The sequence below is a fragment of the Pan paniscus genome, chromosome 16, assembly GCF_029289425.2.
Source record: "Pan paniscus chromosome 16, NHGRI_mPanPan1-v2.0_pri, whole genome shotgun sequence".
In the NCBI taxonomy this organism is placed as follows: domain Eukaryota; kingdom Metazoa; phylum Chordata; class Mammalia; order Primates; family Hominidae; genus Pan; species Pan paniscus.
Genome location: NC_073265.2, coordinates 29,380,105 through 29,640,675, shown reverse-complemented (window position 1 = coordinate 29,640,675; position 260,571 = coordinate 29,380,105). Strand labels below are relative to the sequence as shown.

The following is a 260,571-nucleotide window of genomic DNA, read 5'->3' as shown; positions in this document are numbered from 1 at the left end:
AATTAATTAGAGATGGGGCCGGGGTGGGGGTGGGCAGTCTCACTATGTTGCCCAAGCTGATCTTGAACTCCTGGGCTCATGTGATCCTCCTGTCTTGGCCTCCCAAAGTGCTAGGATTACAGGCATGAGCCATGGAACCCAGCCAAGTCAATGCTCTTGAACAACTCATCTCAGGTTGGTACCCTGAGTCCAGGAGTCTATGCAATCCCACTACATAGCTGTGGGACTTTCGGCAAGTTTCTTAGATCTTTTCAGTCACTGTTTCATCATCTTTAAAACGAAAATGATACCAACCAACTTTAAGGCTATTATGAGGAATAAAGGAGATTGCATACTTAATGATTCAGCACAGTACTTGGCACATTGCTCTCATTTTTAGATCACTCACACCACATCCAACTTCCCTGCACCCATTCCTCAGCTTCTAACTCACCCCCTCACCATAATTTGAAGTACTACTGAGAAGTTAACACCCGATCATAGCACTGCTTTTTTGTTGTTGTTGTTGTCTGAGACGGAGTCTCACTCTGTCACCCAGGCTGGAGTGCAGTGGCGCCATCTCGGCTCACTGCCAGCTCCACCTCCCGGGTTCACACCATTCTCCTGCATCAGTCTCCCGAGTAGCTGGGACTACAGGCGCCTGCCACCACGCCTGGCTAATTTTTTGTACTTTTAGTAGAGACGGGGTTTCACCGTGTTAGCCAGGATGATCTTGATCTCCTGACTTCGTGATTCGCCCACTTTGGCCTCCCAAAGTGCTGGGATTACAGGCGTGAGCCACCGCGCCCGGCCGCTTTTTTTTTTTTTTAAATCAGGTTGAAATTAAATTTTTTTTTTTTTTTTTTTTTGAGACAGGATCTCTGTCACCTAGGCTGGAGTACAGTGGCACAATCATGGCTTACTGCCATGACTGGACTCAAGCAATCCTCTGGCCTCAGCCTGCCAAGTAGATGGGACTACAGGCACATGCCACCGGCCTAATATATATATCTATACACATATACATACACATATATATATATGTATGTATATTGTAGAGATGAGGGTCTCACTATGTTACCCAGGCTGGTCTCAAATTCCTGGCCTCAAGCAATCCTCCTGCCTTGGCCTCCCAAACTGCTTGGATTACAGGCATGAGCCACTGTACCAGCCCACCTTTATTAGTTTCTTTTTTTTTTTTTTTTCTTTTTTATTGATCATTCTTGGGTATTTCTCGCAGAGGGGGATTTGGCAGGGTCACAGGACAATAGTGGAGGGAAGGTCAGCAGATAAACAAGTGAACAAAGTTCTCTGGTTTTCCTAGGCAGAGGACCCTGCGGCCTTCCGCAGTGTTTGTGTCCCTGGGTACTTGAGATTAAGGAGTGGTGATGACTCTTAACGAACATGCTGCCTTCAAGCATCTGTTTAACAAGCACATCTTGCACCGCCCTTAATCCATTCAACCCTGAGTGGATACAGCACATGTTTCAGAGAGCACAGGGTTGGGGGTAAGGTCACAGATCAACAGGATCCCAAGGCAGAAGAATTTTTCTTAGTACAGAACAAAATGAAAAGTCTCCCATGTCTACCTCTTTCTACACAGACACAGCAACCATCCGATTTCTCAATCTTTTCCCCACCTTTCCCCCCTTTCTATTCCACAAAACCGCCATTGTCTTCATGGCCCGTTCTCGATGAGCTGTTGAGTACACCTCCCAGATGGGGTGGTGGCCGGGCAGAGGAGCTCCTCACTTCCCATTAGGGGCGGCCGGGCAGAAGCGCCCCTCACCTCCCGGACGGGGCGGCTGGCCGGGCGGGGGGCTGACCCCCCCCACCTCCCTCCCGGACGGGGCGGCTGGCCGGGCGGGGGGCTGACCCCCCACCTCCCTCCCGGACAGGGCGGCTGGCCGGGCAGAGGGGCTCCTCACTTCCCAGTAGGGGCGGCCGGGCAGAGGCGCCCCTCACTTCCCCGACGGGGCGGCTGGCCCGGCGGGGGGCTGACCCCCCCACCTCCCTCCCGGAGGGGGCGGCTGGCTGGGCAGAGGCGCCCCTCACCTCCCGGACAGGGCGGCTGGCCGGGCGGGGGGCTGATCTCCCCACCTCCCTCCCGGACGGGGCGGCTGGCCGGGCAGGGGGCTGACCCCCCCACCTCCCTCCCGGACGGGGCGGCTGGCCAGGCGGGGGGCTGACCCCCCCACCTCCCTCCTGGACGGGGCGGCTGGCCGGGCAGAGGGGCTCCTCACTTCCCAGTAGGGGTGGCCGGGCAGAGGCGCCCCCCCCACCTCCTGGACAGGGCGGCTGGCCGGGCAGGGGGCTGATCCCCCCACCTCCCTCCCGGACGGGGCGGCTGGCCAGGCGGGGGGCTGATCCCCCCACCTCCCTCCTGGACGGGGCGGCTGGCCGGGCGGGGGGCTGACCCCCCCACCTCCCTCCCGGATGGGGCGGCTGGCCGGGAGGGGGGCTGACCCCCCCACCTCCCTCCCGGACGGGGCGGCTGGCTGGGCAGAGGGGCTCCTCACTTCCCAGTAGGGGCGGCCGGGCAGAGGCACCCCTCGCCTCCCGGACGGGGCGGCTGGCCAGGCGGGGGGCTGACCCCCCCACCTCCCTCCCGGACGAGGCGGCTGGCCGGGCAGAGGGGCTCCTCACTTCCCGGTAGGGGCGGCCGGGCAGAGGCACCCCTCGCCTCCCGGACGGGGCGGCTGGCCGGGCGGGGGGCTGACCCCCCCACCTCCCTCCCAGACGAGGAGGGAGGACGCTCCTCACTTCTCAGACGGGGTGGCTGCCGGGCGGAGGGGCTCCTCACTTCTCAGACGGGGCGGTTGCCAGGCAGAGGGTCTCCTCACTTCTCAGACAGGGCGGCCGGGCAGAGACACTCCTCACATCCCGGACGGGGCGGCAGGGCAGAGGTGCTCCCCACATCTCAGACGATGGGCGGCCGGGCAGAGACGCTCCTCACTTCCCAGATGTGATGGCGGCCGGGAAGAGGCGCTCCTCACTTCCTAGATGGGATGGCGGCCGGGCAGAGACGCTCCTCACTTTCCAGACTGGGCAGCCAGGCAGAGGGGCTCCTCACATCCCAGACGATGGGCAGTCAGGCGGAGACGCTCCTCACTTCCCAGACGGGGTGGCTGCCAGGCAGAGGCTGCAATCTCGGCACTTAGGGAGGCCAAGGCAGGCGGCTGGGAGGTGGTTGTAGCGAGCCGAGATCACGCCACTGCACTCCAGCCTGGGCGCCATTGAGCACTGAGTTAACGAGACTCCGTCTGCAATCCCGGCACCTCGGGAGGCCGAGGCTGGCGGATCACTCGCGGTTAGGAGCTGGAGACCAGCCCAGCCGACACATCGAAACCCCGTCTCCACCAAAAAAATATGAAAACCAGTCAGGCGTGGCGGCGCACGCCTGCAATCGCAGGCACTCGGCAGGCTGAGGCAGGAGAATCGGGCAGGGAGGTTGCAGTGAGCTGAGATGGCAGCAGTACCGTCCAGCTTCGGCTCGGCATCAGAGGGAGACCGTGGAAAGAGGGGAGAGGGGAGAGGGGAGAGGGGAGAGGGGAGAGGGGAGAGGGGAGAGGGGAGAGGGGGGAGTGGAGAGTGGAGAGGGGAGAGGGGAGAGGGGAGAGGGAGCTCTATCTACCACACAGTCTAGTTTCTTAAATATTCCAGTGTTTTATGTAAATACAAGCAATTATGAATATATATTCTTCTTACACTTAACAATGTATCTTGGAGATCTTGGCATATCACTATGTTAAGAGCGTCCTCTTTTTTCTTTTTTTAAAGACTATTCCATTGTATAGATACAACTTAGTTTTTCTTCTTATGAATGAGGTGGAGGATTTTTTCATACCGAAAGCCCTTATTTTTCTGTGGACTGTCAGATCATGTCCTTTGCCTATTTATGTGTTGCACTGTTGGCACTTTTCTTAACTCAAACCTACAATAAATGTGTAGGTTCACTGGAAAAGAATCAGGTCTGAGAGGAAAGACTTTGAGCTTGTTTTGGGTACAATTATGTTTGAAGCGCTTTTGAGTCATCTTAAGAGGTAATGTGGGCCAGGCATGGTGGCTCACGCCTGTAATTCCAACATTCTGGGAGGCTGAGGCAGTAGGATCACTTGAGGTGAGGAGTTCGAGACCAGCCTGAGCAACACAATAAGACCAGTCTCTACAAAAAATTTTAAAAATTAGCCAGTGGTGGTGGGTTGTGCTTGTAGTCTCAGCTTCTTGAGAGACTGAGACAGGAGGATGGTTTGAACCCAGGAGTTTGAGGTCACAGTGTGTAATGATCAGGCCACTGTACTCCAGTCTAGGCAATGGAACAAAACCCTGTCTCTAAAAAAATTAAAAACAAAAAATAAAAAGATTAACAAAATTAAGCTGGGTGCTGTGGTACATACCTGTAATCCCAGCTACTCAGGTGGCCGATGCAGGAGGATTACTTGAGCCCAGGGGTTGGAGTCTAGTCTGGGCAACATAGCAAGACCCTATCTCCTAAAATAAAAAGAAGATTTTAAAAATTGATAAACCGCTAGCAAGACTTATCAAGAAAAAAAGAGAAATTGCAAATGTCTGATATCAAGAATTAAAAAGGGGACAGCTCTCAAATCCTACAGATATGAAAAAGTTAAGGATATTTTGAGCAATTTATGCTAATACATTTGATAATGTAGATGAAATAGACAAACTGACACAAACTGACATAACAGAAAATCTGAATAGTCCTATATCTACTAAATAAATTGAAATCCACAATGAAAAACTTTCCATGAAGAAAACTCCAAGCGTAAATGACTTCACTAATGAGTTCTTCCAAATACTTAAGTAAGAAATATGGGTATAGGCCAGGCGTGGTGGCTCACGCCTGTAATCCCAGCACTTTGGGAGGCCGAGGCGGGTGGATTACGAAGTCAGGAGTTCAAGACCAGCCTGGCCAACACAGTGAAACCCCATCTCTACTAAAAATACAAAAAATTAGCCGGGCATGGTGGCGGGAGACTATAATCCCAGCTACACGGGAGGCTGAGGCAGTAGAATCGCTTGAACCGGGGAGGCAGAGGTTGCAGTGAGTGGAGATCACGTCACATCACTCCAGCCTGGGCGACAGAGCAAGACTCCGTCTCAAACCAAAAAAAAAAAAAAAAAAAAAAAGAAAAAGAAAAAAAATATGGGTGTAAACCTAAGAGAGAATAAATAAGAAATAATACCCAGTGGCTCAGCCTGTAATCCCATCACTTTGGGAGGTCGAGGCGGGCGGATCACAAGGTCAGGAGATCAAAACCATCCTGTGAATGGTGAAACCCCGTCTCTACTAAAAATACAAAAAAAAAAAAAAAAAAAAAAAAAGTAGCCGGGCGTGGTGGCCGGCGCCTGTGGTCCCAGCTACTGGGAGGCTGAGGCGGGAGAATGCCGTGAACCCGGGAGGCGGAGCTTGCAGTGAGCCGAGATTGCGCCACTGCACTCCAGCCTGGGCGACAGAGCGAGACTCCGTCTCGGAAAAAAAAAAAAAAAAAAAGAAATAATACCAAACTTATTATTTCAACTCATTTTATGAGGCCAATATAATCCTGATACCAAAAATCTTACAAGAAACATTACAAAAGAAGGCCGGGCACGGTGGCTCATGCCTGTAATCCCAGCCCTTTGGGAGGCCAAGCTGGGCGGATCATGAGGTCAGGAGATCGAGACCATCCTGGCTAACACGATGAAACCCCGTCTCTACTAAAAATACAAAAAATTAGTTGGGCGTGGTGGCAGGCACCTGTAGTCCCAGCTACTTGGGAAGCTGAGGCAGGAGAATGGCGTGAACCCGGGAGGCGGAGCTTGCAGTGAGCCGAGATTGCACCATTGCACTCCAGCCTGGGCGACAGAGCAAGACTCCGATTTCATATGATACAAAAGATTAGAGGTAGATAATAAACCTTAATATGAAAGGTGAACAATAAAGCTTTGAGCAACAAAGTAAGGTAAAAATCGAACAAATCAAAGTATAAAGTAAAAACATAAAATACTGCATGTTCTCTCCTATAAGTGGGAGTTGAGTACATTGAGTACACACAGACACAAAGAAGGCAACAACAGACACTGGGGCCTACTTGAGGGTGGAGGGTGGGTGGAGGGTGAGGATCAGAAAACTACCTATCGGGTTCCATGCTCGTCACCTGGGTGACAGGCAGTTTACCTATGTAACGAACCTGCACATGTACCCCTGAACATAAAAGTTGAACAAACCAAGTAAAAACATGTTCATACAGGCCAGGTGTGGTATATAATTACATCCATAATTCCAGCACTTTGGAAGGCCAAGGTGGGCAGATCACCTAAGGTCAGGAGTTTGAGACCAGCCTGGTCAACTTGATGAGACCTCATTTTTGCAAACATGCAAAAATTAGCCAGGCAAGGTAGTGTGCACCTGTAGTCCCAGCTACTCAGGAGACTGAGGCAGGAGAATCGTTTGAAACTGGGAGGCGAAGTGGCAGTGAACCAAGATCGCAACACTGTACTCCAGCCTGGGCCACAGAGCAAGACTGTCTTTGAAAAAAAAAAAAAAAAAAAAAGAACAGAAAAAAACAAACATGTTTATATTGTTATAAATAAATGGGAGGGAGAAGGCAGAAATCCTCCTTACAGAAGAATTCCAAACAATATAGACAGGTAGATAGTTCTTACTCCCCTTGAGAGTGGGCTGGAATTAGTGATGACTTCTAAAGAGAGTATGGAAGGAGTATAATAGTAACTTTACAGTGGAGAAACCTGGCTAACACTGCCTTAACCAAGTGATCAAAGTTAATATCACTAGCAACAAGTCAAGTTGATATTATATACCTGTAATATTGTGTGCAGAGTTGGTTCCTTCTGGTGGGTTCTTGGTGTCGCTGACTTTAAAAATGAAGCTGTGGACCTTTGTGGTATTACAGCTCTTAAAGGTGGCATGGAACCAAAGAGTGAGCAGCAGCAAGATTTATTCTGAAGAGCAAAGGAACAGCTTCCACAACCTGGATGGGGAGCCGAGCTGCTAGACACCGCTGGCTGGGGTTGGGGGGTGGTGGCGGGGTTGGGGGGCAGCTTTTATTCCCTTATTTGTCCCCGCCCAGATCCTGCTGATTGGTCCATTTTACAGAGCACTGATTGGTCCATTTTACAGTGTGCTGATTGGCCCATTTTACAAGGTGCTGATTGGCGCATTTTACAAACCTCTAGCTAGCTACAGAGCACTGATTGGTGCGTTTTAAAATCCTCTTGTAAGACAGAAAAGTTCTCCAAGTCCCCATCCGACCCAGAAGTCCAGCTGGCTTCACCTCTCAATATGATGCGTTGAGTACACTTTACATATGTGGTATTCTTCCCTAAAACACATAACCACAGTCTAATCATCAAAAAAAAAAAAAGAAAGAAAAATCAGACAAATCCAAATTGAGGGATATTCTACAAAATATCTGACCGCTACTCCTTGAAACTGTCAAGGTCATGAAAAACAGAAACAGATTGAGAAACTGTAATTGACCAGGGGAGACTAAGGAGATATAATAACTAATGACAAAATACAATATGGCATCCTGGACAAGATCCTAAAACAGAAAAACTACATTAGTAGACAGACCAATGAAATCCAAATAAAGCCCAGGGTTTAGTTAATAATGATCTACTGATGCTGGTTTCTTAGTTTTGACAAATGTGCCATGGTATTGTGAGATGTTAACATTAGGGGAAGCTGGGGAAGGGGTATATGGGAATTCTCTGGACTATCTTTGCAACTTTTCCATAAATCTAAAATTATCCCCAAATATATAAATTATTACTATCTTTTGAGACAGGGTGTCACTCTGTAGCCTAGGCTGGAGTGCAGTTGAGATAGATCAGGTAGGATGGTCACAGCCTCACTTAAAGGGGAAGAAGATACTTGCCAAACAGACAGATGGAGAGAACAGCTCAACGCTGCACAACCCGCATCAGGAACTCGTGGTCAGAACATCCTGTTGCAAGGAGGAAAAAGAGTAAAAGGGGAAAAAACCTCGAGCTTGCACAGGGACAGAAACCCTTGGTCAGTGTCTTTAGGTTGACCTATACTCATTTAACAGTAAAAACACACCCCGGGATGGAGAATTACAATGGTAATGAGACATGCAATGTATATACTGGCATGTATAGCAATAGTGTGTGCTCATCCAGAAGACCTTCCACAACATGCTTAACAGCAACACTCATTCCCACCCTTTAATGAATAATTATATAAGTTTCTCATAAAGGTAATTTCCCCAGTGTAGGATGGGGCTGTCTCATTATCAAGTAGCCCTCTCTGGCCCAGCTATCAAGAGTGTACTTTCACTTTGCAATAAACTACTTTGCCTACTTTTACTTTGGATTTGCTCTCAAATTCTTTTGCGCACCAAAGTCAAGAACCTGAACCGGCCCACCAACAACACAGTGGAGCTTTCACAGCTCACTGCAGCCTCGTTCTCCCTGGTTCAAGCAATCCCCTCACCTAAGCCTCCAGAGTAGCTGGGACTACAGGTGTGCACCATCGCGTCTGGCTATTCAAAAAAATTTTTGGTAGAGAAGAGGTCTTGCTATGTTGCCCAGGCCGGTCTTGAACTCCTGAACTCAAGTACTCCTCCCGCCCCAGTCTTCCAAAGTGCTGGGATTACAGGCATGAGCCACTGTGTCTGGCCAAAATATATATTTCAAAAAAGACTGACTAAACCTCCAGCTCTCATACATTGTTGTGGTGGTATAAACAGGTACATTTATTTTGGAAAACTGAGTTGCCTACCCTCCGACTCAGCAGTTCTATTCTTGGGTATCTATCCAAGAGAAACCAGTGCAATTTTATTAATAGCCTAAACATAGAAACAAATGTCCACTAGCCAGAGAATACTGATACATTCAACGATACAAATTATAGAGACATGTTGAGCTAAAGAAACCAAACACAAGAGTACATACTCGGCTGGGTGCGGTGGCTCAAACCTGTAATCCCGGCACTCTAGGAGGCCAGGAGTTCAAGATCAGCCTGGGCAACATAGTGAGAGCCCCCAGCTCTACCAAAAATTTAAAAATTAGCGAGGTGTGGTAGCATTCATCTGTAGTACTAGCTATTCAGTTGGCTGAGCCCAGAAATTCGAGGTTACAGTGAGCTATTATTGTGCCTCTGAACTCCGGCCTGGGCAACAGAGCAAGATGCTGTCTTTTTTTCTTTTTTTTTTTTTTTTGAGTCAGGAGTATCACCATGTTGCCCAGGCTGGTCAAGAACTTCTGGCCTAAAGCTATACTCTGGCCTTGGTCCATCTCTTAAAAAAAAAAAAAAGGGGAGCTGGGCTTGGTGGCTCAAGCCTGTAATCCCAGCACCTTGGGAGGCCGAGGCAGGCGGATCGTATGAACTGAGGTGTTGGAGAACAGCCTGGGCAACATGGCAAGACCTCATCTCTACAAAAAATACAAAAATTAGCTGGGTGTGGTTGTGTGCACCTGCAGTCCCAGTTACTTGGGGGGCTGAGGCAGGAGGATCACTTGAGCCCAGGAGGTCCAGGCTGCAGTGAGCCAAGATGGCACCACTGCACTCCAGCCTGGATGACAGAAACCCTCTCTCTCAAAAAAAGTATATACTATGAGTCCATTTATATGAAATTCTTGAAAGGACAATACTAACGGATGTGATTTTGTAGAGTAGTGCTCACTTCCACAGCAGCAACAGTAACTTATGAACCTGTACACTTAAGGTTAGTGCACTTTAAGCCTCAAATTAAAAAAAAAAAAAAAACTGGTTAAAGTTTGCCATTTCAACTATTTTATTTATTTATTTATTTATTTAGAGATGGAGTCTTGCTCTTGTCGCCCAGGCTGGAGTGCAGTGGCACGATCTTGGCTCACTGCAACCTCCGCCTCCCGGGTTCAAGCAATTCTCCTGCCTCAGCCACCCAAGTAGCTGCAACTATAGGCACATGCCACCACGACCGGCTAATTTTTGTATTTTTAGTAGAGACAGGGTTTCACCATGTTGGCCAGGCCGCTGAAACTCCTGACCTCAGGTGATCCACCCACCTTGGCCTCCCAAAGTGCTGGGATTACAGGTGTGAGCCACCGCACCCGGCCTCAACCATTTTAAAATGTACAATTCAGTGGCATTAGGTATATGCACAATGTTATGCAACCACCACCACTTTCCATTTCCAGAATGTTATCATCCCAAAGAGAAACTCCCCTCCCCTCCTGCTCAGTCCGTGGTAATCTATATTCTACTTTGGATGGATTTGCCTACTGTAGCTACATCACATTAGTGTTTCTGTGTACTTTGAAGCCAGATTGGCAGAGAAAGAAAAATGGTAAGGAAATAGCTTCTTGAGATATTTGGCTGTGAATATAGTGTATGTGGTAGCTGGAGGGGATAAGGGTGGGGTTTTGGCTTTATGTTTTAAGATGGTTGTAATTTGAACTTAAGAGTCAAAGTTGAGAGTTCCCAGGTCAGAAGGAAGTTGAATAACTGAGGCCTGCAAAGGCATGGTAAGATCAGCGACTGTGTTTTGGGGTGGGGAGAAGGGGGCACTGGAATAGAAGTTTGGGGTGAATTTATGAAGGGAATCTTTTGCCAGGATAAGTTTTAAACTTTAATAATATCACCACCAGGATTTGAGTACCTTTGCCAGGCACTGGGTTAGGTACTGGACATAATTCTCTTTTATAACCACCCAGCAAGACAGGTATTATTGGTATGAACTTATTCATACTTTTTTCTTTTTTGAGACAGAGTCTTGTTCTGTCACCCAGGCTGGAGTGCAATGGTGCCATCTCGGCTCACCGCAACCTCCGCCTTCTGGGTTCAAGAGATTCTCCTGCCTCAGCCTCCTGAGTAGCTGGGACTACAAGTGCATGCCACCACACCCAGCTAATTTTTGTATTTTTAGTAGAGACAGGGTTTCACCATGATGGTCAGGCTGATCTCTAACTCCTGACATCGTGATCCACCCACTTCAGCCTCCCGAAGTGTCAGGATTACAGGCATGAGCCACTGCACCCAGCCTGTTCATACCAGTTTTACTGGTATGAACTTAGTTTGAGAGAATTTGCCAAAGACCAGTTTTTAGTGGATAGGCTCAAAATATTTGAAACATAACCAACTTTGTGAATGTCTGTATGAGAAGGCAAACAATTTTGGCCCTTTAAGCTCAGGTTGGAGTGTTACTGGCTTCACTGAGTGTCTCTGGGCAGCCTTAAAGATGCTGAAGGGTGGGGGTGGGAGGGTTTGGTGAAGAAATTAGGAGGTGCAGAAAGAACAGGAGATGGCCAAAGTCAGCCTAGTTTGGTTAAGAAAAAAATTTGGCCATGCCTTTGGTAAACCAGGGGAAGGCCCGTCATGGACTTCAGGCCATGTACTAAAGGATCTATCGGACCAGGCCTAGGATGGGCTGTGCAAAGCAAACAGCAGGCAGATAATCATGCTTAAGAGTGCAGGGAGGGCTGGGCGTGGTGGCTCATGCCTGTAATCCCAGCATTTTGGGAGGCTGAGGCGGGTGGCTTACTTGAGGTCAGGGGTTAGAGACCAGCCTGGCCAACTGGGCAAAACCCCACCCGACTCTACTAAAAATACAAAAATTGCAGGGTGTGGTGGCTCATGCCTGGCCTCAGCACTTTGGGAGGCCGAGGCGGGCGGATCACTTAAGGTCAGGAGTTGGCCAACATGGTGAAACCACGCCTCTACTAAAAATACAAAAATTAGCTGGGTGTGGTGGCGAGGGGTGGGGTGCCTGTAATCCCAGCTACTCAGGAGAATTGCTTGAACCCAGGCAGTGGAGGTTGTGGTGAGCAGAGATCGCACCACTGTGCTGGGCGATAGAGTAAGCAAGACTCTGTCTCAAAAAAAAAAAAAAAAAAAAAAAAGGCCGGGTGCAGTGGCTCACACCTGTAACCCCAGCACTTTGGGAGGTAGAGGCGGGCAGATCATGAGGTCAGTAGATCGAGATCATCCTGGCTAACATGGTGAAACCCTGTCTCTACTAAAAATACTAAAAATTAGCAAGGCGTGGTGACACGCCCCTGTAGTCCCAGCTACTTGGGAGGCTGAGGCAGGAGAACTGCTTAAACCTGGGAGGCGGAGGTTGCAGTGAGCCGAGATCACGCCACTGCACTCCAGCCTAGGCAACAGAGTGAGACTGTGTCTCAGAAAAAAAAAAAAAAAAAAAAAGAGTGCAGGGAAAACACGGGCAACAAGTGGCCACAGACCTGGTGAAACCACTGCTACAAATGGGCAACACCCTCAGGAGACTAGCCAATGCTCTTGGGAGACAGAGGGACTAGCCACAGGACTCTTAAAGAGTAGCAGAAAAATATTCTAGATTAAGTCAGAATATCTTGGACTTGTTAACTAAATTAGTTCAATAATGATCAACTGACATATCTAGGTTAAAAGGCTATTTTCATTCCTCAATGTTACAGTCAGAATATTTACAGTATTTATTTTAAAAGTAGACTTAAAAAAGAAAAGTAATTTAGATTAAAAGATCCAAGGTGTATTGTTTCATGTAGGTGTTACTGCTACCTATACTTTCACCCCATTTATTAAGCCCAAAACACTTCAAGCAACTTCAGGTTCATAAATTAATAAGGAGGTACAGAAGCCCAACCAGGATGGGACAGAATGTGTTTCAGGTTAGAAGGGGACAGCGTGGCTCCTCAATGATGTCTTGTATGGAACACTTGTGCTCCACTGTAATGAAGATTTTCTTCCTGAAAATCTGAATGTGACATTTTAGATCCTCTGGTTGTTGGTTTAGTCTCCTGATTGTAATGGTGTGCTGGAGTCAGGTGGTTGACTAGAAGGTCAATCCAAGCTCCTAGGCTCCCCTCTCTTGTAGGCCTCAATTATCCACCTGTGAGGCTCAGGAGGGCTGACCAACCTGAAGGTTGGGAAAACTTGCTTAAATGAGGAATTGCCATTTCAGCATAAACTGTCCTTAAGTCTACTGTAGAAATTGTTTTCATTCTGGTGATGGTGAGTCCCAGAAGATCATGGCCAAGATGATGTCCTAAGTAGCTTCCTCTGAGATTTTATGCCCAAGAGGGAGCCATCTGGCCACTTGCTTCTTCTTACATTTCTAATAGCTGCTCCATTTCCTTAAGGGCTGTTGTTAAATCATTTACTTGATTGTTACATAAGGTTTGCTGTTCTAGGAATCGGACTCTTTCCTCTTTCATCTCCAGCTTTACCTTTAAGGCCTGCATGGAAAGACAATCCAAAAGAAAACAACACATACACAAAACTCTTCACTAACAGGATACACAATTCCCACATCAGAACATTATGCTCCTATTCCACTAAGGAAGACCACTGGAGTATCAACAGACTGTATCTTCTATTTTAGATTTTATTTCTATGCGCTGGTTTTAGGAATTGTCCCTCTAGTAGTAGAGAGGGACTAGACTCCTGTATCTAAACTGGAACAATGAAATCCTCTACGTTTGGTGCAATATCCCATGATTCATCCAAGCAATCTGAAACAGTCCAGACCAAAGAATCTGTGCTTACTACAGGTCTTCTCCTTGAGTTATCAAGTTTCCATAGAATGGATTACATATAGTTCTCAATTCCCAACTCTGAGCAACCTACTGTGTTACACATTGCCTCATGCCTTGGCGATGTGAACATTTGCAAGAAGCCTCAGTAACAGAAAAAAAAAAAAAAATTAGTGGAAAAAACTGCTAAAATCCAAATGAAGACTTGGAATATAGTTAATAGTAATGTACTGATGTTGGTCTCTTTTTTAAAAAATTTTTTTCCTGCCGGGTGCAGTGGCTCACACCTGCAATCTCAGCACTTTGGGAAGCCGAGGCGGGCAGATCACCTGAGGTCAGGAGTTCGAAACCAGCCTGGCCAACACAGTGAAACCCTGTCTCTACTAAAAATATAAAAATTAGCCGGTCATGGTCGCGAACGCCTGTAATCCCAGCTACTTGGGAGACTGAGGCAAGAAAATCGCTTGAACCCGGGAGGCGGAGGTTGCAGTGAGCCGAGATCACGCCATTGCACTCCAGCCTGGGGGACAACAGTGAGACTTTATCTCCTTGCCCTCCTGGGCCCAAGTGGTCTTCTTGCCTCAGCCTCCTGAGCAGCTGGGACTACAGGTATGTACCACCACACCTGGCTATTTTCTAAATTTTATTTTGTAGAGATGGGGTCTTGTTATGTTTCCCAGGCTGGTCTCAAACTCCTGGCTTCAAGTAATCCTTCCACCTCAGCCTCCCAAAGTGCTGGGATTATAGGCGTGAGCCACCATGCCTGGCTGATTTCTTAGTTTTGACAAATGTACCAGGATAATGTAAGATGTTACTATTGGGGGTGGAGGAGGAAGTGCATCAAGAAGAATAGCTAATGGATGCTGGGCTCAATACCTAGGTGATGGGATGATCTGTGCAGCAAACCACCATGGCACATGTTTACCTGTGTAACAAGCCTACACACCCTGTACATGTACCCCTGAACTTAAAAGTTGGAAAAAAAAAAAACACGTTACTATCAGGGTAAATTTTCTGTATTATCTTTGTAACTTTCCTATAAATCTAAAATTATTTAGAAAGTTTATTAAAAATAAATAGAAAAACAGGAAAGACCCCACTATAAATCTACCTATCATGGTAGGAAATGGTCAGGGTGATGTCTGCCTCTCACCTGTAACTCCTCCATCTGCTTTTTGGCTGTTTCGTTAAAAAGCTTCAGCTCCCCTTGCAAAGTTTCTAACAGCAACTAAGAGGAAAGCACAATGTAGTAAACAAATCTTCATATAAAACCAGACTTGCATTAGATGATGGCTAACATCCTTTCCACACAGTTCTCAACAAAGGAGTCAGGAGAGAAATTTGATAAAGTATAGAACAGAAGAACGAGAAAGCTCTCTCTACAGGTTTACCTATTATGTGTTTTAAATTTTCAATTCAGACTCACTTATATTTGTAAGCACAAAGCTGCCTTTCAAGTAAAATATGCTATTTTGAGTACACGTCCCATTTCTCTTTTCTACCATCACAGATAATCAAAGGCTGTTTCTTGGAGTTTATGGAATATATAGCAGAGACCTTCTTAGATTTACAGAGCCCCACAGTCACTCAGCCCTTGTGCCCTTTCACACCCATGCCCTCACCATAGAGTCCATGTGATCAGTAGTGGATTCTTGTTGTGATGCCAGGGTCTCACTGCCTAAAGCTGATGGATACAACAAAGTCAATCTCACTTAGGGAACTACACACCCTAAACAAAAGAAAATAAAAACCCTCCGTGGACAAGTACAGAAATATTCATGAGGGGAATTTCTCTTAAGTGTCTCATCCTGGATTTTCTCCTAAGTTTTCACCTTGGCAGGGTCACCCATATCTGCCCTGCAAAACTGTATTTCATCTCCTTTCAATCTAGGTTTTGATATGGCCAAAAATTCGGTATACTTTCTCCTTAGGTCAGTGGACAATTTGTCCAAAGGAAATGTATAGGTTGGATTTTTTTTGGTTTTGTTCACAATTCACAAAGCTATTTTTAAGAGCCTTTCAGGCCTTAAAAAATTATTACTTTCGGTAATATCACATGCATGTAATAAATTAAAATCATACAAAATATTTATGGTGTCGGATGTGGTGGTGCACACCTGTAGTCCCAGCTATTTGGGAGGATTGCTTGAGCCCAGGAGTTGGAGGCCAGCCTGGGCAACATAGCGAGATCCCATCTCAAAAAAATAAACAATTTTAAATTTAAAAACATATATATTTATGGTGACTATAAAGAATATCCTAGGCCGGGCATGGTAACTCATGTCTGTAATCCCAGCACTCTGGGAGGCCGAGACAGGCACATCACTTGAGGTCAGGAGTTTGAGACCAGCCTGGCCAACATGGCAAAACCCCGTCTCTACTAAAAATACAAAAATTAGCTGGGTGTGGTGGTACACGCCTGTAATCCCAGCTACTCAGGAGGCTGAGGCAGGAGAATCACTTGAACCCAGGAGGAGGAGGTTTCAGTGAGCCGAAATCACACCTCTGCACTTCAGCCTGGGCAATGGAATGAGACTTCATCTCAAAAAAAAAAAAAAAGAATATCCTCAACTGTAACCTAAAGATTAACCAGTAACATTCAAAGTCAGTATTCCTTAATACAAAAAGGCCTGGGCCCCTTTCCTGGGCATTCTCTGGCTCTTTGACTCAGTCTGAGGCCCTCTTACAGTCTTTGGGCAATTCCTTCTTCTCCTCTCTTTGCTACAGATACTGCTTTCTGGGGGACAGGGTCAGAATAGTAGTCATATTTTAGTCACTGTAATTCTGATGATTAACCAGGTTTAAGAATGCTTGAAATAGTATTTTCTTTCTCTTCCCGTTTGGGATTACTAGTATGCTTGAAAGGAAGAGCATGTTCAAACAAAATGTTCCTTTCAAGCACACTAGTAACTTTCCCAAATAGGAAGAGACAGAAAATGTTCTCCCTTGAAAGGAACAAAGTGTTTCTCATCTATTTGCAAGGTCATACCTGTTGGCACTAAATGAATGGCATAAAGTGTTCAGGTAAGAAAGAGATAACCCTCTCTCTATAATCATCTGAAATCCTGTTGGCCAGGCAAAAATCAACATCACATGAAAACAAACAGAAGCTTTCCAAAATCTTTAGGGCTTTATGAAAGTAACCCCTGCACATACTGGGCCAGCTGATGCCATGCTGCCAAGATCAACCCCGGAAGGGGCACATGCACCAATTCCTTCAAAGGAGGCTAGCTGTGTGCTGTCTCTTACCTGGATCGAGGCCCTTGCTCTCCAAAATTGCCAAACAGTTGTCCCGAAACTTCTCTAGCAGCTCTACCTTCTGGGTCAGGTCCTTCAGCTCTCCCTATTGGAGCACAGCACAGACAGATCAGGAATTGTCCAACTCCCTAGGGGTGGTTGCCCTTTCTTGCCCTTGCTCTTGGACAGCCATAGCAAAAGCCTGGCTTTTTTTTTCTGCCCTTGGGCATCTGTGCATTAACAAGCTTGCTCATCCAAGGGGCCACCCATCAGGATTCCATGTGGATCGCCCAGTGGCAGCTGGTAACAGAGCTCTTGTGGGTCTCTTACCTGAGTTTCAGTCAACTTCTGGTGCAACTGCTTGTTGACGGCTTCTAACAGCTGGTTCTTGTCCTTGAGCTCTTCCTCTGATTTTTGCTTACTCAGTGGTTTGTAGCTGTAATAATAGTTGTACTTACATGAAAAGATAAAAGGGTTAACAGTATGGCCCACACCAGGCGCGGTAGCTCATGCCTGTAATCCCAGCACTTTGGGAGGCTGAGGCAGGCAGATCACCTGAGGTCGGGAAATCAAGACCAGCCTGACCAAGATAGAGAAACCCTGTCTCTACTAAAAATACAAAAGATTAGTCAGGCGTGGTGGCGCATGCCTGTAATCCCAGGTATTTGGGAGGCTGAGGCAGGATAATCGCTTGAACCCAGGAGGCGGAGGTTGTGGTGAGCTGAGATTGCGCCATTGCACTCCAGCCTGGGTGGCAACAAGAGCAAAACTCCGTCTAAAAAAAAAAGAAAGAAAAATATGGCCTACAGAGTTACACAAACACGTCCCATTTTATCCTGGCTATTACATAGTGGTATATGACCTTCAGTGAGTTGCATAACCTCCCTGAGGCCTTGTTTCCTCATTTTTGAAATCAGGACAATACCCACATCTCATAGTATTATTATTATGAGTAATAAGAGAGAAAACACGTGTGCATTTCTTAGCCCAGTAGCTGGGCTATTATCTAATAGAATAACCTAATGTTAGTTTATCATCTAATAAACTCTAATATCACCAATTGTTGGGAGCAGGCCCCCCAAATCTGGCCATAAACTGGCCCCAAAACTGGCCATAAACAAAATCTCTGCAGCACTGTAACATGTTCATAAAGGCCCTAACGCCCATGCTGGAAGGTTGTGGGTTTACGGGAATGAGGGCTAGGAACACCTGGCCTGCCAAGGGCGGAAAACCACTTAAAGGCATTTTTTTTTTTTTTTGAGACGGAGTCTCGCTCCGTCGCCCAGGCTGGAGTGCAGTGGCGTGATCTCGGCTCACTGCAAGCTCCACCTCCTGGGTTCACACCATTCTCCTGCCCCAGCCTCCCGAGTAGCTGGGACTACAGGCGCCCGCCACCACGCCTGGCTAATTTTTTGTATTTTTAGTAGAGATGGTGAAACACCGTAGTTAACCAGGATGGTCTCCTGACCTTGTGATCCGCCCGCCTCGGCCTCCCAAAATGCTGGGATTACAGGTGTGAGCCACCGCGCCCGGCCCTTAAAGGCATTCTTAAACCACAAACAATAGCATGAGCAATCTGTGTCTTAAGGGCGTGTTCCTGCTGCAGTTAACTAGCCCAACCTATTCCTTTAATTCAGCCCATCCATTTCCCATAAGGGATACTTTTAGTTAGTTTACTATCTATAGAAACAATGCTAATGACTGGTTTGCTGTTAATAAATACGTGGGCAAATCTCTGTTCAGGGCTCTCAGCTCTGAAGGCTGTGAGACCCCTGATTTCCCACTTCACACCTCTATATTTCTGTGTGTGTGTCTTTAATTCCTCTAGCGCCGCTGGGTTAGGGTCTCCCCCGACCAAGCTGGTCTCGGCAACCAATATTAGAGTTTTTTCTTAAAGTTCTCAGTCTTTTTTGCTAGTATTTTGTCTTCAAAACTTTTTTATTTTTGTAAGTCAGAGTCTTGCTCTGTCACCCAGGCTGGAATGCAATGACGTGATCTTGGCTCACTGCAATCTCTGCCTCCCGGGATGAAGTGATCCTCCTGCCTCAGCCTCCTGAGTAGCTGGGATTACAGACATGCGCCACCATGCCTGGCTAATTTTTGTATTTTTAGTAGAGATGGGGTCCCATCATGTTTCCCAGGCTAGACTCGAACTCCTGACCTCAGGTGATCCACCCACCTTGGCCTCCCAAAGTGTTGCGATTACAGGTGTGAGCTGGTGTGCCCTGCTGTCTTCAAAACTTTTAAGATATGCCCAAATAATAGATCTGGAACTAAAACCTATTTGTACAGACTTTTCAGCTTATTATTTCTATTTCTGATAGTGCAAAACTTCCAAACTAGCCTCAAAGATGAGACATGAATCCTTCTCCAGGTTTTCACCACCACCACCACCAGAATCCTCATCTCGAGATCACTAACTACATACACCCAGCCCTTCCTCTCCTGAAGGCTTTACCCTCCTGTTGATGGGCCATAGCTAAGTGTGATTTCCAATCAGCAGTGGTCCTGGCGTGGAGTCCAAAAAGCTCTTGCTTGAGACACAAGATAGTAGTGCCAGTGATTCTTGCACTGACAATGGTTCTTACACCTAGCTGTGCCTCACCCCTGAAAATTCCACTCAGGTTCCTGAGGTGGAACCCAGACCCTAACACAGTAAACAAGTCCCACGAATGATTCTGATGCAGAACCAAGGATTGAGATCCACTACCCTAGAATAGTGGCCAAGTTGATTTACCCTGATGCTCACCCTTTTCTGACATTCCTTCTGGTGGCAGTGTCAGTAGCTTTCATTTGCCTAGGAGGGCAGAAACAAAGAAATGAATCAGAGACTCACAGTACTGTTAAGTGTGCTGTGAACAGGCAGAACAAAGAGCTTGAGTTTCTGAGGAAAGAACCAGACATAAAAGGCAAATGGCACAAGCTTAAGAGCTCTGAGAGACTATGCATTACTGCTTCGGCACAGATTATTGAAAAGGCTTTTTAGTAGCAAAGGGGCATGCCTCCGACCACCCTAACAACCTGACAGAGCTGCTCCTCTCAAGATGGCGTGGCTATCTCATGTCAACCTCACTCACCTGGAACTGAATGCTGGCTGGGGGGACACACACACACACTAGGGCTGGACTGTGTGGTCAGAGCAGCAACCTAGGATAACAACTAGTCCCCACCCTGCATGACTACCCCTCAGGGTTGCTGTATGACTACAGTGCTGCCACTTGTATGCTCAGAGCAAGCGATGAAAGAGGAAAGAACACCTCTTATAACTCTGGCTGTGTCTCTTCAGAAAGATCAACACAGAGGGTTCTGGCACAGAGCTCAGCAATGCTGCACTGCTCTGGGCCACTGATTGAAGGCCAGTTGTTCAGGAGACTTGTGTTGTCCAAAACTCTGTTTTCTAATTCTTTGTATTGAGCAATTTCTAGGAAGATGTTCTAACTGGATACTAATGATCCGTTCTCACCCATTCTCTCGTCTCAGTTTGGTGATTTTTGTAACATCATTCTCTGGACCTCCTGAATGAAGCTGTTTGGAAACATCGACTTCTTTGGACCTAACAGGTAAGAGACTCTTAGAAGTGGCCCGAGTTTGTGTGTCTGCAAAGGAAAATGAGAGGTAAAACTTCTGGCATCATGACCTGACAGTTGCAACCCTGTAACAAACAGAGCCCCATTCGAAGTTGTCATAAATCTTTATTTTACTTTATTTTAAAAAGTATTATTTATTTTTTGAGACAGAGTCTTGCTCTGTGGCCCAGGCTGGAGTACAGTGGTGTGATCTTGGCTCACTGCAACCTCCACCTCTTGGGTTCAAACGATTCTCCTGCCTCAGCCTCCCGAGTAGCTGGACTATAGGCACCTAAAATATGTTTTAAAATTTAAAAAATAGAGACAGGGTCTCACTATGTTGCCCAGCCTGGTCTCGAACTCCTGGGCTCAAGCAATCCTCCTGCCTTGGCCACTCTGGCGTGAGCCACGATGCCTGGCCAAATCTTTATTTTCATTCTGGCAAATTTCAACATGTGAAGATTAATTCAAAAGAATAAAACTTCCAGGCTAATTGGCAATAAAAACCAAAATTATTTAAATGTGACAGTACAGCATGTTTGAGGGTAGCCAAAAGTTTCATTGAACTGAAAGGTGTAGGCTGTAAAAGTGAACATGGAGATGGACATCAGCAGAGAGCAGGGTGGAAGTTAGCAGGTAAAACATGGCTGAATCCTTGTACCATCTCATTAAGCTCCTCCAAGCACTCTGCACACTCTCCTAAGGCATGACTGAGCTGCTCTGAGTTTTTTTAAACTGTTACTTCGTTGTTTTTACTAGAATGTCTTCCTAACCATTCTAAGGCATCTTTGTGTCCCCGTCACCTAGGAAAGTATCTGGCATATGAACAGGGGTTCAATAACTGCTTGTTGAATAAATGAAACACTTCACAGTTCCATGGGTTGTTTCACAGACCATCTCTAAACCACCTGTCTGGTCCCTTCCTCTTCCGTGCTGCCTGCCTCTACCACTAGCCCTTTTGTTTACCCTTTGTTAAGTTTAGAGTTTCCCTATTAGGCATTCTAATCTGATCTTCTTGCCAGATAACCAGAGAAATGGCCCTGCCATAACACTCTTCTTCCCCAAAGGAGAGCATTTTCCTCTATCCTTGTGCCAGCCCCGCAACCACACAATCTATCATTTGTGTTCTACAGCAAATTCAAGTAACTCATCTGGAGTTAAGCACCCCCACCCTCACATGCAGGCTTTTCTGGACTTACTCTCACTTTGTTCACTGTAAAATGGCCCCTTTAAGTTTGACCTAACTTAAGAGCCATTACAATCAAATCAAATTGAAGAAATGCAGTACAAATGAAGTATTAAAAGGGTTCTTTCTGAGGTGTCTGTCTGAAGAAAAAGGTAATCTTGGAGGAATATCATCTTCTCCTCTCTCAAGTATTAGTAAGTTTTAAACAATAACAAATCTACTCCATGTAAAATGGAGTTAACAGTCAATTGATCAAAATTAACACTCTTCATTGACTAGAATTGGTTCCAATAATTCGTATTTGCTAAAATCTAGGATTGCACTGTAGGAAAAATTCAGTAGGATTTAACAAAGCTGTCTCTTAAAAATGGGAGACACTGGGAGAGGAACTGGATGGCTGGTGTCAAGGAAGGGAAGGAAACTTGTTTATCATTGTATATGGTTTTCCACCTTTTTTTTTTTTCACATGTGCATATATCACTTATCCAGCCCATGCTCAAAATCAAAACAAAAATCCTGGGAGGCAGCCTAAAAATTTGAAACTGTTCCAGTTACATATGATCATAAAGCTGGGACAGAGATAGAAATCAAAGAGATGAACACTTCCAACTTGGCTGAGAGAGCTAGTCACTGCCCACTGACTGAGGGGCACCGCATCTAAGGGAAAGACACAGCAGCTGAGAGACCTGGCTCCAGTTCTTCCAGCAACTCCTAGTCCCTGCTGGTGCCAGGATTACCATTCAGGTGTTCTGCGGCAACACAAGACAACAAACAACCCATTAAGCCTTTGGAGAAAAGCCTATTTACTTCAGAGCTCAATCTTTTTTTTTTGAGACGTAGTCTCGCTCTGTCGCCCAGGCTGGAGTGCAGTGGCGCAATATCGGCTCACTGCAAGCTCCGCCTCCCGGGTTCACGCCATTCTCCTGCCTCAGCTTCCCAAGTAGCTGGGACTACAGGCGCCCGCCACCATGCCCGGCTAATTTTTTGTATTTTTTAGTAGAGACGGTGCTTCACCGTGTTAGCCAGGATGGTCTCCATCTCCTGACCTCGTGATCTGCCCACCTCGCCCTCCCAAAGTGCTGGGATTACAGGCGTGAGCCACCGTGCCTGGCCACTTCAGAGCTCCATCTTGCCAAGGTTTATGTACCAGCTGAGTGGAATCATCTGGGAAGGGATCATAAATAGCTACTCCATAATCTCCCACAACAGTTTTCTGATGTCTGAAGCTTACTCTGTACTATAATCTCTAGATGAGGCAGTTCCCCGACTGCAGACCCCATGAGATGACTTTCAACCACAAGCAAAGCAACACAAAGCAGATGGCAAAGCAATTAAAAACTATTTTTAATCATGTCTCTCTCTTCGCCCAAGTTTCTCAAATACTGTGCCTAGGTCTAACCCCTCTCTCCCACTTCACTCAACAAACGTGTATTGAGAATGTGGTAATGAGAAACACGGTGCAGATATAAAGGTGAACAAAGAACCCTAAGTATCCCACTTCTCAAATGACTCTCCTCTTTCCTCCCTGAAAACAAACCCAGTCCCTCAAGATAGCCCAAGTCTGGAAATAAGACGATAACCGATTAGAAGGGGATTCCTAGCTTAATGGGAATAACATTGTACAATAACCAACAACTTGAAACTAACTGATGAATACAGTACACATGCGGGCAGAAAAGTGCAGAGCACGTCTAAAATCCTACCACATGGCCCTTCCCTTAACTCCCATCATAAACCTACATAGCCTGGTTATAGGGGGCTCGCAGGTTTTCAGGGCCGACGGGACGCCCTTCCCCGTGCCCGCGCCACCCATTCGATCTCCACACTCCCGAGACCATCCCCGGCCAGGCCGCAGTGCCCCGGGCGTGGCTTGGACCCTCACCTGCCGGCTGGCCGCCGCTCAGCGCAGAGGGGGGCTGCAGGCTATACACTGTCTTAACCACACTGGTCATCGTAACGAGGCGGCACGGCTGAACCCTGGAAGGTACAGGATGAATGTTACCCAGCGCTGGGCCACTGGGCCCGAGAGAGTGGAGGGCCCGGGGATAGCGCGACCCGACAGGCCCCGGCTCGGGGTTGGAAAAGAGAAAATCCTCCTTTCCCAGCTCATTCCGTCCTTCCTCCCATCCAGCCCAGTCCCTCGCCCCGGGAGAGCCGAACCCAGGAGCCCGCCGGTCCTGCCCGCAGTCCTTGTCGCTCTCGTTTAAAAGATGCCCTGCAGCAACTGTCGTGCCACCGGCTAAGTCGGCCGCCTGGGTTTCAAATAGAAACTTCCGGTAGCTAGGCGGAAGTGGGAGGGAATCGCACTCTGTAGACAGCCATGTTGTACGGAAAACTCTGTCCAGGGGCGGGGCTTCGGGAGCCGCCATACTGTACGGAAGGTTCGCTCAGAGGCCAGAGCCAGACCTAGCGAAAGGTGTTGGAGCCCCCAAGTCTGGGCAGAGGAGGAGGGTGATGCAATTTGTAGAGCTAATGAGCTACCAGCGTCATATTCCGGGATGGAGACGCAAACGTGGCCACATTTAGGGTCCATGTCACAATCCTCTTTATTTAGTTTGGGATTGTTAGGGATATTGCCAGGAGCACAGGTTATTTGGATGAAAACTACACGTTACAGGTGGAGAGTGGCAGGTGAGGCTTGAAGAAAAGGACCTATGGGCTGAGATACCTGAGGCACCTACCTGAGGTCCTAATTTAACAGCACTTATCCAGATTTTCAGTAGTGATTCAAAGCTACTCCCAATAAACAGGGTAGCTTCCATTACTAAATGCATTAGCTCATTCATTTCATCTGGCATTTATTGAGTACCTGCTGATTACCCAACAGTGTTCTCAGTGGGTGGGAGGGAGTGAGGGAGGGCAAATATCAAGATTGACCTTGGCTCTGCCCTCCTGGAGTTTACAACTTAGAAAACAGACAGTGAACAAACAATCACATAAATAAATATATATCTACAGATTGTGGTGAAATTGTGAAGAAGGCTGGGCACAGTGGCTCACAGCTGTAATTATAGCACTTTGGGAGGTGGAGGCGGGTGAATTGCTTGAGTCCAGGAGTTTGAGACCAGCCTGGGCGACATGGTGCAACCCCGTCTCTACAAAAAATACAAAAATTAGCCAGGTGTCGTGGCATGCTCCTGTAGTCCCAGCTACCCTGGAGGCTAAGGTGGGGGAATTATGTGACCCTGAGGGGGGCAGAGGTTGCAGTGAGCGGAGATCGCGCCACTGCACTTCACCCTGGGTGACAGAGCGTGATCTCAAAAACCAAACCAAAACACACACACTATGAAGAAAAAGTACAAAATCGTATAAGATAGAAAAGCAGGGAAACTTAGATTATATTGGGGGCTCAGGGAAGACCTCTCTGAGATGATGTTTGATTAAGGAAGGAGAGGGAGTTAATTTCACTGGGGAAAGGGGAAAATGCAAAGTCCCAAGGCAGAAATGGGTTCTTCTATAGGCACTGAAAGATAGGAAGAGAGTGGTACAGATAAAGCTGGAGAAATAAGCAGTCCAAAGACAGATTTTACAGGCCAAGGTATAGAAATTAGATTGTATCTAAAAGTAATGGAAAGCCACTGAAGTATTATAGCAGGAGAGTGTCATCCAATTTATATTTTATTTTATTTTATTATTATTTTTTGAGACAGGGTCTCACTCTGTTGCCCAGGCTGGAGTGCAATCATAGTTCACTGCAACCTTGAACTCCTGGGCTCAGGAGATCCTCCCACCTCGGCCTCCTGAGTAGCTAAGACTAAAGGTGCCTGCCACCAGACCCAGCTAATTTTTGTAGAGATGGGGTCCTGCTATGTTGCCCAGGCTGGTCTTAAACCCCTGGCCTCAAATGATCCTCCCACTTCAGCCTCCCAAAGTGCTGGAATTACAGGCATGAGCCACTGTACCTGGCTCAATTTATATATACTTTATATATATATTCTTTTCTTTCTTTTTTTTTTTGGAGATGGAGTCTCACTCTGTTGCCCAGGCTGGAGTGCAGTGGCACGATCTCAGCTCATTGCAACCTCCGCCTCCTGAGTTAAAGCGATTCTCCTACCTCAGTCTCCCGAGTAGCTGGGTCTACAGTGCCACCACCACGCTTGGCTAATTTTTTATATTTTTAGTAGAGACGGGGTTTCACCATGTTGGCCAGACTGGTCTCAAACTCCTGACCTCAGGTGATCTGCTCGCTTCGGCCTCCCAAAGTACTGGGATTACAGGCGTGAGCCACCACGCCCAGTCCCTTTTCTTTTCGCATAATTGGGCTTGAATAATTGTGTGGATAGAGTCACTATTTTCTGCTGGGGGAGATTGAGAGTTGGGTTTTGAACGTGGAAAACCTCGACATATCTTTGAGGCATTCCGGTGGAGTGGTCAAGTAGGCAATTGGAAATACAGGCCCTGAGCCCAGAAGAGAGCCTGGATTGGAGATACACCCTTGGGAGTTGTTGACATATGAATGTACTTAAAATCTTGATATTTAGGAGTTCGAGACCAGCCTGGCCAACATGATGAAACCCCGTCTCTGCTAAAAATACAAAAAAATGGCCAGGCACAGTGGCTCACACCTGTAATCCCAGCACTTTGGGAGGCTGAGGTGGGATCACTTAAGGCCAGAAATTCGAAACCAGCCTGGCCAACATGGTGAAACTCCATCTCTACTAAAAATACAAAAAACTAGCCAGGCATGGTGGTGCATGCCTGTAATCCCAGCTACTTGGGAGGCTAAGGCAGGAGAATGACTTGAACCTCAGAGGTGGAGGTTGCAGTGAGCCGAGATGGTGCCACTGTACTCCAGCCTGGGTGACAGAGCGAGACTCTGTCTCAAACAAAATAAAATAAAAAATAAAATAAAACCTTGATATTTGATGAGCTCAAGAGAAGAAGTGTGCAGAGAGCCTTTGGGCCAAGGACAGGGACACCTGCATTTAAAAGTTGCAGTGGTAATAAGGTGCTTGCCAAGAAACCTGATAAAGAAGTGCCAGAGAGGTGAGAAGAAAACAAAAAAGGGTGGTGTTCCAAAATCCAAGGAGGAAGTGGCAAGCTGCTGAAGGAGGGAGTGGTGAACTATTGAAAATAGTTGAAAGGGCAAGCAGAATGAGAACGAAAAGCATCCAATGAATTTAGCAACAGAGAAGTCATGATGAGTCTAGCAAGAGGAATGCTGGTGGAGCGTTTGGAGTGGCAGTCACATGGGCATGGGTTGAAGAGTACGTGGGAGATGAGGAAGCAGAGATGGCAGAACTCCAGGCGTCTGTTGCAAAAAGAGCAGAGCAACTGGGCAGTAACTGGAGATGGGTTATGGGGGTCAAAGGAAGCTTTCCTTAAAGCTGTGGATATGTGTGCTGACAGGAACGAGCCAGCAGAACAGAGGGAAAGGATACTCAGGAGCAAGGAAGAAGGAAGATGGGATCCAGAGTAGCATCTTTAAATTCCTTTATTCATGCGCCCCCACAAAATAAAAAAATTAAAAAACCCTCTTGCCTGTTTTCACTTGATACCTAAAATTTAAGTTTACTTTTATTTTTATTTTTTTAGAGGCAGGATCTTGCTATGTCACCCAGGCTAGAGTGCAGTGGCTATTCACAGGTGTGATCATAGATAGCGTACTGTAGCCTTGAACTTCTGGACTCAAGCCATCCTCTCACTTCAGCCTCCTAAGTAGCCAAGACTGTAGGCATGCACCATCTCACCTGGCTTAAATTTTTTTCATAACTTTAAATCATTGTAAAGGACATACTTTCTGCCTGTTGTATATTGTGTATACTTTTTTTCTTTTTTTTTGAGATAAGGTCTTGCTTGGTTGCCCAGGCTGGCGTGCAGTTGTGCGATCATAGCTCACTGCAGCCTTCAACTCTTGGGCTCAAGCGATCTTCCTGCCTCAGTGTCCCAAGTAGTTGGGGCTATAGGCACGTGCCACCATGCCTGGCTAATTTTAAAATTTTTTTGTGGAGATGAAGTCTTGCTATGTTGCCCAGGCTGGTCAGGAGCTCCTGGCCTCAACTGATTCTCCCACCTTGGCCTCCTAAAGTGCTGAGATTACAGGCATGAGCCACCCACCTGGTCACATTGTGTATACTTTGTATTCATTTCTTTTCTTTTTTCTTTTTTCTTTTTTTTTTGAGACGGAGTCTCATTCTTTTGCCCAGGCTGGAGTGCAGTGGTGCCATCTCGGCTCATTGCAACCTGTCTCCCATACTCAAGCGATTCTCCTGCCTCAGCCTCCCGAGTAGCTGGGATTACGGGCATGCACCACCACACCAGGCCAATTTTTGTATTTTTAGCAGAGACAGGGTTTCACCATGTTGGCCAGGGTGGTCTCGAACTCCTGACCTCGGGTGATCTGCCCGCCTCAGCCTCCCAAAGTGTTGGGATTACAGGCATGAGCCACTGTGCCTAGCCCTTTGTATTCATTTCTAAAATTCTTTCTCTTGGTGTTTTTTGGATAATTTCTATTGTTATGTCTTCAAGTGCACTACTGTTTTTTCTGCAACGTCTAAACTGTTGTCAGTTCCATTCAGTGATTTTTCATCTCAGACTTTTTTTTTAATTTTAAGAACACTTTTAAATTCTTTATTTTGGAATCGTTATAATTGACAGGAAGTTACAATGATAGTACAGGGAGGTCCTTTGGACTCTTTACCCAGTTTCCCCCAATGGTTTTGTTTCAGTACAATTTTAACAGCTTTATTGAGATATAATTAACATTCCATAGACCACATATTTTAAGTGTACAATTTGATAAGTTTAGAAATTACATATACCTGTGAAACCATCACCACAATTAAGATAATAAACACAGCCGTCATCCCCAAATCATTCCTCCTTCCCCTTGGTACTTCTTCCCATCCTCCTCTTTCTGCCTACCCCACCCACCCCATCATCTCAGACATTTTAGTTTTCGTCTCTAAAATTCAAAGTGGGTATTTAAAAATATCTTCCTAGTCTCTACTTAGTACATATGGAATACAGTTATAATAATTCTTTTAGTGTCCTTGTCTAATTCTCACATAGGTGTCAGCTGTAGTGGTTTCAACTGATTTTTCTCCTTATGATGGGTTATAGTTTGCATGACTGGTAATTTTTTATTGGAAAACCAGCCATTGTGAATTTTACATTTTTGGGTGCTCGTTAATTTTGGATTTCTGTTAATGTTCTTGGGTTTTGTTCTGGGATACACTTCAGTTACTTAGAAACAGCTTGATTCCTGAATTCAGGTCTTGCTTTTGAGATTTGTTAGGTAGGTTCCAGCAATGTTTAAACTAGGGCTAATGAATCCCCACTACGAGGCAAGGCCCTTCTGAGAGCTCTGACCAATGCTCCATAAATTTGAGGTTTTCCAATCTGGCCGATGGGGACAGTCGCTGTCCAGGCTGTGTGTGACTTCTGGCTACTGTTGCGGCCCATTGTTTTGGGTGGTCCTTTCCTTTGTCTCAAGTGGTTTCCTTACACTTATATGATGAATCATGCTCTGTGGAACACTCAAGGGGGGCCCTTTGCAGATCCCCAGAATTCTCTATATATCCACCTTTCTCCTCTCCAGTACCCTGTCCTGAGCACTCTAGCCAGCTTGGCTGCTCCACACTCCCAGCTATCCCCTCACCTCAGAGTCACTTGCTTTGCCTGGGTTCTCCCTCCGTGAAATACATCCTCTCAAGCGGTAAGCTGGGCAACCGAGGGGTTCTCCTTGTTTGTTTCTTGCCTCTGAGGGATCACTGTCTTTTGTTACCTCATGTCCAGTGTCTTGAAACTCATTATTTCATGTATTTTCTGTTTGGTTGGTTGTTTCAGGCAGGAGGGTAAACTTGGCCCCTGCTCCTCCATCTTGGCTGGAAAGGGAAGTTGTATCTGTACTTTCAGTCAAAATTTTTTTTTTTTTTTGAGACTCTGTTGTCCAGGATGGAGTGCAGTGGCGCAATCTCGGCTCACTGCAAGCTCCGCCTCCCGGGTTCACGCCATTCACCTGCCTCAGCCTCCTGAGTAGCTGGGACTACAGGTGCCCGCCACCACGCCCAGCTAATTTTTTGTATTTTTAGTAGAGACGAGGTTTCACCATGTTAGCCAGGATGGTCTCGATCTCCTGACCTCGTGATCTGCCCGCCTAGGCCTCCCAAAGTGTTGGGATTACAGGCGTGAGCCACCACGCCCAGCCTTCAGTCTGTTTTTGTTCAAACTGTGGAGTTGCAGATTAAAGTTACTCCATTTTAGGGAAAATGTCCACCATACATCCTACTTGCAAAGACTATCCTCTATGTCAAACCTGTGAGCCAATTCTGACCTTCTAACAGAAAAAGTCTGATTTTATTTTTCCATTCAAATCAATGTGGTTAATATGTATCCTGTGTCAACCATCTCACTTTCAGTTTGAATTCTTCTTTATTTCTTTTTTTAGAGTTAAGGTCTCGCTCTGTTGCCAGGCTGGAGTGCCATAATGTGATTATGGCTCACTGTAACCTCGAACTCCAGAGTTCAAGTGATCCTCTTGCTTCAGCCTCTGGAGTAGCTGGGTCTACAGGCGCATATCACCATGCCCAGCTAATTTTTATTTTTATTTTATTATTTATTTATTTATTTATTTATTTATTTTTTTTTTGAGATGTAGTCTCGCTCTGTCACCCAGGCTGGAGTAAAATGGCACGATCTTGGCTCACTGCAACCTCTGCCTCCGGGGTTCAAGCGATTGTCCTTCCTCAGCCTCCTGAGTAGCTGGGACTACAGGCATGCTCCACCACGCCCGGCTAATTTTTGTATTTTTAGTAGAGACAGGGTTTTGCCATGTTGGCCAGGCTGGTCTTGAACTCCTGACCTCAGATGATCTACCTGCCTCGGCCTCCCAGAGTGCTGGGATTACAGGCGTGAGCCACCACGCCCGGCCCATGCCCAGCTAATTTTTAAAATTATTTTTTGTAGATATGGGATCTTGCTATGTTGCCCAAGCTGGTCTCAAACTCCTGGCCTCAAGCCATCCTCCCACTTCAGCCTTTCTAAACACTGGGATTACAGGCATGAGCCACTGTGTCTCACCTGAAGTTAAATTATTTTAAAAAATTTTTATTATTTTTTCTTTTTTAATATATATTTATATATTTTACAATATAACATGTCAATGAATTTGAATTCTTAAATGAAGAAGGCACAGAACTGAGCCACAGGGCTGCCCCTGTGAACCTTCTCAAAGAAGCTCTCCAGGCTTTGCTCTTTCAAGGACTTCTTCAAGCAGAGCATTCTCAAGTAGCCCTTTTATTTGTTTTTTACAGCGCAGAGCAAGGTGCCAGAGTAGGATTCAGAATGAGGGAGGGGAGGCAACTGGGAAAGCGGAAGTTGGGAAGGACAGCTGTCAGGCCTGTGGCTTCTTCTTAGGCCCACCAATATGAGGAGGGGAACATATGGAGAAGGCGGCTCTGGAAACGGATTACTTTAAAACTATCTGTGTCCACCTACCTTCTAGAAAGTCTTCATGTCCTTGTAGGGGAGTGCAAACCCTCATGTGAAGGCCTCTGACACCAAGTGTGAGAAGCCATTGATGGAGCCATTACTGCTTCCTTTGTTGTAGCAGAAGGGATGGGGAGAGGAGCAGGCAGGAGTGGGGGTAGGTAAGTTGCGGCTTTGGTGCCTTGAAGGTGAGGAAATTTCTATTTGAAGGCTTCAGTTTTCTTCATGAAGAATTTTTTTTTTTTTTTTGGTCCAATGAGGGGTGGGGGAAGGCGAGATATTTGAGGAAGGTGGAGAAAATATAAAAGAGTCAATACAAATAATCAAAACTAGTAGCTAGAATGAATACTAGCTAGGCAGAGCTGAGGGTCCAGTTAAGATAGGTGGTCATGAATTCAAATCTACATCAATCTGCTCAGCTGTGTGATTTTCTTTAGCAATATTAAAGCTCTTGTTTGTTTGACAGTTGTGGATTTGGTAAAATGCTGATCTTTCCCCTATATTGAGAAAAATGTGAGTAATCACAAAAAGGCCCGATAATAATTATGAGAAATTTATCAAGGCCCTTCCAGGGTTCCTCTGCATAGAGTGGCTTTGGATGGCCAGACATTTACATAGCACATAGTGGCTTTCTTTTGTTTCTCATATTCCTGGTGAATTGAACTATGATTTCTTCTCTTAAGCATAAATACCTGCAGACCTTAGTTACAGTCATCCCTGTGAACAAGGGTGTGGGTAGAAAGGGTGAGGAATGTCTGTCTTTCCTATCACCAGGTAAATGGGATCTTGATGCTTGGCATGGGGTCCCAAGAGCTTGCCATTACCCATGTGTATTATCAAAAAATGAGATACTGCCACCATCAAAGAAAAGATCAGGGCCGGGTGTAGTGGCTCACACCTGTAATCCCAGCACTTTGGGAGGCCGAGGTGGGTGGATCACAAGGTCAGGAGATCGAAACCATCCTGGCTAACACAATGAAACCCCGTCTTTACTAAAAATACAAAAAATTTGCCAGGCGTGGTGGCAGGTGCCTGTAGTCCCAACTACTCGGGAGGCTGGGGCAGGAGAATGGCGTGAACCTGGGAGGCAGAGCTTGCAGTGAGCCAAGATCGTGCCACTACACTCCAGCCTGGGCGACAGAGCAAGACTCCGTCTCAAAAAAAAGAAAAGATCAGAAACTCTCTGGACGATAGGCAAAGGTTGTAAACCAATGTATCCTCTTTCTTAAAATCTGATTTAAAGCCTTCTTCCCTGTCCTGACATGCATTGGGAGAAGGACAGAATGAGTTGGAGGGGGCTAGGGAAATTTTGGCTTATAACTCTCTTGAGAAATGTCTTTTTAAAAATTGTCTCGGCCAGGCGCAGTGGCTCATGCCTGTAATCCCAGCACTCTGGGAGGCCGAGGCAGGCGGATCATGAGGTCATGAGATCGAGACCATCCTGGCTAACACTAAAAATACTCTACTGTCTCTACTAAAAATACAAAAAATTAGTGCAGTGAGCCGAAATTGTGCCACTGCACTCCAGCCTGGGCGACAGAGCAAGACTCTGTCTCAAAAAAAAAAATTGTCTCAAGCTGGAATATTGCCCGCATATCATGGTATGGGATATGCTATATATCAGTAAAATCTAAGATTCAGCCAATAAAATCAATCTGTCTAACACTGTCACTCTAAAAGTCCCCAAATCACCACAGCCATGGAAGGATGGTTTTCCCATGGTAACAGACTATATCAAGTTTACATATATATATATATATATATATATATATATATATTTTTTTTTTTTTAAGATGGAGTCTCGCTCTGTTGCCCAGGCTGGAGTGCAGTGGCACAATCTCGGCTCACTGCAAGCTCTGCCTCCCGAGTTCACGTCATTCTCCTGCCTCAGCCTCCCGAGTAGCTGGGACTACAGGCGCCCGCCACCACACCCAGCTAATTTTTGTATTTTTAGTAGAGACGGGGTTTCACCGTGTTAGCCAGGATGGTTTCAATCTCCTGACCTCGTGATCTGCCTGCCTCGGCCTCCCAAAGTGCTGGGATTACAGGCGTGAGCCACCGTGCCCGACTTATTTATTTATTTATTTTTTGAGACGGTGTCTTGCTCTGTTGTCCAGGCTGGAGTGCAGTGGCACGATCTCGGCTCACTTCAACCTCTGCATCCCGGGTTCAAATGATTTTCCTGCCTCAGCCTCCTGGGTAGCTAGGACTACAGGCATCCCCCACCACACCCAACTGATTTTTGTATTTTTAGTAGAGGCGGGGTTTCACCATGTTGGCCAGGCTGGTCTCAAACTCCTAACGTCTAGTGATCCACCTGCCTCAGCCTCCCAAAGTGCTGGGATTACAGGCATGAGCCATCATGTCCGGCCTCAAGTTATATTTTAATAGCATACAGGATACATACTCGTACTCAGAATGTGAGTTCAAGGATCAGTGGCACAAATAGGGGAAATGACCTCAAGTTCCAAATGTTAATGTAGTTCTATTAGGGTGTCTGAGTGGGGAGAAATCATTTCTTGAATTTTGCAGGGCAAGCATGAGTGCTTTGACTCATTTTTGTATGCCTCACAGCGTGCTTGTAAGCCATGTCTCCAGGGCCATACACTCATTGTAAGTGCCCCTAATAATAATAAAGCAAAGGATCTGCTGCAACTCAAAGGAAATAGGAAGTGCTTTAAGTTCCACATTCCAAAGTCAGGGCTAGAGAGGCAGGCTGGATTTCCTGCTGATGTGGATTGCCTGCTGTTGGTTTGGGCCATTCTAGGTATAAGGTAATGTTTTAGATTACTGCTGGGTTCTTCTGGGCCTGGCAACATAAAGAACAAATCTAATCAATGCATCAGCTGCTGTGGCTCATTCACCTTCCTGAAGTGTTGTGTGGCCACAGCCTGCAAGAATATGACCTGGAAATCCCCAAGTAGGGCCCTCGGGTGTGCCCAAATCCCTCTTGCCCACCCATCCACCCCTCTGCATTCTAACATTTCAGTGGTTGTGTTCAGGCAAAGTGTCTTCTGCTCATGCTTGGGAGGAAGAGTTCCCTTGACCTCCCTGTGGCTCATTGTCCCTGAGGATACCAGGGCTCTCTCAGCCTGGCTGCATGATGACAGAGGGACACCATTATCAGAGAAACCAGGGCTGATGAGCAGCTCTAGGTCAGAGAGGCCGAATGCTACCTGGACATGAAGAGAGAGGTCCCAGCAGACCCCCTGGGGACAGGTTCAAATTAGGTTCCAGCTTCCCCTTCCTGGTGTCAGGAGTTACTCATCTTGATTTATTTATCTTGCAAAGGAGCCAAGGTATCCTGCCGTACCTGCCTATTGCCTTCTGTCTCTTCCACAACTCCCATGTCTCTTTTCGGTTTCTGCTCCACTTCTCATGGGCTACTTGGAGTAGGAAGTAGGTCTCAATAATAAAAAACTAAATAAAACAAAAACATCATCTGATTTGCCTCCAGCTCTGCCACAGACTATTTGGCCCTGGAACAATCCCTTCCCTTTCCTGATACTCCCCTGTAAAATAGCCTAGATCAGTAGCTTTCATATTACATTCTGTGAAGCTGCCAGGAGCCAGAGGGGTTCCCCAGATACCCGGAGAGGCTGCAGTGGAAAGAGAGGCTGAGCTGACTCCACCCCCAACACCCAGCGCCCACCAGAGTAGCTGCCTTTTACCTGTTTTATATATTGTTTTTCCACACAGAGCTTCTTTGAAGAAAGAGTCCTGAGGCTACAAAATTTGAAAACTGCTGGAATAAATGATCGCCAAGGCCCCTTCCAGTCTGAGACGCTTGGTCTTCTGAAGCCCAGCTCAAGTTTTTCCTCCTCCAGAAAGCCTTTCTTGTTACCCAGTCCTGGGTACTTGAGCTCCAACAATAATGATGATGGCAGGCATATGGTGCCGTCGGTGAGCCATCCGATGCCTGCATGTGTACATAAGCTGTCTCCCCAGCTAGAAGGTGAGCTCTTTGAGGGTGGTGTTCAATTTTTCTTCCACACCTCTGTCCCCTTGTAATACCATATGCAAAGTAGGTGTTCAATAAACATGTTGATGCCACCTGGTGTCATGAGCTCTCACATGGGATAAAACTTCCCCACCAGGAAGTTTGGGAAGGAGGAACCAGCCTTTGGTCTGCTTAACGCTCCACAGAGAGACTTGTCCTTAAAAAGCTGGGGACCCTAACCTGGGAAGCAGCTTCAGACTCATACACTTCCCAAAGGGCAGGTCTGAGTTCCTGCCTTGATTGGATTTGGCTTCACCTCTTCTGCCCCTCAGTACCTCTTCTGGTGGGGCCTCTTATACACTGTGGCTGTAGAAGAGGCACGGTCCTGAAGCCTGGGAATCAGGTCAGCTAGGACGCCCCAGGGCCAGCAGACATCTCAGCCAGATTCCAGAGGGAGGCACGGGGGAGATGGAGAGGAACTCCTGGGTTTTTTTGGAATACAGCTCTCTCAGGAAGTGGAGGCCCAAAGCGGGTGGCTGGGTTCAGTCAGAGACACCAGAGAAAGCAGATTGGAGGAGGGTGCTAGCGGTGAAAGAAGGCAGGTAGCCAAAGGGAAACTGGAGGTTGTAGTGGTGGAATGAAACCGCTCTGCCATTTAGTGGCTAAGTGACCCTGAGGTCAGTTCATCTTACTTAGTCTCAATGTCTTTACCTATAAATTGGGGGCAAAAGAACCTGACCAATGTCAGGCTACCCTGTAGTGAAGTAGTGAGATAGATTCCAAGGAGACTAAAATGTGCAGAGATGGAAAGGATTATTACTGTTTATTAACACAGGAAAGCACAGGAGCCTGCTTCCAAAGAGGGACTGTCCCGTAATTGAGAGATGCTCCAAGGCTGACCATCCTCCTTCTCCTGCTGCACACCCAGCAGCCATCTATGGCTGGATTTGGAGAATTTCTGGTCAAACCGGTGAGTATGAGGAGAGCAGGGCAGTTGGGGAGAGAGGTCCCAGCCCAATTCTGCCCAGAGAAGCTCCCAAAAGAGAGGGAAGTGTCCTGATGAAGAGCCCATGAAAGGGGTGAGACCCAGGAAGCTGTGGAGATTGCTGCGGGCTCCTCTGGTCAGTAAGGAACCCTGACAAGATCCCTAGGATGGGGGTCCCTTAGTCTCACTGAAGTTCTTGTAACTTGGGATGGGGGCCAGGTCAGCCTCCTCTGATACCCGAAGCTACACATCTGGCCTTCCCCACTTCTAGAGGAGGGGTCTTAGATGGTGCTGTGGGAGCAGACAAGCTCTCAGCAGGTCACAAGCAGGTCCCCTCCAAAACCCCTCCTGCTGGAATCCTCCAGATGTGAGGAGTAGGAGCAGACAGATCAAGGCTGGGACATCTGGCAGGGTTTAACATCCACAGCTGGAGGGTGAGACCTCTCCCTGTGGATCTGGAGAAATACCTTCGGGCTCCAGCCTATTGCTGCCCTTGCCTTGTCATCCCTGACAGGGTTCCGCGCCCTGTCCAGCCTCCCCGGGTCCCCCTCAGCTGCTATAGCCTGACGTGTGAGTGCTGGGCCTGCGCAGCCAAACATCTGGCAGGTCTGGCTGGCTATTGGGCAGCACCACAGGGCTGCCATCCCCTGGCCCCCCTCGGCCCTTCCAGGACAAGCTGCTGTGATGGGAAGCGGGCAATGATGGGTCATACACTGTCTCCCTCAGCGCCAGCCACAGGGTGTCCCGCTTCCCATTGAGCTGGCCTCGCTCAAGGACTGGCTGCCCAGTGTCATCCAGGTCATCTGGGGACAAACCCACGGAATCTGGTACACGGGCACTGGGCTCAGAGGTGCTTAGGCAGGTCTCATCAGAGACGCTGAGCCCCTCCAGGGTGCTGGCTGAGGAACAGAAGCCATCAGGAGGATCTGCAGCCTTGGCCTTAGGAGAGTGGGCTGGGGCTTCTGGTGAGGCTGGCAGGGGCTCAGCCTCCTCCCCTTGGGAGTCCTGCCTGGCCCGGATTTTGGGGCTGGGGCCAGCCTGCTTATAGGGGGAGGAGGTCTGCAGGGCAGGGCACTGGCTGAAGACTGCCTGGTGGTCCAGCAGCAGCTCCCTTGGGGAGGCAGGGGCTGGTGGGGGCCGGGAACAGCAGGGACCATCATGGAGCTGCAGATCCTCAGAGAGTACTGAGGGCCGGTGGGACAGCTTGCTGGTGGCTGTGCTGGTGTCAAAGCTGGGGCTCCGACGCCGTGCCAGGGGCTGTAGCTCATATTGCTCTGAGCAGGACCCGGGCATCCCTCCCACTGACCCTGGTCGTGGGCGGCCTGCCTTCTCCCCACCAGGGTCCCCAGTACCAGCATCCCATGGCAGGTGGGCACAGGGCCAGAGGATCTGCCCACAGTTCTTCTCTGGCCCGAAGAAACAGCAGAGAGATTGGAAGAAGAAGCTGGCAAAGCCACAACTGACGCATTTGACCATCATGAGGATGATGCCCAGCTTGCGATAGAGCAGCACTGTGGCAGGCAGCATGAGCACGCCTGCCGCAAACAGGGCTGCAGCCCCCACGGCTGTGGCGCAGCTGGTCTGGCGCAGAGAGAAGGCCACACGGCTCAGGCGGTCAGGGTGTGGACACAGGTGATAGGAGATGCAGTAGTTGACAGTGAAGTCTACTGAGAGGCCCACTGAGGCAGAGAGAAACAGGGCCTCGGCAGTGTTGAGCTGCCACTCGAGGAGAACCAGGAGTCCTACAGTGAGCAGCACGGTGCCTGCCACAGCTGCCACGGAGAATAGGCTGAGGGGAACATTCCAGGTGCCCAGGAGCAGTGTGGCAAAGGCCAGCGCCAAAGCCAGGCCCAGCACCACAGCAGGCTCAGTGCTCAGGCTGTGCTGCAGGCTATACAGCTCTAGACGGCTAGTGAACCAACCACGGCGGAGGCCTGGAGGTGCCATGCCCAGCTCCGCTGCCAGCCAGTGGCTGACCTCATTGTAGAAGAGTTGGGTCTGGTTGTAGTCCGGACTGTTCCGGAAGTTGGTCTGGAATTGCAGGACCAGGGCGGCCAGGCTGCCATGGGCATCAAAGCGGAGTCCCAGGTCCTGGGTGCCATCGGGGCCTTGCTCCAGAGCCATCATTTTCAGGCAGTGCAGGAAAAACTGGGGGGCCCAGGGGAAGTCCGAGTGGCCGCAGCAGAGGTCAGGCCCCAGGCGGGCGCAGCCGGGGCTCTCCATCCAGCGCTGGAGGGTCTCCACGAAACACAGCGTGGGCCAGCCTTCCTGCAGGGTGTCGAAGAAGCTCTGATTCCGGGCCCGGTGACAGAGTGCCAGCAGCCAGCGCTGGGCCTCAGGGCCGCTGGCCGAGAAGGCAGGGTCCCTCACCAGGCTGCTGTTGCTACGAGGGTCCAGAGGGTCGCCAGTGTCCACAGGCAGGACGCCCCACACCAAAACCACGGGCATGTGGCCGCCCTCGCCCTGCGACAGCTGCTCGAACAGGAACAGCTGGCGATACTCCGCGTCGAAGCGCTCGAAGGGGTGGCTGGGCCGGAAGACCTGGCCGCCGGGTGGCGGCAGCGTGGGCAGCCGCAGGCGGGGGCTGACTCCGGCGATGTAGGCGCCCCCTGCCGCCAGTGCTGCGAACCAGCAGATCCAGATGTAGCGGAACTTGATGACGCCGCAGGGCAGCAGGCGCTGGAAGAGCAGACGCGAGGTGCCAGCCGCCGCCCTCCGCAGGCCGCGGAGCCGCCGGTGCAGCGCCAGCAGTAGCCGCCGGGGTGCGCTGCCCTCCCACCGGCCCCGCGCCCGGCGCGCACAGCCGCGCGCCAGGTAGCGCTCGTGGAGTACGGCGGAGGCGGGCAGCCAGACCAGCGTGAGCGCCAGGTGCACCAGCACAGCCGTGCCCATGAAGAGGGCGAGGCAGCGAACGGCCGGCAAGCGGCTCAGGTAGCTGGCGTAGAAGGCCGCGCTCGTGGTGAGGCCGGAGACCAGCAGCAGGTAGCCGAAGTGGTGCATGGTGCGGCCCACGCGCTGCGCCAGCCCCCCCGACGGCAGCTGGCTCTTGCTAAGGCGCCACAGGTCGAAGAAGATGAGCGTGTGGTTGGCGCAGACGCTGCTCAGCAGGAGGAGGGCTGCCAGATTGACGAAGGGGAAGTAGGCCATGCGGAAGGCCACCTGGTAAAGGAAGAAGGCCACCAGCAGTGAGCCCAGCACCCCCAGCAGCACCATGAGCGTGAGGAAGAGTGAGCGCAGGTACAGGGCGATGCCGAAGAAGATGGCAACCAGAGCCAGCAAGGGGTACACCGTGTCCTGGACCAGGAAGTGCCTCAGCAGCTCCTGCTTGAGGCCCAGGTCCATGCCAGTGACAGAGGTGTAGTTGTCAGCAAGCCCCCAGGGGGTGGCCAGCCGGTCCAGGTAGATGTCCATGAGGGAAGCACCCTTTGGGGTGGGCAGGAAGAGCAGGCTGTACTTGAGGGAAGGCACCTGGTAGTCAGTGGTCTGGGGACTCAGAAAGTCCCTGTCAAGCAGAAAGTGCAGGAGTTGGTAGATGGCACTACTCTGGGAGCACTTGGTGGGAACCTGGGCACAGCGTGGGGACTTGTTCTGCCCGGGTCCCAGACAAGAGGGCACCAGGGCGCCACTGTGGTAGTAGAGGGCACAGGTCCGAAGCAGGGCCAGTGTGCGGGCTGCGTCAGCTTGGGTAGTGTCCAGGCAGGAGGAGCGGTTGGAGAGCACAGCCAGATAGTTGCCCAGGGACCAGCTGGGGCAGCATTGGTTGGCTGCTGTCCGCTGGCACAGAGCCCCGAAGCTGGTATGGGAGCGGATCTGTAGGGCACACGCAGGAGGGGAGAGTTCAGGGGCAGCCCAAGGGCTCAGGTTTTCCCAGTCCTATACAAGGCTCTCTCATCTCCTTTCACACTACAGGGCAAGCGCAGAGAGGGATCTTGACAGCCTGGTGAGATAGGCTTGTCTCCCAGCTGCCTTTGGCTCCTGGCCCAGGTGCCAGCAGCTACATCTTGACTTCATCAAAGAGGAGCCTCAGGGATGCTGCCCAAGGCTTCAGCCTCAGAGACCCTGCTGTAAGGGCCCCTGTAGGTCACACACCCCAACTCCGCGTAAAAGTGGAGGTAGCAGCCACAGATAGAACAGGGCCAAGGGTCCAAGGAGCTGAAGCAAGCAATGGGAAGAGTGGAGGCCAAAACATTCCAGGTTCAGGGTCACTGCCAAACCCCAGCTCCCCTCTGTCCACTGCACCACTTAAACCCTCTTAGGGCCAGGGCTGTTTCTTTTTCAAATCTCATGCCTCCTTTTTTCTCCTTTCCTGTTGTTGACATCACAACAGCTGACGTAGTACAGAGAACACTGACCTGGGAGTCAGAGGCCCTTGCTCTGCCACTAACTGGCTGCGTAACCTTGGGCCTGAGATCATGGTGGCAACACAGTACTTATTGAGAGATTACTATTGCCAGTCATTATGCTGTATTTTTTCAACTTCTATCTCATTTAACTGTCACAACATCCCTGTGAGGAAAGTACGTTTATCATCCCCATTTAGCGCTTATGAAGCCTGAGGGACTGAGACGTTAAGAAACATGCCTGAAGTCACACAGCAAGACAGCCTTAGAGCTGGCCTTGAATTCAGACATCTGACTCTATAACACATGTTCTTAACCAGTCTTTTGGTACTTAGGATATCCTCGTGTGAAGTGGGGGGCTGGGCTACTGCGTGGTTTTCACACCATTTTTAGCAGCAAACCTTTCTTCAGATGTTATTGTATATGATTCTCCAGTTAGCATAATTGGATTGGCACTGCTCAGGTTGATGGGGGCTGAGGCCTTGAAGCCCACAGTCTCAGCTCCCTGGGCCAGGGCCTCCTCACCCGCTCTGGAGGGCCCTTTCAGGACCTTTTGGAAACCCGCAGTCCCTGCATGGGCTCGCTTCCAGCACTTCTATCTTGGCTCTTCTAAAAACAGCCGACTCTTCTTTTCCCACCCCAACCTGGAGCCTCTCAGCAGGGTTGGAATAATTTTCTAAGCAGGGAATGCTCTTCCCCAGTCCACCCCCTGGCAGTCCTGGCTCAGCTGTATTTCCTTGGGATCAGTTCCCTCATGTCCTTAGTTCCTCCCAAACCCCTGGCACCTCCCCCACCAGCTCACCTGGTCCTGTTCCATGCGACACATGGAATGGATGGCATGCAGGTTCCATAGGCTGCCCGAGGAGGTGGACATGAACACCAGCTTTGCATAGCTCTTCTCTGCAACATACCCCCCCAACCCGGAGCTCAGTCCTTTGGCCCCAGGCCCTGGGTCCTCCAAAGGGAAGATGCTTACCCAGGGCCACATGAGGTTCAGATTCTCAGGCATCTCAAGCCTGTGCATGGACTGCCTGATCCTGTCCCTGTGCCTCACCCCAACCCAGCTTGACCCTGTCTGGCTGGAGCATCTGAGAACTCCCTTATCCCAGCTGTAACCCGGCTTCCTTGGCTTGACTGTGGCCAGCTGGCCACCTTCCCTTTCTGTCTGCCCAGATTTGTTCTGGGCCTGCCTGTCCTACTAGGTGGGGTGGGGACCACTATTAAAACCAGGACCTGGCCAGGCTGCAGCTTACCAGGGGGGCCACAGAAGAAGTTCTCTTGCCTTCTGTCCTCCAGGGGCTCCACCATTCTCCGAGGCCGGACAACGCTCTCCTGGGCACTGCCTCTGGGTGCAGGCCTCAGAGTGTTGTGGGAGCTCGAGCTGAAGTGGAGAGAATATCTATGCCAGGCACCATTAGGGTTGGAAGACTCAGAGGAGGCCAGAGACCACTCCCCAGGGAGCCTTCCTTGGCAAGCCCCTCTGACCTGCCTTGGGGTGGGTCACCCAATGTCCCCTTCCTGAAGATCTCATTCTTCCCTCTGCCACCCACAGTGAAAAGATGAGAGCCTGTTACCTGTTCAGCTCAAGGTCTGGGGAAAGGAAAAGCAGCTTCCTGGGGCCTGTGAGGGCTTGTAGTGCTCTCCAGACCACTAACTTGCTCCCAATGTCTGTGTCCCGTGGCTCAAAGCCCTGCAGGGAGGAGGGTGGAGAAGAACAGGTGGGCAGGGTAGGAGTTCTCCATTTGGATGCTTCTCAGCTCTGCCCCTTTGACTCCTCAGAGCAGGGAAGGCCAGCCCGCCTGCCTGAATTGTGGATGTGAGTCTGAACTTTATACCATCTCCCCAACTCTCTCTGGAGGTCAAGAGCCTACCATGGCTACCCTATCCCCAGGCTACCATGGCTACCCTACCTCCAACTTTCTGCCCCAGGCTGGGTCAAGGTGGCCAGGCCTGGGGACCCTGTCCCACCCCTTGGTTCCTCACCAGCAAAGGCTTGGAGAAGTCGGGCAGCCGGGCCCCCAACAGTCCAGCCAGGGTGCAGAGGAAGATGACAGCCAGACAGAGCATCAGCACGGCCACCGGCCACTCAGCAATCAGCTGGGAATAGCTGGGAAAGAGGGAGGAGTCCACATGAGTTGGGTGTGGTAGCAACGGGTGCTGAGCTCAGGCTCCACCCAGAAGGGGTGCTAGATAGAACAGAGAGCACGGGGAACAGGGCTAACTGGGCACCAGCCTGGTCACCCCTAGAGGTCCAGAGAAGGCCCAGGCCTACCTCTTTGGCATCTGGAAGGCTCGTTCCTGCCTGTGGAAGAGAAGAAAAGATGCTTGCTTGCCAGAGTTCTCTTGCAGAGGGCGTGTGTTGGGGGTGGAGGTGGGGTGGGAGTGGGTAGGTGAGGGATAACCCATGGTATTAACCCTTTTAGCGCTTTGCCACTCCCAAGTTCCAACCCTTACTTCCTGTTGCATCCAGTTGCCTCCTAAGAAAGGAGTCTAGAGCCCCGGCAGTCTGCCCCACTCTTAAGCCCCACCGCATTTTCCAGTGGCAGCTGGCAGGCTGCTGGACCCCTCCTTACCTGACGCTGACCACATGGTGCTGCACAGCGGGTGGCTTCCAGGTCCCATCGCGCTGTGAGGGGGCTGGAGAAGGGCTGAGGCTGGAGCCGTGGGAGCAGAGAGCTGCCCGATCCCCAAGTCCTGGCAGGGAACTGCCCCCCTGGTATTCCTGCAGTGCCCGGGGATAGGTGAAGTGGGCAGGGGCCAAGGGGCTGGATGGACCCACAGGCTGGAGGGTGGAAGTTGTTGGTGGGGGTCCTGAAGAGCTGGAAGGGTCCTCCAGGGGGCAGCTGTGGAGGGAGCAGCTTCTCTCTGGGCTTGCCTCAGGGGCCACAGCCTTGGTCTGGGTGCTAGGAAGAGAGGAGACAAGGAAGATTGGGGTGGGGGATGGTGGTGGGCCACCCCATGCCCCAGCATTATTCAGTTCAGTAAGACAAGACAAGGGGACAGGGACTCAGGGTTGATTTATTAGTAGTCCTGGGGGAGAAGTGAGAGGTGAGGAGGCCAGGGGCTCGAAGACTGCGCCCTCAACCTACCTCATGGAGACCATTCTCTCATTCACTCATTTTCCACACTCTCAAAAAACAATTGGCAGGCTGCTACATGCTAGGCCCTGTGCTAGACACTGAATGTGCTTTCACATATATGATTTTTTTTTTTTGGGATGGAGTCTCGCTCTGTCACCCAGGCTGGGGTGCAGTGGCGCTATCTCAGTTCACTGCAAGCTCCACCTCCTGGGTTCAAGCCATTCTCCTGCCTCAGCCTCCTGAGTAGCTGGGATTACAGGTGCCCGCCATCACAACTCGCTAATTTTTTTATTTTATTTTATTTTTTTTCAGTAGAGACGGGGTTTCACCGTGTTAGTCAGGATGGTCTCGATCTCCTCACCTTGTGATCCGCCCGCCTCGGCCTCCCAAAGTGCTAGGATTACAGGCGTGAGCCACCGCGCCCAGCCGATCTTACTCACTCCTTACAAAACCTCACAGAGGAGGTATTTTCTTCAACTGATAGATTTGAAAACAGGTTCAGTGACCGATGAAGAGCTGGTGCTCAAACCCAGTTCTTCCTACTTGCAGTCCTGTGCTCTTTCTGCTGCAGTCGTCTGCTCTTTCTCTTGCCAGACAGATTATTGAGCACGTGCTGCACTCCTAATTCCCATCTTAGAGCCTTGGAACTTTCTCTTCCCTCTGCCTGGGTTGCTCTATCCCCCCCGATAACTGCATGGCCCTCTTTTTTATTCTGGTCTTGTTTCAACTAGTACTACCTCAGAGAAGCCTTTCCTGACTACTCTCTCTAAAATAGTCACCCACCAGGTCTCAATCTCCCTATCTTGCTTTATATTTTTTTCATAGCATCTGTTGCAATTGAATATTATATTATAGAGTCGTTATGTTTATTGCCTATCTTTCATGTGGAATGTGAGTGCTGGGAGAACAGGGGTCTGTTGCATTTGTTCATCTCCATATCGCCAGTGCCTTGGTAGTGCCTTGCACACAGAAGGCGTCCTGGAAATGTTTGTTGACTGAGTGCTAGGCTGGCTGCTAATAGTGGTGCTAGGATGAAGAAGACCCGGTCCTTGCCTTCTAGGCACTCACAGTAGTTGGGAGGTGTTAACAGACCAACATGTTGAATGCTGTGAGTGGAGAAGTCACAGAGGGCTGAGGGAGCTCAGAGAGGGCCCAACTTTGACAGGGGGTGGGGTGGTCAGGGAAAGTTTGTGGAAGCAACTGCCATCCCTCCACCTACCCTGTCATGGGCCATGGAGCACGGAGCAGAAGATTTGCTTTGTAAGGATGTGCACAGTTGGGAGAGGGAGTTGGGACACCCCCTCACCCCAAGGAACTTGTCAGAAAAGAGTTAGCAAGAGTCTTTTCCCAAAATTACTCATAAGGGCAATACTCTGTGCATGTGTGCAGCCCCACTCCTTGGGTATAGGGAGAGGTGGAGTCTCAACCCCAGTGGCAGGATTGCAGACCCAGATTAGGAAAAGGTGGCTACAGAACAGAGTGCTCAGGGCCATGGGGGGTTCCCAGAGGGGTTCTGGACTGGTCAGCCTTGCAGAGCCCTGTCTTCTTCTCCCCTGCCTCTGCCTGGCTCACCCAGCCTGCTCACCAGAGTTTGTGTAGCTCCCAAGGAGAGCCAGATCTATGCGGAGCCAACCCTGGCTTCCAGTCCTGGCTGCTTCACTGCTGAAGGGGCTGTGAGCTGCAGTCCCAGCCTCAGTGGCAGATGGGCATTGCCCACAGAGGCTGAGTTCAGCCCAGAGACTGAGAAGAGGAACTAGGAAGGAAAAACATGCTCTTTCTTTCTTTCCCAGAAGGATGGCAGGCTGGCCCAGCAGTACAGGAGAGAATGACCCTCATGCTGAGGGTGAAATGGGGGAGCAGTGGAGGTGGGCTTCTGACTCGAACACCCTTTGGCTCTGGGGCCTTGGGAAAGACACACAATTCTTGGAGCATTGGCATCCTTGTCTGTTGAAGATATGAGATAATGCCCACCTGTTGGGTTTGGTGTGGGAATTAACTGATGTAACATATGTGAGGTTCCTGGCACAGGGTCTGTCACGTGGAAGACATGTTTGCTTTCCTGCCCCTTCCCACGGTCAGTGCAGCAGGGAGCATATACTTTTAGAAGTGTGTTTGTATTTACAATTTGTCCTCTTTTGGCACCTCAGATAATATATCTCCATTTTAGAACTTCTCACACCTTGAGAATCTCACTACCTATATAAATACTTGCCTTTTTGTTATCCAAAAGCTGCATTAAAATTTGATCTCATGATTTTAATCACTGATACTTATTTTTTACAAACTCAACATTTAGGAAAATAGGAATTTGACCAAAGTTGTTCTAAAGCAAGACCTCAGATGACTCCATAAAGTTAATAATGTAAGCAGCCAGTGTCCTGGCAGATAAAAGACTCTGTAGGCCAATCCCTGTGGGCCAGTGAGAAGGTGGATAAATGGCCTAGGTTGTGTGTGTAAGTGTGGACATAGACTTCTTTAAGATGTTAAATTCTGCGGGTTTTTCTTGAGCACTGTCCTGTGCTTTAGCATTGTCCTTGCTCCTAGAGGCCTGAAGATGACCCATCAGCCTTGGTCTCCCTCTTCAGAGCAGGACTTGCCTTCTAGAGGTCAGGAGAGTGGGGCAGCCTGGGTGGAGGTGGGGGGCCTGTTCCAGCTGCCCATGGCCTTAGATAACTGATCACTGGGCTTGTCTTAGGAGCCAGGGCCCCACTTGGAGTGTTGGTTTCTTTTGCATTAGGGGAAGCCAGCATTCCAGAGGATACTGGAGAAGAGTGGGTGCACTCTTGGTTACCCAGTTTGCTAAAACCTCCCAAGTCCACCCTTTTCCTTAGCTGGCTCTTGTTCAAGGGGGATCTTAGCCTCCACCACTGGTTTGCTTCTGCTGGAGTCTCCCTGGCCCCAGCTCCTTCCCTTTAACTCCTACTATTCCTCTTCAGGGACCTAGGATCAGCTGCCCCCAATCTCACCCTTCCTGACTGCGCCCACCATTATCAATGTGGCAGAATTTGAAACCTTCCATATTCTGACTGCTGTAGAGCCAGGCCTTTTCTTCAAAACTCCCATGAGAAAAACCGACCTCCACTCTTCTCAGAATAAAAGCTTTCTCTTGTCACCTCCTGCTGCCCTCTGATCTCAAGAGGCTCAGAAAAATAGGAGTTAAACACCCCAGGGCTACACAGGGGTTTTTTATTCTCACTCCCTCAGTTCCATGGCCCTCACTGGGATGAGTAACTTCCAGGGTTGCCTGCCTGGGCCTGCAGGCCTGTACGCCAAGTGAGTAGGGCAGGCAGGGGGATGGAAAGTGGGGATGCAGGCCTCATTTAAGAGGCCAGCATCCCAGCAATCAGGGCCTGGCTGACAGGCTCCTAGACACAGAGACCAAACCTGGAAGCCCCATAAGGGGCAAATGTATATCGCATTAACTATACCCCCAAGCCCACAGACACACAGCCAGGTGAACATCAGTGTGATCCCACAGAGTGGCCAGGACAGATGGGGGAGCAGCTCATATCACTAGGAAAATAAAAAGGTAATTTTAAAAACACAAAGTGTGAACTATTTCAAATTCCTCTCTAGCCAGTGTGTGTGCACATGCACATGTTGTGTGTGTGAGTTATTCACTGTTTATCTATCCACAGAGTGCTACTCAGATCAGCAGGAGCATTTTTGTGTTTCTTGAATCACATAAGCAAGTCCCTATGCCCGATTAGTGTCTATGGTCTCTGGAGAAGTCCAGAGAGGGGCCAGAGGCCCCAGGGAGTTTCTGGAAGAGAGCAAGTGGATCCTGTGCCCAGGGGAAATGAGACTGGACACGGCTGATCCTTGGCAAGATATCTGAGACAGCAAATGACTCTCCTGCCCCTTCTAGGGATGCTTCTGGCCCCAGGTCCTCGCTCTGTCCTGTCACTGCTCCATCTTTGATCAGGCCATAGTCCCAGGCAGGTCCCTGGTCTGGTGAATACACCCATCCTGTGTCTCACCTTCTTGAAGGCTTTGTGACTTTCAGACTGAAGAGTGGCTAAATCTATCCAGGCTAATGTGTTAACAATAAAGGGAAGAAAGCATTTCTCTCTACTTGTGGGGCTTTCTCCCCCTCTGGGGTACAGAATGTACATTTTAACTGGGGCATTCTGGAGACGATGTGTCCACTTCTGCTATTGCTATCAAGGAATGCCTTTTATTTCAGTCCAGGCAGGAAAGAGGCAGTGTCATGTCAGAGGAGGGATTCTGGGGGCGGCAGAGCCAGGCAGGGCACAGAAATTGCGCCATATTGCTACCTAGCTGGGCTGTTCCCTCACACATATGGTGGAGGAAGGGAGAAGAGAGGTGCTGAGATCTGGGCCCTCAGCAGGAAGGTGTCCCTCCTGTCCCACCAGTCTGGGGCTCCTCCAGGGGTGGTACAGGCCAGCGGCCTGAGCACCAAATCCTTCCCATCTTAGCGGCTCCAGCCAGTGTGGCTGCCACATGCACTGGAACCCACACGTGCACAGCTGGGGGCCATGCAGGGCAGGCAAGCGACTGATGGTGACAAAGACAGTCCCTGACGTGCCTGCCGAATGTCTGCCTTCCCCAGGACACCCGCCTTGGCGAGCCTCCCATCCGCGATTCACGCACACCTTCATGCACACTGGCACGCTGAAACCCGCACTGAGGTTACTGCGGGCTTGGGGCTTCCGGAGAAGACGCAGGGGCAGGGCCTAGAAGGAGGGGCCGGAGGAGCCAGGGAGTCCTGGCCTGAGAGGAGGGGTAGGAGCCGTGGGTGGGGCAGGTTCCCTAAGCAGGGAGGGCGATGGGGGCTGACACTAGGGGGTGTCAGGGAGCGAGGAAATTGACCCGGCAGGATGAGGGCGTGGCGAGGGGGGCCTGGAGCTTGGCGACCCCGGGAAGGGGCTCCGGGAGGGTCTGGGGAATGAATGGGGCAATATATGGCGGCTACTGGGGATACCTGGGGCGGGGAGGGTCTGGGAGGGTCTGTGATACGGATCTGCGGAGCTGTCCGCCCTACCTGTCCGGGGAGCCGCCGTCTGGGGCCAAGGGCTCCCCCTCGGGCCGTTGCTCCCCTTCCGGACCCGGGCCGGGAGCCGGACCGCTGCCGCCGCTGCTGCTGCTGCTGTCACCGTCCATGCCCGTGGGCGGCACCGCTGTCCGGGCGCTGGTGCTGAAGCCGCGGCGGCGGCGGCGGCGGCGGCGGCGGCGGCGGCGGTGGCGGCGGCAGCGGCGGCGGGGTGCTCGTGCGCATGCGTAGGCTCTGAGCGGGCCGGTCGCTGGGCGGGGCGAGGAGGAGCCCAGCCAATGGGCGCGGCTCCGCTGCCGGAGCGGAGCGCTCTGTCTCTAAGATCCCGGGGCTGCGGGTGTGAGCGCCCCTCTGCTCCCGCCAGGCCAGAGAGCCGCTGTTAGGAGTCCGGCCGTGTAACCCTTCCTAGCGGCCTCGGCCTTCCCGTAAGGAACCGGGGAGCGCGACACATGCAGAGATCCTCACAAATCAAAACGCAGACCCTTCCAGCCGAATAGAGGGCGAGCTCCACGCCCGCACTTCACCACGCTGGACGCCCCGGGTCGAGAGGCGGGCGGCTTCAGGCCTGCGAGGTTCCCGGCTCGCTCAGCGCCCTCCTCCCCTCCCCAGTGGGGCGAGGTATCAGGTTGGGTCTTTCTTCCCATCCTTCTGGACTTCGACTTGGACCTGGGTGTGCACCCCTTAGATGCGGAGCCCTGACTCCGTTACTCAAGTGCGCAGTCTGGTGAAGGAGGTGGGGGAAGAAGAGAGGCTCTCAGATCATCCCCAGCTCCTTCTCTTTCTTTTTTAAAATTTAAAAGGTTTATAAAGCAAACAAATCACAGTAAGCTAAGGTTAATTTTTGATTCAGGGGGCACATGTGCAGGTTTGTTATAAGGGTATATTGAGTGATCCCAGATCCTTTTTTATAGTCACCGCTGCCCCCCCACCCCACCTCAGCCTGGGAGATGCCCAATAGCCACTGACTCCAGGGCACTGGGAGGTGCCCAATAGCCACTGACTCCAGTGCCACCTCCCCCACCAGGGAGTAGCTGTGAGTAGAGCACATTTGGGTATGATGGACTGTGGACAGGCCTGGCTAAGGGGTCTAGAACTAGAATAGATATTGGCAGTGTGAGAAGCCTGGGGGGCTGGGAGTGGAGAGGATCCCGGATGTGGGATTTGACTAGGCAGAAAGGGTTTTACAGCAAGCAGGCTGTTCAGGGCCTGGTTACTTGTGCAGGGAGAGGCCTTGGTTGAAAACATGGGGCTGAGGAGAGAGTCAGGAACACTTGGACTATAGGTATCCCTAAAATGTGTGCCAATGCCAGTCCGTGTAAGACACAGGTCATAAGAAATGGGGTGGAAGAATCTAGAGGTGTAGAAGTGTTGGGTCTGCCCTGAATAGCTTATAGTTTGGTTGGAGAGATAAAGGGCCAGCCCATAAATTGCTGCCAATAGGCAAGATATGGTGAGGCCCATGAGGTGGTTGAGAAGGGGACAGTATGCAAAAAGGAAGGACCTCTTTCTTCCTAATAGGCCTTAGAGAAGGCTTCTTGGAGATGGTGGAGCTTCAGCTGGCTTGGAAGAAAGGGTGGGCTTTGAAATGTGGAGGTAGGAGAGAGGGAAGGCCTTCCTGACCTGGGGTGGGGGCATTCTTCCTTACCTGTGCAAACAAAGGTAAGGGGGCTGGAAAGTTCAGTGTATTTTAAGGGAATGGTGAGAAACCATCTGGATTGGAGGGAGGCTTCTGGTCTGTAGAGTGAGGCATGCAAGCTGCAACCTTGGAAGGCCCACCAGATCTGGATGTACAGGATGGCATAGAGGTAATGAGGCCACACTTGAAGTTCCTCGATGGGAGGGCACAGGAGTGAAAAGGAAAGGAGAGGTGACCTTACACAGCCATTTATAGTGAGCACCATGGCATTAAGCTTCTGAGAATGCCAGGATGGTTGCCCCATCTTCACAACTAGGGAGCTTGGAGACAACTGGGTCCTCTGACAGCCAGGTTGGATATGAAGGAAGACAGGCTCTTTAAAGAATAGAATGTGGCCTCTAGGAGGCTGTTTATTAGGAAGAGAAGATTGTGTTTTAGGCCTCATTCCAGGTCAGCTGGGCAATTCTCTCAGGCTTGCCATCTTGTGTCCTGTTTTCTTCTACTTCCTCAGTGATGTGGACCAGGGGGTGGGTGCCCTGGGCCATGGCCAGGGGGAGGCCCGCAGGGCCCTGGACCATGGTGGGGGGGTGGCCCGCAGGGCCCTGGGCCATGGCCAGGGGGTGGCCCACAGGGCCCTGGACCATGGTGGGGGGGTGGCCCGCAGGGCCCTGGGCCATGGCCAGGGGGTGGCCCGCAGTGACCTGGAGGATGGCCATGCCCCCCACAGTGGCAGTGCCCCTGTGGAAAGTCAAATGAACAATGTCAGAGTCAGAGGTCAGGGCTAAGCTTACCTGAGATCAGCTCTCCCTCACTCCACTTCCCTGGGGGACTCAGGATTTCTAGGCAAGTAAGGAGTTGCAGTGGAGGGCTGGGGGCATGGGTAGCATGTCCCGTGCCTTTTGCCTTGGTGAGGCCAGAACACTGAGCAGATAAAAGGCAAGCAACCTAGATTTATTGGTTTCTATTCTTTGAGCCAAGATATGACTCCCGCTCCCTGTACCTCGATTTATTTTATTTGCAACTAAGAAGCAGAATTATTTCATCTTCTCCTTTCTCTCACCCAGGAACCCTTGCAGAGTGATTAGAGGCTTTGCCATGCTAGGAACTGCAGGCTCATTGTACTTAGGAGCAAGGGTGAGGCTAGAGGAGGCTACAGAAGAGCTCTTTGAAGGCCAGGGGCAGGGGGAGACAGGAGGCTGGGTCAGGGGAGATGAAAGAGCTGAGGAGGGGAAGAAGGAAGACAGTTGGAGGATGAGAAGACACGGAGGGTAGGAGGTGGCAAGGTGAGGATGTAAGTATTCTTTTTATAGGTAGTGTGTATGTGTGTAGAGGGTGTGTGCCATATTTATATAAAATAGCTATGTTTGTGTACGTGTGCATGGGTGGGTTCATACTCAAGCTCGGTATGTACACAGATACGTGCATGGAGTGCATGGTTCTGTGTACATGAGTATGTGCGAGCTCATACCTGTTCCTGAGCGGATGCCAGACCCAAGAAATCAGGAAGAGTAGAAAGTAAAATCAAAGCTTTTCTGCCTCAGTCAGAAGAGGCCTGGAAAAAGTGTGGTTTAACCTTCCATCTTGGCTGGAATCATTCCTGAAGTCCCAAGGCCAGGGGAGTTTTTTGTTTTTTTGTTTTTTTTAACTTTTTGCCACAAGCCCAGGGGGCAGGCAAGAGATACCACCTTGCTTCTGTGGTAGGGGACTCGGGGTCTGGGGCCCTGTGGAGCAGGGCGGGGCTATGCTCCCACTGTCTGGGCTGGATAACTCCCCAGTCTCCTTCTGCCTCCTAGGGCTTGATTAGGGCTTGGTACCAGTGGGGAAGAGGCAGGATCCAGGGCTGGGCGCTTTCCTGTGACCATGGTAGAGCAGCCCCTGCCCCATCCAGGCTCAGTGATGCCTGGAAACAGCCACTTCCCACCCCACCTGCCTCTCTGCTTATGGCTCTTTTGTTTGGGGGTTGGCACACAGACCAGGCCTAGGAACTGAGTCTGCTGGTGGTAGCCAGTGGGTGAGAAGAGGTGGAGGAGACGCAGTCTCCTTTCTCTGGCAGGAGTAGGTCCTAGGGGCCCCATAGTGTGGTTGGAGTTTGGGAGCAAGCCAGCTATCCAGCAAGGCTGTGGGGGTAGCCAGGAAAGCAGAAAAGCATAGCACAGGCGGGGAAGCAGCAGGAGAGAGGATGGGCTGCTAGGGCAGGGAGGGGACGTGAGGAAAGGAGAGAGACAGATGGGAAAACAGAGGAGAGAACGCCAAGAAGGCTGCAGCCAGCAGGGGGTGGAGGAGTGCAGCGCTGCCCACCCCACCCCCACTCCACGGGGCTGCTGCCTGAGCCTGCTCCCTTCTTTTCATTTGGGGGAAGTGGTGGCTGCTCCCTGAGGGCCTAGGAAGGAGGCTAGGGGTCTGGAGGACATGACAGTGGGAGGAAAAAGGGGAGACCATTGGGGGAACTTTCCTACCTTCGGACCTGTGGGAGAGGAAGGGAAAAAAAGAAGCAGCTTTGGTCATTTGGTTCTGCAGTAAAAAAAAAACCTGTCTTCTCCCTGGCACTAAGGATTTTGTGCCCACACCCCTAACCCAACAGGGCCTCTCAGACATGGTCACTTGCCTGACAATCGTTTCTTCATTCATTCTCTCAGCAAAGATACATATTGGAAGTCAATATAAGGTTCAGCAGTGTGTCCCTGTGTGCTCAAGGGCTGGCTGAGTCCTCCTGGGTGGAGTGGCGCCAGTTAGGAGGTATGGGTTCTTGTCTCAACTCTGTCAGCCTGGAGGTGCTCCATGGTGGCCAACCCTGTCATCCACCTGATTCTTGCTTCTACCTCCAGGCCAGCAGCCCTGCCAACCTCCCCATCTGTCCTCTGCCCCTGTCACGCCCCACGTATCTCGGCCCAATCTCTGCTCAGCCTCTCAGAGCTGTTTGTTGTCTCCTGTTTATGACCTTCTGTTCTCAGCTCTTGGCCTTTGCTCATGCCTCCTCCCACTTGGAAATCTCCCTGGAGCAGCTGCGTGTTGCCCTCATGCAGGAAATCCACATGGGAGCCATCCAGGCTGCCCAGCTGTGGGTCCACTGGGCTTCTGCAGCACCCACCTGAGTGGTCCTGCGTGTTCTGAAGTGCCCCATTGGTGTGGGAATCACCTGCTACTTCTTAAAGGCTAGGACGGTCTTTTGTTCATTTCAAGGGAAGTCGATGGCACAGCTCCCAAGAACTGGATTCTGGATTCCGACCCAGCTGCACCTCTATGGCCTTTCCCTGAGCATAACCCCTAGCTCCCCTGGGCCTTGAGTGTGCGGTGGGAGAAGCACCTACCCTTAGAAGCACCTAAGAACACGAGTAAGCATGCTTTTTAAACTGTAACATGTTCTACAGTATGTAAGGGCTTGTCTTCATTGTGGACCCCTACCACCGCCTTCATACAAACACACACGCACATACATTTTTGGCACGCACTAGTTATGGCTGACTGATAGTCCCTGCCTTTACCGCTCTCCTGCTCTCTGCCTTCTTCCAATTCCCAGCCTCTCAGCCACAGTGCTTACCTGGGTCCATCTTTTTGGAGTAAGAGCAGGGAATACCTGTGTTCAAAAGGAATACCTGTGTTCAAAAGGTAACTTTTAATTTACTGTAATCTAAATTGCAGTCTTTCCTTTCTCCCTCCCACGATGCGCGCACACACACACACACACACCCTTCAAAGGATGAAAGGGAAAAAACTGCTCCCTCCGGCTTAGCTTGGCCTCAATATAGAGCTGGCACTGTAGGTGCCAGGCATGGGGGTTAAATGGACACAGCGGGTTCACCTACGTGGTGGGTAGATGGAGACACAACAGCACCATGTACCAGCCCCTACACCCCATACTCTTACTCTTGCTTGCCCCCCTAGACTCAACAATTGTGTGTTAATCCGATTCCTCTTGGGAAGATTTCAATATCCGTTCATTTGCTAATTATTCATGTTGTGTGCCTGCCCTGTGCCAGGTCATGGTATGCCTGTCCCTACAGACTCTTGTCTTGTGTAAACATCTGGCATGGCATGGGAGCAGGAAGCTTGGAGCTATCAGTGTGCCCAGTGCAGGGAAGGGGAGGATGGTTTGCTAGGACAGGAATGGGGTTGGTGGCCCCTGAGGGCACAAGTGAATGGATTTTTGCCCTGGGGCTCAAGTGAATTGAAAGCCTTCCATGGGGTCCTAGCTGCTTGTACCTGTCTCCTCCCACCAGGATTGGAAGGGGGTGGGAGCTTGGAGTCTGAGCCAACTTGTCATTCACCAACAAGCCGTGCTGTCATGAGATGGAGCTGCTGAGGTAACCTGGTGCGAAGGCTGGCCATGTCTTGCTTGGGGCTGGCAAGTCACAATGGACAACCCCAGAATGGGCCCGTGAACATACAGTACATTCATTTTTTTCAACCCTCAAATGGGAGTGTAGTATGTGACGTCAGGAGCAAATACTTGACATCAGGGCTTTCTGGTACTTACAAGTTTGCTGAGCATACAAAAACAAACAGCGCCCCCAATACAACAACCCTAGCCTCTTGCAAGACACGGCCCCCTGAACCCCTTTTTTTTCTAGGGAGCCTTAGTGCCTCTTTAAAAGTTTTTTTGAGACAGTCTCACTTTGTCATACAGGCTGGAGTGCAGTGGCGTGATCACAGCTCACTGAAGCCTCGACCTCCAGGGTTCAAGCAATCCTCTCACCTTAACCTCTGGAGTAGCTGGGACTATAGGTATGTGCCACCACACCCAGCTAATTAAAAAAATTTTTTTTGGCTGGGCACAGCGGCTCATGCCTGTAATCCCAGCACTTTGGGAGGCCTAGATGGGTGGATCATTTGAGGTCAGGAGTTCGAGACCAGCCTGTCCAATATGGTGAAACCCCATCTCTACTAAAAATGCAAAAATTAGCTGGGCATGGTGGCGGGAACCTGTAGTCCCAGCTACTTGGGAGGCTGAGACAGAAGAATCGCTTGAACCCGGGAGGCAGAGGCTGCAGTGAGCCGAGATTGCAGCACTGCACTCCAGCCTGGGTGACAGAGTAAGACTCTGTCTCAAAAAAAAAAATTGTTTTGTAGAGACAAGGTCTCACTATGTTGCCTAGGCTCAAGTGATCCTCTCACCTTAGCCTCCCAAAGTGCTGGATTACAGGCATGAGCCACTGCACCCGGCCCCCTGCACCTCTTGAGCTACCCATTTTCACTGGCCTCTACTTGTACTCAAAATGTTCAGCTGAGGTCAGCCTGTGAACTATACCCATGGTCCTTCGTGCTCCCTCATCCTTTCCCTTAGTGAGTGATGAGGCTGGAAGAGACCCATGGGGCTGGGCTTTGCAGGGAGGAGAGGTAAAGAAAACCTCAGGGCCAGTCAGGATCGGGTAAGACGAAAGAGAAAAGACAATCCTCAGAATGTATCTCCCCAGTTCAGGCCCAGGTGTTTGAGGGACAGGAGTTGGCAGCTCTGGAAGGGACCTCATGCAATTTCTTCCACTCTCAGCTAAGCCCTGCTGCCTGGCATGGCAAAGGCTGTAAATCAATCATAACTGAAGAAGACAGTGGAAGTGTAGGGGCCCAGCCCAGGAGTGGGGACAGGGCAAATGGACAGACACACACCCTCATGCAGAGACACGGAAGCACAGATACCAATTCAATGCAAATACACACCCAGAGAGACCCTGACCACATGCACACACAACATACCCCACAGAGACCCTACTGTCCCCAGCCAACAGCAAGTAGAGCCAGGTCCCTACCTGAGAGTGCAGAGCAGGGGCAGGAAGTCTGGGGCACCGTCTGTCCTCAGGTGTATTTGTACAGGTCAGGGAGGGGCTGGGATTGAACAGGTGCACTGGGAGGGCCAGATGCAGAAGGCTCGAGGGAATGAAGAGGGATGGGCTAATCCTTATCTGGGCAAAGGACAGTCGAAAGCAGGATGTGTGTGTGTGTGTGTGTGTGTGTGTGTGTGTGTGTGATGGGGAGGCTGGGGAACAAGCTGTTACCAGATTGGTGTGGTAATGAGATGCCACAGAATCCAGGCAGCAGTCCCCAACACTGGCAAGGCTGTTTACACCAGGGACTGGCTCTGAACATTTGTAGAGTTCCTACTGAATGCTAGGCCAGGCATGCGGTGCTTCACACACATTAGTAACCCAATGAGTCCTACAAGATAGATAGGATGATTACCTCCTTTCAGCAGGTGGAGGAATAAATAGTGACCATAGTGGAGGACCTGGTGGAATATTTGCCCTGGGCGCCAAGCCCCAGGCCTGAATTGTCAGATGTGCTGCCCAGCCCAGGGAACTAGCCTGAGAATGGAAATTAGACACAGAAAAGGGAACTTTTGGGATGGATCTAGGCAGGCGGGGAGGGAGCCCAGGCTGCCAGCTTGCTCTGTACTCCGAAAGCCCCTTGTGGTCCGGTCCCCACTGACCCCTGTGGCCTCTGCTGCCTGCCACAACCTCTTGCTTGGCGTGCTCTAGCCATGGTGGCCTTCCTTAGTCCCCTGCAGACAGAGCCGGTGCCCTTGCTCAGCTCTCCTGTCTCCCTGGATCCTTGCTCCTGATGTCTCTTGATCCCAGTGGGGACTCTGTGCTCCTCAGAGGCAGGGGCTGTTGTGGCTTCCTTCCTTCCCTCCTTCCCTCCTCCTCCTCCTCTCTCTCTTTCTCTCTTTCTTTTCTTTCTGAGACGGAGTCTCTCTGTGTCACCCAGGCTGGAGTGCAGTCGCACGATGTCAGCTCACTGCAAACTCTGCATCCTGGGTTCAAGTCATTCTCCTGCCTCAGCCATCCGAGGAGCTGGAATTACAGGCGCCCGCCACCACTCCTGGCTAACTTTTGTATTTTTAGTAGAGACAGGGTTTCACCATGTTAGCCAAGCTAGTCTCAAACTCCTGACCTCAGGTGATCCACCCACCTCGACCTCCCAAAGTGTTGGGATTACAGGCATGAGCCACCACACCCGGCCTGTGGTGGCTTTCTTAGTCACCTTTATATCCCCTCAATTACAGCAGTAACGTAACCACCATCAGGATACAATTTGGAAAATGGAGAGGAGGAAAAGAGTGATCCTCCTTTATCTCCACGGTGGGCAGGAAAGTGTTTGTGTGCCAGGTTCTCTTACAGTATCAGTTATCTCATATCAGCTCTTGGAGGTAACGGTTATGATCTTCCCCTCTTTTATAGATTAAAACATTGCCAGCATTCAGAGACATTAAGAAATCTGCTTGAGGTCGCCCACCAAGTGTGTAGTTAGTCCCAACTGGGGACTATTTGAGTCTAGAGCCCGGGCCCTTTCTTCACCTTAGGTAATCTCTCCTTTTAGGAATGCTCTTCTGAAAAATTCCAGCCTGCTTTGCTAACATTGTTGGTCAAAGGACTTTGGTTTATGACTAGGTGGGAGGTTATTGGTCCCTTCTGCACACATTTGCTGTGGGTCTATGGGGAACCAGGACAGGGCGGCCTACTGGGGAGGGGCAGAAGTCCCAGGGGAGGTTTACAAAGGTGTGGTGCCTGCCAGGCTCCGGCCCAAACTGTGTGAGTGTTACCAACTGCATCCACCGCTCACTGTGCTCACCGCCCTCACCAGCCCTCTAAGCCCTACTCTGCTTCCTTTTACCCTTCAGGGATCTTGACACCGCAACCTCTCCACCTCTGCCCCCAGCCTTTGGCAGGAAGCTGAAAGAGAGGCCTGTGTCTTCACAGACCCCCAGGAGGAAAGCAGGGGCTGAGAGGAATGCATGGGGGCCCAGTGCTCTGGGTTCCAGGCTTGAGGCCTAAGTTCTCCATCTCGGGAATCAAGGTCTGAGCTCCAGTGGGTGCCAATCACAGAACCCACTACAGCAGCAGTCAGGCAGAGTAGTGAGGCCTTGGGTGGTGGCAGTAGGCCCTGCCTTGATGGGGTGGACTGAGAAGACAGGGCGGCCTCTGAAGCCCGAGTGGGCCCAGAGGCCTGTGGGAAGTGAGGAGGGCACCCACGGTGTGGTGGCACATGGGAGACGATCTATAGCAGGGTGTATGTGTTCATGGACTCTTCTCCTACCCAGTCTTAAGATTTTGAGGGCAAGCAGGGCCTGCTCCGTGTGTGTGGCCCCACCACCCCTCAGCAGGCACTGTGCCTTACAGATGATAACTGCTCACCAAGTGCTTGGGCATATTGCCTGGCTGAGAGTGGCGGCACTTCCCTGCTAGAAAGCCACAGAATGGAGAAGGGAGCTCTGTGGAGCAGGAGGAGATACTTCTGGGGTGAGGGGCTGGGATCTGGAAGAGGAGACGGGAGATCAGGGAGGGAGGCTGAAGGGCATCTCCTGGGGCAGTGGAGGCCATGAGGGGGCCCTGGGAGGTTGAGGACACAAAGTGAAGGCCCTCTCTGGAACCCCCAATGCCTGTCAGCAGAACCAGGAAGGCCCCCCCTGCCTCCCGGGCTGCCCTGCAGGGTGGGGAGGGAGGTGGGACAGCCAGGCGCCACTTGGGCGGACAGGTTTTCCACAGTATGAGGCCAAAGGTACGCGCTGGAGAGAGTGCTGCAGGGATGGGCCACCAGCCACAGTGATTCAGAGGCAGTTGGGAGGGCCCCACCCTAGAGACTCCTGGGCAGGTCTCTGACCTTCGTCTCCAAAGAGAAGCTAATAGCACCTGCCCTGACTAATTCACAGGTTGCAGAGCTTGAAGAGATCCAATGGCATCATCTGTGTGAGGCTCTGGCAGTGTTAGACCTTGGAGTGCAGGGTGTTACTGTTATCAGTATGAATATCAGTGGTGACCTCTATGCCTCATCAGAGGCTCCCTTGCCCAGCCCTGGGGACGTGCCTGCGGGACACTTCCCTCGCACCTTTGGCCTCTGGTCCCTCAGAGCATTCCACTGACAGGCCCCCAAGAGGCCCCCTTCCTGCCCCAGCCTCCCGCAGCCCCCTCTTCCCCCAGGGTGCTGAGCATCCAGGTGTGCCTAGGACTGAGGCGTGTTCCAGACTCAGGACTTTCAGTGCTAAAACCGAGACAGTTCCAGGCAAATGGGGACAATTAGTCACCCTGCTGCCCACCCGCAGGTGTCCAGGCCCAGCATTTCAGTGTGCTTTCTCACCCTGGTTGCCCTTTCCTGCCTAGCCACCTCTAGGCTGGGTGAAAGCCCCTGAGCCACACCACCTAAGGCCACTCCAGAGGCCCATGCCCTCTCCTCAGTGGCCTGGGCTCTCATCCTTCCCTCAGCCTCCTAGTCACCCTTCTCTCCATGCCTCAAAGCCACACTGGACCTTTTCCCTGCCCCAGAGATGCCACCTCAGACCCATGTGACAAGCCTAGAGAGGGGGTAGAGACTGTCCCACCCAGCCTTCCAGCCGCTGCTGCCCAGTGGGCACCCTTACCGGAGACATCAGGCCAGGCCATTCCATGCCTGACTCTGTGAGAGCCCCCAGGCCTGAGCGCTTAGTGCTCCCTCTCCACTGTGTCGCACCAGCCATGCCAAGGCTCTGAGTCCTCCTGAAGGCTCTCCCGCTCACCTTTTCCCTGAACACCCCATGCCCTGCCTGGCCCAGATGCCTCCCTCCGGTATCTGGACACAGCCTCCTAACTGCCCCCAACCCCACCCCTGCCCTATGCGACACATCTAAGACCACTCTGGCTTCAGCTTCCTAAACCGTGGGGTGGCCTCAGCAGCAGCTGCTGTAAAACTTTCAGCCCCTCTGGATGACTCCACCTCCTCAGTCTACCTTCCAGTGCCTCCCCAGTCTGGTCTGTACCTTCCTAACCTAATGTCCTCTTGCAGGTAAAAGCCACCGCCACTGCCCTGCCTCCTGCGATCCTGCTATCTCCTGTGCATTCATGGAATGCCCTCTCCTCCCATCCCCCTGCCTGAATCTTGCTCATCCCCTTGAAGCTCATCCCCTTCTGGAAAACTCCCTGGTGGGCCTGAGCCCTGTGCTGGCTGGGCCTCAGGCCAACGCAGCCTAGTGTTGGCAGGTGCCTCTGAGGTCTTTCCCTGCTGGTTCCTGCATCACCTTGGCCAGGCGAAGCACACAGTAGGTGCTCTGTTCATGGCATAGTGTAGGCAAGTCCCAACAGGGCAGCATTCAGCCTCTGCTCGTGGACAGCTCTGGGCTGGGGGTCAAGGTGGGGCTTCTGGGAAAACACAATGAGTCCCCTTTGCACCATGAAGAGATCCATTGTTGGTGCATGGGAACAGAACACCAACAAACAAGGGAGACCTCAGGGGCTCAGGTCCACGCCAGCGTTCACCTCCTATTACTGGGTCTGACGCTGGAAGGTTCAGGATGCCCCAGCCCTGGGTATGTCCTGGAGAGCAGAATGGAGGGGTGTGTCCTTAGTCCAGCTTTCCTTCTGCTTCCAATGCCTCAAAGGACTTCAGCCTGGGCCCCACCTTGCTCTGGCTTATGTGTTCTTTTGAAAGGCGTGGCCCAGACTTTGTCCCTGGCAGCTGGAGCCTGCCCAGGGCTGGTCCCTCCAGCCCCACCTCTTGCAGTCTTGAGTCCTTCCCACCCAAGACCAGGCCTGGCTTGACCACACCTCAAGTCCTGGGAGCCAGGACAGGAGTTTTCTTGAGATAAGAATCGCTATGGTGGAGCAGGGAGGGAGGATGGGTTTGCAGGAAGGGAATGCTGTGCTTTAAGCCACTCTCTGGCCCCTTTCCATCTGGAGGGTCTCCCTGCCTAGTAGCTGAGCTCTCATGCAATCCAGCCTGGCTCACTCTTTTCCTCAATACTCACCCACACACCCAGGGCTGGCTAGTGGCACCAGTGACCTCTAAGGGCTCGGCCCTCCACCAATAAGAAGGGTTCCCGAGCACTGGGGTGTGATCCTGGAACTGGGCCTGGGGGTATCCAGAGGCAGGTAAAGTGCAGGGATTGCTTCCAGAAGCACCAGTCCTGGCTGGAGAGAGATGGCAACCAGGGCCTGGGACTTCAGAGGGGACAAAGAGGGACAGGGAGGACTCCCTGGAGAGGGTGTGCTGGGCAGGAGACCTGAAGGGAGGTGGCTGAGGGAATGCCTCAGGATCTGCCTCACCAGATCACAAATGGTCTCCATAACCCAGAAGTCTTAATGTGTTCAGGCGCCAGCAGGCTGGTAGGAGGCAGCCTTTGGGCCTCTCAAAGGATGCTGGGGAGGTAGCATCCAGAAGGTGGCCATCAGGAAGTTACCCGAGGCAAGAAAACTGTTTTGAGCCTTACTCTGGGCACACTTTGTTCCAGATATGGATGGTTACCCATGTTATTTTATTTCCTCTCCAGATGATTCTGTGAAGCAGGTACACCTCATTTTATAGATGAGGGCCAGAGAGAGAAGGGACACAGCCAGTAAGGGGTGAAGTTCATTTGGAATCCACCCACCCCCCATCCCATCTTCTGACAAAGCCGAGGGGAAGGGCAGGGGCCGGCTTGCTTATGTTTCATTGATCCAGCTTCAGGGGCAGCATTCCGGAAACAGAATGAGGTCTGAGATGTGCGGCCCTCGTGGGTGGAGCCTCTGCCAGGGCTGTGATCCCAGGGTCGCGGTGGCTCCATGTGTGGTTCGGAGGGTCTTTCCTCCCCTGCAGCCCCTTCCTTCTTTCTCCTCAGTGAGAATCCCAACTTGCAGCAATCTCGTTCTCAGGGCTGGTCCCAGGTCTGTGCTCTGAGGACCACGAATAGGGTCCAGATACGTTCCCTTCTGGACCTCAGGGGGTACCCCCTGAGCCAGTGGGTGGCCTGGGAGGGTGGGGGACCACAGGGAAGAGCCTGTGCCCGAGGTGCTGGGACACCCGGCCCAACCCCGGGTGGAGAGAGGGAGGGCACAGAGGGAAGGATCAGCAGAACGGCATTGGCGGGGCAGCCGGTGAAGGCGCCCTGAGCAGGAGGCAGCTCCCGGGTGTGTGGCCTCAGCGGCATCACAGACAGGCTGTGCCACCTGGGCAGAGGGCGCCACCTCTTTGGGCTTCAGCTTCCTCATCAATAAAATAAGTCTTCTACAACTAGATGGCTTCTCTAGTCTGATGGAGTTGGGAGGTGGAGGTTACAGGGACTTGGGGGAGGCCCTGCGGAACAACAGAGAAAGGGAACCGCCTCCCGCACCCAGAAACAGGCTGTTGTTGCTCTGCTGCCCCTTAGTGGCGACACAGAGAAACAGACACCCAGTCTCATGGGGATGGCAAGCTGGTCCTTCTCCATCTCCCCTGCTTCCTGTGGGCTTCTCCCCGGGGTGGGGTGGGGCCCCTCTTAGGGCACCTTTACCACCCACCGGCTCCCTCCGGGCTGCGTACATTCTAGGTAGACAGAAAAGCAGTCCCAGCCTATGCATAGGATACCCACAGCTATGCACAGGATGGCAAGCACAATTCACGCATGTCTTCATTCTGGAAGTGCTGATGGAGGTTCTTTAGTATGCAGGGGCACCGTGCCAGACACTGGGGATCCAGAGGCACTTGGCAGGTCATTCCTGCCCTCAGAGAGCCTCTGTCCAATGGAGAGCAGACAGGCCAACCACAGACTCTGGGGAAAGTGGGAGACTGTGGGGGCTGCTCAGAGGTGTGACGTCTTGTGTGAATAACACTGGGAAACACACAGTCAGCAGCTGCTGGTACCCCCTGTATGATGGTTGGTTTGTCTTGGGCACATACCCCTCCAGCCTGATGGACCAGAAGGCCTTTGCCCTAGGTGAGGGGAGTGTGTTCCTGCAGGCCCTTCCAGAAGAGCTGTGTGGCCATCCCACAGGCGATAAGCCTGTGCCCATGCCTTTACCCCCCTGCTACTCTCTTGCCCCCACCTTGTCTGGGAATGGGGGAGGGGGGTACACAGCCTTGCCTTATCCCTGTAGCTTCCTTACCCCATCTACACATCTCCTCCCCAGACCTGGTCCGGGCCTGAGTTCTGAAGAGGCTGGAGAGCATTAGGTCTCCCTCCCCAGCAAGTGCTCTGCGGGCCTCCCAGCTCCAACACAGTGCGGGGCAGGCGAAGGGAAGTTTGAGGCTTCTGGAGGCTTCTGAAGCCTCCTGAGGCTGGCGTGGAACTCAGTCCAGTCCACTGTATGGGGCAGGATGCAGAGCGGCTGGGAGAAGGAGAGAGAGTGTGTGCGTGTATGTGTGTGAGAGAGGCCCAGGGCACAAAGCCTGGGTGCGTCATGGTTGCTGGGAGAGTTTGACGAGTCTGACTCAGTGGGGACATCCGGCAGGAAAGGAAGGGAGAGCGCAGTGGCATTTGCAAGCAAGATGGGAACTCTGGGGTGGTGGAGATGGGGTGTGGGGCCAGGGGTGCTGTGCAAAGGCCTGGACAGGAAGAGGGCTAAGCTGGCGGAGCTGGGGGAGGGAGTGGGGAGGAAAGGGCAGTTCTGGAGGGGTGGAGGTTGGACCTCTGGCTGCCTGGGTGGGTCTGGGAGGAGAAAGAAGGCAGCGGGGGTTTCTGCTCTGGAGACAGAGGGGACGAGTTGTGGCATTTGGGAAACTGGCCTGGTCAATCAGGGATGTGGGGAATGCAGGGGCTTCTGATTCTCACCTGAGGGCCTGGAGGTCAGGGCCTTGTAGCTGAGGAAACAGACTCCACGAATTCCTAGTCCAGAAAGACCACCCTCCTCTCAGCACCCCCGAGCCTTGAGTCCCAGAGGCTCTAGGGTGGCACTGCCAGGCAGGCTGTCCCCCTGGGCAGGGAGACCAGCCTCAGCTGTATGAGGAAGATATGGGGGAGGAGCTTTCCTGAGAAGGGCTGATTCCTTTGCCAGGTTCAGAGAGGCTGAAAAAGCCAGTCTTGGAGAGCAAGGCCAGGAAGGGCCCAAACTTAGGGCCCGAGGGAGGAAGGCTGTTGACCAGCTCTGAACTGCCATGGCAAGGGCCCTGGAGGAATGCCTGGCTCACCATACCAAAGGGCTAGAGACCCAAACAACAGAGCCTCTTGGAAGTGGCTGTGCTTTAAAACATAGTCATGTGTCTGCTAATGACAGGGCTATGTTCTGAGAAATATGTTGTTAGGTGGTTTTGTCATTGTGTGAACACCACAGAGAGCACTTACACAAACCTAGATGGTACAGCCTACTACACACCCAGGCTATATGGTATAGCTATTGATCCTAGGCTACAAACCTGTACAGCAGGTTACTGTACTGCATACTGTAGGCAGCTGTAACACAGTGCTAAGTGTTTACATATCTAAACTTAGAAAAGATATAGTAAAAATATGGTGTACAAGATTTAAAATGGCACACCTGTATAGGGCACTTACCATGAATGAAGCCTGCAGGACTGGAGGTTGCTCTGGTGAGTCACCGAGTGAGTGATGAGTGAATCTGAAGGCCTAGGACATTACTGTCTGCTACTATAGATTTTATAAACACTGTACACTTACGTTAGACTAAATTTATAAGAATGATTTTTTGCAGGCATGGTGGCTCATGCCTGTCATCCTAGTACTTTGGGAGGCCAAGGCAGGAGGATCACTTGAGCCTAGGTGTTCAAGACCAGCCTGGGCAACATAGCAAGACGTTCTCTCTACAAAAAATTTTAAAACTACCTGGACATGGTGGCATGCGCCTGTTGTCCAAGCTACTCAGGAGGCTGAGGCAGGGGGATCCCTTGAGCCCAGGAGGTTGAGGCTGCAGTGAGCCATGATCATGTCACTGACCTCTGGCTTGGGTGACAGAGTGAGACTGTCTCAAAAAATGAAAAATTAAAAAATATATATTTTTGTTTCTTCAGTAATAAATTAACCTTAGCTTACTGTAACCTTTTTACTTTATAAACTTTTTAATTTAAAAAAACTTTTTGACTCTCTTGGTAATAACACTTAGCTTAAAACACAAACACATTGTACAGCTGTACAAAAATATTTTCTCTTTATATCCTTATTCTATAAGTTTTTTTGCTATTTTGAAACTTTTTCTTTTTTTTAACTTTTTAAACTTTTTTCTTAAAATCGAACACACACACATTAGCCTAGGCCTACACAGAGTCAGAATCATCAACATCACTGTCTTCCATTCCACATCTTGACCCACTGGAAGGTCTTCAGGGGCATTAACAGGCCTGCAGCTGTCATCTCCTATGCTAACAATGCCTTCTGGAATTCCTCCTGAAGGACCTGCCCGAGGCTGTTTTACAGTTCACTTTTTTTTGTTGTTGTTGTAAGTAGAAGAAATACACTCTAAAATAATGATAAAAAGTATAGTATAGTAAATACATAAGCCAGTAACATAATTGTTAATTATCATTATCAGGTATTTTGTACTGTGCACACTTGTATGTGCCATACTTTTGTGCGACTGTCATGCCGTAGGTCTGTTTACACAAGCGTCACCATAAGCACATAAGTAGTGCCCTGTGCTACCATGTTATAATGGCTACAATGTCACTAAGCCATAGGAATTTGTAGCTCCATTATAATCTTATGGGACCACCATCATATATGTGGTCCATTGTTGAGTGAAACGTCATTATATGGTGCATGACTGCACAGAGAAGACAATGTCCAACCTAAAAGAATGAATGACTATTGTTGTCATTTTAGGGATGTGGTAGTACTTGGTAGTCTAGGGGAGGTGAGCTTCTTGATCCCTTTGAATTACTTAAACCAAGGCTGATGAGGAGAAGGAGCAGGAGAGGGCAGGCGCATCTGTGTGCTGTAGGCCTTTTTCTACTCATGGGAGGCACAGAGGCCTACGCTGGCTGCCCATCTTGTCTGCAGGCAGGCCCAGGCTGGGGTCCTGCTGGGGCCTAGGCAGCCAGGCCTCCTGTGTGGGCTTGACCCACCAGGGAGAAGTCCCTACCAGTCTGTCTGGGGACGCTGGGGTGGGGCAGGGAGAGGTGCTAGGCAGGACCAGCCAGCTGCCAGTGCCCTGGTCCTCGCCCTCTGAGAGTGGAAGGGTGGGGGTGGCGGCCCGACGTTCCTGGCTGGGAGCCCAGAGGAGTCTTTTGTAATCACAACATGATCTCGTGTGCTGAGCAGCGAAGCCGGCAGGGAGAGGCCGGCAGAGGCCCGGCTCCGGTGGCTCCAGCTTTCCTCCCACTCTGGCTCCCCAGGGGCTGCTCTGGAATTCTCTCGGTGCCCGCCGTTGCCATGCACTCGGCTGTGAGTGGCAGTCTGCCTTTGGCAGGGGGCTTCTTGGGACTGGGAGGGGGGTGGGATACCAGGCAGCCACCCTCTGGGGGCAGCTGGGGACAGCTGGGGCTGGGAGGAAGAGGGCTGTGACTAGGGTCACAACAGAGAACCTGCATCCAGACAGAGAGGAACCTGGAATCTTGATGCAGAGACATGGCTTGCCCAGGGTGACTCCCGGGCTGGGGCCGCCAGGGGAGCTGGCTCTCTCCGCCCCGACTACCAGCAGCTTTCGGCCTGGAGAGGCTGGGCCCGTGGGAGCGGCTCTTTCCTCCAGGCTGGGCACAGGCCTAGGTGCGGGGTCCAGGGCCTGAGAGCCCAGGACGGAGCCAGGTCCTCTCCTTTTTCTCTGGTTGTGGATCTGGGAGCCAAACAGCTCCCCCCTCGACCTCCCGAATCCCCTGGCAGCTTCCCAGTCACGGCAGGTTCCGCTGCCAGAGCCATTTATAACTCCCATTCCAGGCTCTGCTCGGCAGTGAAGCTCCCTGGAGAGCTGGGGGAGGGGCACCCCACTGCTGGGAGCTGTGGCTTGGGGTATGAGGCCCTGACCTGAGCCCCCTGAGGAGGCAGGGACAGGCAGATGGGCCTAGCTGGAATGGGGGCTTGGGGCCTTCTTTGGGCCATCTCCCTAAGCAATCTCCTTCCTTCCTGGGTGACCTTAGCTGTGGGTCTGGGATCTGTTCCTTGGGTGGTGAAAATGTGAAAGCTGGGGACTGGTGAGAGGGGGACCCGGAAGTCAGGAGCTTGGGTTCCCTGCCTCTGCAGGGAACTCCCAGAGCCGAGTCCCCCATGAGCAGGCAGGAGAAGGACGCAGAGCTGGATCGGAGGATAGTTGCCCTGCGCAAGAAGAACCAGGCCTTGCTCCGCAGGTACCAGGTGAGTGGGCTGCCACAGGGCCGTGAGGAACCACTTGGCTGCCGCTCCCCGTGCCCCACACGTGGTGGTCTCCCTGCAGGCTCAGCAATGCGCCTCTGGGGCTGGGGCCAGGGGTAGGGTGGGCATGGTCCCTCTTAGAGGCTTGGTGAGGGTCCTGGGGATGTATGATGTGGTGCCCCTGCCCCCTGGTGTCCCCCTGGTGTCCCACTGGTGTCTCTCTGTGTAGGCCTATCAGCATCTATGTCTCTGTGCACCTGGGGGGCCACGGCGTGTGCTGACCCCCGGCCCTCCCACAGGAGATCCAGGAGGACCGTCGGCAGGCAGAGCAGGGGGGGATGGCTGTGACCACACCAGCACTCCTCCAGCCCGATGGCCTCACCGTTACCATCAGCCAGGTTCCCGGTGTAAGCCTCACCCTGGGAGACAGGGCTCGTAGCAAGGAGGTGGAGGCCCAGACCATGTCGGGGAAAGACAGCTGCCTCTGTTCCCCTCTCCTACTAACTATTCTGGGGTGCACCTGCCAGCTCCCAACCTCCTGCAGTCGGACCACTGCTGTCCCCACCAAAGAGCCACAGCTGAAAGCCCCCCTACCCCCAGTAGATCCTCATACCCTTTTCCAGTCCACAGCCTACCCCCCATCCTCATACCCTTTTCCAGTCCACAGCCCTGCGCCTATGCCACAAAGCACAGGCCACTCCTAAACCTCAAGCCCCAGGGGCTAAAACCCTGCAGGAAGTGGGGGACAGAGAAGTTGGGGCTGAATGCCAGGAGCAGTGTCTGAGGGACAGAGACCCATTGTTTGAGTGCTCTGGGTTTCCCAGCTCAGAGATGACGGGCCACTGTGGCATCTTGGGCCGCTGGGTGGCCCTGGGCCCTGGATAACCTCATGCCATTGGCATGTGAACACCCTGTGGGAGTCAGCTCTTCTGTGGGGAATGCAGGGAGGGCTGGGGTTGGAACCCAGGCCTGGGGAACCACTGAGAGGACCCAGCACCCAGGTCCTGCCCAGCACTGCCCATGTGGCCTGAGGGTCTTCGTTCTGCAGGAAAAGCGGGTGGTTAGCAGGAACTGGGCAAGGGGTACCTGTGGACCCAGAGTGACCAACGAGATGCTTGAGGATGAGGATGCTGAGGACCACGGGGGTACTTTCTGCTTAGGGGAGCTGGTGGAGCTGGCTGTGACCATGGAGAACAAAGCAGAGGTGAGCAGGGTGGGTGGGGAGTGCAGGCATCGGCGGGCAGCCTCTTCCTCCCTGGCTCTGCTGCACTGCCCATCTTCATCCTCCCCAGGGCAAACGGATTGTAAGTGAAAAGCCCACCAGAGCAAGGAACCAAGGCATAGAGGGGTCACCTGGAGGGCGTGTGATCCGAAGCCCCCCCACGCAGGTGGCCATCAGCTCAGATTCTGCACGGAAGGTGTGTCTTCAAGAGGGGATGGGGACATGGATCTGAAGGTCCTCACTTGGGGGAGGCAGAGAAGCTGAGTCAGATATGTCCCTCATTTGCGGGGACGTGGCCGAGGGAGCACATGCAGGAGTTCTTGCTCCTCCTCCCTTTCTCTGGCCAGTCTCTACTTTGGGTGGGCCTTGAAGTGGGAGACAGTTTAAGCCAAAGATGTGATCCAGCCCCCTCCCCTATTTAGCCCTGCTGATGGTAGCATGGGAGTGGGGGAGGGGGCAGGAGGGTGGAGTTGACTGGCCAAGTGCCAGGTGTGACCTCTAGGTGGCAGCAGCCCCTAGTCCTTGCCCTTGCTCACAGCTTCCAGGGCCCCTCCCACTCCGGCCCGTCTGCATACCCCTGCAACACCCCTGTGGGTTGGTGCTACGGAGATCCTCCCCATTTTACACATGAGGAAATGAGACACAGAGAGGTTAAATTACTTACGTAAAACACACAGCTAACAAGTGGATGGAAACCATTTCCACGGGAGAGCTGGAACAGACCTAATTTTTAGCTGGAGATGTGGAAACCTTGAGAGAGGAAGCGCCTGGAGTCTCCAAACCCCACTCCAAGCCTCTTCCTGCTTCTCTCCCTCACTCTGAGTGTCTTCTCCCTACAGGGTTCTTGGGAGCCCTGGAGCCGGCCGGTGGGGGAGCCCCCGGAGGCGGGCTGGGACTATGCCCAGTGGAAGCAGGAGCGGGAGCAGATCGACCTAGCCCGCCTCGCCCGGCACAGAGACGCACAGGGTGACTGGCGCCGCCCGTGGGACCTGGACAAGGCCAAGTCCACGTGGGTGGCTGGGTTGGGCAGGTTGCCTGTGGTGCGGGATGGAGCTGGCTGCGGGCGCTGCTGGGAGGGCTGCAGGGACCCTCCTCGGGGTTGAGAGGACCTTGCTGGGCATTCTGGTCGAGCCCAGGGTTCAAGGCTCTGGGTCTCCCGTCTTTCTTGGGCCCACCATCTCCCTGCTGCCTTCAATTCTGGGCCTGGGCTTTGGGGAGGGGGGTGTCAGGGTGGGGCCCGCGGCAGCTTCTGTGCACCAGCAACCTGACTCCCTCTGTCTACACAGGCTACAGGACTGCAGCCAGCTGAGGGGAGAAGGCCCGGCCAGGGCAGGCAGCAGAAGGGGTGAGCCCACACCTACCTCATCCCTCCCTTCCTTGGCTTTGTTCATCTTTCACCCCCTTGTCCTCTCTTTTCTCTGTCTCTTAGTCTCTTACTTATTTTCAGAGCTGAAAGGAAGCGTTGGAGAACATCTTCCTTCCTCTCCCTATCAGAGGAGGGCACCAAGACCTCCCATCCTCCCCTCTGAGCCCACAGCTCTTGTCCAGGTTCTGAGCAGAAGGCCCCAGAAGGAGGCTCAGTGGAAGCCGGCCCGGGGTCTCTTTGAGGTCCCTAATGGGTGAAAGTCCTGGTGGTCCTTCCCCAGACCTACTGTAGAAACAGCTCTGTGGAGTTCTGGTCCCCTTGTTTTATATATAAAGAAGCTGTGGCCTGAGAGTTGGGGCCAGACACCTAGCCATGGAGTGGCAAAGCTAGCACAGGACCCTATTCTCCTGACCCCCAGGCGAGGGCGCTTTTGGGGAGGCAAAACCCACGACTGGCCCCGAGGACTGACAGCTTCCTGAGGCTGGAAGAACTGGTGTTCCTGTTTTGGATCCTTTGTCACCCCACCTTTCCCCACTTCTTTTGTCCCCCGCAGGTCCCAGGAGCCACCGGAAACTACAGCCCCCACCGTTGCTCCCTGATGGAAAAGGTGAGTTGGGGAGGAGGAGGGGCCAGGTCTCGTCAGCTAAAGATGGAGCCGGCTGCTATGGGCCTCTTCTCTCCTTGGCCGACCATCTCTTGCAGGTCGGGGCGGGCAAGCCAGCAGACCCTCGGTGGCACCAGCCACAGGCAGCAAAGCCCGGGGCAAGGAGAGGCTGACTGGCAGGGCCCGAAGGTAACAGGTGGCAGGGGACAAAATCAAGACGGGCATCTGGGTGTCCCAATTTCCTGGACCAGTACAGGCCCAGGTGCCAGCTCCATCCCTGGGATCCCTGCCTCCTGGCTGACTGCTGCCTGGCAGGTTAATGAGATGCTGGGAGAGGCCATTAGCAGAGGCTGCAGCGAGAGCCTGGTGCCCGGGGAGGCTGGTGGTAATTACAGCAGCTCCCTTCCCCTGGGAAATGAGGTATGCCTTTCCCAGGCATTGCAGGCAGGGACATGCCTGGAGTCCCTACAGAACTCAAGGTGCTGCAAGTTTGGCCATAAACAGCAGCTGGGGACCCAGGATGGGCCCAGAGTGCGTGGTATTCAGAGGAAATAGTTGGATTTAGGGAACAAGGTCAGGCTTGGTGGGGGAAGCATCCTGGAGCCACATTCTGGCTCTGATCCTAGTCTGAGACCCTTGGGCTTTGGCTTCTGCCAGGGGTTTCTTTGGCAAGGAGGTGGAGGCCCCTCCTCTCTGGTCCTGCCATGGCTGCTCCTCTCTGCTGAGGGCTGTGGGGCTCTAGGGAGAGTCTGGGTCACCCCTGGGATTTCTCCACTGCTCAATGTGAGGCCTAAACCATGGGGTCCCAGCTCAGCCTTCCTCACTGGCTCTCAACTCCACCCCACCCCTCTATTCAGGCAGGGGGACATGGCTCTGGAGTGAAGTGGGGTGGGGCGTGCCATGAGCTGTGTTTCTACAGGTGGGATATGAAGGAAGACAAGGAGGAGCTGGAAAGTCAGGAGGTAGGTACTTGGGTATAGGATGGGGCAGGCTGGGGACGCGAGCCCTGGATTCATCAGCCACCGGGGCTATTCTCTTGTTTCAGGGAAGCCAAAGCACCAGAGAGACTCCCAGTGAGGAGGAGCAAGCCCAGAAGCAGAGCGGGATGGAGCAGGGCCGACTGGGGAGCGCCCCTGCAGCCAGCCCAGCCCTGGCATCCCCAGAGGGGCCAAAGGGGGAGTCAGTGGCTTCCACAGCCAGCTCAGTCCCCTGCTCTCCACAGGAGCCTGACTTGGCTCCTCTTGACCTCTCCCTAGGAGGGGCTGGCATCCCTGGGCCTAGGGAGAGCAGGTGTGTGCTCAGTCTGAGGCCTGGGGCCCAGGAGAGCCCTGTGTCTTGGCCAGAGGGCTCTGAGCAGCAGCCCCTGGGGTGGAACGATCACCAGGCTGAGCTGGAAGTCCAGACTTGCCCTGAGCCACAGAGAGGAGCAGGGCTCCCAGAGCCCAGAGAAGACAGGTCTGGCAAGGCTGGGGCCCAGCAGGGCCTGGCCCCGAGAAGCCGGCCCACGAGAGGAGGCAGCCAAAGGTCGAGAGGCACAGCAGGTGTGAGGCGCAGGACAGGGCGCCCCGGCCCGGCAGGAAGATGCTGAACACAGCTCCTGGGAGCTGGGGAGTCCCGGGGGAGAGGAAAAGGGAATCACTCTGTTAAAGGCCCTCCGCGTGATGGCCATGTGGTTGCTGGTGGCTTGCGCCATTGTCACTGAGCAGTGTGGCAAACTCTCCAGCATGGCGACCTTGTGAGGGCAAGGAGTGGCCTCCCTGCACCTCACACGCTCATCTCTGTGCACATGTGTGTTTTCACGCACGGGCACAGCCCCTGGTGTATTCCTGTACTGGTATCTGGCATCTGAGGCTGGTGCACCCTGACCTGGGCCTACTGCTGCCCAGGCCACAAGCCTTCTCCACTATGATGAGAGAACAAGGCTTGGTGGCACCCAGCACCTGGCTCTCCTGGCTCCCCGTCACCCCCCCAGGGCCTGGCCTCCCTCTCCAGCTGCAGGCTTTCACCTCTTGCCTGGGCTGGATTCCCCCAGTCCCAGATTCCCAGGATGCCCAACCAGGGGAATCCCAGTAACCATGTGCCAGCCTCCTGCCTCTCCTGAGTGGTGGCTGAGGCCTGGAGGAGGAGAGGCCACACAGCTGGCAGGGTCTGGCCTGGGCAAAGAAGAGTAGAGCTCACGTGTTCTCGGTGAAAAGGAGGCTCTCTGGAAAGTCCTCCTCTCTGAAATGGGTTGGGATGGGGAGGGACAACCTCCTCTTCCCACAGCAGCATGGGAGAGCTCACTCCCAGGCCCCCACACCCAGGTCAGACATCACGTGCACCCTGAATGTAGGCAAGGGCCTGGCCCTGCAGCCCAGGGTCATTTCCTGCTCTTTCCACTTCCTCTTTCCCCACCGTCCTGCACTAGCACCAGGGCCAGGCCAAGGCAAGAATCAGACAGCGACTCCACAGACAGAGAAACAACTTCCAGCTAAGTATGACATCAGGACTTGTCTTTCCTACTAAGCCTCCATCCCCGCCCCTCCCCTGAGGCCCACGTCTGCTGAATTATCCGGACTCCGCACAAGCTGTGGCTTCCTCTCAGTTCAACAAACATTTCCTGAGCACCCACTACCAGTAATCCAGCCGGTAGGCGACGGAGACTGCCAGCAGGAGGGAGGGAAGAAAGCCAGTCATCCGGCAGATCTGGGCTGTTCTGGGCCACAGGTGCCCTACAGGGCTGGGGGCAGGATGGCGGTAGGAGCCCCAGGGGACCCTCCCACCTCTGCCTGGCAGAAGCAAGTGCCCTTCTTTCTTGTTATGTGTGCCTTCTGCTCCTGAGCCCTAGTGTGGACCTCACCGCATGGTCCCCTCTGCCCCCTCCTTCTGGTCCTGCCATGGCTGCTGCTCTCTGCTGAAGGCTGTGCACCCTGGGATTTCTCCACTGCCCAATGTGAGGCCTAAACTGTGGGGTCCCAGCTCAGCCTTCCTCATTGGCTCTCAACTCCACCCCACCCCTCTATTCAGGAAGGTGAGGGGCATCTCTTTAGCAGACCAGACTGTTTTGAGAAGTGTCTCTCATACTTTAACTGAAGAGTCATGCAGATTCTAATGGTCTGGGGCCTGAGAGTTCGTCTTTTTTTTTTTTTTTTTTTTTTTTAGTTAGGGTCCTGCTGTATCACCTAGGCTGGAGTGCAGTGGCACAATCATGGCTCACTGCAGCCTCGAACCCTCCAGGCTCGGGCGATCCTCTCACATCAACCTCTTGAGTAGCCGGGACTGCAAGTGTGCCACCACGCCTGGCTAATTTTTGTATTTTTTGTAGAGGCAGGGTTTCACCATGTTGCCCAGGCTGGTCTCCAACTCCTGGGCTCAAGCAATCTGCTCACCTTGGCCTCCTAAACTGCTGGGATTACAGGCATGAGCCACCACACCTGGCCGAGAATTCGTATTTCTAAGAGGCTTCAGGTGAAGCCCATGCTGGTTCCTGGACCATGCTTTTGAGTAGTTAAGGGTTTGGACTAGAATATATGAAGGGCTGGGGGTGAAGACAGACTCTAGACTCTAAAGGTTGGTGGCTGGCTATGTAGGGGATGGGGGAGTGCTACCCCTGTCAGGTGGTGGGGGCTTCCTGGCTGCAGAGTTGGGTGGGAGACTTGGGGAAGATGCTTTGGAAGGCAGTGAGTGGGTGGTGTCAACTTCTAGTAGTGCAATGGGAGAGCTGGTCAGGGATGGGATGGAGTGAAGGGGGCAGAGGCATTTGGTGTGGGGTTGATCAGAGGAATTTTGGAAAGGCTTGGAAACATTCCTATGTATGTGAGACACACCTATGCCAGGGCAAAGACTCCAAGCTCAAGTTTTTCTCTTGCCTTCTAGTCACAAGAACATGGCTTTGGAGTGTGACACTGGCCTAGGAATCCATGACTCCCATAGGACGGGGCTAGGGGTAGAGGAGGTTCAGGCAAAGCCCTTAGATTTTGGAGACATCAGGCAGATGTCTCCAAAAATGATTGTGATCAAGAATCTGAATTATAAGATTCACAATCTGCTCCCCAACCCAGTGCTGCCAACTGTACAGCTGTGCCTCCACAAAGGGGCATATGCCAGGCTCGTCTGACCCTGGAATGAGGATGTAGGAAGCAGGCAGAGCTCCGGTTCAGCCCTCACAATGGGACTGAAGCAGGAGAGAAGGCTGGGCAGAAGGGCTGTGGGGAAGTAGGGCTTGTCTCCATGGAGTGACGTCCAGAAGGATGTCAGGAGGAGGGATATCACAGGAGTTATAGACATTGGAGGGAACAGAGACTGGCACAGGACCTCTTCATTGCAGGAAGATGGTAGTGTAGGCAGGTAACATTGAGCTCTTTTCAAAAAAGGAGAGCTCTTCTTCAAGATAAGGAAGTGGTAGTTATGGTGGTAACCCCCGGCTATCAGTCCGGATGGTTGCCACCCCTCCTGCTGTAGGATGGAAGCAGCCATGGAGTGGGAGGGAGGCGCAATAAGACACCCCTCCACAGAGCTTGGCATCATGGGAAGCTGGTTCTACCTCTTCCTGGCTCCTTTGTTTAAAGGCCTGGCTGGGAGCCTTCCTTTTGGGTGCCTTTCTCTTCTCCAACCAACAGAAAAGACTGCTCTTCAAAGGTGGAGGGTCTTCATGAAACACAGCTGCCAGGAGCCCAGGCACAGGGCTGGGGGCCTGGAAAAAGGAGGGCACACAGGAGGAGGGAGGAGCCGGTAGGGAGATGCTGGCTTTACCTAAGGTCTCGAAACAAGGAGGGCAGAATAGGCAGAGGCCTCTCCGTCCCAGGCCCATTTTTGACAGATGGCGGGATGGAAATGCAATAGACCAGCCTGCAAGAAAGACATGTGTTTTGATGACAGGCAGTGTGGCCGGGTGGAACAAGCACAGGCCTTGGAATCCAATGGACTGAATCAGAACCCTAGGCCTGCCATCTGTCAGCCGGGTGACCTGGGTCAATTTTAGCCTCTAAAAGCCTCAGTCTCCTTATCTGCAAAATGAGGCTTGTGATACCTGTTTTGAAGGGTTGCTGAGAAAATTAAAGATAAGGGTATCCAAAATAGTCTACGGCCATACCACCCTGAACGCGCCTAATCTCGTAAGCTAAGCAGGGTCAGGCCTGGTTAGTACCTGGATGGGGAGAGTATGGAAAATATACCTGCCTGCAGTTGGAGTTGGACTCTGTCTTAACAGTAGCGTGGCACACAGAAGGCACTCAGTAAATACTTGTTGAATAAATGAAGTAGCGATTTGGTGTGATCTCTGTCTACTTTGTTTTCTATCTTTTCCTTACCTTCTCTTCTAGCCTCATCTTTGCTGGGGGGGCGGGGGGTGGGGGCACTCAATGCACTTTCAGAGAAACAAGGAACGGTCTGTAAAGATTATCCGGCCCACCAGGTGAGCTTCCTTCAGTCCCATGGGGGTCCAGTGGAGTCTCAGCCTCGAGCAGTGCCCCTGCTTTACCAAGGAGTGTTCTTTGACCTCCCCTACTGGCTCCATCACACTTACCCCCCTTCACCCTGCACGCTGCGCTGCGCTTGCAGCTCACAGGGGTTCCTCCTCTCTTCTGTCTACCTCAATAGCAATCTCACACTCACACCACAGTTTTCTGCTTATTTTCCCCAGAAACAAACCCCCTTGAGGAGTTTGCTCTGCGTGTCCCAGAGTTGTTTTGTCACCCAAAGGAGCAGCATGACTAGCGTTTGCTATGGTCAAGGGACAGGAACTGGGGATCCTTGGAAGCAGGAGAGCTTAGCTTATCTAACAAGGCACAAGTTTGGAAGGTTGCACCACAGTCACCTCCAGCCCCGACCCTGTCAGGGACGAGAACAACAGGAAAAGATCGCACTCACCCCCCAAAAGAAGAAGGAACTGTCAAAAATCCTAATACAGCCACATTTTCTTATTTTAGGGACTAAATCAAGGGGAGGGGCCGAGGGAATAGAAGAACTAGACACCATGTCACTTCCATCTCGAGTCACTTATCCATGTCCACACACCCCACACACATCTCTGAGCAAGGGTTATCAGGGCTCATGAGGAAGGGTTGACAGGGGTTGACCACAACCCCACCAAAGCGGGAGAACTCAAGGCTGGGAGAGGGAAGGAGAGCAGCCAGCAGAAAGCATGGACTGCAGCTGCTTTCTCTCAAGTCTGCTGGGCCTTACGTCACAGCTGCTCATTAAGCACCCACTTGACGCCGGGGAAGTGAAATAGCACAGACCTGGCACCAGAAAGAACAAATGTGGCACCCACTGCTCCTTTTAAGGACTGGCTCAAGAAGCAGCAGGCCTCAGGGCAGGAGGTGAGGCAAACACAGCAGTACCTTCGCGGGAGAGGGAGGGGACTCGTTCAGGGCTGCCTCCTTTTTAACAAGCTCTCCAGGGCAAGTTCTGCGGCAACTGTCAAAAATAATGGACAATGCAGCCTTTTTCCCTTTTCTTACAAGCACTAGGGACACTATTTTCCTCTTCCCCCAGCAGGACTGCTGGCTTTAACCAAGAGAAAGGGTCAAAAGGCACCTCGATGACCATCTGTCAAAACAGAAATACCCTACCCCTAAGTTACAGCATCAGAGGAAAAGGGTGGGCCAGTGGTTCTGACTTCAGTGTGCATCAGCATCACCTGGAAGGCTGGTTAAAACAGAATGCTGGGCTTCGCTTTCTGAATTTCTTCTTCAGTTGGTCTGGGATGCGGCCTAAGCTGTCATTGTTCTAACACATTCCCGGGTGACGCTGATGCTGCTAGTCTAGACACTGGTGTAATGTTTACCACCTACCCCTTCACATTTCTTTCTGTGCATCATATTGCCCAAGGGACAGACATTCCCTTGAAAATATATTACTTCATGTGTATACGTTGTACTTTTACTCCCAAGATCTCAAAGCCCTTTCATATCTATAACCTCCATTTGCTCTCAGGAATTCCCATTTGGTTAGCAGAAAAGAGAGAGGTCAAGGGCCTTAACTAACGCCATTGTTGAGTCCCCAGGCTTCCCATCTTCCAGTTCAGGGGTCCTTCCCAAGAACACACAGTCTCCCTGCCCAGGGCCTTGTGATGCCGTGAGCTGTCTATACCTCTAAGCCTGACTGCTGTGACTCTACACCATCCAGGATACCAGCAAGGAGCTGAGGGAGCAGGTGGGCCTCCAGGACACAAGTGTGGGGAGACCTCAACTAATGACTCTGAACACTGAGGTAGCAGAGAAAGGTATATGTATGTCAAAGGAAATCCTTGGTAATCAATGCAATTGCTTTTTTTTGGACAAGTTGGTTTTTGGAGTTTTGAGGCTCACTTAGCACACTGTAGACACCAAATAAAGATCTAAACTAAACTAAAGTTCTTGAATTAAAGGTAATGGTTCGTGGAAAATATCCCTAAGGATATTGGCTAAAATCTTATTGCTATTTAACTGATAAGCTATTGCAACAACAGAATACTGAAGTTAAGAAAACAGGATAGTTTGACAAGGGGAGACTTGCGGGCATGACTGTAAATTCCTTGAGAGTGATTTTCTGGTCTTTAGTGGTAGCTTAACAAATGTTTATAGAATTGAATGGGGCACAGGATCCAGTGAGGAGCACTGACCAGGTGGCTCCCATGCTGGGTATTTCTGCATTTAGGGTGGAAAGCCTGGTAGAGTCTAGGTGAGTGGTAAAGAGAAGTTTGTTTGCTTTTTCAATTAGCTACTGGAGGGGACAAAAAGCATAACACAGGCTTTCTGGCAGCAGAAAACCACAGGCTATGTCAGCAAGTAAAACAGAGGTAACCAAAAAACTGTCGACAGAGCAGGTATTTTTATAGCTTAACATGAGGCTGCAGGGCTGGGACCTAGGAGACAATGAATGGATCACATATCCTACGGTGTGTCCGTTAAGCACCATATGGAATACCACTGTGGACTTCCTGCACCCGGAAAGAACAGGAAGGCCAAGGGCGAGTCCTTCAACTTGGAAATAAAAAAACTGAGGCCAGAGAGATCAGTGCAGCTATGATTTGCAGGGGTTTTCTTTAGCAACCCACCTCCTTGAACCAGATTATGGGCTGTGGATACGGGTATGCAAGTAGATTACGACAGGGACACCACAATGACACTAAGGCTGATTCCATCAGCACCCAGCACCCACTGGGTGCTGATCAACTCAGAGATCAACAAATTCTGAGTACCCACTGCCAGGCACTGAGTGAGTACTGGTCATGAGAAACAGGCAAAGCCACTGCAGTTTCTCCTTCCACTGAGGGAGATGGAAAACGAAAAGTATAGCTGTGGCCCTTTTGTTACTGAACTGAAATTCCAGAAATACCTCCATTCTCTGTAGACAGGAAAGAGAGGACAATTATTACCCCTTTTACATAGCTGTGGTAGTCCTAAAGCTTGTGACCTGACCTTTCAGCTCTCCTTAAAGAAACATGTAGAAACAAGTAGATGCTATGCATTCAGCATTTCAAGACAGGATATAAATACTCCACGAAAGAACACGCTATCTCAGAATTCCCCAGTGAAAACTGAAAAACAAGGTAGACAGAAAAGCTTCCAAAACATGGTCTCATACCATGTGGAAATCTAGGGCTGTTAGGAAGAGAAATATTTCTTATGCTTAAAACCTCGGAGAAACACTTCATTGTACCTTAACATTAATGGGGAAAGTGAAGATACCCTCACAAACTCAGCCTAATGGGTTCCTTCCCTGATCCTCCACCCCCCAAAACTTCACTTTCAAAACAGGCTTATCTCTTTCTTCAAGTTCAGGCTGTCAGGGAATAAATGAATGCACACCGTTAACTTCTAATATAAGCAAACACCTAGAAAGGGTCCTGGTAGTCCCGGTGCAAAGCCTTTGAAGGAAAGTAACCCCCTCTGCACAGATCTCTCCTTCCTGGCTTAAAACTTGATGGACAATTTTGCAGCTGATTTCTAACCCTTGGAAATAAAGCTATTCAGACCACTGCTCCTCAGCCAACCAGGCCCTGTCTCGTCGGCTAGCAGGCTCCCACTGTACATATTGCTGTATGTGCCCAACATGTGAAGCCGCCGTGGGCAGCTGTAGAAGCCACATGTCACTGTCTGCAAAAAGGAGGGGCCGACCAAAAGAGCCTTGGAAACTCTTTCACTCCCCTTCTGCTCTGCCTTACCAAGCCCTCTCTCAGAAAGCCATTGTGTAGGCTGAAGAGGGAAATAAAAGAAGGGCGGACTTTTTCCATGCCTCCCTGCAGACTACAAGGTAATGTAAAAGAACAGTAGCTACCCCCCAACGGCTCTGCTGAAGTGCAGGCCTCAGGGGGCCCCACCAACACTGGCTTCTCACTCCGGATTTGTACCGGGCAGCATTGTCTAATAATGAGCTGAGCTCAATTGCTTACCATGTATTTTGCAGCATAACTAATCCCTTATATTTGTGCCTTTCACCCACATGTCTTTTTTGTTTGCTTGAAGGGAAGAAAAAAACCTTACCTTTGAAGCAACCTAAACCTCTCAGCCATTTACCTCCTCCATGGTAGACAAAGCTCTGACCAAGCACCACAGATGTACACTTGCCTTTCTGGTGTTAGCACTTCTTGAGTTATCTAGAGGCCAATGGTTGAAAGGTGAGGACAGTGATGCTATCAGGCAGCTTATCCACACCTCAGTGCTTAGCCAGCTAAATGTTTGCAGTAAATCTTAATATTCATGCTTACTGGTCCCTTAGCTTTGTCAGCTAGGCATCTGCTCTGGTAAAGCACAACTTTTTCTCAGCCTGTTTAAGGTTGGCAAAAGGTGGCTGAGCTAGAGATCACTGTTCTTCCACCCCGGGATTGCTTCCCGACTAAGATGGATTCTGCCACCCTTCGCTAATCAATTCATTCAAGCCATCAGGCACTGAGAACAGCAGGGCAATTGCTTTTTCCTCCTCAACCTATTCATCACCATCCATCCATCACACCTCAGACCACTTACTCTTTCAACCTCTACTCCGTCCCCACGAAGCACAGTAAGAGAAATGATCAACTTACACAGGCTTAGGCAGAGTTCTTAGGATGTATTTTTCTTCACCTGAAAAATAAAACTTTTTAAAAATATACAGGACTTTTTGAGTACAGGTATATCTTAAATGGCTGAATTATAAATAATGTCTCTGGTCATGTTCACAGCTAGGGCTGGAGCAAATGTCCCAATTCCAGTGAAAGCTTTGGAGAGTCAGGAGGCCAGCAGCTGGACCTATGAGTGGCCTCTCTAGACTCTCTGATCCATCCCAAAGAGGATTTAAACAGTCCAGAAAGCAGGGATCAGGAAGAGGACAGGGAAGTGGACTCCCAGATGTTCTACAAGTTCAAAGGATTCTTGGAATAAGAGATCAATTTACAAATTATTAAAATATAGGACTAAAAATTCACACAGTAAATATAAATTACAGGCTATTATTGAAGTTGTAAAGTGGCATTTTATGTTTCTTCCCCATCTCACACCAAAAATGTAAAGGCCTCATAGGCTTCCCAATGACTGAAGTCCTAGTCAGCTGCTAAGAAATCTGCTCTAGCCAAGAGACCCTGGAGGTGTTACCAGCCTGCTGGTAGGCTGTGACAGCTCAGTTGCTATTATCGTGCCCACAACAGGACATGGCTTAAAGCAAGGCTGTTGTCCTGTAAACTTGGATCAGAGCTAACTAGAGTATAGGCCAGAAAACTGGAGAGACAAACTGTTTCAGGACTCAGGTGGGTAAGTTGTCTTTTAAAAAAAAAAATAGTGCCTCATTTCCCAAAAAGGAAACACTAAGGGATTTGATATCTCATCACTACCCACACTCAATTGCCTAAAAGCAAGTGGCAGAAGGAAATGGAATCCAAATTGAGGAAGTCTAGTTCTTGCTACCCCAGAGCTACACGTATGTCATTTCTCTTGATGTTTCTCATCTCCTTTATACAATTACAGGCTGCATTTAAGTAGGGTTTATCGGGAAAGGTAAAGACAGCCAATTCAACCTTCCCTCGGCTGGTCTATTAGCTGGCTCTCAAAGCACAATCCTGAGTGTGAAGCCCACCTTCCAGCCTTTCTGATTCTGTAGAATAACTCAAAACCAGAGGATGTGTAATCAAAGCTCTGGTGTTACAACAGATTTCATCCCAAATCGCCGGGCTTTGTCACTACAGGCTCAGGAAAGAGGGAAGGCAAAAGTGATTGCCGGAACAAGACAACATTTTGAGGAGCAGGAAAAAAAAAAAAAGATAAAAACACTTGCCACTCTACTTACAAAAGCTTGCTCTTCCTAAAAGAATTCTGTGAGGGGAAGGCCAGGATTGAAGCACAGCAGCATTGCTCTTTCCCTTCCTTCCTCCCTGGCCCATATCCAGATACTGAGGGCTGCAACAAGCCTCTTTGGTGGGGGCACTAGGATGGAAAGAAGAGGCGATGAGTACATTCCCCACCCTCCCTAAATTGTTTCTACTTCTCCTAAGGCTTTCCACAGCCATGTCAACAGTCTAAGAATGATTATACTCTTTTGTGAAAGAACGTCATAAACTTATATTTCAGAAACAGGAGGGGAACAGGAGAAAGTGAGTGATTTAAGAAGCCGTGTTTGTGCCCTTCTGGCCAGGTGTACTTTTTGGGGGACAGCAAATAGCCCTTGCTTGACCCCTTCAGTCAGTAGCTACCCAGGGTGTGGGAGGATATACATAGAATTCTATGTGATTATAGCTTCTAGTGCATATGTCAACAACTATATACAGGGTTCTAGAAATTTAATGCATCTCTGGCCACTGCAACTAGGTTGACGTACCTGAGCTCCACTACTTTTGGTGCCCTCCTCCTTTCGAGAGCTTCAGCTTACTTAAAAAGAGCCCCTACAGCTCCATCCTTCCCCTGAGTCTTGGGGGAAAGCCCCAGTCACCCCTGCATGTAGGATACACCAGAGCGAGCGGCGCAGAAGGGTTTGGTGCCGGGATCTCCCCACCCCTCCCCCCATCCCCCTACGGCTCAGGGCCCTGGTGCAGCACGGTCCTGGGCAGCAAACCCCCAGCCCCCCGGCGAATCGTGGTCCCTTGGCTGAAGATCTGGCTGCGGGCCTCCCGCTCCGGGGCCAGCGGGCGATGGTGGGAGTGTGAGGGGCGTTCACTCTCGTGGGGGTCACTCCCGCGGGCTCTCCACCCCATCCTGCTGCGAAGTCCTGCCTCTGGGCTTGGGGAGAATGGTTCCCGGCGGCCCCCAGCGCGGAGGGCTTCAACGACTCCCGGGCGCCGCCGCCGTTTCCTCTTCGTCCTCGTCCGGCCCCCGAGGCCGCTCGAGCGGCCCGGCCGGGGGGCTGTCCGCAGGGGGCTCCGGAGGCGCCGGTCGCGCCGCCTGCAGTGGGGGAACGTCGCGCGGCGCCTCGCGGCGGGACGACCCAGTGGTGTTGGGCCCCGCCGCCGCCGCCCCCGAAGTCCCAGACGGGCCAGTGGCGTTGGAGCCGCCGGGGGGCGGGCCAGCGGCTCCCCCCGAGGTCCCGGCGCCCACCGGCTGCCAGATGAGGCTGTAGTAGACGGCGAGCACGATGGCGGCCAGCGACACGGAGAGCACGTAGGCGAACACGGTGGCGAGCCGGACCCACTTCTTGTTGGTCTTGGCCGCCATCTTCGCCTTCTTGTCCCCGGTGTAGGTGGCCGGCTTGCCCCGCTCGGCCGGGGCCGCGTCGCGCTCCTTCATGGGGGGGCCCCGGCCTTTGCCCCGGTGCTCCACGGCCCCGGCTGGAGGGGGCCTGGCGGCCTGCAAGGACTGGGCAGGGGGCGGCCCGGCGCCCTCGGTTCCCGGCGGCCCCGCGCTCCGCCGCCGCTCCTCACGCCGCCCGCCCGCAGCCCGCCACCGCGTTGCTGCAGCCGCCGCCGGGGCCTGGACCAGTCACCGCCGCCAGCGCCGCCGCCGCCGCCGGCCCGTCAGCTGCTTCCCCGCCGCCGCCACAGCCACAGCCGCCACAGCCGCCACAGCCGCTCGGCTCCGCGTCCCCATCCGCCGCCACGCCGCCGCGCGCTCCGCCGCCGCCTGCCCGGCCGCCGGCCGCCTGGTCTCCAGTGGCCGCGCGGACCGCGCGCTCCGCTCCAGCCCGGCTCCCCCGCCTCGCGCGCCGGCAACAGGGGGCGGGGAGAGCGCTGCTGGGGGCTGCCCCTTAAAAGGGCGACGCCGGGGTCCGGAAGTGCCGCGAGGGGAGGCGGCGGCTGCCGGGAGCCGCGAGCCCCGCCAGGACGCCCCGTTAAGAGAAAGTTAAGGGAGGCTGGCTCTTAAACGGGCGACGTCGCCGCGACCCCTGGTGGGCTGGCGCGGCGTAGACTGGAGCCCCGGGCACTTCTTTAAAAGGGGGAACGGCGTTGTGCGAGGCGGAGTGCGGAGCTAGAAGGGGGCGGTCGGAGCGCGAGCTGTCAACTCTGGCGCCTCCCCGCTCCGCCCCGAGGCTCCGAAGTGACAGGTGGAATAGCAGCCCGGGCTTCGGACTCCAGGCCTTGGTTTATCCTCTGGGAGGGGACGGTAAGAGGGATATAGGGAAGATACCACGTTCCAGCTCTCAGCTTGCGCCCCGCTCCGCGTACCCCCTGGGCGGGTCTCCCAGGCCCATTCACAGCTAAACAACCTGGTTGACGCCAGGGGTAGGCGGTTCTGGCACCTGGAGCGCTCACTGGGGCAGCAGCTGGTTGTGTTCCTTCTACCCAGTCCAGGCTGGGCTTCGGAGCTCTACTGAAATCGTCGCAATTCCGTACCCCAGCCCGCCTCACCCCGCCAACCCTGAGCCTCCCGGACAGAGCCACGGACTGAGCTGTTCTCCAGACTCGCCTGCCACCTTAGTCCCAAAGTTTGCCGCAGGTCGCTGGTCCCGCTTTTTGGGTCTTCCAATTCCTGGTTTTGGCCTGGATTTGGACCCAAGGAGCTGCACTGAACCTGAGGAGTTTAACTCTCAGGACTCCTAGAGCGTTTTCACTCTCAGATCCCCTCCAGACCTCAAGGCTTGGGCGGTTGTCCCCTCCCCACTTTCCCATGTGAGGTATGTCTTCTTTGGCTCCAGGCCAGGCGCCAGGCAGTGGGCTCTGTGCCTGGTCTTTGGACCCCCTAGGTGCTAACAACCCTTCATGCTCAGACTCTCCCTTGCGGCTTTACTTGTGCCCTCCCCCTCCTTCTGCTCTCTGCTCTCCCTGCCTTCTCTCCTCCCCATTCCTTCTCTATAAGGCTTTCCAGAATTCTGGTTCCCTCCTCCTTGGATGCTACTTCCTGTGTTCCCAGAACTGGGCATATGGACTGCCTGGGTGTCTGAATGAGTGAGGGAGACTTGTCTGGGCGTGTGTTGGGGAAGAGGACTGTGGTTCTGATGGGGTTCTGTGGGTGAACCCTCCCTCAAGCCCCTGCAAGTGTGAGCCTGACCTGGCTTCTACCCTGTGGGGCAGGATCCCCTCTGCCCTTCTCACTTCCCCCCCTCCTCCAGGAATGTTTGGCTTCCAGAGGACCCCCCTACACACACACACACACACACACACACACACACACACACACACACACACGAGGAAGCCCTCCCAAAACTGCTGCCTTGCCACCTCAGCAGCACAGAAGTCAAGTGGCTACCAGAACTGAGTGTGCTAGTGGACTGCTGGAACCACAGGCCTCTAACCCAGCCTCAGTCTCATTCCTGATCCAGGCCCAGGTGTGGGGCTGCCACTAGTAATGGCTAGCCAGATGCTATTTCAAGGAAAAAGCTGTTTTTTTACTTTCTGAGAAATTTCAAGGATATTGGTAGTGTGGAGTGTTTATGGCCTTTTGTGGGCTGATGGGGAAGAAATAACTCATTCCTCCACCCTGCTCCTAGGTCAGCCAGGGCAGCCTGTTGACTTAAAATTCCTGAATTGTCGCCGGGTGCGGTGGCTCACGCCTGTAATCCCAGCTTTGGGGGGCCGAGGCGGGCGGAACACGAGGTCAGGAGATTGAAACCATCCTGGCTAACATGGTGAAACCCCGTCTCTACTAAAAATACAAAAAAATTAGCCGGGCGTGTTGGCAGGTGCCTGTAGTCCCAGCTACTCGTAGTCCCAGCTACTCGGGAGGCTGAGGCAGGAGAATGGCGTGAACCCAGGAGGCGGAGCTTGCAGTGAGCCAAGATGGCGCCACTGCATTCCAGCCTGGGCAACACAGCCAGACTCCGTCTCAAAAAAAAAAAAAAATTCTTGAATTGTCTCTGAAAGTTGTCCTCTCTTCTCTCCCCTGCTCTAGGGCCTTCCTGGCAGGACATATCATACAACTATTCCATGATGAATTATTCTTAAAGATTCCAGGTTGAGGCCAATACAAAGCTTCCTTCAGTCCCCTTTCGTGAATGCACTCCATATTGCTTCTCCATATTTCTGTTGCAAATTAAATGCCTTTCTTCTTGCTTGGTTCCTAGTGGAGTGGAAAAACAGCATGTCACTCTTCTGTACCAAAGAATAATATACTTGAAGACTTTATTCAATTCCTCTCACTCTATCTTCTCTAAACGAAACAGTGCCAGATTCTTTAACCTGTCATCAGTAATCCCTATTTATTATCTGGATTTACATAGTGTCTTTTACCCCAGGAACTAAGAATGCTTTCAGATATAATTGAGCCTGATCTCCCTGGTGCCTGAGCCATTAAGAAACCATTAGTGTTCTCCTGTTGCAGAAAACTAAATGGCCCCCTAGTGGCCTGAAAGTGAATATGCCTCCCCCCGCTAAGAACAGGCAGGGATCAGAGAAATCAGAGAATCAAGGCAGCTTGGGGACAGAATGGGCCCCAAAAGTCATCTTTTGTGAATACCCCTGTGGGCCCTAGAGCCTCCTCCACAAAATCCCTGGGGAGCACTCAGCAGCGTCAGCCCAAAGACCATCTGGGATGGTGGCATACCTTACTGTCTGCTCCCTGAGGCAGCCCTTTTTGGCTTTGGAAAGTTCTGACCAATTATGACGATAACAGTGCCCTTAGAATGTGCTAGGCACTATACCAAGCCTTTACATTCCTTGTCTTATTTGTCTCCCAATGACCTATCAGGTAGTACTGTTTATCTTCATTTCATAGATGAAGTCCCTGCCTCAGAAAGGGCCAGGAACCTGCTCAAGGTCACATAGTCGTAATGCCTTGGAATTCAAAAGCCCTGATGGAATTCAGACCTCTGACTCCAGGGCATTAAGCTCTTGATCCTGGCTCTGCTCTGCCTCATAGGCAAAGCTAGACTTTGTCTCTATAGTGGATATTGGTGGTTACTACCCGGGTCAGCCTCAGGAGGGAGGTGCTCATTCTTCCAATTGTCAGGAGTGTTGGCTATGATGGCTCAGCTGCAACTGTCACTGGGACTTGCCTTCTGACACCAAAGGAAGCTGCCTCTCTGTCCTGGCCTACAAGCCCAATACATAGAGCCAGATCACAATAAAGCCCAGTCAGAGATGTGCAGGGGCCCACTAGGGAAGAAGGCTAGACCATGAAGTCGTTGCGGAAGTAGCCAGTATATACTGGCAGGATCCAGGAGCGAATGTATAGGCTAGATCAAGGTGGGGTGTGGTGCCAAGCATTAAGTTGAACAAGGGAGACTTCGTTGTTATAGGAGTATTCTCCTGTGAATCAGGATGTGATATCCTGACAAGGATCCTGGGAGACAGGAGGAAGGCAATGGCCACCAGAGTGTAATGGAAATGCCAGAACTACCACAGCAGAATGTGGAAGAAGGGTTCAAAAGCTCACAGAAATGGGTATATTCTATGTAAGGCCAGAAACCACTTAAGTTCTGCAGGAAGGCCCAGAGGATACTCTAGTTATCAAAGCAACAAGGAACACACTGTTGAGAGCGGTACCAGCATCCCTGAGAAGTTGAGTTTGGACTGTCCTCTGTAAGCCATGCCTGACAGCAAGAGGCCATTCCAGAACTGGCTCCAGATAGCAGTGGGGATGATAGGACCATGAAATCATAGAAGCTAGACAGCACAACTGTTGTAATAAGCAGCAAGTTGGAGTGGCAGTGGGGGCAGTCCTGGCCAGTAGAGGACCATGGTTGAAGATGGTTGATAGCATAGCATCCCTGGAGCAAGCTAGCTAGGCAGCCAGTAACAGTACTGCTCAATCTATACCAGTGATTCTCAAATGTTTTAGTTTCAGGATCCCTTTACACTCTTAAATATTGAGGTCTCTAAGCCTGATGTGGTGGCTCACACCTATAATCCCAACTACTTGGAAGGCTGAAGCAGAAGGATCACTTGACCCCAGGAGTTCAAGATCAGCCCGGGCAAAATAGTGAGATCTCATCTCTACAAAAAAAAAAGTTGAAAATTAGCTAGGCAGGGTGTCACATGCCTGTAGTCCCAATTACTCGAGAGGCTGAGGCAGGAGGCTCGCTTGACCTCCGGAGTTTGAGACAGCACTAAGCCATGATCATGCTACTGCACTCTAGTCTGGGTGACAGAGTGAGACCTAGTCTCTAAATATATATATATGTATGTATATATGAGAGAGAGAGGTATCTAAAGGGATTTTGTTTATGTGGGTTATAGCTATTTTAATTTGACATATTAGAAATAAGACCAAGGGGTTTGCAAAATATTTATTAATTTGTCTAAAGAATAATAAGCCCCACTACGTGTTAACATAGATAATATATATTTTATTTATTTATTTATTTATTTATTTATTTTCCAAGACAGAGTCTCACTCTGTTGCCCAGGCTGGAGTGCAGTGGCATGATCTCGGCTCACTGCAACCTCCGCCTCCCAGGTTCAAGCAGTTCTCCTGCCTCAGCTTCCCGAGTAGCTGGGATTACAGGTGCATGCCACCACACTCGGCTAATTTTTGTATTTTTAGTAGAGACAGGGTTTCACCATGTTGGCCAGGCTGGTCTCGAACTCCTGACCTTGTGATCCACCCGCCTTGGCCTCCCAAAGTGCTGAGATTACAGGCGTGAGCCACTGCACCTGGGCAGATAATATATTTTTATGACAAAAAATAATGAAAAGAGTGGCTTTGCTTTGTAAATTTGCAAATCTCTGGAATGTGGCTTTATATTGTAGAAGACAACTGGATCCTCATATCCACTTTTTTTTTTTTTTTTTTAGACAGGGTCTCACTTTGTCACAAGGCTGGAGTGTAAGTGGCGTGATCTCAGTTCACTGCAACCTCCACTTCCCAGGTTCAAGCAATTCTCCCACCTCTGCCTCCCAAGTAACTTGGGACTTCAGATGCACACCACCATGCCTGGCTAATTTTTGTATTTTTTTGTAGAGACAGGGTTTTGCCATTTTGCCAGACTGGTCTCAAACTCCTGAGCTCAAGTGATCCACCTGCCTTGGCCTCCCAAAATGCTGGGATTACAGGCATGAGCCAACATGCCTGGCGTCTCATATCTGCGTCTACATTTAATCTGCTGGCAATTTGTTGTTATGGTTAAAATATATGAGGAAAATCCAGCCTCATATAGACATGTAGTTGGAAAAGAGAGGAACATTTTAACAGCCTTTTCAGATAATTGTGGCTGTTTTTCTTTGATACTACACCAAAACCCAACAAGCAGTATTTTCTTAAGTGGTGGTTGAAATGTAGACTATAAAACTATATCAGTGAACTTTTTTTGTACTCAATTACATTAAAGTCCATTGATCTAACTTGCCCTTTGAATGGCACTTTGACCCATGCGTGATTTTATAATATCCCACTTTGATCATTTGGAAAATATTGGTTCACTGAATTAAACATATCTTTGCAATATTGATACATTTCATTATATAATAGAAAAAATCACATTTGATAATATTATAAAAAGTTTAAGTATCAGGAATCTAGGAAGCTCATGATAGTGCATACACGTTTTCTAAAATTCTAGTTTTTACTTGAAAACTCAAATTTTGTAATTGGTAACAAACACTATCAGTTATTTTTTTCTCAAAGTGACAGGCTCACTTGGTTCAAATGTGAGAAAACATCTGCCAAATAGCCAAGTCTGCATAGCCATGGTTTTTCAGTTCTTCTTTCAGGTAAAACTGGTGTTCCATGAAAAGAGCGGCTAATTGAGCTCACGACCCACTCGCAAAAGTACTTTTCCCCAAGAGAACCGTTATACTTCCATATGCAGTAGAGTACTTTCATTTAATCACATGGAATATTAAAAAGACATCTATTTAAGGGTCATAACTTCATACAATTTAACAATTGATATCGTTTTGTTAAAGATATTCTAAAGTAAAACGACTTTTCTCCCTTACTTTTTTTTTTCTTTTCTTTCCTCTTTCTTTCTGCAATGAACTACTAGTTCAGTTTGGTGTCACTGCCTTGGTTGTTTAAGGTGCCAGAAGTTTTTACCCACCATTGCTTTAGCACCATCAGTGCAAACGTCAACACAGTTAAAAAGGTAAATAACATGTTAGTATTATTGTGAAAGCAATTTTGACCTTGTGAAACCCCTGAAGTGATCTCAGGGACCCCAAGGGGTCTGGAGACCACACACTGAGAATTGCTGAGCTGTACAATTAAAATAAATCAAGGATGAAAGACCAGGAGGTTGATGGCAGCTGCTCCAATAAAAAGTCATAATATCTTGTTTGGTTTCCAGTCCCAATTCAATTTTCAGTTCAGGTTCCCAAGAGAAAGGTTTCTGCAATACTATAGCAATACAGTAATGATTTCCCCACTACTTCCCCAAAGGGAACTATGCCGTTTACCTGGGTAACTGTACACTGGGGATAGTAGAATAGTCAAACGCTTTAAGGTCTGCTGGATGCAGTGTCTGCATTGACATTGATACCTGACTGGGAACTGAATCATCAGCATGGCCCCTGGTAAAGCGGCCTGAGGTAAAATTGTCTACAGGTTCATGAGCTATAGGCAAATGGCTTGACTGGTTGGTTAGAGGGCTAGAAAGAGAAATACTGGAAGACTGGGAACAAGAAGGTCTTGGGAAGAGATATGTGGCTTTATCTATTTGAGTGAGCACCAAGTGTGAGTATCTTTATTTTTTATTTTTTGAGACAGGGTCTTGTTCTGTTGCCCAGGCTGGAGTGCAGTGGTACGATCATGGCTCACTGCAGCCTCGACCTCCGGGGCTCAAGTGATCTCCTACCTCAGACCCTGGAGTAGCTGGTACTACAGGCACACACCACCACACAAGGCTAATTTTTTTTTTGTAGAGATAGGTCTCACTATTGAAGATCTTTATATTGCATGTTAATACTCATCAGAGAGCACCTGCCACAGGGGAGACTGCATAATCAAGTAGATAGAATGATGTGGAATTGATGTTAGCTTGCCTCTGTCATTGACCACCCCATGCCGGCACAATGGGCACATGAATAAAGTGGCCATGGTGGCATAGATGGAGGTGACAGGTGTCGCATGTGTGTGGTGGCAGGGGTGGCTCAACAGAATGGGCTCCCACTCACCAAGGCCAATTACCTATTGTCACTGCTAAAAGTCCAACCTGCCAGCAACTGATACCAGCCACGCAGTACCAAGCTGGCTACCTTGGACCTGTTCCACTCCAGAAGGGTGAGGGACTCATCTTGACCTGAATTGCTATATATTCTGGATACGGATTTGTCTTTTCTGCTCAAAGGCCACTCTCTGGGGGCTAAAAGAGTGTTTGATTCACTGACGTGGGATCTCACATACCATTGCAGAAGACCAAGAGTCCCACTTTAAGGATAGAATGGGCACATGATCATGGGATCTTTTAGGCCTATTACATACTTCACCATCCAGAAGCTGAATAGAGCTGGTGGAACGATAGAACAGCTTTTAGAAGCACAGCTGAAATACCATGTTAGAGATGATGGGACACCGTGCTCCAGGATGAGGTATGCATCCTAATCAATAACTATTATATATGGTGCTATGTGTCAACGTGTAGAATAGAGGTTTAGGAAACTAGGGGTAGAAGTAGGAATGACTCCACTTACCATCACTCCCAGTGACCTTTCTGGAGGAATTTGTGGTTCCCGTTCCTACAGTTCCAAGCTCTCCAGGTTCAGAGAATCTGGTTCCCAGAAGGGGAGCACTTCCACCAGGGACAGAACAAGAACCCCATAAACTTAAGTATGGCTGCTTTCTGTTCGTCAGACTCTTTGTGCCAAGAAACCAGCAGGAAAGAAGAGGAGTCACTTCCTGGAAGGGGCAATTGACCCCGATCCTTTGGGAGAGATAGGGCTGCTGTTACATAAGGGGGTCAGGAAAGAATATGTTTGGCACCCAGGTGATCCACTGGGGTGTCTGTTGGTATGCCCAATTTTGGTGGAAGGTGGACACATCAGCAGCATGGTCTGAAGGCCATGGTGATTGGTTACCCCGACAGGCAAGCCACCTACACCAGCAGAGGTGCAAGTTGAAGGTGAAAAGAATCTAGAATGAGTGACAGAGAAGGGGAATGATGAACATCAATTGTGTCACCAAGACTAGTTGCAGTAGTGGGGGCTATAGTTTCTCCATTTAATTCTTGTAAGTTTCCCAGAATCCAGGAGGAGCTATTCCCAGGTAGAGTGAACTTACCACATAAATCAAGTAGGTCTGGGCTATGCTTGGGGGTACTGTCTCGGTTGCTGTGGTGCACCACCCAGATACTGCTTTTAGGACCAAGGAGCTTATCCCTGAAGTTGCCAGAAGTGTTGGCTGCCAGTGGCTCACACATGAGTCTCTCCCGTGGCATTTCCTTCAGCTGCTAAAGGGAGCTGTCTTGCTGGACTTCACAACCCTTCCCTAGGGGTCATCTGCCAAGTCAATGTGGAATTCAAAGGTACAGCCCTCTTATCCAAGTTGGGGCTAACTCTACGGGGCCAGCTCAACCCCAGGGCTTCCTGTGGAAGCATTCTGTATTGTGACTGCATTGTTCACCAATTTCTTCCTCTGGCTTGATTCTGATTCTTTCAGTAGTTCAGAGATGTTATCTCTGAAAGCACCCCCAATAAACTTCCTACAAGAAAATCTCTATCTCGGCATGTTTCCTGAGAAACCTGACCTAAGACAGTCTCCTAAGATTCTAACTTTAAAAAAATATGTACTTAAAATTTTTTTTGAGACAGAGTCTCACTCTGTCGCACAGGCTGAAGTGCAGTGGCACAATCTTGGGTCACTGCAACCTCCGCCTCCCGGGTTCAAGCAATTCTCCTGACTCAGCCTCCTGAGTAGCTGGGACTACAGGCATGTGCCACTGCGCCTGGCTAATTTTTATATTTTTAGTAGAGATGGGGTTTCACCATGTTGGCCAGGCGGGACTTGAGCTCCTGGCCTCAAGTGATCTGCCCCCCTCAGCCCCCCAAAGTGCTGAGATTACAGGCGTGAGCCACCGCACCTGGCCTAGATTCTAACTTTTGGGACCTCAGAGAACAAGACTCATCCATGTGAAGTTGGGCCTCCTGGCCACATGTGTCTTCTATAAAGTGGTTCTCTTCAGAGTGTTGCCTGCATCCTGGCTGCTTTCCACCAAATATCCTTCAACTTATGACCTTCCCTGCAACAAAGCAACCTAAACTGAATTCCTCAAGTATTTTGGGTGTGGTCTGTTGTGCTGAGAATGAGAATGGGACTGATTTTTCCTTGGTTCAAAAGCCCTGGATGCATCTTGGAATGAGGGGGGATACTCTTTAGAAACTCAAACTCCTGGCTGGGCACAGTGACTCATGCCTATAATCCCAACACTTTGGGAGGCCAAGGCACGAGGATTGCTTGAGCCCATGAGCTTGAGACCAGCCTGGGTAGCAGAGTGAAACCTGTCTCTAAAAAAAAATAAAAGAAAGCAAACTCCTCACCTTCCTTTCCCTCTCTCATCTCATCCCAGATCATGATTCAGAGGGTCTTGGTACAGCAAGGAATATGCAGTGTTACCAGAGCTTTGCAGGTGGTTCTGGTGTGATATCAAGATGGAGAACCACAGGGCTCAGTACCCGACTTCAGTTCGGCAGCCTGAGTCTGTCCATTTTTATTGGCAGCTCTGTCATTTGACTCAGATGGAGCTGGCTGTCAGCGAAAACCCTCAGTTTTATTCACACATGCTTCTGCTAAGCTGCCACTTCCCCACCCTGTCCTTGTACAGTTGGTGTCTTGGCACCAAGCCCAGATCTCTCAGTTAAGCCCTGTTCATTTCACCTTGTGAGGTTTAGGCCAGTGCTCCAATAGGTTAGAATGTTTTTGGATCCTGAGTCTGTCTTCCAACATATTCCTGTCTTCACTGGCTCCTTGCTATTCACAAAGTTGAGGGGCTTGTTCTCTGTGGCTTTGCCCAGGTCCTGATAAAAAGGTGGATCAGATGCCAAGTTTGGTGGTACATGCCCATAATCCCAGCTACTGGAGAGGGTGAGGTGGGAGGATTGCTTGAGCACAGGAGTTCAAGACCAGCCTGGGCAACAGGGTGAGATTACATCTTATATTAAAAAAAAAAAAAAAAGCTCTCTCTTGGCATCCTCGTGAAAGTGACATTGTCTTTAAACCCTGCGTGGCAATCCCTGATGCACCGCCGTGATGCCCAGGGAAGACAGGATGACCTGGAAGTCCAACTACTTCAAGATCATCCAGCTTTTGGATGATTATCCAAAATGTTTCATCGTGGGAGCAGCAATGTGGGCTCCAAGCAGACGCAGCAGATCTGCATGTCCCTCTGAGAGAAGGCCGTGGTGCTGATGGACAAGAACACCATGATGCTCACGGCCATCTGAGGGCACCTGGAAAACAACCCAGCTCTGGAGAAACTGCTGCCTCATATCTGGGGGAATGTGGGCTTTGCATTCACCAAGGAGGACCTCACTGAAATCAGGGACATGTTGCTGGCTAGTAAGGTGCCAGCTGCCACCTGTGCTGGTCCCATTGCCCCATGTGAAGTCACTGTGCCAGCCCAGAACACTGGTCTGGGGCCAGAGAAAACCTCCTTTTTCCAGGCTTTAGGAATCACCACTAAAATCTCCAGGGGCACCATTGAAATCCTGAGTGATGTGCAGCTGATCAAGACTGGAGACAAAGTGGGAGCCAACAAAGCCACGCTGCTGAACACGCCGAACATTTCTCCCTCCTCCTTTGCGCTGGTCATCCAGCAGGCATCTGACAATGGCAGCATCTACAACCCTGAAGTGTTTGACATCACAGAGGAAACTTCATTCTTGCTTCCTGAAGGTTGTCTGCGATGTTGCCAGTGTCTGTCTGCAGACTGGCTACCCACCTGTTGCATCAGTACCCCATTCTATCATCAGTGGGTACAAATGAGCCCTGGCTCTGTCTGTGGAGACTGATTACACCTTCCCACTTGCTGGAAAGGTCAAGGCCTTCTTGGCTGATCCATCTGCATTTGTGGCTATTGCCTCTGTGGCTGTTGCCACCACGGCTGCTCCCGCTGCTGCAGCCCCAGCTAAGGTTGAAGCCAAGGAAGAGGTGGAGGAGCTGGGTGAGGATATGGGATTTTGTCTCTTTGACTAATCATCAAAAAACAACCAACTCAGCCAGCTTTATTTACAAAACAAGGAAATAAAGGCTTAACTTCTAAAAAAAAAAAAAAAAAAAAAAGGTTGGACCAGGACAGGAGTAAGAACAGAAGCAATTGATCAATACTGATGACCTTCCCTATATGCAATGCACCGTGCCCACCTAGAGAAGGACATCATATAATTTATTTCTATCACACTTATTAAAACTGGCCCATTTCACAGAGGGATTGACAGAGGCAGAGGAGTGATTGTGCCCAAGAATGTCACACTGGGATGAGAGCTAAGCCTCTCCTGCCACCTACAGCTCTCATCTCTAGGTTTGTTGTCTCTCAGAGGAAAGGCAAGAGAGAAAAGTGACAAGATTGGCCCTTCCAAGTGGAAAGAGATTTTTAGAGCTGGAAGGAATCTTAGAAATGATCAAAAGTTTGACAGATTCAAGGGCTCAGGTAACTTGCTAAGATCACAGAACAAACCTTTGCTCCAGTGGGGACTAAACTCTGGGTTTCTTGAAGATGGACACAGGTAAATTTGATCCAAAATAGCACTTCAAAGAGAAACATACATGGACTGATTGTTTTCCACTTTTTTTTTTTTTTGAGATGGAGTCTCGTTCTGTCACCCAGGCTGGAGGCAATGGTGTGAACTCGGCTCAGTGCAACCTCCGCCTCCCAGTTCCAGCTATTCTCCTGCCTTAGCCACCTGAGTAATTGGGATTACAGGTGTGTGCCACCATGTCTGGCTCATTTTTGTATTTTTGGTAGAGACGGGGTTTCACCATGATGGTCAGGCTGATCTTGAGCTCCTGACTTCGTGACCCACCCGCCTCGGCCTCCCAAAGTGCTGGGATTACAGGCGTGAGCCACCATGCCCAGTTTGTTTTCCACTTCTAAGTCCCAGATGGTTCCTTGTGGGGTTATAGAGGGGCTTGGAATGGGAGGACAAGCAACATCTTCCTCCTGGGCATCTACAGGAACCTTGATTGCCTCTCTCCTCCCTAAGGGATCAGTGTTGGCTACCCAGCCTTGCCCATGCCTCCACTTCTGCTTAGCTCTCAGTACACAGAGGGTGGCTGAAGCTGGGGCCACAGAGGGACACACAGCTGGGCAGCTCAGCACTCTCATCTGTGCCTCATCAGCTGGGGGGCTGTGGTGGCATGAAGCTGGTGGGAGGCTGGCACTTGCCCATGATTGGAGCCCTTGTGCTCATCACTTCATGAGTTCAGGCCGCTTGGGAACAGCTTGCTTCAAGTCCACAGACAGGAGCAACCCTAACTCAGTCTGCCCTGCAAAGGTGGGTACAGCCCCTGATCCACACGAACTGCTGGAAGAAAAATCCAAAGAGAAAGTCAGTGAAGACGTTTGTAGAAAGAACTGTTGAAGAAGGAATAAGAAACTGCCATTTTTCCTGCCAGTGTCTGCTAATAAGTAATAATAAAATAACAATGATAACTCATAATGATAATGATAGTATTATTGAGCTCATGTGTAGGCACTGTATTAAGTACCATTCATTATATTCTTTAATCCTTGCAACATCCCCATGAGGCATTATTATCCCCATTTTACAGGTGAGAAGGCTGAGGCCCAAGAAGGTTAAGTATCACAAGATAAACCAGCTAGTAAGTGGCTGGGTTCCTAGAGTGGTGAGTGTGGCTCCCTTTGCCAAACTGGGAAACAGACACCATAAGAGCCATCTTCCCTCCAAAAGAGGGCCAGCCCTTGACCAAGATGGACAACAGGGTTCCACACTCCTGAAACCCACTGCTTCAACCATCATGGCATCAGATAAGAAACCGACCTAGTCTGATCCTCTTATTTGGCTGGCAGCTGTGGCACCTGAAGGTCTGAGTTCAACTTCTGCCACTAAACTTCTCTGATGAGCAAACTGGGAAACCAATGCATGGGGCTCCCACATAGCACTGGCAAGTGAACAAATGAACTTGGGACATATGTGCTGGGGTCCAGGCCACAAGCATGTCCCTTGTGGGAGACAACATTTGGTTGAATATAAGTTCTTACCACATTCTATGGCCCAAGGCTCCCACTTGCCAAACTCTCTTGGCATAGGTGTTCCTGTGGGTCACAAATGACAGACCCAACAGCAACTTCCAGGACATGCATGCTTTGAGTGCACCCAGCAGGGGGCATCCTTGCCCTTCCACTGCCCACCCTGGAGGGGTGAGACTGGCCCACTGCAGGGGGTGCCCTCTACCCAGCTCAGCCCAGGAGCCCAAGGCCACATTTCCCAAACGGGGCATTCATGTAACTACCCTGATTTTCTCTACTATTATTTACATAACATTTTTCTTTGTCAACACAGATTTTCAAACCTAAATGTATTTTTAAAAGAAAAAAGCTCTTTGATGAAGATTTTCCGCTCTCCTGACTGCCTGGATTTTCTGCATTTTTGGAGCTAGCTTTGCAGGAGGTCAGGATGTGAGCAGGAGAGTACAGGCCCCCACTGAAGCTACAGTTGGGGTCCCAAGAACAGTGCAGGCAGTGACATCACTGAGTAAAGATGGGCAAGGCTTTGTTCTGTGGATTCGGAGCTGGAGATGGAAAGGAACAGAGTGAGGAGCCCTGAAATCCTGAAACGAGGAGAGGAGGCTGTCCCTTTCCTCCTCAGGCTGAGGGGGAGGAATGGACTGGTCTCTCCAGGCCCAAAGTGGAGAGGGGGCTGATGGCTACAGGACAGATGAAAGGGAGGGACTTGGGTGCCGGGACCAGGGCAGCCGCAGGTGACAGGTGCAGGGGCTTTGGGAAGGGACAGGGATTTCCCTTGCAAAATCCATTCAAACAGATATCGAGGGAACCTGATCCCAGGGAGGAACCCAGAACAGCATGGGCTACCAGAGGGGCCCCCAGAAGGGCCCCAGACTGGAGGGAGGGAGAGAGGAGAGATGACTCTAAGGGATTGGGGGAAAGGAGGAGGAAGAGTCCTCTGAATTGTTACCATTTCCAGGAGGCTTGGTCAGGCCCTGCTCTGGCTCCATCCCCCTGGCCCTAGAATTGCTCTTCTGCAGATTATTTCTGTGCTGGGAATTCCCTTAGCTCCAGCCTCCACTGGGCAGTTTATTATCTTAATTCCCCATGAAGAGTGTCCTCCCTCACCCTCCATCCTGCCCTGGACCAGACCTCCAGCCGCGACAATTCTAGGGCCTGGGTGAGGGTCTTACCGTTGTTGGGGGTATGCAAAGCCCCATGGGGGGGTGACCCAGGGCAAAAGGCCAGGCCCCAGAGGGGAAGGAAGTCTTGGGTACAGCTCCCTGCCTCCCAGGCTGGGCTAAGAAGGGCGATAAGAGGAGCAGATTAGGCAAGAGGAAGTGGGCTGGGCTGAGCTGGACTGGTGCTGAACTCCCTGGGCCTGGGGCAGAGTGTGGGTCAGGCACCTGAGCAGCTGGGGCTGAGCCTGGCCAACCAGAGCAGCCATCCCTCCGCCCCAGCCCCGCTGCAGGCTGGGGTGCACAGCAGAGGCGGGCACACGGAGGAGAGCGCAGTGGAGGCAGGGGCTGGGGCTGCTCAGTGGGGGTCCAGGCCTCAGGCAGTCCCAGAGGCCCAGAGGTGGGAGTCTGGTGAGGTGGGTGAGGGGAGTGATTGCCTTGCCTCATGTGCCCCTCATTTTCTTTCTTTTTTTATTTTTTTCGAGATGAAGTCTTGCTCTGTCGCCCAGGCTGGAGTGCAGTGGGCCATCTCGGCTCATTGCAAGCTCCGCCTCCTGGGTTCATGCCATTCTCCTGCCTCAGCCTCCCGAGTAGCTGGGACTACAGGCGCCGCTGCCACGCCCAGCTAATTTTTTGCATTTTTAGTAGAGACAGGGTTTCACCGTGTTAGCCAGGATGGTCTCGATCTCCTGACCTCGTGATCCGCCCGCCTCGGCCTCCCAAAGTACTGGGATTACAGGCGTGAGCCACCGCACCCGCCCGCCCAGCAGGTGCACCTCATTTTCATGGGGGAGGAAGCATTGAGAAAGAGGAGCCGTGTGTTCAGCAAACTTTGCTTATTCAAAACACTCCATTCCAGCTGGGCCCTGTCCCCACCCCACCCCTGCCTCTACGGTGCTCCCAGCCTTTGGGGTCAGATGCCCATGCTCTGGACCCTGCCCCTGAGGAGGTCCTTTCTCCTAGTGAGCTCCCTGTGCCTTCCCTCAGTCCAGGCCTGGGCAGCAGTCTCCCCAGCTGGTCTCCATGTCGTCCTTCTCCAGCCCTCCTGGGCCAAATCTGACCAGAGACCACCACAGGGACTGAGAGGCCCTGGCTCCAAGGCGACCCGGCCTCATGACCACGTCTCCGCTGTGAGCAGCGCAGAGAAGGAAGCCCAGAGCAGGAAGTGCTGAGAGGCACAGGGTGGGGGTGGGGGTGGGGGCGGGGGCCTCCAGAAGAGGCGGGGGCTTCCTGCTTCAGCCTCCTTGGGCAGAAGCAGTGACCACAGGCCCCCATGGCAGGCAGGGCGGGTGGGAGGAGGGTGATTTACAAGGCAGATGGGCCTCTGGCTACAGCTCAGTCCTGCACTCAGCCAGGGCCACCCCAGGGGCTATAAGAGCAACTAGATTTCTGGAGCAGCTCGGGGATGGGTGCCGTTTGAGCCCAGCTTGGCTCCCCCTCCTGGCTGGCCTCCTTCCTGCCCTTCTTCTGCCTGCCTGTGTCTGCCGAGATTCTCCAAAGAGGAACGCTTGGCACCATGTCTCTGCTCAACCCTGTCCTGCTGCCCCCCAAGGTGAAGGCCTATCTGAGCCAAGGGGAGCGCTTCATCAAATGGGATGATGTAAGTGGGGCAGGGGCCTCAGCTGCTGGAGCACCAGGTGGTGGGGGCCGGGCTGCTAGGGGGCTTTGCTTGGGTGGGAGGATTGGTTTATGTCTCCTAGGATCCAGGCGCCTGTGTGGTTTGGCCAGGCAGCTGACACCACTGCTTGGATAAACAAACCTGGGATTAAGGGTGTATGTCCCCAGCTGCAGGGCTAAGCCTTGGTTCTAGGTGTGAGAAGTGGGTGAGCTGCCTGGGTGGTCACTGGAGGTAGTTTATTTGGGTCTGCATCTCTTCTCCTTCAAACCCCCAAGAGAAGAGGAGGAAAGTGCACCCCAGAGCTGAGGCAGGCTAGGAGGAGAGGTGAGCTCGTCCCCGCTCCCAGCACAGATGTCTTGCCCTTGCTCCGGCAGGGCGCTCAGACCCAGCTCCTTCACCCCCTCCACTGGGCATCATCCTGTCCAGGGAAGCCTTGCTCTCCCCTGCGCTGCTGTGGGGGCAGCCACAAAAGGCCCCTGGACCTAAGTGAGAACTAAAGGCTTCTGCTCCCAGGGAAGGAACTGATTTGACTTCTGCTACCCCTTGCTGGGCTCAGCATTGCTCCCCGATGCAGGCCTGTCAGCAAGGGAAGGGGAAGGCACTGCTGCACCCTGCAGCCCTCTCTCTGCTGTGTCTGTTCCTTCCTACACGGGGCTGCTCCCAGGCTCTGGTTCTCCTGGCCCCTGAAAATGTGACCTTAGGCCAGGGATTCTCTTAGGCTGGAGAGAACAATATGGAGATCCTCCTTCAGGGAGGGGAGGCTGCTGGGCTCGCCCAGTCTGAGAGTTAGAGTGCTGGGCTTGTCCCAGGAAGGGAAATGAAGGCTTGGTGGGGGAGGGAAGACAGCCCTTAGTGCTGACTTGTCCACCTGATGGGAGGTGGGATGAGGGGGTCTGGGTCTAGGCCCTTCGGGGCTGGGCTAGGCTAGGGGATCTCGCTGCCCATGACTATGGGTTGGGGCCCTGTGGTGAGATGCTTCCTGCTTCCCTAGGAGTGATGTGGGGTTGGTGTAGCATGGCAGTGGCATGGAGGTGACATGCCCCAGGAGCCTGTGGAATGAGGGAAGTGGCTCAGAATGAAAAGCGAAGTGGCCTCTCTCAGTTCCTCTGGGCAGTGTGTGTAACCTGACTGGGCAGAGGGTCACAGGGTGGCAGTGGAGGTCGGGGGTTGGCGGCCAGCGGAGACTGTCCTTCTTCCTAAGCTGGCACCTGTGTACCTGGCTGTTCCCTTCCCCTCTCCAAGGTAGGGCATTGGATGTTCCCTGGATCCTGACCTGCGCAAGCAAGAATGTCCCAAGCCTATCCACAGGTCCATGCTGCTGTGAGACAGGGCTCTGCTTTCAGGCTGCTTTTGGCACAGTTAGTGGATGGCATGGGTGTGCTGTGCCATGTTGAATAAGCAGAATACATAGGATGTAAGCAAATCCCAACTTTATTTCATCTCCCATGGCCTCTTTATGATATATTTGGTAGGAGAAGCTCTCCCCCTGGCCATGGAAAGAAACTCTGCAAGGCCACAAGACATTATATTTACTCTCAGGTAACACAGTCCAGTGGTCACTTTTCATCACAAAATCCAGTCCGATGTCAGAAACTGGCTATAATCAAAACTCCAACCTTTATTTACATTGACATCTTCTACCCTTCTCCTTCTAGGAATGGTTTCAGGTAGGCTGCAGGCCCCCTGGAAAGGGCCTTGGTGGGATTCCCTGCTGGTCCTGCTCAAGGCCCCTCTAGGCATGAGCTATAGGGAGGGAGGTGGGAAAGGGGTAACCAAGTTCTATTTAAACAGGTGCTGTCATAAATGGGCTCATGCTTTCTGAGCCTGGCAGAAGCTTAAAGCTGATTCTTTCTCTGGAGGACATTTTTGAGGATTCTTGGGAGACCCACCCCTTCGAATGGGAACCTCTTGCTTGAAGTCCCCCCAGCATTTCTATTTTAGGGGTCACTCACAACTATGTCTTCAGCCCCTTGTTACCACCTTCAGCTTCCTGTGGCTTTAGGCCCTTTGCCCCCACTCTCCCATGGGCCCACCCTGGACCCCAGCAAATACCCATGCATCCATTGTCCCAAGGGTGCAGGCTTGTCCGACAGGCCAGCACCCCCTGCTCTGCCTCACACAGTTAGCTCGCTGTAGTCCACTAGGTCTCCTGGGCAGGAGTCCGACCTCTGTCTGTTATGCCTACAACTTCAAGGATCACAGGGGCCTGTTGTGGGGTGGGGGGAAAGGGGAGGGAGAGCATTAGGACAAATACCTAATGCATGCGGGGCTTAAAACCTAGATGACAGGTTGACAGGTGCAGCAAACCACCATGGCACATGTATACTATGTAACAAACCTACACATTCTGCACATGTATCCCAGAACTTAAGGTAAAAAAAAAAAAAAAAAAAAAGAGATCACAAAAGCTCTCTAAGTAGAGTTGAAACCCCTCACTAGGCTTAAGGTGGGGGATCAGGCACTCCAACTCTCCCTTGGGGAGGTAAGGGAATGGAGCTCCCAACACAGCTTTCTTAAAATTGGCTTCCCCACAAAAATTTTCTCTTTTCCCTGTACTCTAACCACCTCTGATCTGAGAACATTTTTTGGATCATTCACCTTGTAAATGCTGCATTTGGTCTGTTTTAGTATGCGGCAACTATTGTGCCTTGCTGGAAACCTTAATTTTAATATCTTGTTATGTACACATACAAAGACCGTTAAACTAAAAGGTAGCCTATGTGCTCTGTCAGTGAGTGGAACAGGACTTTAGAAGGTGAGTTCATTCATTCATTTGCTCATTCAGCAAACACCACATTCAAGTGCCAAGCACCAAGCACCAAGCTCAAGGTCTAGCACAGGCTTGTTGTCCTGGAGTCCATGAGTCCCTGGGGATTTCCTAGGTGGGCTTGTAAGTCTGTGACTCACATCCCCCCGGTTACTGTAGCACATTTCAGGAAGGGTTTTCAGAAGTTGGGGGGCTTGGGTTGTCCTTGAAGTTATTTCAAGCAGAGGAGATTTGGGCACTTAGGTTTGGAGGTGGGAAGGCTTGGTATCTTTATGGGACAGTTGAATGGACAGGGTAGGAGGTGTTCATGGAGGGAAGAAGGGGCATATGGGAAGTTAGGTTGCATCTGGATTGTGCAGGGCCTTGGATGCTGGTGCGGGAGTTTGGGCTCTTGGCTCTCGCTGTGTCAATCTCTCCTGGGTGGCAGTAGGGAGTCTCGCTCCATGAGGTGAGGTAGGGGCCAAGATCCTGTTTAGGGTCTAGAGGGAGAATGTCTATTTGGGCTTTAGAGGGGAAAACCCTTCTCTTCCAGAAATGGCATCCCCAATCCTCTGTCCCTCCTGGTGCTTAGCTCTAGACAACAAAAGGAAATGCCTTCAGATTTCTGGGATGGGCACCTCCTGGGAAGATAATGAGCTCTGAAACCCCTGGCCTGGACCAGGGAGGCTTGGCCTGAGGCCTTGGAACAGAGTGCTGGCTCCTTCTCTCTGCAGGAAACTACAGTTGCCTCTCCAGTTATCCTCCGTGTGGATCCTAAGGGCTACTACTTATACTGGACGTATCAAAGTAAGGTGAGAAAACCCTTGTGTGCCATGGCCCTGGACTCCTGCTTATCATTGAGGCCAGACAGCCCCCTGGCTGCACCAAGGTGGAGGCATGGATGCTGTGGAGTACAGAATGGCCTGGAAGGGTGGCTCCAGAGGCTCCCCTGTAGGCAGGGGCTCTTTGCTCTGGAAAGGAGGATGCAGTCACTCCAACCTGTGGCTACCCAAATGTTCCATCCTTAGCATCCCTTGGGGAGAGAGAGAGACAGGCGAAAGCACTGCTGCTGAAGGCTGATGCTCTGCCTGTGGCTGTGGGTTGACTTGGGGCTCTGGGAGATGAGAGATAGGCCCCAGCCTCTGGGCAGGAGGACGGGAAGGGGAAGCTGGGAAGGGTCCAGGATGGTGGAGGAGACGCTGCAGGCTCCAGCTCCCTGCCAGGGAGGAATGGACAGAGGGAAAGGGAGGGGGATCTGCATGAATAGAGAGAACCTGGGCCATAGGAAGGGAAGGTTGGGTCCAGCTGGCCCTGGGCAGCCTGGCATCTAGAGAGAGGTGTTGGCCAAGATCTGAAGGGTGTGGAAGCTCCCTTCTCCCTATTGCTCATTCTTGACCTGGACTTTTTGTCCCACATCCCTTCTTTGCTCCCACCGGGATCCGCACCCTGCCCCCAGGAGATGGAGTTTCTGGATATCACCAGCATCCGGGATACTCGCTTTGGGAAGTTTGCCAAGATGCCCAAGGTAGGTGTGTCCAGTAGCAGCCCAGGCTCAAGCACAGCTACTAGCTCCATGGGGCAAGGGCAGGGGTCCCTGTGGGGGTGGGAAGCCTGACTTCTGAAGCACGGGGAATGGTTCCTGGGCTGGGCAGCAAGGACCGTGGCCGGAAGCCAAGGAAGGGGAGCGGCGGCTCCTGGGCTCGCCTGGGCTCTGAGCTTCATAACTGCGCACAGTGAGCTGAGATGGCAGGGATCTGGGAGGAGGGGGTCACCTCCTGCCCCTAAAGCACCCCAGCCTGTCTGGGAGGGGTGGCTTACACCCCCACCCCCGGACTAGTTTGCCTATATTTGTCTAATGCTGGTAGGAAAATTGGAGGAAGGGATTGGTGGGAAGCGGGGTTTCCTGAGACTGGGAGCTAAGAATCTATCTTCAAACAAAAGTGGCAACCAACACACACAGGACTCCCAGGCCAGCCTCCCCGCCTGCCCGCCACCTTGGCTAACCTTTTCCTCAGGGCCTCTCCTTCCCATCCCAGCCGCTGGAGTCAGGGACAGGAAGATGCTAAGGCCTGTGGTTCCTGGGATGGGGATGGGGTTCTGCCCAGTGGGCCATAGCCCAAGTGGCTGAGGGGAGGGCCAGAGAGAGCCACACTGGGCAGGGAGGGAGCACACCTCCATCCTAACCATGCCACCACGTGCTGCAGAGCCAGAAGCTCCGGGACGTCTTCAACATGGACTTTCCTGACAACAGTTTCCTGCTGAAGACACTCACGGTGGTGTCCGGCCCGGACATGGTGGACCTCACCTTCCACAACTTCGTCTCCTACAAGGAGAACGTGGGCAAGGTGTGCCAGGGAGCACTGGGCCTGGGTCTGGGCCCCTGGGATAGCCTGGACTTCCTGAGAGACACAGGCCTGGGCAGGGGTGCTCAGGAGCCTGACCACTGCTCTCTGTGGTCCTGCAGGTCTGGGCTGAGGACGTACTGGCCCTAGTCAAACATCCGCTGACGGCCAACGCCTCCCGCAGCACCTTCCTGGACAAGATGTAAGTGCCCCCTGCCTGGCCTGAGCCCTGGTGCTGAGCATGCCAGCCCTGGGCCTTGACGGGCTGCTTTCTGCCCCTAGCCTTGTGAAGCTCAAGATGCAGCTCAACTCTGAAGGGAAGATTCCGGTGAAGAAGTGAGCCCCCCAACCCCTCCCCAGGCTTCCAGGGGCTCCCCAAAGCCTTTCTTTCTCAGGCCTGACTCCTCTCTGTACCTGGTACCTTTCTCTGCCCCTTCAGCTTTTTCCAGATGTTTCCTGCTGACCGCAAGCGGGTGGAAGCTGCTCTCAGTGCCTGCCACCTCCCCAAAGGCAAAGTGAGTGGATCTGCACCCCTGCCCATCCCCCAGCATTCTTGTCCCCACCAGAAAGCAACTTGGCCAGGAATGGTGGGTGGGGGAGCAGAGGTGACATCACAGCCCCAGCCAAGAGCCTGGAGAGCCAATCAACCCTGGAGCTGCTGGTTACTGACACTAGGCACAGGGGTGGAGCCAGGGCAAGGGGGTGAGACCCTGAGCTCCAAGCAGGTTTGTCTGTATCCCCTACCCTGGGTGGTAGGGGCGCTGGGGCTGTGGTTGATGGACTGTGTTCAGGGCAGGCAGCAGAAACGGCATGCATTCCCAGTCTAGTGTTGGGAATGGGAGCTGAGCGTGAATGTTTTCAGCCTGGAGGAGCGAGATAAGGTCGGCAGTGGCAGGCGGCAGTCTGCAGGGATCTGGAAGTCTGCAGTGTGTCGAGGGAGAGGAACTGAACCAAAGGCGGAAGCTGCCAAGATGCAGACTTCTGCTCTGTACAGAAAAGCATTTTTTTCCCTGTCTTTTTAGTTAAGTAATTAATTTTTAATTACAAGTTGTAAGCAGGGTCACCCCATGAGGCAACTTATGTGAATTACAAAAAGGAGCCCTCTGGGCTGATATGGCCCTGAGCTAGGCTTCAAGCCTGGCCAATGGAGTGAATCTCAGCCCCTGTCCCTTCTTGGCCAGTGCTCTTGTGTGGGTCCCAGCCTATACCCCACGGAGTATTTTCTCCTGGTAAGAATTTGGAACGTTATAAATAAATAAAACCACGACCCCCATTGATCACCTGCCCACATGAATCCCAGGAGGAGCATTTACCCCACAGCCACAGCTCTACAGAGTTGGTGACTCCTTGATGCAGTCAGTCACAGGGATCCAAATGTGGCGTTGGGGAGAGGTAGGAATGGGCTCCTGCAGCTCCCCTACAGCCAGCAACACTTACCTGTGGTCAGCACACATCCACCCTCCCTCTCTCCTGCCGCCTGAGCTCCTCCCTTGGCTAAGTCCTCCTTATCTATCTGCTTTCCTTGTGTCTCAGTAGAGGCTACTGACCCAACTTTGCTTGGAGCTGAAGCTCCAGAGACAGGGAGGGGTTTGGGGAGATCCAGTTAGACTCTCCTGCTCAGACCCTCTGCTCCAAACTAAGACTGATGTTGGCCTTCCAGTGTGATTCTGAAAGACATTTAATGTTTTTTTTGGGGGGGGAAGGAATGCAAAGGTGGAGAATCCCTGAATACCGCAAATGTACTTTTCGTTTCTATTTCTATAGATTTGCCTATTCTGGTGGTAAAGTAAATGAAATCATAAATATATGCTTTTCGATGTCAGGCTGTATTCATTTCTCATAATGTTTTCAAGGTTTATCCATGTTGTAGCATGCATGAGTACTTCATTCCTTTTTACCACCTAATAATATTCCATTGTATGGATATACCACATTTTGTTCATCTGTTTATCAGTTGGTAGATGTTTGGGTTTTTTGTACTTTTTGGTTATGAATATTCATGTACATGATTTTGTGTGAACATGTGTAAATTCTCTTGGGTATATACCCAGGGGTGGAATTGTTGGGTCATGTGGTCACTCTATATTTAACAATTTGAGAAACTGCCAAACTGTTTTCTAAAGTGAGAGCATTGTGTAGGGATTTATTTATTTATTTTTGAGACAGAGTCTCACTCTGTTGCCCAGGCTGGAGTGCAGTGGCGTGATCTCAGTTCACTGCAACCTCTGCCTCCCAGGTTCAAGCAATTCTCCTGCCTCAGCCTCCCAAGTAGCTGGGATTACAAGCATGTGCCACCATGCTGGGCTAATTTTTGTATTTTTAGTAGAGATGGGGTTTCACCATGTTGGCCAGGCTGGTCTTGAACTCCTGACCTCAGGTGATCCACCCTCCTCGGCCTCCCAAAGTGCTGTGTGGGGTTTTAGGTTAGTCACATCCCGCTAACACTTGCGATTGTCTGTTTTTTGTTTTAGCCATCCTAGTGGGAGTGGTATCTCATTGTGGTTTTGATTTGCATGTCTCTAACTACAAATTATATTGAGCACCTTTTCTGTGTTTATTGGTCACTTATATATCTTCTTTGGAGAAATACCTGTCCAAATCCATTGTCCATCTTTCAACTGGGTTGTCTTTTTGTTGACTTATCTCTTATCGGATATCTGATTTGCAAATATTTTATCCCATTCTGTGGGTTACCTTTTCACTTTCTTGATGGTGTCCTTTGAAGCACAAAAGTTTTTAATTTTGATGACGTTTAATTTATCTTTCTTTGTCCCAGTGCTTTTGGTGTCTCCAAATATTATTATTGAATTGTCCTCCTTTCAATTCTATCAGTTTTTGTTTTATATATTATGGGGTTCTGTTGTTAGGTGCATATATGTTTATATTCAAATTGCTTCTTTTTGAATATTTGTCCTCCACTTAAAAAAGATAGCCTACTAGCCTGGCAGCAGCATCATTTCTTCTGACCTCTTTTCTACCTCATTCTGGTTATTCTTAGTTCCGATCCTGCCCCAGCCCATGGAATAGCCACTGTACAAAATCAGGGTCAGAGCAAACCAGCTAAGCATGCTCTCTGCTCAGCAACCAGGGCCTTGAGAAGTGGGTGCTTGGGTGTCCTTGAAGTTCTTCTGTCTGCCTTGAGCCCGCCTTCTGACCAGGTCCCCTTGACCAGGGCTGGGCCGAGTTTGTGGTTCTTAGCTCTGAGAAGGTGAGGGCAGGGGCAATAAGGTTACTATGCCCCTAGAATGATGCCATCAATCCTGAGGACTTCCCAGAACCTGTCTACAAGAGTTTCCTCATGAGCCTCTGTCCTCGGCCAGAAATAAATGAGATCTTCACTTCTTAGTGAGTTTCTTGGGTTGTGCTGGTCATGGGAAAAGGGTGGTGGCTAACAATCCCCTCCTCCCACCTGCCATGCCGGGAGTCAGGAGGCTTCACCGGACAAGGGGGTTGTCTAAGCCTCCAGGCCCAAGGGATATGGACCTGTGCTCTTCTCTCTGGCTTGAAGCCATGCTAAGGCCAAACCCTACATGACGAAGGAGCACCTGACCAAATTCATCAACCAGAAACAGCGGGACTCCCGGCTTAACTCCCTGCTGTTCCCGCCAGCACGGCCTGACCAGGTGCAGGGCCTCATCGACAAGTATGAGCCCAGTGGCATCAATGCACAGAGGGGTGAGGACTAAGGGAACCCCTTGTCCCCTGTGGTCCTGTCCTGCCTTGGCAGCGAGGTTGTAGCCTGACAGCTATCTCCTGTCCCCCAGGCCAGCTGTCACCTGAAGGCATGGTCTGGTTTCTCTGTGGGCCAGAGAACAGCGTGCTGGCCCAGGACAAGCTGCTGCTCCACCACGACATGACGCAGCCACTCAATCATTACTTCATCAACTCATCCCACAATACCTACCTGACAGGTGGGCCCTGATAACATCGGTGCCAACCTCTGCTTTCACAGGGGTTCCCTGCATCCTCCACAGGGGTTGCCCACATGCTGCTGGCCCTGAGAATAACACAGACCATGATGGAGTGGCAGTAGGGGGAGAGCTGGGCTGCCTTTGGGTGATGCCCTCACCTCTTCCCCATCCTCTGGCTCAGCCGGCCAGTTCTCAGGCCTCTCCTCGGCTGAGATGTACCGCCAGGTGCTGCTCTCTGGCTGCCGTTGCGTGGAGCTAGACTGCTGGAAGGGGAAACCCCCTGACGAGGAGCCCATTATCACCCATGGCTTCACCATGACCACAGACATCTTCTTCAAAGTGAGACCCTGGGCACAGAGGCTGGTGGCCGTGGCAGTAGGGAAGGGCTCTGGGCCAGAAGCTTTGAGGGGTTGGAGGGCTGAAGCTAGAGAAGATGAATGGCTGGAAGGCCTCAGACCATTGGGGACCAGCAGGGATTGGGGGCCAATGGCGGCCATCCAGTTATATGTGTGTATTGAAACTAGGCAGGGGGGAAAAGTGCTATCACGAGACAGGCAGTCGGAATGCTGACCTTCTGTTCATGGAGTCTCCTTCTCCTCCAGGAAGCAATTGAGGCTATTGCAGAAAGTGCCTTTAAGACCTCCCCCTATCCCATCATCCTGTCTTTTGAGAACCATGTGGACTCGTGCGTATCCAGGCCCATTCAGCCACATTCTCACCCAGCCCCCAGTCTCCTATCTGCAACTGTCCTCCCCACAACTGCCCCAGCCTCTAACCATTGCCTACAGCTTCTCCCACGTCTCAGTATAATCTCCCTAAGGCCCCATGTTCTCCTGCTCGAGTCCCAGCCTCCCTGACCTCCTGGCCCCTGATCTGGGTCATCAAGGGCACAAAAGGATGCATAATAGGGTTGGTGCTGAGCGGCTGAACCCTATCCCCGCTTTTGCTCCCCACAGACCCCGCCAGCAGGCTAAGATGGCTGAGTATTGCCGGACGATCTTTGGGGATATGCTGCTCACAGAGCCCCTGGAAAAGTTCCCAGTGAGTGGGCTTCGCTGTGGGACATTTGGGCCTTGGGCCTGGGAACCTGGGGCAGGGTGAGAACCAGGTTAGGGAGGGAGACACTCCCAGAGGATGCTAGGGTTCATTTGCTTAGATGCGGGTCTGGGATCCTGTCACCTTCCATGTGTCAGGCACTGGGCTGGGCTTCAGGGTATGCTAGTGACAAAGACACAGTCACTGCCCTCAGGTGTATTACCCTCTAGTGAGGAGACAGACAAGTAACCAGGCCATTACAACCCAGTGGTTGTTATGGGAGCACCTGGGGAGTTCTGATCTGGTCTTGGGGATCAGGGAAGGCTTCCTGGAGGAAGTGATGGACAGGGCTCCTAGAGTAGCCTGTTAGGTCCTCCTGGTGCAGATGGCCTTGGGCCAGGGTCCCATACTCAGGGACAGCTACAACAAGCACAAGATGAGCCGCATTTACTCCAGGGGATAAGCTGGATTTATCTCAGTGAGAATGGGGATGATGAGCAGTAGTGAGAGGCAGGTCAAGAGGAGTGGGGGAGGCCGAGGGAGCATGCCTGGTAATAAGGAGCTCAGGCTATGCCATGAAGGTGAGAAGATGGTGCTGACCTGCTCTCCACTCCATAGCTAAAACCAGGTGTCCCCCTGCCCAGCCCTGAGGACCTCAGGGGCAAGATCCTCATCAAGAACAAGAAGAACCAGTTTTCTGGCCCCACCTCCTCCAGTAAGGATACTGGTGGGGAGGCTGAGGGCAGCAGCCCACCCAGTGCCCCTGCAGGTGAGGGCACAGGTGAGTCGGGGAGGACTATGGTGGGGGGTATTAGGAGCATCTGGAACAGGAGAGGGGCTGGACCTGGAGGAGCCATGCAGGAGCCAGTGCCGACAGAGCTGTATGTGGCAGTGTGGGCTGGCGAGGAAGGGACTGAGCTGGAGGAGGAGGAGGTGGAAGAGGAAGAGGAGGAGGAGTCAGGAAACCTGGATGAAGAAGAGATTAAGAAGATGCAGTCGGATGAGGTGTGTGGGGGTAGCCCCAGGCCCCTCTGTGTCATCCTCCACCGTTAAGCCCCCTGGATGGGGGCCTTGGGCCCCATTCCTGGGCTCTGCACCATCCTCCTCTTCTTTGCCCTCCCCTCTCCTCCTTAGGGCACAGCGGGCCTGGAAGTGACGGCTTATGAGGAGATGTCCAGCCTAGTCAATTACATCCAGCCCACCAAGTTCGTCTCCTTTGAGTTCTCTGCTCGTAAGTTAGCATGAGTAACTTACGGGTGGGTAAGGAGAAGGGGGATCTCCCCCTTCCTTGGACTTGGGGCCCTGCCTATAAATATCCAGCCACGGAGTCAGGCAAAGGGCTTGCTTAAGTGGCAGTGGCTCCCAGTTTCTCTAGTGAGGAACTTGGCACCAAACAGAATGCTCTGGAGTGTGTCGGTGACAGGCTGGGCGTTATGACAGGCCACCTTGGCTGGGATGGCCTGGGGCTCCTGCAGCTGCCTGCAGGCTCTGTGGCTCCCAGGGCTGAACTGTGCTGTGGGCTGGCCCAAGCCCAGAAGCCCTGGCCGTGGGACATGAGACTTCCTGAGAGGGAGTGGAGGCAGAGAAAACCACCAGAGCATACTGCCCCTTGGCATGCTTCCCCTTTCATGCACACCCCGGCTGTTTACCTTTAATCTTCTCCGGACACAAGCACAGTACCTTGCTCTCACTCTCTGCATGTCTCATGCACGAGCACCTCTTTCTGTCTCCTCCTGTGCACAGTTGGACTTCTGTAGCACTGACTTCTCATCCCTGAACCCACAGCCTGCATCCCCACCTGGGCACACTCATGGCATGTACTACAGTTAATGTGCCCCTCTCCCCAGACGTGTTCAGCCATAGCTTACATACCTCACTCCCTGTGCACATCAAAGCATGTGTTCACATTTCATGTGTGCACAGCATGTTACTGACCCCCTAGGCTCAGCCTGCCATGTTCCCCATACCCTCTGTGCCCATCTATGGCATGTGGGTCTCACTCTCCACATCCATGGCACACACCCCACCCCTGTGCATACACACTGAGAACACCCCTCACCCCAGCAGGCACTGTGATCCATACACTTCTCCCAGAGGTTGGTCCCTAAACCTCAGGTCTCAGTGGAAATGCTGGGGTGGAGGCATCTCTATAGGCCAGAGGGAGCTGCCCCAAAGGGGAGGCCAAGACTGAGGGAGGGGACAGCCTGATAAAACTCCTCCCCTCCCTTTCTCCCCTATATAGAAAAGAACCGAAGTTATGTCATCTCGTCCTTCACAGAGCTCAAGGCATATGACCTGCTCTCCAAGGCCTCGGTGCAGTTTGTGGAGTATCCTTGAGGTTTCAGTGGCCAGGGTCCCTGGCTTGGGTGGGGAGCCAGAGGAGGGCCTGGGGACAGGGCCCCCAGGGTAAGCTGTTAGGTCCTCCTGGTGCAGATGGCCTTGGCTAGGGTCCTATACTCAGGGACAGCTACAACAAGCGCCAGATGAGCCGCATTTACCCCAAGGGAACCCGCATGGACTCCTCCAACTACATGCCCCAGATGTTCTGGAATGCTGGATGCCAGATGGTTGCCCTCAACTTCCAGACGATGGGTGAGGGCATTCCCAGGCCCCTAAGAATCCTTCCCTGGTCCCTGCGCCCCCCACCTTTACATCCTTGAGGGGTCTTTGGAACAGCCTGGGGAGTCCTGCTGTTAGTGTAGACTCTGGGAGCATGCCCAGGTGCGTGAGAATTTGGGGGTAGAAATGCATTAGCCTGTGCCCGTGTGCCTGCGCATACATGATGGATGTAAAGATGCCAGGCTGCCGGCGTGGGTTCTGGCCGCTCCACCCAGGTATGTCTGTGGGCCACCTGCCCCAGCTGCCCCAGCTCCCACCACAGGCCCTCAGCCTGGCTGTGGCTTTCCTCCTTGCTGCCTCCAGGCTGTGGACCCTGCCTAAGAGAGGAGACACCGCAAGGAACCAGACTGGGACAGGAGAAGCCCTCATCCTCACGGTCCACCCAACCTCCCCATTCACCAGACAGCAAAGGCTGGGAATGGAGGAAATGGAGACTGGGCACAGCCCCAGGGCTGGGCCTTCCTCACTGAGTGTCCTTGTCCCTCCAGACTTGCCCATGCAGCAGAACATGGCAGTGTTTGAGTTCAATGGGCAGAGCGGCTACCTCCTCAAGCATGAGTTCATGCGCCGGCCGGACAAGCAGTTCAACCCCTTCTCAGTGGACCGCATCGACGTGGTGGTGGCCACCACCCTTTCCATTACGGCAAGGCCCTGGGGCACACAAGTGGCCGGGAGGCTGAGGTCTTGAGTAGAAGGGCACAGGAGCCCACCCCTCACTCAACTCCCAACCCCCTCCCCTGATATCCTGGAAACTTCAGCCCCAGCCAGTTCCTGCAGTAGCAAGTTGCCTTGGAAACTGCCTCCTCCTCAGCACTGGAGGCTGCCACTTGGTCCCCATGGAAACCAACGGGAAGGGCTGAGGCTGGGGTGGGGGAGGGGAGGAAGAGTGGGCAGAGTGGGGCAGCTGGAGCCCCAGGTCCTGGGGGAAGGCGTTGTTCCCTCTTTGGCTAGGGAGGGAGGTGGGAAGCCCACCTCTTCCCTTCATGCTAGAAGCACCCTGGTCCTCAGAGCTTAGCTGTAACCCGTGGGCTACACAGCCTCTACTCATGGCCAGAGCTGAGTGAGGTTCTTCATAACACCCAAGAACGAATGCTTCAGCTCTAGGCAGCCAGGGGCCCCAGATGCTTGAGGAAGAGCCTGGGTGGGGATTTGATGCTGGTTTTCCTGGGCCCCTACCCCCAGGTGATCTCTGGGCAGTTCCTGTCAGAACGCAGCGTGCGCACCTATGTGGAAGTGGAGCTGTTTGGCCTTCCTGGGGACCCCAAGAGGCGCTATCGAACTAAGCTGTCACCCAGTACTAACTCCATCAATCCTGTCTGGAAGGAGGAGCCCTTTGTCTTTGAGAAGGTGGGGGCCAGGGCATGGCAGGGCAGAGTCTGTCTAGTTCTTGGCCTCTACTTACAGACAAGAGGAAGTAAACAAGGCAGCTCCTTGACCTTCCTCCTCCTCCTCTTCCCATCCCTCACCCTGGGCCCTCCTGTTTCAAGAGTGCAAAACCCAAGTTTACAGAAGTTTACTTGGTAGGCAGAGTGTGTGTGTGTATGTGTGTGTGTGTGTGTGTGTGTGAGGATTAGAGGCAGAAATGTGCACTCAGGGTTGAGGTTCCCATGGGAGTCTTTTGCCCCACTGGATACCCACTGGCAAAGCTGTCAAGGGCTGTCTGCGCCAGGCCCCCTCAGCCTTGGGCTGCAAATCCAGCCCTCCTCCCCTGTGTGGAACCAGCCATGGCATGTGCTGTGGGGATGTCTTTGTATATGGCCTAGAGTGTGCCCTCTGTCTGTCCTCACCAAATCTGGTGACACTCACCATGTTCTCACACTGATGCTGAGACTTCTGGAGCCAGGGAGGGGGTCAGCTTGGCTCCTCTCTCCCCTCCCAGCCTGTCATGTCCCCAACTCTCCCCAGATCTTGATGCCTGAGCTGGCCTCCCTCAGAGTGGCTGTGATGGAGGAAGGCAACAAGTTTCTTGGACACCGCATCATCCCCATCAATGCCCTAAATTCTGGTAAGGAGTGGGGTCCTTCACTGTTCCAAGATGAGCAGCAGGAGCCTGTGCACAGGGTGGGGCAGCTTCTGGGAGGGGGCCTGGAGTGAGGCCTTACCTAAGCCCTCACATTGTAAGGAGTAGGGCAGAACAGTACCTCTCCAGGAACCTAAGAGAGGCGGGAACTCTGCCCACCTAACAGAATTGCTGTAATTTTCTGAAACGGCTGGGGCAGTTTCTCAAGTAGCTGACACTTATGGGCATTTAAAATTTGCTAAGGGCTTATAAGACATTCTCACTTCATCCTCACAATAACCACATGAGTAGACACTCATCCCCTCTTCATAGATGAGTAAAGTCTCAGAGAGTTAAAGTAACCTGGCTGAAGTCACACAGCCAGGATGGTGCAGTGCCAGACTCAGACCCTTGGGTCCTAGGCTGTGTGTGCACAGCGCTGGCAGGAACGGGCTTTGGCTCACTGCCTACCCTGTCCTGTCTGACAGGGTACCACCACCTGTGCCTGCACAGTGAGAGCAACATGCCCCTCACCATGCCTGCGCTCTTCATATTCCTGGAGATGAAGGACTACATACCTGGTGCTTGGGCAGGTAGGAGCCCATGGCATGCCAGGAGCCTCAGGGTGTCTGTTCCCCCTTCCTTCCCATCAAGCCAGCTTCCAGAGTTGGGGTGGGATCCAGATGGGGCATCCTGGAGTGGGTGAGGACAGGGGAGACTTCCAGCCACATCTCCATATACACTATGTTGTAATGTCCTGTGCACCCACCCAGATCTCACTGTGGCCCTCGCCAACCCCATTAAGTTCTTCAGTGCCCATGACACGAAGTCTGTGAAGCTCAAGGAGGCCATGGGAGGTCTGCCTGAGGTCTGTGTTGCCTGCACTGCTGCCAGGGGCTCACCAGAGATCAGCCCTATTTATGGGAGAGGCTGGGGAGAGGGCCGAGTCCCAGGCTCGGGGAGAGAGGGCTGTCAAGCCACCTTCCTGAACTGCTCTCCCTACACAGAAGCCCTTCCCACTGGCGAGTCCAGTTGCCAGCCAGGTCAATGGGGCGTTGGCCCCAACGAGCAATGGGTCACCAGGTATGAGCTTCGGTCCGCACACCTACCGGGGGCACCTCCACCTCTGCACCCACAGGCACTTCCCTTTAAAAAATTTCACCTAGGGAAAGTGCAGGGCAGGGGGCACATACTGCGACTCCCAGGGGGCGGTGTGGAGGAGGCGAACGGAGCCAAGGGGCCCCCCAGAGCACCTGCCAGCCCAGCCCGTGGCTCTTGCAGCAGCCAGGGCCGGGGCCAGGGAAGAGGCTATGAAAGAAGCTGCGGGTAAGGCCTGCTGAGCCCAGTGATCTCGGGGATGAGCCTGGGGCGGGTCCGGGGCTCCTTGGGGGTTGGACGGGCAGGACGGCCTGGCCGGTGTTGCGCCTCACCCGGGCCTCCGCAGAGCCGCGGACCGCCAGCCTGGAGGAGCTCCGGGAGCTAAAGGGCGTGGTGAAGCTGCAGCGGCGGCACGGGAAGGAGCTGCGAGAGTTGGAGCGGCGCGGAGCGCGGCGCTGGGAGGAGCTGCTGCAGCGGGGCGCGGAGCAGCTGGCGGAGCTCGGGCCACCGGGCGTGGGGGGTGTCGGGGCCTGCAAGCTCGGTCCCGGCAAGGGCTCTCGCAAGAAGAGGTAAGGCCCGTGGCGGTGCCCTGCCCTCTGCAGCGCGGGCGGCGCAGGATCTCAGGGCCTGTCCCCACGTGGCCTCCCCAGGAGCCTGCCCCGCGAGGAGAGCGCCGGAGCCGCGCCGGGCGAGGGCCCTGAGGGCGTGGACGGGCGCGTGCGGGAGCTGAAAGACAGGCTGGAGCTGGAGCTGCTGCGGCAGGGCGAGGAGCAGTACGAGTGCGTTCTGAAGCGCAAGGAGCAGCACGCGGCCGAGGTGGCCGGGAGGGGCGGGGCGACAACCCCACCAGCCCCACCGACCCCACCCCCCACGGACCCCATCCGCCCCTCTCACCGACCCAACCCCCTCACCGACTCCCCTCCACCGACCCCCCCTCCCCCCGCACTCCCTCTGAACAACAAAGGGCTTCTCGCCAAGCTTACTTCCTCTCCCTGAAGCAAATCTCCAAAATGATGGAGCTGGCCAGAGAGAAACAGGCGGCAGAGCTGAAGGCCCTGAAGGAGACGTCGGAGAAGTACGACTGCCTCCCTCCCACACCTGCCTCGCCTCCCAGCAAGGGCTCAGCCGCACAAAACAGCTCCTTCATGCCTGTCTCTCTGCAGCGACACCAAAGAGATGAAGAAAAAGCTGGAGACAAAGAGACTGGAGCGGATCCAGGGCATGACCAAAGTCACCACAGACAAGATGGCCCAGGAGAGGTGAGCCCTGGAGGGGAGGCCCAGGGCTGGGCAGACCCCACTTCAGGTGGAAAGGGGCCTCTCTACAAATGGATCCTGACTTACTTCCCAAAGATGCACCTGTCCCCTGGCTCTCCAAAAAGCGGATCCCACCTGTCACCTTTGATCAGAGTGTCCTCCTCAGACAAAACACGGAGGCCAACACTACATGGGCAGAGCTCTGGAGGCAGCCAAGCCTGCAGGGAGGGAGCTGAGGCCTTGAGATTGTAGCCTGTCCACTGTGGTGGCACTGTTTCCCACGGAAGGACAGTGTGTTTTGATGGCGAAATGGTTCCCTCAGAGGGCCCCAGGACTCCCAGTGGCCCCTACATACTCCTTGGGTCCCCACACCTGCCCCCAGCTGGTTCCTGCCCTATGCTGGATTTCTCATTTGCCTACATCCTGCGTAGGCTTCATGTTACCCTACTCTCCCTAGGGGTTTTCTCCCTTTTCTAAAACTCCAATTACACCAACAGGTTGAAGAGAGAGATTAACAACTCCCACATCCAGGAAGTAGTGCAGGTGATCAAGCAGGTGTGTAAGGGCTGTGTCCTTCCTAAACACACACACACATACTCTCTCTCTCTCTCTTCACAAGTAGGAAGGGGTGGCCCCAGGCCCTGACTTTGCCCTTAGGAGATGCACTGCCTAGCGCTGTCCATGCAGCTGGGGTGGCAGGGGACATCCTGGGGTTCTGGCCTGTGTATGGAGGTTGGGGTACCAGCCTGAAGGGATCTGTCTCTGGCCAGTTCTCATGTGTGGAAATGATATGGGCTAACTGGCCCATATCAGGGCCAGGGGAGGCTGGGACTGGCGAGGGTCAGGGGATGAAGAGGGAGTGAGGAAGCTTCCTGAGGTGCCAAGGAATAATGGACCTGAAGCTCCCCTAGGGATCATTAACCACAGAACACAGCTGCCACCTACTGGGTCCTGACCTGTGCCAGGCACTCTGCCAGGTGCCTCACATGAGCTGTCTCGTATAATCTTTTACAGTCCAGTGAGACAGGTGCTGCTATCCTTATCTTACAAATTTTAAAAACTACTTAAATGTTAAGGAATTTGCCCAAAGTCTTACAACTAGTTAGCTGGGATTACAGCTGGATTCTGACCCAGCTTGCCCGTCTGTGTTGTCCTGATTCTCTGCCATCCACTCCCACCCAGATGACGGAGAACTTGGAGAGGCACCAGGAGAAGCTGGAGGAGAAGCAGGCGGCTTGCCTGGAACAGATACGGGAGATGGAAAAGCAGGTAACAGGTTCACTACTGGGGCCCCCAGCAGAACTGAATGGGTTCCGGGTTGTAAAGGGGCCTTGCCCCAGGGAGCTGCCAGTGAGAGGGTAGGGGAAGGGGGCCATCATCCTTCACTGTGGGGTCCCGAGGCCCTTTCAAATGAGGCAGCTCTGCAGATCTCTGCCTGGTTAGGATCCCCTTTCTTGAGAGGCTCCTGATGGGCTCTACCACTCCCCCACCCTGCCTCTCACCCCAGTCTCCTGGGAGCTCCGAACATGGATATTGGGCATCTCCTTTTCCCACTGTCCAGGGAGCGAGGGTGGCCAGTGGGCCCCTCCTGAGCCAGGCAGGGGTCCTTGCTGTCTCCACAGTTCCAGAAGGAGGCGCTGGCAGAGTACGAGGCCAGGATGAAGGGTCTGGAGGCAGAGGTGAAGGAGTCGGTGAGGGCCTGCCTCAGGACCTGCTTTCCCTCTGAGGCCAAGGACAAGCCTGAGAGGGCCTGCGAGTGCCCCCCAGAGCTGTGTGAGCAGGACCCACTCATAGCAAAGGCAGATGCCCAGGAGAGCCGCCTCTGATGCCCCCATCCCACTGGGACATTTAGCAAGGAGGTTCAGCCCCTTCTCTGGGATGTGGTTCTATTCCCCCAGGAAAAAGGAGCCCCAGCCTTCTGAGGCTGTGGGAACCTGTGGCTGCCTTGGACGCTGCAGCCCCCTCCTCAACGGCCAGGCCAGAGTCTGAGACAGGACCCAGGCACCCTCACGGCAGGGCCTCTCTGGGGCCTAGAAGTCTTCTCAAGCTGACTTCCTACCTCCCCCCCATCTCTAGATAAGTGTCATATATTTGTTGAGGGCAAAAGACTATGGACTGGAAGGCAGAAAGTGGGATCCTGGCCCCATTCTGCCTTTCCTATTGAGCAACCAGCTCTGGGCTCAGTTTCCTCACCTGGAGGGTTGGACCCACTCACCTCCACTCTAGCCCCGAACCCTCCTGCCCCAGGCTTCCAGGCCCCATCAGGCCTGCCCTGAGTTGGCCTTGTCCACTCCTTGAGGCAGAGCCTGGCACTACCTCACAGCTCCCTGGGGACGGCCACTCCCTGGCTGAGGGCCCTCCCCTCCCCTCTGCCTGTCCGGAACGGGAGGCTGAAATGGAAAAGCTGCCTTGGCCCTGCTTGGCTGAGTCACAAGGGGCAGTGGCCTCTTGGGTGCTGTTCCACCCTGAACCTGGCTCACCCCTCTTCCTAGGCCTGGGGGCAGGCAGTTCCTAGCATGTACCCCTCTCAGGCTGCCTGCCTGACAAGGTCAGCATCATTTGCTCTCCTGAATTTATGAGGTTTATTTATTTTTCTCTTTCCTACTCCTATTAAAGAACCTCGTCCCAGTGTTTCCTGCTTAAGCCTGGTCTCTATTCTACAGGTAGAAAATGGGGGCAGGGTAGTGGAGTGCCCCTGAAATGAAACGGGCTGGGGAAAAAAAAATCTCTTGGGAGCTGAACCCAGGGTGAGGTCCTTTCCAGAGTCCAGTGAAATGGCCCTGCCTCTGGACTTGAAGAGGATTCATTTCCCCTTCTGCTGGCCCTGATGCCACAATCACTGGAAAATTATGTCACCCCCTCTTCGCCCCCACACAGATGTGGCCCTTCATTGTCTCCACTCTTGGGGTTGGAGCAGAAGAGCTGAGTACAAAGATGTCCCCTATTTTAGGGGGAATTCCAAACTTTTAGGCAATCTAGGCCCCTTTAGGAAGACAGAGTGGTTGGATGCTCAGGACCCTATGGCAGCTATGGTTGACCTCAAAACTTGCTGTGGAGGGGCTTGTGGGCAGCCACTCACTGCACCGATGACATGATCCCAAATCCCAAATAGGGACAGGCACTGGCTTAGGAGAGGCAGAGGGGGATTGATTCTGGGAAGAGGTTGTTTTCTTATTAGAGAGTTACAGCAGATGCCATTAGCTATGAGCACCTGTTCCTTTGGAAAGTAAACAGGTCCTCTTGCCCCCACCCTGCCATCCCATCCCTCTGGGAGTCTGACCTCTGGGATTCTACCAGGCCCTGGCTGTAGGGTGAGGTGAGGGGGCCTGATCATTTACTGGGCTAAGGCCTAGCATTGATCAGCCTGCTCCCTACATCATTACAGACTGGATACACTGGGGCAGACCACCTATACCCCAGGGTGGTGCCCTATGTTCAACCCTTCTGCCAGGCACTGGGCTGTAAAGGTGAGGATTCGGGCCTAGAGGAACTCACTGACCCAGGCATGTGCACGTAAGCCAGAGCCACAGCCCAGTGGAGCCCACTGGGCAGCCCCCAGATTTTGCTGATGACTGTACAGGAGAAGGAAAAGCTGCCTTCCCCTCACCTCTGGGCCAGGTCACGCAGAGTCTCTGGGCTCCCAGTCTGGAGCTGGATAGCCCAGGAATGGGGAAGGCGATGCAATCCTGCCCCTGGAGAGGCCTCTGCATAGCAGACTGGGGCCTTCCCATGTGGCCAGGCCTGGATACCTGCCTCCCTGCTTTCCTCCCAAAAAGGCAAGGTGTCCCTTAGGCAAATGCCATCTCTGGGTCCTGGAGATGAATTAGTCTCTGGCTGCAGGGGATGTATAGAGGAAGAGTTGACGCCTTCCCTTGGGGTACTGGGGCAGGTGAAGGACACCTGGGTTCCATCACTGCTGTGTATCTATGGGACTGGGGCAAGGCTCCCTTCACCCATCATGCCTCAGTTTCACCTTTTGCACAAAGAGAAGGGTCCCTACCCCTTTCCCAATTCCATTGCTGACTCAGACTTGAGTCCCCTGCTGACTCACCCCGCCCTCTGCATCCCCTGAGCAGCCCTCTGGATCTCCCAGACACATGCCACCAGGCCCAACCCTGCCAAGCTGGTGCAACGTGACAGCGTGAGGGGGCTGGTGACACTTGAGGAAAGAAGGGGCCTGGGAGGGAGGCAGTTGCAGACAGAGTGGCAGACCACACTGAGGGATCTTGGGGAGGGAGCCCTTCTGCCAGCCTGGGGCCTGCTGGGAGGACAGGCCCAGCAGGTGGGACAGGAGGGGAGAGGAGGGGAGGTGAGTATGACGTGCCTGCCTGCCCCCTGCCTGCCTGGGCTCCATCTCCTGTCAGCCTTCAGCTCCCTAAGCGACAGCTTCTAATTCCGGCTGTTGGTGCCTCTGTGCTCTGCAGCAAAGTCTCAGCTTTTTTTCAGCTTTGCTGTTTCTTTTCTGTTCAGAACATACTGAGCCCATAGGGAAGTCAGAGCAAAGGCTCCAGGGCTCGAGACCTGGCACCACCACCCCCTTCCTGCCATGGGAACCACCTGCTCCTTCCAAAGGGTACCCAGCACAGCACTTTCTGCCCCAACTCTTCTTCCCTGGAACTGTCTCAATCCACCACGGGGGAACAGGAACAGAAATGAAGCTCAGTTGTCTCAGGGAGGAGGGGCTCTTCAGGACCAAGAAAGTGCCCATTCTGGGTTTCTGCTGCTTCTCTCCTCCACCTGGGGGGGTGTGAGTCATGGCTTGTCAGGCTGGTGGGCCACACACAGGTTCCAGGGGTACACCCTCCTCTGACCTTGGAAATAGAAGGGAAGAAAGCAATTTCCCTCACAGTGCTGAAAAGAGAAGTTGAGTCATAAAGGGAAGAAAAGCCTTTCTTCTGCTGAGTAAAGGAGAGCATTCCTGCCCAGTTACTGGGGGTGGAGAGTCTCTATCCATTTCTGGGGGCCACCCCAGAAGGGGGCCCTAGCTCTGGGGCGGGAGCAGCTTTGAGGGCTGCACTCTAAATAACTATGCAGCTCTAGAAAACAAAACAAAACAAAAGAAAAAAATGAAATAACTATGCAGCTCTTTCCCTAACACTTTCTAACTTGTTCTTGTGTAAAGCAGGCAGGGCTGGTATTTATCAGTCTCATTTTGCAGCTGAGAATATGCAGGCTTGGAGCCACACTGCTAGTAAATGCCTTCAAGCTGGGACTTAACGCTGATGTCAGATCTGTGGCCTTTTCATGACACCAGGAAAGAAAATTGGCAGATCCCTGACCAAAGGCTTAACAAATGCAAAAAGAGAAAAGGGGGGCTTCGTAGTGGATGCAGGTACACATCACATGCTCCTCACGTGACAGAGGGGAGTGGGAGCCTCTGCTCCATGGCCTGGGCGCCAAATTCAAGGTGGACATCCCCGGAGCCTGGGAGCTGGAGAGAGGCAAGGGGTTCAGGGTGCAGGGCCATGAGCCCACTTTGCCACGCCTATCTATGCCCAGTACCTTTCCCCAGGCATCTCCTACTCCAAAGCATCTGCTCAGACTGAGAACACCATCATTCTTCCCTTATTTCCTGTCTCTGATAGGAAGGGACCCCTTAAAGCAGCCCTCAATAGTGTCCCCTGAAGGTTTATCCTGCTTCCAAGCCTTTGCCTCCAGAACCCGTCTGGAATTACTTCCTTTTTTTTTTTTTTTTTTGACGGAGTCTCACTCTGTCTCCAGGCTGGAGTGCAGTGGCGTGATCTCGGCTCACTGCAACCTCCGCCTCCCAGGTTCAAGCAATTCTCCGGCGTCAGCCTCCCAAGTAGCAGGGACTACAGGCGCGTGCCACCGCGCCCAGCTAATTTTTGTATTTTTAGTAGAGACGGGGTTTCACCATGTTGGCCAGGATGGTCTCGATCCCTTGATCTCGTGATCCGCCCGCCTCGGCCTCCCAAAGTGCTGGGATTACAGGCGTGAGCCACTGCACCCGGCCTGGGATTCCTTCCTTCTTTCTTTTGCAGCCAGATCCCGCACATCCTTGAAGTCCTATCTTTAAAAGGCCCGAGAGCCCTCTCCTCCCCACAACTCCATCTTTTCATCCAAGGACTGTGTTGGTACGTATTTAGCAGAAGAATTCAGCCCTCAGGTGACAACGTCCATTTTTTAAGTCGCAGTGTTGTCTTAAGAGGGGGAACGTCTCGCACCCAGAACCGAGCTTCTGTCTCTCTCTTACCCGCTGCCGGCAACAAAATGTGCGGCTCATGAAAAGTCTCAGTAAATTCTGCAGCTGATAACTGCTTTACTCCTTACTTTACAAATATCCATTCCGACCCTACTCACACCCTCCCCACCACCCACACCCAGGCTCTGAGGCGCCCTAACTCTGCTCCGCCCAGGCCTGTGTATCATCCCCCCTCCTCCAGGACCGAGGGGGACCTGCTGGCCGGAGGGAGAGGAGATGCAGTGGTTTCTCCAAGCATCTTACGGAAAATGGAACTTGTGCTCGCCTCCTCTCTTTAGGGGTCAGCCAGTGGTCAGAGCCAGAGCCCTGTGGCCTGGGGGTTGTTTTGTGCTCAAGGGAGAAGCGAGGGGCAGGGAACCTCGAGTGGGTCCCTAGCTCTTTCCAGGGTGGCGGCGCCAGGGAACTTCTAACATGCCCGCGGCACTCCCGGGTCCTAAGGAGCCCCTTCCTGGTCTGGGCGTCTACACTCTGCCCGCTAGGCAGCCACCGGGAGCTGGCACGCGGGCGCATCGTCGGGGTTGGAGACGTCTGAAATTGGAGAGCGCACTCGGCCCCCACCCCTCGTTCCCAGGGAGCGTGTGCGGGTGGAACAATTGTGTGTGAGTGCGTGATTCTCTGCACTTCGAGTGGCAGTTCCCAGCCAGGCTGAGCGCCCCCAATCCGCGGCACGTATACCCCCTCCCCCAAATTACTCCTCATCCGCCTTTCGCTGCCACCCCTAGCTCGCGCGTGGTCCAGTTCTGCGCTCATGGGGTCCCAATTCCTTTCACCCTGGACCGATGGGGGCAGCTTTCAGTCTTCCCCGACGAGCCCGAGGTCCCGCCAGTTTCTAAGGAGCCGAGGGCACCGACTCGGTTGGGGGCGGAGGGCGGGGAGAGAAGACTGCGACTTTGGGATTGGCCCGGTTGGGTGCATGTGGCCCCCGGCAAGCAGCCCCCGCCCCGCAACCGCCGCCGCATTCCCAGGGGAGCGCGGAGGAGGAACCGCTCCCCTACTTCGTGGCCCACGAAGGGGTGGGGGTCAGGAGCGGTCTCCCCCGCCCCGTCCGTCTCTGCCCTGACGGCGCAGTCCGCTCCCAGGACAGCCATTGCCATGGAGACCCCCAAGGCTATAAAGTCAGGTATCTAGGCGGGCGGCAGCTCCCGCGCCGCTGAGCCCCCCAAGTAAGGAGCAAGCGCCCTGGCGTGGCCCGGCCCCCGCGAGAGGGGAGGAGGCGGAGGAACGGCGCCAGCAGCTTGAGGAGCGGCGCGCCCCGCCAGGGCTGGAGGCAGGCGTGCACGGCGGGCGCCACCGTCGCTGCGGGGGAGCGGGGGCTGCCCTGGGTGCGGGTGAGTGGCACGGCGGCTCCAAACCACGAGGACTGAGGGGCGCCGGACACCGGGAAAGCGGTGGGAGACTCGGGAGAGGGTCGAGCCTCTGCTCCCGACGTCTGGTGGCGGGCCAGGAGCGGAGCCCGGAGTAGCGAGCAATCAACACCTCCAGGCGGGAGGCCCGGGGAAGGAGCGGCGACACGCCAGGCGTGCGGCCCAGGAGCGGCGGGGCAGTCGGAGCCTCCGGGACACCGGAGTAGGAACCTCGGGACCCTCGGCTGCAGCCGCCCACGCGCGGAGGGAGAGGTATCAGAGCGCGGGCGGAGGCCGAAGCGCCGCGGGGCGCGAGAACAGGGGCGCCCCCGTGCGGAACTGCCAGGCTGCCCGGGCGCGGCGGCCGGGGCCATGCTCAAACCCAAGGACCTGTGCCCCCGAGCGGGGACGCGCACCTTCCTGGAGGCCATGCAGGCGGGCAAAGTGCACTTGGCCCGCTTCGTGTTGGATGCGCTGGACCGCAGCATCATCGACTGCCGCGCGGAGCAGGGCCGTACGCCGCTCATGGTGGCCGTGGGGCTGCCGGACCCCGCGCTGCGCGCGCGCTTCGTGCGGCTGCTGCTCGAGCAGGGTGCTGCAGTGAACCTGCGAGACGAGCGCGGCCGCACCGCACTCAGCCTGGCGTGCGAGCGAGGCCACCTGGACGCCGTGCAGCTGCTGGTGCAGTTCAGCGGTGACCCCGAGGCGGCCGACTCTGCGGGCAACAGCCCGGTGATGTGGGCGGCGGCCTGCGGCCACGGGGCGGTGCTCGAGTTCCTGGTGCGGTCCTTCCGCCGCCTAGGCCTGCGCCTCGACCGCACCAACCGTGCGGGGCTCACCGCGCTGCAACTGGCCGCCGCCCGCGGCCACGGGACCTGTGTGCAGGCCCTCACCGGGCCCTGGGGCCGCGCCGCCGCCGCTGCTGCGGCCCGGGGCTCCAACTCCGATAGTCCCCCTGGCCGCCCGGCCCCCGCGGCCAGCCCCGAGCATCGACGACCCAGCCCCCGCCGCCTCCCGCGGCCTCTCCTGGCGCGCTTTGCGCGAGCGGCGGGCGGCCACGGCGGCGAGGCTGGCTCAGCGGGCAAGAATTCGGGCCGGCACCGGGCGCAGGGCAGCGAACGGCCCGAGCTGGGTCGGAGCATGAGCCTGGCTCTGGGTGCGGTAACCGAGGAGGAGGCTGCCCGCCTGCGGGCTGGGGCCCTGATGGCCCTACCAAACTCGCCCCAGTCTTCGGGGACTGGGCGGTGGCGCTCACAGGAGGTGCTGGAGGGAGCGCCCCCAACATTAGTGCAAGCCCCCATTGGCCTCAGTCCCCACCCGGAGGGTGGCCCCGGCTCTGGCCGCCTGGGTTTGCGCCGACGCTCCACAGCCCCAGATATTCCCAGCCTGGTCGGGGAGGCGCCAGGGCCCGAGAGTGGCCCGGAGTTAGAGGCCAACGCTCTGCCTGTCTCGGTGCCTGGGCCGAACCCTTGGCAGGCGGGCACCGAGGCTGTGGTGCTGCGTGCTCAGCGGTAAACGGCGCCAAGGCCCGAGGCCTGCTTCCCCCACCCTCCCGTTTCTACTCCACTGGTATTTCTCTCTTCTAGGTCCCTCACCTTTTCGGCAGCCGCCCCCCGCAATCCATTTTGGAACCTGCCTCCCTGCCAAGGCGTGACCTCCACCAGCCCTCCACCAGAAATAAGGGACCTCCATCTTCTTTTTTGTGCTCCTCGGTATTCCCTGCCTAGGTCTAGAGGTGTCGATTGACTGGTTCCGTAGGCTACAGCCAGGAAGGTGGATTCCCCCTCCCCAGCCCTCAGGCTCAATCCTGGGTCGGCCTAGCCACCTGTCGCTCCTGTCCGGCCCCCCTCCCCTCGCTGGGTTTCCCAACAACTGGGCAGCCAGGCAAATAGAAGGGTCCATCTTGGAGAATAAGGACCCAGCCTCCCCACTTTCTGCCTACTGATGCTGACGATCCCACAAACTACCAAAGTCTCCTTTCCCTCGAAGTGTGGGAGAAGGAAAGGACGGAGTGGGCCCTAGAGCCTTTCAGGACTGGAGGGCTGAGGAGGAAGGGGTCTGGCTGTTATGTTTTTCCAGGGTAGAAACTCCTGTCTCAAGACAATGAAAGCATATTTTGGGAGTGGGAGAGTCCCTAGTGTTGAACACCAGTTGTCCCTTGAATCAGCTCCTGGGTAACTCCAGCTCCCTCTCTCTGCCCCAGGATTCAGCTTCATTGATAATGTGGAGTCACTGCTCCACACAACCCCTACCCAGGCCAACTCCGGGCTCCGGAGCCAGCCCGCTCTTCAGCTCAGATGCATTTGAATTCCATCATCGAGGTTCAACACCTCACCCCTGGAGGCCCAAGCCCTATTTCCGCTGGCTCACAGAGGCCTGAAATGGAAAGGACTGAGCGCTTCCCCGCCTCCACGCCTCCCAGCTCCCCCGTCCCGCACGTGGGTGCTCCCGCGGGGCGGAACGGTTGCGAAGGCTGTGCTTAATTGTATTTCTTCCAATCCTCAAAGAACTCGTGTTTTAAGCCTTTGTATATGAAGCAGAAAGCAGCGGGTCTGATTCCGAGGCTTAAGAGCCTGACAATATCTCTTTAAATAGAAGCTCCGCGAGGGGGATAATTGACTAAAGTGTTTGCGACGTGAAACGGCGGCGCGCGGGAGTCGGGAGCCCACACGAGCTGCGGGTCCAGGTTTAAATTATATCAAACTCTGGCGAGAGCTGGAAGGAGCCTGTTAAACGGCTCGTGCTTCTCGCTGGGCCGTTAATGGAGGGCAGGGCGGATGATGGATGCTAGAGTTCGAGATCCGGGACTCCTGCCTTGGTCCTACCGCGTGGGACGCAGGCCCGGCCCAGTTTTATTACTGGGTAGATGAGTGAGTCAGAGGCAACCGCAGAGAGGTGGTCAGAGGCCCTTTCCTGACATTGTCCTTTGTCCCCTGCCTGCTCGCCCCCACCCTCCTGCCCTGTACTGGCCTAGCGAGGCGGCGGGGTTGGGGGCGGGGGTCCGGCGGGACGGGTGCGCTAGGACCTTGCGGAAGCGCTAGCACGTGTGTCAGTGCGCCTGGCCCGCGGGGAGGCGGCAGGTGGGGCTCTTTTGTGAACCCTGAGGGTGGAACTTGAAGCCTTTCACCTGCCTGCAGTAAGGTCTTTGCAAGACTTCGATCTGTTTGCCTTTGCAGTACGGAAGGTTTCTCGCCAGCAACTCCCAGGGAACTGCCCAGAGCGAGAATGTGCCGAGATACTGCTGGGCCTGGCGGTGAGGGGTGGGCGGCCAGGAGTGGGCCTCGTGCAGGTGTCAGGACACCTATCCAGTCCTTGCCTCCCGCTGCCCTCATCCGCTAGGCCAAGCAGGCCGGCGCACTGGACGTGATCTCTGGTGCCCCCTGGTGGCAGCGCTGGGCCCTCCCCGCTGCGCCCCGGCTCGGAGCTCAGACACCTGGTTTTCTTTGGGATCACCCCTGTGTACTTTTTCCTCCATGTGCATTTATCGTGGAATCCTCTTCCTCTTGTAGAATATTAAATCCGGATACTTGAAGTCACTTTACAGCAGTGAAGTGAGGGACAATGAACAAAAAACTCGCATTGAGAGTAGCAGGAGCCCAGACCCTTCAATAAGGACCCCAAGTTAAATCTTCCAAGTTAAGGCTGAGAGCTACAGCTCTCTTCCGAAAAGCTGGAGCTGCCAACCCTTCCCTTGGGACCTGCCGATTATGCAGTTTTCTTGTGATATTTGCTTTGGTTTCTGAGGTATTCTGCCCTCTCCCTCCCCTCTTCTCCCAAAACATCTGCCTCTCCTCAGTCCCCCTGTCTGGGTGGTGGGTGCACAATACCAAGTGCCTGAAAAGCCTGAGAGAGGGTTTGGGGTAGGGTGGGGACCACTGGACACCCCAAGTGCAAACTGCTGCTTTCTGACCCTTGCTTGCTCATGTACTCCCTTTTCAACTGTGTTGAATTTTAATGACGTTTTCAGTGGTGTAGAAATGCAAGTATTTTGGCTTAACAGCATGAAGTCTGGGTTGCACATTGTATCAGAGGTGCTGTAATCTTTCCAGTATCTCTGATATACGGCTTTCTGGTTGAATGTCACCCTGGGCCCTCTTGACTGGATAAACAACCATGAGGGCTCTTCTCTGTGGAGCTGCCGAGAGCTTGGTGGTAGAAAGCGATGTTTCTAAACAACTGCAGCGGCTCTTTCCTGTCTGAACTGCATCGTGTGTCTGACTGCCTTGCTGTCCATACATACAGACTCCTTCCCAGGCCCGGCTCTGTGCAGAACTTCCATGTTTTACCACATTTTTCTCTCCTGAACTCCCTTTGTCAGCCCCAGGGTGTTGAGGCTGGGTTCTCTCTAGCAATCTCTACCTTCAGAAGAGACTTTTCTAAATATTTTGCTTTTCCAATTCTTGTTGCTTTTGTCATTGTGAAGAGTCACCCAGGATGCTGGCGCTTGGTACCCTAAGATCAGAAGTGGTCTGTGTGTGAGCTGTGAGACATATGCACACCCTTTCAGAGTGATATTGTGTGGTGGAAGGACTGTTAGAACTCAAAGAATAGTTAATAAATCCAGTATTATTCCGTTGCGAGAACTGGCCTCTCTTTGCCTTATCAAGCACTCCTGACCCTCGGCTCCCTTTGGAGAGATGGACCAAGCCTTTGCCTCCTGTGGAGGCCCCTGCCTTAGTGAGCCTCTGCCCTGCCCGTCCCACTGTGCTGGCTCCTGAAGGTAAGTCACAGGTGCTGCTTCTGCTGAGCTGGGGGGACAGGCCGGGCCAGCCGCAGCACCAGGGCACCTGTCAGGGTGTGAATGCACTGGGGAGTGAAAGAAAGGCTGCATGGTTCCTTGCTCCTGGCTTGCTCCTGAATCCTGGGCAGTGGGAGATCTCAGGAAGGAAGTGCGGGAATCCGTGTGGGAGCTGGAAGTTGCAAGATAATTTCATCCACCTCCCCACCCCCAGAACGAAAGCCCAGGCTCCCTGGTTTCCAGGCTCTGCTCCGTTCTTTCTGAACTCCACACCATCTCCCTCAGTCCTGAGGAGTGAGGCAGGGACTGCTCTCCCACTGGAAGCGGTTTCAGACCACTTCCTATGGACAGCTGGAGGTCTGGGGTGGGGGTGAGGAGCGCGCAGAGGACGGGAGAAGCTGACACACAGGGTGGTCGTCAGCCACTTCGGCCACCCCCAGCAAACGCAGCGCAGGGCCCTGGCTTTCCTTGTGGGCTCTTCTCCCCTGGGGAAGTAGCCCCGTCTATTTTTCATCGCCTTCATTCCCAAGGGCCTTTCACTTCCTGTTTTCCTTCCTCTCTGCCCTCCTTTCGGGTCCACAGGCCACCAGGGAAGTTGGGTGTTCTGTGGCGTGGCTGCTGGAGAGCTCACGTGGGGAGGAGGAGAGGCTACACGAGATTCACCCGCCACAAGAGACCCCCCTCCAAGATGGCCGGTCTCCGCTCCAAGAGACACAGGAAGCCCAATGGCTTTGAACACTCAATTTAATTTAAAACAGGCACAAGTGCAAACAATTCACAAAAATTTCTAGGGAAGATGCTTTTGTTTTGAAAACTCTGACCCTTAAAAAAAAGTCCTTGCAATTTCTTTGCCCCCAGGTAGGTCACTAGGGAGCAGAAGAATCTAAAAATATTATCTAGATAGAAAGGGTCCAGACACCTGAAGTTCTTTCCTGGAATTCCATCTCACAGCAGCCCTGAAGTGGGGCAGGGCCGAGGAGGACAAGGAGACAGCAGTCTGTGGAGGCAGCTGGGGCAGATGGTTTGCACACATGGATGCCTGTGACCTTGACATGATGGAAACCCGGAGGTGGTTCGCCTTCTCTCCCAGATAGGGTTCTGAAGAGAACAATGGGTCCCTGATGACCTGGTTATTGAGATAAACTTGAAAGGTAACACAGTTGCCATTCCTTACATTCCTGTCTCTGGCCCTCATGATGCACAGTACAGGAGAAGCTCAGAAGCCTCCTGAGCTCCCAGGAGTGTTAGACTTAGCATGGACCACTCCACTGGCCAGGTAGACACAGGAGTGGAGAGGTGGAAGCCAGGCCAAGAAAGCAGGTCCCTTCAGGCCAGAACTTAGTGGGAGAGAGGGGCAGCCTTCCTGAAGCTGGCTGTGGGTGACCTGGAGGGACCTGGGCTGTCAAGGTGGCTTTCCTCCCCTTACACACACACACACACACACACACACACACACACACACACGATGTTCTCTCCATTCTGTAAAGTGAGAGCACCTTCACCACCGACCCCATTCTTTCTCTTTCACTCAGAAATTGTCCCCTCACTCCCTGCCCCCAGCCATGGCCTGGAGCAGGCCATTCACAGTTCTGGGCGGGGAGGGGCCGTACAGGTGGGACTGCACCTTCAGGACATCAGACGTGAGGGAGGAAGCGGGATTCCGGTCATAAAAACCACCCCGTGGCCCTCTCGAGACTCGAGGTTTGAAGCTGGAGCTGAGAACAGCAAGTATCTGTGGAGACCAGCAGTCTGCCCTCTGCAGTGGCCTAGGACACTAGTGGACAACTGCCTTTAAAAAACCACAGCAGCCTTTTCTACTGTGTTGGCTGCAGAGGCCAGGAACGCTGGCCTCTGCGTTTCTTAGAAATATCCCTGTGCAAATATCAAGGGGTCATCCTGTAGAAAGGGGTCTCCATCTGGGGACTCGGGAGGGAGAGACACTGAGGGGGCAGGTCCGGCCTGGCCCAGTAGGCTGAAGGGCAGAGGGTGGGGCTGGGGCTTCACATTTCAATCTTTGGAGAGAATACTGAGAGGAGGAGGCAGGCAAGTCCTGCCGGCAGGCTGGCTGCCCAGTGTGCCCTGCCTGTGGGCGTAGGTGGCAGGCATACTTGGGGTGGGCTCAGCAGGTGGAGGTCTGCTTTCGGTAGAGCTGGATCAGGGGCACCAGGCACTCAGGTAGCCCTGTCTGCAGCAGGAAGGGGTGGTCTAGGAGCTCCTGGGCTGTGGCTCTCTCTTGGGGGTCCCGCACCAGCATCCGCTCCAGGAAGTCTCGCAGCACTGGGGAGACCTGTAGAGGCAGGGCAGTGAGATGAAGCCACAATTTGCAGTCACTTTGGGGTGACCTGATTGCCTGGACTTATCATTGTTTGAAAGTCATGAATTCGCTGGTTTTTTAACTTCCTCTTCCCTTGTCCCTCCCCACCCCCCCAAGGCTCTCAGCATTCAGATGCTATAGCTCTGTGGAAGGGGCAGAGGATTGGCATCAGTGATCCAGATCTGGCTCTATCCCCGATCTCAGGCAAGTCACAGTTTTCTCTAGGCCTCAGTTTTCTCATCTGTAAAATGGGCTAGTGATAAAGTATGCTTGCCCTGTCTGCCACATAGGGCTTTTGAGATTTTAAAAACAGGTCACTGGGCGCGATGGCTCAAGCCTGTAATCCCAGCACTTTGGGAGGCCAAGTTGGGCAGATTACGAGGTCAGGAGTTCGTAGACCAGTCTGACCAACATGGCGAAACCCTGTCTCTACTAAAAATACAAAAATTAGTTGAGCATGGTGGCACGTGCCTGTAATCCCAGCTACTCAGGAGGCTGAGGCAGGAGAATTGCTTGAACCCAGGAGGCGGAGGTTGCAGTGAGCTGAGATCACACCACTGCATTCCAGCCTGAGCAACAGAGAAAGACTCCATCTCAAAAACAAAAAAAAAAAAAAAAAAAAAAAAAACCCAACGACAACAGAAACAAACAAGTCAAGGATGAGGAAGTGCTCTGAAAAATAGAAAATAAAGTGAGACCTGAAAAGGAAGATTTCTTTGTTGCTCTAGGCCTTAAGAGTCTAAGGCAAGGGTTTATCTTGGTTCATTTTGAGCCAGTATCTTGGGATGAGGCTGAGTCTTGGGCAAAAGGCTACATCCTCTGAGGAATTAGCCAACTGGAGATCTTTATATGCTAATTTTGGGGTTAGCGGTGCGGGCTCCAAGGACCAGTTGTCTTGGAAGATGTTTCCTGTTGGTCTTCCCATCCAGCTTTGTGTTGGGGCCACAGAACTCTTGTTTTTTCGCTATTTTAGAGGAGAGGCTTCAGCCCTCTGAGACATTTCTTGTTTTGGCCACCAGATGGCGGTGCCACTTAGCAGCCCCGTGCTGACCTGCCAGCAGGGGGCGTCCACAGTAAGGCCTGCGGGGTTGGGGCCGATTTGGCAAAAAGGGTTACATGTATACACTTCCATGCACTTATACTGGCTTTAAGCGGAACGCTGTGGCTTAACTGTGTCGGGGTGTGCAACGATGGAGCATGAGCCGACTCGCCGTGATGGACAGGGACATCGAATCATGGTATGGATCTCCCGACACGGGTTAGAAGGGTTTGTGCTCAGTGAAGCTTCTCCGGATCCCTCCCTGGACAGCAGGGATTGCTGGTGTCCTGGCTTTCCCTGCTCATGGGCCCCACTGGGCTTCCGACCAGTGCCTGCCAAGCAGCAACCCTTCTGCCAAGCAGCAACTCTCCTGCCACAGCCGTGGGAGGCGACTTGTCGGAGCGCACATGCGAACTTGTGCATAGATGCGGCTCCACACCCAGGTGCGGGTTTTGTGTGGAGAAAGAGGAGCCTTTTCCAGGAGCCCAGACCCTGTGGCTTCAGTGGAAGGGAGATGCTGGGAGCCCAGGTTCTGGTCCCCTTGCCTCAGGAGGAATGGGGTCTGCGAGGTCGCACCCTTGTGTGCCAACTGACCTTGTGAGAGTTTTTCAGCTTGGGTGGGGGGCTGTCCCGGAGCCTCTTCATGGCTTGCACTGGGGAGTCACTGAAGTATGGTGGCTCCCCATCTACCATCTCAATCACCATGATGCCCAGAGACCAGATATCCACCTGCAGGAGGAAAATGTCCCTGACCCCATGGCCAGACCCTGGCCCATTGGTAGCCGCGTTCTGTTGGCAGCAGTGGTGGAGGGGGGATAGCTGGCCCCAGCTCTCCTTGGTGGGTCTGTCTCCTTCCTCCCCTGGTCACCTGCCCTGTGGCCAGTTACTGCCTGCATGAGTGACCACTGCCTATAGGGACACAGCTGTCAGTCACTCAGAGAAAGGCCATCATATATAGGAGGCCCGGCCATACCCCATTCTGCCCTTGAGCTGAGGAAAGCACTTGCAGGACTCGTTCCTGGCAGCAAAGTCACTGGGTAAGAGCAGCCCCATCGAAAGGGGGAAGGGTGTTGACCAGGTGGGACTCTGAAAACCAGGGCTGCTTTTGGTGAGATCACTGGAGGGGCCACAGCAGAAGAGCTGCCAGTTGCCAAGTTGCTTTTGGGAGGTCTTGGGGGTGGAGGGAACGGTTACCTCAGTGGCATACAAAGACCTGGAGATCACTTCAGGAGCCATCCAGTAGGGGGTTCCCACCAGGGACTTCCTCTTAGGGACGTCTTTGCTGATCTGAGCACAGAATCCGAAGTCCGAGAGCTTCACCTGCGGTTGAAAAGGGAGTGAGTGGTGGATCAGGAGGAAGTGGGAGCGTGGCTGTGCCAGGGACAGGATGGGACCTACCCTGCCATCGAGGGTCAGCAGGATGGAGTCACTCTTGATGTCCCGGTGGATGACACCCTGAGCATGCAGGTAGGCCAGGGCCTGCAGCACAGCCTCACACACAGTGGCAATCTGCTCCTCATTCAGCCTGGACAGGAAGGTGGGGCCACCCGATGGAAGAGAACGTTAGCTCTGGCAGGTCGTGGGGTGGCTGAGCAGAGTAGGAGTCCCTGGTGCTAGGCCCCACGGCTCCCAGGCAATCTGTTTGGCAGCACAGTCAGGCCATAGCCCTGGTGAAAACTGGGGCCTGAGCTTTGGCTAGAAGCTATCCTTCTCTTCTCCACTCCCAAGACCCCTGGGTCTCCGTTACCCCAGCAGGCAGGGGAGCCCAGGCATCCCAAGTCTTCTGGGCCACAGGCAGAAGACCACATTGCCCTGGCAGGGCCATGGTGAGGGCAGCCTGCACTCAGGGTCCAGCCCTCCCAGCTGCCCACCTGACTTGGGAGACGATGTCTGTGAGGGCTCCTCCCTGCAGGAACTCCATGAGCACCCACAGCTCCTCGCCCACCAGGTAGCTCTTGTACATCTCCACCACGTTGAAGTGCTGGTAGTCCCGCATGATCACCACCTGGGGGCAGGCGGGGGCCTGAGTGCCAGGCACAGTGCCCAGATGCATGGCCACCCACTGCCCCTGCTCACAGATGTCCAGCCTGGCTGGCTGCTCACTGCCCATCCCCAACGCCCCCGTCTGTGTCCCACCCTGTCCTCCCACCTCGTTGAAGAGCAGCTCCCTGCGCTGCTGCTTCCTGAGGTCCATCATCTTGACGGCCACCTGGCGGCCCGAGTGCTTCTCTCGGGCCAAGCAGACGATGCCGGTGGAGCCCTCGCCAATCTTCACGTAGCTGTCCAGCAGCAGCCGGGGGTCACCCTGGTCCACCACCATCCTGAGCGCAGCCTTGAACTGCTCATGTGTCACAACACCTGTGTCCTCACCAGCCAGGGCGCCCTTGGCAACCGTGGGGTCCTGGGGCAGGTACAGGTTGCTGGTGCTGATCTGGGCGTGCCAGGTGCGGGGGGATCCCGCTGGGGAAGACCGGCCTGGAAGCTGGCCTGTGGCCGGGGCTGTGCGGAGGGACTTCTGGGGGCTGCTGGTATCCGAAGTGGTCAGAGGGCTGAAGGTCCCCACCGGCTGGTCCGAGGGCAAGGACTGGGCCTTGGCCACCAGGCTTGGGGGGTTGTCTTTCTGCGGCGGTCGGAAAGAGGAGTTGGGCTGCAGGGACAAAGCAACAGGAAGGGTCAGGGCTGTGGGAGCATTTGGAATAACCTTCCTGGAGGCAGGGGCTGGCCGCCGTGACCTCTGGACTCTGGCAGGGTCAGGCGGGGTATCAGATCAAACTAGGGAGGTGCTCTGAGCAAAGATTTTCAGACAGAGCTGAAGCCCAGCCACAGTCCTGTGCCAGCAGTCCCCCGCAGGGCACCAGGCTGGGCAGGCCCAAGACAGCTCCTTACACTCGCTCTGCTGCACCTGGGAAGACAGAGAAGGCCAGCTCCCCGCCGGGTCCTGCGCTGGGTATTTCTTCCTGGGCGATTGACAGCTAGACCCCAGGGAGGCTGCCATGAGGCAGACTCTTCCTCTGAGCTCAGAGGCTGCTTGAAGAATCTGGGTCAGAGGCATTCTTCACTCCCAAGGCTCCCCCACCCCAGGACCCATGGGGGCAGAAGAGGCCTGGCAGTGGGGTGGGGAGCAGTGGGCAACTGTGTCTCCACTCCCTGAACCAAGGCAGGGGAGCCACACCTGGGGCCCGATAGCCCTGCTTGTGCCTGCAGCAGGGAGTTTGCAAATCTGTGCTGGGAGGTTATGTCCCTGACAGAGGACCACAGAGGTGTGTCACCATCTGGGGGGTTCTCAGGTGTCTCCCCTGGGCTGGGAATCTGGTGCCAGAGAGATCTGGAGTTAGGAGGGTAGGTCCAGCCAAACCCAAGCCTTGAGGCCAGGGATGGGGAGATGTCTTAAGGACCCCCTAAAGGAGTCCTTCCACTTCCTCCCTGGCATGAAACTCCTGGCTAAGGAGCCCCCGGGAGGGAGGAGAAGGTAGGGGGCCTATCCTCATTGGCTCTGGCAGGGAGGGAGGAAGGGAAGGTGGAGCTGAGGGGCAGCCTGGGCCCCCAGTGAGCCCTGCTCAGGCCCAGCCCTGGAAGCCTGCGAGGCTTCTTGCTTTTCCAAGCCCAAGCCCTCCTGCTCTTTCTGACAGGAAAGGTGCCCGCCCATCTTTGGGTTCTCCCCAAGGAGCAGTGATATGCACCATGACCCCTCCCAGGGATTACGTGTTTTTAAAGGGCACCTGGAGAGGGATGCTTCAGGGGCTGCAGAAAAAGCCTTCTAGGAACTTCTCCAAACCCATCATGTAAGCCATTGTCTTAGGTGCCCAGCGGGTCCTGGTCCTGATCCCATAGCTGAAACAACTTACAGGAAATCTCAAGCAGTAAGTTTGGGCTGGGATGCTTGCTCAGGGACCCCAAACCCCAAATCTGGGCCTTGGGCCCCACCAGAGTCTTTTCAATGTCTTTGGCAACCCTCACTCCCTTCCTTCCCCGACCCCCCGCAGCTTCAGGGCTTCTACTCTCCAGCCAAGTCCCTGGCCTGCTTAGGGTGGAATAGGCACTCCTGCTGGCCGACAGCCATGCTGGGGCAGACTTCTGCCACCCCCACACCTGCCTGCCCACCCGAGTGTGTGCTTGACCTTCACAGGAAAGAAGCTAGCAATCCTCCCAGGACTGCCTGGACCCACTCCATCCCTGATGAGTACATTTGGACAGTAAACATTCTCCCATGTCCTCGCCAGCACCTGACTGTCACCATCCACTGTGACACTGTGACACTGTCACCATCCACTGTGTAGTGGAGCAGTGGGACCTCTGGACTGGGCTGTCAGGACCTGGGGCCCGGCCCTGGGCTGCTCTGCCCTGTGATGAGCCTTAGGCAAGTCATCCTCTCTGAGCCTGTCTCCACTACAATGCAGGGACGTGTGCAGAGATCTGGTGAGCTAGAGAAACTGCAGACTTCCCGCCTCAGAGCCTGATTCGGTGGGAGCCTAGAGCAGAGACTCTGCATTTGGACAAGGTCCCTGGGTCCTAGGAGGCCCATGGAACATACTTTGAGAAACTGCATAAGTGGGCAGTATGATCTTACGGCCTCAGGGAGCCTCTGGGAGGGCTGTGAGCGGGGTGGAGGGCGCATGGCCATGACTGAGGCTGTGATACCAGGTCCTGGGAACAGAGGTTCCATGAGACGTCACCAGGCAGGGACAGGGAGGGAAGTGGGGCAGGGCTCACTGCATCACACAGTCAACCTGTAGAAAGGCTCGGGGCTCTAAGGAAGCTGCCTGCTGGCCTGAGTGTGGACTTAACTCAGAAAACATGCTCTCCAGGCACCCATCCATGTGGGTCGGGGCAGAAGCTTGGGGACCACCTAAAGCTCCTCCTGAGGTGGCTCTGATGACCTCTCATCCTGAAGCTCCTAAGAAAGGCTGTAAAATGAGATCATTCCCCTCCCGGCCTCGAGGGCTTCTGCATGGGCCAGCTCTACTCTGAGGATGTGTGGGTACCACGTGGACAGGCTGAGGTAGGGGTTTCTTCCCTGTCTCCACAGGCCAGGTCCCTGTGCTGCTGCTGCTGCTGCTGCAGGTGCTGGCTGGGCTCAGGGCGAAGCCTGCGTCTGGAGGCTGGGGGAGGGATGGCCCAGCCAGGAGCCCAGCACAAGCAGAGTCTGGGACACAGGCTGGGGAGTCTGGGGAGCTGGCTTGGTCTTCAGCCTGGCAAGGTCTGGTCCCTAGCATCCTTTCGTTGGCTTCACTGCCTGTCTCCACAGGGAGGGAGCTTTTATCAATGTAATCACAAGCAAGGACCAGATGAAACTTGTGAGGCCACACAAGAAAGGGAAAGGGGGACACGACAACAGAATTAATTAATTGTTACAGGCTCTGGATTAATTCTGAAGTTACTCATGTGATAGACCTCTTGGGAAGAAAGCCACTAGAAGAGTCATGCATACATTTACAGCAATGCCTCATTTCCCGCCCTGAGCCATGGCTCCCCAGCTGTGGGCTTAGGGGGCTATACCTTAAGTATCCTAAAGGGGAGAGGCCATGGCATAATATTTTTAAAAATAATAAAGCCGGCCTGGCATGGTGGCTCAGGTGCCTGTAATCCCAGCACTTTGGGAGGCCAAGGCAGGTGGATCACTTGAGGTCAGGAGTTTGAGACCTGCCTGGGCAACATGGTGAAACCCCATCTCTTCTAAAAATACAAAAATTAGTTGGGTATGGTGGAGCACACCTGTAATCCCAGCTACTTGGGAGGCTAAGGTGGGAGGATCACTTGAACCCAGGAGGTGGAGGTTGCAGTGAGCCAAGATTGTGCCACTGCACTCCAGCCTGGGCGAAAGAGGGAGACGCCATCTCAAATACTACTAATAAAGCCATTTATTGAGGGCTTACCACTTTGACAAGTGCCTTCAACGTACTATCTCATGTAATCCTCATAATCCTGTGGGTTGTTTGGTTGTCCTGTAGGCACTGGAACCCGCAGGACGCCCGTGGCTGCTGACTCCCATGCTGCAATCCCACTGGTGCCATGTATCCTTGACATATATCGGAGTACACGGTAGGTGCTTAACCAATGTTTGCCCTTCTGACTCTAAGTGGAACATGTCTAATCCCTGCAAGCTCCTAACAAACTGTCTTGCCTCTTTGGTCTCTGTGCCCCCATGCCCTGTCTTCCTGATCTCTTTAGCTAGAGTGACTCCAGGCCTCACTGCCTGGGGCTAGGTACAGGAGCCCTGGAGTCTATACTCAGACCCTCCTGCAGCCATGCCTGGCACACTGCATGGCCTCTGTGGCCTAACTGCTGTTATGGAAGCTGCTGCGAGTGTCCAGAGTCAGCCCCAGTGCCAAGGGCTGCTGGCTTGATCTGGGGGCTCCTGGGGTAGGTGGTGGAGGAGGAGGGAGGAGGAAGGCTGATGCTCCCCATCTGTTATTGAATTTGCTTAAGGCAGTGGTTCTTAATGGGTGTGCTCGAGTGACATTTGGCAATGTCTGGAGGCATTTTTGGTTATTCCAACCGAGGGTACCACCAACTTCTAGTGAGTAGAGGCCAGGGAGGCTGCTACAGTGCAAGGAGAGCCCACCACAAAGGATGGACTGACCTGAGCGCCTGCAGTGAGGACGCTGAGAAGCCCCGGCCCGGAGCAGCTCGGGGGGTCTCAGCTTGCCATTGAGAGGCTTGGCTTCAGAGTAGAAATCTTGAAAGATGTGTCTGAGTTGCCCAGAAGGAAACCACTCCCCTGGATTTGGAAGTATGGTGTTGCTGAGCTCGAGATAACTACCGCCTGCTCCCACAAGTATGGGGGACATCCCAGCATACCCAGCAGCAGTGGCCCATGGTGAGTACTCAGTACATTGTGCAGGGATGGACAGGCCTCTCCCCCTGCTGTGGGGTGCTGGCAGGAGCCCAGAAAGATGCAAATGAGTGCCCAGCCCAGTGTTGACAACCCCTTTCTCCAAATCCCTGAGGCCTCGCAGCAGGACTCCTGAGAGACAGAGGGAGGTCAAGCTCCGAATCTCACCTTCCCAGCAGGGTGCACTGTCCTGATCTTACGTTGGTTTTCTGGCTGAGTCTACCCAGGGGCACAGCCTTCCAGACACCCTGCAGCTCACAGATGCTCGTGTTCCTCTCACAGATACATCAAGCCACAACCCATGGGGATCCCAACCCACTGTCCTTTAACCTAGTAGGGGACTAGAGTGCACAAAGCCTAGAACTTTCTCTTTTTTTTTTTTGAGACGGAGTCTCGCTCTGTCTGTCCCCCAGGCTGGAGTGCAGTGGCACGATCTCAGCTCACGGCAAGCTCCGCCTCCTGGGTTCACGCCATTCTCCTGCCTCAGCCTCCTGAGTAGCTTGGACTACAGGCGCCCGCCACCACGCCCGGCTAATTTTTTTTTGTATTTTTAGTAGAGACGGGGTTTCACCGTGTTAGCGAGGATGGTCTCGATCTCCTGACCTCGTGACCCATCCACCTTGGCCTCCCAAAGTGCTGGGACTACAGACGTGAGCCACCACGCGCGGCCGCCCAGAACTTTCTCTGAGTACCTCAGCTGGCAGGCAGTGACCCAGAGAGGTTGTAGTCGGGGTCATCCCCAAACCCACACCCTGTGCAGGCTGGGCCACACTCACCCCACCGATGACAGGGGAGTACCCAGGCTTGTCTTAAAGCCCTCCCAGGAGGGAGGGGAGGCTCCATTACCCATGCCACTGTCAGCAGCCGTTTCTTAGGACTGCCTTTGACCCTCCCAGGAAGGAGCTAAAGAACAAGTGGCTGCTGTGCTTGTAAAGCCTTCATACGCAAGAGTCATGAGCCAAGAGGGCCCGGGCTGGACAGGCAGCCCCAGAGCACTCCCCACCTTCCTTCTCTGACTCACTCTCCATCATGCCTGGGGGTGTCTCACCCTCTCTCTATCAGTCTCCTCCTCTGCCAAATGGGAAAAGAGGTTACTGTCACTATCAACAGGATGCTGGAGGGCCTGGAAGAAGCAAAAAGGTGCGCTCCACTCTGCCTGCCAAGAAATGTCACCACGGGGGCTCCCTTCACCCTTTCCTTTCTCACAAGAAAAAATGTGCGTCTGAAGCAGTCACACATGCCACAAGTCAGCCTCCTGCTGCCCCTGGACTAGGCAAATCCAGCTTTTCCTATGGCCACACACTTGGGAACAAATAATGACAGAAATGGGAAACAACACAACAGCCACAGAGAAAAGAAGGAAAGGAAGGGAGGGAAGGAGGAGGCGAGCCACCCTCCTTAGAGAAGAGGTTACCGTGCACATTTCTGCCGCCTGAGGCGGAAGCAGTCCGGGGAGCCTCTTTGCAAGTCCTCCAAGGGGAAGGCTAGGCAAGGCCTGTGTCCCTACACCCACTCCCCAGTGGACACCTGCAGGCCAGGCTCCTGACTTACCTTGCTCTGTGGTGGAGGGCCTGGCTTGCTGCTGCTTGGAGGGGCCGTGGCAGCAGTGGACAGGAACATGCTTCGGAATAGCCTGCGCTTCAGGCTGCTCTCCCGGGTCTTAGGGCTAGGGCTGCCTTCCCCACCTGGCCTGCCTGTGGCTGAGCCCACCAGGCAGGACTGTGGCCGGGCCTCCTCAGAGCCATGCTTGGCAGCCTTCATTCCATGCCTATTGGTGCCCGTGGGGGGCGAGGCTCCTGGTGGGGAGCTCTGCAGGCAGGCACCCAGCTGCAGACAGCGCTGCGAGGCACCCTGAAACTCGGCGGGGCCCAGGGACTGTGCCTTTGCAGCCAGCCCATTGGGCAGGACCCGTGGGCTCTGTGGCTCGGGCCACGGCATCTGCTTGTGGCCTGCTGGTGTGCCCCCGTTGCAGCTGAGGTAGAGGCCGTGGGGGTCAGTGCGCTCAGACTGGGGGCTCTGGAGGTACATGTCTGGGTCGGTGGCCCAGTGCTCATCCCCCAGCAGCCCCAGGGACTGTGCCCGCCGCCGGCTGGTGGGGCTGCGGCCGCGCAGGGTGTTGGAGCTGATGACTGACAACTTCTGGATGTCGTTGAGCAGCCCCGAGATGTAGCCATCCACAGGCACCGCGCTGCCCCGCACCACTGTCTGTAGGGGGAAGAGAAAAGAGTGTGTGGGAGCTGCCCGACTGTGGCAGGGAGGGGCGGCTGGGAGATCAGGGTCAGAGAATGTCCCTGGGGGCCCTGGGGAGGAACACCTAAGGACCTTCCCTGCTGTGTCATCCACCCATTAATTTTTCCATAATTTATCAGGGCCCACCGTGGGTCCCGCCTGTGCTGGATGCAGGGATGCGGGGAGAAGGCCCAGCGTCAGCAGAGCAGATGGTGAGTGCCATGGGGCTGCATCCAGCATGCCCAGGGGTGTGGTCGGCTGGGCCAGGGAGCTGGAGCTCAGGGGGCGGGGCTCCATTCTCTAGCTCCACGGGTGGCTGGGAGAGATGTGCCCAGCCCTCTGAGGAAGAGACACCAGGCCGGGGGCTCCTCCACACACACTGGCTTCGCAGCCTCCAAACCCTGATAGGGCCCCTGACCCCAACTTCTACCAGGCTCTTGGGTCTACTAGTCATGACCCTCACAACTAAAATTCTCCTGGTCTGGGAGAGTCCTCAGTCCCTATGGGGCTGCAGGTCCAAATATTGAATGGGACACGTCCTAAAAGACTATTCGTTGTCATCTGAAATACAAATGCAATTCAGTATCTTACATTTTCATGTGCTGAATCTGGCAACCCCACCACCCTGCAGAGAGGGTCTCCCCAGCCTCCTTCGCCCTGGCTTACCCAGCCCTGGCAGGCTGACAGGCAGGGAGTTAAAACAGCTGATTAACTGATAGCTGTGAAGTAGGTGGTTCCTCCAGGGGCCTTTCTGAGGTTTAGCCAGGCATGGTTGTCTGAGTACTGGGAGAGGCTGAACCTCATCCCTGCCGGCCCCTCTTACCTTCATGGGCTGGAGCTGCACCCGTGTGATTCGCGAAGGGTCCACCACGGGCTTGGGGCGCCGCAGTGTGTCCAGGATGTTCTGCCATTGTGGGGGGAGGCCCACAAACTTGCCTTCTTTGGGGTCGAAGGAGGTGTGGACACGGTGCTGGAAGTTCTGTGGCGCTGAGATCTCAGGGCGTTTCTTCTTTTTCTTGCGGAACATGGTGCCTGTAAGTGCAGAGTAAGGTTGAGCTCCTGCCCGGGAAAGAGGGGTGGCTGCAGCAGGGCCTGGGGCACCAGGTTCAGGGCTCCCTCCCCTCCCCCAGCACAGCTCCCCTAGAAGCCTAGGGCTTCCCTCCACCTCCATCTCTGCTTCCTCAGGGACATGGCTGGCTCCCAGCAGAACAGTCCCAGAAACAACAAACGTGCCATAAATAAGCCAGTACAGACTATAAACAAGGAAAAGAGGTGTCTTCTTGCCTGTGCCAAGTCCCCCATGGAGCAGGCAGACTCTGGGGGTGTGTTTTTATAAAATCCAAAGCCCATTACAAGTATCATTCCACTGTCTGTCAATGAATTTTAAAAATGGGGAAAGAGGGAGGAAAGTTAGCAAGCTTGTTTTATGAAACGAGTATGACCTTGATTCTTAAAACCAGATAAGGAGAGTACAAGAAAAGGAAAATTTGACTCAATATCATTTAGGAACATAACTATGAAAATCTTAAAACTATCGAATTGAATCCAACAGTATATTAAAGTTATTTTTTTGTTGGCTTTTTTTTTTATTATTATTACAACTCAGCTTTGTCCCAGGATGGTTGAACCTGTTAATATGATACATTAATAAAAAGCCAACCAGCTGATCACAGACATGCTGCCCGGTGTGGGACTATTATGTATCAGGGAGCCCCCAAAGGGCCTTCATGGTTACCATGTGCTTTACCTCAATTCCAGAAAGGCCCTGAGCCAAGAGGATAGCCTGGGGTGGGTGAGGGGCAGCTAACTTAGGGGTAAAGCTCTCCAGAGAAGGCAGAGAACACCACCTCCCCTTGACACTCTTCTCTCTGGTGTTGGAGCTCTATGTAAAACATCACCTGGGCCGGGCATGGTGGTTCATGCCTGTAATCCTAGCACTCTGGGAGGCCGAGGCGGGTGGATCACCTGAGGTCAGGAGTTTGAGACCAGCTTGGCCAACATGGTGAAAACCTGTCTTGACTAAAAATACAAAGAAATTAGCCGGGCCTGGTGGCACGTGCCTGTAGTCCTGGATACCCATGGGGTTGAGGGAGGAGAATCGCTTGAACCCAGGAGGCTGAGGCTGCAGTGAGCTGAGATTGCCCCACTGCACTCCAGCCTGGGCAACAGAATGAGACTCTGTCTCAAAAAACAAACAATAAAACACTTAACCTGCAATCAAGCCTGTGTCCCGTGCCTTGCTGATTCTGGCTTTGCCTAAGGTCGTGCTGAGCTGCATACACAGAAGTGACACAGGCTTGCAATGGATAGCATGGGTAGATCTGAGAGGGGGGAACTGGGGGCCTGGGAAGGGGAGGGACACTTCCAAAGGGTTGCTCTAGTTTCGCCTTCAGGGGAGCCCGGGACCTGGGATCACATGTTGATGGCAGACAGGGCCAGGGCTGCCTCTTGAATGCTTTTGGATCTGAAGAGTCTCAGAACAGCTACTGGGTTCTTATGTATCTGAAAAGGTCACTTCCAGGCTTCAAGAAACTGAAACATGATTCTTGAACTGAAAGCTTGGATTACTCATCCGCCCGAAGATCTGGAGTGCAGGGCCGTCATGTTCTCTTTTGGCTCTTGCTATGGAAACAGCATTTTCCTAGTCATTTTGGCAGGTTCTGAAGGAGGTCGCAGATCTGGGAGGCAGCTGGCAGAAAGGCAGGGACCCTGGACAGCCAGTGGTTCCCCACTAGGAATTCACCATGCGTGACTCAATCAGAGCCCACGTCACATCTCAATGTCAGCCATGCTTCTGGGTCTTGAGGTTCGGGATCCACCAAACACCCCCTAGAGGTAGAGCCACATGTACAGGACCCTTACAGACCAAGCCCTTTGGAATAAAACAACCTGTGTGAGTTGCAGATGAGTTGTAGGGAGTCTCCCACTAATTTGGAGAGATTTTGAACAAGTAACTGAAATGATCTGAGCCAGGGGGGTTAATGAAAGACAGCTCATAGGGTTTAGGGTGTGTGAAGTAAGCAGAGTCCCCATACATGACGGTTGTTTCTCTTGTGATGTCACCTCTCTTTGAATCCCTGTCTTGAAGCTCAGGCCCTCCAGACACTGGCACTTGGGCAGATACAAGTCTGGGAGTAACACCAAACCACTTTCTGCTCAGACTTACCAGTCAAAGGGGTCATGCCTGATGTCAGGGGTCTGGGACCTGGGGACCTCGCCATATATACATCACGGTTTGGTAAAATTTGTCCTCCTCCTTTTGGCCTTTGCCTTTTTTGTTGTTGTTGTTGTTGTTGTTTTTGAGAAGGAGTCTTGCCGCCCTGTCGCCCAGACTGGAGTGTAGTGGCACCATCTGGGCTCACTGCAACCTCCACCTCCCGGGTTCAAGTGATTCTCTTGCCTCAGCCTCCTGAATAGCTGAGATTACAGGCACCCACCAACATACCCGGCTAATTTTTGTATTTTTAGTAGAGACGGGATTTCACCATGTTGGCCAGGCTGGTCTCGAACTTCTGACTTCAAATGATCCACCTGCCTTGGTCTCCCAAAGTGCTGGGATTACAGCCTTTGCCTTTTGCTACAGAAGAGTCTTTATTCAGCAGGTCTATTCCCCCAGTCCCTTGGATAGACCTGCTATCCCTGGATTAGTTGAGCTGCCTGTTTCGCCCTCCTCCCTAGCTCTGTGAAATCTTCTGGAGGTGCAGCACAGACTGCAGCTGAAGAAGAGCTGGTGAATCCGCCCCCCACCACCCACCCCAGAACAGCCCTCTCCCCAACTCCCCTGCCCCACCCAAGCGCTCAGCTTTTGCTGTGGGGATGCACAGGGAGAGCATCTTTAGCAAATGGTCTCTGACTCTGGGAGCCTCTCTTGAGTCCATTCTAATAGTGAGCCATTCCGGAACAAGTTCTTCCCAGAGACAGCAGGGAGGCTGGAGAAGAAAGAAGGACAGCCCAGAGGGTGTCCCAGGGCCAGGAGTGGTGATGGTGAGGGTGGGAGTTGGCAGAAGCAATCAGCTGAGCTCAGGCTTTGGGGGCTAGGGAGTAGAGCTTTAGAAACCAGAGGCCATCACTTAGGTCTGGAAAATCAACCAATCAACCACCTAAAGGGAGGCAGCTAGGACTCATCTGAAATGTGGTGAGGCCAACACTGTGTGGGACAACATAACTGTGTAAGTAGAAAATGCGGGATAATCTACATAAAACTGGGATTAAGGGAGTGAATTTAAAAGGTCCCTGATTCAAGGTCAATATATATATATATATTTTTTGAGATGGAGTCTCGCTGTCTTGCCCGGGCTGGAGTGCAGTGGTGTGATCTCAGCTCACTGCAATCTCTGCCTCCCGGGTTCAAGTGATTCTCCTGCCTTAGCCTACTGAGTAGCTGGGACTACAGGCGCACGCCATCACGCCCAGCTAATTTTTGTATTTTTAGTAGAGATGGGGTTTCACCATGTTGGCCAGGATGGTCTCGATGTCTTGACTTTATGATCCACCCTCCTCAGCCTCCCAAAGTGCTGGGATTACAGGCATGAGCCACCATGCCCAGGCTCAAGGTCAATATTTTAAAAAATCAACTGGATTTCTACATACCAGTAACAACATGAAATTTTTAAAAAGGCGCAGTGGCTCACGCCTGTAATCCCAGCACTTTGGGAGGCCGAGGTGGGCGAATCACGAGGTCAGGAGATAGAGATCATCCTGGCTAACACGGTGAAACCCCGTCTCTACTAAAAATACAAAACATTAGCCGGGTGTGGTGGTGGGCACCTGTAGTCCCAGCTACTCAGGAGGCCGAGGCAGGAGAATGGCGTGAACCTGGGAGGCGGAGCTTGCAGTGAGCCGAGATCAGGCCACTGCATTCTAGCCTGGGCGACAGAGCGAGACTCTGTCTCAAAAAAAAAAATGAAAATTTTAAAAAGATATCATTTTACATTAAAAATACAAAATATCTAGAATAAATCTAACAAAAAAATGTACAAAGTCCTTATATTGGAAAATACAAAACATTATTAAAGATATTAAAGAATGTTCATAGATGAGAAGGTTCAACACTGTAAAGATGTCAATTATTCCCAAGTTAACCTGCAGATTTATTTAAATCTCAAACAAAATCCCAGCATATTTCCTTTGGTAGAAATTGATGAACTGATTCTAAAATGTATACAGAAATATAAAGAACCAGGAATAGCCAAGACAATCTTAATGAACGAAGTTGGAGGATTGTACTAAATAGATATTAAGATTTATTAGAAAGCTACAATAATTAATTTAGTATGGAATTGGCAAATAGGCAATAGGCAAATAGGCAAAAATTGGCAAATTTAGTATGGAATTGACAAATAGACCAACGGAACAGAAGAGAGAATCCAAAAATAGACCCACTCTTATGAGGTCATTTGATTAATGACAAAGGTGACCCTGCAACATGCTGGGGGAATGGATGATGTTTTTAATAAATGTAGCTGAAGTAATTTGATATCTGCATGGAAAAAAAATGAACCCGGAAGAATGAGCTCATATCATACTCCAAAATTATGCAGACAGATCACAAACCTCAATGTGAAAGGTAAAATAATAAAGCTGGTGGGAGTGACAGCGGGCACCTGTAGCCTGACTCTCACCTCCCTCAGGTCTAGTGTGGTCATTATGAGGGGCCCGATTTGGTGGGCTCTCCTGGAGCCCACGACCTGCTGGGGCCTAAACCTGTCCACAGTCATGGGTCCCAGACACAAATTAAACTATCAAGGTTTACTTTGCCCAAAGTGGAATTCTTGATGATATAGATTAGGGGTGGGGGGTTTTTAAAGATTTTGCCAATGGTAATTTGTCAATGCAGTGTGAATACAATGGCTATTTGAAGGAAATACATCAACATATTAGTTGTCCCATTTACCTGGTGGGGCTACAGGTGATCTCCTTCTATTCTATCTTTCTACTCTTTTTCTAAGTTTTCCTTAAAGACTACGGATTGCTTCTCTAAAAAAAACAATTTTTTTTTTTTTTTTTTGAGACAGAGTTTCACTCTGTTGCCCAGGCTGGAGTACAGTGGTGCGATCTTGGCTCACTGCAACCTCTGCCTTCCAGGTTCAAGTGATTCTCCTGCCTCAGCCTCCCAAGTAGCTGAGACTATAGGTGTGCACCACCACGTCCGGCTAATTTTTGTATTTTTAGTAGAGATAGGGTTTCACCATGTTGGCTGGGCTGGTCTTGAACTCCTGACCTCGGGTGATCCACCCGCCTTCAGCCTCCCAAAGTGCTGGGATTACAGGTGTGAGCCACCGCGTCCGGCCAAAAACAAAATATTTTTAAATACAGAGAAGAGTGATCCATGGAGACTGAGTGCCTAAGAGACGTTCACCCACCTGAATGGGACCAGTGTTGCCCCAGTCATCACAAGTGAATCACCCAGGACAAAACATGCCCTGCCTCTCCCCAGCATCAGGCTGTGTCCTCAGAGCACGCCCACCCGGTCAGCCAGGGCCTCCGCTTGCCATTTCCAGGGCTCCTTTTCCCATCCATGTCTCCAAGGCCACTGGGCTGAGGGAGGTGGGTGCTGCACCAGCCATGGGGCCCCAAGGTTAAGTCAAACAGGCCATGCCAGCTGTTACTGTCGCCCCTCTAGCATCTCCATCTGCATGCAATTCATCTAGAGGAGGAGCTTTCCTCCAAGAAGACACCAGGAGGAGGAAGGAGAGGGACTCCCCCTCAGAGAGCCAGACCCTGCCATTTCTCCTGCCCAGCTTGAAAGAAGTGATGTGAGCCTAAGACCCTGAAGTGGAAACAACCAGCTCGGGCACAGCCCCAGCCCCTCCTGGCTGACACTTCGCCTTAACACAGGGGAGGGAGGCCACACTGAAGATTCCACCTCAGGCTGGAAAGGCACTGCCGTGTGTGAGGACTGCTTTGAACTTTTCTCTTCTGGATGTCTGCAGGCATCTTCCTGCTGGCTAACGCATAACTGCATCGGGGGGATGCCCAAGGCCTGGGAGGGAAGGGTCCAGCCCAAACCAGTTCAAGAAGGAAGCTCCCCTGCTGTGGGGCTTCCTCCAGCCGGAGCCTGGCCAGTGGGGGCCGACAGTTCCTGGCACACACTTTCTGGAGGAAATGCTGCTACCCCCAGTAAACCTGAGGGCGGAGCTGGTGGACAGTTCAAGGAGCTATGTACCTGGGGTCACTGAGGAGCGGGACAGTGGTGTTGGAGGAGCAGCAATCTCAGACACAGAAAGGGAAGAAACTTTTCTTGAGCACCTATTATGTGCTAAGCCCCTTCCGAGGGTTAGCTCATTTAACCCTCACAGCAACCCTGAGAGAAGGAATTGTTATCCACAAATCCAGATGAGGCTCAAAGAGGTTCAATAGCTTGCCTGAGGCCACAGAACCAGGCAATGACTGAGTTGAGGTTTGAACCCAGATCTGATTCCAGAGCCCCTGCTCCGTCCACCATGCTTACCCCGGACTGAGTCAGCTGTGGTTCTTCTCCCTCCCTGGAGGTCTTTATGAACAGAAACGGGCAAGATATGCGTGAGGTGTGTAGGACAGGGCTGGCCCCTCCGGGGAAGAAGCCTGCTGAATTCTTTCCTGGGCTGACCTGTGAGTCAGAGGCCAGGGGGCCTGGGGCTGTCCTAACTTGCAGGCTGACCCTTATCTTGCAAGGAACCAGGTGTTTTTCCACTCAGCAAGGGGTGAGTAAAATGTTTCCAAGAGGTCATGGTGGGGGCTGTGATGGTCAGGGCCTGGCATCTAGGAAAAGCTACAGAAACAGCAGGCGTGTGTTCTGTCCAGCACAGGATGCGTCCACAGCCCCTCTGTAGGGGCTCAGCCTGAAGCCAGGCAACCCACAGGCTTGGCTTGAGGAGGGGGTGAGTAAGTTTTGTGGCGGATGCTACTGTTCCACAGAGACAAGGGGATTCCCAGAGCATGGCACTGAGGCTTGGCTGGTCTAGTGTCCACAGATGAGAAAAGCAGCTGCACTGTGGGTGGGCCACCCTCCCCAACGTCTCCTCCCTGGAGAGGAGACATCCATGGGCCAGGCCCTGGGATGCCAGGGCCACCAGAGCCATCAGGGCCCCACAAATGCAGGGTGGCACTACAGAGGCTGTCTGCCTTTAAACCTCAAGCCAGAGCATGGGCATTCAAATGAGCATTGCCGTGCAAGGCAGACCACTTGGGAATGTACCTGCCTGTTTCAAACATGCTCTGGCATTTCCAGAACTCCTCTTTGGGAACTGCCTTTGGAGACGTTATGAGCCCACCTCAGCTGTCCTCCTAACCCGTCACCCCGCTTTTCACCAGAAGTGGTGGTATCCCACGTGGTCACCCACCTGACCCTCCAGACCTGGCCTAGAGTGAGTTTGGGCTGTTTGCACATACTGAGTCCCTTTCAAGGAAAGGACACAGCCCACCGAAGGGATTCACAAGAACGCGCTGAGGCTGGGAAGCTGGCTTCCAGAAAGTGAGTCTAAAGGGGTTTGCAGCCACCTGGAGGGGTCAGCATTGGGCTGGCTGTGTAAGCGCTGGGATTGCTGGGAAGCTGTTAGAAATGAAGCTGGTGGAATTCCCTGCCATTTCCGGGCGACTGGGAAGAGAGGAGGCTGCTGCCTAGTGGGCCAGCTCCTGGGTTGCTCAAGGTGCCAGGGAGTGAGAGGGGGGGTGGCATGCCCAGGCTTTCTCACAGTGAGGCTCAGGGTCTGCTTATCAGGGCTCAAGTCCTGGGCCACAAGGCCGAGTGCTGGCTCAGCATGGACCTTGGACTTGGTATTCCTAAGTCCCGGCTTGTGACCTTGGCCTACTCGCCTTACGTAGGCCTCGACATTTTTGTAGATGACAAGGGATGGATTAATTCACCTCTGCCAGCTTCTCCAGGCACAGTGAGGGGGAGCATCTGTTCCTGCTCACGGAGGAGCTTTGGATATTTCTCACGGTCGTCACTCAGGAAGAGCCTAGCATAAGACGTAAGCAGCAGGCTCTGGGCTGAGCATTTCACACATGTGATCTCCTCACCACAAGCCTGTGAGGTAGCACTAGTACTGTCTCCATTATGCAGAGAAGGAGAGACTAAGTGACTCATTCAAGCCGAGAGGCAAAGAAGGGGCAGACACGAGTCTGACCCAGGACCTGATGTGAACTTGGCTGCAGTGGCCATCTGCTCCTACCACCACCCTCTGTTATTCTCAGGCCCATCCAAGACACTTTGGGGAAGGGCCTATCCTAGAATCACAGCCCCAAGACAGAAGTGAGCCCCGAGTGCTACAAAACTTAGGAAAGCACTCTACTACCATCACCAACCTGTCAGAGTGGCCTCCAGAGGACCCTGTCACCTCCAGGGCTGGGCCCTGATGTGCTGAGACCTGCAGCAGGGTTTCTTGACCTCTTTGTAACCCCCTTTGGGAACTGTCATCCCACACACATTCTGACAGGTGACAGGCCTCACCTGACCCCTTGGCTGAGAATTACCGCGAACAGAAGACAGCCTTTCACTGGAATATTCTCATTGGCCAGAAGGATTTTTCTCAAACTTTACTTTCAGAAGTTTGTTTCAAAAAAAAAATTTTTTTTTTAGAGACAGAGTCTCACTCAGTCGCCCAGGCTGAAATGCAGTGGCGCGATCAGAGCTTACTGCAGCCTCGAACGTCTGGCCTCAACCCACCCTCCCACCTCAGTCACTTGAGTGGTCAGGACTAGAGGAGCATACCACCGTGCCCAGCTGGGAAATTATAGTATTCCTTTATTCAGAAAGTATTATGGACCTACTCTACTCCAGGCTCTGGGGACCATGGTAAACGAGAGGAAATCCTCACTCCTGTGTGGTTTAGTTTGCTTCTTCCAAACAGGTGTTGCTCTAGGCCAACCTTCTGCAGCCAGAAGAGATGGTAATGCAGGATCTGTGGGACTCCTGACGGGGTCTGACCTTCCCCTTGGCCCAAAGTTCAGTCCCTCTGGCATTCCCAACAGGAGGCTGCCCGCACTCTGCTAGAACTCATTCAGCGATGAAAAGCTCCCCCTGCAGCCCCTGCCTTCTGTCCCCTCTGTCCCCTCGCTGATCCTTGTGTGGAGCCGAACTCTGTCTCACCTCAGCCTCTACTGGGGTCCGAGTCTGCCATCTGCTCCTCTTCACGTGACTCGAGAGTCAGGAGAGGTGGCACCCCAGCACCCTATCCTGGCTCCCAAAATACACGGGGGGAAGGAAATTTCATCTGCTTTTCTGCTCAGCTGTCACCTGCGGGGGAGGAGGGTCCTAGACGCAGGTTGTGGCCCTCATGTGGATGCCCACAAGATTCAGACAACCTGCTCAGGGTCAGTGTGCTGAAGTGCGGAGAGGCCCTGGGAGGATGAGCAGGACCCTGAGGCTCTGCTGTCCCACTTGAGGGACCCAGACAGATGCAGCATGGGCCAGGGCAGACAGCATGACATGCAACCTGCCAAAATGTTTGGGCTCTCTGCCTTTGTCACCATTCCCATACCACTGGCTCCAGTGAATCCCCAGGGGAGAGATAATGGGCTGCTGTTTAAAAGAATACAATAATACAGCTCGTTCAGTCACTTGTGTCAACAGGCGTGAGCCACCGCGCCGGGCCTACCCTAGATTCTCAACAGCCTCTGCACACAGAGGTCTGAGTCCTTAGCATAGGGTCCTCAATGCCTAGCTAGGACCCTATGCTAAGCATTGGAACCTCTGGCATTGGAACCCTATGCTAAGCAGAAGGAACCTCTGGCATCCCTAATCACAAGATTGCCTTTTTTTCTACAGCTCTTAACTTTCCAGACCTCTATTTCACCTCCTTAACACTCACAACTTTACACTCACAACACCACTGTGAGTTGGGCTGAACCTGCTTTCCTGGGCCCATTTTAAAGACGCAGGGAGCTGGAGAGAGAAGGAGGAGGCAAGAAAAGAAAGGTATGCTTATAAAGTGCCCACCACATGGAGAGACTGTGCTAGGTGCTTTTTATTAGTGCATCTAATGGCTAATTGCAGCTACTGCGAGCTCTGTTTTACAGATGAAGAAACTGAGGCTCAGAGAGAAGTAATTGTCCAAGACAGTAAGTGTGGAGCTGGGATTCAAAGTCAGATCTCTCCGACTCCAAACTCCAGGCTCATCCACAATGCCCAGTGCCCAGAGAAGTCAAATGACCTGCCCTGGATCACACAGCTATGCAGAGCAGAGATGGGACTGGAAGCTCAAGCCAGAGGCTCCCTCTGTCCCAGGCAACAGTTGAGGTTCCAGGGTCACCCATGAACACATGAACATGTGTGATGTGCAGGGGGTGCTGCTGTTTCTGATGCCCAAGCCAGATCCTCTTCCAGAAATGGCCCCTTCCCTGGGTCACCACGAGGTCCAGAGACCCTGAATTAGGGTCTCTCACTACTCGCCCTCCAAGGACCCCTACCTTTACTTTATTCCTATTGCTTTGCTCTAATACCCTCTGACAATAGCTTGCCAAACAGCCAGACTGCCCTCAAAGCTCTCCAGGATGGGAGAACTTGGAGTGGCTTAGCCCTTCCCAACATAACAGCTGGAGGCTGATGAGGCAGTTACTCCCCACAACCGCCTTATGAGGAGGAAGGCATTCGCTTTCCCATTTTACAGATGAGGCCATTTATAAGTTTGTAGAGAAGTGAAGCAACTTGTCTAAGGAGTCAAAGGCAAAGTCTGGATGGATTCAAACCCCACTCTCTTCGGTTCCAAATGTGTCTTCGGCCACTGTCCTATATACTATGGAGGAGAATTCATGGCATTGCAGGCTGAACCTCACCTTGCATGGAACCAGGCGTTTTCTTATCCAGTGTGGCAACCTATGCCACACCGGCCACCAAAAACGAGCATGGACACAGACCTGCTCGGCCCCCTTCACCCAGAAAAACAAGTCAGAAAAGCCCCCAAAAAACCACCAGAATGGGGCAAGATACAGAAAACGCAACCTACACCCTGGGAGCTCTTCATGGCTTAGCCTCCAGTGCTCCCAGCAGCACCTACACTCCAGATCGGATGCCACCTGAGCAGGTCTGGAGATCTGGGGAATGAGCGGTGGGCTGGGATGTGTGGAGCGGCAGCTTCACCTGTAACTCCTGCAGGAGTCTCCCACGGCTGCCTCGCACCCTGCCCTGCACAGCCACTGGGCCTGCCACCACCCTTCCTGTTTGGGAACCTCTTCCCCGGCATGAATTCCCTGCACTCTGCCGCGGTGACACCCTCACCCAGGACAGGCATCAGACCTGAAGATGGGCCCGGGGGCAGGGCGGGCCATCTGAGGTCTTGACGTCTACCAGCCTACCGTGGGGCCATGGGGCAAAGTGGTGTAAGTGACTTAACATGCACCCACTAAGGATCGAGAGACGGCACCTGGAAGGGACCACCTCCGCTGCCTAGCAGTACCAGGAAGGAGCCAGCCCAGGAGGGCCACCTGCCTGCCCACTGTCCCTCCCTGCCTGCTCTTCAAAATGGGTGCAGAAGGCTCTAGGGCCGGGGGCCGCTCGCTCACTCACCTTCCGGCGCCTTCCGCCTCTTCCTCGCGACTCCTCACCCGCACTGGGCCTCTCTCTTAGGCGCTGAGGAGAGGGAAGACCTGGGACCTTGCTGGGCCAGTCCTCCGCAGGCCTGCGCGGAAACAGATCAGAAATGCATTATGGCAAATGTAGCAAGTGTTCCCGCGGGTGTTGCGACTGGCTGGCGTCCAGGCGCTGGGAACCGCCCCGCGCCCGCCTCCCGACTGAACTCCTGGCTCAGGTGCAAGAGGCGGCAGGCTCCTTGCGGGGCTTACGGGGAGAAGGGGACGTTGGGCGCAGCACCGCTTCCGGGGCGGCCCCTCTCCAGCCACACTCCGACCCGGCGCGGCCACCCGGCCCCAGCTCGCAGGCCCCACTGCTGCGCCCTCTCGGGGACGCGAATGCCCCGCGCCGGGCGGGCGCCCGCGGAGGGAGGTCCCGCTCCAGGGGCGCGGAGCTCCAGATGCCTGCGCCCAAGGCCCCTCGCCTGGCGCCGGCTGGTCCCGAACTTCGGGGCATGGGCACCCAGGAAGGGGGCTGCGCGTGTTGGGAGGCCCGTCCTCTCGCCGCGACCCTCCGGGGCAGCCGGGGAACCCACCTGCGGAGCGGGAAGCCCAGGAACGCTCGAAGAGGTCGTAGGAGCCGGGCCCGCCCTCCGCGGGAGGGACCTCGGCGCGAGAATGCCGAGGAGGGGCCGCGCTTACACGTTGGTGCAGCGCCGGCTTCACCTGACCGCGATTTTGATTTCAGGGTGTGGCCTCAGGTAGGACGCGGCGGCGAACCCAGAGCGCGGGAGAAGTTGCCAAGTGTCGCTGGGGCCTTGGCCAGGAGCCCCTCTGCCCGAGGGGCGCCGTGCTGCTCAACTCTTTCTCTCCACCTGCTTGGCCCCAGTTCCCGCCCGCCCTTCGCCTCCGGGCCCTGGCCTGGCCACAGCCGCGGGGACCTGCCTGCGGCTCCACGGCCCAGTGGCCGCCTCGCGGAGACCCGACCTGGAGAACCAGCTGAGCGCCGGCTGTGTGTAATCACCTCGTTCACTGGCATCGCAGATGCACGCTCCAGAGCCGCGGGCCGACTCTCCCGGACCTGAGCGGGCCGCGTGTGCCCACCCACACATCCTGGAGAGCCCACGCGGGAGTCGGAAAACCTGTCACCTTGGATGATCTGTCCCATGTGGACAGGGCCCCAAGACTGTGCTGGGGTAGCCCCTTGCGCAGGCAGGAAAGCGGGATTTAAGGGATTCCAGTTCCCTTGTCAGCCCTTGCGCAGTCCTGAGTCCTGAGGACTTTCTAGCCTGAGAGTCCTAGGGCAGGAGACCCGCACCCCCAGAGCGGCTAGGGCCTGTTTCGGAGCCCCTCCGCCTGTGATTTTGTCCCAGAGTCGGCATCCTCTGCTTGTCCTCAGCAGTCCCTGCCTAAGATCAGAATGGCCATTCCAAGGGGCTCACTCCTGGCTGCCTCTGTGCCATGTTTCTTTTGGGGTACAGGGTGTTTTCTATACTAGGGGAAGGGACAGGAATCACTCATCTCTTCCCCAGATAAAGAAGTGAGAAGACCTTTGCTCTCCTTGTCTTGGGCCCCCAGAGAAAGGCTGTGTGCTGGCTGAGTGCTGAGGAAGTTCTGGCTTGGAAACTCAGTACATGTGGACTCCAAATGGCTGCCGTCAAGTGGTGGCTGGGTGACTGCCAGTGTCACAGAGCGGGGACCAAGGACGGTGCAGGGATTTAAAAAATCATTGTTGGGCACCTCAGACTTCAATGATTAACTGAGGTCACTATGGCCACTTATTTTTGTTCACTGATTCTTTAGACGCATCAATCTACTCACGGCTCAATCTTTTGCATTATAGGCTGTATTGGTTTCACACAATTTACTCTAAGGCGCCCACCTAATAGAGCTCAGGCAACCCGTGGGAACCTGCCAGTCCCAAACAGGTCTGTACCCTGTGTGGCTGCACCACAAGCCCAATGCCCTCGGCTTTCCTAGGGAAAGCATGGTGCCAGGTGCAGATGCTGGCCCTCTGTGCTGTGGGACAGTGGTGTGGGAGCCAGCCAGCTAACCATACCCTGCTGCCATCCCCAACATCCCCAACACATATTTATATTTAGTTTCTGTTCTCCTCCCCTTACTCTGTCGTCTCCTCCTCCTCCTCTTTGTGTCTTTCCCACGCGGATTCTTTCTCTTTCCTCTGACTGGACAATACTGTAGGCCTGACCCGCTTAGACAAACTCTGACCTCCTGTGGTCACCCAGGAAGCTGACTGCTAGGCCTCGGATGAGGGGGCAGTGGGAGGGGGACCAGGTGATACCAGAATGGCTCCCCCCACAGATTCGTTACCCAAGGACATGGGTACACTGGTCGAATGCTGGCTGCAGAAGCAGAATGTGCTGCGTGGAGGTGGCAGAGATTGGTTGCTGAGGATTTGAAATGAACCATGAACCAAAGCTAGAATGAAAGCATTATATTGTCTAGCCTAGAATCGACACCCTAAATTATTTTTACTGATTCATGAATGCACATGTGAATTATTTTCTTTGACTACAAATGCCTTATATACCCAAATCACAGCTCCAAGCAGTACTTTTGAACAGAACTACAATAAAGTATGAATGTTAGATTATTACCAGAAATGAACTGGTATTCAATTTGGTTTGAATCCAGGCTTAGGTACCCTAGAATGGCGACTAGCCAAGTCCCATCCTCACCCTATAGAGAATAACTCTAGGAAACCCTGGGTTCCTCCCACCCCTTGGGAGCTACAGTGGGTTTGGGGCCTTGAGAGAGGCAGAGGGTCAAGTTAGACTGACCAAGGAGGTAATGAGTCCCCCATCACTGGAGGTATTCAAGAATAACCGTCAGTTGGGTAGGCCAGAGAACTGGATACAAGACTAGACTAGGGAATCCCTCAGGTCCATCACAACACCAGTTTTCTGCACTTCCAGTCTCGTCTACATGAGGTTCAGCTGCACCGGGTTGCACGATCCGCCCCGTTGCCACCCCCCTCCCCACACATTGAGACAGCTGGGGATACACACACTGAATCATCCATTCAGGGTAGGTCCTGAGTGATTAATTCCTGTGTGTGACTCTCCCCCTTCTCTATTCTCCTCTGATCCGTGCCCAGCTCAGCCCTGCCCAGGAGGACAACAGCACAGGAAGTGTCAGGAGCAGTCTGGGGACAGTGTCTCCTGCAGCATCCATGTGCCACCCTCTGGCCTTGTTCCCAGGTTGCCGTGCTGAGCACAGGGGGCTCCAGGCACATCCTCCTTTGAGGAGCCTTGGCTGCTGGCACAGACCTTCTGGTTGAAGGAATTGTCCAGGCACTCCCATTCTACAAATTGGGTAGGATCTCTGGAGGAGACACCCAAAACAGACATTTCACAGGGGGACATGGCTCTTGGAGTGGTGCCATCTCAGAGGCATTGGCAGGCCAGTATGGTCTGGGAGGGCAGCAAGGTGGGCACATCGGGTGGGGCAGGCACTTCCCGGTTATCCCTCAGCCTGTGGCTGTCGGGGCCTGTTGTAACATCTGAGTGCCAACAGCCAGGGCTGAGTGCTCGGGCTAGGGCCAAAGAGGAAAGATAGGGATCAGCTTGTGGTTTAGAAAGACAAACACATTATCCGTTCTCTGCATCTTTCTGCTCCATGACTTGAAAAGTTTTCTGGGGATGAGGAAGGCGACTAACAAGCTCTTTTACTCCGTTCAGACTCCTTCCTCTGGGCGACTCAGCCCTCCCCTAATAATAGAAATAGTAATGGCTGCCAATGATGGCATGCTTCCCGTGGGCCAGGCCCCGTACAAAGCTATGTACCTGTGCTACCTCCCTTAGTCTTCACAAGAACCCCGGGATGGAAGTCCTGTACAATTATTATTCGCATTTTACAAATGAGGAAACTGAGGCTCGGAGTGGTTAAAGAACAGATGAAGGTCCCATAATTACTGCTATAGACTGAATGTTTGTGTCCCCCCAAGATTCATCTGTTGAAACCTATGTCCCCCAAGATTCATCTGTTGAAACCTAATCACTAATATGAGGGTATTAGGAGGCGGGGTTGTTGGCAGGTGATTAAGTCACGAAAGCAGAGCCCTCATGAATGGGATTCATGCCTTTATGAAAGAGGCCCCCAGAGAGATCCCTGGCCCTTTCCATCATGTGAGGTTATAGCAAAAAGACAGCCAGCTCTGAACCTGGAAGCAGGCCCTCACCAGACACCGGATCTGCCAGCACCTTGCTCTTGGGCTTCTCAGCTTCCAGAACTGTGAGAAATAAATTTCTGTTGTTTATAAGCCACCAGTCCATAGTATTTTGTTATCCAGTCCAGAAAGACTAAGTAAGCCAGTTACTGAGTGGAGGAGCTGGAATTTGAACGGAAGTGTATCCGACCCCAAAGCTGGTTCTCTCAACTCTGCTGCTTAGAGGCTGCTGGTGCCATGGAATGTTTGAACAGGCAGTGGGGAGAGACCAACTCAGACCTTAATATAAGGCATTGGTATTTAAAAAAAATCACTGCCCAGGCAGGCTGTCACATGAGACACAAGAGGGCTGGGGGCGGGGGTAGTAGGACCGTCCCTTCCTATTTCTGTGTAACACTTGAGGACCCCCACATGGCACTGGGTGTGAGGGGCAGAGGGGTCCTCAGGTTCCCCCACTCTGTCACTGAGTTCCCTGCTAGGAATCAGGTGCTAGGCTTTCCTGGCCACAAGCCAGCACCCTGCCTGAAGTTCCTGCATCCCACATCTGCCCTTCACAGACCCAGATGGCCCAGTCGCCTCAGGCCCTCAAGCAGGACCTGCCGGGGAGGTGGGGGCATGTGTGCTGGATGCTTGGCAGGAGGAGCCCTGCGGAGCTGGGGCTCCTAGAGGGGTCGCTGCCCACTCACCCTGGAGCCCGAAGCCTGGGAGAGAGGCACTCTTGGGAGAAAATCCCTTCCTCCCCCTCTCCTCCAGGCTGTCCAGCACCTGCTTCTTCCTGCTCCTCACCCTGATGGGACCACCCATCTCTCTCTGCTGATGGGACCAAGAGGGAGGTGCAAACCTCTGAACCTCCGAGCATCTGGAAGTGTGAGCCGAGGGAGCTGACACTGCCAGGCCCTTGGGGTCCCCAGGCAGGAGGGAAGTTGACGGAGTCTAGCTGCAGAGCCATGGAGTCCTGCGGACGGGAGCCCTCTTGCCTCGCAAGACTTACAGCATGTCTCTGGCCTCAGTTTCCTGATGCGTGTAATGGAAAGAGTACCTCCCTCCCTGGGGAAGGTGGTGGAATAATGAAGTCTAGAGCATTGGGGTACAGGGCTATGGAGGAGCAGCACCCCCAAACGGGGTGAGAGGTTCTTAACCCTCAGCCCTCACAGCTGCAGAAGGGACCAGGGAGAAAGCTCCCCTCCCCGACCCTGGGCATGCACACTGGAGCTTGGTTTGATGTGCCATGGAGTAGAATCCCAGGATTCGTCTAGAAAACAAGGCTACCACTTGCTACTAAATCAACCCAACAGGTCTGTTCACCCCGGGTTCCGGAAAGAGCCCAGCGCCAGGGGGTAGCACTGTCTAGGGCCTGGTTAGGTGTTTTGGAAAAGTCCATGGGTCCCCACCCGGCTGCTGGACAGATGTGTCCTGCTGATACCCTGGGCCTCAGCAGAACCTCGAGCCTCTCTCTCTCTGCCTGCCTTTCCCTCAGGTTCTGCATCTGTACTAGGCTTCCTGTGCCAACGAGAATATATAAAACCATCCTCCCCAAACACAAGCTGACACTGGGGGCTAAACCTGCTTGACAGTCCCAAGGAGCCTGGTGGCCTGGGAGGAGCTCCTCAGATGCAGGGACCATTGCAGGCTGCGGCGCCCGTCCCAGGTGCATCCTGGGCTACCCTGGGAAGGGCTGGGGAACAGCAAGAGCCAGATCTGTGGTAAGGACACTCATTTTAGAGACATGATGGATTCATTTAATATCTTTTCGCTACAATTGCTTTGCAGTGCCTGCTCTTAATGGCCTCCAAAGTTCCATCCAAATATCTTTTGCTGGCAGTTTAGCTCTCTGGCTGGCATTTTTGCTGGCAGAACTAACAGCTGGATGCCTCCTTGAATGGGAAACTTTCATTGTCTTGTCTTCTCTCTTCTGAGCTTCCAGTGACTGCCCCAGGTCTGAGGCTGGAGCAGGGCTCTGACTGTGACACCCCTGCGTGGAGCCCAGTGGCTGACTTTCAGGAAGGACAGGTGAGTGTGGGGGAGTGGAGGCCTGTGCCTGACTAGGTGAGGGCCCAGGCCCAAGCTCCAAGGAAGAAAAGGGGGTGTGAGGAAGCAGGGTATTTGTTGCCTGAGGCCCACCTCCAACACTTTGGGCAGAACACCTTAGCTCCAGATGCACAAAACTCACAGCCTCTGGGCTCCGCAGCCCCCTGGGAACACTAACTAGCTGGCCTCAGAGTCTGTGGACCTCTGCATGTGCCCTGGGTCAGAAGGCATGACCTGTCTAACTGCCACATGGCGTGTCTGTGCCATGCTGCCATCCTTCTCAGGGTCCTCTCTTCCCTAGCATTCTGGCACACACCGGACAGAACCCCTTGACTGCTGCAGGGGTGGTTGGCCTGCTGGGACATTTATTTGAACGCTGACATAGCAGGGTTCTGGTAACACCACTGCCACACCCTCGTCAGTGGCTGGTACAACAGCCTCTGCTAGGATGATGGACCTCATCATCCATGAGGCAGCCCCTCCTCCTGTCCTGACCACCCTCTCCTCGACAGGAGCCCTGAATGCCTGCTCACTGGCGGCCTTGCATTCTTCCCCCGGGGCTGGCTCCATCCCTCCCCAGGAGCTGAGACCTCTACTTCTCCCCACCTTTCTGGATCCCAGACACATCATCAGCAAGATCCACTCTAGTGGAATAGAAAAAGTCTTCTTGTCTAGCTTGGGCCTGGTGACTGGTGACAAGTGACAGGCCTCCTGCTTCTGGGAACTGACCTCTGATGGTGGCTATTGGACCTGTAAATGTCTGCCTGGGGTCAAAAGTCTACACTAGTGAGAAGATCACCTGAAGAACAGGGCCTCCCAGGTGCCTCCCCTACCCTTTGCCCCAGAATCTCCGTTTCATCTCTGGCACTCATCATGACTCCCTTCTTTGGCCTAAGACATGAAGTTACCTGGGACAAAAAGAACTTCAATCAATCAATTTATAAATTAGTTAGATCTCTTCAACAGAGAGTGGCCGGGTCCCCAAGAGTGGCCTGGGTGCTGTGTGCAAAGTTTATCCTCGGGAAGCACTTGACTGACAAGCGTGGGCTGGGCTGTGGTTTCAGGTCTAGCAGAATGCAGGGGGATGGCAGGAGGCACCCAAATAGCACAATAGGAGCAAGGGGGGGACCTGCCCAGCCTCCCAATGTGTCAGGCCAGGCCGCCTCTCCCAAGCCATCAAGTTACCCAGTGGCTGCTGCCTGCTCCTGCATGGGCCCCTTGGTAGCACGCGGGTGGGGGTTCAGCCTGGGTAGCAAGAGTGCTGGGCAGGCAGTTGGGGATCCCTGGGCTGGAAACTGACTCTGCCATTAGTTAGCTGTGTGGCCTCAGGACCCACTTTCCTTCTCTGGACCTCTGTTTCCCGCTCTAAAACTATGGGGGCTGGACGAAACATCCTCCGGGGACTCCCTTTGGCTTGAATGTGCTACAGCAATCTGAGATGGCCAGCTCTTTCTTGGGGCAGCCTTTTCCTCCTCAGAGCTCCTCTTTGCTGACCTGAGACTGTGCTCTGGTGGTGCAGGAGGCTGTGGCATAACTGGTCCCCTCGCTCCCTCCACCCTCTGTGCTTTCTTGCACAATTCCATAAGCTGAAAGAAAGAAAATGGAGGCTAGAGCCTCTCCAGGCCAGGAAGCTGAGCCACAGAACCAGTCCTCCCAGTTTTAAAGTTTTAACTCTGCTGCTGCTGCTGCAGCCTTTAGGAGTCCTGGTCACCAGGCAGGCAGGCAGGCAGGCAGCAGGAGGTCTTGGGCAAGGTGACTGGTTTGTTGCTATCTGCACTGAGTTGAGTAGGCTGGTCCCCGCTGCACTGGGATCAGAGATCAAAATACAGCACCAGTTGAACTGAGCTTTCTGAAACTGCTTCCCTGGACACCCAGAGGATCCCTCACCAGGTCCTTGACAGCCTGAAGGACACAGCTCTGCTTCCAGCCCCTTAGCAAGAGGCCCAAGGAGCTGAGTGCATGGAGGCTGTGGGCAGACAAGAGCACAAGAGATTGTTGCCTAGGCAGAGAGACACTGGGATTGGCTGACCGAGGCAGCACTTTTGGGGAATAGGTTGCCACGGAGAATCCACAGGTGTGCAAAAAAAGTCATCACTGGCCCTATGTGAATACTTGGGTCTCTGCCCTGCCTGATGTGTCGTGATGAGGTTTTGTAGGAAATGCTGGCCAGCAGAGGTGTCCCTTTGCTGGGGCCAAAGCAGTTGTGGCCTCTCATGTAGTTATGAGGGAACCTGTTTTTTCACATGTGAGTTCCCCCAGCCCAAGAAAGCCTGTCATGCTCTGGGGTTGCCTTGTTTTTCTTAGGTGAATAAGCTTTAGGATTACCTTTCCTAAATTCATAGAACAGATAATCCTTTGTAGAAAAAGCAGGCTGGGTGTGGTGGCTCACATCTGTAATCCCAGCACTTTGGGAGGCTGAGGTCGGCGGATCACCTGAGGTCAGGAGTTCGAGACTAGCCTGGCCAACATAGTGAAACCCCGTTTCTACTAAAAATACAAAAATCAGCCGGGCATGGTGGTGGGTGCTTGTAATCCCACCTACTTGGGAGGCTGAGGCAGTAGAATCGCTTGAACCAGGGAGGCGGAGGTTGCAGAGAGCCAAGATGGTGCCACTGCACTCCAGCCTGGGCAACAAGAGCGAAACTCTGTCTCAAAAAAAAAATAAAAAGAAAAAAAGAGAAAACAAAAGTCTCTGAGATGGAACCTCACGATTACTGGCCTTTTTTTTTTTTTTTTTTTGAGACAGAGTCTTGCTCTGTGGCCAGGCTGGAGTGCAGTGGCACGATCCCAGCTCAGTACAACCTCCGCCTCCTGGGTTCAAGCGATTCCCCTGCCTCAGCCTCCCAGGTAGCTGGGACTACAGGCACGTGCCACCACGTCCAGCTAATTTTTTGTATTTTTTAGTAGAGACGGGGTTCACCACGTTGGCCAGGATGGTCTCGATCTCTTGATCTTGTGATCTGCCCACCTCAGCCTCCCAAAGTGCTGGGATTACAGGCGTGAGCCACTGCACCTTGCCCACGATTACTAGGCATTTCTAAGCTACTTGCCAGAGTGATCCAGGAGCCTGCCGTGGCCCCGTCTGGCCCCTCTGCCTGCCACATCACCAAGTGTATGCTTTAGATGGGGCTCAGCAGAACACAGTTCCTCATGCAGTTAGGACCAGCATGTGAAAAAAGCTTCCAGTCCCCAAAAGGAGTAGGGCCAGGGCCACAGCCCGGCTCTCGATCCCTTCACTAGGGGCAGCCCACTTCAAGTCCTCAAGACCTCCAAGTCTAGACCCCAGAAAGAGGAGTCTCAAGTTATTCCTTAGAAAGCCTCAGTGGACAAACAATATGCTATTTGGGAAAAAAATAGACCTGGCATTATTGTTTCTTCCCAGCTTTCCTGGGCATTCTGAGAGCTTTTGTTTCTCCTCAGAGGTGGGTTCTTTCAAAGTCACCTCCTCCGTGAAGCCTTTCCTGATTCCCCTGAACAAGGTATGGTCTCTCCTGGCACTTTGTTCCTCTGACACCAGTTATCATCACGGTGATAATAGTTATCTCTTGCTGAACATGTACGTATGTGCCAGTCATGCCATTCAGAGCATTCACTTATTATCTTATTTAATCCTCTCAACAACCCTAACTCATAGGTACTATAATTATCTCTGTTGGACAGGAGAGGAAATTGAGACCCAGAGACATGAAGTAACTTGCCCGAGTCACCAGGAAGAGGCAGCACCGGGCCTGAGGCTCATGCTGCTGACTTCATGTTAACCAACCACCATCCTCCCTCTTCCCGCCCTGGTCTATCTCCCCGAGCCTTCACCTCCTCCTGCAACTGCAGATAGAAGCTGCTTCTTCCTTTGTTTGTCATTCTCAACTTATCTTTTTTGTCCATCTTTATAAAGTTCTATGTTAAGAACCGTTGCCCAGTATCGGTGTAAATTTATAAATTATCTGGGCTGGATGGGTCATGGCTGCCAACTTCAGCGATGAGTCGGACCCAGAGTGGGCAAAAGGACGAAGCCACCCGGGGGCTGATGGTGGCTTTGTGGCTCCGCTTGTTTCTGGCGCGGTTGGCCCCACGCTCAGCTCAGCTTTCCTTTCCACTGCTCTGCTGCAGGGCTATGAGCATCCCCAGGGCAAGAGCTCTGTCCTGCTTTGTCCACCCCCTCTTCCTGCCACCAGTGCTTGCACCTAGTAGTCAGGCCATGGCTGTCATCTGCTTGGCAGCCTGTGCGCCAGAACAAGGTGCTGCCTGGACCCCACACCCTGCCAGGAAGAGACACGGTCCCCTTTATCTCACATCTCACTCTTCTCGCCTTAGCCCTTCCTGGGCCCTAGGGCTGAGCTCTGGTGGGGTGGAGGGCACCTCCTCAGAAGGGGACAACTTCCCAGGCCCAGGCAGACTGCTCGCCCTGGGCAGGAGGGCCAGCCTTGGCTTCAGCAAGTTCAGAACTCATTCTGCCCTCAGAAGCTTCCATTTGCAATGCTCCTCCCCAACCTGCTGGCTAGTCCACCTCTTTCTACCAAGGAGGCTCCCAGAAATAAGCTCTCTCCTTGAGGCCCGGTAGGTGCAGGCGGCCAGATGCCTCCTGATGAGCTTTACTGGTATCCTTCCTGCTGCTCAGGTCTCAGGCACTGCTTCCGCAGCCTGGGCCTTCCTGCTCAGGGCGACGAGCGCATCTTACGGGAAGGACTTTCTGCTTCAGTCCACAGGACAGCCTCCCATGAGTCCTTCCTGCCTTCTGCACCCAGGACACTGTGTGCGGTGGGCATCTCTGGGCCATTTGGGTGAGGAATTCAATCTTTCAGTGTCTTAGCCTCTTCCCTGCCCAGTCACCTATGCAGAGGGCCTCTCCCACAGAAGCGGGCTGGCATAAGAAGGCCAGCTGTCTGGAGTCCTCCCTGAGCCCTCAGGACCCCAGGCAGCCTTTTCCTTTCCTGCTCAGCCTGCCCTGGCCCCTACTCTCTGCTCCCTCCTGGCCCAACCTGCTGCCCGCTGCTGGCCTGCTGTCTACCTAGTGCTCGACAGCCTCCGCCCCTCTGACCCCAACTGGGCAGCAGCCCCTGCTCAGCTCTGCATGCATGGAAGACTCCTAGGCACAGAGTCACCTTTTGTGAGGCAGCATGAGATACCCCCACAGCTGGGTCATTCTCCTCATCCAGGAGCCAGGTGTGGGAATTCACTGGCATGAGAGACACTTATGGGTTCCTCCTGACTCTGAGCACATGTGCTCCTCCAGGGCAGGGGACTTTTTGGTCATCCTTAGGAGTTGTGCACAGAGCGGGCTTTCCTTGGCTGGAGACCCCACCCACTGCACCCTCCCTGTGTCTGGCAAGTCCGGGAGGGCCCAGAGCACTCACAAAGCATCAGTTTGTCCTCGGGGCACTGGACAGGCCGTGCAGTCCCCACACTCCCCCTCTCAGGTGCACAGAGCTTCCATCCAAATCAGCTGCTCCCAGAAGGGCTTGCCTCTGGTGCCGACCCTTCCCTGACCAGGCGCTCTGTCACTAGGGCTCCCAGGTGCCACCTCCAAGCCTGGGCCAGGACAACCGCCAGGGAAGCCTGCCTGCAGAGGGGACTCCTTGCTTGCCCCAAAGGCCTCAACCCCAGCTAGATGAGCTCCCGTGGGGCTGAGTCCCAGGCCCACCAGGCCTGGGGGCCACACGGCTCCTAAGCTCATCCTCTCCTCCTGCAGCCCAGTTCCCACCAGAACCAGCCTCAGGAAGACCCCAAGCAGAACGGCACAAACCTCTTGGTGTACAATGCCAGGGAAAGGATAACTGGAGACCGCAGGATGTTAGCCTTGCTTCCCGGTGGGGCCCAGTGCTTTATAAACCCGAGCTCACTGGGCCCGATGTCCCCAAAGCTGACCAGGTCATCCACCCTGCAGCAGGGGTGGGGAGACCAAGGCCTGTGAGGAGTGACCGTGCTTGGCCAGGCAGCTCCCTGAACCTGCCCTGATGCTGAGTTTCAGAGTCAGAATCTGTGCCAGGTCAAACCCAGCCAAAGGGTGTGACTTGGAGCCTGGGACCCAGCAGTGCTCCCTAAATATTTGTGGAATGAATACACAAGGGAAATGTCCCAGAGGTGGTAAAGTGAGAGGGGCCTTGGATAGGGGTGTCCTGGTGGCACTGGCTTGGCCCAGCTGGGGCAGGAAGAGCAGAAACAAGCACCTCTCCCTCTAGCTAGGAAGCCAGGGTCCAGCTGGGATTGGACTGTTTCACAAGCAATCTGGAAAGAAGGTGGCAGGCTGGGTGGGGAGTGGAGCCCCTTGACCCAGGAACCCACAGCTGTGGAGTTAGCCTCCCTGTCCCAGGTGGGAGGCAGCCTGGACACCGTGGCACCCCCGTCCCTAGCCCAGGAATCCGGAACACGCGGCGGCAGTGGGGACCTTACCGTGGCTGCTCCTTCTGGGCAGCAGGGCCCTGCGTTCTCCACTGCAGGCTGGTGCTTGTCTCTAGCCCAGGAAGCAGCACTCCCTTCAGGCAAAATAGAAAAAAAAAAAAAAAAAAAGGAAAAGAAAACCTCAGTGCTTTTCTCACCCAGCCTCTTCTCTTGAAGGCTCCTGGTTGGTGTTGTCCTGCCACTGTGGGCACACAGCCTCCCTCCCTCTGGCAGCTTACTCACTGGTGCCCGCAAAGCTGCCAGCTGTGTGGGGGAGAAGGGACCTCCCCCCTCCTCCTGACACACACTGGGGCATGCCCTGTGGGGACCAGGGGCTTGAGGGTGGCACCCGCTGGGTCCTGATCATGGGGAAGCCATGCCCTGGCCAGCACCCTTCTCACTGAATGTGTCCCTGTGAGCTCAGCAGAGACGCACATGGGTGCTGACTGGCCCTGCATAAGAGAGTGACATGGTTCTTGGTAGGAAGCTGTTTCCTTGGTACCCAGGCCTGCCAGAATGAAGGGGCAGCTGATGGGCTGTCCAGCCCCCCAGTGATGGGCTCTCATCCTGGCCAGCCCCTCCGGACGGCTTCCTACCTGGGCATCTTGCTGTGTCTCTGTCCTGTGCACCCAGACAGGGCCTGGGCCTGCCAGGGCTGGCAGCTGCTCCTCACCCTGCTCAGGCCGTGTGTCTGGCGTCCCCTCTCCCTGACGCCCATCTCAGGGCCTGTGCCCACCCAGCATCAGTTAGGATAAACTCCTGTCAATCCCCCAGCCAGCTCTCTGCTGGACCCAGCTGCTGTCCCCAGCAGGGGGACGGCACACACACTGGCTTACACACTCTCGCACTCACACACACGTGGGTCCACACCCAACACAGAGCCACCTACCTGCCCAGGCCAGCCTAAGCCAATCCAGCCTCGCTCTCCAAATGCCACTCCGACCCCAGAAGCCACTCCTTTACAGAAACATCCCCGTGGGAGATGAGTTCAGAGCCAGCCCGGGAGGACTCCAGTCAGCTCGGACAAGACTGCCCTTCTGTCCCAACACCTCCAGAGGACACACACGGGCAGCCTGACCACCATATCTGCTATTGCACTCTGCCTGCTGCCACAGCCCCCCGGGCACTTCTGGCCCCCACAGCGTCTTCCATATCTTTAGGGGGTGGCAGCAGACTCACAGCAAGTCCCATCTTCCTGGAGCCCAAGGTAGGGAGGGGAGAGCTAGAAGGGGCGGGACTCAGGTGCAGCTCCAAGTTTCCAGCTCCCAAAATAATCAGATGCAAAGGAGAAGCAAGAACAGCTCGAGGCGGGCGGTGACTCAGTGCTAGTGGGCCGGCTTAGTCACCTGGATGGCTGCTGGCGGCTCCTGGCACATCAGGACGGGAGCAGCGCCCTCCCCCACCTGCCTGGACCGTGGCTGTCTCCAGAGTGTGGCCGCGGAGCCCAGCGCCCAGGGCTGCCTGGCAGGCGAGGCCGCTCCACCCCGCTCCCGCCCATCAGGGCCCAGCGGCCCCGGCTGCGGCGCGCCCCTCCTCCACCGTGCGCCCCGGCTCACTTTGGGATTTCTCCATTAAATCCTCAGGCATCGACCTGCTCGTTTGGGGCGCCGAGCTGCTCCAACGTTGCTTGGCAATTTTGATATCGTCGGGGGTTGCCATGGGGAGGAAGGTGATGTCATTGACACAAAAAACCCACTGAATTTACAAATCAGCTGGGGCTGGAGCTATTTATAAAAACACGTTTTTATCTGCCTTTCTTTGCTGAAGGGGAGGAGGAGGAAGGGCTGCCTGCCGGGCTCAGGGTGAGCCTCCCTGCTGTCCTTCCTACCCTTGCCCTAGAGAAGCCAGACCTCCTTGGCTCACCCCCACCCCCACCCCCCAGAACTTGAAGCTGCGCATTCAGACCTGGCAGGTGCTGGTCTCAGCTGGTTTTCCTTCGAAGGCTGAGAGTGGCACATGGGATGTAAGGCAGGGTGGGTGCTGGCTTCCTGGGCTGGCAGGGACCAGAAACCAGTTACTCAACCGGGTCCCTTTATTTCATTGCCCCTGGTCAGAAACAGAGGCATTTGCTGGTGAGGCAGCTTGAGCTCCTTGATGTGCCCCCCTGCCAGCTCCCCGGAGCGCCAGGTGGAGCCCAGCCTTCCACAGTGCCCTCCCCATCCCTAGCCTCAGTGTCTCCTCCACTGGTTCTTTTTCTTCTCCTAGTGTCCAATCGTGGGCTGCCCAAACTTCAGGCTTTGTCCCCTGCTCATCTCTCCCCACACTCAGCCACCACTCCATCAAAACACCCTTTTTCTGTGGCTTTGACCATCACCTGGGCAAATGCTTGCCCCAAAACCCATTTTGTGCCTGCCCCACTTCAGGCGCCACCTCTGATGGCCCAGCTCCCACTGCCAGGACCCACTGGCTATTGACAGCCAGAGGGAAGCCTGGGAGTTCTTGCCTCTTCCCGTCCCCCAGTCCCTTATATTCAAGGTGGCACTTGGCTCTACATTTTATTTTTGAAAACTCTTTCTAACTTTCTTCTGTAGCGAAGCCATGTAGTGTTTGGTTAAAAGTCCAGGCTCTGAGTCTTCAGTCTTCCGCATCTCAGCTCCACTGTTCATCAGTTGAGTGACCTTTGGCATGTTATTGAACCAATTGAACTTCAATTTCCTCATCCATAAAATGGGGATGATTTCACCTGCCTCACAGGGCTGTGGAAATTAAATGAATAAAGTTTCTGGCACAGAGACTGCTCATCTTGATCCCAATAAACATTAGTTTTTATCCACCCCTCCACTGGTGGCAGATTAATCTTCCCAAATCATGACCCTAGGCACCTTCTGTGCAAAGGTCTCAAGCTGCATGGGTAGACATTTTGATTGAACGCAGTATTAGATGTCATGGCATTAAACATAAGAATTTCAATTTGTGGCCAGGCACGGTGGCTCACGCCTGTAATCCCAGCACTTTGGGAGGCTGAGGCGGGTGGACCATGAGGTCAAGAGATCGAGACCAGCCTGGCCAACACGGTGAAACCCCGTTCTACTAAAAATACAAAAATTAGCTGGGCGTGGTGGCACGTGCCTGTAATCCCAGCTACTTGGGAGGCTGAGGCAGGAGAGAATTGCTTGAACCCGGGAGGCGGAGGTTGCAGTGAGCCAAGATTGTGCCACTGCACTTCAGCCTGCGCGACAGAGCGAGACTCTGTCTCAAAAGAAAAAAAAAATTCAATTTGTGGTCAATATGAAACATTTTCCCTTTAAACTAGGTTATCAGTTCCTTTTGGAGAGGAACTCTGTATTTTTCTTCTTTTTGTATCTCAATGTAATTTTGTGTGTAAACTTATAAATAATCCACTTCTGCTCTGTCTCACTAAGGAATGATCCAGGAAATGCAAACTAAAACAAAAGGGATATACCACTCCCTGTCATTATACAGTGAAAAAAAAATGGCAGGTGGGAGAGTGAATTGGTACAGTCTTCTTGGAGGGCAATTTTACAGTCTTGACCAAAATTTCAAAATGTGTATGTACTTGATCCAGCAAATGCACTTCTAGGAATCCAAGTTAAGAAATAGTTGCACATCGGCTTGAAGATATTTGTATAAGAATATTCACGGTAGCACTGTTTGTAACTGCAAAGAATTTGAAGCCACCAAAATGTGCATCAATTGGGCAGATTAATTGGGTGACAGATCTATACTGGATGGTACATCCCCATGCAATGAAGTATCTGCAGCCTTAAAATGAATGAGTTTGGTCAGTCGGTATGTATGTACCAGCTATGTGTGTACCGGTATGTATGTACATATGTATGTATGAGGAAGGATGACCATGATAGTTGAGCAAAAAGACCAGGTTGATCAATGTTAACTTGAAAATGAGATGGCATAATCTCATATAAGTTTTTTTATTTAAAGATATTTCTATATCTGTATGTTTAAACCGCAAACTGTCAATGTGGTTATCCTTGGAAATAGGAGTGGTGGTGAGAGGGGTCTTTCTCTTTGGACTTTCTACACTCTTGCATTGTTTCAGTGAACATGTACTGTTGTATTTAAACAATACAAAAGTAAAAATAAAGGAATGTATGTTTTTAAAACGAATAATAGGCCAGACGCAGTGGCACACACCTGTAATCCCAGCACTTTGGGAGGCCGAGGTGGGTGGATCACCTGAGGTCAGGAGTTCGAGACCAGCCTGGCCAACATGGTGAAACCCCGTCTCTACTAAGAATACAAAAATTAGCCGGGTGTGGTGGTGGGCACCTGTAATCTCAGCTACTCAGGAGGCTGAGGCGGAGAATTGCTCGAACCCGGGAGGTGGAGATTGCAGTGAGCAGACTGCGCCATTGCATTCCAGCCTGGGCAACAGAGCGAGACTCAGTCTCAAAAGAAACAAACAAACAAACCCTAATAATAGAAAACCAAGAGCTATGAAGAGTACCTAAAACTTGTATATTTGAACATTTTCCTCTGCAAAGTCCACTTTAAGGCAATGTGGGGATATGGAAAACACTTTTTCTTCCTTCATGTCTTTCAAATTTTCAGAAATGTTGTTAGAGGGAGGGGCAACATGAAGATGTGAAGGCACTAAGGCAGGAGTTAGAGTTTATTACGTTAAATTCAAAACACTATCATCTTATTCAGATAATAATTACAATGACTCTCTTTAAGAAATGTAACATTTCTAAGTTTCTGCCAGTTTATGAGAAGCAGGCGGAAATTCCTGAAGAAACATCAACAATTTCATAAATCAAGAAAAATCATGTTTTCCAGATTTCTGCTATAGTAGCTAGCAGAGATAATAGCCATTTCATGAAAGGAACTGAGAACTAAACAAACCAGCTCTCCTGAATCTGCATCAGTCAGGTTCTCTGTTAGCCTGGAGAATCAAGTCCAGGACAGAAGCTACGGCAGTCCTGGGGTCTCTAAGCATCAGGACTGACTGCAGTCCCACAGATCACCCCTGCCTGGATGAGAGATGCTCCCACCATGCTGTCCACCTAGTGCATCCTTGCAGGGAAGGAGTCTGATTGGCTGGCTCAGGTCATATGCCTGTCTCTCAGGGAGGGTATCCTGGAGAGAGTGCTTCTGTTATCACACGATATAGGGAGGAAAGTTAGGGTGCTGTTACTAAACCAAAGGGGAATGGGTGCTGGAGACCAAAGGGGACCAGCCAATGATTGCCACAGCATCTTTGCCTCTTTTTCTAATTATTTTCAATTCCTGAGTGTGATAATCAGCCATTGTTGATATTCGATTCCTGTCTTGTGAAACTGATGGCCTGTGCAAACTGAGACCAGTTCCTCTATTCTATCATGTTTCTTGACTTCCTGATTTGATGAGAGGATCTGCAAATTTAGAACCATTTTTTCCACAGGCTGTAGAAAGGGGGGCTCCACCGGCCTGCAAAGGTATGGCTGCTGCTGCAGTGGGCAGGTCAGCAGATGCCTGCGTTTTTGGGCCAGTGGTCGGCCCTGGTGCTTAGCACATGGCAGGTGCTCATGTAAACTTTGTTGAAGGAATGAATGAACATCTTTAGAGGTTCTGTGCTCTAGCCACCCTCCTTAGAATGCGTGAATCCCAGAGCTGAAAGGCACTCTAGGGATATCAGCCCTGTCCCTCCTTCTACAGGTGAGAAAACCACAGCCCCAAGAGATTAGGTGACTCAGCAAAGCCTCAGAGAAAATTAAAGGCAGTCAGGAACTCAGCTGTTCCTCCTCACAGACCCATGAAGTTCCCTTTGCTGCCAATGGCAGCCCCATGCTAGCAGCAAGCTCTGAGTGTGACAGATCTGTAATTTGGTCAAAGGCAGTGGTGGTGCTGTCACCACAGACATTTCTGCCTTTGAATCTTGGCTCCCAGGGATTTGCAGCCGCATGAATCAGTCAAGCCAGTGTCCTTACAATTTCTTAAAGTCTTTTACTGTGTTTTTGTTAATGGACATATACAGTACTTGCAGTCTCAAAAGTAATTTGCCTCACCTGCACCGTTTTGGTGAGTTGGATTCAGCTGGAACAACTGTTTATATCAACCTTGTGCCACTGCATGGTTTTAAAGAAACCATCTGGGGATGTGTTTGGAAAGGCCATGTAGCAATGAAGTTCTAAAAATTTTCATAAACCAGTGCTTCCCAAGTTTTCCTAAAGAATAATAAAAACTTTTAGAAACAAAGCCTAGGGCTCCAGTGTGTGGGTAAAATTCCTTTGCTGCCAAATTTTTCTAGATCTTTAGATGCTTCCCCACACTCCACACCCGCTTGTGCTGCACGTACAGAGGGTGCCTCACTCAGGCCTTCTGATGGGCCTGTCTCCACCCACCGACACTAGTCAGCGCCTCTCACCGCAGGGCCAGGAAGGGAGGAACAGATTCTGTTCTCCTTCCTTCCCACCATCCCAAGCCAGGGCAGGTTCCGGAAAGGAAGGGCTTGATTAATGAGCAGGTGTTGCCACTGAAGGCCTGTATATCCCACACTCCAGAGCTGGTCTTACCTTGGCGGCACTCGTCAGCCCTGTGCCTCCAGGAGAGCTAGGCCAGAAGCAGGGGCTCTACCTTCAAGAGATTTTTCTCAAGCTCCTTCCTTGGCAGGGAGGGTACAGAGGAACAGACGCTTCCTGGACATCTGCCTGCTCCCAAAGTATTGGCAGCAAAGTGGGGGATGACTAGGTCAAGTCCTGGGGTCCTCAGTGGGAAGGAAGTTTCAGGGCCTTGTCAGATAGGTCCCTTGCATGCCCTCCCCTGTGGCCCTGCTCCAGCTGTCCTCCTGTGGGCAAGGTGTGTGGAGGATGCTGGCAGGGGCCAAGGGTGGGCACAGTCAGTGACAAGAGACTCAAGTGGCCAACGTCAGCAGACAGCCGGAGAGGGTAGCAGGTGGGCAACATTTGGCAAGGTCTTCCCTTTTTACCCAATCTCTAGTCACAATGCTACACAAGATATGAGGGAGGGGAGCACAGGCCAGAATCTCATCAGTATTAGAAGTGGCCCTGGCAAGGGACTCTGCTGTTGACTTCCAGAACAGTTTTCCCTCAGGAAAACGGGTTTTCAGGCTGGGCATGGTGGCTCGTGCCTTAATCCTGGCACTTTGGGAGGCCAAGGCGGGAGGATTGCTGGAGTCCAGGAATTCGAGACCAGCCTGGGCAACAGTGAGACCTCGTCTCACAAAAAATAAAATTAGCCAGGCATGGTGGTGCACATCTGTAGTCCCATCTACTTGGGAGGTTGAGGCTGCAGTGAGCTGAGATTTGGCCATTGCACTCCAGCCTGGGCAACAGTGAGACCTTGTCTCACAAAAAATAAAATTAGCCAGGCATGGTGGTGCACATCTGTAGTCCCATCTACGTGGGAGGTTGAGGCTGCAGTGAGCTGAGATTTGGCCATTGCACTCCAGCCTGGGCAACACAGTGAGACCCTCTCTCTCGAAAAAAAAGAAGAGGGGTTTTCAAGTAAGTGAACAGGGAATGAAATTCTTTTTGCCAGGACCAGGTGTATGGAGTTGTGAAAATACTTAAAAGATGGGGGTGGCAGCAGCTGAAAACCCTTTTATGTGAAGTCTCCAACGAGTCAGGCATAGTACATCTAGGCTCTTTCCATCTGTGATTCCATGGAATTCTTAAAACACCATGAAGTAGTTATCATTACCCCAAGTTCTACAGATAAGGAGTCTGAGGCTCAATGCATTTACACATCTTGTCCCAAATCAGGAAGTGGCAACACCCTGGCTTTCCTTGTGACACCAAATGGCTGAGGCAGGAACTCACTGGGAGCTTTGACTTGACTTGTTTCTGGGTGATTGAACAGATGGCTGAGAGGGAGCCACTCAATCAGGGTCTGGCCACAGCCTGCCGTGACAGGGGCTGTGGGTACTGCTGCAAGGGATGTGCCTCCCTTTGTGCTGGCTGGACGGAGGCCTACACCTCAGTCGGGAGTCAGCTCTCAATCGCCAAAGGCTCAGTGGCTGGCAGCAGGCCCGGCAGAGGCCTACCCTGTGGATGAGCCTTTCCCGGGAGCAGCCCCTATGGGAGGGGCTGGCCCATCTCTGTCAGAGCAGGAAAAGTGGGTGACTACCAAAGACTGGCCGGGACTACACTAGGGATAGGACCAAAATTAAAATCCTTTTGTCAGTGAAAGCGTCACCCCTGCAGACCCTGACCAGATGACCTTAGGAGTGGGGCTGGTCCAAGGGGCGTCTGGGGCTTGACTCTGAGGAGTTAATGGCAAAGTGAGGAGCTGCCCAGAAGCCAGTCTGAGCAGAGAAGAAAACTATAGAGTCCCAAGTCCTGGACTCACAAGTGTGTCCTCTTTCTGGCATATGATGGGATGGGCCTCTGCCATCTCAGCCCCAGCCCACCAGGAGCAGAGTCTTCTTGATACACCTGTTTCTAGGGCTGCTGCTAAGCCTGGCAGCATAGGTAGTGCAAAGGAGCCAGAAGACACCCCAGGGGTCCCCAACCCCTGGGCTGTGGACTGGTACAGGTCTGTGGCCTGATAGGAACTGGGCTGCACAGTAGGAGGTGAGCAGCAGGCAAGCATGCATTACTGCCTGAGCTCTGCCTCCTGCAAGGGGCATTAGATTTTCATAGGCATGCGAACACTATTGTGAACTATGCATGCAAGGGATCTAGGTTGAGAATTTAGTTTCACCCCGAAACCATCCCCCACCATGCCCCATCTGTGGAAAAACTGTCTTTCATGCGACTGGTCCCGGTGCCAAAAAGGTTGGGGACTGCTGAAAGAGGGTTCCAAAGGTCTCTACAAAGCCTGCAGTGAAACACTATTTTTTTGAGCACATACTTTAGATTATGTGCTGTGCTGAACCCTTGCCATACACTAACTCATTTAATCCTCACAATACAATTAACCCATTCAACAAATATCTACCGAGTACCTGCTAGGTACAATGCTTTCTGCTAGGTGCTGGGGAGAACTCAGCGAGCAAGATGAGACCCTGTCCCCATGAAATTTATAGTCTGGGTAGGAACCATTATAATCCCATTTCAGAGATGATGCAACTAAGGCATTGTGGTGTTAACTTACTTACTCAGGTCATTAAATGACAGGACATGGGTTTGAACCCAGGCGATCTGTTTCAGAGTCTAGGATGCTATTGTGATACCAAATCCTTCCTTTCTTCTTCCCAACAACATTACCTATATAGCAGACACTTGGTTGCTTTTTAAGAAAAAATAAAATAAAAAATGAGGTCTTTCTCTGTCACACAGGCTGGAGTGTATTGGTGCCATCATAGCTCACAGTAACCTCAAACTCCTGGGATCAACTGATCCTCCCACCTCAGCCTCGTGAGTAGCTGGGATTACAGGTGTGAACCACCATGCCCAGCTTGGTTGCCTTTCTAAATCCATCTCACCTCCCTTGCTGGAAGAAACTCAATTTATTAGAATGTACACTCCTCTCCTAACTGTGTACCCAGCGAAAGGCCCCTCCCCAGCCCCAGCCCTTGGGGGTGAATCTTAAGTTTAAACCAATCTTGGTAATGCCCTTCCCTTTGCCAGGGATTGGTGTAGGCTCACATATGTGACAATCTGGCCAAGAGACACGCGAGGAAGCCAGCTGGGAGGGTTTTGGGAGAAAGTTTTCTTATGCTGCTCCAAGTTGTTGAGGAACTTGGAACTGTGGTAGCCAACTGAGACCCACAAGGGAACCAGCTCGAGGACAAAAGCCAGCATGCTGAGGATGGAGGAATAGGCAGGTGGAAACAACTTGGGTCCCGCATGAACTTCTGAGCTCCAGGTTTGCTGTTATGTGAAATAACAGATATTCTTACCACTTAAGATATTTTGGTTGTTCTTCTGGGTTTTTTTTGCAGCTGAAAACTACCTAATATAAGCCAGCTCCAGCCCCTATCATGCCACACTAGCCCTTACTTCAGTCTAACATATACACCGCTCCACTCCATCAGCTACTGCTCATGGCTTCCCTCGAGATGTCCGTTTTTGACTGACTTATTTCTCTCATATATTATCTTGGCTTTTAAGTGTTGTGGCCTGTTTCTCCAAATTATAAGCTCTCTGAAGGGAGTGAGCATGCCTTACATTTTGTTATATTCTTCGTGGTATCCATCATCACTGTGGAGGCCACAGTAAAACTTAATATATAGGGGCTTATCTTTTTTGCCACATTCCAAGATATTATTTGCTGCCCTGGAGGGCAAAAATGAACACATTTCTGTGTTCAACAAAGAGTAAAACAGGAGTCAACAGGTTGCAGCTGCAGGCCTGAGTGAATAAGAATGTCAGGCATCTCTCTCAACAGTGGCTTAGATTCACCAGTGGTTTGCACCAGCTCCTACTGCCTCCCATGTGCCTTGCCCTGGGCTGGATGCTGGGGAAGCAGACACTGCTTGTTCTAAGCCAAGGAACTTCCATGCTCACCTCCTGTCTTGTGTTCATTCTCATAAGAACCCTTTGGGGTAGGAGCCATCAGTAATAGTTTAGATGGGCAAGCAAAGGCAGTGACCTAATCAGATCAAGCAGCTGTTGAGCCCAGGTTTTCCAGTTCCTGAATTGAGTTCACAGGGCTTCCTGTTATTTTCCCCTTTCCTTTTTCCTATTAAGCAAGTGATTGCCTTTTATTCATTGGCTCAGGTGAGGGATGTAGCAGAGCATAAAATAGAAATACAGTCGTGCATTGCTTAATGACAGATACTAGCTTAATGACAGAGATACATTCTGAGAAATGCGTTGTTAGGTAGTTTCATTGTGCAAACATCAGAGTGTAGTTACACAAACTTAGATGGTCTAAACCTACTACACACCTAGACTATATGGTGTAGCCTATTGCCCCTAGGCTACAACCTGCACAGCATGTTACTGTACTGAATACAGTAGGCAGTTGTGACACAAAGGTATGCATTTGTGTATCTAAACATATTTAGGCTGCAGGCAGTTGCTCATACCTGTAATACCATCACTTTGGGAGGCCGAGGTGGGAGGATCCCTTGAGTTCAGGAGTTTGAGACCCGCCTAGGCAACATTGTGAAACACTGTCTCTAATTTTAAAAAAAGAAAGTTAGCCAGGTGTGGTAGCACACACCTGTAGTCCCAGCTACTTGGGAGGCTTAGGTGGGAGAATCGCTTAAGCCTAGAAGATGGAGCTGAAGTGAGCTCTGATCATGTCACCACACTCCAGCCTGCAACAGAGTGAGACCTTGTCTCAAAAAATAATAAAAGTAAAAAGTAAACATATTTAAACATAGAAAGGTACAGTAAATTTTTGGTATTATATCTTATGAGACCACAGTCAGATATGAGGTTCACTGTTGACCGCAACATTGTTGTGTGGCGATGCTCTAGCAACAAGAGTCTCAGGAAGGGACTAGATGCCTTAAATGGGATCAGTAGGCCATGCCCCTAAGCTAGAAAGCCATTTCTCCTGGTTGGAGAGGGGAAGACTGAGATGCACCTGTAAGTGGCTGGTGGGCAGCAAGACCCTGCCTGGTACCTTGGAGCAAACAGGACCCAAGTCAGCCTTTTAAAGATCTCTGCACTCTGAACATGGCACAGAAGCAGCCCAGCTGCAAGCCAGAGGTCCTTTGGGCTGAAACGGCCTTGTGGAATGAGAATGGGGACTGGATGGACTTTCCTGATACCTTGGTATTTGGCTGATCTTAAGGACTATCTCTTTAAGTACAAATATTTGGTTCCCTGAAACTTATCCTGATAGAAACAACTAATTTTCCCTTATCTCTAAATTACAGAATACTACATTTGTTTCACTTACCTTTATTATATCACAGGTTTAGCTATACTGTGCACATTAAGTCAAAAGATAGTAAGGCTCCGATCAACCAGCTGAGATCTCAAATTACTTGAGAGGTTTCCAGAGAACCTTAGGCCATTAAACATTAGAACTAAATCAATACAAACACCTACAAGTATGCGTACTTAAAGCTTCAGTTCTCAATACTCCGTAAAGTAGGCACTTCAGTTATCCTCATTTTATGGATGACACTGGCTCAGAGAGGTTAACTTGTCCAGTGCTACACAGCTAGGATTCAAGTCCAGATATTCTGGCTAAAGGCAGAATTTCTAGCCACCATGCTAGTGTTTGCTTTGGTACCATAGGCAGAGAGCCATCTCAATGCTGAGAAGGTTCTAAGCAGACCTTGGGCCTGTAAAGTCAACCCCTTATAATGTGAGCACTATATTGAAGTCCTAACCAGGGCATAAAAAGAGAACTTGCTGGCCGGGTGCGGTGGCTCACGCCTGTAATCCCAGCACTTTGGGAGGCTGACGGGGGTGGATCACTTGAGGTCGGGAGTTCAAGACCAGCCTGGCCAATGTGGAGAACCCCGCCTCTACTAAAAATACAAAATTAGTTGGGCATGTTGGTGGACGCCTATAATCCCAGCTGCTCAGGAGGTTGAGGCAGGAGAATCACTTGAACCTAGAAGGCGAGATTGCAGTGAACCGAGATTGCGCCATTGCACTCCAGCCTGGGCAACAAGAGTGAAACTCCATCTCAAAAAAAAAAAAAAAAAAACTTGCCCCCAACAAACTCATATGAGTTGGAGAGGTAAGGCCATACATAGAGACAAGTCCAAGGCAATACATAATAAAATGTAGCAGAGGAATGGTACAGGGAGGAGCTATGCAGCTGCCCCCAATGGCCTATACCATGGAACCTCAACCACTGGTCCATATGCTAGGATATTGAACATGCCGGTCTGAGTGAGTCCTAAGCAATGGCTTTTATATCTGTTCAGTGATGGGGTACAGTTGGTCTGAAAAGATCTCTCCTGGCCACGCTAGTTAGCTTTTGTCTACTCTGCCTCACTCATATTTCTGCCAGCCTGACCCCCTGGACTCACTGGGACTCTGGACTCACTGCACACTCATTCACCCTTAGCTATCATTTCCTTGAATGAGACAATATCACTGAAGCTTCATGCATGTCATCTTTTTAAATTGTGTTATCACTTTGTTCTAGGGTTATCAGATTTTTCAATTTTGTTTAAAATGCAAAAGGAAACAAATAAGGGCCAGGCACGGTGGCTCATGCCTGTAGTCCCAGCATTTCGGGAGGCCAAGGTGGGCAAACTGCTTGAGCTCAGGAGTTCGAGACCAGCCTGGGCAACATGGTGAAACCCCATCTCTTGGTGGGGGGATGCGGGGGGGGTGGGGAGACAGCTAGGCTTTAAAATGCCAAAAAAAAAAAAAAAAAGTTTTAAAAAAGAAAACAAATAAAATGCATATCTTTTTGTCCACAGATTTTAACTGGTATTTTTTTATGAAATGCCATCCTCACTTTAATTTCAAGACTGATGCAATTTAATAGGAAATACAGTACACATTTCAGTGGAATATACTTGTGAAAATAACATTTAATTAAAAAAGGTATAAACAGGACAGTGAAGTGTATTGCAATGTAAGGTCAGCAGTCAATTATTACATGTTAAAGAAACATGTATAAAGTGGCATACTAAAAATGAAAGTGAGATTACACTTTCAGCTACATCTAGAGACTCACTCAGATATTTTTCCCTCTCACCAAGGCGCCAGTGTAACTACTTTCTGAACTTGTGGCTGCTCTTTTCCAATATTTTAATTCACTACTTATTTTTAAGAACCATGAGCTCATTTCTGGGAGTATATAAAATTAATAGACACATAGTCCCCTGCTCACAAGGGGCTTAAAAACTAGCAGTTTGACAGGACAACCACAATTTCCTATGAAAAGGCTAACATGAATTTACAGGATGATACTACTCATAAGTCAAAGGTTTGCCACACAAGCCTCTAAGGAGCAAGATTATTGGAAGTAATATGTTTTGATGGAAAAAAAGCACATGTCTATAGAAGTTTAGCCTAAGTTCATCACTGTTTGTTCTTTTCTTAAACATACATCACTTTGTGAAAACTCAAGTTTTTATATGAAAGCCATAAAAAATGTATTTTGTGTTGAAAAGAGTTGGATTTTACATAATTTGATACCTTGTTCACAGACATAGGAAGTTGTAATAGTAGGAAGATGGTAATGTTACAAAGCATATCTCTAATAGAACAGTATAAAACATTTAAACATGAATTTTCATATACTAAAAATAAAAGCTCAGATATATTATCTTCAATGATTTAAAATTATTTTTACTTTCATTTGAATTCCATATCAACCTTGCTTTCATGTTTAGATAATAAAGCTTTCCAAAGTCCCAGTTTTTTAAAAAACGAACACTTACAAGGCTTAGTTTTTACAACATAGAGGAGGGAAAAGATGGCAAAAACATGGCCTATAATTTCTTAGCCTAGATTAACCCAGTACATTTTTTAAAAAAGCAATTCATGTACATGGTCAGAAAATTCAAAATGCTTATAAATGTACAAATTGAAAAGTAAGAGCCTTCATTCTTTCCTCTCTCCACTCCCATACACTCTCCCCACCAAAGGCAATCACTTTTTCCCCACGGCTTTTTTCCCTACATAGGCTGAAAATGTCTGCCTATCTCAGGTTCTGCCATCTACAAGGGCTCATGGCAAATTGGAAGGGCGTTCCCTGCCAATGGTGAGGCACCCTGAAGCTTACAGAGATGGCTTGCCAGCGCCTCTGCACTAGTGCCAGCACTACCTTCCTGGGGTCTGTCACGTGGATTATCCCTCTGGGGACTGTCGAGTCTTGGAAGCAGACAGGACAAGTGTTAGAAACAGTGCTTTCTCTGAGCTCCTGTGTCAATGCTTTTGTGAGATAAATTCTTAGGAAAATTTCTCAGCTAAAGGGAATATTTAAGTGAATTTTGCCAAATCAACTTCTAATAATGTACCAATTTGCATCCCAATTAATAATATATGAATGCCTGTTTCTTATCATCCTTAGAAATACAGTTTTCAGCCATTTAGAGTGTATGACAATTTCTCATTTATTTTGCATTTTATTTAATTAGGAATGAACATCTCATGTATATGAGCCATTAAAGTGTTTTAGTGGATTGTTCATGTCCTTTGCCTGTTTCTTTTGGTTTATCAATTTTTTCATTTTAAGAGTTTTTTGTACTTTAGGTAAAACAGTTTTATTCATTCAGGCACTGTTCTAGACAGTGCAGTCAAACAGGAAACAAAGAAAATCCCCACCCTTAAGGAGTTTAAATTCTAGTAGAGAGATAAAGAAAAAAAAGTGTATGTATACACGCACACACACAACACAGACACACACATGAGGCGGTGACAGGTGCTATAGAAAAATAAAGGAGGGTAAAAAGGGATAGAAAGTGATAGCAGTGTGTGTGGGATGGGATGCTATTCTGTACAGTGTACAGAATGGTCAGGGACAGCCTCTCTGATAGAGTGGAGATTTGAGAAGACACCTACCTGAAAGGAAGAAAGGGAGTAATTTACATGAAGATCAAGGAAAACAAGGCCAAAAAACAACTGGCCTTAAAAGCCAAAAGGCTTTAAAGAGAGGGAGAGGGAAATTAGTTGGCACATTTGAGAAGCAACAAGGAGGCCGCCTACAGCAGTGTGGGTGAGGAAGAGGGGAGTCCGGGAGGAGGTCAGAGAGAGTGGGGTCAGATAGGGTGGGGTCTTATAGGCCATGGTAAAGTCTTTGGAGGGTTCTGATTTGGCTGGAGGTGGGTAGGAACAACAGAGTCATGAGACCAGATGAAAGTGGATGCAAGCCTGGACAACACAGCAAGACTTTGTCTCTACTAAAGATTAAAAAAATTAGCCAGGTGTGGTGGCGTGCACCGAGACTCCCAGCTACTTGGGAGGCCTGAAACCAGTAGTTGATCTTACCACTGCATTGCAGCCTGGGCGACAAAGCAAGATCCCCGAGTCGAGGCAAAAAAAGAAGTAAATATTTGTTGCCAGTAAATGTTCCTAGTTTGAATTTATGGTTTTAATTTTTTTGGAGGGGAGGATAGGTGTCCATGCTATATTTAATTTTTTATCTACTATAGTAATAGCAATCTTCTTGTTTATATCTTGCTTTTATGTCACACAGGCAAAAGATTGCAAAACCATCTATTACATTGTATTTTGATTAAAATTTCTGATTTCTCCAAAATTATTTTGGGGATAAGCAGTGAAACAGGCAAGATCAATGCATAAGACTGCACAATGTATTTGCTGCACAAGGGTACCAGGCTGAGGGGGTAAGTGGGGACTGAAATTCAGTCAAGCTATGGTGCATTGGGAGGTACTAAATCCACTAGAGGAAGGGGCCTTTTCTAATTTGCACGAAGGTGCTATATAAACTAGTAGTGGCAATGGAGATAGAGTTCAAGCTTTAATCCATTGTGGGTTGTTTGTTTTTTGTTTTTTTTTTTTTGAGACAGAGTTTCACTCTTGTTGCCCAGGCTGGAGTACAATGGCATGATCTTGGCTAACTGCAACCTCCACCTCCTGGGTTCAAGCGATTCTCCTGCCTCAGCCTCCCAAGTAGCTGGGATTATAGGCATGCACCACCACGCATGGCTAATTTTGTATTTTTAGCAGAGACGGGGTTTCACTATGTTGGCCAGGCTGGTCACGAACTCCTGACCTCCGGTAATCCACCCGCCTCAGCCTCCCAAAGTGTTGGGATTACAGGTGCGAGCCACCACACCCAGCCTAATCCATTGTTTTAACACCAGTTATTAAATAATCTTTTCACATACTGACTTAAAATGCCATCTTTGTCCTATTAAATATTCATAGCTTCTTATGTCTCTGGTAGAACCAAGGACCCCGTTAAGGTAGAAGTTTGCCATATTACAAAAAAATTTTTTTTTAATGCATTCTCCTCACTAGGGAAACCTTTATTTTAGGAGCCAAATTAGAAGCTAATTTTGGCACATTAGAAAGAACTGGTGCAGTTGGAAGAACTCCTCATTTTCAGATGCAATTTCTTTGCTGTCTTTGCTTAAAGGCTTCAGCTTAAAGACACCAATGAGTTATTTCAAAGAACCTTGTGCTCACCTTCTGAAAGGCTTTCTTATCTACCTTAAGATAATAGCTCAACCAACAGTCTGAAGTCTTACTGCTCCAGGAAAATCTTTATTTCCAGGTTTAGGTCTGGCATCAGTTAGAGCACTCTGACTTGGTGGAAGGTTTCTTATACTACTGCCATAGGAGGACGAAGGCTTTAACAGTGGAGTAGTATCGGTGGATGTACACTTTGTGAATGGTGAGATGCTATATGTTATGTGGTCTCTTTTCAAACAAAAGTAAAACTCCTGCCTTTTCAGCTGTCCCCCACTACCCAACCAGGTCCATCGCTATGCTATTACTGCCTTAGTGAGACAAGAAATAAGAACCATTTGAAACTTCTGCCAAAAAAGAAAGGCTTCCTTCTCCCAAGACAAATAAGCATAAAATATAAGGGAAATGTAAAGGATCTCACTTTGTGGTTTTGTGCTTAGGCAAACTGAAAACCTAAGACAATTGTAAGTCCTAAATGGTCAGGTAACCTTTTCTCCTCTCTACAAAGGGCTGGGGTTGGAAGAGATTGGAATGGAAGGGAGGGGTGGCAAAACAGATGCAAGTTCTCTAACAAAGTAGTTTCCTCAGATTCCCCTCCCTTTCCTCACAGCCTACTTCAGAAACAAAGCTTTACTTCACAGCAGCCTGCTGTCAAGGTTGCTAAAGAGTTCACTACATAGTAGCTAAGCCTATATTAAGAATAAATCTAAATTTTCTGTCCAGTCTCAGAGTAATAACTTCATGTGTCAACACAGTGAACTGAGAAATGAGGAGAGCAGAGAGGAGAGGGGCTTGATTATGTAAAAGATACAGATATATCATTTTACATCATCAGTATAAGAAGCAAATGTGAGAATGTTTGGAAAGCTGTATTTTGGTTAAGAGCAAATATTTCTAAGTTGATTATCTTTCAGATCCAAGTCACGTTGCAGTGCTTCAACTATATATGCTTAAATATTTTTAGTTGAGACATACGTAGGATTTTTTGCTTTCCAGCAATCTTAGAGCAGTAACAGTGACAACTAGAGTAAAAAAAAAAATAAGGCACTAGCAAGGAGGAACATTAGATAATTTTGGTATTTAGATATGAAATAGATAATTAGATAATTTTCTTTCCTTTTTTTGTTAGAGGCAGAGTCTTGTTCTGTCGCCCGGAGCAAGAGTGCAATGGCGCAATCATGCTCACTAAAACTTGAACTCCCAGGCTCAAGCAATCCTTTCGCCTCAGCTTCCCAAGCAGCTAGGACTATAGGCATGTGCCACTGCACCCAACTAATTTATGTTTATTTTTATTTTTTGTAGAGATGGGGCTCACTTTGTTGCCCGGGCAGCTCTCAAACTCCTGGTCTCACATGAATCTCCCTCCTTGGCCTCCCAAAGTGCTGGGATTACAGGCATGAGTCACAGTGCCCGGCTGATAGTTTGATAATTTTCATTGCCTTTTTCTACCAATTTTCTTCCCTATCCCTGAGGCCAGGTGTAATTCACGCTTCCCTTTGGGAGTCCAATACTTTATCTAGGCCTATTCTCTTCCAAACTATTTCATACTTCAAAGTTATCGTTTTATTCTGACCTCCTGCTTCCTCAAATCTTTCAAGCAAAATTTCCTTTTATTCCTTCACTGACCCTTGCCCCCTCCAAGTCATTCTGCATGTAATAGAATGGTGATTATTCCATTTCTGAAAGGTTGCTAAACCCTGTCTAACACATTTGCTTTTACTTTCTAACAGTCACATTCCTAATCAAAAGACCCCAGCAGCAGTGCCACTAGATTATATAAATAGACCAAGGAGCTTGGTGGATAAAAGTGAAAGCATTAGGGCCGGGCATGGTGGCTCACGCCTGTAATCTCAGCACTTTGGGCAGCCGAGGTGGGCAGATCACTTGAGCCCAGGAGTTTGAGACCAGCCTGGGCAATGTGGCGAAATCCCATCTCTACAAAAATACAAAAAATTAGCCAGATGTGGTGGTGTGCGCCTGTGCTCCCAACTACTTGGGAGGCTGAGGTGGGAAAATTGCCAGAGCCTGGGAAATCAAGGCTATAGCCTGGGCAACAGAGGACACCCTGTCTCCAAAAAAGTGAAAACATTAAAACATAAGCCACGTATACAATCATGCCACTTGAAATTGAAGGATATTTGGTCTTATGCATATCATCTTACCTACTTTTCAGTCTAGACCACTTATTGGAAGGTCAGACCCACCTAAAGAAATAGTTGGCTACTCTGTCTCATCACAACCCTATTATAACAATTCTAAGTCTAGGATATATAAATTTCCATGGCAAAATAGTTCGTCTCTGCAAAATTAAGCCATCTGTTATTTTAGTTTGCAAAAACTACATCACATGTTAGAAGCACAAATTTAACAGATACTATTTTATTATTTACAAAATACATGGTGATCATAAGAGAACATTTTACAAATTACAAATGGGAAAAGTACAGGGAAAAGTAGAGACAAATGGGTTAAATAACAAGGTAACCATTTGTAATGAGTCTGTTTAGAATAAAATAGTTCTTCACAAAAGTTAGACAAGGCCATGAGTAAGTATATCACTGTATAAAAAATGTCAGTGACGTCGAAATATACCTGTACCAAAAAGTAGAACAGCAACGGTAGTGCATCTAAATGTGTCCTAAATTAAATTACAGCAGATACAGTTTCAGTGTTCCACAATACAACCATTGCTCTGAGGCAGCAATCTGTGAGACTTGATTGCCTAGCTCAGTGAAAGAGCAAAGCCCCAGGACTAGTTAACTTCCCTACCTTCCATAAGGCTTTGTTCAGGTGACTTTGGAATGTAGTGTCAAAAACCCCATTCATTTCTGCTGCAAGCTCCCCAAGAACAGACACTGTGGCCTCATCATTGGCATTCAGAATCCGCACAAAGAATTTATTCCACAATTCACCATCTTTTAGCCTAAAAATATATAAAACCATTTCCATCAAGATTAGGCATATGAAAATTATAATTCCTTTTAGTTTAACTCAGTGGTACATTTATGCACCAAAATGGTGTAAGGTAATACCTAGAACTCTAGGGTTAGAGATCATTCAAATAGTCCTTTGAAAGCCCAGGGAAGAACTACAAAAAAGGGCTACCATAGTGGGAAAAGCCAAGATACAATGCACATAAAGGGAAAGAAGATCTCTCATCTAAATCTATAAATTTCCTCTGTGTACTAAGACATAGCACTTTTCTTCTACAAATAGAAGAAAAAGGAATTTTATTTCCTCTAACTTTCCTAGAGTCTAGGTCCTTAAAAAGGCTACAGCTCCTTTCTCCTACCCCAGTAGTGGATCTTCATTACAATTCTCTGATAATCGTAAGCTTGACTAAAGTAACTACTGCTTAATATGTTTGTACCTTTGCTTCTTATTATTTTCTTTTGATCAGAGAAACTTCCCTTATTAGATAAGGCAGGGCTGTTAGGACACCCCAACTGACCCCACTTGTTTCTGCTTGTGTTAGCCAGACCTGCCTGGACCATAGCCAAGTGGACATGCCTATATCCAACCTATATGTCTTACATTGTATTTCAAGCCTATTTTTAAAAGTTCATGTAAGAGACAACACTGGCCAAGTTCTGAATTAAATGAAGAGAAAAGTACAATTCAATTATTCAAAGATGAAAATAGAGAAGGGGCATTAAATCTTCAACACTCATTTTTTTTTTTTTTAACCAAAGAATATAACAATAGGTGACAGACTGGCAAACTTAGGCTGGGAATTTACTTGCTAAGATAAGCTAAAGTGGAACATAGATAAGTTTTTTTTGAGACGAAGTCTCACTCTGTTGCCCTGGGTGGAGTGCAGTGGCGCGATCTCAGCTCACTGCAACCTCTGCCTCCCAGGTTCAAGTGATTCCCGTGCCTCAGCTTCCCAAGTAGCTAGGATTACAGGCATGTGCCACCACACCCAGCTAATTTTCTTGTATTCTGAGTAGAGACAAGGTTTCGCCATGTTGCCCAGGCTGCTCTCAAACTCCTGACCTCAGGTAATCTGCCTCGGCCTCCCAAAGTGCTGTGATTACAGGTGTAAGCCACCATGCCCGGCTGACTTAGTAAGTTTTATGAGCAGGCTTGAGGGAGTACTAAGGTTCTGAGACCAAGCAGTGCTTATTAAGAGACCACTTACTTCTTCTCCAGGAGAGTCACTTATCTGGTTTGGTTCTATCCACTTATTAAATAAAAAAATAGCCTAAAATTAGCATATAGTTTAGAAATGTAAGTCTTTTCAAAGGATGCTTATTAACTTTTGGTAATAATCGCTATTAAAAAGGAATTTAGGCCAGACACGGTGGCTCACACCTGTAATCCTAGCACTTTGGGAGGCCGAGGCAGGCGGATCACGAGGTCAGGAGTTCGAGATCAGCCTGGCCAACGTAGTGAAACCGCATCTCTACTAAAAATACAAAAATGAGCCAGGCATGGTGGCGTGCGCCTGTAATCCCAGCTACTCAGGAGGCTGAGGCAGGAGAATCACTTGAACCCGGGAGGCAGAGGTTGCAGTGAGCCGAGATCATGCCACTGCACTCCAGCGTGGGCAACAGAGCGAGACTCCATCTCAAAAAATAAATAAATAAATAAAAAGGAATTTAAGGCTAACACCAATTAGTTAGAAAATTATTCTCATGAAATGCTTCTTTTCACATATCTAAACAGGGAAGCTTCCATACTATAGCCGTAGTCTGGAAGATACAGCTAGATTCAGAAGAATGATGTTTTGAATCTTATTTTTAGTAAGCAGTTCCTTTTTCCTGCACTAGCTGCTCTGCTGATACTCTAATGAAAACTGGCTGAAACTACTGGAACCAAGGCATTTGGATTAAAAAACTAAGGCTGCCAAAGCAGAGATAGCACCCAAGAGAAACAGAAAATTATTGGGACAGGCAGAGACCCTGACATTCATCAATACTTACTCAGAAATATTTTGGCTAAGTTTCCAGAAGGACCCATCCCAGAAGACCTGTAGGTGTTCCTTGAACAATAGTAAATGCGCTAAATCTGCTATACCAAACAGGTCTACCTGAAATCATAAAAAGCACCATCAGCTAAAATAATTCTCTGCCTCTACCATGGCAGCTTATTTCGGTAGGAAGTTGAAAGGTATTACAGTGCTTAACTAAGTTTATTTTATGACATACATTTTAGTAGACTGTTCCTCACCCTTACAGTAAAGGGAGAAACTCTCCAAAGAAGTGATCAATAGAGCCAACTGTAAGAATTATCCTTAAGAACAAAAGATGCAATATTTGGACTATCACATTCAAATTTGTAGACCTACTGAGTTTGCATGAACTCCAGCTGTGATCTAAATGGGGTCCACATGATTAGTTCAGGTTCGTGCTACATATTCAATCAGCAAATGTCTTATGTCTAAAGCTGAGTTAGAAGGAATTTCTGCATATAATGCCACCATACAAAAGACTTTACATTTGTGCTAATGTTCTTTTTATATACATTACTTCATTTACTCCTCATAACAATTCTGATAAACACATAGCAGAGACTGTTATCCCTATTTTACAGAGAAGATCACAGAAAATGACTTATAAAAGATTACATGGGTGGTAGGCAGTAGGAGTGGCCCTGGCACTCGGTTACAGAGTTAGTCATGTGTTTGCACGTGTATGTGTATATTCTTCAATGCTGTAACACAAAAATGTTACATTTTACTTGACTTGGTGATATTTGAAAACTAGGTCATCTATTCTAGGAGTCAGTATCAGTAAACAGTAGCTTTTATAGCTTATCTAGATAATAAAGAGATTAAGAAACCCTCTCCATATTTGCTCAGGCTTGTTTTACACTTACCTGGTAGGGAGAAGAACAGTTAGCCAGGATCTTTTGTCCTTCCAGGATCTGTACAGTCCGAAAGCCGCTGAGGGTAAAAACATCCAGCTGCACCCTAAGGTCAACACTGTAGGAAAAGTCCACTATCTTCAAAGCTTGATTGTTCTTGTTACAATCATAGGGATCGTGGATTCTGAGCCCAGATTTAAGAGAAGGAGATAATAAAAATAGGCCATGAAAGAAGCTGCATAGCTGGTCTTTAAAAAAAAAGGTACCTTGGGTACATCTTAGCTATGCCAACAACTCCCTCCAGTGGTTAATTTTGAAAATGCACCTGTAAGACTCAGAGCAGTGGCAGTGTCCACCCAATGCGGAAGGAATGTCACCAGTTTGGTGACACAAAGTATATTTCAATCACGGTGCATGGCCACCATTAAACATTTATCAAGCTTCCATATTATATAAAGTAAGTATGGAAGCAGAGCACAGGCTTCTTCCCTGTACTGTACACATTAACACATACAATTGCAATGATTTATACACTGACAGGAATTATGATGGAGGAAATTAAAATTTTATAGGTGTCATAGCCTTTCTTGTTTACTATTCCAGATAGGCTTTCCAAGTATTGTTTAGATTCTTCCTTCCAGAGTTTAATGGAAAACAATGCAAGTCTGTTTTATAAAGTCCTATCTATATTGTAAAATTTCTTGTAAAACACCATATTTTATCTTACTCTTATTTGTAATTCCAGTTATTTACTAAAAAAACCTTTATAATACTAATTAATTATCAATTAATTTTGTTTTCCTTGGTTTATCTATCCTATGCAATAATGCTATTCTCCAAGGAGACATAGGAACTGTTTATAAATGAAAAGAGTGGGTTTTCATGTGTTCCTTTTGTCTGTTTTTCTCAATTAATTCCCTCAAACTCCTGATATTGGTGCAATATTCCTAAACAGTCTTTACTCCAATTACATACCTCCACGGCACAGAATGATCTATGTATTTTACTTTAAAATTGATAATTGCTCCCATTTTTCCTTGGCACAAGAGCCAACCTTTTTTGGCCACCATAAAACTATACTATAATTTAAAAAAAACATATATATATATATAGTATATATATAGTTATAGGGATCGTGGATTCTGATATATATAAAATATACATATGTATTTTTATATATATATATAAAGTGTGTGCATGTGTGTGTTTTGTTTGGTTTCTTAGACAAGGTCTACACTCTTGTCACTGAGGCTGGAGTACAGTGGTGCGATCTCAGCTCAGTGCAGTCTCTGCCTCCTAGGTTCAAGCGATCCTCCCATCTCAGCCTCCTGAGTAGCTGGGACTACTGGTGTGTGCCACCATGCCTGGCTAATTTCTTAATTTTTTGTAGAGATGAGGTCTCATTATATTGCCCAGACTGGTCTTGAACTCCTAGGCTCAAGTGATCCTCTGCCTTGGTCTCCCAAAGTGCTGGGATTACAGATGTGAGTCACCATGCCCAGTGTAATTGTAAAATATTTATATAACTTTGGAGGCATAGGAAAAAATGTTTCATAGATTAATAAAAAGAAGCATGCATGAAGGTGTCCTAGCCCTCTAATCAGCTACTCACTCACTGTTACTTTGGGTAGGACATTCCATTTTTTTGGATCTCATTTTCCTCACAAAAAATATGCAGAAACTAAAGTAAGCAACTAAACTAAGCAATTTCAAAAGGTTCTTTCTGGCTTTTATTTTATTTTTGTAGAGACAGGGTCTTGCTATGTTGACCAGGCTGGTCTTGAACTCCTGGCCTCAAGAGATCCTCCTGCCTTTGCCTCCCAAAGTGCTGGGATTGCAGATGTGAACCACTGCATCCAGCCCTTTCTGGCTTTTGTTGTTGTTTTGTTTTGAGACGGAGTCTCGCTCTGTCACCCAGGCTGGAGTGCAGTGGCACGATCTTGGCTCACTGCAAGCTCCGCCTCCCGGGTTCACGCCATTCTCCTGCCTCAGCCTCCTGAGTAGCTGGGACTACAGGAACCTGCCACCACGGCTGGCTATCTTTTTGTATTTTTAGTAGAGACAGGGTTTCACTGTGTTAGCCAGGATGGTCTTGATCTCCTGACCTCATGATCCGCCCGCCTCGGCCTCCCAAAATGCTGGGATTTCAGGCGTGAGCTACTGCGCCCGGCCTCTGGCTTTTTTTTGAGACAGAATTTTGCTCTTGTTGCCCAGGCTGGAGTACAATGGTGCGATCTCAGTTCACCACAACCTCGGCCTCCTGGGTTCAAGCAATTCTCCTGCCTCAGCCTCCCAAGTAGCTGGGATTACAGGCATGCACCACCATACCTGGCTAATTTTGTATTTTTAGTAGGATGGGGTTTCTCCATGTTGGTCAGGCTGGTCTTGAACTCCCAACCTCAGGTGATCTGCCCGCCTCGGCCTCCAAAAGTGCTGGGATTGATTATAGGCATGAGCCACTGTGCTCGGCCCCTTTCCGGCTTTTAATTCCTTATGAATCTGTGAAATTTCTGATTAAATTTGATAAGCAGTGACAAAGTAAAAAGCAATGCCTCTTTAATACTATGGACTTTCCTAGAGCCTCTAGTGGCTGAGAGAAGGGTTATCATACTTCATTAGACCACAAATGCCCAATTCTAAAAGGCTTAGAAAAAACCTCTGCTTCCAATTTCCATAGCCCTGGGAATTTCAGCACTGTCATTTTAATGTTAAGTAGAGTGAAAATATACCAGGGGTTCTCATATTTGGAAATTTGAGGGGATTTTTGGTGGTCACAACGGCTTAGGGGATTGTTACTTGCACTTAATTGGGTGGGTCGGGGGAATAGGAATATAAAACATCCTGCATTGCTTGGAACACACCTGCACAAAGAATTGTCTCATCCAAAATACCTATGGTGCCCTGGATGAGAAATGCTGCTACATTATGTCTGGGAAAGCCTTTGACTCTGCTATCTCAGGGGAGAAGGTGGGATTCTCTAGTTCTTTTGGTTACAATCACAGGAACACATTGAGGGTTCTTTTGATTTCCACGTTAACTATAATTTAGAGTCTAATTCAATCTCTTCTGATAGATTAAGTATTCAGAAGAAATGTAAAGAGTAAGTCCAGCTATTAGTGTATACCAGTGGCCTCAGAAACAAAGTTAACACCTCACCCAAGACACAGGGTTGGGCAGACACAGCATCTTTAAACCAGGCTGCTTTTACTCAAATACTATAACACCAATGATCACTAAAAGAATATAGTAGTCCTCTAGTACTTTTCACAAAGCAAAAATGTTGGACTGTTTTTGCCTAGTTAATGCCTGAACGTGATCTATATTTTCTCAGTCCTTAGTATTCATTTATTATTTCCTGCTCTGTGCTCACCCCTTGAACCTGATGGACACACTGGGTTTAATTTGAACACTAAACCCCATTCCTTGGCATAGTTTGTATTTGAACTCTGGTTTTACCCACTTCTCTTGGCTAACAGGTCAGTTAGGCCTGACTTAAGCTTTGGTCTATGAAACTGAGTAGTGCCTTGATTTTGCTGGCATCCTCGCTAGATTGGCACTGGTCCCACTCAAAGAATGACTAAACAATCCACTTTATATTCCTCAAAATATTCATATTTTATATCTCATCTTGACATATATCATCACAATACTCAGTGATTAATTCTTTTATCTGATTTAATCTATTTCCTCAATGTGTTTATTTCTTTGAATTATTTTAAACTATTCTTAATGATTTTTGACTTTTAGGTAAATACTCTCTTAACATAATATGTTCCTCGATATGGCATTTATCAAAAGGCTTTAAAAATTGGCAACTTGGCCGGGTGCAGTGGCTCACGCCTATAATCCCAGCACTTTGGGAGGCTGAGGTGGGCAGATCACTTGAGGCCAGGAGTTTGAGACCAGCCTGGGCAACATGGCAAAACCTCATCTCTACCAAAAAATACAAAAAATTAGCCAGGTGTGGTGGTGCGCGCCTGTGGTCCCAGCTACTAGCAAGGTTAAGATGGGAGAATCGTTTGAACCTGGGAGATGGAGGCTGCAGTGAGCCAAGATCATGCCACTGTACTCCAACCTAGGTGACAGAGTGAGACCCTCGCCTCAAAAAAGAAAAAAAAAAAGTGGCAACTATCCATGTTTTAAGAGACAGCTGACAGAATTATAAGAATGAAAAGGACCAACCTGTTTCTGAGAATCAGACACCTTGGACTCAAGTCACCATGGACTATTTCTGCTTTGTGTAGCATCTCCACTATTGTCAAAAGGTTATAAATAATCAACACTGTTATTTCATGGGTAATATATTCACTGTGTTGGAGAAGATCCTGGAAATTGAAGGACAGAAAACTCACTATTTCTCAAGTTTGGCAGATTGTAGTTATACTCAATACCTTGAAAACTGATGGTTTGTAGTCTTCCTTGTTCTCTACTGGAACGTAGGCACCTCTGTAGACTGAGTCTATGTCTCAGTTTTAATAACACTGCGATCTCCCATAAGATTGTTTGTAAGGATTTAATGACATAATGATGAAGGGCATCAAGCATGAGCCTGGCCCAAAATAGGTACTTAATAAATGTTTTAAAATACCCTCATTCCAACCATTTTTGAGAATTCATATTATCATCAAAATCCATAGCAAACCTTCTTAAGAACAAACCGAAGAGTAAAATGACATATTGTGTCTGGGTTTTAAAAACTATCCAGTGGGGGTAGTATAGCTAAAACAAGAGTGACCGTGAGCTAAGATTATCATAGATGACTAGTTCATGGGAGTTCATTGTACAATTCTACTTTTATTTATGCTTGACAACGGACCAAAAAAAGTTAAAAAAATACCAAAGAGATCTTTGGTCAAAATAACGAGAAAATTATCAATGCTTCTAACTTATACTTGAATTGGTCTATTTCTAGAAGATTGACAGGAATTTTGTACTAAATTCCTTTGCTAAATGGAGCACAAATCTCTCTACTTCAGGACTTTAAATTATGTTTTTAGTATTACAGACCTGAAGGGTGAAGCAGTTTATATATTGGTGCCAAACAATACAGCCATCTTGATATTGATAACAGCTGCAAAAATGATCAAAATCTTCATTTAAACGTTCCTTTAACTTGAGGTTGATATAAAAGTCCCATGGGACAGGTTGAGAAGATACCTGTAAGACATTGTATTTTAAAAATAAGTTCAGTTAAGTCTATGGTTATGGCTGGCAGGTTGAAACACATTCCTTCCAGCCCTTCTGATAGAGAAATAATAAAGAGATATTTTTAAAGGCATAAATCTACTATAAAAGACACAATAACAACAAATTCTGGAAAGAGGATAAGCTGGAAAGAGAACAGGAGGTAACAATCCAATTAGAATAAAAACTGATTTTGGCAGAGGAGAAAGCTGAGCTACATTTACACTACAAGGCTATTTTCCTATACTATATAACTGGCAGCACCAATTACCCATGGAAGTGAGGCTGAGGGTGGAGCTAAGACAGGAGTGATTGAATCCCATTTAAGAGGAAGGTAGGCCTAGTGCAGTGGCTCATGCCTGTAATCCCAGCACTCTGGGAGGCTGAGGCGTGTGGATTACCTGACATCAGGAGTTCAAGACCAGCCTGACCAATGATTATGAAGGGGTGAAACCCCGTCTCTGCTAAAAATACAAAAAATTAGCTAGGCTTTTGGTGGCGGGTGCCTGTAATCCCAGCTACGCAGGAGGCTGAGGCAGGAGAATCGCTTGACCCTGGGAGGCAGAGGTTGCAGTGAGCCAAGATCATGCCATTGCACTCCAGCCGGGGTGACAAGAGCAAAACTCCGTCTCGAAGAAAAAAAAAACAAAAAAACAGGAAGGTAGACCCCAGCTTCCCTCCTCTGCTCCCATAGCCCAGCCCAGCAACTACCTCTCCCCTATTCTCGAAGTCCAGAAGTTTATTACCTAGTGAGTATAAAAGAGAAGGGCTCTGGACTAGAGGGCACTAGGCACCACTGAGGGGGATAGAAATAACATAGAAAACAGGAAAAAGTATATATATCAGATGTTATATATGCAGCAGTTAAGATGTTAAGATGCACCTCCCTGCTCTTCTATTCTTCAGACCAATTTCCTCACTCAGATTTCAGAAAGCTAGCAGCCAGGCTTATATGCTCCAGGCAGAAAATTAGAAGTCTTCTCTGAGGGAGAAGACTTCTATGATCAGCTCAAGAGAAAGGATCTAAAGATTGGAGGGTTTTCCAATAAAATGGCCAAACTAGATCATCCTACATTGAGGTCCACAGCTGTCAAGGTCTTTCCATATACACAGAGCTTTCAATGTCCCATACTTAAATATGAATAGAGAGCCAAAGACTTGAAGAAAGCCTGTAGTGTGAAAGAGATCAAAACAGACCAAAAAAAAAAAAAAAAAAAGAAAAGAAAACAAGAAGAAACAGATGACAAAGGGGGAAAAAATTTTAAAAAGAGCTCTTGAAAATTAAATATAGAAATAAAAACCTAGTAAAAAGACCAAAAATATTAAGCTGATAATATACTCAGAAAGTAAAAAGACAAAGAGAGAATATAGGAGAAAAAAAGTTAAATTTTTAGAGGTTCTGTCCAAAGATGCCATATGCACCTCTAATAAAAGGAATTAGAGAATAAGAGAACAGAGAAAACTGAGGGGAAAAATAATTTTCCCATTGAAGAAAATTTCTCAGAACTGAGGGAATTAACAGATTGAAATGGCCATTGAGTACCTAGCACATAAGTGACAACAAACTTATGAAAAGGCATGTAATTGTGACATTTCAGAATAGTGGGGACAAGAATAAGATCCTATAAGGATCCAGAAAGAGGGAAAAATAACTTCACACAAAGCTTCGAGACTCAGAATGGCAAAAAAATTCAAAAGCAAAGTTAGATGCCTGTAATCCAGTTCTTTGGGAGGCCAAGGTGGGAGGACTGCTTGAGCCATGAATTCAAGACCAGCCTAGGCAACACAGAGAGGCCCCCGTCTCTACAAAAAATAATTAGCTGGGAGTGGTGGCGTGCACCTACGGTCCCAGCTATTCCAGAGGCTGAGGTGGGAGGATTGCTTGAGCTCAAGAGGTTGAGGCTGCAGTGAGCCGTGATCATGCTACTGTACTCCAGCCTGGATGACAGAGACCGTGTCCTTTAAAAAACAAAGATAAAAAGAAACTAGGTATCCAATATAAGACAAAGGTAATGTGAATACCTAGGATGATAATAAATGGAAATTCCAAGGTGATTGTGGGTGGTGATTGTGTGAAAGCTAATGTATAACTTGTCCAGATTGGAACAGGCCAGAAAGTATCAGCAGAGATTTCCTAAAAAAAAAAGAAACTGAAAGGATACTTAATATATTTGGACATATTGAAAGAGATTATTAGAAAGATTTGATGGTAACATGAGGACAGTTATTGCTTCAATCCGTATTATTTACAAAGTAACTGAAATTACAAAGAATCAGTCCCACCTTTATTACTGTTAATTCTGCAGAGTTTCTTGGCGCCACCCAGAATAACTTGTAATCTTCACATATTAGGTATTCTCGTTTAATGCAGTAATCCTCATTACCTGTTGAGAAAGTTTGATTCCATTTAAAAATCACTGTGAACATATACAGCCCTGTAGCTTTTACCTCCTGGTTTAAGGGATAGAGGCACTGGTGTATTTGCCAGTTAGTAGTATCTAGAATACTTTTAAAAATAATTTGTTAAAGATTGCAAGAGGAGAAGACATAATTCCTATTATTAGGACATGAAGTTACTGATGTGTCATCCTCTATATTGCTTTTTAAAAAAATACAATCTAGGAATATTTACAGTGCTCAAGCATCAAGCTTAAGTACAAATAATCACTTATTTGTATACTGTCATGCACCAGAGGACATGCGTTCAATGGTACTTACCTAATTCAATTTCCTTCTCAATTTCCAACTTAGGCATTGGTCTGTCTTCTATACACAACTCTGCAGAGGCACTTAACTCTGGTAGGGACTTCAGTAGCTGTCTGCGATACTGTGAACACCATGGTGACTGAGTAGGGTTTTCTGCCAGTGGGAGGGAAAGGTGAAAAGATATCACCAAAAAAACCCTAATGCTTAAAATGGATATTATAACAGAGTAGAAGAAAAAAAAATCAAGATTACACAGTCAGCACTGTTAATTTAACTACACTCACCTGTCTCAGGTGTTTATGAAACTGTGTTCACTTCGTACTAATCTACTCTAGAAATTTCACAATTTATGGCAACTTCTTTGAGACAGAGTCTCGCTCTGTCGCCCAGGCTGGAGTGCAGTGGCGCCATCTCGGCTCACTGCTGCAAGCTCCGCTTCCCAGGTTCACGCCATTCTCCTGCCTCAGCCTCCAGAGTAGCTGGGACTACAGACACCCGCCACCATGCCCGGCTAATTTTTTTGTATTTTTAGTAGAGTTGGGGTTTCCCCGTGTTAGCCAGGATGGTCTCGATCTCCTGACCTCGTGATCCACCCGCCTCGGCCTCCCAAAGTGCTGGGATTACAGGCGTGAGCCACCGCACCCGGCCGGCAACTTAAGAAGGAAAAACACATAGACTGGGCATGGTGGCTCACACCTATAATCCCAGGGAGTGGAAGGCTGAGGCGGGAGGATCCTTTGAGGCCAGGAGTTTGAGACCAGCCTGGGCAACATGGCGAAACCCCGCCTCTCCAAAAAATACAAAAATTGGTGGTGGCACAGTTGTGGTCCCAGCTACTCGGGAGGCTGAGGTAGGAGGATCACCTGAGCCCAGTGAGTTTGAGGCTGCAGTGAGCTGTGATTGTGCCACTGCACTCCATCCTGGGTGACAGAGTGAGACCCTGTCTCAAAAAAAGAAAAACATACAGCTCAGTTTGCTGAGATAAACAAGTGTTCACTAGGCATGGATATAGTGGTATGTATATCCTACCTGAAGTCTCATTAGTAAGTTCTAGTTTCTCAGGAATTTGAAGACATTTGATGGAGGAGGTGCTTGCAACCGAGGCAGAAGAACCAGAGAAGCCAGAGGAGTGTGTGGCTTCACGACTGTCTTCAATAATTGGGCTAAAAGAATAAAAAATAAGTTAATTCTTATAGGAATAATATATATCAACTTTGTTATAATTTCATAAATTCTTAATGTATACATTTTTCTTTTTTTGAGATGGAGTTTTGCTCTTGTCACCCAGGCTGGAGCACAACTGCATGATCTTGGCTCACTGCAACCTCTGCCTCCCGGGTTCAAGTGATTCTCCTGTCTCAGCCTCCTGAGTAGCTGGGATTACAGGCACCTGCCACCATGCCCAGCTAATTTTTGTATTTTTAGTAGAGACAGGGTTTCACCATGTTAGCCAGACTGGTCTTGAACTCCTGACTTCAGATGGTCCACCCGTCTCAGCCTCCTAAAGTGCTGGGATTATAGGCGTGAGCCACTGCACCCAGCCTTAATGTACAAATTTTATAATTTTATGTTATACTTTTATTTTTTAACACAATAAAATTTAGGTTTAAATAATTTATAATTTGTTATCAATTTATTTGATAGCCTCAGTTTTTTTTTTACTTTTCATTTTATTTTTGAGACAGGATCTCATTCCGTCACCCAGGCTGGAGGGCAGTGGTGTGATCATGGCTCACTGCAGCCTTGATTTCCTGGGCTCAAGTGATCCTCCCACCTCAGCCTCCCAAGTAGCTGAAAGGTTGTAAAACAAAAAAGCTAATATCTGGGACTACTTGGGAGGCTGAGGTGGGAGAATCACTTGAGCCCAGGAAATGATACCTGGGTGACTGCTACCATGCCTAGCTATTTTTTTTTTTATTTTTATTAGACACAAGGCATCACTTTGTTCCCCAGGCTGGTCTTAAACTCCTGGCCTCAAGTGATCCTCCCACCTTAGCCTCCCAAAGTGCTGGGATTACAGGCAAGAGCCAATGCACTCAGCAATAGTCTCATTTTTCAAGTCCATTATTTCCCCAAATCGGAATCTAGGTAACCTCCTCTAAACCTGGTGAATAAGCCATGTCCAGCATACATTTCTGGATTTATGCTTTATTTACCTATAGTAAATATCTACTCTATATTCCATAACATTGAGAAACACTAACATTGACACTTTCTTCCTCTTTATCCTTTCTCTGGACTTTTTTTTCTTCAAGAAGAAAAGGTTAGGCAAAGAAAAGAGAAACCCAAATCATGCAATGTGAATACATGCTAGCAAATGTGCTTAAAAGCCTGTAGGGAAAAAGTTTCAAAAAAAAGTTTTTTTGAGTACAGCCATGTTGACCAGGCTGGTCTTCAACTCCTGGCCTGAAATGATCCGCCTCCCTCAGCCTCCCAAAGTGCCAGGATTACAGAGGTGAGCCACTGCATCTGGCCTCTCAAAATGTAGCTTTAAAAGCAAAAATTGGCCAATTAAAAAGAATTCCTAAAACTGGAATTAGTTAAATCAGCTGACCTAAAACAAGTATCAGACCCTGGCTGTAAGCCATTCCCTCATATCTATTCCATAGTTCATTTCCACCTCTCTATCAAAAGATAGTTTTTTAAAAAACACATCTCTAGTTGCCTATTTAAAATTCACATAAGCTGGCTGGGCACAGTGGCTCACTCCTGTAATCCCAGCACTTTGAGAGGCCGAGGCGAGTGGATCACCTGAGGTCAGGAGTTTGAGACCAGCCTGGCCAACATGGCGAAACCCCGTCTCTACTAAAAATATAAAAATAAGCCAGGCATGATGGTGCGCACCTGTAGTCCCAATTACTTGGGAGGCTGAGGCAGGAGAATCGCTTGAACCCGGGAGACGGAGGTTTCAGTGAGCTAAGATAGCGCCACTGCACTCCAGCCTGGGCGACAGAGTGAGACTCCATTTCAATAAATAAATAAATACATAAAATTAACAAAAGCTATCCTACCACTATTTTAAACTCAATATTAAAGAAAAACTAAATGCCTCCTTTTCGTCAGTCATGTACACTTTGCAAAGTTTCCTCAATGGTACTATACTCCTCTCGGACCACTTAGTTTCTCTACCATCAAAATTTACTTTTAACCCCCACATCCAAATCAATCACTAAATCCCATTGACACTTCATCTGGGGCAGCCCTACTCTCATGTAAAGCACTTAGCACAGTACCTGACAGTTAGTAAGAACTTGATAACTGATTACTGTAACTGACAAGCACATGCAGAATAAGAGAGTAAACAATCTGCTTTGTAAAACCTGCAAATCCCCAATCACCTCAGCTTCTTGATGCTGAGAGTCTGACTGTAGATAGTGCCACAAGCTGTCTGCTGGTCCTCAGAGGTCTTTACATCTAGATCCTCTTCCGGTAACAGTCTCTCAGGATCAGAAGGGAGATCCTTCAAGGACATTATCTCATGAAAAGGAGTGGATACAAAACGAGCTGCTCTGGCAAAGTCACAAGTGTCTTCTGGGTTAGGACAAATTGTTACATTTCTGAAGCCTGTGATAATGGCATCCTCGCTCAAGGGTTCAATTCCTGTAAATTCATCCTGAAATAAAGACCATATAAAGTTTAGCTAAAATATTTCAATACATGAAGAACTTTTTTACCGAGAGAGACACATTAGCTCAGTGACACAGGGTACAGAAATAGCATATCAGAATATCTAGGCAAATATAAAAAGGTTTTTATATCATGAACACAGTAAACTATACTTCATCCAAAAAATGTACCAGGAAGATTCTCCATACAAAGAAAAATATTGGGCACTGGTTTTGTTCCTCAACAAATTTCACCTATGAACTAAAGCACAAATACTATTTTTCTTCTGCTTTCACTTAGTAAATATTCTAATGATTTGCTATCCTCCTAGTTTTTAGGTCTTCTTCCTCTATGCTACATACCTAATTTTTATTTATTTCTTAAAGATAATTCATGTATGTCTGGTAGGATATATGCATAGCATATTCTATGCATTTGAAAAGGAGTTTTAAAACCAGTGAAACTGTAGCATTCATGATACTCTGTATTGCTCTTTCTCATACTTTTTGTATTTCTTCCTTCCTATGCTATTAAAAATTCTTTAAAAACATAATGGCCACATTGTGGGTCTATAAGAAATTAACCAACTTTCAGGTTATTCTGTTTTTTACTAGTTTAAAACTACTTTATCCTTATACATAAATCTTTATAAACCCTTTAATTTTCTTAGGATTAATTCCTAAAAGTAGAATTGTAAGGTCAAAAGGTTATGAACACTAAAGTTCTTTATCTATATTACTTAGCTGTCCTCAGAGAGATTATACCACTTTACGTATTTACCTGTAGTATACAAATAGTGCCTATTTGATTTAACCCATATGGATACCAGAGATTAATTTTCTAGATCATTACCAATTTGACACATACTTTGAATTTCTGACTTAGTAACTAAAGGTGGGAGGTACATCTGGAAGAAACAAAGTATAGTTAAAAAAAAAAATTACAGGCCGGGTGCAGTGGCTCACGCCTGTAATCCCAGCACTTTGGGAGGCTGAGGTGGGTGGATCACCTGAGGTCAGGCGCTCGAGACCAGCCTGGCCAACATGGCAAAACCCCGTCCCTACTAAAAATACAAAAATTAGCTGGGCGTGGTGGTGGGCGCCTGTAATCCCAGCTACTCGGGAGGCTGAGGCAGGAGAATTGCTTGAACCCAGGAGGCGGAGGCTGCAGTGAGCCGAGATCACGCCACTTCACTCCAGCCTGAGCAAAAGAGTGAAACTCAGTCTCAAAAAAAAAAAAAAAAAGATTTGGCCAGGTACATTTGCTCACACCTGTAATCCCAACACTTTGGGAGGCAGGCTGAGGTGGGAAGATCACTTGAGCACAGGAGTTTGAGACCAGCTTGGGCAACATGGCGAAACCCTGTCTCTCCAAAAAATAAAAAATTAGCCAGGCATGGTGGCTCACACCTGTAGTCCCAGCTAATTGGGAGGCTGAGGTGGGAGGAATGCTTGAGTACAGGAGGCAGAGGCTGCAGTGAGCTGAGATCATGCCACTGTACTCCAGCCTGGGTGACAGAGTGAGACCCTGTCTAAAAAAGAAAAAGAAAAAAATATATATATACATATATATGTATTTATATATGTGATTAAAGTAAAATAGATGTTTATAATCTATACATTTTATGCAAATACTACTTATGGCCATATTAGCTTAGACATTTTAAATATGATTTTTTTAGGGGATGAAAATTCTGGTAGGTACTTATTAACAAAATTCAAGTAAAAGACTGGTTAAAAAAAAAAGGTAGATGAAGTTGGACTCCTTTAACAATTAAGCATATCCTTGAACAGCTGAATCTAGAACCACTGCATCCAAATCTAGCCTGTTCATCATGTTCTCTGGTGGTTTACTCCAGAACACAGTATGTAATTAATTACTCTTACATCACTGTCTTTTCATAGCAGTCAGTAGACTAACTGTAGCAGAATTATCTGAGAAAGTATTTTTAAAAAGACAAAAATACAAGCTTGGACTTCTTCCCTGGAAATTCCAATGGCACCTAGATGGAATGGGGCTTAAGCACTGTTAGTCACAAAAGACTCGCTAGTCTCTTCTGAGTTGTTGGAAATATTCTGTATCTTGATATGGGAAAAAATTGCATGGAAAAATTCATCTAGCTGTACAATATTTGTGCAGTTTACTGGATATAAAATATACATCAACAGAGAAGAAACTAAAATGAAAAAGTGCTTTTAAAAAACTTCCTCCAAATGATTCCCTAGGATGTGGAAAACACTGCTTTAAGTTACTAAAGCTACTGCTCACATCACCCCTTAAAAGTCTTCAGATTAAACATACTCAATTCTTTTCAGTCTCATGACAAGCTTCCAGAGGCTGGTTTGAAGAGAATGATTTTTCCTCCTTAAAACTTTAATAAAATGCCAATGATAAAGGTTATTTATTTTGACTTAAATGTCTACACAGGGTCTTTTTACCTTAAGTATTATGTCATTAGTCTATAGCGGTTAATATAGAACATTACTGAAGAAAAATGATTGGCCCACATAACTTTTGCATTGCCACAAAAGGTATTTTATATAAAAAAAGAACAAATGTCTTTTGCTATGTTGGTTAAAAAATTAAAAGTACAAAAGGCTTTAAAATTAGTGATTTCTCCCTACTTATAAAAATTGAGATATAATTCATATACCATAAAATTGACCCTTTTAAAGTATATTTCAGTAGTTTTTAGTAAATTCACAAGGTTGTACAACCATCATCACTATCTAATTCCAGAATACTTTCATCACTCCAAAAAGAAACCCTATACCCATTAGCAGTCACTCTCCACCACCCTCTAATCCCCTGGAAAACCTCAATCCATGACACCTTTGCCTATTCTGGATATTTCATGAAAATGAGATCATATAATATGTGGTCTTTGTATCTGGCTTCATTCACTTGACATAACGTTTTCAAGGTTCATCTATGTTGTGACAGGTATTAGTACTTCATTCCTTTTTGTTGCCAAATAATATTTCATGGTATGGATACATAACATTTTGTTTATCCATTCATCAGCTGATGGACATTTGGGGTTGTTTCCACTATCATGAGTAATACGGCTATGAACATTTGTGTACAAATTTTTTGTGTGAACATGTGTTTTCAATTATTTTGAGTATATACCTGGGCAGAGATCTGCAGGATCATATGGTAATTGTGTTTAACATTTTAAAGAGCTGCCAAACTGTTTTCCAAAGTGGCTACACCATTTTACATTCCCACCAGTAATGTATGTTCTAATTTCTCCACAATTTTGCCAACACTTGTTACTGTGCGTAATTTTTTATTATAGCTATCCTAGAGGATATAAAGTAGTATCTCACTGTGGTTTTGATTTGCATTTCCCTGTTGAGTAGTAATGCTGAGCATCTTTTCATGTGCTTAATTCAAGTCAGTGGTTTCAATTTTAACCTTAAGCTTTTGTGGATTTGAATAAACAATCCACTAGCCCATTTACATTAACTTAAGGATACTGCTCCTTACACAAACATCTGGAGACACATCTTCATTTGAGGTGATGCTTTCTGAGGTTTTGAGAACTGCAAGGGGTCTTCGTTGAGCTAAAACTCGTGGGGGATCTGCAGGAGGACTGGAAAAAGACATATCTCACTTAGCAATTTTTTTCATAACAGTAACCCCTAATTTATCCTCACTTATAATAACAGAAAATTCTTAAGTAAAAAAAAAACAAAAAAACAAAAAAACAACGTACCTTTTATTCTTCTTTTCTGAAAGAAGAAACTCATCAAAAATGGAGAAAGGTACACTGGGACCTAGAGAAAGAGAGACTAGATACATACTCTAGGAGTAAATGCTTTACTCTTCAAGACAACCAGATAAATTAATCAATATTTTGTGTTGTTTGAAAGCAGGAAGGCAATCTGTTTTTTTAATAACAAAAAGCTTCAAACATATAAAAGGTCATTAAACAATTTACCAGTTACCTAAACTTAGATGATCTTGTTCCATTTAGATTCTCTACCACTGTCACTACTCCCCAAACCCAACCCAACAGGATTATTTTAAAGCAAATTCCAGACATGTCATTTTATCCGCAAATATTTCAGTATATATTTCTAAAAGAGGCTTTTTAAAAATCCCAATCCCAAAACATGATACCTACCTATAAAATGAACAATTTATGAATATATATATAATATCAAATGTCCAGTGAGAAGTTTCATATTTTACCAATTAAAAAAATGTTTTGGCCAGGTATGGTGGCTCACACCTGTAATCCCAGCACTTTGGGAGGCCATGGTGGGCGGATCACGAGGTCAGGAGATTGAGACCATCCTGGCTAACATGATGAAACCCCGTCTCTACTAAAAATACAAAAAAAAATTAGCCAGGCGTGGTGGTGGGCGCCTGTAGTCCCAGCTAGTCGGGAGGCTGAGGCAGGAGAATGGCATGAACCCAGGAGGCAGAGCTTGTAGTGAGCTGAGATCGCGCCACTGCACTCCAGCCTGGGCGACAGAGCGAGACTCAGTCTCAAAAAAATATTAATAAATAAAAAAAAATTTTTTTAAAGTTTGTTTGAATTGGGAATGCAGAATTAAGATCCGTATACTGTGACTGTTCAAATGCCTCTGAAATCTCTTTTATTCTATAGAGTTTTGGGGGGAATTTTTGTTGAACAAACTGGGTTGCTAGCCCCATAATGCTGGATTTTGCCAATTCCATCCCGCTGTGTTGTTTAACAACGTTCCTCCATGCTTTATATTTCCAATAAATTGTCGGTTAGAAACAGAGGTTTAATTAGATTTTAATGTTTTTTATTTTTATTTTTGCCAAACCATTTACAAGTAGATATTCATGTTTCACCACTTTTAACACATTTTGAAGAAAAGAAAACCAATTTGAGTATAAAATAGCTTTAAATTTTTTTTTTCCCTGAAAAGAAACACTTTCCTTAGTGTCTTTGCTGTTTAGTGTACAGTAACTAAAGTATAAGATTTGGTGGTTAGTGTAAATTTAAAATTACAATTAAACCAAATATTTTGAAGCACTGAGGAATCTTTAAAAAAATACTCTTTCAAATGTCTTTCCTATCATAAAGCATATGCTTATACTAAATTCCTAGTATCCTAGTCCCCCTGTCTTTCAATCCCTTTATCATAATTAAAAATATTTACCATTTATTACATAATACATTTGTTATCAGCAAGTTCTTTTCAAGGCTGTCAAATACAACTCACCTTTAGAATGAGGTTGTTCCTGCCAAATGTTCTCCGCAAGTGAAGTTTCTCTGTGAAGAAACTTGTTTTAAATCATGTGCTCAATACCCACAGAAAGAACTGTTTAATTTTTAAAAGTCCAAGAGGCTTTTCCATTAAATATAATATTTACTCTAAGATAAATTATTACTGTCAATTCAAATTCTCTTAAAGAAGATGGAAGCTTTGGTTATCAAAAATGTTGCAGAAATATATTTGATAATAGATGTCAAGTTGCATTAATAGTATAAGCAGATTACAAAATGGTAAGCTGCCATTTATATAAAACAAAACAAAAATACAACACAAAAGAAGAGACAGAACAGTGTTAATGGTAGTCATCTCTTAGTGGTAGAAATGGGTGATTTTGTTTTTAAAAACAGTATATGTATTTGTTTCTATAAGAAACATGTTTCTTCAGTGGAAAATAGTCAATGCTCTGTCCTCCCTCATCAGCATCAAAGCTTATGTTGTGACAGAGACTTACAAAAACCATGTCTCGATACTGTAAACGTCAAAGAGACTTCAAGGGACTAGAGAGTCAAAGGTTGGTTCTAAATGCCCTCCTATATGCATTGTCCCTTCCACCTATGTAGTCTTACCTGGCACAACAGTTTACTTGGCAAACAGAACTGGATAGAGTCATTCCTGGTATTTTCTGAGACTCGGAAGCAATTTGCAGTTTAGTTGTCTCCTTTGTAGGCATCGTCTCTTCTTGCTGTTTGCATTAAATAAACAAAATCAATGTCCCTCCCATCCAGAAAATGCTATTTTCTAGTTCTAACATTAGCTTTACTGTACTCTTTCCCTAGACATCCACTAACAGTACAAAATGAGTGTACCACAAAAGTCATTTCCAATAATTTTTATTCCTACTCTAAACCGGTACTGTTGTACTCAACTGAGCAGTGCCAGGCATATACTAAATTTCTTTAGGCAATCCCATTTTAATGGAACATAGCTAGAATAAAAAGCTTAAGCCAGAATTAACAACATAATGATTTGGAGTATAACTAAGAAGTCAATAAACCGCACTACTTATTTCACATGCCACAAATTCCATTTGAAGTCACCTGTTAAATTACTTTCCCGCTCAACTTTCTGGCTACTAACAGCTAAGAAACTACCAGAAACTCTAAATGGGGGTTGGGAGGACTTTAACCTTCTATATTTTTATAATGTTTAAATTTGTTTCAATAAATTCTAGTTTTGTGTATTGAAAAAAGAAAAATTACCTGATCACCTGTTCTTTCTTGCTGAGTAGTCTGGATTTCTTTTAGCTTCTTCTCCATCTCTTCAATCTGTTTCTGCATTTCTGCTCTCTTCTCTGCACTGGTCAATAGCTCGGCTAGAAACAGTAAAGTTGCTTGAGGTATTATTCCTCATAGTAACTCATTCTGTCAAAAACTGCCTTTGGAGCTCATCTCCTCAACATGTATGTTACTAATACAGATGAAAATGATTTAAGTGGAATAAGGTCCTCAACTTGTGGTCTAGGCCTCTATTCTTTTCTTTATCCATTCAATAAAAAAATAGAATACCTTTGAACAACACAGGTTTCTACTAAAAGGAAAAAAAACATTGAATACCTACTATGTGCCAAGCACAACTCTGAGTACTTAGGTTTCAGTGGTACATAATACAAAGTCCTTGGTTATGTGATGCTAACATTCAAATTTGGGGGCAACACACACACAAGAATATCAGTTTAGGAAAAAGAATAAAATAGGTGACATGAGAATGTTTGACTGGGTAGGGAGATGGAGGCCAAGGGAGGGCTACTTAAGACCAGTGATCAGGGAAGATCATTCTGATAAAGTGACAGTATTAAGCTGTAATTTAAATGATAAGGGGCCAAAGTTCTGGGGAAAGATTCTAGGCTAACAAACTAGGTGGCACAAAGGCCCCAATGCAGGAAAAGACCACTGTGTCTAAGAATCCAAAGGAAGTCCAGTGTAGTTGCAGCATAGTAAGAGGGTGAATAGAAAAAGATGGGGTTGGAGAGGTAGGCAAAGGCTAAGCCACATGGAGTTTTGTTTGTTTTTGGAGATGAGGTCTTGCTATATTGCCCAGGCTGGTCTCAAACTTGTGGGCTCAATCCTTCTGCCTCACCCTCCTGAGTAGCTGGGACTACAGGCACATGCTACCATGCTTGGCCATGCAGGGTTTTGCAGGTTAGGGTAAAGAGGCATAGATAGTGAGCCATGTGCTTATTAGTCAATTAATGAATGATGGGGTGTGACTGAAAAGTCTGAGGTGAGTACACTAAGGAGGCTCAGGAGATAGAAAAGAATTAGAGGACAGAAATCTGAAGGAAGCTAAAGTTTTTGAAAGAAGAGGGAAAAAATGATTTGGAAGTGCAACGCAAAGAAAAAACAACCTTTGTGTAGGCCCTGATTGTGGCTTCCTCTTTTCTTGTATTCTTCCCTGAGAGTAAGTAGTTGGCAAGTCTTTGAAGCCAGTTTTTGACAGTAACTAGAAACCACATTTATTGAAATGAGGATTTATGTAAGGGTACAAACTTATACACAGATGGGAATTTATACAAGTTCATGAAATAGATTCAGAGACCAGCTTAGAAATGAGCATTAAGGTCTGCATGGTGGCTCATGCCTATAATCCCAGCACTTTGAAAGACCAAGGTGGGAAGGATAGCTTGAGCCCAGGAGTTTGAGACCAGCCTGGGCAACACAGGGAGACCCCATCTCTCTATTTAAAAAAAAAAAAAAAAAAAAAAAAACCACAATAGAAATGAGTATTAAAAAATTCTCAGAGGTCAATGCCTTCTTATTCCTAATTAAATCCCATGTAATCTAGAGTAGGTCCTTCTTTGGCTAGTTGAAAACAAAATGTACCTTTTCTTTTTCCCACAGAGATGAGAATTCACCATGTTGCCCAGGCTGGTCTTTTTTTTCCCAAAGTGCTGGGATTACAGGTGTGAGCCACTGTGCCTGGCCCTAAAATGGACTTTCATTTTCCTTCTATATATCTGGTACAGACTAAGCTTTTCCCTTAGGAAACAGTTTTTATCTAGATACCTAGTTCCTTTTCTGGTTCATATTTGGCCACCCTCCTAGCCTATTTCTTTGCTGGAGTGGTTCTCCTTTTTTAAAAGCCTTACTCAACACCTTGCTTTGCAACCATCCCTCTCTTCTACCTAGACACACAAGTTCCATTTGAACCCAGAGCACTTTTGACAATCTTGGATGACACTAATTAGTGTAACAAATGAAGGCAATTCCAAACTTACTAACAGTCTGCTTTACCAAAGTTTGCTTCCAGGTTGTCACCTGGAACTCAGAAAAGATTGCTCTTCAAAGTATAAGTGATGGTTAAGTTTCCCAGCTAACCCCACAAACACCACATCCTGTTAAGAGAGCTGAGCTATATTAGTAGGTTATTCTGGATATGGATGTATAAAAGAAACATTACTTTCTCCTTACAGATCCTAATAAAAAATGTCTAAATGGAAGTGGACCCTCCCCTACCTCATTTTCTGTACCCTTCTTTATTCTCCTTCACCTTCTCATGCCTTAAGCCCCATATGCCTTACTTCCCTACTTTCCAGCCCATTCTGCCCTACCTCTTGCCTTCAAGTACTCCAGGCTCCAGAATCAGAACTGCTTCCTGTTTCCCAAAAATTCCCCATATCTCAATTTTTAAACCTTTTCCTTTAATTTAGAAATATAATGTCTTTAAAAAACAATACAAATATCTATAATCTAAATCATTGCAGTATGACCTACTATGTTAATCTAAATAAGCCCTTGGAGAAATTTCAGACAAAGTATCAAAGGTAAAGTGAAATATTTCAAGCAATAACATTAGGAAAAGTACTTAATAGGGATGCATGGAATGTACATATATGCATGTCAGGGATCATAGCTGCTTGTTTATTGTATTGGGGAATATAAATTGTTCATACAGTTCAGAACTTCTTCCTTTACTTCTAAACATACTCAGTGCCCCCACACCCCAAGGAGTTTTCATGGAAGGCAGCAACGGGAGTTTGGCTGATACACAGAAACAGTACAACCATAGAAGGCAGCAGTGGGATTTTGGCTGATACACAGAAAGAAACAGTACTACCATAGAAACATCATACAAAGGTACAAACTATAAGGTTAGTTTTCTTCAGACTTAATAGATCAGCTCAACCTTCACACAACTAAGTTAAGTCCTCTTCACAAACTTGAATTACACACACCTTCCCTTTGCTCTTTTAATTTCTTCCGGAAAACTTCAGCCCGAATTTCTTCAAAGGAGAATTCCCCTACTCCTGCATAAATCTTCTCCTTACAATACATCATCTTCTCTTTCTTCTCCTCAGACGCTTGCTGATGGCTCTGAACCCTTTGTAGAGGATCTCCTTCTTCCTTTCCAGGCTTTCTGGTGCTTAGGATGTGGTTTATACTAGGTTCAATTTTACATGGTGTCCTAAAGAAGCAAAATTACTATTATTCATATGGGTCAAAATAAAAAAAATCAGTAAGATTGATAAAAGAAGCTAAAAATAATTTACAAGGGCCATCAATAATTATGTTCTGCAAATCTGGAGGCCTTACATTACCTGACTTCAAACTATGCTGTAAGGCCATAGTCACCAAAACAGCATAATACTGGTATAAAAACAGGCATATAGATCAATGGAACAGAATAGAGAGCCCAGAAATAAAGCCAAATACTCACAGTCAACTGATCTTTGACAAAGCAAACAAAAGCATAAAGTGGGGAAAGATACTCTATTCAACAAATGGTGCTGGGATAATTGGCAAGTCACAAGTAGGAGAATGAAACTAGATCCTCCTCTCTCACCTTATACAAAAAATCAACTCAAGGTGGATCAAAGACTTAATTAAATCTAAGATCTGAAGCCATAAAAATTCTAGACGATAACATTGGAAAAACCCTCCTAGACATTGGCTTAGGTAAAGACTTCATGACCAAGAACCCAAAAGCAAACGCAACAAAAACAAAGATAATTAGATGGGGCTAAACTAAACTAAAAAGCTTCCGCACAGCAAAAGGAATAATCAGCAGAGTAAACAGACAACCCACAGAGTGGGAGAAAATCTTCACAATCTATGCATCCGACAAAGGACTAATATCCAGAATCTACCAGGAACTCAAACAAATCAGCAAGAAAAAAACAAACAATCCTATCAGAAAGTGGGCTAAGGACATGAATAGACAATTTTCAAAAGATAAACAAATGGCCAACGAGCATATGAAAAAATGTTCAGCATCACTAATTATCAGGGAAATGCAAATCAAAACCACAATGCAATAACCCCTTACTCCTGTGAGAATGGCCATAATAAAAAAATCAAAAAATAATAGATAACTGGCATGGATGTGGTGAAACGGGAACACGTTTACACTGTTGGGGGGAATGTAAACTCGTACAACCACTATGGAAAACAGTATGGAGATTCCTTAAGGAACTAAAAGTAGATCCACCATTTGATCCAGCAATCCCACTCCTGGGTATCTACCCAGAGGAAAAGAAGTCATTATATGAAAAAGATACTTGCACATGCATATTTTAGCAGCATAATTCGCAACTGCAAAAATATGGAACCAGCCCAAATGCCCATCAATCAATGCGTGGATAAAGAAAATGTGGTATATATCTACCATGAAATACTACTCAGCCACAAAAAGGAACAAAAAAATGGCATTTGAAGCAACCTGGATGGAATTGGAGACCATTATTCTAAGTGATGTAACTGAGGAATGGAAAACCAAACATCATATGTTCTCACTTATAAGTGGGAGCTAAGCTATAAGGACACAAAGGCATAAAAATGATACAATGGACTTTGGGGATTTGGGGGAAAGGATGGGGGGAGTAAGGGTTAAAAGACTACACATCGGGTACAGTGTACACTGCTCGGGTGATGGGTGCACCAAAATTTCAGAAATAACCGCTAAGTAACTTATTTGTGTAACCAAACACCACCTGTTCCCCAAAACCTATTGAAATGTAAAAAAAAGGAAAATAAAATTATGTTCTGAGTACCACCTCTGCTATGATAAGGAAGGAAATTAGCCATAAGTGGGATAATCAAGTAGCTTATATTACTTATAGGTGAAAGCAAATCTTAATACCATATCCTAATCATAACCAGTATATGAAAAGAAGTTAACCTATGCAATACAATCCATTTTTTATGGTTTAGTATCCAAAAGAATTAGAGTTAAGAATATAGCATTAGGAACCTAATAATAGTAAGTCCAAGGTGCTCAGCTGAGGGGGAAGAATCAGAGTGGCAGCATAGCTTTTAAAAGAATGAAGTATAAGACACCTCAACCATGATACAGCAGATATTTTCAACCCTGTGGATCAGAATAACTCATATACCTTTTATTTTCTTATATACCTTTGTACAACTAAAGATACCGGTCCTTCCCAGACTCAGTGAATCAAAAACTGTAATGGTAGGGTCCAAGCATTTACATGCTTAAAAAGTTTCCCCAACTTGCTCAACCTGCTAGAGGACATCTATGAAAAACCCACACTAACATCATACTTCATGGTAAAAGGCTAGATGCTTTCCCCCTAAGATCAGGAACAAGACAAGGATGTCCATTCTTGTCACTTCTATACAACATTGTACTAGAAGTTCTAGTCAAGGCTATTAGGCAAGAGAAACAAAGAAAAGGAGTCCAGATGGGAAAGGAAGAAGCAAAACTATCTCTTTTTGCAGAAGATATGGTCTTAGATAACAAACGAGTTCATCAAAGTCAAAGAATACAAGATCAGTATACAAAATCAACTTATTTTATCCATTTGCAATGAACAATCTGAAAATAAAATTAATCACATCTCAAGGCAGCATGTAAAAAGGGAAAAAAGAAAATGAAATTAAGAAAACAATTCTATTTACTATAGCTTCAAAAATAGTAAAATACTTCACAATAAATTTAAAATAAGGAAGTGAGAGAAGACATATAGATGGTAGTTGGACACAGTGGCCTGTAATTCCAGCACTTCGGGAGGCTGAGGCAGGAGGATCACTTGAGGCCAGGAGTTCAAGACCAGCCTGGGCAATACAGTGAGACCCTGTTTTTTTTTGTTTTTTTTTTTTTTTTTTTTTTTAGAAAGAATCTTGCTCTTGTCACCTAGGCTGGAGTGCAATGGCATGATCGCAGCTCACTGCAACCTCCGCCTCTCAGGTTCAAGCGATTCTCCTGCCTCCGCCTCCCAAGTAGCTGGGATTACAGGCACCTGCCACCACGCCCAGCTAATTTTTGTATTTTTAGTAGAGATGGAGTTTTGCCATGTTGGCGAACTCCTGACCTCATGATCCACCTGCCTCACCTTCCAAAGTACTGGGATTACAAGCATGAGCCACCACGCCTGGCTGAGACCCTGTCTTTAAAAAAAAAAAATTAGCCAGGCGTGGTGTCATGCACCTATAGTCCCAACTACCAGGATGGATAAGGCAGGAGGATTGCTTGAGCCCAGCCTGGGCAACAGAGTGAGACACTGTCTCTAAGGGAAAAAAAAAAAAAAAAAAAAGTGGTAATAAGCATATGGAAAAAAAAAAAAAGATGGTAGTAAGCATATGAAAAGATGCTTCCCAGATGTCATTAAGGAATTGCAAATTAAAACAATAAGATACTGCTGCACACCTATTAGAGTGGTTAAAATCTAAAATATTGACAACACTGAATGCTGCCAAGGATGTGGAACAATAGAAGCTCTCATTGATGGGTGGTAGGAATGCAAAACAGTATAGCTACTTTGAAAAATAACTTGGCACTTTCCTACAAAGCTAAAATTAGTCTTATTATACAATCCAGCCAAATGAGTTGAAAACATGTCTGCACCAAAACCTGGCTGGGTGTGGTGACTCATGCCTGTAATCCCAGTGCTTTGGGAGGCTGAGACAGGAAGATCACTTGATCCCAGGAGTTCAAGACCAGGCTGGGCAACACAGTGAGACCCCATCTTTAAAAAAATAATAATAATAAGCCAGCCATGGTGGCATGCACCTGTAGTCCCAGCTACTAGGGAGGATGAGGTGGGAGGATCACTTGAGTCCAGGAGTCAGGACTGCAGTGAGCCAGGATCATGCTACTGTACTCCAGCGTAGGTGAAAGAACAAGACTATTTAAAACAAACAAACCTGCACATGAATGTCTACAGCAACCTTATTCATAATTGCTAAAACTTGTAAGTCACCAAAATGACCTCCTATGGGCGAATGGATAAACAAATTGTGGCACATCTATACAATGGAATATCATTCAGCACTATAAATGAGGTATTGTGCCAGAAAAAGATGCAGAGGAACCTTATTGTTAAGTGGAAGGAGCCAGATTGAAAAGGCTACATATACTATGATTCCAGCTACATGATTTTCTGGAAAGGGCAGAACTATAAAGACAATGAAAAGATCAATAGTTACAGGGGATTTTGGGAGAGAGAGAAAGGGATGAACAAATGGAGCAAAGGGGATTTCTGGGACAATGAAACAATTCTGAATGACACTGTAATGATGGATACATAATATTATGTATTTGTTAAAACACACAGAACTGTAAAACACATTAGAGTGAATCCTAATGTAAACAAAGAACTTTAACCAATAATAATGTATCAATATTGGTTCATCAATTATAACAAATGTACCATACTCATGCATGATGTTAGTAATAGGAAAAACTGTGTACAGGGTTGAGTGGTGGGGAGGGAGTCTGTGGGAACTCTCTGTACTTTCTACTCCATTTTTCTGCAAACCTAACACTGTCCTAAAAAATAAAGTCTATTAATTAAAGAAAAAGAAGTGCAAAACTTGTATTCTGAAACCTACAAAACACTGAAAGAATTCAAAGATATACATAACTGGAAAGACATCCCATGTTCATGGACCAGAAGACTTAATATTTTTAAGATGTCAATATCATTAAATTAACCTATAGATTCAACAGAATCCCTATCAAAATTCCAGCTGGCTTTTCTGCAGAAATTGACAGGCTAATCTTAAAATGTATAAGGAATTACAAGAGAATCAGAATAGTCAAAACAATCTTTAAAAAGAGGAACAAAGTTGGATTCATCCTTCTCAATTTCAAAAGTTACTACAAATCTGCAGTAATCGAGATTGTATAGGGGAAAAAAAAAGACTGTGTGGTATTGACATAAGGATAGACAAAAAGATCAATGGAATAGAATTAAGAGTCTAGAAATAAACTCATACATTTTGGTCAACTGATATTTCAACAAGAGTGCCAAGACCATTCAATGGCAAAAGAGTAGTCTTCAACAAGTGGTGCTGGGACCACTGGATATCCACATGAAGAAAAATGAATTTGGACTCCTTCCTTATACCATACACAAAAATTAGCTAAGAATGGATCACAGACCTAAATATAAGAGCTAAAACTATAAAACTCCTAGAAGAAAATGTATAAAAGCAAATCTTCATGACTTTGGATTAGTCAGAGCCTTCTTAGATATGACACTGAAAGCTCAGGGACAAAATTTTAAAAAACAGATAAATTGCATTTCATCAAAATTTTAAATAACTTTTGGTCTTCAAAAGAGACCATTGAGAAAATAAAATGACAACCCACAATGGGAGAAAATATTTGCAAATCATGTATCTGATAAGAAGTTGTATCTAGAATACATAAAAGACTCTTAAACTCACAATAAAAAACCAAATAGAGTAGTTTCCCCTTACTCATGGTTTCACTTTCAGCAGTTTCAGTTATCTATGGTCAATGGTGGTCCAAAAATATTAAGTGAAAAATTCCAGAAATAATTCATCAGTTTTAAATTACAAGTCATTCTGGCCAGGCGCAGTGGCTCATGCCTGTAATCCCAGCATTTTGGGATGCTGAGTCGGGTGGATCACTTGAGCCCAAGAGTTCGAGACCAGCCTGGGCAATATGGCGAAACCCCGTCTCTAATAAAAACACAAAAATTACCTGGGTGTGATGGCACAAGCCTGTAATCTCAGCTACTTGGGAGGCTGAGGTACAAGAATCGGTTGAACCCGGGAGGCTGAGGTTGCAGTGAGCCATGATGGCACTACTGCACTCCAGCCTGGGCAACAGAGTGAGACTCGGTCTCAAAAAAAAAAAAAAAAAAAAAAAAAAAATTACAAGGCATTCTGACTATCCTGATGAAATCCCATATATTCCCATTTTGTTCCACCTAGGATGTGAATCATCCTTTTGTTCAGCATCCACATATTAGTCACTTAGCAGCTGACTCTTATCAGATCAGCTGTCCCAGCATTGCAGTTCTTGTGTTCAAGTAACCCTTATTATACTTAATAATGGCCCCAAAGCACAAGAGTAGCGATGCTGGTGATTTGGATATGCCAAAGGTGAAAGTTCTTAACTTTTATTTTATTGTTTTATTTTATTTTTAGAGACAGGATCTGAATCTGTTGCCTAGGCTGGAGTACAGTGGCGTGACCCTGGCTCACTGCAGCCGTAGACTCCTGGGCACAAACAATCCTCCCACCTCATCCTCCATAGTAACGGAAACCATAGGCATGTGCCACTATGCCCAGCCAGTGTATTTTTATTTTTAGTAGAGATGGGGTCTCATTATATTGCTCAGGCTGGTCTTGAACTCCTGGTCTCAAGCAATCCTCCTGCCCCAGCCTCCCAAAGCCAAAGTGCTGAGATTACAGGCATCAGCCACCACGCCCAGCCTCAACTTTCACTAAAAATAAAAATAAAAAAATAAAAAATAAATCACATGCTGAAGTTAGTAAGATTTACAGTAAGAATGAATCTTCTATCAGTGAAATTGTGAAGAAGGAAAAAAAGTTAGTTTTGCTGTCATACCTCAAACTGCAAAAGTTATGGCCACGTGCATGTATAAGATAAAACATAGTATATAAATGGTTTGGTACTATCAAGTTTCGGGCATCCACTGGAGTCTTGGAACGTATCCCCTACAGATAAGGAGGGACTACTGTAATCCAAAGGAAAAATAGGCCAAGGATTTAAACAGTCATTTCTCCAAAGAAGATATACAAAAGGCCAATAAACCTATGAAAATAGGCTCAACATCATTAGTCACTAGGAAAATGCAAATCAAAACCAGCGAAATACCACTTCACATCTCTGTTAGAATGACAATGACCAAAAAAGCATAATAACAAGTGTTGGGAAGGAATTGGAGTACTCGTACATTAGGGGAATGTGAGAAGGTAAAATGGTACAGCTTTTTTGGAAAACAATTTGACAGTTCCTCAAAATATTAAACATGGAGTTATCACACGATCCAGCAATTCCTCTCCTAGGTATACAGCCAAGAAAAACGAAAACACATGTCCACACAAAAATGTATACACGGTATTCACAGCAGCATTATCCATAATAGCCAAAAAATGAAAACAATTAAAATTTGTATCAACTGATGAATGGTTAAATAAAATGTTGTGAAGCCACACAACGGAATATTACTTGGCAATAAAAAATAATGAAGTACTGATACATGTCACAACGTGGATGAACCTTGAAAACACTACCCTAAGTGAAAGAAACCAGTTAGAAAAGACCATACACTGCCCAGACGCAGTGGCTCACGCCTATAATCCCAGCAGTCTGGGAAGCCGAGGTGGGCGGACCACTTGAGGTCAGGAGTTTGAGACCAGCCTGGCCAACGTGGTGAAAGCCTGTCTTTACTGAAAATACAAAAGTTAGCCAGGAGTGGTGGCACATGCCTGTAGTCCCAGATACTCAGGAGGCTGAGACAGGAGAAATGCTTGAACTGGAGAGGCGAAGGTTGCAGTGAGCAGAGATTGCACCAATGTACTCCAGCCTGGGCGACAGAGCAAGACTCTGTCTAAAAAACAAAAAACAAACAAACAAAAAAAAACAAAGACCACATATTATATTATTTACACGAGATGTCTAGAATTGGCAAATTATCTATAGAGAAAAAAACAGTTGGTTGCTGGGGTGGGGATTGGGGTAATGGTGGGGAATCGAGTCTTACAGGTATGGGTACAAGGTTCTTTCTGGAGTGATAAAAATGCTCTAAAATTGATTGTGGTAAGGGTTGCACAACTCTGTGAACATACTAAAAGCCACGGAATTATATTTCGATGAAGTTTAGAAAAAAAAAAAAAAAGCTTTAAAAGGCTGAGTGCAGTGGCTCATGCCTGTAATCCCGGCACTTTGGGAGGCTAAGGCGGGCAGATCTCGAGGTCAGGAGTTCGAGACCAGCCTGGCCAATATGGTGAAACCATGGCTCTACTAAAAATACAAAAATTAGCTGGGCGTGGTGGCGGGCGTCTATAATGCCAGCTACTCGGGTGGCTGAGGCAGGAGAATTGCTTGAACCCGGGAGGCGGAGGTTACAGTGAGCTGCGACGGCGCCACTGCACTCCAGCCTGGGTAACAGAGCAAGACTCTGTCTCGAAAAAAAAAAAAAAAAAAAAAGAAAACTTAAATTTGACTGTATGATAATTAAAAGCATAATGGTTACTGCTACATGAAGCCAAAAGACAAGGACAAAGTAGGGGGAAAATATTTGCAACTCATATTATAGATTTTTAGCTGATTTTCTTCATCTATGAAGAGCTTCTATACATCACTAAGCAAAACGCAACCTAAAGAAAAATGTGTGGAGAGGTCAAATAAAACATCCATGGAAAAGAATTTAAAATAAAAATAAGTTTAGGTCGGGCACGGTGGCTCATGCCTGTAATCCCAGCACTTTGGGAGGCCGAGACAGGCAGATCATGAGGTCAGTTCAAGACCAGCCTGACCAACATGGTGAAACCCTGCCTCTACTAAAAATACAAAAATCAGCCGGGCATGGTGGCCCAAACCTGTAATCCCAGCTACTCAGGAGGCTGACGCAGGAGAATTGCTTGAACTTAGGAGGCGGAGGTTGCAGTGAGCCAAGATTGTACCACTGCACTCCAGCCTGGGCAACAGAGTGAGACTCCGTCTCAAAAATAATAAGTTTAATATTTCCTGTACCATATTAATTTTAACATAAGTCATGTTTCTACAAAATGACTTGAAACATTAGAAAAACCAGACATCTACAAATGTATGTTATCAATTTCTATAAAGGCTCATAGGATTTTCTTTTTTATTTTCGTTATTTATTTCTGAGACAAGGTCTCACTCTGTACTCAGGCTAGAGTGCAGTGGTGCTGTCACAGCTCACCGTAGCCACAAACTCCTGGGCTCAAGTGATCCCTAGCCTCCCAAGTAGCTGGGACCACAGGTGCAAGCCACTGCACTTGGCTAATTTTTAAATTTTTTGTGGAGACAGGGTCTCCCTGTGTTGCCCAGGCTGGTCTTGAACTCCTGGGCTCAAGCGATCCTTTCACCTCAGCCTCCCAAAGTGCTGAAATTACAGGCATGAGCCATGATGCCAAGCTGATTTTTCTTTATTATTATAATTGATTTATTTTTTAGAGATAGGCTCTTGCCCTGTTGCCCAGGCTGGAGTGCTGTGGCATGATCATAGCTTACTGTAGCTTCAAATTCTTGGGCTCAAGTGATCCTCCTGCTTCAGCCACTCGAGTAGTTAGGACTACAGGCACCCACCACCATACCCAGCTAATTAAAAAAAAATTGTTGGCCGGGTGTGGTGGCTCACACCTGTAATCCCAGCACTTTGGGAGGCTGAGGTGGGCGGATCATGAGGTCAGGAGATCGAGACCATCCTGGCTAACACGGTGAAATCCCGTCTCTACTAAAAAATAGAAAAAATTAGCCAGGCGTGGTGGCAGGCGCCTGTAGTCCCAGATACTCGGGAGGCTGAGGCAGGAGAATGGCGTGAACCTGGGAGGTAGAGCTTGCAGTGAGCTGAGATCATGCCACTGCACTCCAGCCTGGGCAACAGAGCAAGACTCCGTCTCAAAAAAAAAAAAATTTGTTTTGTAGGGTCAGGTTTTTGCTATGTTGCCCAGGCTGGTCTCGAACTCCTGGCCTGGAGTGATTCTCCTACCTTGGCCTCCCAAAGTGCTGGGATGGCAAACGTGGGCTGCCATGCCCGTTGAACCAGGAGGTCGAGGTTGCAGTGAGCTGAGATGGTGCCACTGCACTTCAGCCTGCTGGGCAACAGAGCAAGACTCTGTTTAAAAAGAAACAAAAAAAAAAAAAGAAAGAAAAAAAATAGCCTTCCCCTTGTCCTGAGCACTTAGGCAGAATTTTTGCTCAAAATCTTAATTATTATTTTTGCATTCCTAGCATGTAGTGGGAGTTATAAATTAGTTATGAGGTAACTCTTGCACTGGGACAGAATTCAACCTAGTATTAGGACTAGGGCCGGGCGCGGTGGCTCACGCCTGTAATTCCAGCACTTTGGGAGGCCAAGGCGGGCGGATCACTAGGTCAGGAGATCGAGACCATCCTGGCTAACACGGTGAAACCCCGTGTCCACTACAAAGAAAAAAAAAATTAGCTGGGCGTGGTGGCAGACGCCTGTAGTTCCAGCTACTTGGGAGGCTGAGGCAGGAGAATGGCGTGAACCTGGGAGGCTGAGCTTCCAGTGAGCCCAGATCACACCACTGCACTCCACACTCCAGCCTCGGCGACAGAGCGAGACTCCATCTCAAAAAAAAAAAAAAAAAAAAAAGAACTAGGCAATGTTAAGCATTAGACTAAATCTCAGGCTGGCTTTTTTATTTAACCACCAGCTACTATACTTTTTCTTAAAAACAGAAATGCTAAGGATTAGGAAGAAAGAGGAAAAATATGTCCAGAAGGAAAAAGCAGGATAAGAGGGAAAACTATCATAATTTCTCATTACTATCAATGACAAAATGAGAACGTCTCATTTAAATCACATTATCTTTTCCCTACATCCCCATTATCCCATCAGACAAATCTTCTAACTCTACTGCTGAAACCTCTCTCATCCAAGCTCCTTTCTCCTTTCATTACCATTACCCTGCCCAAATACCGCCCCTTAATATCCTTGCCTGAACTATTCCAATAGCTTATTTATGTATGTTCAATCCATCTTCCAGAATAGCCACCATTGATTTTCCTAAAGCAATGTTCAGTAATGAAAATATAAACCTAATTAATGTTTATTCCTTAATAAAATATTAACAAATGGTCTTTTAACCCTAACATACTCAAAGGAATACAAACATAAAGGATATACAAAATTTTGTCTGGTTACTTTTTTTTTTAATAAATAGAGACAGGGTCTCACTAGGCTGCCCAGGCTGGTCTTGAACACCTAGGCTCAAGGGATCCTCCTGCCTCAGCCTGTGCTGGGATTACAGGTGTGAGCTACTGCGCCTGGCCTGGTTACTTTCATCTTCATAAAGAAGAAACTGCCTTTGGGAAGTAGAATAGGTGCCTCTGCCCACCCTTAATAATTCCCACTTCAAAATATCCAAAAACCACACTCACATAACTGGCTGTTGTGCAGTCTCTTCCACATATGGAGTGAAACTGGGAAGCACAGCGGGTACAGCTATTAGTGAAGCTGTATTGCCACGAGGCTGGAGATGAAGAAGAAAACTAAAATTACCATAGTTTTATGTTCTCAGACAGCATATATAGACCATGGCTAAATATTCAAGAGGAATTAAAAGAGATGGTAAAAATACTTCTCTACCCTAAATGTGAAGTCTTTGTTGTGTCAGCAAAGCACTGGATCTAAGAGTCCTTACCCTGTGTTCCAAGGACCTGCCTGTGTTCCAAGGGCCTGCTTGCAGCTCATTCTCTTTGGCCCTGGGCATGGGGGGTGCTATCCATGGCTGGACTGTAGGCTTAGACAACTCTGCTGTAGAAGCCTCATCAGCATTTTCATCAAAAACAGTAATTCTACTATTACTTTGCATCTGTTGAGGAAATGGATTTTGGAGTCCTCTGTTCTGGCTTGGAGCTAGGAGCAAAAATATTAAAACCTCATGTAAAATGTTTCATTATTAACTTAGATGCCAGATAAAGTATACCTATTCTTCCTCAACTCAAGGACAGTATTTCCACTACAACAGAAAAAAAAGAAAGAAATTTTAAAAATAATCTTTAAAAAAATTAATAAATCAAAAATAGAATCGTTTTATCCATTCTTTGTTACTTATATTCTGCCTTCTTTTCCCTCCTCCAGTCACCCCACATCTTTTATTCACAAATTTCCAAAAAAGACATTCTGCATCTTCCTTCAGTCATCATTATAACATTATCTAGTTTTATCAGAAACTAACCTAAGTTTTATTCTTCAGTTTTAAATTTTCTCTCAATGGAAATCAGCAGAGATATACTGGAACTAGAGAATACAAAATTAACCTATTTATTAGGGGTTTTCTCTGTTGTGGGGCTGGTTATTAACCAAGCTTCATCATGATCTGGATGAAATAGCCTTTGGGACCATACACTCCCTATAACCTAATTCTAGAACCACCAAGCAACATTCTGATTATTGATAAACTGATACCAGGAAAGAAATAAGAGATTAAAAAAACAGCCTGGTTTACATGTCTAACTGCTATAAATTTAGTAAATAAAAGCTAATTATTCTCTGTACCTTCTGCTCAATTTTGCTATGAACCTAAAACTACTCTAAAAAATAGTCAGTGTTGTCCAGATGCAGTGGCTCACACCTATAATCCTAGCTACTTGGGAGGCTGAGGCAAGAGGACTGCTTGAGCCTAGGAGTTTGAAGCTGCGGTGAGCTATGATTGCACTACCACGTTTCAGGCAACAGAGCGAGAACCTATCTCTTAAAAAAAAAAAAAAAGTCCGTGTTAATTAAAAAAAATTATTGCTGATCTTTGGGTATATAGAGAGTCTAATTTCTGGTCCCAAAGGGCTCTGAAGGCAGGGTTCTTAACCATATTAGTATCATTCTCTGAGGCTTTGGTATACGTAAGCTTCACTTTAACAACACCTGCTATGTTACTACATATCTTCTTTCAACTAACAATTCAAACTCAGAAAATCTTGATGCTTCCTGAATGTTAGGTCTTTCTTAATTAAGACACAAAATTACTGATGCATTTTGATTTTACTGCACACTGTAATATTAGCTCTCCTTTGACTTCCTTCTTTTTGCTACTCAGTATTCAGCAAACTAGAAGTGTCCACAGGTATATTTATGTATTATCTTCTTACATGTTTTTACCACTAGAAACTAACAGTTTTCCGAAATAACGTTTAACAAACTTACCCTTGAGAGCACCTCCTACACGGATGATTGGAGCTCTTGCTGTCTTTTTCCCTTTGCTCTTTAGTTCAGCTAGTGTGCTTCGTTGTGGTACAGAAGACTCAAAAACTTCCTCCTCTTCTTCTTTCTCAAGTGCCAACAGAGTTTGCCGAGACACTCGAGCTTGGAATTGTCTAAAGTAGCAGAATGCACAACTTTTAGTGAGGTGACCACTATTTTACCAGACTCAAAATTTCCAATTTGTTAAAGTAAACAAATTAGAAGAGCAGGCTGGGGGAAGAATGCAGAAATATCCCAAAGAACATGTTTATTCTCTCAGAAGTAAAGAGAGTCACCTTAAGATCATGAAAAGTTTTGGCTAGAATTATTTAACTCTCCCATTAAATGCCCAAGTTTGACCAATTTAAATTATTCTGAAAATCACCATTAAGTTGATCTGAGGATCATGTTAGGGTTATTAAGACTAAGATCACAGAGTTTATTAAGATTAGAATTTCCCCACTAACTTTTTATTAGAAAACTTGACCCACCAATTGTTAACACTGTGCCACATCTATTTTATCACTGTGTCTCTTTTTCTATACACATGCATGCGCGCACGTGCACGCACACACATATACAGTTTCTCCTGACCTATATGAAATGAAGGTGCATATGACATGACATTGTACTTTAGCAAAGTTGGCAGAAGTTTGAAAAGTAAACTTCCTATGCTGCTGCCACAGTTTTAAGTATTATCAGAAGAGATTCTCCATTCCTACCACTGCTTCATTTAACTAGCCTTAAAAAGTATTATCATAAGGGTAAAAAAAACCCCAAAAAACCCAGAATAAATTGCAGGTGTTGGCCAAGATGGAGTATGCCCACTATACCTTTTCTCTTTCTCTCACTGATAGGAATTAAAAACTGTAGACAATATACAAAAAAAGCAACTAACTGAGGGCTCTGAAAAGTCAACAAAAGCAAGCAGACTGTGGAGAGGGGTCAAAACTTGAAGAAACAACCCACGCAGGATTGTTTCCTGTTTTTTTATTCTTCTATTTTCTCTTGTGGTTTTGAACTGTTGCAGTGGTGGTATGTGAATGTAAAACTCAGAGAAACCCCATCTTTCTGGCCTGAGGACTGGGAAAAGAGGACTCTGAAGGCCAAAGAATATGGGAGGAGAACTGCAAAGGAATGAGCTGAACAAGAGGATCTCCTAATTCTGTATGTGAATTGGCATACATCTTAGGTTCCCTCTTGAGCTATGCATGCACAGGGTAGATTCAAAGCAGCACAGAAAAGGCTTTGAGAACTGAACAATGATATAAACCACTGCCCAAGCCCCAGATTAACCCATAAGCAGGACGTGCATGGGACAGACCCAAAGCAACACAGCAAAGGTCTTGAAAACTGAACTGACAGTGGAACCAACAGCCACACAAGATGACAAAGAACTTGTAATATCTGAAGTGTGGTTGTCTACTAAGACAAAAACATAGATATTCTCCAGGGAATATTGGCCAACAGGATCAGAGTCTTATAACATATGGTCAGGATAAATGTCCAGGGTACAAGAATTACTTGACACACAAAGAACTAGAAAAATGTGACCAACTTTCAAAGGAAAAAACAATAAGCAAATGCAAACATAAAATGACCCAGATGGTATAGTTTTCAGATGGAGATTTTATTTTGTTTTTTGAGATGGAGTCTCATTCTGTCACCCAAGCTGGAGTACAGTGGCACAATCTCGGCTCACTACAACCTCTGCCTCCTGGGTTCAAGCGATTCTCCTGCTTCAGCCTCCCAAGTAGCTGAGATTACAGGCACCCACAACCATGCACAGCTAATTTTTGTATTTTTAGTAGAGACAGGGTTTCACCATATTGGCCAGGCTGGTCTCAGACTCCTGACCTCAAGTGATTCCCCCGCCTTGGCCTCCTAGCGTGTTGGGATTACAGGCGTGAGCCACTGTGCCCAGCCTGGAGATTTTAAAGTACCTAATATAACTATGTTCCATGAGATGAAGGTAAAAACATTTGAAATGAATGGAAAGACAGAAATTCTCAACAGAGAAACAGAAATTATAAAAAAGAATGAAACAGAAATTTTAGAATTGAAAAATACAGTATCTGAAATAAAAAATTTATGTTGAATGGTTTCAATAGCAGGATGGAGATGGAAGAGAAAAGAATAAGTGAACCTGAAGACAGAGCAATAAAAATGGGACAATCTGAAAAACAAAAAGAAAAATGGTTAAACAGAGCTTCAGGGACCTATGGAATGATATCAAAAGGTTTAATTTGGACAGATTATTAGTAGCAGAGTCGGGGGAAATGGTCTAAAATTTGTGCAACTGAAGTCTCAGAGAGAGAAAGAAGAAAGAGATAATAGGTATAAAAAATCATTTAAAAAATAACGGCTGAAAACTTGTCAAATTTTGTGAAAGACATACATTTACAAATTCAAAAGGCCCAGTGAAGCCCAGATTAAATGTAAAGAAAATCACATCTAGGCCAGGCGTGGTGGCTCACGCCTGTAATCCCAGCACTTTGGGAGGCCGAGGTGGGCGGATCACCTGAGATTGGGAGTTGGAGACCAGCCTGACCAACATGGAGAAACCCCATCTCTACTAAAAATAGAAAATTAGCTGGGTATGGTGGCGCATGCCTGTAATCCCAGCTACTCAGGAGGCTGAGGCAGGAGGATCGCTTGAACCCGGGAGGTGGAGGTTGCTGTCAGCTGAGATCGTGCCACTGCACTCCAGCCTAGGCAACAGAGCTAGACTCTGTCTCAAAAAAAAAAAAAAAAAAACAAAAAACCACATCTAGACACATCACAATCAAACTTCTGAAAACCAAAACTGAACAAGAAAAAATCTTGGACAAGGCCAGAGGAAAATCAACACATTATGTATAGGTCAGGAACTACTAAATGACTATAGATTTCTTATTAGAAACCACAGAGGGCCGGGCGCAGTGGCTCATGCCTGTAATCCCAGCACTTTGGGAGGCCGAGGCAGGCGCATCACGAGATCAGGAGATCGAGACCATCCTGGCTAACACGGTGAAACCCCATCTCTACTAAAAATACAAAAATTAGCCAGGCATGGTGGCAGGCACCTGTAGTCCCAGCTACTCGGGAGGCTGAGGCAGGAGAATGGCGTAATCCCAGGAGGCGGAGCTTGCAGTGAGCCGAGATTGCGCCACTGCACTCTAGCCCGGACGACAGAGCGAGACTCCGTCTCAAAAAAAAAAAAAAAAAAGAAAGAAAGAAAAAGAAAGAAGAAACCAAGGAGGCCAGAAGACAGTGGGATAACATCATTAAAGTGGTGAAAGAAAAGAAATGTTGGCTGGGTACAGTGGCTCATGCCTGTAATCCCAGCACTTTGGGAGGCCAAGGTGGGCAGACCATTTGAGGTCAGGAGTTTGAGACCAGCCTGGCCAATGTGATGAAACCCCATCTCTTCTAAAAATACAAAAATTAGCCGGGTGTGGTGGCGCATGCCTATAGTCCCAGCTACTCAGCTACTCGGGAGGCTGAGGCAAGAGAATCACTTGAGCCTGGGAGGTGGGGGTTGCAGTGAGCTGAAATCGTGCCATCCATTGCACTCCAGCCTGGGTGACAGAGCAAGACTCCATCTCAAAAAAAAAAAAAAAAAAAAAGAAACGAAACATTGACCCAGAATTCTATATCCAGTAAAAATATTTTTCAGGAAAGAAGATGAAATGAAGACATTCTCAGATGAAGAAAAACTAGGAGAATTAATTGACAACGGACCTGCTCTAAAAGAAAGCGGCTAAAAGAAGTTCTTCAGACTGAAGGGAAATGATACTAGAAGGGAACTTGGAGCTTCAGGAATGAAGAAAGAACAACAACAAAAAAAAGGGTAAACACAACAGACTATTTTCCTAAGTTATTTAAGAGAGAGATATATATATGGCTTTTGAAAGCAAAACAAAATATTGTCTGGTGGGGTTTTCAATGCATATAGATGTAATACATATGGCAAGTATACCAAAAGGGTAGGGAATATAAAGGAACTTTTATGGTTATAAAGCTTCTGTATTTTACTTTAAATGGTAAAACATTAAGTAGAATGTGAAAGTTTAGGTATATTATATACCTTATAGCAACCACTTAAAGTTGTAAGAGGCAAAAAGCCAATAACACAAATTAAAATGAAATACTAAAAAACACTCAGATAATCCAAAAGAAGGTAGGAAAGAGGCTGAAGAGGAACAAAAGGCATGGAACAAATAATAAAATAGTAGACCTAAACCCAACAATATTAAAAATCCTATTAAATGGTCTCAACATAACAAAAAAAATATTGTTAGAGTTCACAGAAAAAACAAGACCCAACTATTTGCTGTGTATAAGAAACCCACTTAAAAAATATAAAGACATAGGTTAAAAGTTAAAGAAGCTAATTAACATAAGTGTCACTAAAGTTGGTATATAACCCTCCACTGCTAAATTCAACTAGCTTAACAAAAGGGTAAAAAGAAAATGACACAAAAACCTGTTACGCAAATAAACAGTATTATTTTGTAATAGCCAAAAGGTGCAAACAACCTAAATGTTCACTAACTGATGAATGGATAAATAATATTCATATGATGGAATATCATTCGGCAATAAACAGGAATAAAGTACTGATACATGTCACAACTATGTTCATTTATGATGAACCTTGAAAATAGTATGCTGAAAATCCCTGTTCCACCCTTCCCTCCCTGGAAAAAAAAAAAGGAAATAGTATGCTAAGTAAAAGAAGCCAATCACAAAAGACCATGTATTGTAGGATTCCATTTAACTGAAATGTCCAGAATAAGCAAATCCATAGAGACAAAAAGCAGAGTAGTGGTGGCCTAGCAGTGAGGTAAGTAGGAATGAAGAGTGACTGCTAATGGGCATGGGGTTCATTTTAGGGTGTTAAAAATGTTCTAAAATTAGATTGTAATGATGATTATACAACTCTAAGAGTGGTTTTTTTTTTTAATGTGGTTTTTAAAAAGTAAAGAAAGGGAAAAGATGTATCATGCAAACAAAAAGGAAGCTGGAATAGCTGTACTAATATCAGACCAGGTAGACTTCTGAATAAGGAGTATTATCAGGGATAAAGGGAGACATTATATAATGATACAGGGGTCAATTCTAAACGTTTATGCATCTAAAAGAACTTCAAAATATATTAGGCAAAACTGATGGGACTAAAAGAAATAGACAAAATCACAAAGAGGCTTCAAAACCCTTCTTAGTAATTGATATAACAAGTAGACAGAAAGTCATCAATGATACAGAAGACCAGAACAGACTACCAGTCAACTTGCCCTAAATTATATTTACAGAATATTATACTCTAAAAAACAGAATACACATATTTTTCAAGTGTACATGAAACATTCACCAAGATAAACCATAATCTGGGTGATAAAACAAACCTTAACAAATTTAAGACTTGAAACCATATACCTTATGTTCTCTGACCACTATGGAATTAAACTAGATATCAATAACAGAGATATCTGAAAAATCCAAAAACACTTCCTAACTGAAGTAATACACTTCTAAGTAACTCATGGGTCAAAAGGAAGACACGGGGTAAGCTAGAAAATATTTTGAACTAAATTAAAATGAAAATACAGTATATCACAACTTGTGGGATACAACTAAAGCAGTGCTTAGAAGGGAATTTAGAGCATTAAATGCTTATATTAGAAAAAGAGAAAGGTCTAGAATCAGTGATCTAGGCTTTCACCTTAAACTACAAAAAGAAGAGCAAGTTATATCCAAAGCAAGCGGGAAGAAATAAAGTGCAGAAATAAAATTAAGAACAGAAAATCATTAAGAGAAAAAAAAAAAATCAATGAAATGAACCCAAAAGCTGGTTTTCTAAAACAATCAGTAAAATTGATATCCAAGCCAGACTGAGAAGACACAAATTACCAGTATCAGGAGAAAGGGAGAATCACTATATAACCTACAGACATTAAAAGCATAATAAGGGAATATTATGAACAACTCTATGCCCACAAACTCATTAACTTGGATGAATGGATCAATTCCTTGAAAGACAAAAATCTACCAAAGTTTACTTAAAAAAAAAAAAAAGCCTAAATAAATGGAGAATTATACCATATTCCTGTATAATCCTAATCAAAATCCCAGAAAGCTGATTCTAAAACTTATATAGAAAGTCAAATGAACTACCAGAGTTAAATATAAGAATAAAGTTAGAGGACTCATTTTATCTGATTTCTAGACTTACTATAAAAGGTACAGTAATCTAGATAGCATGGTAAACACTAATGGATAGACACGTACATCGGTAGAAAAAATAGAATAATAGAAATAAACCTACATAAATATGATCAACTGATTTTTTAAAAATCAAGGTATAAAGGCAATTCAATGGAGAAAGGTTAGTCTTTTCGACAATTGGCATTGGAACAAATGAACATTAATATGCTAAAAAAGAACCTTAACCTCTATCCTCTACAAAAATTAACTCAAAATGGATCAGGGATCTAAATGTAAAAAGTGAAATTATAAAAATTGAAGATGAAAACTTGAAGATGAAAATCTCTGTAACAATCTTTGGCTAGACAAAAAATTCTCAGACACAACATCAAAAGCACGATCCATACAAGAAAAACTTGTAAATTAGACTTCTTTAAAATTAAAAACTTCTGTTCTAAAAAAGACAGTTAAGAAAATGAACAGACCAGGCTTAAGCTGAGAGAAAATATTTTCAAATCACATATCTGACAAAGGCTTATACTTACAATCTATAAAGAACTTTTACAACTCAAATGCATTATGCTAAATCAAACAGGCCAAACTCAAAAGGCTATATATTATATGATTCCATTTATATGGCACTCTGGAAAAGGCAAAACCACAGGCTGGAGAATAAATCAGTGTTTGCCAGGGGTTTGGATTCAGCATAGGTACTAATTACAAAGGGAATTCTTTTGGGGGGTGTGAAATTATTCTGTATCTTGTTAATGATGATGATCACAAGTCTTTTTACTCCTAGTACCATATACCAAAGAGTGGATTTTACTCTATGATAAATAAAATTTTTAAAATATATCTTTAAAAAAATTGAACAGTAACTAAGTAAACTTAACATGCCAATCCACCAGAAAGCACTTTATTCAGATGCAAAAAAGAGATAATTTATTTCTATTATTTTTAGAGTTAAGACAAGCTCCAAAGAAAGTTTACCGGTGCTGGGACTGTAGTCTTTCTAGTGGTTCAGCCTTCTGTTGAATCCCTTCCTGAAATATCGCATCTGCTTTCCTAAAGTTTTCTCTAGCTTCATATTCTTCTGCCCATGAGATATAGAACTGAGCAAGTGAAACACCAATCCCTTGGTTGTGCAAGTAACTGTACATATCCAAAGGCTCATTGCATAAACGCCCCTGTAACAGAAGTGTTAACAGTTAACCAATTTCTACTCACGTATTGAATGTCTATTAGTTGCCAAACAATCACTGGAGATACTACATGCAATTCCTGTATTGAAAAAAAAATCTATTATTACAATGTGATAAGGACCATACTGGGAGGACCTAAAAAAGAGGCAAAACTGAGCGATTTGTAAGAAGAGTTGGAGAGTAAAGGCTTCAAGAAGGAGTAATAAGCCAGGTGCAGTCGCTTCTGCCTGTAATTACAGCACTTTGTGAGGCTGAGGTAGGAGTAGGAGGATCGCTTGAGGTTAGGAGTTTGAGACAAGCCTGGGCAACATAACAAGACCCTGTCTCTACAACAAAATTTAAAACTTTAGCTGGGCATGGTGGAAGGCGCCTGTAGTCCTAGCTACCCAGGAGGCTGGGGCAGGAGAATCACTTGAGCCCAAGAGTTTGAGGCTGCAGTGAACTATGATGGTGCCACTACATTCTAGCCTGGGTGACAGAGTGAGACCCTGTCTCTAAAGAAAATTTAAAAAAAGGGGGAGGAAGGGGCTAACATTTGAGCTTAGCCCTGAAGGAAAAATGTACTTTCATCAGGTGGAAAATGGGAAGGGAAGGGTATTTCAGCCAGAGAAAATAGCATAAGCAAAGATACAGAAAATTAAAAGTTACGTAGGGGTCCAGGCAAGATAGTAGTCTGGAGAAAAAGGCTGTGATAGGTCTTGAATATCAAGCTAATCAATTTTGAATGTGCCTAATAGTAATTGTTGTATGTGTTAGGGTGGGTGAGCGATAAGCAAAGGAATGACATAGTCAAATCTGTGTTTTAGAAGGGACATTGTGAGACCATATACAATGTAGATAATTCTATTAGCAAGAGGGAGGAAAATATCACTAAAAACCTCACATCACAAACATTTTGATAAATTTTTTCAGTCTTTTTTCCCTTAAGGATGAAAGGATATGTATTATCTTATAAAGTTTTGATCATAATAAAATTTGCTTTTATTCCACTATAATACTACATCATTCACTTTTCCATGCTGCTGCTTACACTTAACCATTATTTTTTATTTTTTTTTATTTCTAGAGACAAGGTCTTGCTCTGTTGCCCAGGCTGGACTGCAGTGTCGCAATCATAGCTCACTGCAACCTCGAATTCTTTTCACTATTATTTTTAAATGAATGCATCATGTTTCATCTAATAGAGCTTCCATAATTTAATTGTTCATCTACTTCTGGATATTTAAACAACTTCTAATTTTGCCCAATTATAAATAATTCTATAAAAAATAACTTCATGCATACAACCTTTCACATTTTACATTATTCCATTAAGAGAAATTCCTAGAACTATGTTAAAAAGTAACAAATTGCTTTCTGAGAAGGTTGTAAAAATTGTTAATGCTAAAATTTAATAATTCGCAAAAATACTCATTCCACCAGACTCTAATCAGCATTAGAAGCTATTAAAAACAATCCCTAAATTCACATAAAAATAGCATTTTTTTTCTTTTTTTTTGAGACAGAGTCTCACTCTGTCGCCCAGGCTGGAGTGCAGCGGCGCGATCTTGCCTCACTGCAACTTCTGCCTCCCAGGTTCAAGTGATTCTCCTGCCTCAGCCTCCCGAGTAGCTGGGACTACAGGCGCCCGCCACCACGGCTGGCTAATTTTTGTATTTTTAGTACAGATGGGGTTTCACCATATTGGCCAGGATGGTCTCCATCTCTTGACCTCGTGATCCACCCACCTCGGCCTCCCAAAGTGCTGGGATTACAGGTGTGAGCCACCATGCCTGGTCAAAAATAGCCTTTCAATGTTCTAGTTAGGAGTTCTTTTACTACTAGAGAAGCTACCATTTGTTACTTTACCAAATATCTCCTATTTATCTGTTCCTAATTGTCTAGCCCAGGTTAAGTCCTTCTTGTATTTGTTCCTATAGAACTCGTAATTTTCTCTCTGTTACAGTTACAATCAATGGCTTCACATTTGTCTTTCAGATAAACTAAGCTCTACAAACTCAGAAGACATTGCTATTATATGCCAGCCCTTAATCATGGTCTAGTACAACAAATGCTAAATAAATGGAATGTTTTATTTAAATCTTTAACAGAAATAATTAGTATTTTATAGTTTAATTTTGCAGTAATTCAGTAAATGGATTTTTCTTGCTTATTTAAATTAGTGATGTTTTCTCATACGTGGTGGTGTTTCAAGAAAAGTTATAACTCTGAATGTGCTACCAGTATAAGATCCAGTCTTTGATATCTGTCACTACATAAATATAGCTTAACATTGATTTCACTATTTTGAGAGCTTTCTGAATGGTTCTGGTGTTCTCGTGCGTGGGACAGCCAGTAAAGATCAGGTTATTCAGAGTGCTGAATAAGATCACTTAAGAAATAACATAAATAAACGGACTATATGGTTAGATTAATAGATCTAAAAGTTAAATAAACCTTTTTTTTGGTAACCCTTAAATTGCCAAACTAAAATAATTTTATACCTTTAAATAAAAATACCAGAAGTTTTCCAGAAACAATTTTTTCCTTAGCTAGACTGTAGGAGTCACATAAAATAACTGACTGGAGAAATCCTTCTGCAAAGCGAAAGAAAGTAGTGTGAAGAATTCATCTGTTACTCCTCTTGACCAGACCCACAAAGAAAAAGCAATAGTTTAATATGTACCTCGTTAGCCACATACAAAGTTCAGATTATTGCTGATCATTCTAGTGCTGATCATTTGAATTTGATGGTTGTCTATACCTGTGCTTCTCAAATAATCTGTGGCGAAGGGGCCAGTTTTATTGTGTGTATGTGTGTGTTCCATTATGGACTGATATAAAGTACAATAAAAACAGAAGTTACTCGAAGAATGATGATGTGCTTGGATGTCCCGGCAATATCAAATTGTTACCAAAGTTTCCAAAAGCTCACTTTCAATTTTTGTACTTATCTCAAACAGTATGCAAACCCTTCTTTCAGTAGCACTGATCTAGATTATGCTTTTTACTTCATGATATTATTCTTCTTCAGTACAAGCACCAGGTTATCAAAAATAAACAGATAAATTATTCTAATTAATTGTTACTTTTAACAACTCCAATTAAATATAATCATAGAATCCTGGGATTAAAAGTCACTTTAGAGGTGCAGCTAGTCCAATCTTTTTTTTTTTTTATTATTATCTTTTTTTCTGAGACTGAGTCTCGCTCTGTCGCCCAGGCTGGAGTGCAGTGGCATGATCTCAGTTCATGCAACCTCTGTCTCCTGGGTTCAAGCGATTCTCCTGCCTCAGCCTCCCGAGTAACTGGGATTACATGTGCGCACCACCACGTGTGGCTAATTTTTGTATTTTTTGTATTTTTAGTAGAGATGAGGTTTCACCGTGTTGGCCAGGTTGGTCTCGAACTCCTAACCTCAGATGATACACCTACCTTGGCCTCCCAAAGTGCTGGGATTACAGGTGAGAGCCACCACACCCAGTCTCCAATCTTTTAATAAATTACATGTAAAGATATTATTTAGGCTAGTGACAAATGAAGGACAAAATCCATTGTTACACCACCAGGGTCCACAGACTCTAGGCTAACAAATCTGTTTAGCATTCTTTGGGTGCCATTCTTCATTATAAGTTTCTGTAACTAATATCCATAAGGTAATTTCTCCAACCTTTCACTAAGGATGTAAAAATATTTGTCGAATGTCCTGAGGAAATCAAGATACCTTATGCCTTCAGGATTTACCTAATTTTCTATACTTGTAACTACAGTTGACCCTTGAACAACACAGGTCTGAACTGCATAGGTTCACATATACACAGATTTTCTTCCATCTCTGCCACCCGTGAGACAGCAAGACGAACCCGTTTTCTTCCTCCTCAGCCTACTCAATGTGAAGACGAGGATGAAGATCTTTACAATGATCCACTTAATGACTATTAAATATACGTTCTCTTCCTTATAATTTTCTTAATAACATTTTCTTTTCTCTAGCTAACATTGTTGTAAAAAAAAAAAGATATAATACATATGGCATACAAACTATGCGTTCATCAACTTTATGTTATTGGTAAGGCGTCTGGTCAACAGTAGGCTATTAATAATTTTGGGGGCCAAAAGTTATATGCAGACTTTCAACTGGGTGAGGGGTGGGCACACCTAAGCCCTGTGTTGTTCAAGGGTCAACTGTATTGGAAGTTTAAAATCAGTCCTCCTTAAGACTTTAGTAAGAAATTTATTTCTTACTTTATTACTTTATTTTAGTAAGAAATTTATTTCTTACTTTATTACTTTATTTTACTAAGAAATTTATTTCTTTATTTGAGTAAGAAATTTATTTCTTACTTTATTTCTTTATTTGAGTAAGAAATTTATTTCTTACTTTATTTTATTAAGAAATCTTATCAGTTTTAATGCCAAGAGATTTATTTTAGTAAGAAATCTTATCAGTTTTAATGTCAATATTTCATCATCATATTGTAGTGGTTGTAAATAATTCCAAATATTTATTGTTTATTTTTTAAATTTATTTTAGAATAAAAGCAGTAATATTAATGTCTAAGAAACGGTGGTCATTTTTTTAATAAAAAATATGTTTTTCCTACATGTCAAGTAAGACAGTACAAAGTAGTGCTGGGATTATAGGCATGAGCCACCATGCCCAGCTGAGGCAGACATTTTTGGCTGTAGCAATATACTAGGTGAAAAAAGTCCAAAGACCAATAAAAAACTAAAATATCACTTCTTTATGTTGATGACTTTCATAAAGGAGTGAAAGAGATACCAGAATCACAGAGGGAAGTTTTTCCCCAAACAACCACACTGCTGCCAAATGTTAGCTCCTGCACCTCCTCCTCCAGTACAGTTGAATGGCCCAATTATGTTTTTCTGTTTTGGTTGTTTTTTTGAGACAGGATCTTGCTCTGTCACTTGGGCTGGCGGACAGTGGTGCAATCTCGGCTCACTGTAGTCTGGACTTCCCGGGCTCAAGCGACCCTCCCACCTCAGCCTCCTGAGTAGCTGGGACTACAGGTGCTGTGCCACCACACCTGGTTAATTTCTGTACTTTATGAGATGGGGTTTCACCAATTTTGCCCTGACTAGTCTTGAACTCCTGGGCTGAAGCGATCAGCCCACCTCAGCCTCCCAAAGTGTTGGGACTACAGACATGAACCACTGCACCCAGTTATGTTTAGAATAAATAAATAAGTAATCCAGACTAGGGGTGTTGGCTCACGCCTATAATCCCAGCACTTTGGGAGGCCAAGGTGGGAGGATGGCTTGAGCTCAGGAGTTCAAGACCAGCCTGGGTAACAGAGAGAGAAGTCATCTCTATTAAAAATTAAAAAATTAGCCGGACGTAATGGCACAGCACCTATAGTCCCAGCTACTCACGAGGCTGAGGCGAGAGGATTGCTTGAGCCCAGGAGGTTTAGACTGCAGTGAGCCATGATGGAGCCACTGCACTCCAGCCTGGGTGACAGAGTGAGACCTTGTTTCAAAACATAAAATAAATTATTAATCCATACTCACTGAGAGATCTACAGACTTTGCGATCAATCTTAAAAGGGCGAAAATACCTTATTATACTATATTTAAGTCCACCTTTAAGTAGAACCAATTTAAGAAGTATTGCATATTTATTAAATGTTTCCAATCTACTAAATGGTTCAAAATGGCTGTTTTACTTTTTTTTTTTGGTATACCAGATACCTCTAGAGAAAATCTCTTAGTTTAATATTTAAAACTCAGATGGCACTTGAGAAAGACTTACTAATTTAAGCCAGAGATTGAGAAATCGAGGATCACTATAATATCGTTTTTCTCCTTGTAGTGCTTCTACAGCTCTTTCTAATAACGTTGACATATTACTCTCCTTCCCACCTTGAGGATAGTTCTGCTCTGTCCAGCTGATATACCTAAATGGGAAGAAAAAGATAAGAACACATTTTAAATTGAACATGTACTTTTGTTCTTGCTCCAAGACCCATTCTGGATTTTAGCAGAAGTAAAGTATGTTTCTTTTGAGGTCTTCAATGACATACCCTAAGCCTGTATCCCTCAAACTTCTCCAAAGTATCTCTAGTACATGCTTCTGGGGAAAACTGAGGATAGGGATAGAAGGGTGTAGTTCAAAGCTGTACATCATAAACTTGAAATTTCTTGAATCTTAAACACCTCAGGAAGATATATTATGATTATTCTGGATCTCTGTGCCCCCAGGACACCACTGTCTACTCTGACACACACTCCATATACTCCAATTTGAGAAACATGGCCATAAGGACTTATCTGTTAATGTTTCTATTGTCCTTGTGAAATAAAAAGACCCACCTATCCCAAACATCCAGAGGGTCATTTCCAGTGTAAAATCGAATTTCATATTCAAATGCCCTGAAATGTAAACAGAAAGTTAGCATATGCAATAGTGACAACAGCCAATGAACAAGTATCACTTCCATTTTTATTCATGTAATAAGTAGGTAATATTGATCTAAATTATTGCACTAGAGTTTATGGGTTTGTTAAAGAATAGAAAAAGGCCAGGCATGGTGGCTGATGCCTGTAATCCCGACACTTTGGGAGGCCAAGTGGGGTGGATCACTTGAGGTTAGAAGTTTGAGACCAGCCTGGGCAACATGGTGAAACCCCATCTCTACTAAAAACACAAAAATTAGCTGGGTGTGGTGCCAAGCACCTGTAATCCCAGCTACTCGGGAGGCTGAGGTGGGAGGAGCACTTGAACCTGGAAATAGAGGCTGCAGTGAGCAGAGATTGCAGCACTGCACTCCAGCCTGGGCAACAGAGCAAGACTCTGTCTCAAAAAAAAAAAAAAAAAAAAAGAATAGAAATAATTAAGATTCTACTTAACATAAGAAGAGAGAGAAAATATATAGAAATTAGAGAAACAAATTTCGAGACAACATACAGAAAAGTAGTATCAATACTACACAGCAGTTAAGAACTCTGGAACAAGACAACCTAGATTCAAATTCAGCTCCACCAATCACAAGCTGAGTAACACGGACAAGCCACTTAAAACTCTGTTTTCAGTTTCCTCATTTGTAAAATGGGGATAATAATAGTACTTTCTTATTAGGTTGACTAGTCTTAAATGTAAAGGGTTTACACACATGAACAAATATATAAATAAGAATTTTAAAGTTCAAAAAAACTTCCATGGGTAACATTGGTCAGAGAAGAATAATACCATAAATAATTTGGAGAATACCTCAAAAAAAGGGTAAAATATGACTATAAAAAGCTGGGAAAGGGAGAGGGCTAAGACCAAATTAAGACTGACCAGTTAGAATAGAGGGGAAGAATTAGGTAATAGGCCAGAATTTGGATAATGATTAATAAAAATTGGATAAGCAGTTATGTTTGATCTAAAAATAATTAGTCCCTGACACATGGGAATTTATACTCTAATAAGAAAAACAAAGTACACAAATGAAAGATGAACTAGTAATACAAAGCAGGATACTAAATTACAGTTGCCAAGAATGGATAGTAAAGGCTTTAAGAAGTCAAAAGAAGGTATCACAGAAGCAGCCTCAGAAGGTGAGACTCTGAAGGAACCATGGAATTTGAAAGAAAAACAGTTTTTTCAAGACAGAGGGAAACTAATATTGAATAAAATTACGAAGGTGGAAGAGCTCATCCAAAGTAAGGTGAGTGAACCCTAAGCTATAACATAAAGTCAGTACCGAGAGCCAATGGAGACCCCTGGAGAAGTAAGAAGCACATGCTTTAAATGTAAATTTAAAGACTCTGGATTCCATCTACTCCAGCCACTATTGGTTCTTTAATTGTAGGGCATCTTAAATATAAGATTTCAGAAAGATTAATCAAGCAACTTTATAAGGATAGCCAGGCATTAGAAGAAGGGACCACAGTTATGGGGCTAATATGGCAATTAAAGTGTGAAATAATGAGATTATCAGCAGAAATGGTAAAACAATAAAATCTAAGGCACTACTGATAAAAATCAGCAATCCTACCAATTGATCTATAGATTCAAACCAATGTAATCAAAATCCCAGTAGGCTCTTTTCTTTTCTCTTTTTCTTTTTTTTTTTTTTTTGAGACGGAATTTCGCTGTTGCTACCCAGGCTAGAGTGCAATGGCGCAATCTCGGCTCACCGCAACCTCCACCTCCTAGGTTCAAGTGATTCTCCTACCTCAGCCTCCCAAGTAGCTGGGATTACAGGCATGCGCCACCACGCCCGGCTAATTTTGTATTTTTAGTTGAGACAGGGTTTCTCCATGTTGGTCAGGCTGGTCTTAAACTCCTCACCTCAGGTGATCCGCCCGCCTCGGCCTCCTAAAGTGCTGGGACTACAGGCTTGAGCCACCGTGCCCAGCCTTTTTTTTTTTTTTTCTTTTTCAGTAGGCTCTTTTCTAGAAATTGACAAGATGATTTCAAAATTTGTTTGCAAAGGCAAAGGACCAAGAATAACTAAAGCAATTTTGAAAAGAACAAAAGCTGTAGAACTCACTCTGCTGGACTTGCTATGTAAAACTAATCAAAACAGTGTATTTTATTGGTGAAAGGACAGACAATTTGATCAATGGAACAGAATATAGAGTCCAGAAATAACCCACACATATGTGGTCAAATGATTTTTGAAAAGGGCCCCAATGCAATTCAATGAGGAAAGGAAAAAAAAAATCTAACAAATGGAGGTAGAACAACTAGAAAGATAACCCATATGAGAGGAAAAAAACTTGTTTACTCCAACCCCACACCATATACAAGGATAAATTTAAGAAAAATCATACACCTAAACATAAAAGCTAAAATAATGCTTGGCTGGGTGCAGTGGCTCATGCCCGTAATCCCAGCACTCTGGGAGGCCGAGGCGGGCGGATCACCTGAGGTCAGAAGTTCAAGACCAGCCTGGCCATGGGGAAACCCCATCTCTACTAAAAATACAAAAAATTAGCCGGGCGTGGTGGTGCGTGCCTGTAATCCCAGCTACTCGGGAGGCTGAGGCAGGAGAATCACTTGAACCCGGGAGGCGGAGGTTGCAGTGAGCTGAGATTGCGCTCCAGCCTGGGCAACAAGAGCAAAACTCCGTCTCAAAAAAAAAAAAAAAAAAAAAGCTAAAATGAAGCTAGTAAAAGAAAACATAAGAGAGTAACTTGGTCACTTTGGGGTAGGCAAAAGTCTCCTGAAGAGGACACAAAAAGTGCTAACCATAAAAGAAAAACACTAATTAATTGAACTTCATCAAAATTTAAAACTTAGCAGTTTAAAAAAAAAAAAACACCCAGAAAATAAACAGCCATGGGTGAGGGAAAAAAAATTTGCAACACATATATTTGATAAAAGACTAGTATAGAGACTATATAAAGAACCCCTACTGGGAGCATAGATTCAGGGAATCTTCAATCTATGCTCCTGAAACTTGAATCAGGGAAACTTGAATCTATACTCCTGGGAAATGTAAATAAAGAACCCCTACAACACAATTTGAAAACTGGGCAAAATATCTAAACAGATACACCACAAAAGAAGATACACAAAAGGCCAAAAAGCATGTGAAAAAACGTTCACCATTATTAGTCACCAGGGAAATGCAAAGTAATGAGACACAACTCCACAAAACTAGAATGGCTAAAACGAAAAAGATCGACAACACCAAATACTGGAGTGGATTTGGTACAAATGAACTCTCATGAGTTGCTGGTAGAAATGTAAAATGTTACAACCTCTTTGGTAAACCAGTTTCTTCAACAGTTAAACATACATCTATTCTATGGTCCAACAATTCCACTCCAAGGGAAATGAAAATTATGTCTACTGCCGGGCGCGGTGGCTCACGCCTGTAATCCCAGCACTTTGGGAGGCTGAGGCGGGTGGATCACAAGGTCAGGAGATCGAGACCATCCTGGCTAACACGGTGAAACCCCGTCTCTACTAAAAAATAGAAAAAATTAGCTGGGCATGGTGGCAGGCACCTGTAGTCCCAGCTACTCAGGAGGCTGAGGCAGGAGATTGGCGTGAACCCAGGAGGCAGAGCTTCCAGTGAGCCAAGATCGTGCCACTGCACTCCAGCCTGGCCGAAAGAGCGAGACTCCGTCTCTAAAAGAAAAAAAAAAAAGAGAGAGAGAGAAAATTATGTCTACAAAAAGCCTTGTTCAAGAATGTCCATAGCAACATTATTTATAAAGCACAAAACTGGAAGAATCTAAATATTCATCAATTGGTAAATAAATAAATGAAATCCTATTCAGCAATAAAAAGAGCAATCTACTGATGCATGTAATATGAAAAAATATGATGAATGAGGCTGAGTGCGGTAGCTTACGCCTGTAATCCCAGCACTTTGGGATGCCAAGGTGGGCGGATCACTTGAGCTCAGGAGTTCAAGACCAGCACAGCCAACATGGCAAGGACCCATCTCTACTAAAAATACAAAAATTACCCAGGCATGGCGGCGCACGCCTGTAATCCCAGCTATTTGGGAGGCTGAGGTGGGAGAATCACTTAAAACCGGGAGGCAGAGGTTGCAGTGAGCTGAAATCAGGCCACTGTACTCCAACCTGGGTGATAGAGGGAGACCCTGTCATATTAAAAAAAAAAAAAAAAAAAAATCCAAAGAGATGAATAAGAATAGTCATTGCATTATAATCCCAAATTATGATATTTTGCCAGTAATGGCAGTATTTCTTTTTGTCAGAGATTGAAGGTAGAAACTGATATTCTGATTTACCTTTTTTTTAAAAAGCATATTTATCAAAACATGTATTAGTTAAAGGAGATCCACAGGTCCATTTGAATAACATAAGAGTATTTTTCAGCTTTTATTTATCCAGAGTTTGTTAAATCATTATTGAGAACTTTCTGGTATAAATTCAATTGTTCTGAGGTTTACAAGTGTTTGGAGACCACTTCTTTTTTTGTCATACTCTCAAAAATAACTTCCTAACATAATACTTTTGGGAAGCATTGCAATATAATACTTGCTTTACTATGCTTTTCACTGCCCCCCTGTATAAAATGTATTTCTATTGATAAAAAGAGTTTCGCTGCACCACAGTGAAATGAAATCCTATAGCCCTTGTTCTTAATTATACCTGAGGACATCTTCAGATAGCTGTCATGTGATACGAAAGCAGGTAGAGAACAGATTCTCATACTACCAATTTTTGAAAAGTACTCATTATGCCATCTGTCATGGATCCACACCCACGTTATCTACAACATTTGGGATGAATGACGACAGGTTGAGACTCAGCCATTCTACACACCGTTTCTGCTGCTGAAGAGTATTGTTACAGGCAGATTCTTGTGCCAGTGCTCCCTGAAGCGTGGACATGATCCGCCCTTGCCTTAAAGGTTGTACATTTTCTTTACTCAGTTCCCATTCATCTCCCTCCAGGGACATGGCTTCACTGTGAAGAAGGAAACAAATGTAAATCTCATACCAACATTGACTATTATAGCACTAGATTATTGTAAATGTCTTCCGAAAGGTGATTATTCATGGTCTTGGGTTGAATATAGTGGACTGACACAGAATTATTATTATTATTATATGCCTAAGCTTCTTTGTTAGCTGTTTTTCAAGTTTATGGCTACAGTATTGCCTGATGGAAGACAACTTGGCAAGGATATCGTAGACAGTACTATAAGAATAGGGCATGGCCATGTGCGGTGGCTCACACCTGTAATCCCACCACTTTGTGAGGCCGAAGTGGGAGGATTTCTTGAGCCAGGAGTTTGATACCAGCCTGGGCAACATAGCAAGACCCTGCCTCTTTCTTTAAAAAAAAAGAAAAAGAAAAATGAATAGGGCTTAAGGCAGAAAGAAAAGAAGGGAACAAAAGTGTTATAAATTTGGCAAAGTAGACAAAAAGGCAACAAGTAATTCTATGCCTACCATTGAATGCATCATCTAGTTTAATTTAAAATTAGTGCCGGATGTGGTAGCTCATGCCTGTAATCCTACCACTTTGGGAGGCTGAGGCAGGAGAAGTGCTTGAGCCCAGGAGTTCAACACCACCCTGGGCAACATAGGAAGACCCCCATCTCTACAAAAAGTGAAAAATTAGCCAGGCGTGGTGGTACACGCCCGTGGTCGTGGCTACTTAGAAGACCGAGGTGGGAGCATTGCTTGGGTTCAGGAGGTCGAAGCTGCAGTGAGCCATGATCACACCACTGCACTGCAGCCTGGGCAACAGAGCAAGACCCTGTCTCAAAAAAAAAACATTAAAATTAGCAAAGTGTGGGTGAGACTAATGTCCCATGTTTCAATGATGATTCAAAACTGAAGTTTGTACATATAAGTAGCTAAAAGCAGAAGCAAACAAACACAGTTTACTAGTCACAATTCCCTGCATCCTCACACTCAATTCTACCAAGCCTACTGAGAAAACCCCCAAAACGTTTTGGAGGTAATTCCCATTACGTATTCTGCAATTCAGAGCCCTGCAACGGTTAGATAGAAGACTACTTCTAAGAGACATTACCTCTGGACTTGAAACAAAAAGAGAGACACATTGGCACTAATCTTTGAAATAGAGTGAAAGTTATATGGGACTTCAGTCTAGATGAGCTCTGAAAACTCGTTGGAGACAGCTTCTTGGAAACTATGACTTTAATCAAAATGACATGTAACAAAACTAATTTTACCACAGGCTGATCGACATAAACAAAAGTTAAGTTCCTATGGCATATTTCTGGTCACAAAAACGTCACCAAACTTCTGAATAAAGACTCGAAACAAACATTTTTAATACTAAATATTGAAATAAATGTGAGCTATCCATACACTTAAGAACAATTAATGAAAACAAAAAATAATCATTTACCCTATTTTTGGCGAATCAGTGAATGACTGCAGTCATAGTGTTGGTGGGTTAATTCAAGGAATAAATGTTTGAGAGTGAAAATTTCAAGAAGTACCTCCTACCACCACAAAGTTCAAAAAACAAATAGTAACATTATAGTGGGCATGCTGGGCACTTTCATAAGGCATTGTTTATTGTCATGCATTTGTATGATTATCATACACACTTTATATAAACTTTTTAAATAGAGACAGGTCTTACTATGTTGCCTAGGCTGGTCTTGAACCGCTGAGCTCAAGCAATCCTGTTGCCTCAGCCTCCCGAAGTGCTGGGATTACAGGTGTGAGCCACTGCTCCCAGCCTTTACAGATTTTTATTTTACAGTAATTTGTATTCATTCCTTCATTCATTTTCCAACTCACTTATTCTAGTTCGGGGTTGAGGGTGGCCAGAGCCCATCTCAGCAACTCAGAGAGGAACCAACCCTGGACAGGACACCACTCCATCACAGGGAGCACTCACATTCACACCCATTCAGACTGGGATCATTTAGACACGCCAATTAACAGGCACATCTTTGGGATGTAGAAGGAAACTGGAGTACCTAAGGAAACCCATGCAGACATGCGGAAAACATGAAAACTCCACATACACAGCAGCCCCACAATGAATTGATTTTTTTTCTCATCAACATTATAACGAAACGATGTTATACCAGGACCTGCTCTATATTGTGTGAACTCTGTAAAGGTAAGGGCTATGCCATTTATTTTTGTATGCCCATGATCTAATACAAGATATAACACTATTATGCCCTGTTTGTTGAATTCATCTGAACTTTCTTCTCTTGCTCTTAAAAATAGTGAATTACACTATCTCAGTTAAATATCCCAAATTGAGCTAAGACTGCCCCCACCTCCTCCCAGACCTGCTCCTCCCACAGTCTTCCTCTTTCTCAAATAAATGGCAATCCCATTCTTCAGTTACCCAAGCCAAAAATCTTAGTGCCAACTTTGATGCCCTTCTCATATCCCTCAGTCAGTCAGCAAGTCCTACTGGTTCTACCTGCAAAATATATACAGAAATCAACCACTTATCATCATCTCCACTGTTTTCCACCTGGCTCAACTCACTTTTGAGCTGAATTATTTCAATAACCTCTTAACTGGTGTCCCTTGCTTCCATCCTTTGCTGCCTTTAGTGTATTCAACACTACAGCCAAAGTGACCCCATTTAAACCCAAGTCAGATTATGTCTTTCCTTTGCTCAAAACCTTCCAATGACTTTTGATTACAACTAGAGTAAAAGCTAAGTCCTTACAATCTGCATCTTCACCATTTTTACATAATATCCTTTTACTCTTCTAGTTAATTCTGCTCCAGTGACAATGGCCTTGGACATGCCAGGTGCAACTTCCTCCCCCAGCTCTCACCCTCAGCCTTTGTACTCCCCTCAGATATAGAACCTCTAGCTTTTGAGATTCCTTCAAGTCTTGACCAAAATGACATCTCCTCAGTGAGGCTCCAGTGTTTAAGCTAAAATTGCACCAATCCCCACCCCCAATATTCACTACACCCACTTGCTTTATTTTTTTTAGTACTGACCACATCTCCACCTAACAGTTTGTCTTTATTGTCTGACTCCCCCATCTTCATCCCATCCCAGAACTTAAGCTTCATGAGGGTTGAGATTTTTGTGTCTGTATATTTGCTGCACTCAGAGCTTAGCCAAAAAAATACTTGTTACATGAATGAAAGAGCCCATGACATAGCACTTATTTAGGTATTGCGGGCACCACAGTGAAAACACATACAGATTTCCAACCTAGAACTGCAATATAGTTTTTTTTAATACAAGGAAAAGCCGCAAACATGCAGAGAAAGGCTTTTAGATCTCTATGTTATTGGCATAATTTAGATCTCTATGATATTGGCTAAAGGCTTTTAGATCTCTGTGCTATTGGCATAGCACCTGCCATTTGTTGAGCGCTTATTTGGAAGCAGTTACTTAACAAATACTTTGAATTCCCCCAGAACCACGTAAGGCAGCATTAACATCAGCATTTTCCATACATACGATTTGCCCAAGGTCAAACAACTAGCAGGTGGCTGAGCTGAGTTACAAACAGACCACATTACACCTTCCAAACTCTTTGTTCCGCTGGGGTCCCGCAGCCTTCTTCGCTTTGAAGCTGGATGCGGCAGGATTCGCACGTGCCCTCAGTCCACTGCGTTTTCACCGCCACCTCCGGCATTCTACTCCAAAAGGAAGGAGGCTACGGTGGGGTCTGTTCTGACGGTGCCGATCTCCCCCTCGACTGCTCCGAGCGGAGCCTTCTATTACCTACCAGGCCGTGTCCTCTCAGGCCCAGCCCCCAGCAGCTTTCTCCCGTACCTACCTCAGAGCACCCCCTTCCTTCTTCACCGCCGCCATCCTGCATTCCTGGCTCAGGTCCTCGTCCTGCTGCAGGCCTTTCCTCTGGGCCACAGACCGCCTGGACTTTCTTCCGCAACCTGCCCTCGGAGCTACAGAAGCGACCAAGGCACGCACACGACTCCCTTACAAACCGGCCACCTCGAGCCCACACCCCTAGCCGCCAAGTTTCAAATTTAACGGTCCCGCGCCGTCGACGTGGCCACGCCCCTCCGCTCCTCCGTGCTCTCGCGTCTCGCCCAAGGCATTCTGGGGCTTGTAGTTTATGCCGGTTTAGTCCGCGAACTCGCGGTGCATAATGGGAATTGTAGTTTTTGGGATTCAATGGCCGTGGAAGTGCGGCAGGCTTAGGCAAAACAAATTCTCCGCAGGTGCTGTCTTGAGCCGCGGCTCGAAGGCGAGTCTCTGAGCCGAGCGAGGAACACTTAAAGCACCAGAACTTCTTTGCTGTTTTGAGTGTTGGGAGATGTCTCTGAGTGCTTGCACTTGGCGTGACTCTTGTAGGGTGACTACCCCTGCTGTCTGCCCCAAATCTCACCCGTCCGGAGTTCTTAGGCCACTGACCTAGCTGTTTCCTGCCCCACCCTTGAATTCAAAAAGCTGGATTCTAGTTCTGTAAAATCATACCAAATGTGCAACCTTAGGCAAGCTACATAATCTTTCTGACCATCAGTTTTCCTCATCTATAAAGTGATGATACTGTCTTGCTTTCTCTTCTGCTCAGTCCACAAGCAGTAAACACAGCCATGCTATGGTTCCCAAGGTGTTACCTCTTTTCCCCTTCAGGAGACTAGCCTTGACTGACATTAAACTGTTCGTCGCAATTTCAATTTTCTGAGGAAGAAATTGTGATAGCTCAGATGTGACCAGGGGAGTAGAGTCTTTTTGTTTGGTTGGTTGGTTGGTTTTGTTTTAGAGACAGGGTCTTCTTCTTGCTCTGTTGCCCAGGCTGGAGTGCAGTAGCCCCATCATGGCTCACTCCAGCCTCCAATTCCCGGGGTCAAGTGATCCTCCCACCTCAGCCTCCGCAGTAGCTGCGATTATAGGCATTAGCCACCTTGAGGAAGGAACAGGGTCATTTAAGAAAGCCCAGGTACAGGGGAGTTCTCCTTTATGACTGTGGGGATGGTCAGAGAGGTGGCACTTCCCAGAGGCAGGTGCTGAGGATACTGTCCACTACCCTCTGGTTCTTAGTTCCCAGCTTTCTGTCTTTGTTCATGTTATGTAAGTCCTTCTTTCCTCTGAATCATCAGGACTCTTGATTCCAAAGAAGTAGAAATCCAACTTAAATCGGCCTACTCGGAAAAGAGAATTTACTGTCTTTTATATATAAAAGACTTCAGATAAAGCTTAACCCAGGACTCATGTGGACTGGGCCTCTCTCCATTTCTCGCCTCTACTCTTGTTGTTGGCTTATTGTCATTCTCCATTGGGTAACAGATTCACGACTTTATCCTTACAGGTTCAAATTCAGACTTAGGAGTCACCCTGCTTAACCCCTTCCTCCCAAACAGTCACTGGGGATAGTGGATTCAGGGCTTTGATTGTTCAGAACCAAGTCATGTGTTTCACCTTGGGACTGAGAGAGGAGAAGGGGTGATTCCTCATAGGAAATTTTGGTTACTCTTTACATCGAAGTCCTCCACATCCAGGAAGCTTTCCTGGATCATATGAGGTGTGGTGCGTGGGATTCTCTCACTGGCTCATTTTATCTCTTACCTTATGCCAGTACTGGCCTAGAACTTCATTTTCTTTCAACAGGGTGTCCTGTTCATATCTACAGCTTCTCAATTTTGACTATTTCCTACAAACAATCTTGGAAACGTAGCGTTTGGTCTTTTGATCTCAGTCTTTCCTATAACCTAGTCGGATTCCCCATAAACTCTGGTACGATGTAGAATGCATTCAGGCTAAACCCCTTGCTTGTTTCACTACGGGAAAAGAAGGAGGTAGGTAAAACAAAACTCCAAAATGTATGACAGAAGGTGCTCTGTGGTTTAATTTGGAAATTGAGTTTTTAGGGATGTCCCATGAACTGATGGGTGGAGCTCCCAGCAAGCAAGGTTTGCCTTTGAGGAAGAGGAATGCTGAAAGCAGCAGGGTTTGTTTGTGGGCTTGGGGGGAACTGGAGTGAGTGGGGCACAGGATATCCACCTTGGATTGTGACCCTTTCTTGGCCTGGTCCCAAGGACTTATGGTTTTGTGGAGTGAGGGCCTGAGGCAGTGGCCTTAAGAGCTGGTTCTATGTACTTTGGAAGGCTGAGGCGGGCGGATCACTTAAGGTCAGGAGTTCAAGACTAGCCTGGCCAACATGGTGAAACCCCGTCCTACTAAAAATACAAAAATTAGCTGGGTGTGGTGGTGCATGCCTGTAATCCCAGCTACTCCGGAGGCTGAGGCAGGAGAATCGCTTGAACCCGGGATGCGGGGGTTGCAGTGAGCTGTGATCATGCCACTGCACTCCAGCCTGGGCAACAGAGTGAGACTGTCTCTAAAAAGGAAAAAAAAAAAAGCTGGTTCTGTGTGATGCCAGCCTCCAACAGCACTGCCTTCGTGCCCAGGCACCGAGGGCACAGCCTCACTTGGCCATTCTGAGAGCACAGGGAGGCCCTCCCTGGAGCCAGACATCAGCATCCCACAGTGGACACCAGCAGAAGCAAGATGTCCTCCAGTAGCCTTGGAGACAGAGGCCATCAACCAGAGAGAGCTTGACAGGACAGGAAGAACATGGAAGATGCTCTGAAAAGACCCAGACCACCTAGGCAAGGCTTCAAAAGGAGGGACTCATTCAGTGCCACACATACAGTGCATAAATATTGCTGCATCCAAGAGTGCCTGTCACGCAAATGGGGACATTTTTCTGCTTTTTCTACTCAGAGAAGACACCTTCAAAAGTGCCCAGAGGGGCCTCCTCTCTCTAATTCACACAAAGCCCTGTGTGCAGCGGCCCTGGGGGCCTATGGAAGAGCCAGTGGGATTCTCCTGACTAGTGCATGTGACTCCATAGCTCTGAGGCCTGAGGAAATGGGTTACATAATGTTCTGTCCTTATTTGAGGAGGTGACAATTCTAAGATAGCTGAATGGGGGTAGGGATGGCTCCTGGCAGAGCCAATCCATTGTGGGGACACTTGCAGGAGAATGGAGTGGATATGTCTGAGCCGCCATTGCTTTTCTGCCAGGCAGGCTTCCTCACTTCCTCTCTGACATTGCCTCCTGGGGCTTGGTGCAAACTGTGGAAAGTTTGCTTCTTCCCTTCTCGGGGGCCCAGCTGGGAGCTACTCCTGCAGATCTGGACTCTGCATTGCTTTTCCAAAGAAAGGCCAGAGGTCAGAGGCCCCCAGGCTGGGAGGGGCCAAATGATTGGAAACAACTTAATTTCACTGAATGTGGGAACTAAGTTGGCTACAGCTAGGTGCGAGAAGATTGTTAGAATTAAGAGAAGTGACAGCTGTTTTGCCTCTTTCCCATCTCTGCCTTCTTCTCTAAAGGCTGTCCTTTTAAAGTTTTACCTGGAGGTGTGAGTCCCAGTCAGAATTGGCCAACATTCTCCCTTTAAAACAACCTTAGGAGACTGAGGGCCAGTGGGAAACTTGAATTTGGGACCCACCCAGAGCAACTTTGGAGGAACTCTTTATGTTTCAGAATTTCAGGCTCACCTCTGGGATGATTGAACATACCAAAGATGAGAACCCCAGCCTCTTTTTTGAGATGCAGTCTCACTCTCTCACCCAGGCTGAAGTGCAGTGGCACAATCTCTGCTCACTGCAACCTCCACCTGCCAGGTTCAAGCGATCTTCCTGCCTCAGCCTCCCATGTAGCTGGGACTATAGGCGCCTGGCTAATTTTTGTATTTTCAGTAGAGACTGGGTTTCACCATGTTGGCCAGGCTGGTCTAGAACTCCTGACCTCAGGTGATCTGCCTGCCTCGACCTCCCAAAGTGCAGGGATTACAGGCGTGAGCCATCGTGCCTGGCCAACCCCAGCCTCTTGAGCCAAGACAGAACCACAAGCTTCCCTTCTCCATGTAGGTCTTTGACACTTGTTGCTCTGAGGCATTTCAGTGCCTTTCTTCCAACACGGGCTCCCAAGCTAAAGCAGGGAGAACAGAATCCAGACAAGCAGAGTTAGAAACATCATCTCCTAACAGCTAAAGATGGCATGGAGGGCTGCAAACCTCTCTGGATCTATCTGAGCCAATTTCTAGTTTTCCATCCAACCCCTTTGTAAGGAGCTATTGATATGGTTTGGATGTTTGTCCTCTCCAAATCTCACGTAGAAAGAGGCTTCTCCATTGTTGGAGATGGGGCCTGATGGAAGGTGTTTGGATCCTGGGGCAGATCCCTTATGAATGTCTTAGCACCATCCCCTTGGTGAATGGTGAGTTCTCATTCTGAGTTCACCTGAGATCTGGTCGTTAAAAGTATGTGGTACGCCCCTTTCTCTCTCTTGCTCCTTCTTCATCTTCCACCAGAAGTAAAAGCTCCTTGTGGCCTCACCAGAAGCCAGGCAGATGCTGGCGCCATGCTTCCTGTGCAGCCTGCAGAATCTCTAGCTAATTAAACCTCTTTTCTTTATAAATTACCCAGCCTCAGGTATTTCTTGAGAGCAATGCAAAAATGGCCTAACACAGCTATAGAAGGCAGTGGGCATTCCAAGAGAAAAGACTTTTTTTTTTGCTAGCTCTGGTTCCCTTTGTTGTCAGTGAGGAAGATGTGGCATTTGAGAGGCTGACTACTGCCAGCTGTGGGATGTGTGCCTGGAACAGACTCCCAACAATGAATATGAGTTACCTATGGCAGCTGACATGAGGAAGACCCCACTACACAGACGAGCATGAGAGAGGCCCATCCGTCTACCCACAGGCTGCACCTTCCTCCTCAGTGGTAAACAAAGATATTGGACCAGTTGACCTCTTTCTAGTAGTCAAAGGCTCCAGTTAGCCTTGTTTTCTTCACTGGTGTAGAAAAGCTATGAGAATATGGGTTCTAACTCTTCATCCCTAGGACCTGGCCCGAGGCAGGTACTCAATCAATACTGGTTAACTGACTGGTTGACAGTAATGAACAAAAGAGAATAGCTAGCACATGACCTTGTTGGACCAAGCACTCTAGGATGTCCACCATTCATTTGACAAACATTTCTTGAATATTTTGTGTCGGGTGCTGTGCCAGGCACCAGAGATATAAATATGAAAAAAGCACCAGTCTTATGCTCAAGAAAAACAAAACAATCTATGATATAACAGCTTATGAGCTATAGCCCCAGCAGGAGCCTGGAGTTAGGGGAACTTGAAAGAGGATGGGGGCCCTCCCACACCCAAGCATGGGGGCTGAGAGAACAAGAGAAAGGAAGGTTGGGAGTGCTGCCAAGAGGGGTCTTAAAAAATGAGTAGGAGTTACTAAAAAGAGAGAAGGGGCTTTCCAGGTGGAGAGAATAGCACAGGAAGGACTGGGAGGCAGGAGAGTGAGAGTGCATTCGGCATCTGGGGAAGTGCAGGTGGTCACAATGGCAGGAGCCTAGGAGAGTTGTGAGGACCTGAAAGGAGACCCTGGCTCACTGTGCCTGACAAGCAGCAGGTGGGGAGCAAACCCAGCCCCTTTCAGTTTTGAGCCCAGGGCGGGCATCCAGCTGCATTCTCAAAGCAGGGGCTTATCCCACTGAGCTCTCAAGTTTCCCAGCTGTGGAGCCACCTATTCCTCCCACTTCTGGGAAGGGCCTGCAGGTGAGAAGGGGGTGGGGCACAGAATGGGCACCTCACCCACCTGTATGCATTTCCTTCCTCTCCCCAGACATGCTCTGGGATGCCAAAATGTTTTCAATCATTGGCTTTATTCTAACTGGCCCGTTAAGGCTGCCAGGACTCAGGGGGAACCGGCCCAGCTGGTCTGACTGGTTGGGCAGCACTTTGTAATTCCTGCTTCTCCCGGAGGGCTCCTATATCTCCTCTGTTCCACTCCTCAATGCTCCTAGCTTGGACATTGCCTGGGATATGCCAGGCTCATGGCCCTGGCTCCCCTTTGGCCAGTACTTATCACCTGACACTTCCTAGCAAGCCCCTAACCCCTTGAAGCCGTGATGAAGAGCACTGTGATGTTTTAACTTCTGCATCTTTCCTTTCCTCCCAGACCCATCTGTGGACAGGCAGTCCTATTGTCAGGCAAATTGCATTCATCCAAGGTCTTAAGAGTGGAGGGACTCTCCTCTTCCGGGGTTCACACCCCAGGGCAGCTCTACTCCACCAAGAGTCTTAGAGGGAATATCTACTTGTCTTGGGCACTGGGGAGCATTGTGAACATTTAATGGGGATGGGATAGTCTGTCCCACAAAGCATGGGAAAATCCCATACAACAACACATTGTCCCACCCAAAATGGCAGTAATCCCCCTCCAACCCTTGAGAAACACAGCTGGGCCCACTCCAGTCACACGCAGATGTGCGGTTTGTATAAACTCCATGAATGTGATTCTCAAACTTGATTGTGTAGATGAATCACCCGGGGATCTTGCTGAAAGGCAGATCCTGATTTCTAGGTCTGAGTGGGGCCTGAGATTCTCCATTTCTAATGAGCTTCCAGGCATCCTTCAGGCTGCTAGTTTGAGGCCCACAGGTTATGTAGCTAGGCCCCACAATACAAATGTGCTTGCGTTTTCTTTTATGGAGGGGCATTGTCTTTTGGGGAAACTTTGTCTGCAGAATTGGTTGAACTGGGAGTGCTACTGGCATCTACTGGGTAGAGGCCAGTTATTCTGTTAAACATTCTACAAGGGTCAGGGCAGCCCCTCACAACAAAGAATTCCCCAGCCCAATGTGTCAGTAATGCCGAAACTGAGACACCCTAGCTTAGGTGAAATTTCAAAACAATGTGAAATACATTTGTGGACAATCTTACTTCACTGCAAGTTGGGGACTCCAGCCAGAAGGCTGTGAACCTGTGTCATTGACTGAGGTTCTGGTCCCTCTAGGCATAAGCAAATTCAGCCAGTTAGGACTTAGAAGCACTGGCTCAGGTCCTGGTGAATAAACTGTGGTAGTAGGTGTGATCCTTCACAAGCCTCACACCGGCTCATGGTCTCATAGCTCACACAGTTTAAGAGATCAATATTTTTATTTTTTTAAATGTTTATTTATTTATTTTTTTTGGGGGGACAGAGTCTCACTCTGTTGCCCAGGCTGCAGTGCAGTGGCGCAATCTCACTGAAAGTTCTGCCTCCCGGGTTCATGCCATTCTCTTGCCTCAGCCTCCTGAGTAGCTGAGACTACAGGCGCCCGACACCATGCCCGGCTAATTTTTTGTATTTTTAGTATAGACGGGGTTTCACCGTGTTAGCCAGGATGGTCTCGATCGCCTGACCTCACGATCCGCCCGCCTCAGCCTCCCAAAGTGCTGGGATTACGGGCGTCACCCACCACGCCCGGCCGAGATCAAAATTTTTAAATAATCTAGGCTGATGGCCAGGCTCAGTGGCTAACGCCTGTAATCCCAGCACTTTGGGATGCCGAGGCAGGTGGATCACTTGAGCTCAGGAGTTCCAGACCAGCCTGGGCAACATGGCGAAACCCCGTCTCTATTAAAAATACAAAAATTGGGCCAGGTGCAAGGGCTCACGCCTGTAATCCCAGCACTTTAGGAGGCCGAGGCAGGCAGATCACGAGGTCAGGAGATCGAGACCATCCCGGCTAACGTGGTGAAACCCCGTCTCTACTAAAAATACAAAAAAATTAGCCAGGCATGGTGGTGGGCGCCTGTGGTCCCAGCAACTCGGGAGGCTGAGGGAGGAGAATGGCGAGAACCCAGGAGGCGGAGCTTGCAGTGAGCTGAGATGACGCCACTGCACTCCAGCCTGGGCGACAGAGTGAGACTCCCTCTAAAAAAAAAAGAAAAAAAAATACAAAAATTGGCCGGGTGCAGTGGCTCAGGCCTGCAATCCCAGCACTTTGGGAGGCTGAGGCAGGTGGATCACCTGACGTTGGGAGTTCGAGACCAGCCTGACCAACATGGAGAAACCCTGTCTCTACAAAAAATACAAAATTAGTTGGGTGTGGTGGCGCATGCCTGTAATCCCAGCTACCAGGGAGGCTGAGGCAGGAGAATCACTTGAACCTGGGAGGTGGAGGTTGTGGTGAGCCCAGATCGCACCATTGCACTCCAGCCTGGGCAACAAGAGCAAAACTCCGTCTAAAAAAAAAGCCAAAAACAAAACACAACAACAACAATTAGCCGGGCATGGTGGCATGTGCCCGTAGTCCCAGTTACTTGGGAGGCTGAGGGAGGAGAATCACTTGAACCCAGCCAGGAGGTGGAGGATTCAGCAGAGGCTGCAGTGAGCAGAAATCAGGCCAGTGCACTCCTGCCTCGGCAACAGAGCAAGACTCTGCCTCAAAAAAAAAAAAAAAAAAAAAAAAAAAATCTAGGCTGGGTACGGTGGCTCATGCCTGTAATTCCAGCACTTTGGGAAGTTGAGGCAGGTGGATTGCTTGTGTCCAGGAGGTCAAGACCAGCCTGGGAAATCTGGCGAAACCCCATCTCTACAAAAACTAAACAAATAGCTGGAGATGATGGCGAGCACCTGTAGTCCCAGCTGCCCAGGAGACTGAGGTGGGAGGACCACTGGAACCCGGGAGGTCGAGGCTGCAGTGAGCTGAGATCACACCACTGCACTCCAGCCTGGGCGACAGAGTGAGACCCTGTCTCAAAATAAACAAATAAATAAAATAATAATAATCTATGTGGGGTAGCAGGATAACAGATAGAGGGATAGAACGGACGAGGTGCACATAGGTACATGTGGGTCTGCTTCATATTTTAGTTCTAGCCCTGGGTGTTAGTTTGGGAGTGTTTCTTATATTATTTTGAAATAAATAAATAATTAAACACAAAGAAGCACAAAGATGGGCCAGGCCTGGATCAGTAAAAAGAGAGGATTATAGACCAAAGACTGTGGTTCATCCAATGTACCTGAGGTTTACGAAAAAGTGAATTACTCATGATGATGACTAGTAATAAATTAATACCATTCTACTCATGGCAAAAATATCTATGAGGGGGAGCGCACATGACAGGTTATGCAAAAAGGCAAAAGTATGCACCTTGGGAAGAATGCCACTCGCCTTGTCTGTGACTTTCTCCCCTGCATGCCATGGCGGAAGAAGGGTCGGGAAGGTACAGGCTAAATGAAAAAGTGACAGGCTCTTCCCTCTTTTGTTCCATTTCAGCCATGCAGGGACCCTAAGGTCTGTCCCGTGGGGTATCACTGTGGAAGACAGATGGCCGCAGGCCACACACTGACAACCTGGCCAGAGGAGTCTCCCATCAGGTCCTCTGGCCACCCTGATTGGAGCAAAGCATGATTTTTTGCTCCATCCCTGCCCCAATGCCCCTCTGCAACACACAGCCTGGCTCGTTCATGTTCAGCTATTCTGCTAGACAGGCATGAACAAACGAATGGCACTTTCTTTGGCATCTTTCTGTGCCCCCATAACTCCCCACTGTCCTTATGTCACCTACATTCCAGTTACTCAGGCTCCCTGTCTCCTGTCGCAGAATCTCAACGAGTCCCAGAGTAACTGGATGGTATATCTCACTTCAGACTTTCCTATCCACATTAAAGCTTCTCTCTCTACGCTTCACTCCCTCAAGAAAATTCACTCTAAGACCTGCTAATCATAACACCAGAGATTTTTCCTCAGTGATGCTGATGGAATTCTTATTTGAATAACGTCCTCATATAGTGCATATACAATTTAACAGAGAATATCTGGATAGCTAACGCCTCAAACCAAATAAATAACTCCAGAAATGGGAGTTCTGTGGTTCACGGTGGGAGTTAAAAATCACCAAATGTCAGAGCGAGAAGGGGTCTTGGAGATGTTCTAGTGCAACTCTCCCAATTGACAGATGAAGTACCCAGGTTCAGAAAAGTTATTTGCCCAAGGTCACCCAGTGTATTAGGATAGGCAGCACAACCCAACTCCTATTCCTTTATTTAGTCAATCAGTTGCTCAGTCAACAAATACTTATTGAGCATTTGTGGGGTTTTTTGTTTTTGTTTTGTTTTGTTGGAGACAGGGTCTTGCTCTGTTGCCCAGGCTGGAGTGCAGTGGCATGATCATGGCTCACTGCAACGTCTACCTCCCAAACTCAGGTGATGCTCCTGCCTCAGCCTCCCGAGTAGCTAGGGCCACAGATGCACACCACCATTGCAGGCTTTTTTTTTTTTTTTTCTGTAGAGACAGGGTCTTGCTATGTTGCACAGGGTGATGTTGACTGCCAGGCCTCAAGCAATTCTCCTGCAACAGCCTCCCAAAGTGCTGGGATTACAGGCATAAGCCACCGCGCCTTGCCCTTATTGAGCATTTATTATTGTTATTTTATGTCAGGCACTAACTGGGCAAGGGATCACAAATACAAACAAGACAGAATTTCTGTCCCCAAGTAGCCCCTGGTCTAGTGGGCGAGGACAGCCTTGTGTGGAAAGATAATTGCAACACAGTGGGTTCAGAGACTTAGCAGGAGTATCATATGAAGCCGGGGCACATGGAGGAGGGAGAGAGAAATGCTAAGGCGGCTGTGGAAGATTTCCAGAGGAGTCTTCTGACTGTGTCTAGGGTTTGTCTCTACACCTTGTGGTCTTGATCATTCTCACTAAAGTGGGGAACTGGGCATGAGGTAGTTTTAGGGACAGTGTATCCCTAAAACCTATCTCTGGGTACAGACACGGCTCTCCACCAGCTTGTCTCAGTTTCTGTTCACTGTCACATTGTACACAGGCTGCCTCCCCAGCCTTAGGAAGCTTCACTGCAACTGTTAGTATTCATGGCCTGCCCAAAACCAATTCTCCCTGCTCTCCTTTGTTAACAGAGTGAGTGGTTGGGATGGCAAAGTGCCATGAGTGCCCCGAGCAATGAGTCATGATTTGCCCAACTCAGTCATGACAAATCTGTTCCCCGATTTCTCGGCCTCCCTTGCATCCAGGAGTAGTCCTGTGATCCAGGTATGACCCAAATGGAAGTCTGGAGAAGACTGGGGCAGAAGAGACATGGTTGGCATGACCCTTTTGCCCTTCTTCCTACTTTGGAGATAGGTGGAATGTCTAGAGCTGGGCAGCATCTTGTGGCCATGAGGTGAAGGCAGAAAGACAAAAGCCAACAGGTTAAGGGAAAGGAGAGTGGAAAGGGAGAGCCTGGCTTTATGACAGCATCATGGAGCTTTTGCACCGTCCTGGAACTACCACCCCCAGACTTCTCATAATGTGGATAAAAAGACCTATTTGCTTAGGCCACTGTTTGTAAGGCTTGCTGTTATGGAAGCCAGATTCATTTCTAACGGAGACACCATCTGTATCATCAGGGTCCTAGCAGGAAACCAATGATTCACCGTCCGTGAAATAAATAAATGAAGGGATAATTTACTATGGAAGGGATGGGATTAAAGGGAACAAACATGGATAGTGAAGAACTTAGAAACTGGCAACAAGGGGAAGCTGCTACCCCTAGTTCTGATGGGAAGAGAGTTAAGAGTTGCTCCTGGAGCCCATTGAGAGACTACAGCAATGAGAGAGCCTGACAAAAGCTGTGTCAGGAAGGCAGCCACTGGCAAGCATGGCACCACGGGAGCGTTAACGACCAGTCTCCCCTCCCGCCTTCTGATGTCCTGCCAGGGACCCCCACTGGCCAAATCAACTGGAAGTCAGAGGAGAAAAGAAATGATGGGCACAGTGCTTCCAGGACACTGTTGAGAGAAGAGCGGAGAGTAAATCAGGTGGGGCAAGTGGGGAAGACACAGCACACCAACCAGTGCATGTTTCTAACTCACATCCTTGCTGTGGGGTGATGCTATTGATAACAATGGGTTTGCTTTGTAAGATGGCCCCAGGACTAGAATCTTGTTCCTTTACCACCCGCACGGATAATAAGGAGTCTGTAAGTCATCCGGTGTTCCTTATTTCACTTGACTGCTAGGAAGTTAGATGTGAAAAATTGCACACAGTTATAATAATGACCCCCAATTCACATTTTCTGGAATAACTGTCACCCCATTTTTATTATGTGCCTCTTATTCATTTATGCTTGTTTGAATGATTCTGTCATTTCTTTTTCATTTACTGTAAATTGTCTCATTCTTTTTGGAAATAATTGGAGTGTAAACAGTAAATCTTAACATATTGATATCAGTTAGGATTACGTTTGGCTGTGGTAGACAGACAGACAAAATAACCATGGCTTCAATAAAACAAAGGCCAACTGTCTCTTAAGTGAATGTCTGCAGGTAGGCAGGCCTTGCCTGGCATGGTGGTTCTGCTCTACAAAGTCCTTAGGAGCGCAGTTCTCAAGGGTGCTCTACTGTCAGTTGCAATTTGGCCTTCTTCTCAACTATCTGCCACGACCAGCCAAAAGCTCAGTGGAGGACTCTTCAGCTAAGCAGAGGCACCAGCCCCGGTCCTCACCCACCATCTTGACTTGGGCATTGTCACACCTGCTGCAGTAAGAGCCCTCCCGGAGGCCTAGGGACCCTCTGGAAACTTGGAACATAGGAACATTTCAGGTGTGGAATAAAGTTAGCCTCCCACCTTGGAGAGCAGTGTGTGATGGTGAAGAGAGACAGGGAAGTTGAGGCCCCAATTAGCCTACATGAAAGGAGGAAAATGTGGCTCATTCAGAGGTGTCTTAGTCTGTTTGCTGCTACTATAACAGAATACCACAAACTGGGTAACTTATAAAGAAGTTTATCTGCTTTGTGGTTCTAGAGCCTGGGAAGTCCAAGAGCATAGGGCTCTTGGTTGGGTCTTGGCATCTGGTTAGGTCTTTCATGCTGTATCATCCCATGGTAGAACATGGAAATGAGAACCTGAGACAGAGGAGATGGGGCTGAACCTATCCTTTCACCAGGAAACCACTCCCATGATGACTAACCCACTTCCGAAGGTATTAATCTATGAATGAGACCAAAGCCCTCATGATCTAATCACCACTTAAAGGTCCCACATTTTAACACCATCACAAGGGCAATTAAATATCAACATGAGTTTTGGAGGGGACATTCAAACCATGGCAAGAGGCAAAGGCCCAGATTGAGATCCCATGGGAAGGCAAGTCTGGTATGTAATTCCCTGGGATATAACCTCCTCAGATACCTGTAACTGAAGTATGGTAGAGCTAGCCCGCAGGTAAAGAAAGGCAGCGTGCAACCATAGAAGTAGTCAATGAACAGTGTTATTGTAGTTTTAATTAAAATTAGTGAATTTACTTTGCCTTGGGGTAGTGTCCTGGCCTTCCCGAGTTCAGATTCAGCACTATACAGTCCTTGCTGTCTCCTCAGCCGCATCCCATGAGGGGAAATTGTAACTTCATGGTGCAAATATTCTGGAAGTGGGTGCCCTGTCCCAAGCCCTGCTCCTTCCCAGCAAGGGGCTTTCAGTCAGCTTTAGAACAGGCCTGGCTGGAGCTTGGGTGCAGTCAAGGGGCATCTGCAGCCATCTCAGATGTTGAGTCAGCCCCAGAGTGCCTCCAGTTCCCTTCTCTACCCTTCTGGAGCTGCCCTGGGGCCAGGCTGAGCTTCTAGGGCTTCTGAGAAGAGTGATCTCCCCACAGGAATCTGATTCCTACCTGTACTCGATCCTGGAGGTATATCTAGAATGATTCGGAGCAGAGGAGCGGCAAAGAAGGAAGGCCCAACAGGGCCAGGACAGGGGCTCAGCAACCCCACCTCTTAGCCTTGGTGGTCAAAATCTTGGAGTTACACTGGGGTGATCATAGAAATATTGTCTAAAACAGGATAGTTTGGGTAGTGAAAGGGGAACCTCTAATAGTTATGCTCAGATAAAAGTTATATATTATGTAATGGGACCGTCCTAAGCAAATCCAGACACATGGCCTGTCTAAGTTTTGGGGGGCGGTATCCATCGGACCCCACTCTTGCTGGCCTTCCATCACTCTAGGGATGGGGTCACACTCCAGGTTAATTTCCACCATTCTCAGCAGCCAAGTGCCCCGGACTTCCTTCTGGTTCTGCTCCTTGGGGACTGGATCTCCAGGCACACAGCCCTGCCTACTGGCCTCTGAGAATGGCCTGAAAGCTGATCAACCAACCTTCCTCACCCCTGACCCTCCACCCCAGGCAGAAGCTGTACCCCTTTTCTCTTTATCCCTGCTGCCTTGCTGAGGGCTTCGTGGCGGGTTTCTACAGGGACTGGGGAGCAGTCTATACTAGGGGTCTAAGCTCCAGAGTAAGGGGAGCATGATGCCAGAGTTTGAGTTTGGGGTGTTTCCTTACCATAAAGAGAAAGTGTTGGGCCACAAGAAGGGCCTACGAACTCTAAAATCCCATGATTCTCTGATCCGGCCCGTGATGGTTAACACTGAGTGTCAACTTGGTTGGATTGAAGGATGCAATATTGATCCTGTATGTGTCTGTGAGGGTGTTGCCAAAGGAGATTAACATTTGAGTCAGTGGGCTGGGGAAGGCAGAGCCACCCTTAATTGGGTGGGCACCATCTAATCGGCTGCCGGTGAATATAAAGCAGGCAGAAAAAAGTGAAGCAGTGAGATGGGCCCAGCCTCCAGCCTCCATCTTTCGCCCGTGCTGGATGCTTACGGCCCTCGAACATCAGACTCTAAGTTCTTCAGTTTTGGGACTCAGACTGGCTCTCCTTGCTCCTCAGCTGGTAGACAGCCTATTGTGGGACCTTGTGATTATGGAAGTTAATACTTAATAAACTCCCCTCTCTCTATATGTATACATACATAACACACACATATATATCTCTCTCCTTATTAGTTCTGACCCTCTAAAAGAACCCTGATGAATACACTTCTCTGTGCAGATACTGAGTGAGGGGCCTGACTTAGCCCTGCATCAGGGAGGTTTTTAGATTTAAGACTGTACCCAAATCTATACCCATCAAAGCAGACCTGATTGAAAAGAGGCAGGCAGAGCCCTCTACTTAGAAATGACAAGAATTCAAGACAACTCATAATGAGTCATGCTCTTGCTTGCTGCTCAGCCCTCTCTGCATTGCCCTTTGTAAGAAGAGTCCACACCTGAACCGGTCCTCAGGGCCTATTTCTCTGAGGTGCCCCACAGCCAATCCTGGGCCTTCTTTGCCTACAGTAAAACACCCACGTTGCCCAAGCCAAGACTGGGCCATGTCTCTTCCCCTTCAGCAATTGCCATCAGAATAAAGCGAAAAAAAGAAAGGATCCCAGTAGCGTATTCTTCTGGGTTGCATGGACACTGGCTTCATCTACACTTCTCTGAGTTTTGGTGTAGCCCAACTCTCTCTCTTACCAAATGGCCTTACTCATTAAATCTGTCAAGTGTCTACCAAAATCGTGCATTTTTTATTGAAACCGGTGAAATTCTTCCTCTGTTGTCTTTCCACCACCCTTTGGGCACTGCTCACCTTCTCCCCCATGCTGTTTTGTATGGAT

The 260,571-nt window shown here is 49.0% G+C and overlaps 8 protein-coding genes, 1 long non-coding RNA gene and 1 pseudogene across 48 annotated transcripts; 5 read left to right on the top strand and 5 right to left on the bottom strand.

Annotated features, from left to right (window-relative positions):
- Positions 1-12,363: 12,363 nt before the first annotated feature.
- KNSTRN (kinetochore localized astrin (SPAG5) binding protein) lies at positions 12,364-23,956 on the bottom strand. Of its 3 annotated transcripts, XM_055098632.2 has the most exons (10): positions 23,629-23,904; positions 23,351-23,445; positions 20,180-20,312; positions 19,466-19,513; positions 17,366-17,491; positions 17,047-17,152; positions 16,729-16,822; positions 15,102-15,163; positions 14,633-14,707; positions 12,364-13,182 (listed from the first exon to the last, which is right to left on the bottom strand). In XM_055098632.2, the coding sequence occupies exons 1-10, from the start codon at positions 23,835-23,837 to the stop codon at positions 13,054-13,056; spliced, it is 1,077 nt and encodes a 358-aa protein (XP_054954607.2). In that variant the 5' UTR covers positions 23,838-23,904; the 3' UTR covers positions 12,364-13,053. The 3 variants fall into 3 exon arrangements, with proteins under 3 accessions (XP_054954607.2, XP_003826620.3, XP_003826622.3); XM_003826572.5 differs by lacking the exon at positions 17,366-17,491 and having other exon boundaries at positions 23,629-23,956; XM_003826574.5 differs by lacking the exons at positions 15,102-15,163; positions 17,366-17,491 and having other exon boundaries at positions 13,109-13,182; positions 23,629-23,837.
- Positions 23,957-35,641: 11,685 nt separating this feature from the next.
- DISP2 (dispatched RND transporter family member 2) lies at positions 35,642-48,481 on the bottom strand. Its single transcript, XM_003826571.5, has 8 exons — positions 48,248-48,481; positions 42,736-43,065; positions 42,435-42,464; positions 42,146-42,269; positions 41,737-41,852; positions 41,416-41,543; positions 40,965-41,062; positions 35,642-39,632 (listed from the first exon to the last, which is right to left on the bottom strand). The coding sequence occupies exons 1-8, from the start codon at positions 48,364-48,366 to the stop codon at positions 36,372-36,374; spliced, it is 4,206 nt and encodes a 1,401-aa protein (XP_003826619.4). The 5' UTR covers positions 48,367-48,481; the 3' UTR covers positions 35,642-36,371.
- Positions 48,482-65,760: 17,279 nt separating this feature from the next.
- CCDC9B (coiled-coil domain containing 9B) lies at positions 65,761-75,259 on the top strand. 5 transcript variants are annotated; one of them, XM_003826570.5, is made up of 11 exons: positions 65,761-65,913; positions 66,706-66,816; positions 67,113-67,220; positions 67,862-68,017; positions 68,106-68,231; positions 68,875-69,044; positions 69,322-69,380; positions 69,955-70,008; positions 70,104-70,194; positions 70,925-70,967; positions 71,051-75,259. In XM_003826570.5, the coding sequence occupies exons 1-11, from the start codon at positions 65,770-65,772 to the stop codon at positions 71,591-71,593; spliced, it is 1,605 nt and encodes a 534-aa protein (XP_003826618.1). In that variant the 5' UTR covers positions 65,761-65,769; the 3' UTR covers positions 71,594-75,259. The 5 variants fall into 5 exon arrangements, with proteins under 5 accessions (XP_003826618.1, XP_054954596.2, XP_034794416.1 ...); XM_055098621.2 differs by having other exon boundaries at positions 67,043-67,220; positions 67,974-68,017; XM_034938525.3 differs by having other exon boundaries at positions 65,886-65,913; positions 67,043-67,220.
- A 4,742-nt stretch (positions 75,260-80,001) lies between these two features.
- Positions 80,002-116,007, bottom strand: INAFM2 (InaF motif containing 2). 3 transcript variants are annotated; one of them, XM_063596541.1, is made up of 3 exons: positions 115,884-116,007; positions 114,381-114,495; positions 80,002-85,361 (listed from the first exon to the last, which is right to left on the bottom strand). In XM_063596541.1, exon 3 carries the CDS (start codon positions 82,653-82,655, stop codon positions 82,194-82,196), a length of 462 nt encoding a protein of 153 aa, XP_063452611.1. In that variant the 5' UTR covers positions 82,656-85,361; positions 114,381-114,495; positions 115,884-116,007; the 3' UTR covers positions 80,002-82,193. The 3 variants fall into 3 exon arrangements, with proteins under 3 accessions (XP_063452611.1, XP_063452610.1, XP_063452612.1); XM_063596540.1 differs by lacking the exon at positions 115,884-116,007 and adding an exon at positions 115,233-115,377; XM_063596542.1 differs by lacking the exons at positions 114,381-114,495; positions 115,884-116,007 and adding an exon at positions 90,869-90,992.
- On the top strand, positions 91,994-94,518 carry LOC100970953 (large ribosomal subunit protein uL10-like; annotated as a pseudogene).
- Positions 98,783-122,431, top strand: PLCB2 (phospholipase C beta 2). 23 transcript variants are annotated; one of them, XM_008951966.5, is made up of 32 exons: positions 98,783-99,132; positions 102,631-102,708; positions 103,353-103,421; positions 104,101-104,241; positions 104,361-104,440; positions 104,521-104,574; positions 104,678-104,753; positions 107,483-107,583; positions 107,747-107,913; positions 108,003-108,149; positions 108,331-108,488; positions 108,752-108,834; positions 109,106-109,190; positions 109,803-109,953; positions 110,077-110,189; positions 110,319-110,415; positions 111,427-111,511; positions 111,652-111,776; positions 112,292-112,446; positions 112,986-113,150; positions 113,709-113,808; positions 114,291-114,395; positions 114,576-114,670; positions 114,810-114,885; positions 115,084-115,128; positions 115,247-115,469; positions 115,551-115,716; positions 115,899-115,975; positions 116,064-116,159; positions 116,654-116,711; positions 117,339-117,425; positions 117,779-118,787. In XM_008951966.5, the coding sequence occupies exons 1-32, from the start codon at positions 99,049-99,051 to the stop codon at positions 117,980-117,982; spliced, it is 3,546 nt and encodes a 1,181-aa protein (XP_008950214.4). In that variant the 5' UTR covers positions 98,783-99,048; the 3' UTR covers positions 117,983-118,787. The 23 variants fall into 23 exon arrangements, 18 of the variants coding, with proteins under 18 accessions (XP_008950214.4, XP_003826613.4, XP_003826614.4 ...); XM_003826565.6 differs by having other exon boundaries at positions 109,803-109,965; XM_034938519.3 differs by having other exon boundaries at positions 98,796-99,132; positions 109,803-109,965; positions 115,087-115,128.
- An 894-nt stretch (positions 122,432-123,325) lies between these two features.
- Positions 123,326-128,302, top strand: ANKRD63 (ankyrin repeat domain 63). The gene has a single exon (XM_034938518.4). It carries the CDS (start codon positions 124,095-124,097, stop codon positions 125,235-125,237), a length of 1,143 nt encoding a protein of 380 aa, XP_034794409.1. The 5' UTR covers positions 123,326-124,094; the 3' UTR covers positions 125,238-128,302.
- An 884-nt stretch (positions 128,303-129,186) lies between these two features.
- On the bottom strand, positions 129,187-167,626 carry PAK6 (p21 (RAC1) activated kinase 6). 9 transcript variants are annotated; one of them, XR_008621058.3, is made up of 13 exons: positions 166,842-167,582; positions 165,965-166,047; positions 153,359-153,470; positions 141,698-141,906; positions 140,197-140,850; positions 133,963-134,460; positions 133,685-133,818; positions 133,212-133,338; positions 133,008-133,133; positions 132,408-132,542; positions 131,246-131,343; positions 130,569-130,747; positions 129,187-129,558 (listed from the first exon to the last, which is right to left on the bottom strand). XR_008621058.3 is itself a non-coding variant. In XM_055098268.2 (12 exons), the coding sequence occupies exons 4-12, from the start codon at positions 141,899-141,901 to the stop codon at positions 130,666-130,668; spliced, it is 2,058 nt and encodes a 685-aa protein (XP_054954243.2). In that variant the 5' UTR covers positions 141,902-141,906; positions 153,359-153,470; positions 165,965-166,047; positions 167,509-167,626; the 3' UTR covers positions 129,187-130,665. The 9 variants fall into 9 exon arrangements, 8 of the variants coding, with proteins under 8 accessions (XP_054954243.2, XP_054954245.2, XP_054954242.2 ...); XM_055098268.2 differs by having other exon boundaries at positions 129,187-130,747; positions 167,509-167,626; XM_055098270.2 differs by lacking the exon at positions 131,246-131,343 and having other exon boundaries at positions 167,509-167,621.
- On the top strand, positions 153,541-155,929 carry PAK6-AS1 (PAK6 antisense RNA 1). Its single transcript, XR_004666474.3, has 2 exons — positions 153,541-153,990; positions 154,109-155,929. It is a non-coding gene; the product is annotated as a PAK6 antisense RNA 1 (long non-coding RNA).
- Positions 167,627-185,197: 17,571 nt separating the features above from the next.
- BUB1B (BUB1 mitotic checkpoint serine/threonine kinase B) lies at positions 185,198-245,390 on the bottom strand. Of its 2 annotated transcripts, none has more exons than XM_003826568.5 (23): positions 245,110-245,390; positions 241,170-241,313; positions 236,244-236,303; positions 235,684-235,828; positions 229,720-229,916; positions 222,505-222,674; positions 221,006-221,220; positions 220,743-220,834; positions 209,584-209,813; positions 206,612-206,724; positions 205,979-206,094; positions 205,359-205,408; positions 203,873-203,933; positions 203,644-203,749; positions 199,884-200,158; positions 197,575-197,708; positions 196,558-196,698; positions 196,123-196,223; positions 193,663-193,812; positions 192,838-192,980; positions 188,668-188,839; positions 187,773-187,879; positions 185,198-185,770 (listed from the first exon to the last, which is right to left on the bottom strand). In XM_003826568.5, the coding sequence occupies exons 1-23, from the start codon at positions 245,142-245,144 to the stop codon at positions 185,575-185,577; spliced, it is 3,153 nt and encodes a 1,050-aa protein (XP_003826616.3). In that variant the 5' UTR covers positions 245,145-245,390; the 3' UTR covers positions 185,198-185,574. The 2 variants fall into 2 exon arrangements, with proteins under 2 accessions (XP_003826616.3, XP_008950209.3); XM_008951961.4 differs by having other exon boundaries at positions 203,873-203,948; positions 245,110-245,385.
- Between the last annotated feature and the right edge of the window lie 15,181 nt (positions 245,391-260,571).

Excerpts from the sequence above, each read along its gene's own strand:
- DISP2 (XM_003826571.5), bottom strand. The coding sequence starts at position 48,366 with ATGGACGGTGACAGCAGCAGCAGCAGCGGCGGCAGCGGTCCGGCTCCC. Across the intron at positions 41,063-41,415 it reads CTTCTTCTGTGGCCCCCCTG|AGAAGAGCTATGCAAAGCTG; the intron begins GTAAGCTGCAGC and ends GGTATGTTGCAG. Across the intron at positions 39,633-40,964 it reads GTCGCATGGAACAGGACCAG|ATCCGCTCCCATACCAGCTT; the intron begins GTGAGCTGGTGG and ends TGTGCCCTACAG.
- KNSTRN (XM_055098632.2), bottom strand. The coding sequence starts at position 23,837 with ATGGCGGCTCCCGAAGCCCCGCCCCTGGACAGAGTTTTCCGTACAACA. Across the intron at positions 17,153-17,365 it reads CCAAATACCTGGGATTACAG|CTACAAACCACTGAGTAAGC; the intron begins GCATGCGCCACC and ends CTATTATTACAG. Across the intron at positions 16,823-17,046 it reads AGAAGTTGACTGAAACTCAG|GGAGAGCTGAAGGACCTGAC; the intron begins GTAAGAGACCCA and ends GTGCTCCAATAG.
- ANKRD63 (XM_034938518.4), top strand. The coding sequence starts at position 124,095 with ATGCTCAAACCCAAGGACCTGTGCCCCCGAGCGGGGACGCGCACCTTC.
- CCDC9B (XM_003826570.5), top strand. The coding sequence starts at position 65,770 with ATGATCTCGTGTGCTGAGCAGCGAAGCCGGCAGGGAGAGGCCGGCAGA. Across the intron at positions 65,914-66,705 it reads CCGTTGCCATGCACTCGGCT|GGAACTCCCAGAGCCGAGTC; the intron begins GTGAGTGGCAGT and ends CTGCCTCTGCAG. Across the intron at positions 67,221-67,861 it reads CCATCAGCCAGGTTCCCGGT|GAAAAGCGGGTGGTTAGCAG; the intron begins GTAAGCCTCACC and ends TTCGTTCTGCAG.
- BUB1B (XM_008951961.4), bottom strand. The coding sequence starts at position 245,144 with ATGGCGGCGGTGAAGAAGGAAGGGGGTGCTCTGAG. Across the intron at positions 229,917-235,683 it reads TCAATCTCTGGCTTAAATTA|GGGCGTTTATGCAATGAGCC; the intron begins GTAAGTCTTTCT and ends CTTCTGTTACAG. Across the intron at positions 205,409-205,978 it reads CAAGTAAACTGTTGTGCCAG|AGAAACTTCACTTGCGGAGA; the intron begins GTAAGACTACAT and ends GTTTCTTCACAG.
- PAK6 (XM_055098268.2), bottom strand. The coding sequence starts at position 141,901 with ATGTTCCGCAAGAAAAAGAAGAAACGCCCTGAGATCTCAGCGCCACAG. Across the intron at positions 133,339-133,684 it reads GACATCGTCTCCCAAGTCAG|GCTGAATGAGGAGCAGATTG; the intron begins GTGGGCAGCTGG and ends CTTCCTGTCCAG. Across the intron at positions 132,543-133,007 it reads GGTCTTTGTATGCCACTGAG|GTGGATATCTGGTCTCTGGG; the intron begins GTAACCGTTCCC and ends TTCCTCCTGCAG.
- INAFM2 (XM_063596541.1), bottom strand. The coding sequence starts at position 82,655 with ATGAAGGAGCGCGACGCGGCCCCGGCCGAGCGGGGCAAGCCGGCCACC.
- PLCB2 (XM_055098224.2), top strand. The coding sequence starts at position 99,049 with ATGTCTCTGCTCAACCCTGTCCTGCTGCCCCCCAAGGTGAAGGCCTAT. Across the intron at positions 111,512-111,651 it reads GCCTCGGTGCAGTTTGTGGA|CTACAACAAGCGCCAGATGA; the intron begins GTATCCTTGAGG and ends ACTCAGGGACAG. Across the intron at positions 113,151-113,708 it reads AGCCCTTTGTCTTTGAGAAG|ATCTTGATGCCTGAGCTGGC; the intron begins GTGGGGGCCAGG and ends AACTCTCCCCAG.